The following is a 278,642-nucleotide window of genomic DNA, read 5'->3' on the forward strand; positions in this document are numbered from 1 at the left end:
CTTCTCAAGAATAGCAACAAAAACCAGGAGAGGACAAAATGACCCTGAAACAGCCTTAAAATACCACTGACACCAAGGCAGTGTTTGTCAGCCGCGAGGTGGAGTGTGCCCTTTGCTCTGCCGGATACCAGTCGCACCCGGCTCACTGCTCTTTTCCGAAGGAGATACTGGCACCTACTGGAAGTCCAGTTTATATCCAGGCTGAAGGCGACTGGAAGCCAGGCGAGTATCCTTGTGTACAAGAAACGAGATTTTGAGGAGGGATGCACTGTCTTGCTGACTGCACAGCAGAGCTGCAGGGGAAGCCCTGGGAAGTGACCTCTGGGTGTCCCTCCAGCAAGCGCTGGCTCCTGCCCAGAACGAAACTTGCATCAAGTCTTCCCTCTGAAAGATTCAAACTGTGCTTGAAGGGGCTTTTGGGCAGGAAAAGGTCCTGGCATAATCTCAGAGTGTAAAAAAAGTTCTGTCTAAACAAATGTAACCGGCAATCCTCCTCTGCAGCACAGCTGCCAAGTATTTAAAACATCAGGATGTTATCCTGCCTTAATTTACAGGATCTGAGTTGGAGAGCAGGAATTGAAATACAGCTCCCGCAGTAACAAAAGCCAAAAGAGCAGCTTCAAAGAGCTTATCAACTTGTGCATCTCAAATCATCCCACCGCTTTTCAACAAGGTGAATTAGCAAATAACTCACTCAAATTAACACTTATTAACATACAAAGGAAAGTTACTGCAGCAAGATGCTGCACAGAAGAAAAAACCGTCTTCAGAAGTGGGTTTGCCCTCATTTGGGATTGCACAAACTAGCCACCCCTCAGCGGAAACCAGGCAGGATACAGGTCTGCAGGATCTGGAGGAGCCATCCAGCTCTGGCCCCTTGGCAGTGAGGTGGTGTCCCTGCCTGCCCACAGGTAATGCTTTTTTGCAGTGTCTCTAAATAAAGGCACATCCTGTTATTGTGAGGAACAAGCAGCAGTCTTACATTTAACTAAACATCACCTCTGCCAGACCAGATCTGTTGCTAGACTTCTGCACCCTGCCAGGAAGAGCAGCATGGCCTTGGGCTGAACATGTGGAGACCCTGGACTGGCAATACTCCTCCTGAAGTGAGGGTTATGCTGCTGACTTCCAGCACAACACTCGCTGATGTCTTCATTTTGGAGCACAGGTATGAAACAGTTATTGTAGGAATTTTTGTGTCCTAGAGTGGGCATCTTACAGCCATATGTTCTCTGGCTGTATCCTTCTGTTGCCATGATACAGACACCCAAGGTGTCCTTGAAGTGCTCAGTTTCCCAGCAGAACAGTAACATGCTCACAGCAACATAATATTTTTATTATTACAAAAGATTTCTTCAGCAAACTGCTGTCTGACATCTCTATGTATTAAACATGGAAACAGCAAACATCCATCCAACATTATAGGTTATTTAGGGTCTCAGCTGGTGATTTGGGTAAGTACAGCTATTTTCTTTCTCCCCATTCATTCACTTTGACTATTTTTCCTGGATGCGACAGCTCCCAGCCTTGCTGCTCACTGAGCAGCTCCTCCAAGAAGAGCTGACCATTGCATTACCCATACAGGGCACTCCCATGTTTAGTTCCACATGCTCCTCACACATCAAGTTTTGCTACCTGACTTTGAACAGTCTCATGAGAGAAGAGTTTAAGAGCGCACACTCGCCATACAGTCATATTAAATGCTTTGTGTTAGCAAAATAAACATCTGTTCCTCCCCTGTTGTTGATTGAGGCCAGAGGAGATGCTCACACTCATGCAGTCACCAAGGTCCCCCCCCAAAAACCCCACCCAAGTCTAAACAGACCTGCTGTGCTTCTTCAGTGATGATTCTTGGGCATTAGATGCACTTGTGCTGGAAACAATAACATAATGCAGCATGTTGTTGTCAAAGCGAGTCTATACGTTGGATTTGGGGGCAGAATTGAGGGGGATTTCTCTGAGTTCTATCCTCATGCAGAGGTACTCCCCGATGGCAGCCATCAGTGCAGTGCACACAATGTGCACCAGCCACCACGTCAGGGTGGAGGGAAAGTGCGAATTATAAATCCAGCAGCCCAGAAGGTGGAAGAAGTGAACTGTGACTGTGAAATCCAGGCACTGCTTTCCTCGGCGGATGAAGTACAGCAAGCCCAAAGCACTGCAAAATAAACATGGAGGTTAATAAAACTGTGCCATACCTCTGGATGAGGGGATATAGCAACAGGTATCAGCAGTTATCAGTGCAGGTTATTTAGTTGGTTTGAAGCTTCTTAAATATTTTAAGGATAGGTTGCTCCTGACCTTTTTCCAGGCTGCTGCAGCAAGACTTACGTGCTTACAGCTTTGTAATTACATGATGGAAGGGAAATGAGCTTTTAATGTAGAGAGTGAGGCAGGAATTTTTAAATCCAGAATCTCTGCCCACTGGCAGGGGAAAAATACATTCTTGTTTATAGAGAAGTATTTGCTGACATCCATTAATTCTAACTTCCAGTAAAATCTCTCACAGAAGCAAGTCTTATTCCCAGCAGTGAAGTGTAATAACTTATTCAGGATCCCAAAAGTCAGGAGTCAGTAGGTCCTAACTGCCCCCAAGAGACGCGCTCAGTCAGGCACACGGCTTTCAGGAGATGCTAAATTCTCTTAAAGTTTAATGTTAAGAAAGAACAAGACACAGGAGCTCCAGCTAGTTGCTGACTTACCAGGTGAGCGCATTGAGGATGAAAGCCATCATGGAGAGCCTCCCCGGCGGGGTTGAGAATCCTAAAATCTACATGGGACTATTAGTAGGAAACCACTGCACAAATCGCAGCCCACAACAAGTAATCTCCTCCCGCGGCCCCACCGCACCGGCATGGCCCTGCGCTGATTGCGATCTATGAGAGGAGCCCGAGCAGTTACATCGGTCTTTCCAAGAGCTCTGCCTGGGGGTGCCTACAGAAAAGGGACAGGTCTGTCTCTGTACTGAGGGGCACCATCTACGCAAGAGTGTGGAGGGGGGCTTGCATCTCCATACTGGGATCACCCATACGGGGGATGCTGGCTTTATACTGGGGCTACCCGTATACACCGGGGGTGTCTGTCTACTGCGGGTACCACTACACAGGAAGGTGCTGGCTTTACAGCGGGGGAACCCCTGCTCACCGGCAGGGCCCTGCCTCCATCCTGGGGGCCCGTACACATGCAGCGGGTCTGTCCCTATGGGGGGGCTGTCCCTAACACCGGGGAACACCTCCCGGCCCCCCCAGCGGGGAGCCCCCGAGCCAGGCCCCCTCCCCGCGCCCTCACCTCGTCGCTGAAGACTTGGTGCAGGGAGGGCCCGGTGCTGCCCAGGGTGCCGAGGAGGGCGAGCCAGAGCCCGAGCGAGCTGTAGTACCCCGCCTGCAGCAGCACCATCTGCGCCACGATCAGCGCCGGGTCCCACACGTAGCTGCGGAACTGCGCCGCCATCGCCCGCCCGCCCCGGCGCGCCCGGAAGTGGCGGCCACCCTCGCGCGGCAGCGCCCCCTAGCGCAGTGGAGGGCCTCTTCGGCTGCTGACCCCCTATCCCCGGCCCTGACCCCGACCCCAGGCCGAGCGCGGCGGGCCGCGGGCCGGTTCTGCGGCGGGGCCGGGAGGGCACCGAGCCGGGGTGCCGCTGCTCCCGCCCTGGCTGCACGGCAGGTAAGAGCCGGGGCGCCGAGCCCGCTGGTTAACGCGGCCCGGAGGAGCCCGGCAGGCCTCGCCGCAGCGCCTCGGCCTTGGGCGGCGGCGCAGGGCACAGCACGGCTTTGGCTCGTTACGGAGGCGCTTGTCAGCGGCGGGCTCTGCTGCGGCAGGCTCCGGGCTTTGCCCATCTCCTCACAGCGCAGACACGGGTTTGTTTCAGCGGGCCCTGGGCTGCGGCAGTAGCAGCGCGAACAGCAGGTCAGGGAAGGGGTTCTCCCCCTCTGCAGTGCTGATCCAGCTCTGGGGCAACAGCACACGTGGAGCCGTTGGAGCGAGGCCAGAGGAGGCCATGGAGCTGCTGCGAGGGCTGGAGCAGCTCTGCTCTGGAGCCAGGCTGAGAGAGCTGGGCTGGGGCAGCCTGGAGAAGAGAAGGCTCCTGAAGGGGAGACCTTAGAGCAGCCTTCCAGTGCCTAAAGGGGCTGCAGGAAACCTGGAGAGGGGCTTTGGACAAGGGCCTGTAGGGACAGGCCAAGGGGAATGGCTTGAACCTGCCCGAGGGGAGACTGAGATGAGCTCTTAGGCAGGAGCTCTTCCCTGTGAGGGTGCTGAGGCGCTGGCACAGGGTGCCCAGAAAAGCTGTGGCTGCCCCATCCCTGGCAGTGCTCAAGGCCAGGTTGGACACAGGGGCTTGGAGCAACCTGCTCAGTGGAAGGGGTCCCTGCCCGTGGCAGGGGGTTGGAGCTGGATGAGCCTTAAGGTCCCTTCCAGCCCAAACCAGTCTGTGACTATGATGATTCTGTTATTCACTAATTTGTCTGAGCAGCCCTTGCTAGAAAGACATTGAACATACAAGCAATGATTGTCCTGGGATATTTTGCTTTCCTCTTCAGGCCAATTCCCATAGGTGCCGAAACTGTTGGTAGTTGCTGCTGAGATGTACTTGTTTTAACTTTAGGCTGTAGGACACCGAGATGGTATTACAAGTTCTGGTACACACTGGTGGCATCTTTCTGTTATTCTGCTGGTCATGGGTAGGGCCTGGCTTCTTTTGGGAAGTTTTTTCTGGTATGTGATGGTTTCTTCTTTTTATGCCTCATGAAATGGGCAAGTGCCAGAGTCCCTCCTGCCCTGCTCTTCTGCTCTGTGATCTGCTCTTGGCTGCTGGAGTTTGTTCTAGTGGCTTCAGTGAGCTGTCCTGCTCGCTTGACTTCTGATGTGAGAACTGTGGCTACCTGAATGCTAAAATCCCCAAGGCTTCATGGGACAACGGAGCTGGGAAAAGGAGAGGCAGCATCCCTGAGCTGCTATGATGGCTGTGGGAATTGCCACAGAGCTCTTGTCACCTGGAAAAGAGAGGAGGAGGGCAAAAGGGCAACCCAGCTTTTATAGGAGGTTGTAGACTCACATCACTTGTGGGTGTGCAATACTTCTAGCTATGGGAACTCAGATTATGATCTCTGACATTCATGACGTTTTTCCATGTTCCCGTATGGGAAGTTCCCTGTGCCACTCTGCTACGTGTTTTTCCTTCCTCGTTCTGTGGATGTCACGTGCCAAGGCAGGTTTGACACATTTTCCTCTCTGTTTCCAGACCTGCTTCTCCTAGAAAGAATTGTGCAAGTTAGAGGCTGCGTGCGATGGATGTGGGGCACTGCTGCTGAGTTCTTACTTGGCCCTTCAGAGAATTTGTCTTTGCAGAAGCTTTCAGCCTTAGTCAGCGCAGAGCTGAACACTGGAAAATCCCAGCCCTGTGAGGGCTGTCTGCTGCCAGCGCATTGCTGAGCATGAACTGTGAGACTCAGCACTTCCCCTGTTAATTCTTGGTAGAAGTTGGTGTCTTTTCTTGAAATGTGCTGTGCTTGCCTCTCCAAGATGTGCAAGCCACAACTAAGAAAGTATTTTTCACTCCGTGTTTCCTTTTCAAGCTTTATAGAACTGACTTCCCTTTGCCACCAAAAAACGTTGGTTATTGAGGCACAGATACTAAAACTCTCAAGCTGGTGGGAGGCAGGGGCTGTTGCTTTAATTGCTGGTTGTCTTTCCAAAGTCATCAGCAACGATATTTCTGATTTATCCAATAGTCCCTGGGGTCACAGGATAGGAGCTGGTGTTCTGGGAGGCGCTCACTCGAATTCCTTCCAACTTCGAGACTCCTCCCTGCTTGCTTGCTGCCAATTGAGGGCAGCTCCGCTCCGCCTGTGAGTGCAGGCTCCCTCCCGCAGTGTGCCAGGATGGACACAGTGAAGCGCTGTGACATAAAGACGTTTGTGCTGCGACTCAGCTGCAGCCCGGTTCCTGAGTTCATTTCCTGGCTGACTTCATGAGGGCATGTGGCATGGATTCGTCTGTCGCTCCTCTCCAGGCTGATCCCACTGAGGGGATCATGTCTTTCTCCTGGAAGAGAGGGTGTTCTCCTCACAGGGATCCTCTCCCCACAGCCCTGCTCTATGGGAGGAGTTTGAAGTGGACCTGGAAAGCAAACGTTGGGGAAATAGCAGCAGTTTCAATTTTACTTCTCTTCCTCTTTAGATCAAATGGAAGTGGGAGATGGCTGTGAAGGAAAGACGTGTTGAAGGGGAAAAGGATGTCGAAACACAGAGATCAATCATTCTGCTGACCTGGTTTCTGGTTAGAATGTCCCTTTTTAGCTAGTTGACTGTTGTGTGAGTGACATCTGTGTGTCGTGAGGAGCAGCAGGTGGAAGGAGAAGTGGCATTATGCCCAGGGCATAGCAGATCCCTGGGAATGTACCCAGGTCACATGCAACTACTGTGGTCACTTCTTTATAAGGAGTGTGGAAAAATAATGCCCTATTTAGCCAGGGATTCTTTCCATAAGAAATAGCTGTACAGGATGGTATTGTTTTTCCTCCTCGGGAAGGAGAAAAACAGGAAGCTGTTTATGTAGGTGATCCATAGTTTACCAGCTGGTGTCCAAAGGGCAGTGCTGCCTGAACTGACCTATCCTGGGGTTCATTTCCCTTTTGCCAGACAGGTAGGATTTGTGCTAAGGGACAGTAAGCCTAGATGATCGTATAGACCATCCAACCCTAGCCATTCTATGATTCTATGATTTTCAGAATAACTTGGCCTTAAGTAGCTCAAAATGTGAGCTCAGAGTTTTCAGCCGCTCCGCTTCTCCACCCGTGCAGTGTGCAGGTGTGTTTTCCCAAAGAGCTCAGTGTACTGAATGGAGTTAAGATGTATTAAAACTCTACTTAAGGTTTCTTTGTGCTTGAGAATCTTGCTCTAAGCTCATTTTTGCCTGTAGGATCTGTGCTGAGCTTGGCTGAAGAATCTCCTTCTGTGGCTTGGTGCAGTAGCATTTATGATTTAGAATTGTCTAAAGAGCTCTACATGTGGCCCTCTCAAGACATTTCTTGGTGTGTCATATAAAAATGTGATTCTCCTCACCCTCCCAATGCGTTGTATTTGGACTCCATTCTACTTCCAGCATGTTTGGGTCATGCATTGGGAACTGGCAGGTCCTTATTTTTATTTTCAATGCAACAATTGAGTAACTGTTGAATGCTGGGTTGGGAACAATGGTAGCCGGGCTGTGTTAGATCTCTGCCAACTGTAATTTTTAAATGGAGAAAGGAACTGACACACCTTGAATGTGAGAATTCATCACCCAGAACAAGCCTGTGGCTTTACATGTGCTTTATTGTAATTCTGCTTCTCTCACTTGAAGTGAGGTTACAGGAAAACCCATTCCACTTGTGCACTTTTTCTCTCTGGGCCTATCTGTCCTGTTGCTCTCAGTGTGTGACATGCACCCATGATTCGAGAGAGACGAGAATGTCAGCATTTTGAGAGGGGACATTTGAAGGGCAAAATGCAGCAAAATGAGGCTATTTTTCATTATGTGTTTACAGAGCCATATTATGACTTTTGTGGCTGCATTTCCTTTCATCTGAATTCTTCCAAGATACAGTGGCAGAAAGCTTGTGTGTGTGTTTGTCTGTGTGTGTGTGTCTGTGTGTGAGGGAGGTGGATCTAATCAATGCACTTTAAAAATGTCTTTGGTAAAGTCACGTAAATTTGTTCACAAAGTTGGAAAGTACCTGAGGGTTGAGTTTAACTTTTTGTTTCCAGAAGCCCAAGGTTTCCATCCATTTGCTTGAAGGACTGTGTGTGCAGTGTGACTTTGGTAGACAATCTGCATGTCCCTGGGCCAGGTAGGCAGACTGGCTCCTCTCTGTTCTACCAAAGCAGAAGGTCCCTTGATGAGAAAATGCTGTTCTGTGCCATGCAGGGGGACTTCTTGGTGCATGTCAGGAGGTGAGACAACCAGGAGGAGCACAGTGTAATGTGCTTGTTTGGAGATGAAGTGAAGAAGCAAGTTAGCAATGTTTGTAGCTGCAATAGAGAGACGGTTTTTGAAGCATCTTTGTGGTGGTTGCTTTACCTGGAAGGAGGTGTTGGGGGTCATGGCCACATGCACACAAATACTGGTGCCATTTAGGGGCTCAGGGAGGAGTAGAGTGATTCTGGCCACCTTGTGCTGCTGTCTCTCATCTGGCAGATGGTGCCATGGTATGGACCAGTCTTTACACATTCAACACAGCCTCTCCATCACTCTTGTTCCTCTCCATCTTCTGCTGCCCATCTCTGCTGGCTCTCCAGAGCTGGAGACTCACGGGGCTCAGCTTTCTGGCTGCACCAGGAGTGATTTGCATCAGTTCCTCTAATGAAGTGAGGGTCATGCGGAAGGTTGTAGCAGCACAGATCCCTCCCTTGTGTCTTTGGTGGCCCTGGACGCTGAGGTGAACCAGAGGGTTAGTGGTACATCACTGTCCTTAGCATAGAGGGTCATGTGCTAGAGGAGGCTCCACCACAGCCTCGTGCAGGCTGGTCCCTAGCCTCACCTGGATGCATGCTGTTTGCAGACCTTATTTTAAAGCTCTGAGCAGCTCTCCTTGTCACTTTGTATTATGCCAACCAGCTCCACACTCAGCTCAGAGATTCTCCTGCTCATGTGTGCAGGCATGGTCCTAACAAACATCAAGGAGACCTCTTGACTGCAGCTCACACCCTAGTACCTCTTCATTCCCAAAGGAACAGGCAGTTGGGAAGGCTGCTTCACCTTGGGGATCTTTTTGGATTGATTGAGGGCTGGCATGCTAAGGTGGAGCAAGGGGAGGGCTGGAAGTTTTCTTGGGAGAGCTTTGTAGTGCTGGGGCAGAGTTTGCATCCATCCCTACCTGGCAACTGGGATCAACGCTCACTCCCTTTGCAGCCTGTATATTGCTTCCCTGTTAAGGAAGTATTCCCTGCAGACAAGAGCCCAAGTGCAAACTGATGTGACTGCAGCATGAATGAGAGGGCCTGACACAGTGAGTACCAGTGAGGTAGCTGGGGTGTTCCTCTGGTTGTGAAGGGGCTGCAGTGGATGTTTCAAGCAAATTCCAATGGTCAGGAAAAATTATTAATGAGAGAAGAAAACTAAAACAGTTGCACTGTGGGGATGGGTTTTTCCCTCTTTGTCTCTGTGGGGTTTTTGTGCTTGCTACTTTCAGAGAAAACAGAGTGGTTTCATTTTCCGCGTCTGGCAAGACCCGAGTGATGTAACACCCCTGACAACCAGTGGTGACACCACAGCCCAAGTGGTTCTTGGTTTGGTGTGAATGTGAGACTATCACTTACAGAGTGCTGTGAAAGTAGATGCTGTGTGCCAGCATCTTCCCCCCATTGCTTTCCATTTCCCCCTCACTTTCTCTCTCTCCCCCCTTTTTCTTTCCTCTCCCTCCTCCCTCTTTTTCACCCCTTCCCTTTCATAGTCACGGAATGGTTTGGGTTGGAAGGACCTTGAAAGGGACCCCTTCCACTGGAGCAGCTTGCTCCAAGCCCCTGCATCCAGCCTGGCCTTGAGCACTGCCAGGGATGGGGCAGCCACAGCTTCTCACCCTGTGCCAGCGCCTCAGCACGCTCCCAGGGAAAAGCTTCTTCCTAATGTCTGGCCTAAATCTCCCCTCTGTCAGTTCAAAGCCATTCCCCCTTGGCCTGTCCCCTCCATGGCCTTATGAAAAGTCCCTGTCCCACTCTTTCCCTCCCTTCCGCCCCGTCTTTCCCCCCCTCCCCGTTCCCCCCAGCAGGGGCGGTCTCCACGCCCGCTCGCAGGGCCGGCCCGCAGCGCGCTGGGCAGCAGAACGGGGCCGGGCCGGGGCGGGGGCCGCGGGCATTCCCGGCGGGGCGGGGCGGGGCGGGCGCTCCGCCCAGCGGGGCTGCGCCATCCCTATAAGTGCGGCGGCGGCGGCGGGGGGCGGCCAGAGCCCGTGCTGCCCGCGGCCGAGCTGCTGCGTTCGTGCTGCTCCTGGCCCGGCCCCGCCATGCCGCTGCCCCGCGCCTCGCCGCTGCTCCGCGCTCTGCTGCTCGGCCTCCTCCTGCGCGCCGCTGCCGCCGAGTCGGTGAGTGCCGCCGGGACGGGGAGGGGAGAGGAGAGGGTCGGGTCTGCCCTGCCTGCGCGCCCCGGCAGGGGTGGGCGCTCCGCGGCGTGGCTCGGCCGGGGGTCCCGCTCGGCAGCAACGCCGCTGCCCGCCCGGGAGCTGCCCCCGTGCGTTCGCCCTTCTCCGGGGCAGGGCGGCAGTTCCCATTCCTTGCTCCGGTTCCCTGCCTCCTTCCTGGCTCGCACGCTGCTTCCTTCCTTTGGTGCCGAAGCAGCGGTGTCCCGGGCAAAGCCCTGGCTCTATCTCCCTCTCCTGTCCCTTCTGTCCCCTATGTGCTTATGAGCCTCGTCCTGTCCTTCTGCAGTGAGGGCTGGCGAGTAAGAGCAGTACAGGGTACAAGGGTATGTGATAGGAATGAACCACTCTCCATTACAGCTTTGATCTCCAACCGCTGGTCAGGGACTTAAGTCCCTTAATCCCTCTTTATTGTGAATGTGCGATGGGTTAGATAAGTGCAGTGCCTTACAGTGCTTGGGCAGGCTTTCCAGCCTTACCTGAGTTCGGCTCTGCCAGTTCCTGGTGTTTTTCTGTCTGTGTTAAGCCTTCCTTGCTTCCATATGAGAATGAAAAATGATGCATTACAATGGAGGGTTTAAGAGTCTCTTAAATATATAACGAGCTGAAAGAGTTTGGATGCCTCAAGTGGCAGACACGTGGGCTCTTTGGGTAAAGTGGAGATTTTGGGGTTCTGCCTTCCGTGCTGTTTTTTTGGGTCCGTGTGTCCATCTTCTTGGTAGTGCAAACAGGGCAGATTCCCCTACTAAAAGAGGAAAGAGCTGCTGAGATTAAGGTAACTGCAGGAAATCGGGAGTTCTCCAAACTAGATTTAATCATCCCCATTGCTCTGTTCTGGACTGAATAGGACAGATAAGGTTCAGCTGCTTGACTGCCCTCTAAGAGGGTTGTGGGGCTGGTTGTGGAATGGGAAACTCCCACAGAGAGCATCTGTAGTAATTGTCAGCTACTCTCTGTGATGACCAGCCAGCCCAAATCCACTTTAATCTGGTGTCTTTATCCCTGCTCTTAAGCATGTGAATCCCTCGCTTGAGAACTGGCCCAAACTAGTAGGGCAAACCTTTGGGGCAGACAGCATCTGGAAGTTGCATTGACCATGTTTGGTATGAAATGCAACTTGGTCTCCCTGGGGAACTGAGTGGTCTGCAAGCATCGGGTTTCTGCAAAGACAACAACTTTTGCACAGATGTATTCTGTAAACCCTTATATAGAGCTTGGACGAGTGTTTGCATCTTTTAAGCTACCTAAGGTGGAGTGTGTGCTTGAGAAGTAACACTGGTCCCCTATAAAGCCTTATCCAAACAAATGATTTGGGTTGCGGCAGCTGGGGAGGAGGTGAGGATGACACACTGTTTGGGAGAGTTCTGCTGGTGCTCCTCCCATATTAAGTTCTTTATTTAATAGCCCTGCCAAAACATGCAGGACTGCACAGCATGTAGCTCTGGTGTTTCTGTGGGGCAGGGTGCAGACAGGTAGCTGTTCTTAACAAGACCAGGATTGTGTTTCTTGTGCTTATGCAAGAGCCTGGCTTTCGCGAGGGATTTGGTGCTCAACTATTCCCCTAAGCCTGTACAAACAGAAATGCTTTGGCTCCTTTCCCCTCGCACAGCTTTCCGTGTCCATGGGATTTCTCTGCGTGAAGCAATCCTGGATGTGTAAGAGGGTGGGGAATAGCACTGAAGTGCCGGGGTGACGTGGGTGCTCGGGCTGTGGGTGGGTTGTGTCACAACAGCTCTGTGTGAGAACATGTCTTGTACTGCGGGGCAGGGGGAGGAACTGAAGCCTGATGTCTCCCGCTGGTCCCCAGCCCTCTCCGACTGGGTGCTTTAGAAAGCACAGGCTGTGTGGGCAAGGTGCTCCCCTGTGCTTGCACTGTGTGAGGATGGGGGTCCTGCAGAAGATACCTTAGGGGCCTGTAGCTGGAGGTGGGGAGAAAGCTGCCAGTGCAGCCAAGGAAGGGATCAGCAGAGCTGCTGGAGGACTCGGGGTCCTTGCTGGGGCAGAGTGGTTGAGCTTCCCTGTGCTTTTAGCATCAAGAAGTGCCCTGGAAGCACAGAAGGGAAGCAAGGGATATTCCCCCCTGACAGAGGAGCCTGCCTGCTGCTGTGGGCTGGGGCTGCTTCTGCCTCTAAGCTGCAAGAAGGCTGAGAGCCCTGAGCGGTGCAGTGCTCACAGGCTGCAACCTTGTTGTAGCTGTCCTACTTTTCTGCCTTGAAGTATGCAGGAGAAGTCTCTGTGCAGCACCACATTGTGTGTGTGTGTCCCCATAGACAGCACAAATCCAACCCAGGAGCTGTTGGCAGAGGATTGCTCAGGGAGAGGGGGGAGGCTTCATTCTGTTTGTGGGCTCTGTTTGCTGGTTTAAAGCAATCATGCTTGGAGGCTGCCTGATTGGCAAAGCTGGTGTCTTGTTGATGATAGCTGTGTTTGGAAAGTAGTGCAGCATTATTAATGTTAAAACCGGTTTGGCTTGTCCTGCTGCCATTGATCCCTGAGGCCTGTTCTTTCTGCTCTTTGCCCAGTTTCTCATCTGTCCCTCCCAATCAAATCAAGACATTGCTCTGTGCACGTTTTACTTTATTTTACTTTCTAACTTGGCAAACTCACAAGGCAGCTGAACATTTAGAGCAAACCCTTGCTTTGTTCAGCCTCCTTAAAACACAGAGCGGCAAAATTACAGTGTCTTAACGTGATGTCCCTTAGTCATGAATGGAAGGATTCCATGACTTCTGGTAGCCAAACCTAGAGCAGTTTGGCTGGATGAAATGCCTGTAATGTGTAGAAAGAAAAAGTCTCTCTCAACAAGAAGTGTACACCACCTGGGGTGGAAGTTCAGGGGTGCAGTGAACAAGTGCACAGCTCTTGGGGTGGGAGTTTGGGGGCACATGGTCTCGTCTCATCCACGGGAGCCATCACCCCTGCGGCACAGGCAGGGAGGCTGTGCTGCTGCCCAGTCCTCATTCCAAAGTGCCTGCCAGCTCCTAGGCTGGAGAGCATTTGTCTTGTGGCTCAGTTTTCCAAGCAGCTTGTGCAAGAAGCCCATCAGGGTTGCACTGGTACTTTTTGGGCTCCGGATAGCAGAGGCTCATTCACTCTAGGAAGTTCAGGCTGTTAGCCAAAGAGATTGCTCCTTTTCCTGCCCCTCCTGTTGTTGTCTCCAAGGCCTTGGCACTCCGTGGTCCTGCAGAGTCCTGTATCCAGTCCAACAACAGTGAAAATATTTTTTTCCGGTGCGTTTTCCCCTCCCCTCTCCCCTCCAAGCCTCTGTTAATGGCTTTACTATTGCGTGTAGCTGTCTGAACATTTGAGGTGGAGAGGCCATTTGCTGCTCCCAAATGCCTGGAGTTTAATGTGACCTTGTGGTTTTCCTGTGATCGCTTACTGCCTTCTCGATAAAATCCTGCCCCACTTCACCACAAGCTGCTACCTTGGCTTTCAGCGTGATGGAGAGGAGGGACCCTGGCTGCTCTGCATGCAGGTTTCAGCACAAATCCTGCAGCTACTTTTTGTTTTCCTCTGACTCCTGGTGCTGGTAAATGCTCCACTGAAAGTGTGCTGTCTGCTTGAATCCACTTGCCTGTAAGTTAACGCCGAGTTGCTGCGTTTTATGTGTTGCGAAGTTATTCAAGTGGATGGATTGATGAATTGATGGATTGTCTTTAAAACCATCTTTTTTTCGATTCAGTGATAATAACTAGCAATAAGGCAAGTGTGATAACTGTGGTTCTGTGGTCTGCAATATAAATGAATCATAAGGGTACTTGATTGAGTTATCATGGCAAGCTGATCCTGCAGAGCCCCCCAGCTATCACTTTGGCTAGGCAAGCCAGAGTGTCTCTCCTTCAAAGCACTTCCTTGCTCTTGAGTTAACATTTACCCTCTTTAGCCTGCTCTTGGATGCTTGCAGCTGCATTCTCCCACTCCTCTCCATACAGCTTGTTCCTTTATGCCCTGTAACAACAGCAGGGTTGTGCTGCTTTTGCACCCTTAAACTAGCAGCTAATGCAATTGAAACACTACAAACACAAACCCCGTGCATGCCTGACCTCGGGGCTAGTGTTGCAGAGCATGTGTGGCTGTTTGTTTGAGCCTCGGTGGAATGCAAATGCTTTAGATTAAGGATTCAAATGGTCTGCACTAGAATAAGACTCTTGTGATGAGACCGGGCTTGGTGGCTCTTGAATAGACAGAGCAGCCTGGTTGAAGAGTTTTGCTTGTAATAAGCTGCTCGGAGGGGCTGTAAAAGGTAACACATTAGTGAGTTGTTACTGCTGCGCCTCTAGATTGGCTCAGGCTTCTAGTTTGGTGTTTTGCTTTGTTTTTAAGTGTGTGGTTGTCCAGTAACGCTGCCGCCTCTGCCCAGCTCTGCTGCATCGCCCTCGGCTTTGACTCGCAGTGGTCATGCTCTGAGTCAGGGTTTCTGGCACTTGCCTGGCCCCACAGCTCTGGAGACTCTGCTGTCACCTCTGAGTAACGGCCCTGGCCCCTTACCCAATGCAGTGACTCAGGCTTCCGAGGAGCTGCAGCACAGAGGTGGATCTTTTCTCATGGCAGAGAGACTGTGCTCCCTTGGCACCGAGTGCCTTCACTGCTGCCTCTCTAATCTGCCTGGGGTTGTGCTTATGGTGGGTAAAAAAGCCATAGGGCTCTGCCATGTAAGTACTGCCAGTAGCTGAGTCGGTGTTGGCAAAGGCAGATCAGAAAATGGCCATGTCTTGAGCAGTCACCAGCTTGCTCTGGCAGTTCTGTAGCTGCTGTGTTTTCAGGCGGTTCGAAATGAGACCTGCACGGGGGAGAGAGGGAAGCAGCAGTATTATCTGAAATGACTGAAAGCCTTCAAGTTGAAGGAGGGGAAAGTCTCAGAAGAGGGGGTTAAATACTTAATCCTGAATCCGGAGAAAATGTCAGCGTAGGAGGGGAAAGCACACAAGATGTAGCTGTGTCCCTCTCCATTTCTGAGGGCTGGCTGACTTCAAAAATACACTGCTTGTAAAAGTCTTATTTGTGCTGGAAATACACACTCTTGACAATTTTATCCTTAAATCCTTAGAGGCTGAGACTGTGCCTGTAAAATGCCAAAGGGCTGTTGTTAGACAAATTGTTGGGATAACTTGAAAATCAAAGCAGTTAATTAAAATCTCAGAGAGACACTCCTTGGGGCAGGAAGGAGACTGGGAGACCCATAGCACAGTTATCCAAGCAGCTGGTGTCATGTCAAGCGAAAACAAGGCTGCCTCTTGCTTAAACAAACTGTGTTCTGTCAGGGAAAGCAGAGTCTGCCATGGGAAGGATTTCTTTCTTCTGATGTTGCTCTGTCTCAGTTGCTGAAGGGGAAAAGGTGTCTCCACCACAATTCAACTAAACCCGTGCTGCTGTCTGCTCTAAAACTTGGATACAAAGTGATGTGGCTTTGCCCCGTTTACCTTGCTGTGAGGCTCACTCTGCCTCCTGCCCTTCAGCTGCCGTTACAGTCAAACTACAGCAATAAAAAGAAGTGTTGACGTGCATTAATGACTCTGGAAGTGCCGTGGACTTACAATGGAATCAGCCTGCATGGCACAGTAGTTACAAATCTCTGTGGGTTAGGGGGGACATGGCTGGATGGAGGGTACCTGGTGTGATGGGGTGCCCCTGTGCTGGCCTGGAGGGGAGTGGGACCCATAGGTGGAGGGGCAGATCCTGGCCAGTGTGGTGCTGTGAGGGTGGCAGAAGCTGCTTTTGTGGGCTATTGGCCCCCTTTAAAAGCAGAGAAACTGCTTCTCTGCCCCAAATGGAAATGAAGTCTTTAGTGATGTCAGGAGCTGTTGCTTGGAAGACTCTGTTCCCCAGTGAGATAAATATTTATTGCAAATCCACAGTGTGCAGTGGGAGCAGACTCTGGAGCCAGGATCTTTCAGGAGACTGTTTATGTGCGGGCTGTTCTTGGCGCTAATTCCAAATTTCCCGAGGCTGAGTATGAGGAGCTGGTCCTGCACGTTGGTTACTAAACAACTTGCTAGGCCAGCCCAGCGCAGGCTTCGCAGAGCCAAGGAAGGAGTGACCAAAACAATAGCTGGGGGTCCCTCTGCTCCTGGTTGTGACACTGGGCGCAGAGATGTGGTCACAGAGGGCTGGAAAACTGCTGGCAGCTGCTCACCCTCTGCTCGGATTGGGAAGGAAGCCTGGCTGGGAGTCCAGAGCTATCCCAGAGAAGAAAAAGCTCTGGGGACTGACAGGTTTCCTAAAGTACAGCTGCATTATCCCCAACAGCACAAACTGTGTCTGCTGCTTTCTGGGCCCAAGCCAAGGCAACTTCTGCGCAAGTTGAGAATGTCTCTGTTCAAAACAAACCAGCACAACCCATGCACTGAGAGCCCAGGCTCTGCTGCTGCAGCTAACTAGGAAAATCCCTGCTGTTGAGATGTTTGAATAAATGCTCACACGGGTATAGCCCGATAGCAGAGTGGTTCAGCTCCACTGTCTCAAGTGCTTTCATGCTGATAACTTCCTCTGCTACAACTTTCTGCTGGCAGCTTTGCCAACAGAGCAAAACTAAACAGCGTAACTCTGCTGGCAGAGCTCAACCGCCTGGGCTGAGCTTAAATCTTTGGGCTACTATTTCTGATTAGATTAAAATGGATTGTGGGAGGGGAAGCATTTATATGGAGCAGCTTTGGGAATCTTGACTGAACAAACAAGCTGAGATTAGCGGCATCGAGAGCCAGCTGGGAAAGGCACCCTTTGAAGTTGGGTGTCTGCCTGGCTGAATTTTGCTAACATTCTGGCACGAGGGAGCATAAGGATCCCGAAAATGCACATCACGTGCTTCTTGCCAAGTGGAAATTCTGCTTGGGTATGTGCACAGGGAAGTATTGGGATATAGCTGTATTCCAGGAAAGGGCAGCAAGGGCAAGCCTCTCTCCAGCATGAGGGGGAAATATGATATTATGAAATACCCCAAGCCTGAGGTATCAGCATGAGAAACCACCCTTCATGGAAAAGCTGCTTTGCTGGGGCCTTTGTATCCTTTTTTCCTTCCATGGACAAGGATGCAGTGGGGCTTCCTGGTATAGAGTATGGCAACTCAGTGAGTCATGAGCTGGAAAGACTGAATTCCTTCTTTAACCTTGAATAGGTTCCTCCAGCTTCTGAACTGAGCCTGGGCAGTGAAGTATATGAAATACCTATGATCAGGTTTGTAAATACCATAAAAAACCTGTAATCTCTTCATGAAGTAGGTGTGTGTCACTGCCCGTGACCAGGAGAACATTTCAGGGCACAAAATGTCTCTGCCACAGTTATTTTCCTTCCAAGTCACATGAGAGCTCCTGCTCTCCTCTCCTGCAGTTTCCCTTTGAGCCTTATCTTTATTTGCTTCAGGGTAAGTGATTGACAAACAGCCATCTGCAATTGCCTGCTGAGCTTTATCCCCTCTAGCTGGAGGGCGGAAGCCATGATCCCCTTCTCTGGCTCTGTAGGTCTCTGGGCACTGGGTATTGAGTGTTTAGAGCAGCTATTTTGCCACCTTTGCAGTGAACAGATCCCAGCATGTGCCTGTCTGGCAAAGAACTCAATCTTTATGGCTTTGCTCTTGGCTGATAATCAGGCAAGAGTAGTTAAACAAGAATTCGTTCCTTTGTAATCTCTGTGGCCTCCTCCTGCTTGCTTCTATGGCATGGTCTGAAAGGCACACACACATGTATGGTTTGGTCTGAAGACAGCAGTTTGTGTGTAAGCAAAATGTCAGTTAAAAGGTAACAGAAGTTTGCCTTCGTAAGTGCAGAGCCCAGGACAATCCATCCCTGCTGCAGGGGAGGCACTGGGAGAGCAGGTCCTCTCCGGAGCCTGGGATTATGGTGTGATTGTCACAGGGATTATGGCTCCACTGCTGCATGGAGAGCTGCTTGTGGTGACAGAGTTTAAGGAATCACCTGGGCAGTGGGGGCAAGTGGGGGAATGACCCACGCTGAGGCTGTGTTAGTGCTGGGTGCGTGTTCCTGTGCACAGGAGCTGCCGGGAGGGAGCACACAGGATGGTGATGTGGCTGCAGGGTGATGGATACCTGGTTGAGACAGGGACTGGGGATGCTGCTCGGAAGTCAGCTTGAGCTAGGGGCACTTCTAGCAGCTGAACAATTCATCAGCCTGCACATTGCTCTCGCCTATTAAGAAAGGCCCTGTTCTTTGCCTGTGTTACTGAACACAATTAAAAGACATATTTTTTCCTCTCTTTGGTAAGAGGCACAAAGAGATAGCATGCAGCAACTGTTTTGGGGTACTGGTGATGCAGTGCTATCCCCTCCTGTCAGCCATGATCTGCTTGCAGGCTGGTCTGTACTTCTGTCCCTGATGTCCCACTTAGTCCTCTGAGGTGTTATGGATTTACCTTCATGGCTCACTGTGATGGGAGTGCACTTGACTGTTGGAGAGGAGATGAGCAGGGCTGGCTTTGTCCAAAGCTGCTGCGCCTGTGGTCCTGCTCTAGGACTGCTTGAAAAGTGCTGAGCAAAGGCACAGTAGTATTTAACCATGTCTGGAAGCCTCGGGGTGAGCCTGTCATGCAACTAAATACAAACATATGCCTGGATGGGACCTGTTTAACTTCTGTCCCTTGGCACAGTGTGGGCTGTGTGTGCTGCAAGTTATGTGGGACAGACTGACCAGGAATGAGAGGGAAAAATGGGACCCTCTGAGCATGGCCACCAGGACTTGGGACAAGGTGTATGATTAATATGTTTATTCTTTAACTGCAGGTGCTGTGCTGAAGGAGTTAGGTGCAACCTAGATTGCAATAGTCATACTGTGCTGAAGGAGTTAGGTGCAACCTAGATTGCAATAGTCATATTTACTTTTGCCTTGAGAGCAAAGCATCTTTGGCATTATTATTGTATTATTATTATTATTATTATTATTTCCCTATACCAAACTGGAGCATGGAGGGAGGGAATAAAGAGTGTTTTGGGGGGAAAATGCAGACCCTTCCCTTACTAGGCTGGCAGGAGCTGCCGGTGCTGGAAGCTCATGTCACTTCTAATAACTTTTAATGCTTACCAAGGTCTGAAGGGGGCCTACAAGGATGCTGGAGAGGGACTTTTCATCAGGGACAGTAGTGATAGGACAAAGGGCAATGGCTTCAAGCTTAAATAAGGGAAGTTCAGGATAGATATAAGGAAGAAGCTCTTTACTGCGAGGGTGGTGAGGTGCTGGCACAGGGTCCCCAAAGAAGTGGTAAATGCTCCATCCCTGGTGGTGTTCAAGGCCGGGTTGGACAGGGCCTTGGGTGGCAGGGTTTAGTGGGAGGTGTCCCTGCCCATGGCACGTGGTTGGAACTGGATGATCTTAAGGTCTTTCCAACCCAAACCATTCTATGATTCTAGGAGGGGTCAGAGCTGTCTGCCTTTACCTCATTGCACACCACCTCCCTCCTTTGGAAGTCAGCTCTGTTTGACTGGTTTGCACTCATCTGTGCTGGCTTGTTTCCAGCACTGTGTTCCTATTCTGCTTCCTTGCTTTTGGGAAGTGCTTCAAGGGGTTGAGCTCACTCCCAGCTTCCTGGTTTGTCTGCTCCTGCAAGAGCTGGGTGGAAGTGAACCGTATGGAAATCCCCTCTCTTGGATGTGGTGGTTTACACAGTTTCACATCCTCGCACTGGAAAGGTCCCATTGGATTCGGTGCTCTTTGGTTCATGACGCAGAGCGGCATGAGGGCCAGGGTTGTGGCTTTGTGAGAATGAGCCCTTAATAACCAGGCTGGTCCATGTGGGCAGCTGCCCTTGTCGTACAGGAGCCCTCTCTTAAAGTTGTAGATGTGCATTGTGGTGGTGTGAGGTGACCTCTGTCTGTGACAGCAGAGGTCTGGGAGCGATATTTGGTGTAATACTGCTCACTGGGGTGATCTGTGCCACTGTTCCCTACGACACAGCACCTGAGAAAAGCCCCAGGAGCAGCCTAGATTTACATGTTCCTGCAGGCTACAAAGAGTTAACAGATCTGTGCCTCTGCCCCCTCTTCTGCCACCTCCCAGGCTGGTCCACCTCCATGTGCTTTTGTCTAGGAAAGATTGACTTTCACCTTGCTCCTGTTTACTCCAGGACTTGTGTACACAGTGCTGGCGAGGGAGACAGATGCAGGAGCAAGCGCTGGGGCTCTGAAGTTTATAACACTGAAGTTATAAACTTAATAAAGATCTCCTTGCCCTCTGGATGCCCGAGCCTCTGTGGGTCTGACTTCCTTTGCAGTGTGCTGCCTGTGACCCTTCAGAGAAGCTTTGATTGAACCCTGGTGTGTTTGATCAGAGGCAAGGGCCAGCTGTAAAAGCCAGTTCCCTGTCTGGAAGACTTTGTCCCAGAGCATCATTTGGGTTGTTTTGAAAGGGTTTGCAAGGGCTGTGGTGAGGACATGTGGGCCGGGGCAGGCGAGCTGCCCGGGTTTGGCGTTTCCCAGAACTAGCCAGCGGCTGGGGAAATGCACACATTGAACGGAAACTTTGCTTTGCTGCCTCCATAAAAGCTTGTGCTTGCTTTGAGAAGAGGCTGTTGCTATTGCTGGGGCTGTAAGTGGAGACCCCAGGAGCACCAAATGGGGTGGGCTATGGATGGAGCGCAGCAGGGCCTGGCGTGCCAGGGGTGCAGTTCCTGTGCCTGAGCTGAGCAAACAGTGTATGGCCTCATCCAGCGGTGCAGCCTTGTCCAGGCTCAAATATGAGACCTCTGTGTCCAGCTTTTCCAGGAATGGCACTCATGGTTCATGTGCCTGACCTGCTGGTTGGCTGTCAGGGAAAAAACGTATTCATTTTGCCACTGGCAGGCAGAAAAGCTGCTGCGCCCCAGCATGTTGGTTAATCTCCCGTTGGTGCGTACTGGGGATAAAGCTGCTTAACATGAGGGGGATAAAATCCTGGATCTAGACTCCTGCAGGGAAGTTTGGTTTTGTACAGACCCCTCCTGGATGGGAGCATATTGATCACAGGGCTTGACTTCTGCTGCCAGGGTGAGGTGGAGCCGTGCAGTGCCCAGTCCGGCTCTCCCAGCAAGTCCCTGGCCCATCTCCAGCGCTGGGATGACAGGAGGTGGGAAGCAGACTTGGAGCAGCCGGTGCCCTTCTCCAGCTGGCAGTTACAAGAGGTGTTAAGCTGAGTGTGGCCAGAGATGACTTGGCAGGGGCTGACTGTCATCCTGCGGCAGTCTCCGGGCTTTTTCCTCTTGGCTGCTGCCTGCCAGCCGGGAGGAAGCACAGGCACCTTCTGTGGTGCTGCTTCACCTCATAGCAAGGCTGTAGGGAGGACTGAACCCTCTTGGACAGGGCTGCACTTTTAAAGCCATACGTGGGGAGCACTTCATGTGGCACTCAGGAAGCCCGGAAGCCCTTGTGAAAGTGCCTGTGTGCCCTCTTGCAGGTGTGTATGCAAGGAATGTGCCTGCCCCAGACCTGCCCTGTGAGCACAGTGCTCCACTATTAACTCTTCCCAGGCTCCCCACGCCCCAGGTCCAGTGGGAGCCTTCTCCCTAGGAAAGCATGTCCTGAAACCTGGAGGTGCCCAGCAGCCCTCTAACTTCCCTGGCAGAGGCTCGCTGCCCACAGGAAAAGTTGCCTGTATGGTTTGAGAAGCTCTTACGGCTTCCAGGAACTTCCTTGTCCTTGCACAAGAGGATGATGAAGAGTGAGCTCAGTGAACGCTCCCTTATAATCTTATTTACGCTTGTGAGTCAGTCATTTCCTTGTCATGTCCTCTGGCTTGTAAACACTGTCTCCCCTTATTTTAATAGGGTTTTCTGATAGCCAAACCCGGTGTGTTCTGCAGCATACACTAATCCCCATGGCTGGCTGCCACCTCTCTGCTCATGGCTGGCCTGAGCTGATAAGGCAGCAGCTCTCCAGCCACACCGTGGCTTAGACCTGGCTTTTCTTGAGCTGCCCTTGCTCGGGCACTGGCTGGTGACTCATAATGAAGCACAGCATGAGCTGGCACAAGGGTACAGCTCAGCACAGTGCTCTTCCCAACATGGATCTGCCCAGGCACAGGTCTTGCAGCAAATGTGCTCTCCAGCCCTGGTACCCTAAAAGGGAATTGGGCTCTTCCTGCCCTTTGATGGAATGGCCAGCAGCTATCCTGGGAATAGCTACTAGATGCTGGCAGTAATTTTCATTGCAGGTCTGGTTTTGGCTGGGTTTCACATATCTTGAAATGAATTTGCCTTAGAGCGAGTGATCCGTAACATTAGGAATGCCCGGTTCCAAGCTGGGAGGGGATGTATTCCCAGCTGGCCTTCCTTCCCCAGCTCCCTTCCCACCACCCAGTATCAGGCAGGGGTCTGGGATGAGAGGTGGCCTCAGCACTTCATGCCCTCTAGCTGTTCATTCAGTTCTCCAGCAGAGTTGCTGGGGAAACCAAAGGTGCCTCAATAAGCTGATGAGAAGCACATCTAGTAGCCACTGCTCCTTATGCAAAATGAGAAACATCTTGTGCTGACCACAAGGCTTTCTTTGTGGCAAAACCAGTGAGCTTCTGGGCAGGGAGGTCAGGGCTGGGCCTGTGGGCAGAGGAAGCTGACACATGGCTTGTGCCTGATTGTTGGCCTTTGCTTGGGGGATCAATAGCAGATGCAATTCATCACTCAGTGTCACTGCCGGGCTGTGGGACGGGCCACCCCAGCCAGGAGGGAAGGAAGGCAGATCCCAGCCACTCTGGGGCCCGCTGCTGCTTTACTGGGGCTTGGCTGGTGCCACCTACCCCTAACTGTCCCCATGAGTCTCTGATCTTCACCCCGTGAGGCTCATAGTAAGCCTCTTCATTAAGAAGAGCCATTGGATGTGCAGGACTGTGGAGTAAAGGGATGCTTTAACAATGCTCTCCTGGGAAGACAATCCCTCTGAAGGACTCCTTCATCTTTCTGTGGGAACAGCATGAAAAAATACAGGCAATTTAGCCTGTAGCTATGGGACCCATCCCACCAGTTGTGCTTTTTGCCCTAGGGGAACGGGTCAAGTCCCCCAGGATGGAGATGACTTCATGCCTGTGGAAGCATCTGGAGCTACTGGAATCTGTGGGCTGGTGTTGAGCAACGAGATCCCATTCATACCTGTGGTACCCTCACTGGGGCTGGCCCTGGGGCAGTGGCGTGAGGGGAAATAGCATAAGCTTGGTGAGGGCTTGTGGCTCCTTGAAGGTCCAAGTGCAGATGGGTTCTGGTGTGCAAATTGCTGTTGTGGCCAAACAGCTGATCTCTGGGAGGCTCTCCTGCTAATGTGCGGTCATCTGCCCATAGGATCATGGACTTCATTTTACAGACTTGTTTGTTTACGTGTGTTTTAAGAGGTGAGGCAGAGGAAGCTCTTCCTTCAGGCAAGTCATTATTGATAGCAAGTGCTCTTGAACCATCGCACTATATTGCACTGCAATTCAGCTGAACTGACAGACCAGTTTTTAACCCTTGGGTGATAAAGTAGGTTTGTTATCAACACAAGGAGCAAGGAACTGCTCTGGTGTGAGGCTTCAATCCTATACAAAAACCTGACCTGTAGGTGCCATGCTTTTTATCTGGGAATAGCAAGTCCTTCCAAATCCCCCTTTATCGCAGACTGAAGGTATTCCTTTTCCAAATGCTTTCGCGACAAACTCCTGACTAAGATCCTGCTGTGTTATTTTTGCCCTCTGACCCTGTAGGAAATTCCCCTCCCCTGCTGGCTCTCATTTCTGAGAAATTCTAGGGGAATTCAGCTATTTTCAGGCTGATGCAGATAATGCTTTTGGTGGGGAGGCAGTTCAGCATTTAGTGTTCTGATGGAAGTGATGTGCTTAGCACATGCTCTGGAACTCCTGGCCTTTTGTGAAATGCTTCAGAGGAGTTGTCTGGTAGTTAATACGTCTCCGCCCTCATTTACAGGTGAGAGAAACAGAGACCATAGATGCCCGATGGCTTGAGTACCCTGCCTCCGGAGACTTGCCAGATGATGAAGACATTGGTGAATTCAGGCCTCACTTAACTTCTGATGAGTTAGATATAGATGAGACATCTGGGTCTGGAGGTAAGTGGAGTGGGAGAATGGGTCCTCCCTCAGTTGATGCTGTGAAATTTCTTCCAGGACCAGCCCATGAGTGATGTGCTAAAGGCACAGCCAGAGCTCCAGAGGGAAGGGCAGTGTCAGGTGGGGATGAGAACACCCTGTGAATTGTAGTCACTCACAGATGAGAACGGTGAAAGTGGTGTACCATAATGTTGAATCACGTGGGGAGAACAGATGGAGTCCAGCCAAGCTTGTCTTAGTGCAAGTGAAAAGGCAGCGCATGAGCTAGATTTCTTTCCTGTCAAAACCCAAAGAACTTCTGAGAAACTTAAAAAATCTATTGTTGAGGCAGTGCTAAAAGACTTAAAGTTAGTACCCTGGCTGAGGCCAAACAAGGTGAAGGACTAACTGTTGTTCAAGTGAACTCTCTGTGACATGCAAAGCTCCCTGCCCAAACCAGTTTCTATAGCTCCATGTCCCCTTTATGTGAACATTTGTTCTCTAAAAGGGAAAGAACAAGTGCTGAAATCGGTGTCTGACATGTTCAGGCAGATCTGGTAACTCAAGGGCTGGCAAACTCTCCTTTAGGGGTGGGTGGTGAGAGCATTGTCCTCCATTAGCATCAGCTTAGCAAGCTATAACAGACTTGCTTAGCAGGGCAGCTCCTGATAATCTGCAGGGGGGCCAGTGTGTCCAGCTGAAGACCCCTCCCATGTGAGAGGTGTTGGTTTTAAGATTGCATCTCCTGGTTTTAAGATTACATTTCATGGTCTTGTGCAATCAAAGCAATTAAATGGCGAAAGTACTAGTAGATAAGAGTGAATTACAGTCCAAGTTCTGTCTGCAGTTGCTGGTATTGCAGAAGTGTCTGAATTCTGGAGAAATGGCATGTCATGAGAGGAAAATTTCATGTCCTTTTTACTTCCTTTGTCTTTTGTTCCCCTTTGCAGACTACTTGGACTCTGAAGATGCTATATATCTGACCACCATGGATGCTCCTGTGGTAGGTATTGCCTCTGCGTGTTTTAAGCAGTGTGGGGCTACCCTTGTCTGTCCATGAAGCTTCTGTGGAATACCCTTTCCCCTGCAGGACATGGCATCAAGATGACTCCACCTGCTTGAGCAGGAACAGTGTTCTCGTAATGCACTAAGCAAACTTTCTTCTCCCTGCACACCCTCCCACTTTGAGTTGCAGGCAGGCTGGGTGCTGCTTACTGATGGGTGTGGTTTGTCTATATTCTGTAGATATCTGACAACTATATCCCTGGAGATACTGAGGGGAAGATAGAAGGGAAGGGGAAAAACACAATGGTGGACAATGAAATCATTCCAGGCAAAGCTGGACCTGTTGAAGAGAGCCTGCCCAACAAGATCTCTGCAGCAAGTACAGCCAACAGCAGCATCTTCGAAAGAACAGAAGTCCTTACAGGTAATATTCCACCTTGTCCCTGATAAATCATTAATACTGTAAATCATCATGGCTGCCTGGGGAGCAGCTCCCTGCTGATGAGGGGAGTGAGATGTGTTACCTTTGTGACTACCTGTGGCAGGGTCTCTTCTGCCTTCTAGTCCTTGAAAAGAAAAGCCTATTGCTTGCCTTGCTGGGGTAAACAGCTTGGTTTTTTGCTGCCAGGTGACTGTTAAGCCAACAGTGCCACAGAAGAATGTGGCAGCTGCTCTGCATCGAGGCACTATCCCAACAAGAGGTATATCTAGCCATAAGTCAATTACATCATTTTGTATCAAATGCAGGCGTTTTCCTTTTACCTCTGCCCAAGTCCTGCCTGTTCTGATAATTGCCAGGAACCAAACAACTTCTCTAAGGGATTTAAACACCTAGTCAGCTGTTAAAAATCTGAAGTATTTCTGTCTAGAGCAAAGCCAAATGACTGGCTTCCCCTCAGCATGTGGGACAGATCTGTCTGAAGGCACACTTCATCAAGCACTTGGCCTGGTGGTCTGAGTACAAACCTTGGCACATCTTGCCAGTCTGCAGCCATCCTCCCAGTCAGGAGTGCCTGGAAGAGTGGATTGCAAAGCCACCTAACGAAGGTGGTTTGTGCAATGAGTAGGTGCCACAGCAAAGGATAAACTTTACTGAGTTCTTGTGGCCACCCTTGGTGTGAGAAGAGAGATAATCTTGTTAGGTTTTTTGAGGGTTTGTGGTTCCTAGTTGTTGGGGTGGGTGTGGGTTTTTTTGGAGGGAGGTGGTGGTAGTAGTGCTGTTAAATGCAGAGTCCCCAGAGTGTGCTCACACTGGTAGTGCTCACAATCAGAGCTGTACCATTCTCCTGGTGTTGAGGCTGTTTGTGGGTTGTGGTGGGTGTTTTTGTTTTGCCTCTACACATGGAGATGTCTTTTTGTCAAAACCTCTTTCTTGCACTGAACAGGAAGATCAACACAAACTGGTTAATGTGGAACATGATTATTCTGTGGTTAGATTGAGCGCAGTTTCTGGCCTCTGCCAATAACATGTCCTGTTGCAGAAAATGCCAGCACATGTGGTGACAGGCACATGGACATGCAGGCTCTGGAGGCAGTTCTGGGGACTGGTTCTCCTGAAGCAGACTTTGAGGTGTAGCTGATGGTTTATAGTTGTGCAAGACTTATTCCATGCTCTGTTTTCCTCCCCAGCACTCATTGCAGGAGGGGCAGTGGGCCTTCTGTTTGCTGTCTTCCTGATCCTCGTCTTAGTCTATCGCATGAAGAAAAAGGATGAAGGCAGTTATGACCTTGGGAAGAAACCCATCTACAAGAAAGCCCCAACAAATGAGTTCTATGCTTAAAGCTCAGCAGCACCTTGTACCCATCAAGGGACAAACAGACTGTATGGAAACACTGTGCCCTCAGATGAGATGGGCTGAACAAATGCTCTTTTCTGGATTGAATTTCAAAGTGACTTTGAGAAAAAACAAACTTTCTACGTGACCCTTCCCATCCCACTCAGCTACAAGGGCCCAATGAAATACAAAGAGTCTGAAAAAAAAATTAACCTCAGTGTATTTTTTCTTGTTTCTAAAGCTAGTGTAAAAAGAATCAAGATGCCAAATTTTCTGCTTGGTTTCATAGAGGGTATATAAACACAAAGCAGACTGTATGGAAGCAAACACCATGTGTTTGCACCCAGTGTGCTGAGCTCAGATTGGCTGCTTCTGTAGAAGATGGCTCTTTTTATAAACCTTGCTAATAGATGTCTTGCAGCAGGCTGGTGATGTGAAGCATTTTTGTGGAGAACTATTTATGAATCTCTTACACTACAGATAATGTTGCCTTATCAGGGGAGTAAAAGGCCCATAGGGGCTTAATCCCTGAATGCCATAAAGGGCCTATGGGAATGTCTTCCCTAGGAGACTTCTGTCTCTTCCTGTCAGCCCCAGGCAAGGGTCATTAGTCCATGAAATCAGGACAGCCGGCTTTGTTTGGCTATGGGGACACCCTTTCCTTGCCTTCAGTCTCTTACCTTTTTTTTTTTTGTAAGGATTGCTTGTAGGAGGCTTTTTTTGTTTGTTTTTGTTTGGGTTTTTTTTAATAAGATTTTAAGAAAATAGCCTAATTTTTATATAAAGTTTGTAGAAATAGTTTTGAAATAATAATAATAAAAAAATCTACTTTTTTAATTTCCTCAGATTTATTTTTTCATTCCCTTTGTGTTTCCTTTGGCTGGGCATTTCTCTGGAGTTGTTGTTTTATATGATTCATATTCTCAACTGAAGCAGAGCTAGCTACAGTGTGTTACAGGTTTCTTCTAGTTCTATAGCAGCTACTGTTGAGGGTAAAGATATTTATGGCTTTCCCATAACTTTTTTAGGAATTGATTTTTTTTTTTAATAGAATTATTTATAGTTTCTGAAATGGCTGCTCTCGGTTGGTAACTTTTATCCTTTTTATGTAAAACACTAATATAATGAGTCTCTGTGAAAACTATTTAAGCTTTATTCTGTGAATTTTAATTATAAACGCAAAGCAATACCTTCTAGGATTAATTTGTATGCAAAATTGGATTCATAATATGATTGAAGTAGGGGAAAAGACGAGAGTATTTCTAGCCTGTAATATATTATAATCAGTCCTATAGAGCTATATATTATATATTTTACTGAGGAATAATGCAGTTAAGAGTGAAAAGGCTGGAGTTGGTTCTTCAGCAGCCTTACTGTATGCAAGAGGCTTGGTCTCCTTTGTGCTGCTCTTTGTCCAGTGTCTTGTCTGGTGCTTGGGACGCAGCTGGGAGCAGCCGGAGCCCTGGGGCTCTGTCTTGTGTCCCTGGACTGTGCCTGGAAGAAGGTGGTTGGAGATGTGCCAGGTTTGGTCCTCTTTGGAGCAGAGATCCCCACCTGGGGTTACTCTTTGGAAGCTCACAGTATGGTGGAAGTAACTTTGTTTTGGGGGCTGGCTGCACTGCGGAGTCCCTGTGGTGCTGTGCTGAGTACCTGCCTCTTGCAGGGGGCTGGCTTTGGTAGCTGGAAGTCTGTCTCAGCTGAGAGCATTGAGCTTTCATAGAGGGCTAGCTCTGAACCTCCCATGGTTGGTCTTTCTTAATATATCATGTACATAGCTCCTACCTCTACTGGGAGTTAGACTGATTGCCCCAGCACTCTGAAAGCGAAGGGTAATGTGTGTGTCCAATGCCTTTGTTTCAAGAAGGTGTTACAGAACTTTGCAAGTCGTTTCCTCCTGCAGCTCTCTGAATCTGGTGTGGCTCAGGAGAAGACCAGAGTGTGGGCCCCCAAACCGAGCATTAGGCAGCACAAAACCAGATTGGTTGGGAAGGCTGTTCGGCAATCTCATCGACTCCTGAAGCCTCCCCACTGAGGGTTTGTTGTAGGCTTTAGGCCAAATTCACAGAGGCAATAGAACAAAAGGTCAGCTTCAGCTGGTGGCAGCTGCTTCCCAGAGCTGGGCAGGCCAAGTGGGAATGCAGGGGGAGCCCTGTATTGAGACACAGTGTGAAAGGACCTTTCCCAAGGGTTGACTGGCTCACTTGGTCCCAGTGCAAGCGTGTTCAGGGAATCTGCAGGCTCTGGGAGGCTGTAAAAGCTGCGCAGAGGTCACTGGACTGGGAAGGAGAAGGGAGGACTTCACTGCCCATGGACAGTGGTACCAGGAAGGCAGGAGCAGCGTCTGCTTCTCGGGGTGTTTGGATTCTCTTGTGTAATTGCTCTTGGGGGTTTTTCCACTGTTACTGATTTATTTTATTTTCTCAAATAAACTGTTACTTTCTAAACCTGGCTTTTTGGACCATTTTTGATCAGAAATAGCTTTTTGGGAGCTGGAGAAACAGCTTATGTTTGTGTAACTTGGTTTCCCAAGGGGGAGAGGCTGGGATGTGGCTTGGTGGTGGCCTGAAGCTCAAAGGGGCTTTGTCTGTAGCTCATGAGCTGCCTTCGGTATTTGACCCCCAAGTGACTGCTGGAGGACCAGTGTCACCGGGTTGCTGGAGCTGCTGAAGCTCCTCCAGGTGAGTAGAGGCAGCATGGCACAAGGAGGTGGCATCCCTCTCTCTGGGATCACTCTTGCAGTGGGAAGGGACAGGGGGAACTAGGGACAGGCTTGTATATGTCCCCCAGTGACAGCAGCATCTGCCTGCACCCTCATATACAAGAGCAATGTGTGCAGGTTCTTGATCCACCAAGTTTCAAGCCAACCCTCTTTCAGTGATGTGGACCTTCAAGTGGCCAGTGGAGTTGTTTCAGCTTCCCTGAAATCAGCTGTTGCAGGAACAAGTCCACAGGTGCCTTCTTCAGGGTATTCTGGACTAAAGCAGCTCTTAAGCAAGATCTTTCTTGAGGAAGCTGCTTTTCCAAGCCCTCTACTCTGAAGCTTGGTGCTCTCAAGGGACAGGACACGTGTCCCTGGGCATGTGGCAGTGGCTGGGCTGTGCTCGCTGGGAAAAACACCAAGTCTCCTGCGAAGTGCTGCATTTAACTGGATTATCGTCCTCGAGAAAACTAATGCCCTTCTCCCGGGTGGGAACTCCCACTCCGGGCGGTTGGGATTAGCGGGGATGGGGGAAACAAATTGGGCCTCGCACTTGGGCTCCTTCAGACGAGAGGGAATAGCGAACACTTGCGGATCTGCTGCTAGCACTGGGTGATGCAAGGCCCTGTGCTCCCGGGACTGACCTTTGCTCCGTGGGTGCTGCTGTTTGTCAGTAAACCGGTGACGTTCACTCACGGCCTTCGTGGTCTCGTGTGGCTCTGACAGGTTCCTGGACGCGCTGCTTGGGCCAACCCGTGTTTGTCTTTTATTTCCTTTCAATATGTTTTATTTTCTCTCCTGGGCTGCAGGAATCCCGTGATCTTCCCAAAACCGCCCTCGGCGTAAAAGCGCCTCGCTTGTTTCCAAAGCAATGTGGACGGGTACGGCAGATCCCTGCAGCGGCAACCTTGGCTGCCTGCCTGTCCTCGTGGAGCCGCGGCTCCTGGGATGGGTTGGTCCCCTCCATCTGCCTTTCTGCCCGCCCCGGCCAGCCCGCCTGTGCCTGGGGCTCGCTCAGCACCACGGCCTTGTGAATTCCTGCTCTTTGGGAGTGAGGGAGCTTGGTGTCCCCCCGGCGCTGCTCTGAGTAGGAAACCAAAGCCCCGAGGACCCGCAGTGCTCCGCTCGGGACGCGCCGTTCGCTCCCGCTCGCCTGGAGTCTGCTGCCATCTCCCGGCGAACCCTGCCCGGTACGGGGCGGTTCCTGCTTTATTTTCCTCCTTTTCCCCCTCCTTTATTTCTCTCCTTTGATTTTCCCCTCCTTTTTTCCCACTTTCCTCCGTTCCATCCCTCCCCTTCCCCCCGTTTTCTTTTTTTCTCTTATTTCCTTTTTCGTTTTCCATTTCCTTTTTCGTTTCTCTCTCTTTCCCATCCTTTCTCCCCTGTTTTTTCCCCCTTTATTTTCCTCCACCCCCTTTTTCTTTTCCAGTTCATTACAAGACCCTCAGTGCAGCCGAAGGCCCTGAGCTCTTGGCAGGACTGGAGAGGAGGGACTGGAACAGCTTCACACTTGGAGGTGCCACCAGCTCCTGAGCCCTCAGATGGAAGCGAGCACTTTCCACAGCGCTCCCCAGCCCAGGTCCGTGCTCCTTACAGGGAGCGACAGCATTGCCGAGGCATCGGCTCTGTCACTGTCACAGCCATTGAAGCCGAAGCAAAGCTGCCCATAAAGGGGTGTCCTGGGCTCTGAAAGGCACCTGGGACCCACAGGGAAACCATTTCCCTGTGAAAGGCGTTGAAAAAGGCTTTGCTGTGGGGAGGAGCCGAGTGCTGGACATGGCGTGGGTCTGGGGAAAAGAAGACCCCCAGGGTGACCGTGTGGAGGTGGTCAGGCTGAGCAAAGGCTGGCGAGGCGCTGGACTGGCTTTCCCTATGGGAGCAACGTGTTCCAGGAGCTCGGGGCTGGCCCCCACCTCACCCCTCACTGTCAAATCCACTTTGTTCCGCGCCTGGGAATCACCCCATGCTGTGCGCTGTGCTGCAGAGCCCCTCAGCTCACCAGCACCCCCGTCCTGCCCCAGAGCCATGGGGATGAGCCCTTCCCCTCTCCCGCCGGGCTGCAGGGACAAGGACTCCCTGCTTGTCCCGGCCCGGGGTCAGGGACCTGCCGTGAGCTGCTGCGTTCGCAGCTGCGTGTCCCCAGAGCCACGGGCAAGCCCGGACCTGCCAGGGCTGTGCCCAGCATCGCGGAGGGTGTGGTGGAGCCGGCCCGGCTCCCAGCGGCACCCCAGCCTCGGGCGGCGGTGGCTCTGTGGAGCCCCGGCTGCTGCGGACCTGCGGGGCAGGGATGCTGGCTGGGCTCAGCCTCCCTGCTGCGGCATTCCCGCGGGAGGAAGCTGCCTGGGACCGGCCTGGGAGTGCGTCTCCACTCAGCTGCAGGGATGGGATGCTCGCCTCACGGTGGGGGCCTCTCATCCCAGGTGCTGGCGTATGTGGCCAAGACCGGCAAATGCGCAGGACACTGAGCATCAGCCGTGCTCCTTCTCCCAGACCGTGCCTGTGCAGGATCAGGCCACTAAGGTGAGGGCTGTGCTCATTGGAGGTTTGTTTTGCAAGTCCGTGCTTGGCAAAGGTGATCCAAAATCCTGTTCCTTCCTGCTGAGCCCTTCCTGGTGCTACCAGAAGGATGATGGCCAGGGCCACTTCATGGATGTCTCTGCTTCAGGGAGAAGCACAGTCTGAAAGCAGAACCAAGAGCCTGGGGCTGCCTAACTCTGAAGGTGATCTGCTGGGACCAGCACAAGGGGCAGGCTGGCTATCCCGAGCTGCTGTCCTGGTGAACCACCACTGACCAGTTCATTGTTGCAAACCAGTTTGCTGCAGCTATAAGCCTGTTGCTGCTCTGCCTCCATGGGGCAGGAACATTTCTGCATAGGGCAGGGCAAGGACTTGGGATATGACCCCAGATCTCTGTGGGGTTTGACATGGGCAGGGAAGGACATGAGTGTGGATGTCCCCTGCTGAACTCGTGCAAGGCCCTGGGGTGCTGGGGGTGCTCCCAGCGCTTAACAGCATCGGCTCACCCATGGGCACTGCCCTTACTGCTGCAGCATCGCTCTGCCAGCCCTGGGCAGGGGGGGGCTTGGGGCGTTTTGCCCAGTATTGATGTGATGAGAGGAAAAGACGCGGTTTTCACCCAGGGGCTGGTTATTTCAGGGAAGGGGGGGTGGTGCAGGAGGTGTGGGCTGCCTGCTCCAGGCATGCGGGAGGGAACAATGGGGCCACTGTGTGGCCGGACGCCCCGGCCCCTGTCAGAAAGGTCCAGCGAGGGGTTTTCAGCACGTTTCTATTCCCCCGCTCGGGTATAATTACACGGGGGAACAAAGAGCCCTTCAAACCTGCCCGGGGGGGCGGCGTGCGCGCACACGTGTCGGCTCTTGGCGGGGTGCGAGGGGTCGGTGACCACGTGCAGCCACAAAGGCAGCCCTGTGGGGCTGGTGGCACTGGGCAGGGGCATGGGGACAAACCCAGGGTGTCACAGAGAGGGTGGGGGACTCCTCTCCCGGAGCCATGCTCCTGGTTGTGCTCCCCAGGGCAGAAAGCAAAGAGCAAACCTCGCCCTGGCTCCCGGCACTGATCCTGCCCTTGTTGTTAATTTAACCATGTGCTGGAGCAGGTTTCATAAAGTGCCTTTTCTTCTGCTCCTGTGGTGCCCCATCCGGTGCATGCGGGGCTCTGTGAGCTCCAGTGCTGGGTGCTGGTTTGGGGCTCGGCTGCTCCCTTCGCTCCCATTCAGGCAGGCAGCTCCTGGCAGCCCCTTGGTGCAGGGTGGGATGGACAGCCCCCCACAAGCAGTGAGCTGGGGGTTTTGCATCAGCCCTATGTGGGTCTGGCAGGCGGAGACCGCGCTGAGCACCCCTGTGCAGAGTGCATGTGCACTAAAGCCCCACCTCTGCTGGTGGGCAGAGCAGCATCCCCAGTCCCCCGGTCTCAAGGGCTGGTGATGCAGGCATTTATAACGAGCAGTGGGGGCCGTGGGCCCTCTGGACCACCCGGAGGCTCTGCCTGGGGGACAGCAGGGACCTGGCAGCACTGCCACTGCCTGACCACGCTCGTGTTGGGGAGGGGATGAAGCTGCTGCGCAGGGATGTGCCAGGGATCTGCCCTGGGCTGCCCTTGCCAAGGCAAACTCCTCTCTGGCACAGGCCAGCCCCGATCCTTACACCCCAAAGCCAAAAACCAGCCCACCCTCGGCGTGGGGCAGATGATGTTCCCTGGGGATGGCCGGAGGTGCCCCGATGATCCCCAGCACCCGGCGCAGCGCCGGGGCAGGCCGCGGCAGCGTGGGGCAGGCGGTGTGATGAGCGGGGTGGTGCTCAGCAGGCAGGCTGCTGGAGCCGGGCTCACTAGATGGCAGCAGCTCTTCTTCCAAAGGGTCGGAAGGTTCCGCACAGCCCCGGCAGAAAGGGAGGCACCCCAGGAGCAGCCCTCGTGTTCCTCTGGGGCTTTGTTTTATGGAAGGAAAGCCAGGATCTTAGTTTCTTCTTGATGCTTTTGTAGGGACGCTCACCTCGGGAGCTGAAATAGCTCCTTGTGGTGGAGCTCTGGGCACCCTGGCCTGGCGGGAGCAGAGGGTCTCCATTGCCTTCAAGCTTTGCCATCGCCTGCAGATGCTCGTGCGATGCCACACAGCGTAAGTTATCCTGAGCATCCCTAAAGCACTTGATACCTTTCCTAAACCCCCACCTCTTGGAGTGATGTGAAGGGTTTTTTTTGGGGGGTGGTTCATTTTATCCCCATGTTTCTGGCTGCACCGGGGCTGGGGGGAAGCTCCATGTACAATTCAGGAGCACAGCAAAGAGGTGCCAGATGGGCTCTGTGGGACAGCCCAGCTCACTGGAGCCAGCAGGATGGTCCAAGTGTGCACCCCTGACATGGGCTGAGCTATTGTAGGAGGCTGCAGGCAGGCGCTGCCGACTCCTGGGCAGGAACACACAATTGGATGGCTGGTGCCTGGGCGAGACGCTGGTGTTAATCAGTGATCATGCAAATAAACAGCTCCGCTGTGACCCTCGGCACGTGTTCCCCATGGAAGTGCCTCCTCCAGGAGGTGCAAAGCTCCTTGGTTCCAGTTGCAGGACCTGCTGTGAAAAGCAGATTGAACGCAGCCCACGGCCAGCCGGGGGAAGGCAGGAGCCTCCCGAGCCCCCCAGCCCGCCCGCCACCACCTCTCTCTTTCCCCCATGTGGCTTGAATTACTGTGGCTGTTTGCTTAATCCATCAGGCTTCAAGAAAGAGCCGCTCGGTGCTTTTTTGGCCATTCCAGCAAAGCGCTGTGCCGTAAACATAACAAGGCAGGCTTGTTGCAAGCCCTTGAAGTCAACAAGCAGTGCTCCTCCTGCCCTCTGGGACCAAGCTGCTGCTAAATATAGCCAGGGGTGCTTTCCATTCATAAAATGTGAATTATGCTCCAGCTTCCAAGGAAAGGGAGCGGGTCGAGGAGTCCCTGGGTTCCAGACACTCCTGTTTGGGATGCAGGCAGAAAGAAGCTGGAAGTATTTGGCACCATCTTTTCACAGCCCTCCAGTTCTTCCCCAGGGAGATGGAGGAGAAAATGCTTTTGCGGGAGATATGAGGGATTGATTCAGGTTGATTGCAGGGTTTCTTGCATCTCACCCTCAGTTACATTATGGCCAGGGTGGATTTGCTTGGGAGATGAGGGCAGGGGATGGTAGGCATGGGCTGATGGGGTGGCCCAAGCAGCTGCCGCACAGGAACAGGAGCAGTAAGGCCTCATACCACTGCTGCCAGCACCTGAGTGCACTGGGACTTGCCTCCTGCTCAAGACACTTGCTCCCCTTTGAGCACCCTTCACGTTGCTCCCCTTCCTCTGTCCTCCAGCCTTTTCCTTCACCAGCCTTTGGCTGTTGCCATGTGCTGTAATATTCGCCCTGAGTCGCTCCTCAGCAGCTGCAGCTCCAGATGCGCACAGATGTGTCTGCCAAGAGCCTTTCACCTTCTGTGAGATTCCTGTTTTGCAGAAGAAGGAAACCCATCTCCTGGTGGAGATTAGGGAGGTGCTGCCCGCTGGGAAACCCTGGGTTAGGACACTGGAGACCCATGGCAGCCAGGGCCATGCATGAGCTGCAGATGGAGACACCGGGCACCCCTGTGCATCTCCATGCTGGACGGTGCGAGGCCACTGGTCCCCTGCAGCCCTGAATTCAACATCTGGAGCCATGGCTGTCAGTCTGTGCAGCGCCAGCACCCAAAGCACGCAGGCAAGCCAGGCAATGAGGCAGGGATGCCCATGTGTGGGTCCGGGGGCACTGCGCTTCCCCTGCTCCCGGCTGCTGAGTTCAGTGTGGGTTAAAAACCTCTGTGGGTTTGGCAATTGGGTTGCTTCAAAACGCAGCTCAGGGCTGCCAAACCAGCAGGTTTCCAGGTACACCACGGGCCTTTTGATGCCTCGGAGAACTAAAGCCTAAATAAAACTTTAAGACCCACTCTGTGTAATGCTCGGGTCTGGCTTCAAGAAACCTGGCTTCTTTTTATGGCATCTTCAGATCAGCAGTTTCCTGCTGGTGCCAGCACTGCAGTTTCTGTGTGTGAATAAGTGTGTAAAACAACAGAGCTCAGCAGAGCCACAGCAGCAGGAAGGGGCTGGGTTTCACACTGAAGGGCTTTTTCTCTCTCTCCTTTTTTCCCTTTTCCTTTTGAAGTAACCCCATTTGGGCCTCCAATAAAAACCCAAAACATCTGTTGCTGGGTATTTGGCTGCTGGAAATCAGCTCCCCAATACTGAAAAGCACAGAAGCAATGCAGCGATTCCTGGTATAGGTCAGTAAGACATAAGGTCGCATTCACGCGTCATCCCTCTCCATCCTGGTCTTTGAATATATGGACTGAGGACATCAAGGGAGCTGTGATGCTGCATGCCAGCACAGGAGGTACATCATGAAGGTTAGTAAAGAGGCAATTGAATCTGTAAAGAGTCCTTCAAGCCTGATTTATTGATGCTGTCATGCAAGATCTCTGCAGGGTGAGATGCTACCATGAAGAAGAAACAAGTCAACAAATCACAGGAACATGGTGGGTGTTTGATGCATGGGGAGGACCCTTTGGTGGGGCCACCCCGAGCCCTGGATGGAGAACCCCAGCATGGCTCAAGCCTGCTTCCCCTTCCCAGGCCAAGCGTCTGCCTGCCCAGCTTGCTTAGCTCTGCATGAAGAGGTGGAAGTTGGTCCTGGTGAACTCCTGATGGATGCTGTCAAGTAATCTGTCTGAGTCCTGCGGGACGTCTGAGAGGACCTGCTGCCCTGGGATGAAGCTCTGCTCTGGGGTGTAGGTGAAGGTGAAGGAGCTGGAGTAGATGAGGCCATCGTCCCTGATCAGCAGGAGTGGGACCGTGATGGGGTATCGCAGCCACCTCCAGTCACTGCCGAAGGCAGAGACATCAGGGACAACACACATGAGGGACTTGGGGCTCCTGGGACAGTGCAGGAGAGGAAAATGTGTGTTAAATAAGGAGAGTCCCCCGCAGGAGCGGCTGGCAGTGAGTGTCCGCAAGTCTCCTCCAGCCTGAGCTCATTGTGAAGCCTCCAGCTCATTTCCCCTTTCCTCCCTACTGTTTTGTGCTGCTCTGCCAAGGTCACTTGGTCACTTGCAGCCCCCTGAGGTCGCTGTCATCCCCCCATCACTATCCTGACTGCAGCCAGGGCAGAGAGCAGGCACCAGCCAGACTCATCCCTGCCTCTCCTTGCAATTCCCGTGCTTGGTCTCGCAGAACAAGCAGTGCAAGTGCCCTTGTCCCCAAGGTCAGCAGCCAGGTCCCTCCCAGAGCTGCCAGCACAGCCCAAACCCGGCTGCCAGTCCCTGCCCTGCTCCCCGGCCGTGTTACCTGTACATCGTCTCTGCTTCTACATCTCCAAACCAGACCTTGAGGTGTGCGTGGAAATACTCCCCCTGCACCTCCAGCATGGCCACGTCCCCGCCACCCGTGAGCTGTGACGGGCAGAGTGCACAGCAGTGTGTTACATGGTGGAATGATCCAGACTGCTTCTCCCACAGGATGCTCTGCCTGCGCATCCCATCCCTGCTGCGCATCATGTCCCCACTGCAGCAGTCCCACAGCATCCCAAAACTGGGAGATGTCAACTGCAAGGGTTTAGGAAGCAGGTGATGGAGAGGTGGGGTGACCTGTGGCTGGTGCTGTGCCTACCTGCAGGGCAGTGATGAGCGGCACAGGGCTGACGGGCTCACGGATGCAGGCCAGGCTCTCACTGAACGTGTACTCCACTGTCTCGGTGCCGATGATGGTCCAGCAGGAGCCATCATTCAGCAGCTCCCGGTTGGCTTCCTTTGGGCAGGGAGATGCCTGTGGAGAGTTCACAGCACCACACTGCAGTGGGGACCGGGGCTGGGGTTCTGCCTCTGGTGTCTCAGTTCCAGCAATCGACTGCTTCCCTCACTAGGAAATGGGGATCATGATGCCTTTGCAAAGACCTTGGTGACAATGTCCCGCTGAAGCAGGCAACCCAGAGGCAAATGGCTCTGGTCAGCGATTCCAACCTTAATTTGGATGCAAACCCCCTTTGCTGGAAGACCCCTCCTGGTGACATGTTCCCCAGCCAGCAGCAGCACAGAGGAGCTTGGAGAGAGGACAGGGAACACTGCAGGGGTCCTCATCCCCTCCTCACGCCGCTGTACCTGGAACTGGATCACTTTCTCTGTGGAGAGACACAGGTACATGCGGTCGCTGCCCTGGAACTGGAAGGCGCATTTGTGGAGCTGGGAGATGGGCTCGTCCACGTCCAGCATGGCATACTGCTTCATCACCTTCCGGATGATCTGTGGGCAGCAGCAGCATCCCTGGGATGGTACCCGATGCTCAGAGCAGCCAGGTCCTTGTACCTGACACCCGCAGGGGTGGAGGCTTACCAGGGGTGGCAGGGTGATGCCAGTGGCAGTGCAGACCAGCTGGACCACGGAGCCGTAGCGGATGTACCCTTCCCGCAGGGGGAACTCGCTCCGGGTGCAGTGCTCATTGGCTGTGGGGAAGAAGAGAGGCAGTCACTGCCCTGTACAGGGGAGCAGGTTAACCTGGGCTGCCTTGCTGTGTGCTATGCTGGTGCTTTCTTACTGCTTTCTCCCCTCTGCAGGTGCTCACTGCTTGGAGAGGCCGCTGCTCTCTGGGACCTCAGCACAGAAGAGTGCAACTGGGATGTGGTACCTCACAGGGACATCACTGGAGGCAGGGATGCTGCTGGGCCCTGGCCTCTTCCAGCCAAGTTACTTGCTTGGATTGATGAACTTCCAGACCAACACAGCTCATGCTGACCCTGTCACAGCCCATGTGCCCTCAGGGCATGATGCCTACGCTCAAAGCCAGTGGGAAACAGCTACCAGCTCCAGAGACCCATCAGGAACGTTGGGCAGAGGTGAGACCTGAGCCAGGTTCCCACATCCCTAGGTTAATTCCCACCCCTTTTGCTCCCAGGAACTGACTTTGCAGCATGGAAGAGCCAGGGTGCGAGTGAGGCAGCCCTGGGCATTGCTGGTGTCAGCAGCCCCATGAGGCTCCTTACCCAGGTGGAGGGTGAAGGCTGCCCACTGCCTGGCACTGGCGATGAAGGCTCCCCCCTCGACAGAGAGGTAGCGGGTGCTGACGGTCTGGGAGCGCAGGCGGTTGAAGAGGGAGACTTTGGAGCCTGGGGAAATGCAGACTGCGGGGAGAGGTGGCTGGGTTAGTGGTTGCCAGGTCTGTGCTTCAGCTATGGGGAGGACAAGCCCTCGTTACTGGTGCCCCCAGCCTGGCCGGAGCCAGCATCCTCCCCAGCTGCCCTTCTCTGTATGTGAGTGCCAGCCCTGCTGGCTTTTCAAAGGTGTGGGGAGCATGCTGGCACCAGTGCATTCGTTACACATGGTGGTGGGTGAACTGTTTGGAAAGGAGACATCAATATCCCAGATACATCCTCTTTTGGGGGTTTCCATGGGCTTTGGATTCAACCTGGACCACTCCAGAGCCAGGCTGTGAGCGCTTGGACTGCATCCCACCCTGCGCTCACACCTTCCTCCCTGCAGAGCCAGCCCCATACGCACGGTCTGTGTTCTTCAGCGACTGCTTCTTCTGTGAGGGCTTGGAGATGACCTTGATCAGTTTGCTGTGGAAGGTGCCAATCTCCTGCCCGTTGCTGAAGAAGAGCTTCAGGACCAGGCGGAAATGCTTGCGCTTGTCCGCATCCGAGATGTAAAGCGCCTTCGCACAGCCAAATCCCTGCCAAGGGCAGACAGGGGCTGCTGGCAGCTCCAGCCCAGCCCTGCCAGCCTTCCTCACCCTCCTCACCACCCCGCAAGGGCATAATAGTGCCCTTTCAAAGAGCCCTGGGTTCATTTAAAGGGGGAAACGATCGGAGATGTTATTACAGGTGGAATGAAGAGCTGCGGATCGGCAGAGGCTTTATTTACACTGGGGGCAGAGAATTCCTCATGGAAATGAATGTTCACGTGTGATTTATCCCACATAACATGAGAAATAACCCTGGGTTTATGGTTTCCCCCCCTGTCCTGGCTGATACACTGTGCTTTAGCAGCAATGCAAGCACTGCAGACAAAGGCTCTTTTTGTAAGGTTTCTGGCCCGACTCAGACCCCGCGCTCTTCAGGGACCCCAGATAATGCTTTTCCTTCTATTTTTTACTCTATCAAAAGATGCCAGAGCTCTGCTGAAGCTCTTGAACTTTGGGATCTGTCAGTGGGGGGTGGGTTTCTGGCTGTTTATCTGCAAATGAAACCCTGGGTTTCCATTTTGTGATAAGCATCAGTGCTGCTCACTGGGAGAAAGTCCCAGTGCTGAGGGAGCTGTGCAACCTCTGGCAGCTCGCCTGCCACAGGGCTGTCGACCTGCAAAGATGGAGCTCAGAGACCGGGCTCTTTGAAGGTGTGGGAGCCTGCCCGGCTGCTTGGGTTGCTGCATGCAACAGGGTGGCAGAGCAGGAGCTGGGAGTGATGGCTAGGAAGGAAGGACTGCGACATCCCAAGGAAGGGGACAATGTGACATCCCAGGGTGTGGGATGATGCTGGGGACAGCCCAGCCCCTGCATGAGCGGTGTCCCTACAGCCCCAGGGAGCAGAGGGTCTTACCTTTGCATCCGGCTGCTCCTCAAAGCTGAGCTTCTGTGTCTCCATCAGGCTGCTGCCCATGCTGTCCAGCCCCATGTACCCGCACACCCGAAAGCCTGCATCTCCTGGGTCCCTGGCTGGAAGAGATTGGGAGAAACACTCCCCAGAACCTGCATAGGCATGGGCTTGCTTCCTCCTGGTGTGGTGGGTGGCCCAGGTCCAGGGTCCAATCTTCACCAGGTCTGGACCACAGAGGGCTCAGCCTTGAGGGAGGAGAGGTCCAGGGCTGCTGCCCAGTGCTTACCTTTCATCTGCTCCTGCTTTAACTTCCATCCTGGCCCGCTCAGGTAAACACAAGGTGGGGGGCAGAAAAACCTGCGGAGACAAGAGGGCATTTTCTTACCCAGAAAAGCTCCTTGGGGTCAGTGGGATGGCTGCGAGAGCGGAGACCAGCATCAGGAACAGGCCTGTGCCCTGGGAGGTATGCGATGCTACAGCAAAGGGCTGGGGTGGGGGGAACCGGGCTCTGCTGCAGCAGTTGTCTCAGCCCCTCTGCCCTGCACTGGCTGCAGGCCATGGGACAGCCCCCACGGGGGAGGACAGGGTACCCTGGCCCCCCATGCCCTGAGCCAAGAAAGGATCAGGCCCCCTGCCTCTGCCAGGAGGGAGTTTTGGCCAGTTGGGAACAGAGTTTGCATTCACAGCTAGATTCAGAGCCCAACGCAAATAAATCTATAGCTAGCGTTTTGGAAACCTATTTTCCTGTGTTTTATTTGGGTTTCCACTGTCTTTACACTTGTGTGAATGGTGCAAATTCATCTCCTGTTGACACTGGGTAAAGCACTAGCACAGAAAACACCAGGGCAGGGGGTTGGTTGAATGTTGCAGAGCCCTAAAGTCCTGGGTATGGGTTTATTTAAATAAGTCACCCACAGCATGGGCCCCTGATTCACACCATGAAGGAAAACAGCACCAGTACCATTAAACTTTACGCTGGCAGCTCTGTGCTGGTTTCCTCTCCTTCTCTAGACCTGGCGTTGATTTTCATGCTCATCCCTTGCTCTCCAGGAGCAGGAGAAAGAGGCTGTCCCAGAGGAGAAGCAACACAGGGGCTTCCCTCCCGGCTGGAAGACCCAGTCCTGAACTAAAACATTTACCTATGGATCATCAGGGCACTGGAAGGGGTGAACACTTTGTAGGCACAGCCAGCTCAGCCTAGAGCTGTCTCCTGGGGCCTGGGTGGGTTATACCTTAGCGGTAGAGCTTGGTGCCTCAGAACTGCTTCACACTCAGTAATGACGGGGGTTTATTTATATCCCAAGGATTAATGGAGAATTAATTATATTGCAGTGCCACAGTCTGACGTCACTGCCCAGGAGCAGAGATTTGGGAGATCCAAGCCAGAACCTCAAGGTGTTTTTGCAGCGTGGGCAGGATTTACAAAAATAGCAGCTTTTTGGAGGCCGTGGGCATTGATGGGAACGCCCCAGTCCCTGCTGTGGCCCTCTGGATTTTAAGGCAAGTTTTCCAGAGCACTTAAAACATGAACCTTCCCTCCCCTTCATCTTCGTAATTGCATTCTTGATGGGTAAGACTCAAATCGTATCTTCCCTTCTTTTACTTCAGATTTCTGATCTCCGGTGCTTCATGAGAGGAACCTGACTGCAAGGAAGGTCTCACCAGCATGGATGCAGTTGGGGATTAAAATCCTTCTTGTGTCGTTCAGTAAGACTGAATAATGGGTTTGAATGCAAAGAGGTTGTGAGTGGATGGGGAGGGGATGTGTCAAATCATTTGCTTAGATCAGAGGAATCTGGCTAGGTTGACATTGAGCTGTAGGCAGCTGGTTTGGAAGTGGCTATAGGAGAAGCTGGAATAATGTCCCACCTTTTCTCATTGCCGTATGACTTCTGTGCGACTTTGGCATGCAGTATCAGCACTGTCTGGTCCGCTGGCAGCTGCAGGTACCTCCGCACGCCATCTCGAAGCAGGTTGGTTTGGTAGGGGTTGGATCTACGAGACAGTGGTACCCCAGCACTGTAACACCGGAACGGGGCTCCTCGCCTTGCCCTACCAGCCCTGTGCTTGGAGCTCCCTCTATGTACAGCCAGAAGGTGGAAAAGTTTTCTCATTGGAAAACACTGGAGCTCAGCTGCTCTAAGACCAGGACTGGCATTGAAAAATAACAAGTTTGGATAACTGAATAACTGCTTGTCCTTAAACCATAACACTTCTCCATCAGTTTTCCATCCAACATGCTATGTTAATAGCACACGAACACGCACTTCCAAGGCTTCCAGTCCCTCACAGTGGTGGCAGTGCTCAAGTCGATCATTAATTTGGTTTTCCACCTGATGTGCTTGTTGCTGTGTGGCTTTTTGGTGAGTTGGGCAATGCCGCTGCTGAGCCGTGAGTGCAGCTGGGGAGCTGTCAGGCAAGGAGGAGCTGCTTGTTGGCTTCAGCAAGGGCTGCTGGGTGAAAATAGCTGCGTTTTTCTCCAAGGCTGACAAAGTAGGTGGTTTTGCTGATTGTTTCCGCTCTATTAACTAGAAGGAGTTCCCATGCACCAGGTATTTAACTCTGTTAACTTAGTAGGTTGGGCGTTAACTGGCTAGAGAGTGGTGAGGTTGGTCGAAGCCCATGGGTCCCACTGCTCTGCCACGTGGGACATGTCTGCAAGAACTGGGGCGTAAGAAGGGAGGGATCATGAGCCCCTCAACCCCTTGAGTACCTTTGGTTGGGTAACAGGAAACCAGAAGCAAAGGAAGAAGTGCTGCAAGCCCCTCCTTCGCACATCTACCAGTGTTCGGGATGTGGTAGCTGGGCACACTCAAGAAAGCGGACCCAGTGGGGCTGGTTTTGAAAAGGTCTGGACTTAAGCCCGAGTTCACCTCTCTCGTGCGCTGAGCTCCCTTGACTTGCTGCAAAGGGGTGTCTGTGCCTGCTGGTATTTGGACAACAGATCTGTGTTTCTCTGTGTGCAGCACTGGAGAATCGCTCAGAGGAGAAGTGGTGAGTGATGGGGGGCATCAGCCATGGCCAGCCCAGGGATAATCTTGCAAGAGGTACGCAATGGAGCATCCCCATTAAAACCAGTCTCTCTTCCTCTTAAATGGACTAGAAATGGCAAACAATTGAGGGCTTAAACAATCAGATGTGTGAAGAGAGACAGATCTGGTCCTGCCAGGCACCCAAGGCAAGGTGGTGGTGAGACCCTGTTGGGCCCAGAGGCCAGAGCAAGCTCCCAGGGAGAGAAGCAGCAGCAGTCACTGCAAAAAGCCTTTGAGAAGAGTTCACCTGCCAACTCTGCTCTTCCCAGTGCAACACGTGCATTTTATAAAGGCTGTGCCCTGGGCAGCTCCTAGGACCCGTGTTACAATTCATGCTAAACATACATCACTTCCAGCTTTCCCACGTTGCGGATGGAGCTGATGCTCTCCTCTTTGTAAGTGGGAGACAAACACATCTCACGTACAAGCAAATATTTACCCAGTGTCTCCTCTGGGTAGTCCCGCTGGGACCTGGCACTTTGCACTTCACAGATTTTCCCATCACTGCTGGGTTCAGTTATTAGATGGGTGATATAATTTCCTGCCCTCCTTGTTCTCAATTCTTTACCCCAGACGTGTTAGCTGGATCACCAGCACGCATAAATCAATGGAGCTCTGCCAAAATCAGATTTACAGCTGGTGCCAGTGTCACCCACAGCATTAGCTGCTGCTCTGTGTCTGGGAAATGAATGTTTTATGGCCATGGCAAGCCTGTTCCTGACTGCAGAGCATGTGCTGCAGCCGAGCTCCTCTTGGAGCCCAGTGCTATGGCTCTGAGCTCAGCCACAGCTCACCCCAGTCGGCACTCATGGCAAGGCAGAAGGAGCAACTTTTCCAGATAGGCACTCAGAGCACCCCTAACAGATCTCACAAAGACCTTCAGATTGCTTTTACCCGCTCCCATCAGAGGATAGATCTGTTCCCTCCACTCCTCCATCACGGGGCTGGGACACTCCTGCTCTGGCATGCTGAAGCTGAACTTTACCAACGCTATCCCACCAGTGCTCACTTCAGGGTGGGTTACTCAGTCTTGCTGAAAAGCTTCACTCCCACTTTTCTGCTTACTGAAGGGTTTATACCTTTGCACAGCCAAGGAATCCCATCAGAAAGTTATTTGATCTTCTTCCATAATGGCCATCTGCAGCTGTCTCACTCATCGTTGCCAAGCAATGATGTGATTTCAGCTTTGATCAGCCTTTGCTGCTTTCTCCTTCATCTGAAAGCACCATTTGGGAGTCTCTCTGCAAAAGTACTCACTTTTTTTTTAATGTAACTACTGATTATGATCAGGATAAATGTGGAAGTGGATCGAGGAACAGGCTGTCCGTTGGCCAGACACTGCATATTCTTTTACATCAGTGCAACACAGTGAAAAATGGGTACTAAACCTTGCTGGCTGTGTTCAATCGCATTTTGCCCTCAGTTTGTCAGGGTCAACGGGCACAGAGCAGGGGAAAACCAGGCTGGGTGTGGGGATTTTTTCCTGGTGAGACTCACCATTACTTAGTGCAAAATGAGGAGCAGCACTTCGGGCCCTTGCTCATGTTTCAGTTGTGGGGACAGGCCCCACCCCTGTCAGTGTCCGCCACCATCATCCATCCGTGTGGCTTGGGGTCTGCCTGGAAAGCTCCAATCCCTGCGGAGCTGCTGGGAGCTCCTAGCTACCCATCAGCAGAGTAAGGAACAGCCCGGCACCAAGGCCAGGCAGAGGCAGGGAGTGTTCAGGAGCAAACTGCCAAAACCTGTGGATTAAGACGTGTGCTGACAGCATGGCCAGCAGCAAAGCCTGCTCCGCAGAGCCTCCCGCGGCACTGGCTCGGGGCAGGGCCAGGCTTGTGCAGCTATCACTGCTCCTTGCATCCGCACGTAATACCAGAGGCACGTGGGTTTCTGCCCAGAGCTTATTGAAGAGCCTTCTGGAATAATTATCCACATGCTATTTACTGCTCAAAGTGGGAACGTGCATGCCAAAGGCAGGTAAACAGATCATAGTTCTTCAGGCTGGGTGCCTAGCTGGAGAAATGACTACCTAGGAACTTGGTTTTCTTTTCTTTGCCTGTTCTCTGCAGCCATTGCCTCCCAAATCTGGGGGCTAAACCGTTTCAGTGACGCACTTCTGAACAGTACTCGCCATTCTGCCCATAGAGGTGACCACCCAGCATCCATCATCTGGTTTAAATTTACTTTCAGAGAGAGTCAAAGGGCTATTGCTAAAGTAGCTCAATATACCCACTTGGCTCCTTCTGGCACCTCCAGCCTCCTCAGAGTTACAGGGAATTATTCACTCCTTCCTTAATATAATTTATTATATTAAATTATTAAAATGCTTTGATTGTAGTGCAGTGTTAGTTCAGTGTCATGTTAGCAGCACTGCATGGGCTGGGCTCCTTGAGCTCATTCTAAAAGCCTCCTTTTCAGAGCCCAAGGTCTCAGCTGGGACTCGGTTGCTCTTGTACACAGTTAGGCATTATGTGGAAACAGGGGGGAGCAAAGGGGGAACCACCACTTTTCTCCTACACTGAGTTTTTAAGTCTTTCCCCCGCCCTGCTCAGCCTGGCATCACTCACCACCACTTTTCCCTTGCTTTAGGTCAGGATGATGTCTCAGGAGAGGGCGTGAGCGCACTTTGAGGTGCATCTCTGCGGCAGCTCTGTCCTGGTGTTGCAGATGGGAGAGACCCCAGGGCACCCATGGGTCTTTGCTAGCCCCAGGCTGGGAAGTCCTACAACATCCTCTGTGTGCACCCTTGGGCAACCACGGGAGCAGAAAAACACTTCATGGGCACCAGGAGAAGCAAACCACCCTCTACTGCTCACAAGCGTTCACCAGCTCAGCCTGCAGATGACGGCATCCGATTGTTTCAGTCCCCTGGGAGTGAAAGTACCAGCTCAGGAGATCAGACTACAGTCCCGACAGGTATTGTTTAGAAACTGGGTCTTCACATCAGCTCCTTATACAAGAACTTTGACTCATGGTAACAGTGTCCTCAGGCACAGTGAACACTGAATTCAAGTGCAGAGACTGATTTGCTGCTTGTCCCTCACAAAGGAGCTGCCATTGGCCTTCCTCAGGACACAGCTGCCTGCTGCTTGCTGGGTGCCTACTGCTTGCTGGGTGCCTGCTGCCACCGAGGGCAACTGTTCTTTCCTCAGCTTGGGGAAACCAAACATCCTAATAAAAAAATATCCATTTTAGAGGTCTAGGTTATATTTTGTACAGAGCAGGGGAGAAAGTGCCTGCAGTGCTCTTGGGTACAGAGTCAATGCAATGTTTATGCAAAAGGAAAAGCCATTAGAAATCACAGTAATGAGAAGCCTGCAGTTTCTGGCTTCCCTCATTTTTCAATACCTCCTTTAATCCAGACCAACTCAACCCACAAGCCCTTGTATATGCACGGGTATTTATAAATCCTGTATTTCCCTCACTGCACACACAAGTGAAATTCAGCCTTTTCTGGGCTTGGGGGATTTGTCGACCACACCAACAGCAAACACCAGCTGAGACCAGGAAGCACAAAATCCCTGCGGTGCTGAGCTCTGCAGGGGACAGGGGGCCAGCTGGGGTGGTCACCCTGGGCATGTTCCCACTGCCCTGCTCCTGTCCCAGCACCAAACACCCAATTTGGATAGCACAGTATTGCCTCATCTGCTAGAAAACACTGATAATTGTGGGTTCAGATTTTCTTTCTCTCTTCCTCATGTAGCCATTGGTGTTAGTGCAAAGACAAAGGGAAAACTCAGTCGTGTAAAGCACAAAAGGTGGTTCCTACCACTACTAGACTGATCCAAGTGCTGAGATGTGCAGGGCTGGGAAGGTCTATTCCTGGCTGTCTAAGAAGTTTCTGCTGCTGATCTCCATCACTACAGAGCCCTTTATTACAGAGCCCATCACTTGACCTGCTTGCTGGAATCTCAACACGAAGCTCTACAGCTCTGCGAGCTCTGGTTCAAACCCCACATCCCCACACTGCAGCCACTACCTGCAGAGGCTCCTAAAATCCCAGGGCATGGGAGGTCAAATGGATATTAAGCTTGGACTCTCGTTTTCGCAGGAGCTGGTAAGTTTGTGAGACTCCTGGGTGCATTCCCACAGCAGGGGAAGAGGAAAGAAAAAAAAAAAGGAAAAAGAAAATAAAGAAAACCGAGAATAAAGAAAAAATAAAGGAAAATAAAGGAAAGAAAAAAGAAAAAAATGAAAATAAAGGAAACAAAAAACCATTAAGGGGGAAGAAAAAAGAAAATAAACCAAAAAAAAAAAAAAAAGGAAAAATAAAAAGAAAAAGTAGAAAATGAAGGAGGAGGGGGAAGAAAAGATAAAGGCAGTAACCGGGGCTCTCGCTGGCCGCTAAGCTCCCCCGTACGGGCTGGCATTAACCCGTCCGTGCTCAGCTCCGCGCCGATCCTGCCGCGCAGCTCCGCCGGTCTCCGCTTCCACCTGCGCGCAGCTCCGCTCGCCCACGGGACCCCCCCCCCGCCGGGGCAGGCGGCTGAACAGACACCGACCCCCCCCCAGCGCAGCCCCGGGACCCGCCCCGCCGCCCCCCCCCGCTCCCCCCGCCCCGTTAAATGCCGCGCGGGGCCCCGCCGCCTCCCACCGCTGCTGCTGCCGCCGCGCCCCGCACCGCGCAGCTCCGCGCCCCGCACCGCGCCCGCCGTACCTGACCCAGCAGCGCGGCGGGGAGCGGCTCCGCGGCCGGCACGGGTGAGTGAGGGGCTCCGCGGGTGCCGCCGGCCCTGCGGGGAGGGAAGGAGAGGGCAGCAGGAGGAGGAGGGTGAGGGTGGCCCCGTCTCGGTGCGCAGCGCCGAGCACGGCAGCGGGGGTTGGTCCCTCTGCGGGGACTTGTCCGTGGAGCGGGGCTGGTGGTCCTGGGCGTGAAGAGCAGCGAGCAAAGCTGAGGTGGGGGGGAAAGCAGAGCCTTTGAAACAGGCTTTTGCCCCGAAACTGGGGCTGGAGCCCCCCGAGCTCCTGTCGGTGTGGCCCTGTGCCCCTGAGCCCCAAGTGAGCATCTCGGTGGGCAGCGGGAGATCCTGGTACCCGGCTCTGATCATACCCCTCTCTGATCATATCCTGCTCTGAGCCGGGGGCCGGTGCAGAGGATGTAAACTTCTCCACTGTCTTTCTGCTCTGCTCACCTTTTGCCTAGCTGTTGGGCAGGTTTCTGCTTATACAACTGAGGATCTCTTTTAGCAGAGAATAATGTCTGGTACACCTGGGCAAGGCGAACTGAGCCATAGGAGATGAGATCCTGCAGGAAGATAAGCTTGAAAGAGCGCCCTCAGTTTGCTATGCGCTGTTTCTGCACGACTGGAAAATTGGGGCTGTGCATACTCATAAATATGTTTGCACAAGCAATCACCCACCTTTGCCTTGTAATTCCAACCATCTCCCAGGGAAAAATTAGCTTTGGGCACTTTTGTTCCAAGCAATTACATGGGAAAACTTGTTTGGAAAATCAGATTATTCTGCACTCATCGTATTTGTGCTCGCACGCAGCCGTCCGAGATAAGTGGAGCTGAGCAGATACATGATGAGGTCCCTGTGGGACCCTCTGTAGCATCTCTTGAGAGTAAAGATTTGATAGTAAATTGCTCCAAGCACAGGAGCAATTAATCAGAGGCAGTGAGCGTGCAGGCCCTCAGTAACAAGTAGAAACTGCTTTTCACAAGCAGATTCTTGTGATCTCTGCAAGGATTCATTAGATCGGCATTTGATATCGGCAAAAAGTGTGTGCGGGGGGGAAATCTGCTCTCAGATCTCAGCCCTGATATTTGCCACCAGGGTATGGATAAATTGGGCCTCATCTGAAATACAGATTCCCATCCGGAAAGCATGTGAGAGTTCTTGGTGTTTGTAGTAAACCAACACTTTCCATTGGAGCAGGCAGGGAATTGCTGCATCCCACTGGGAAAAAAGCTGTTGTTGATTTTTTGGGGGAAGTCGTAATTTCATTATTTCTTGAAGAATTAAAGAAATTCCACTTGATTGGTACAAGCTGGGCCCGGGAGCTACCCTTGCTGGCCACAGTAGTAAACAGAAGACGTAGCCAGCAAGGCAGCCCGCTGTAGGCGCTCTGCGGTCACAGAGGATGTTTGTGCTCCCATTGCTCATAACATAGCATTTCCCTTGAGGTTGGCATTAGGGGTTAAAGGTTTTCAAGAGAAGCCTTTGTTTAAACATCTTTAAAGTTTCCAATAGGGGCCCCTTTGTTCGCTGTGGAGCCCTGTGCCTGCCGTGCTCATAAAATGCCATTTACAAATGCTCCATGAATAGCGCTGAAACACGGAGGGGGAAGTAAGTAGTGTTAGAAGTAGTGTTTGTATCTACACGCACACGGGAACTGCAGACGCGCTGTGAGTGAAGAAACGAGACCTAGAAAAAACACAGGGGAGAAGAACCCCCAAAAGATGGAGCGGTGCTTATAAAGAAACTCGTAAAGCCCAGCTACTGCCCCAGATCAGTCCGTCCCTCCTGTGCCAGATGTCCCATGCGTCTCCTCCAGCCATGCCAGGAGCCTGAGCGGCTCCTGCCACTTCTCATTACCTCTTGGTAACCGTGTTTGCTCCACTTTTGGGCCAAACAGAAGCAAATTGATCACTTGGGCTCCACTGGGAGGGATCTCACACAGCTGCCATAAGGACTCCATTGAGCAGCCTGCTGCAGAGACCTGGACTTTTGCTGTTACCTCCTGCAGACTAGCAGGGGTCACCCCTCAGTAGATACCTGCAGCACGCATCTACATTTAGGTATCGAATAACCTTTTTAGCATTTAGGAGCCTTTAGTTCCCTTTCCTGTCCTGGCTAAATATAAAGGGTTTAAAACCAGCCCTGCTAAAGCAGGGGAGGGTGTTGGCACATGCTCAGGAAACTCCAGAGGCTGATGCACAGCTATGGCAGTGTTTCCATGTGGGATGCCCCCAGGCTGCAGTGCTTGATCCCGTGTCTGGAAGCTTTTCTGGTTCTCAGACAGCTTGTCCTTCCTGGTGTTTGTTACTGGAGGCTGGATCCATCTTCCCTAGGAACTTTCTGCCTGCATCTTTGTCTGCAAACATCTGATCTCTTACCTTGCAAGCCCTTAGTTGCACACATTAATCTATTGCTAACCTGGTCCCTCTGATGCCTATCAAGGAAATATATCAGGATCAGCTGTGGCCTCTTGCAGAGAGGTGTCAGTAACTCAGTTCCTCTCCAGACTTCAGCCTTCCTGTGTCTGGGCTGTGTCATGCTGCTTCACTGGTTGATTGCCAGTATACAAGTTCAGGAGCCTTTGAGCTGTAGTCTGCGGACCCGTAGGAGTCCATGGTCTATAGCAGGAATCGGTAGGAGTATATCTGTTAACAGCAGAGGTCCTCAGCCATGGGCACAAATGCTGCTTTAAGGCCCCTTGGAGGTCTTGCAGGAGGGTTCCGTGCAGTGTCTGAGCATGCTGACAAGGCCAGGCTGACACACAGATGCCAAGGCACAAAGCTCCCCAAGGCACCAGCCCTTCAGCATGGGTGGAAGTGAGACCGCAGCCCATTGCGATGCTGGTGGAAGTTCTGTGGTGCATCGCCCATGGGGTGACAGCATTCCAGCCCTGTGACAGCGGTTCTCTGGCTGTCCCACTGTCAGAGGGATGTGGCAGCAGTGAAGTGGGAGCAGTTTCCCATGCTGCTTCTGTGGTTCTTCCTGTGACAAGTATCTAGCCAAAGAATTCAACCAGCTTGCTTTTCTGTCTTGAGGAGGGCAGAAAAGTCTCTGCGTGCTTTTCTGCAGCCACCAGATGCTTCTCACTTTCTGCTATTTCAGTTGAACACATAGCAGGATGGGTAGGATAAAAGGGAGAGGCACAAGAATATTCTCCTGGCGTGTTTTCTTATGCCAACACATTGAGTCACGTCTCCAGAGTGAGAAATATGATATAAAGATTTAGAGAAGGAGGTCAGGCAATGAATCTATGGTTGTGAGGCTGAAATAGCAGGCTTTCTGTGGTTGTCTGTGCCATGTAAGCTTACCGGAGGTCAGCTGGGGATATTGGTCCCAGTGGATTTGGGAACTGGACATCCTGCTGGTAAGTATCAATCTTACTGCTTAGGGGTACCAGCTTTGCTGCATCAGGAGCTCAGCTGACAAACTGCACCAGCCCAGGAGCTGCTCTGGGCTGTTTCTCTTTCCTTTGTGGTTGAATATGCATATTTCTAGGGGGAAAAAAAAAGCTCTCTAACACCTTCCTCCCAGAACAAGAACTCGGGCAATGGAATGCTGCCTCAGCTGTTGGATGGCCCGGACCTCATTCCCTCCAAAGTTTGAAGTCTCTTGGCCCTGTTCAGCTGTCCTCCAGGGGCCTGTTTGCAGAAAAACATTTGCTTATTGAAGCGAGTCAGTAAAGGTGGGTCTTTGCCCTGCTGACCACTCTTCATCAACATCTCAGTATCCAATATCCCTCCAGTTTTGCTTAAGATACCAGTTAGGAGCAGGGTGAGTTTGCGCACCATGCAGCTCAGGACATGTGCAGCCAAAGGTCTGCAGAAGGACAGAGAGGAATAGGGAAATGCCAGCGGCAGTTCTGAAACAGAAGGCATCTCTTGACATGAGTTGAACAAGGGGAGCTGGCTGACTATACACGTGCTTCAAAAGGCCACGTTTAATTTGCAAATGAATACGACATTTATTCCTGCCAGCTGTGGCCACAGCAGCCCAGGTACAGTGTGTTTCAGTGCAGAGGGTGGCTGGGCAAGAGGCTTTCTTCCTAGCTGAGATGCAGAGCATTGAGGGATCTTTTAGAGACAGATTGATGGCAGAGAAAGACCTCATGTGCTGTTGTGGACAATACCTAGAGCTCTGTCTATTGGCACACCCAGCATTTCTTTCCCAAGGGGGCTTCAGATGTCATCTCATAGTATAAGCCACTCAGAACGTGTATGATGTTAGGTCCATGAGCTGTGAGACGAAGATGTCTCTTAGCCTGCAAATAGACCTGGACAAGAAACCTGTCTTCCTCCTGCCCTCCCTGTGACCATGCTAAGCCTAGTGAGTGCAGGAGTGGGGCCCATAAAACAGGGAATTGGCTTTTGGAGTGGGGGCAAAGAGAGAGAAAGAGTAGTCCTTCTGCATCCAGCAAGGTCTTCTTGTTACAGCCGATTCACTCCTGTTGGGTTTGGAGCCACGATGAGCTGTTTGAGAAATACAACCTTGGTTTTCAAACAACGTGTACTTCCAGGTGGCACTTGGCCCGGCAAAGCTGCCGTAGCGTTGTAACCAGAGAGTACTGCAATGTCCTGGAAAGAGTCTGCTCTTGTTCTCCCACACGTGTGTCTGGGGAGAACCAAGGACACATCAGTCCTTAAAATGGGGGAGAAAAACCTTTTGGGCTGGAAATCCAGGCCATTTCCCTGGTTTTGGAGTGCTTGTGCTCCCTGCCTCTTCCTTGCTCTGAAAACTGCGCTGCTGTCATTGCTCTCATGGGATTTGCAGCTCGTCACCCAGCTGCTGTGGAGGATGAGCACTGAGATGGTGGAGCTGTGATGGAGTGCAAGGTCAACGCTGCCTGTAAAATGGCACTGAATACATGTCATGGGCAGCAGAGGCACCGCTGAGAGCCATAAACCTGCAGGCAGGGAGCACCTTGAGATTGTGGATAGTGCTGAAGGAAACCAACCTCTGGGTAACCCTCCAGGAGAGGGTGGATCCAGCTCTGGGGCTGTCGCAGGCCTCATTCATTCGCACAGCTTGAGGGTCATGCAAATATATGGGCAATGTGCCAGCAGCCCATAGGGGTTTCCACAGCAAAATCAGCTATCAGGAGATGCCTCCAGGTTGATGTAAGCTGTTTGCATCTCTCCAAGTAGCTCTGGTTGCTTCGTGTTTCTGTCTTTCTCCCTTGGTTCTCCATGCACTTTTGGGGCAGCTTCTCTCGGGCATGGATTTGAACGGTGATTTGTCCTGCTGGGGACATTAAAACTCATCTCCCTATTCTCCAGCCTGAGGCCAGCTCTTGCTATCTTTCTGCTGTTGTCCTGGCAGGACTCTGGTGTTCTAAACGCAAGAAATGTGTCCAGGCTTCTGGGCCAATTTGTGGCTTTTCTTTGACACTTTTATCAGATAACACTGATGTGCGAGTTGAATTATGCCCTGCCAAAAATGTCTGGTTGGGTCTGCACATAGAAAAGCCCTGCAAAGCAAAACAGGGTATGTGGAGAGGAAAGTGAGGTGAGTGCGCCTGAGGAACATCACGTCTAGGGCTGCTCTGCCATCAGCCAGGGTTTTGAGCACAGGAATATGTGTTATTAGCTGGTAGCAGTGGTGGCCTCAGTGCCATGCACCCCTGCCATGCATGCCCAGGCTCGCTGTGCATGCCTCCTCCCATGCACAGGCATGCTGCATGGACAGCCCTCCGGCTTTGGCGTGTTGGGTAACAGTGTGCTTGGTCGGAGGCTCCTGACTGTTCCCCACTCCTTGCAATGCATGGTGATCCCTTGTCCTGCTTCTCACAGGGTCTGGAGCCAGGACAGAGCTGCTGCTGCTGCTCCCACAATGTGCCACAGGTCTGCCAGGCTCAGGCAGGACCTGTGGCTGGAGTTGTGTGGGTTTTGCCCTAAACAGAAGTCACAGCTAAAGGCTGATGTGCCCAGATATATGAAATCTTGTACCTGTGACCGGGCTCATGACTCCATAGCCGTGGCCCACAACCTGCTTTACTCCTAATGACACTATGGCTGGGGCTTTTCCTGGGCTGTGAATGCACTGCAACCTCCTGAGCCTTTCACTCCTTCTTTCCTCGTCTGCTTCATCCCCTCTACAGTTCAATCTATAAAACTCCCACCCCTGTAACCCTGTAAGGAGGGTAGGGCGATGCTCCCTGCCCTGCCCTGTCCTTTGGGCTTGCCCAAGGGAGGATGCACCCAGTCCAACCTGCGTGGATGAACCAGAAGGGGAATATTGGGAGCGTTTCTGTTAACCTGTAGCCAGGAGGGAGCTGCCAAGGAGGCCACGCTGAAACCCGAAGCGAAGCGGCTGTTTTTCCCGAGACTCAGCATTTGGCAGGGAGAGCAGACGGACAAGTGGCGGAGCCGGGAGGGATGCAAGCACCCTGGGGGCGGCAGTGCTGGTGGAGGTGCCCTGGGAAGGGTCCTGGGGAGGGCATTGCTGGCTTACCTGTTTGCATCTGGGGATTCGTCTCCATGTCCTCCTTACTCGAGATCAGGAGGAGAGCCAAGAGCAGGCTGGGGTCATTGCTGACCCTTCGTGTGGCTCTTCCCTCAGTCACCCTCTTTGGAGCATGAGCTGAGCATCTCCTTCAGCAGGGACAAGCAATGGCTGGTTTTCCCTTTGCGTTGCTCAGAAAGGTCAGGAGATGATCCAAGTGTCCCTCTCAGCTTGGGTTCGGCTGAGCCAGCCCTGTGGGGCAGCGCTCACCCCGCCTGGACCTTTTCTCCTTTATAGCTCAGTGTTATCTCAAGGTCTCTGGTGCTGCAGCCTGTGCTGTGTTTGCCTTGCTTGCAGCACCTGCCCGCCAGCCGGTCGCTTCCCACCCATCTCCCTCCCACTCCTGCGTGGTAGCAGGAGGTTCAGGGGGAAGTGTGGGAGCCCTCGGGGTGGGGGAGCCGCTCCATAGGGATGCAAGTGCAGGGGGAGTGAGGACAGTGGGTAGCAGGGACAATGTCTGGTGCAGAATGGTGGGAGAGATGCTTGGGGACATCTGTCCCATTGCTTTTGCTTCCCCATCCCCACCAGCTTTGCTGCTGGGGCAGGGCTGGGCGTTACATTCAACTGGGGACCAGGGTGCTGTTCCAGCCTAAGTCCCTGCTGCCGGGACTGGTGCTGAATGCATGGCTGAGCTGCCCTGCCCTGTCCTGGCAGCATCAGCCCCTCCAGCCGTGAGGAGTGCCAAGACTTCATCCAAAGCTGAGATGCTGTTAAAAATAGATCAGTCTTGAACTGGTTTTCTCCTTGGTTTCTGGCCCAAAACCTCATTCCTGTCTCTGGCTGGCTTTGAAGCTATCTGGATGCTACAAGATGCAGGCTCAATACCAGCCTGCCACTTCAGGGAGGCTTGGAGAACAGAGTGCTGTAGAAGCATTACAGGTGGCATAGCTTTCCCCAGCATATTTAGTGGTTAGGGAGTGCTTTCTGCCCCCCAAAAATTGCTAGGAAAAGAATCTGCTAAATAGGGAAACAAAGCTGGGATAGGAGGGGCTGTTTGCTCCTCTGCTTGCACATGGTGCTCTTGTGAGGGTGCACAGACACCCAGGCACTCCTGCCCACAAAGCCCTGTGGCTTCCTAGAAAATGCCTGTTGGGCTGCAGCCTCCCCTCATCTCCAGAACCCAGAGTGATCCCACCGGAGTGATCCTACCGGAGTGATCTCACTGGTCTCTCCATTGATAGTCCTGCAGGAGCCACCACGTCCCGAGCTGGGTGCTCACACTCCCTGGGAAGAGGCTGAGTCTCTCCCTTTGAGGCTTCTGGATCCCACTTCCCTCCTGTAGCCCTTTTCTGTCCTTCTGATTCCTCAGTGTCATTTTTCAGGTGTGAACGCTGAGTCTGGAGACAATTTTAAGATGCAGCTGTGAAACCTATTATCAATGTCCCTGCTATCAAATGCATGAGGTTCAGGGCTGCACGTAGCCAGTGAGCAATTAAATGGCAACCCTGGTGATGAATTACAACTGGGACCTCCTGGGGCTGAGTAAACACAGCTGATAACTACCGATAAAATGAATTTCCGTGTGCTTTTTGTTTTCTAAAAGCACCCTCCTAGTACCTGTGCCCAGGCATGGTGCTGCTGTATCCCAGGGGAAGCTGCATTACCTGTGGCATTTCCACCCCCAGCTCCTTGGGTTTCCAACCAGGGCTGGATAAAAGTGATAAAAATAAACCAAATAAATCCATGTCCCTGCAGGAGCTGGGCAAGGGCAGGGAAAGGCACCGCAGAGGTGGGCAGGGAGGGAGACAAGTGACAAACTGAGGTTTTGGGTAGCTGATTTAAACATCTTTTCCTTCAACTATCCCACCTCAAACACTGTTGGGGTGCAGAGCATCCCTCAGAAAAGCCAGCAGGGTGCGGAGAGCCGCAAAATATTGGTGAAAGTGGTGGGGTCCCCTGAGGTGATGTGAAGGAGAGCAGCGATGCTTTACCCAGCACCCTGCCTGGGGGGAATGGGTGGAAGCCCATCTGCACAGGCACTGTTTCACCCTGTGCCTGCGGAGGCTTCTGCTCTCCAGAGGTAGTTTGGAAAAGGCAGAGAATAGATTTATGGAGCTGCTTGGAAAAACGATCCTTGCCAGTGGCTGAGCCGCTGCTGAGCAGGTTTTGTCTGTGCTGGTGTTTCCTCTGGTGGCTTCTCTTCCTGTGCAAAGGGAGCTTCGGGAGGTGCTCTGCATCCCCGGGTGCAGCTTTCCCACTCTCCGGCTGGCTGCGGAGAGCAGCCGCTCCGCCAGTGCAAAGTATTTGGCTGAACATCCCATCCGCCTGGTTTGCGAGTGAAAATAAGGCTTGGCCAGCTCCACCCAGAGCAGAAAATCAGACCCTTTGGCAGATTGTCACTGCTGTAATGAAATCTGGCTGTGCTGAGGCTGCCAGTCCGTAAATGGGAAAAGTCCCACGTGGGTCCAGAGACGTTTGGGGATGGATCTGTCAAAACTGCTGTTGCAGAGGGGTTTTGGCACTGCCTGGGACACCCACCGCAGGTGAATGTCACCCTGTGGCTTGGCCCACCCTCAGCACTCTTTGCACATTGTCTTCTCCCCGCAGTGAGTCCCCGCAGCGTGTGGTCTCACAGAGCCGTGATGAAGCTTCTGCCCATCGTCCCGCTCCTCCTGCTTCTCCTGACGATGCTGGAAGCCAGACCAAAACCCACAGGTGAGCTCTGGCTGGTGGGGAGTGCCTGGAGGAGAGAGAAGCACAGTGAAGCCCTTGCTGCTTGAGGTGGGGGGACTGGATGCCTCTTCTTTGGAGGCATCCCCGGCAGGATGGAGGATCCGTGGGACCCAAAATTCCCAGCGCTGTCCAGGGGAGCAAGAGCTTGAGCCTGGCCCCAGCACCAGACCCAGTCAATTCCAGTCAATTCCGGTTTAGAAACAGTGAAGGCACCAAATGGAGAAAGGAGCGGCTATGTCTTGGAGACCTTCGGAGCAGTTGAGATGACAGCCTGGGTCTGGGCAGCATCCCAAGGGGACTCAAAGTGTTTGCTTACCATTAGGGCCAAATTCTCCCAGGTTTGGGTATGCACAAGCCAAGCAAAATATGTTCATTGGCATTGCACTTGCTAAATACTCTCCAAGTTTGCACTGGAAGTAGCACCCGTGTGTCCAAGAGAGGCTCTTTGGCTTGATCCCTGCCATGTGCATGCCCTTAGCTGTGCTTCTCACTGTCTCTTTTTCTGCCATTAAAAAATGAAAGACAAATCACCAAAACAAGCCCTGGTTTTAGGCAAAAACCGGCAAAATGCAGTAAAACCCAGGGACAGATGGAGCTGTGGGGAGGAACAGAATTGCCCAAAGCAGTGTGTTCCCGCTTGCCACTTGAGCAAGTAGGAGCCCATGTGGTGCAGAGGTCTGGGGCAGGGACTGCAGCTTGCAGGGAACAGCACAAGGCACTGGTCTGGTTTCCAGTTTAATGCTCTGATTTGCTGCAGAGATAAAGATGCTGCTGCCTAAACCTGTGCTTATTCCTTGCCAGGGTAGATGCTGACAGAGAGGTGTTTCTGCAGCTTCTGGGGCTGCTGGCTGTGGAAATGCAGGGAGCAGGAGCTGCGTCTGGCTAAAGGGGTGGTACTGGGGAGGAGGGGATGCTGCCATTTCCCCACAGCCAGGGCCTATCTATCTTCCTGCCTGTCATCCCTGCTTCCGCTCTGCCAGCACCCTCCATGAGGTTATTTGGCAGTAGGGGTTGCACAGATCTGCCCTCTCCACCTTCCACTGAGCACCCCTCAAGCCACCCCACAGGGGTGTCTCTGCTGCCAGCCCTGCTCTCCACAGGCAGCTGTGAGGCTGAAATGTCTCTTTTCCCCCTTCCAGCCCTGAAGTGCAGGACAGGTCCGCTGGACATCGTGTTTGTGATCGACAGCTCCCGCAGCGTGCGCCCCTTCGAGTTCGAGACCATGCGGCGGTTCATGATGGACATCATCAGCAGCCTGGACGTGGGCCCCAACGCCACACGCGTGGGGGTGATCCAGTACTCCAGCCAGGTGCAGAACATCTTCTCCCTCAAGACCTTCTTCACGCGGGCGGACATGGAGAAGGCCATCAACAGCATCGTCCCGCTGGCCCAGGGCACCATGACGGGGCTGGCCATCCAGTACGCCATGAACGTGGCCTTCACCACGCAGGAGGGCGCGCGCCCTCTGCACAAGAAGATCCCCCGCATCGCCATCATCGTGACGGATGGGCGGCCCCAGGACCGTGTCACCGAGGTGGCCACCCAGGCCCGGAACGCTGGCATTGAGATCTACGCCGTGGGCATCCAGCGGGCAGACATGAACTCGCTGCGCGCCATGGCCTCGCCGCCGCTGGAGGAGCACGTCTTCCTGGTGGAGTCCTTCGAGCTCATCCAGCAGTTCGGGAAGCAGTTCCAGGACAAGCTCTGCGGTGGGTGAGAGCCGTGGCTGCAGGGGTGGGCGAGGATGGTGCTGGTGCCTGCTCCTCACCTGGGCTAGAAGGTGACCTTCAGAGGGGTGTTTGGGGTGGCTGCCCTTGCTGGGAGCAGTATGGACAGGGAAGCATGGTGCCAGGACAGCAAAGGATACCAAAGCAAGGTGGCTGTTCCTCTTGCTCACCTTTCCTGGGGTGACATAAAGAAAGCTTTGAAAGCATTCAAGTGATTTTCTTCACCCATGCGTGGTAGCTCTGCCCCAAGCTAGGCAGTGATGGGAATACTAAAGAGCAGGAAATGTGGAGCTGGTTTCCTTGGGTATGAAGGGGATGGCTGACACATCCCAGAGCCTATGTACATTTTGACGTGGCCCTAACAGGGTCTCCTACACAGACACATGCACGGCATCTGCTGCATGCACATCGGTGTTTAATAAACCAGGAGGCTGATTCTCACCATGGCTGTGCTGATGCTGGTCAGGAGCTTGCAGGGTGGGACCTGTCTGTCTCCTGCCATGCTGGGGTCAGAGCCCTGTCACTGCAGCAAGCCAGCAAGACCTTGCTCATGTGCTTCAGCATCTGCTGAAGGGCAGAAGGCAACTGCCAGCCTTTTCCAGGCAGTGTTTTCTAGCAAGGAGCATGTGCAGGGCTGTGTTAGTGCTGTGGTGAGCCCTTGTGCACTGGAGCAGAGGGCCCAGGGCTCACCAGCTACTGCCTTCCTGGCTGCATGGACACACAGACCTGGCTCCTTCAGTATGTTCCAGCTGAGCTCAAGCTTTTGCTTACTCAGCTCAAGCTGTCATCAGTGTCAACTAATACTGAGCATTGATTTAGCACTCAGGTAGATAAAAAAGCCAAGGTGGTTCTGAAACCTGCCGCGCACAGTGTCCGTGTCTGTGCACTGGAAATCAGTGGGTGAATACTGGGGCTGGGAGGACTGGGGTTGTGTGGGTCATCCCAATGGATTCGGCTGCAGGGACAGGGCACATGGCAGAGCTGGGGTCCCCGTGAATCAGGCTGCTCTGATGCCTGCTCTGTCTTGCAGGGGTGGACATGTGCATGGGACAGGAGCATGGCTGCCAGCACAGCTGCATCAGCACCCCTGGCTCCTTCTACTGTGAATGCAACCCAGGCTACAGGCTCAACGTGGACGGAAAGACCTGTTCCTGTAAAAACCCTTCTTTTGTCCTAACTCTCGTAGAGGGCTTGTAGTTACAGATCTCATGGAGGGAAGCTGAAATGCAGCGCAAGACCCAGGGAGGGCAGCAGCAGCCTGGGTGCTCTGTTCACAGAGCCTGCTGCCTCCTGGGTGTGTAATGACCGTGGACACTCAGTATTGCTAAATCCTGGTCACCTCTCTGGGGTGGCCACTTGGGGCTCATGTGGGCACAGCCTGAGGGGGCTCTGGGCAGGGGGTACCGGAGGATGCACATCGCAGCCACCAGAGTGCACAGTGGTTTAGCCCTGCATGGCGAAGGCAAAGCTGTATTAGCTGGTCTGGTCATCACCCTGGCACTTTGCCTTCTTGTCTCATGGTGCTGGGAGCTGCTGTGAAGCCCTGGAGCTGGCCCTGCTCAGCTGCCCCAGGGAGGCTGGGGCAGGAGGGTGACGGTGTCCTGCTCCTTGCAGTCATCGATGCGTGTGCAGACGGGAGACACGGCTGTCAACACCAGTGCGTCAGCGTTCGTGGGTCGTACACGTGCCACTGCCGTGCAGGTTACTACCTCCACCAGAACAAGAAGAGCTGCACCAGTACGTGGCCACCCCCCTTCCCGTCCCTTCTTCATTTGCTTCTTGCTCTCCCTCTCCTTCTCTTGTCTTTCCCTTTCTGCCCACCCCTCTCCTTCTCTCACCAGTGATCGATTACTGCAGCTTCGGAAACCACAGCTGCCAGCACGAGTGTGTGAGCATCCCCAACGGGCACTACTGCCGCTGCCGCAGCGGGTTCACGCTGCAGCCCGACAGCAGGTCCTGCAGAGGTACGTCCCGGTGGGGCACAGCCTGCGGTGTATGGCAGATACCCTTATGTCCTGCCCAGTCCCTAGGGAAAGGGCTGTTCCTGGACCTGAATGGGGATAACCCTGTGCCCTTGGCTTGTCTTCCAGCCACTGACCTCTGCAATGGGGTGGATCATGGCTGCGAGTTCAAGTGTGTGAGCATGGAGGGCTCCTACCGCTGCGTGTGCCCTGAGGGCCAGCAGCTCCAGGCCGATGGCAAGGCGTGCAGCAGTGAGTACTGGGATGAGGCTCTTGGGATCCTCCTCATATGGGCTCTGTGCTCCTGGAGAGGGCTTACCTGAAACTGAGCTGGGGGTCTAAGCGGGAGTTTGAGCTGGGTTGGAAGAGGATGGAGAGCTGGCTGGGCTTGGGGAGCGCCCTGCCTGCTGCAGGGATGGATACGGGCTTGTGTCCTCAGAGACATGGCCCAGAAGATGCCAAAGGAGCTTTGAGGAAAAGAGGGACCTAGGAAAGACTTTTAGGGGATGCTGGGGTGGCAGTGGAGGTTTTGGGGCTGAGACCCCGGGTATGCTTTGCCCTGATTCCCAGCCTCATGTTGGCTGCAGTCCCGGGGGGTCCACACAGTGTCCTGAAGCCCAGTCCTAGCTCTGGGCACCTTCACTCTGATGATGCCCATGGCCAGGCTCGTCCCTGCTCACCTTAACCCTGTGCCCCCAGAGTGCGGGACTGGACATGTCGACCTGGTGATGGTGATTGATGGTTCCAAGAGTGTCCGGCCCCAGAACTTTGAGCTGGTGAAGCAGTTTGTGAACCGCATTGTGGACCTGCTGGAGGTGTCCCCGCACGGCACGCGCGTGGGGCTGGTGCAGTACTCCAGCCGCGTCCGCACCGAGTTCCCCCTCAACAAGTACCACAGCGCGGACGAGATCAAGAAGGCGGTGATGGAGGTGGAGTACATGGAGAAAGGCACCATGACGGGCCTTGCCCTCAAGCACATGGTGGAGCACAGCTTCTCCGAGCTGGAAGGTGCCAGGCCTCTCTCCCACAACGTCCCCAGAATTGGGCTCGTCTTCACAGATGGGCGCTCCCAGGATGACATCTCCGAATGGGCCAGGAGAGCAAAGGAGTCAGGTACGAGGTGCTGGAGAACCCCAAACTGCAGTGCTTCGAGCGCCGCAGCGTGGTTCCTCAGGGAGCTGGGCTCTGGGGGAGGCTGCAGCATCCAGCCTTGGGGTGCTACATCACCCAGGCCTGCGGGGGCAGAAGTGCCTCTGCCATGGTTCAGGCTGCTCTGATCAGCATCCTTTACACAGCAGCCTGCACCACAGCGGTGCTGCCATTTCCTGCCTAAATTCCTGATGCGTATTTGAGAAGCCCAGTGTAAATCCTGCATCCTTGGCTTTGCTCCCTTTGGGCTGCTGGATGTGGGGTGGCCAGCGCAGTGCTCAGGATCTGTCCTTGCCATGCAGGGATCGTTATGTTTGCTGTGGGTGTTGGTAAGGCTGTGGAAGAGGAGCTGAGAGCAATCGCCTCCGAGCCCGTGGAGCAACACTTCTCCTACTCCGCAGACTTCACCACCATGACCCACCTCGTGGAGAACTTCAAGCTCAACATCTGCCCAGGTGGGTGCCCGCGGGGGCACAGCTCCAAGTCGGGGGAGCCCTCCTCTCCCCACAGAGCCAGTGGGGTGCTTTCTGTGTCTGTCACCCTGCATCGTGCACCCCAGGACGGGGCTGGGGTGAGCCCAGGCTGCGCCATGCTCTCGCGGTGATGCCTGGCAGTGAGCTTCCTGGGCTGGCAGGGGTGCAGTCTGGCAAAAAGGAGTGAGGCTGGGAAAAGGGGGAAATGGGCTCAGGTCCTGCCCTAGTGAGTGGCTGTAGGAACAAGGGACTGGAGCTGTGCGGGAGCAGGGGAGAGCTGGGCACCATGAGGCTGCGGCTCTGACTGCACCCAAACCCTTGTGGTCACAGAGGAAGGCAAAGGGGAGACCGAGATCCGCAGCCCGTGCGAGTGCGAAGCGCTGGTGCAGTTCCAGACGAACACCGTGGCCATCCTGCAGAGCCTGACCGAGAAAAATATCCTTTGGAATGATGCCTGGGCTTGCCGGGGCGCAGGGCAGCCCAGGGACAGACCGCACATGGGGCGGGATGGATAAATGGGAACGGGGAAAGTCTTAGGGTCCCTCAAGGGGACTGTTTCCTGCTCACACTGTTTCCTTAGCATGTTCACTTGCTCAGATGACAGCCAGACTTGAAGACTTGGAAAAGCAGATTGCCAAGAAGAAGTGATCCTTACAGAGGGCTGCAGCGCTCGTACGGGGCACGGGGATGTACAGTAGCTGCGTGGCATTGTTATTGCTAGGTTATTGTAAAGCATCAGTGTTTGTTCTTGTACCACAAAACCCCTGGGGGGGATGTGGAGAGTATTTAAAAACCCCAAAATCCTAAGAAAAAAACCAAACCAAAAAAAGAACTTGAGCGAGAGCCCCTGCAGTGAAGCCAAGGGGTTCAGCCACAGTCAGTGCCTCAGTCCTCCGAGCTGGTAGCTCTGGGATGAGGTGGGGTGACTGCGTGGGCAGGCTGGCCTTTGAACGAGGGTTTAGATTGGACATGAGGAACAATTTCTTCACTGGAGGGTGCTCAGGCGTTGGAACAGGCTGCCCAGGGCAGGGCTGGAGTCACCGTCCCTGGAAGTGTTCACACACCGTGTAGATGAGGCCCCCAGTGCCATGGGTGGCCTTGGCAGTGCAGGGGTGATGGTTGGACCTGATGATCTTAAAGGTCTTTTCCAGCCCAGCTGATTCCATGATTCTGCGTTGCCACCCGGCCTTTTCCCAGAGCGACGGGCATGAACCAGCCCCTGCACAGCCCTCAGCACCCAGCAAGCAGCTTTGCGAGGAGAAAACCCCTCCAGTGATGGTACCCTGGGAGCCGCCAAGTGTTGGGGCCAGGATAGCTGCAGGCAGTGCACAGAGATGGATGCAGCCCGAGCAGCTCCCATGTGGCACCCGGGTGTGCACCCATGGGGAAGCAGGCAGCAGGAATCAAGCAGATCCCCTCGTCCCTGTTTCGGCAGAATTGTCTGGGAATTGGTCGTTATCTTGTTTGGTTTTTTTAGTCACATAGCAAAATGGTAATAATTCTTTCCATAACTATCCATGTGTGTGTATATATATTTCATTCTGAGAGCGGGGTAGTGCTGATCTTAAACACTTCTTTTATATAAAGAAATTTCTATCCTGACAATAAACACCCTCGAGATTTGTATGACCTGTTCCTCTCCTTTCGGCTGGGCTGCAGGGCCACAGAGGCATCTCTGCATCAGCAGAAATGATGCAGAGGGTTTCAAGGAGCTGGTACATGGCTGGTTATCTTTTGTGTGCTTGAGACTGGGATTTGGAGCTGAGGAGCAGGAAGATGAAGGCAGGGCCTGGGTTGGGCTGTGGAGCTTGCTGGGACTGCTCTGGGGAAGGGAGCTGGGAAGAGCTCAGGTGCTTGTTCTGCGAGGTGAAGAGCAGCTTTTCCCATATGCAATTGAAAGCAGTGGTTCCCCAGGTCAGCATGGGATTTGATGGCTTGTGAGGAGGGCTCTTGTCCTACCTGGGATGGACTGGGGCATTTGTAGCCTTATTGTGTCTGTTTACTGGGCTGGCAAATGAAGCAGTGCTGATTAGAAGCCCCATAGCCCTCCTGTCGGCCCATATCACACCCATCAGCCCCACATCCCATCATGCACCCCATAACCCCCCCATCCCTCTCACCCTGCAACCCAGCAGACAAGGCGGGGGGGGGGGGGGGCAGGTTGAGAAAGTGCTGGTGGTCACAAGCCACATCCAAGCCAAATCCTATTGCTACAGAGTGCAGGGACCAACCTGCAGGGATCCCAGATCTGCAGTCCCAAATCTGGGACTTCCCTGGTGTAAGCAGCTCCCTAAAATATACAGTAACTGCAGGGGAAAAGAAGCAATTAGCTGAACTTGGGGCTTAATAGCAGGCTTGATTAAAGCAGATAATGGCACTCCCTAAGGGCATGAGTAAGCCTCAGCTGGCCCGGTGTGATTCTGGCAAATACTAGGGGAAGTTGTAGACAAAGTGGTGCTGGGCTGGCAGCGGGATGGAGAGGCTGGATGAGGGCTGGCAGCTCGGACGGGAAATGTGGGAGGGGAGAAGGAGCAGCAGAAGCCAGGCGTCCGCCGAGGTGGGATCGCGGTTGGGAGCAGAGCCTCATGAATGGCTTTTCACTAGATGGCACCAAACACCAGCGTTAATGAGGGTCCACTGAGCTGGGGGCACCCCCTTCTACCGGGCACCCTGAGGTGATGGACGTGGCCTGGGGGCAAGTGGAGCGTCCTCAGCCATGAGCTGGGGATGAATGGATGGATGGACAGACAGACGGATCTCAGTGTTAGGCTGAGCACATTCCATCACCTGGCAGGGGGCAAGGGCTGCTTTAAGGGGAACAAGCTGCTCCTCATGGGCTTTGTGCACCCTGCTAAGGCTGGGGCTTGGTCATGGCCAAGCCCTGAGCTGGGTGACCCTGAGCTGGGTGGCTGCTGGTCCCTCCGTACCATCCCATGGAAACAGGGACTGAAGAGCCCTGGCCGGGCTGGGAGCATCAGCCAGCAGCACCCCTGGCACTGCACAGCTCAGGCCTTGCTGCCTCAGGAGAAGGCTCTGGAAGTGCTTTCCATGGAGGAGATGAGCAGTGTGGGATGGGGACAGCTCTGGAAGACCTTGGGGCAACAGGTTCTGCACATGTGGCAGAGTATAACACATGGACTGCAGGTGGTCCTGCGCACAGAAATGCCATGGTCTGGCTTATTCTGTGGGAGTCTGCAACAGAAGCATGGCTCCAGCTTTCCACTCTTATGAACTCCCTATGAATAAAGCACTACCAACAGTCCTTCAGCCAGATCCCAGCAACCAGCTGCATGCCAGAGAATTGCTTAAAAATCATCCAATGCTTATATTTCTCATTAAAAGTGCTAAATGGTTGGTGCTCAGCTCAAACTCTATTTGGGTTGGCTAAATACACCCCTCAGTTATTTATTAAATGATTTCACAAAGAGCTAAATACAGCCACAAGGTCATTAGGGAAAATGGACAATAATTAACAGAGGTCCAGCAAATTAAGGCGGGATGCTCACAATGCCCTGGATGCAGAGCAGGGCTCCAGGGCAATGGCTCAGGGGCTACATGGAGCAGAGGCTTTCACTGCTCCTTGCCCTGCTCGGTTGCAAAATCAGGGGCTACTCCAGCCTGCCCTTTGCAGAAGCACTGGGGGGGATTTGGCTGCAGGGTGCCTTTCCCTCCCAGGACACTTCCTGTGCCTTTTCCAGCACAGCTCCGGTTCCTGCTAGCCTCAGAAATCCCAAGCAAAGGTTCCAGGAACTTGTTATTACACAAGGCAAGGGGGGGGCATTGGCCCATTGGGGGGAAATGGAGTAACTTCCCATTGCCCAAGAGCACCTAAAGAAAACAGCTTTGCCTGGAGGGGAGGTACAATCTCCTTGGGAGAGAGGAACAGATGGAGGCCTGAAGGCTGGTGGGATCTTTGCTGTCTGAGCAAGGACTATAGCCCCTAATCTCTACAGGCAGCTAGAGCTGGGCACAGTTCTGCCGCCCTTGTGCTGCACGGGGATTCTTGGCTGATGACAGGGCTGTATGGAGCAAATTATCCCACCCTGGTGAGGCCAACCACTTCCTTTCATCACTAACCTGCTTCCTACATGGCAGCAGCCAACCAGGAGAGGTTATGAGGTTCAGGTGACCCCCACAGAGCTTGAGAAAGACTCACTCTTGGCTAAGCCAAAGCTGCTTTCCCCACAATGACTCTCACCACCATTAGGGCTGGAACCAGGAGTGACTGGGGCAGGTTTCCTCCATAAAAACCTCAAAGGATCATCCCTGGGAAGGCACAGACAGCCCCATGCTGATCTGGATCATGCTGTAAGGTTTGATTTACAGGTCCACATGGAAGCAAGGTACAGAGAGAAACCCGTATGAAGGGCCTATGGGAAGGAACACAGCACGGTCACCACAATGGTTTCTCCTGGAGAAGCATTCCTGCCCAGGAGAAAGCAGCCCCACTGCCTCCAGCCTGCTTGGGAGACAACGCCCTGGACAATCCCTCCTTGGCTTGTCCCTCAACCCCAGGTGTAGCTGCAGGGCACGGTTGTGCAATGCAATAACTGCTTTTTGAGCAACTGGACAACCCCAAGTGTATCTTGTGCAAAAGGTCTCCGGAAAACACCATGCAACAGCAGAGGAAAAAGGTACAAACATCAGCACATGCCCAGCCCCATTCCCTGCCCCACATCCTCCCCAGGGCTTTAAATGCCCACATCCCCCAGCTCTCCACACTTACACCTCCCAGGGACACAGCAGCATGAAGTCGGTGGCTGCTCTTCTCCTGGTAGGGATGCTCATCCTCTGGACGGAGCTGCCGGCAGGTAGGAGATGTCCTGGATAAGGCACAGAGAGGAGATGCACAGGAGTGGGGGAGAGCTGTGTTAGCAGGGGTCCTGTGGGATGGGAGAGGAGCTGGGGGGCATCTTCCTGAGGCAGCCTGTGGCCAACACCTCCCTCCTCTTGCAGGCAGCGCCTGGTCCTGCCCGCCCGTCCGCTACCGCTGCCTGATGCAAAACCCACCCAACCAGTGCCTCACCAACCGGCAGTGCCCGGCGTACAAGAAGTGCTGCCCATCCTTCTGCGGCAGGAAATGCCTCTCGCGCCCATCGTACCCCCCTTTGATCTCCGGTAGGGCCTCAGGATACCCCTCTTGCACCCATCTCCCCAGGGAGCAGAGCGGGGATACAGTGATGGTGGCTCTGGGCATGGAGCCGTGTCCAGCTGCCAGAGCCCTCCACTGCCAGTGGGGGGGTGATTGATGGCCAGACTCTTGGGCTGGGGTTACTCTGAGCACCAGACCCAGCTTATTCTTTCCTTTCTCTTTCCCCAGTGTAAGCTCCTGCTCCCAGGACAGACCAAGGTGCCTTCTCAGCGTGCCAGTGCCACATCTGGCAGCAGCTAGCTGCACATACCTCTGCTAAGGCTTGTCCTGCCCAATGCTGCCTAATGGAAGGATGGGAACAGCCACCAGCCATGCTCAGAGACCACCTCAGCTCCAGGACCACCGCTGACAGTGCTGCAGTGCTACCACTTCCCTACTGCTGCTTGAACAAATAAAAGAGCTTGTCCAAGGGATGCTTGTGATGGGCGACTCCTTTCCCAACCTCCTCCTGCCTCTGTCTGGGCCCATTCTCCCACTGCTGCTTTCACCCTGGAATTTCTGCCTAGGGAAGAGGATGAAAACAGTTCAGCTGCACACCTAGAGTGTGGTGAGGGGCTGGTTTGAGGCGGGAGAAATCCATCCAGAGGCATACAAATCCCAGGAGGAGAGGGCAATGGGAAGGGGCTGGTGCAAAATATGATGGGACACTTTAGAGGATGCTCCTGGCAGGGTGGGGGCTCTGGAGAGCAGCGTGACCCCCCCCAGCCACTCCCCAAGCTGGACAGGGCTGACTGCCTGGCTGGGGGGATGCAGACCCCTGCAAGCACTTGGGGCACATCTGGAGGGCAGAGGAGAGGGGTTACATAGACACAAACCCGAGCTGGTGCTTGGCCCCTCACTGAACCCGAGCTGGTGGTGAAAACTCAGCTGAAAATTGCCTGTGGAAGCCTCCAGGCGGGGCACAAACCCACAGCTCTAAAGGGGTTCTTGTCAGTTTCGTACAGCTGAGCATCGGGGCCAGAAAGACCAGGAAATGGCAGGAAATATCATCAGGAGAGAGTGTGTGCAGCCCGAGGGACCTGCCCAGTGCAAGAGCAGAGCCAGGCATTGCCACATGTGCTGCAGGGGCAGAGCATCCCCCAGCCTCTGCTGTTGCCCAAACAGCCCCTCCCCAGCCCCATGGCTCACACATCCCATCATCATATTCTCAGCAAGCAGACCCAGCACAGACTGAGAGGGGAGCCTGGTTATTGCATACAATAAAGAGAACAGGGAGGAAGATGAGCAAATCCTGGGCAACAGGGGGAAAGGAGCATTTGGGTGGTAGCAGGGAGCAGGCACTTTGCCCCCATCTCCTTCAAGTCCTAGGCAGACCTCATAAGCTGCCCACCTCCCATCCCTTGCTGCTGCAAGGGCTGAGCTAATGATCCCCACTGCCAGGCATGAACAAGGCATCTGGAGAGCAGCACAAACTGGCCAGATATTAAAACCACCCACAAATACAGCAGGATAAAGCCTCTGGCTGTGGGATCAACATCTCATATGGCCCAAAGCAGAGACTGGATGCTTCCTGGCCAAGGCCGGGAGGAGCATCTGACAGAGCAAGTCCTTCCATAGGGATCACCATGGAGAGACTGGAGGGAGGCAGAGACTCAGAAATTATTCAGTGACTGAGAAAGAGGAAGTCCTCTTATGGTGAAAGGCCACTTCTCTGCTTAGCAGCCAAGGGAGGGAAAGGATAACTGAGCACCAGGAGAAGCTGGAAACACCAGGTGATCCAACAGGACAAGGGCTGGAGCTCAACAGCCACATGCCATGTAAAATCAGACCTTGCTTTTGATCAGTGCTGTGTCCTACCAGGGCAAAACTCCAACACCCTTATACCAACCCATCCCTGTGAGCAGGGAGCCCTGTGGCCACAAAAGCCATGGGGTGATGGGGCAGAGCCCCAGCACTCCCCAAACCATCCCCTACCTAGGCAGCCCAGAGAAGCCTCATTACACCTCCTGCCAGTCATTAGTCACAGACCACAACCCTCCCTCCTCCATCAGGACCAGCTATTATCAGCTATTAAGCAGGCATTTCCATACAGCTGCCTAATTTGATAATGCTGCAATTATCTTGGTTTGTTAACAAGATTAAATTGCTAATTGGTTTGATTAAGCACAGAGCTGCAGGCATGGGGTATCTCGCAGCTGGTTAGTGCTTATGGTCACACACAGCTGGATGGTGGAGCAGCTCCTCCACCGAGACAAGAGCAAGGCAGCAGCACAGGAGGGCTTCATCCTCCCCAGAACTGCTGCCTGGGGTCTCCACATCTCTATGTGATGACCTGGAAAGTTCTCTCTTCCTGCCCTGTGACAGAGCCAGCTTTGCCCATGTCACTGCTGTCGCCCAGCTGCTGGCCCAGGCAGGCAGGAGATGGCTTTGGGGCCAGAGGATGCTATGGGGGCATCTGGTCTGCTTCAGTCCTGCGGTGCTCCTGAACAGAAAGCAGCAAGTTAGAAATCCCTGAGGCAATGAACCAACCGTGAACATCCACCTGCATCAAGAAATCCTCTCCCCAGGCGCAGACCCCTACCTGTGTGCACAGTGCTTCCAGCGGCACCCAACTCACCACCACAGCCGCACTGGGGAGCTCCCATCACAAACACACACCTCCCTGTGCAGGCAGCACCCAGCTGGGCGGAGCTGGGCAATGCACCACGACGTGTATGGTCACTGGATGCAGTAAGCTCCTGGCAGCATGCTTTGACTGAAAATCCTTTGGATCCAGGTCTCTGGGGAGGAAGGGAATTCCCCTCTGCATCCTAGGTATGTGCCAGAAACACAGCAGGGAAAGCAGCAAGCCCTGTGCCAGAGAGGAAGAGTTTCCATGTGGGTTCTTCCTGTGTCATCAGCTTCCCCAGGGCTAGAGCAGCCTGGAGATGGAGGGGTTCATTGCCTCTGCCTGGGGGCTTCGGGATTGCTGCTGTGGGACCTTCTCCTGGGAAGAGCCACCCACATCCAGTGCTGGGGGAAAAAAGACACAGGCAAAGGCTGCACTCAAGGGCCCAGCTTTGGGTTACAAACATCCATCGTAGCATGTCACAGCACCACGGAAGGGCAGGGAACCCTGCAGCTCCTTTGGCAGGTGGCAGGTCTGGCTTACTCCACCTTCTCTCAACGCTGGGGTTTTGGGGACTGTTGGACCAAAGGAAACATTCAGTACTCCCTGACATCCCAGGGGATGGGATCCAGAGTGACTCCCCAGGGAGCCGTCAGCATCAGAGGCAGCCTTGCTCCCCATAGAAATGCACTTTGGTCCACTCTGAGGTGGAGACAGGGCAGAGGATGGAGAAGCAAGGTCTCACCCACAGCACACCCAAGCATCTTCACAATACTTTCCTGGAGCCTTTCCCCTGCATATTTTATGGCTCAGGAGACCGCATGATCAGGGTCTGAATACAGAGCAGTTTGGTGCTCAGGAGCGATGCAAGACCTTTCCAAGAGATGATTCAAACTAGTCTAGTAAGAACTACTACAGCTTTGAAAATCCTTTGCAAAGGGAGGGTTATTCAGCTTGCCTGGCCCAGGAGCAGGAAGCTGCAGTCCCAGCAGGATGTAGCAATCGCATCGAAATCCAGAGGAGAAGATACCCCAGGAGGAGCAGGTTCACTCGGCAGCAGTTCTGCCTGTACTCAGGTGCTACGTGCAGCCCTCATTGCCCCTGCAGAGCGATGCAGAGCTGCAGGATTTCCAGTGGGTAAAGCAGCCAATACCATACCGGTCCCCACCATAAAAGAAATACACATGAGCAGTCCTCGCACTGCTGAAGGTCAAGAGATGTATAAATTCACCCTGTGCCGCCTTCTGTGGGGTGATTTATAGAAAACTCAGCTCCTCACCTGGAACAAGTCCCTCTCCAGCAGCAGGGAGGGGTGGTCAGAGCCAGAGCTGCCTCACACCAGCTGATGCCCTCCAGCTATTTCTTTCTGAAGACACAGGGATGCTCTTTCTGTGGTCAGGGGCTTTGCCCTAAACATGCCTTAGCTTGCCTGGCCAGGATGCGCCAATAACCCTTTTAGGTGCCTTCCCCAAATACAGCGAGAACACACAGCACTAGACCCACAGTGCTGGGAGGGCAGAGCTTCAGCCTTGGATTGTATAGCGGAAGGAGGCTGCATTTGCACCTGGGAAGCTTTGAGACAGCCGGGATGGGAGCAGTCTCTTCTGCCTGGCTCAAGCACATCAGCCCAGCTGTGCACTGCAGCCAGCCTCTGCCTGGTGGGGAGCCCGAGAGCAGCAGGGTCTGGCAGGGGATGGTGCCGTGGTGCGAGGATGCCAGAGCAGCCCACTGCAATGTCTCTCCTGCCTGAAGTGCTGCCAAGCCTCACAAGCTGCTTGTGATGAAGCCCTTCGATCTGACGCAGAAGCAGCTCTGGGTGCCCCATGACAGCCAAGAGCCAGCAGAGCTGTGCCGAGTCGCTTGGCTCCATCCCTATTCATCCCCGCAGGAATCCTCACCAGGCTGCTCTCCCCTGCAGCCACACAAGGCTGCCTACCTAGGAAGCCTGTCGGATACTGGCAGGAGTTTCCTGAGCCAGGGACCCAAAAGGAAAGGAAGGCAGAAAAATGAGGCCTGGCAGCACACTGGAGCTGGAGGAGATCCCTGCATGCCAGCAGTCATTTGTCCCCATACAGAAAGAGAGCAGAGAAGACAGAAGTATCTCCCCTCTGCAGTAAGGCACTCTGTATGAAGGCATATGTGAGAGCTCAGCAGGAGGCTGGGCAGCAGCACAGGCAGGTGCCCTCTCTGCAGTTCCAGCTCTGAGCTCCAGGGCCAGACCCACAGCCTCTCTTCAGGCTGATACCTTCATTCAGACAAGCAGCTGGGGTGTTAAGCAAATAACAGCTCTAGCAAAGGCTGACAAAGCACTTGAAGACTCACACAGAGTAGATTACAGTGAGGAAAGAACCAGAAGCAGCCAAAGCATCTTCTGTAAGCACTCGCCTTGCAATAGCCCCTGCTCACACACCAAACTAATGCACAGTTCCCAACTCATGGCCCACATACATGCTCTGGGCAAGATCAGGGTCATAAACTCACTATCACCCCCAAATCCACCAGCACAGACATCAGGGTACCCACACATCCCCTTCCAAATGGGGCCACTTACCTGCAGAGAGACCCTCCCCACTGAAACTACTGCCTCCCCATAGCAAGGTGTTGTGGAAGAAGAGGGTGGGCTGTTCATGTTATAGGGCAGCCCAGATGAGCTCCTGCCACTCCCCATCTCCAGCTGAGGAGGGGAAGCCATTTCCCAGCTCCTTTGGGCCCCACATCGGTTCCTCGTTAGCGCCAACAGCATCACACAGGGAAATTCCTGTCTCTTCAGCCCTGCCTGTGCCAAGGCGCACACAGATGCTCCTTTCCCCAACAACTATGTAGGTTAATAACATGCAATGTGATTGCAAGACACAGGGAACCGCAAAGCTATGTCAATATTTAGCTTTTACACGTTTGGCTAATTAGAGAGCAACCTGTGATTCCCTCGGAAGGAGGCATGGCTGCTTCGCCCCTCTCCCTCCCCTTCTGTATGTTCCCAGTTCAGATGGGATAAACGTCAGCTCATTCGCCGGTCGCAAGCGGTCTGTCCCAAAATGCTATTCCCAGGCACTGGATGTCAGAAATCATTATACTAAATAAAGCTTCATGAATGATTCATGGCGCTGGGTTTCACATTAATCAGGGGGAGACGGGCAAAAGCAGCACAGCCGCACAGACCGCCCTGTCGTGTTCTTGCACAGGCAGGCAAAAGGAGAGGTTTGGACCTTCAAGGCACAAATTAGAGCTATGGTACTAATCAGAGAAACACCCGGGTCCCAACACGACTGGAGCCTGACCGAGCAGAGACCAAAAGCAGGCAGCGGGCCACTGCCCAAATACCTTTCTGCTCCAGGAGCTCCTGTGACTCGATCACATTAATGAGCCCAGGGCAGCCTGCTGCTGCTCCAAGCACCCTCAGAGATGCACGACTGCTTTTCACATTAATCCTGGTCTCCAGCACGGGGCTGGGCCAGCTCTCGGGTCTCACGTACTGAATCCCTGGCTCCGTGCGCTACGGCCACTCAAAATAGAATGTTGGTCTGAACTGTCACCAGGAGGCTTCTTCCACGCTGCAGGAAGACGGGGTGTCTGCCTGGATGCCATGCTGCACTCCAGCACAGGCTGGCCACCAGTGGGCATTTCTTTGGGACACAAATGCTTCTTCCACTGCTCCAAGACTTTGGAGCAGAAGGTAGATGTATCCTCTCTTGGTACCTGAATCTACCAAAAAACACAAACCCAGAACTCTGTAAATCAATGGGAGAGTGATGTGTGCCCTCAACACGGCAATGTTGGTGGAAGGAGGTGATGAAGAGTGGGATCCCATGTGCATTTTGCAGGAATGAGGGCCCATGCCTCTCCCAACCAGCTAGCGAGCTCCCATCCTTAGGTTTCTTTCTGCATCCCTGGCTGCTCCTCTGCTGCTTGCTCAAATAATCCTGGTTAAAAACCCTCAAAACTACAGTGACAAGCAGCCAGGCCAGCTGTACGGCAGGGAGAAATCTATAGCTGGCATTCCCAAATCTGCGCTCTGACATGAAGACAGCAGGGATTCTCTGTGCAGCAGTGGAGGAATATCTAACAGGAGGCTGAGGAGCCATCAGACATCCCTGCTACCTGCCACAGCTCCATAGCCTTCCTTGGGTCATGCAATAATGGAGTCAGGACAAAGATGCTGTTTCCCTGAGACAGTGGATCCTGCAGATACTTTCATCCCATAGCAAGCACAGAGGAGGGGGTGGCATTGGTGGGAGCATCAAACCTGCCCTGGGGCTCTGCTCTCCACCACAGCTGGGAACAAACAGTGTCCACTGGGTTTGGGTGCCTTCGGTCCCTGCCCAGCTGTGGGAATGTCAAGCCAAACCTATAAATTGCTGATGAATTGTCACTATTGGTGTTTTGCAGGTGCAAGTGCCCCAGTGGCGTTAGGTTCTTTGGGAGCACCGGGCTCCTGTTGCAGCTCTGCCTCCAGCTCCATCTGTGCTGGCAGGAGTGTGGGTATAGACAGAATTACACTCACATGAGCGGAAGATGCTCACCCGTTTCTGCAAGGATGCTGTATTTCGGGCCTCTACAGGAGGCTAGAGCAGTGCGCGAGGCTGTGAGAGGGGCTCCGATGTCAGAGGGTCTTCAGGTCTTGAGGCTCTGAAGGATGCCCAGGGGACTTTCTGGCTTCCTCTGTCCTCCTCTGCCTCTCCCTCCTGCAGACACCACCCCTGCATGGGCAGGACACTTCAGGAGTTGGTGGTGAAGGAGCTGCAACATCAGCAGTATGCCCCATGGAATGATGGAGTGTGGAAGATGGAGGATGAAGATGGGGAGGAAGATGGAGGATGAAGATGGGGAGGAAGATGGTGATCGTAGGGATGGCACCCCCAGAGCTGATGGTCCTCACTCCCCTCCTGCTCAGAGGATGCTGCCATCACGGCTCAGCTTTCCCTCTTCACCACCCTGTGGGCTGGCTCTGGGAAGAGGCAAGGCTGCACAGGGACAGCTGACAGCATGGGAAGGAGAAGCCCAAACCCATCCAGCCAGAGCAACCCCCTCCCAGAGCTCATGGGAGGCCTGGGGGGCACAAACACATCAACGAGCACAGAAACCACCAGGGAAAAAAATTGTATAAAGGAAAACCCATGTATTAAGTCTTTGCCAGTGTGAATCTCAAGAGCAGGCTTTTGCATCTGCCCTAATTTAGCTCTTTCCCTCTGGAAAGGACTATTTGTGAAATGCTTTGTGTCCTTGTCCCTGGCATTAAACAGCCCTCGTCGGTATCCAGCTCCACAGATCCCCCTGCTCTCGCAGGTGTGCCAGCGCTCATCCCTCTCCATCCCATCTCCTACGTGGCACATACCCAGCAGCTCTGGCCTTTCACAATGGATGTCCAAGGGGCTGAAAAGTGCTTGAAGATTTTTCTTTCAATTAAAGGAGCTTGCAGACGTGCTATATTCATACGTACATTCCCCTATTTATTTAATTTATTGCTACATCACCTATTAAATAAAGTAAGGCAGAAAGAAGAAAGGAAGGGAGCTGCCACAAGCTGAGCGCCTTTCGGGATGACTCACTGCAGCACTGAAATGGCTGCTGGCTTCAGACTCACCCTGCCTCTGCGATTTGCTTCCAGACTGCGGAAGAGACCATGGTGAGCGGTTTCTCCCCCCATCCACGCGTTGAGGATTTGCTGTGTGGTTATGGACAAAATCCCCGCCAGGCTTCGGCAGCAGGAGACCTGCCTTCCCCAGGAGAGCAAGATGGGGGCAGACATGAAAGGAAGAGATGGCGAAGCGTTTCCAGCTGACCTGATTTTCTGCCTGTTCCTGTCTTCACATCACTGCCAGTTGAGCAGTGGTGGTGGAGGCGCAGGGCTGGCCCATGCCATGGGGAGCTGCACCCTGCCAGCGCGGCTGCAAACCCAGGGCCCTTGCACCTCAATTTGCTGGGAAGGAGCCTTAAAATGGGAGCCTCTTCTTCCTGCCACAGTTTGCCAGCGTCAGGCCAACAAGCTCTGGTTGGCTGATGGGAGAGCCAGGACTTTCGCTTCTGAGTTTGAGCAGCAAGGGGAAAATTCACCCCAGGTGCCACTGATGCTGCAGCCAAGTCCCCCCCTGAAGGATGCTGCGATGCCAGCACAAGCCTATGCGGGGCCTCAGTAGCCTGGAAGGTGAATTTAGCTCTCCTGCAGGCAAGGCTTTGAGCTGCAGCAGGGGACATGGAGGTGTCTTCCCTCCTGGGGTGGCCCCTCCATCGTGGGGGCATTACAGCCAGAGCCCTGCCTCACTTCCTGCTCACGCTTCAGCTCCTTCTCACAGCCTAGGGCACACTCAGCAAGCCTCCCAGTGCCGGGAGAGCTGGTTTTGGGGGGGACAAGGGCTCAGGTCTGCCCTGTGGCTGTGCAGAAAGGAGGTCCTGGTGCAGAGACAAAGTGTTGGACAGAGTGGGGGCCCTTGCAGTGCGAGGCACTGCTCCTTCTCTGAAAAACGGATGGGTGAGAAATGTTTTCAGAAAGGAAAAGGAAATTCACCCTGATCCCCTCATGTCAGTGACAGGCAGAGAAAACCCCATGTGGGAGCCAGTCCTCCTCGCTCCCCACGGGCTGCACCCCGCTGGGCCTCAGCACCCGCTGAGAGCTGGGCTGGCAAGTGCCCGGAGCAGACAAAGCCAAGCATGTTTATCTTGCAGCTTCCAGGGATGCTCAGCCATCCCTAATTGCCATAAAAATAAATGCGTTTTGCTTCATATCACAGAACAGAGGAATTTCCCCCAGGGTTGTTTTATTTTTCCTCCTCAGTTTGGTTTTTTTCTCTCTTTTCTGAGGGCTCCCTCGAAGTCATCCCTTCCCCCTCCCTCCGCTGCCTCCTTCCCATGTAAACAAGCACACGGCGCACACAGTCTGACACATCACACACATGGAAACACGCTGATGGCCCCGCAGCGGAGAGAGCTGCCTGGCACAGGGACGGGGCTGGCAGCACACACGGCACAGGGAGGCGGGTGTGCGGGCAGGGGAAAGATGCTGGCCACTAAAAAGAGCTCCCAGCCGGCCTCGGGCAAGCCTGGAGAACGGTGAGAGCCCACAGGCTCCATCCAGCCCCTCGGGCTGGAATCAGCAAGCCGATGGATCCAATGAGGAGAGTGGCGTGAAGTCTCACCCCCTGTGAGCTGCCTGCCTGACACGGTTGCGATGAGCCATCGCTGCAAGGACATGCAGCCCCAGCCGTCACCTCGGGAAGGTCTCACATCCTCTCTTCCACGTCCTTCTGCTCCAGCAGCTGACTTCTGGGGGAGCTGGTGTGCTTGCACCGGTCGTCAGGCTGTGTGGGGATGGCTCCAGGTGGTGACAGCAGCTCCGTGACCTGAAACCCAGCGTGTGCCATGCCCAGGACTTGCTGCCTTCACTCACCTCCTGAAGAGCCTTTTAAGAGCCAACGGCGAGCTCAACAAGTCAGGCGGGCTCTTCCCCGAGTGGCTGCCCCCGGTGCTCTAAGTACCCCCCATCCCAAGGAGAAAGATGGAGCTGAATCGCATGGAGGGTGACTGCAAGGGCAGAGGTGCATTGTCCACATGCGAGGTGCCACCACTACTGGGGCCCTGCTCAGCCTGAGAGCCAGGTCAGGTTCTGCTCGCTGCTCACCACACTGCTCAGCCTCCCGGGGCCCCAGTTGCCCCTTGAGCAGCTTTGCAAGGTGCTGGTGAGTCCTGTAGCCCGCTGCGGCTCTCATCCGCCGTCCCACAGGCTGCGGAGGGCACTTCCAGCAGGTAAGGCCATCGATCGTAGCGGCTGCACCCACTCCCGGACCCGGTTTCCCCCCGGGGCATCCCTGCACAGAGCTCGGGGGCTACCCCGGGGGGACCGCGGGGCTCCGGCCCCACCTTGCTGCTGAGGGACAGGGAATGGGACCAGCTTCGCCTCCCCGCAGCTCCGGGCGGGCGGGCCGGAGGGTGGCACCCCCGGGAGGGGCGGCGGGGCGGGCGGGAGCAGGGGGACCCCCCCTTCGGCCCCGAGGAGCTTCAGCAGCCGCCGCCGGCCCCGCAGGGCTCCGCGGCTCCGCGCCGGGCGCGCACGCTGCGGCGGGAGCGGCGCCGAGGCAGGTGAGGGGCGGCGCGGGGCCGGGCTCCGGTACCGCGGGGACCCGGGCACAGGCACCAGGGAGGGTGGGACGGGGGAAGCGGCACCCCGGGGTGCTGCAGCCGCCGGCATCGCGGGGGCCCGGCTATCGGCATCCCGGGGCGCGGCAGGGACCGTGAGAGCCGCATCCCAGGGACCAGCGCGGAGCGAGGCACCGGCATCCCGCTAACGCGGGGTACCCGCATCCCCGGGCGCCGCAGGGATCAGCACCCTGGGGCGCGGGAGGCACCCGGTGCACCGGCATCCCGGGGTGAGAGGGCAGAGATCAGCGGCATGCCGGAGCGAGCAGGGATGGGGGAAGCGACACACAGGGGTGAGCGGGGAAGCGGGGCACCGATAGCCCGGAATGAGCAGGGAGCCGCCGTGCTGCACCCACATGCCGGGGTGCTGCTGGGGCGCGGGGCATAGGGATACTCCCCTGTGCAGGTACACTCCTCTTGCAGGAGGGGTAAGAGAGTCCTTCTCCCTGAAGCCTCCTCAGCACAGGGGTCACCCCTCGTCTTCTCTGCGGAACAGGGCTGGGTGCGGGGGTCCCCCCGGGGAGCTGTGCACCCACTAAGAGAGACCTGGGAGCAGAGGCTGGCTCAGGACAAGGCATCATCCCCAGCAGGTCCTGGGCTTTCCGCTCGCAGGAGAAAGCCGAGCTATTGTTAATGACCCCCTTCCTGCACCCTGAAGCGAGTAGGGAGTCCCCCTGCCAGCTGCATCGCCAGCCCTCAGTGTACAGCCCTCAGTGGTAGCTTCTCAGTGTACAGCAGCAGCTTATGCACTGTTGCAGGGAGCAGCCAGCAATAGGAATTCCCCTTCCATGCTCCTTCCTGCCCGCTTGGAGAGCTGCTCGCCTCCAAAACAAGGGCTTGGTCCTGAGCATCTTCAGGCCGATTGGTACAGGGCTGCTCAGTGATGGAGACGGGGCTCTGCAGGGGCATTTCTGGATAAGCAGAAAGCAGGCATCTCTCCAGCCCTGACCCAGCACACAGCTGCTGGGGACACCATCCTGCAGGAGCTGGGAGGTCAGCCAGCCCACTCGCCCCATCAGGTACCCAGGAGGGGACCCCCAAACCTATCCTAGCCCCATGGGCATCCCATGCAGGACTTCTGCAGTGGTTTGCAGCCACAACACCTGCACACCCAGAACATGCAGGTGTCGCCCGGGGAGACAGAGCATTTAGGATGGGACTACAGACAAAGGATAAGGGTTTCCTCCTCCTCTAGGCATTTCTAATGGCTCCTTTGAGACAAACTACACGAATGCCTGCTGGGAAGCCTTGCTGAGCTGTAAGTACAGGGTTTCTTATTTGGACCATTAATCTAAATCCATTGTACCTGGTGGGAAAAGGCCCAGTGTGCAATACTCCCTGCACTTGCTGCATCCTCACTTGAATGTCTATTAGCATCTTCCTTCCCACTGCCTTGGTTCCCCTCTGCCAGTTAGAATAAATACTCCCAACTTCCACTTGAAAGCCTTTAAGAAAATTTATGTTGTCAAGGGAAACTCTTCTCACATTTCTTACAGAAATGCTTGATCTGTTGTTATATTTTCACTGTCATAAATGCATACATCAGAGATTTCTTCCTCCAGGAGGTACAGATCCATTTGAACACCCAACACCCAGCTCACAATGGGCTTGTGTAGTTCTGATGGTTGTCTCTTTAAAACAGCTGACAATGTATTTCAAAATTGATCAGAAAGAGACTGGGTTTCTTCTGTTCTCTTTTCCAATCATTCATGGAAATTTGGGGTTGACTAAAGGGAAATTTTACCAATCCCCATCACTGCAGACAGGCACATTTGTATTCTCTGTCCATTGCGCTTTAAAGTAAAACAACCACCCAGCCTTCCCAAAGTAAGCTTCTGTTTCCCAGCAGATACCGCTGCAAATGCAAGGTGGGTGCGTGCAGTGATGATCCATAGGGGAGACGTTGCCAGGTCTTAGTTCAAGCCCCAGTTTTGTTCTAAAGTTGAGCTTAGCTGGTCATGAAACAAGTAGACAAAAGAGTTATAAAACTATTAATTGCTGCTTTAGATTCCTACCTGAAAGCTCTATGTGGGCAGAAATTTGCTCTATTCAGAAGCGAACATCAGAAAGGAGCATCTCAGTTCGTGACCCTTCTCCTCGAGCTGCTTCCTGCGTGGGATGCAGCGGGGGATGGAGGGATTTCCCTGGTGTACAAAGGCTCACAGAGGCCTGATACCTGCTGGTTTTCTTTTGAGCTGTGAGGCACCTCCCTCCTGGCTCTTGGGGTTTGGCACATCTCACCCAGAGCCACCGTGGCACAGCACAGCCATGAGCTGCGGATGGTTCTGCATCCCTTCGGGCTTATCCTGCCATCCCAGCGCAGCCCCTGGTAGACACTTGGGCTCCTCCATGCCTCAGCCCTGCCCCAAGACCACCTTGTCTTTGATTACAGTGGCATTTGGCCTGGTTTCCCAGAGCGGCTGCTCTGCAGGGAGGGTGCAAGAGAGGCTGGGGATGGGTGTGGGATGAGCAGCATCCCACAGACCCACCCGCAACGGCCCCTGTGTGTGTGTTTGTAGCCCAAATGCATGAGCATCCTTCTGGAAGGAACCTGGATTCTGGATTAGTCATCCCCACCCCACAGATGGGCTGTGTGATGTCTTCCCTGGAAAAGCTTATGTCACAGAAATTCCAACTTGTCCCTGAAAAGGAGTGTTTACGCTTCTTTTTCTCCCTTGCTTTTGTCTTAACCCTTAAAAAAGTTGATCCTTATTTTTCCCCTCTCCTTTGAAAGGCAAGACAATGAGTCCATTAAGCTCTGAGGCTTACCACAACCCAGTTGCCTCCTTCAGACATGGTGTAGTGGGAAGCACTGGCTTTGTGGTGCAAAGCCTGTATCTTTAAGGAGCCCTGGCTGGGAGATGCAGCGGAGTTAGCAGATGCCTTTGCCAGGCTATTTCACACAAATCTGGCATTTGCTGCACCCACAGCCCTGCTCAGCTTAAAAATGTGCTTCTCGGGTTTATTTCTAACCATTACTCCATTACCTGCCCCTCTCAGGCTCTGCTGTGACCTCCAGATTTAGATGTGGAAGGGTATCCCAGGTCCCTCCCAGTCTGACAACCTTGTATGCTGTGTCTCTCAGACACTGGAAAACATGCAGAGCCCTTTTCCTGCCCCCCAAACCCCATGGGATGTCCAGTGAGCAATGCCAGGCTGGGGTGCAATGGGGTCTGCAGGGGAACCAGGATGGGGGGGATCCACCTCATACCACTTACGTGGCATTCAACCCTGGTGTCTGCTGTCTGAGCAGCCTGTCCCATGCAGGGTCTGGTGGCACCTCAGCATCACCATAGGGACTGCTGCAGCCCTCCTCTCGGCTACTGCTGCCTCCATCCCTGCAGCACCTAAAAGTTTGAAGACTTTGGTGGGTGACACAAGACAGAGAAGGTGAGGGATTTTCCTAATAAGATGCTGGCTGATTAAAACCAGGGAGGGAAGCCTTTGAGACAGGAGACAGGCCAGTCTGGAGGTCACAAATGCCTCAGTGACCGCTGCAGCATAGAACATCATCGGCTACAAAAGTCCTGTTGGTACCAGCAGTGACCCTGAAGTGCAGAGCTCAGGAGCAAGTCATGCTGATAGCGGGGCTCTTCCCAATTAATCGATGTGTGGGTAAAAAGTGTAATTCCTCAACCAAGAGAGCCAATGCAGTGTCCTTCCAGAGGACACTCAGTACACCGGTGCCAGGAGCAGGGGGACCGTGTGGGTACGGGGCTGCTCTGTGTTTCCCCAGGCATTTTGACAAATAAGGTAGGTGGAGAAGTCGGATTTCAAATGGATGAAAAACCTTTTTATTTGCCTTTTTATTCTAAGCTTCTGGTTGAGAGGTGTAAATGCATATGAAGGTGTGGGAACGCTTCTCTTTGTTAGATGCTTCAACTGCTTCTCATTAAAAAAGGGAATTTCTGCTGCAGGGAAAAGCCTGGCCCCCCGAAACTTCGAAAATCCTGAAACACAACAGAAAGCAAAACTCGGGTGTTTATTCCCCTCCCAATGTACCCATTTTTTAATTCAGTCATCAATGATTCTGAGCCATGTTTTTGTTACGTTTCAACGGTATTAAAACAATCTTAATATTTTACATGACAGAACGCACAAGAGGAAACAAAGCCGGCAGATGAATTGTTTTGACACTTCTTTCACTGAAATTCCCTCTAAAAGTGACACCTTCACTGAAAACACTTTGATTCCAGCAAAACTGCCTTTGCTGCTGGCAAGATTGCACCACCTAAGAATTTTCTGACCAGGTCTAATTAGCAATGTAGGAGTCGGGGTACAAAGCTCTTTGACAGAATCACTGCGGTTGGGATTTGATGATGATGATATTTTTCCATGGGGGAGGTTCTCTGGGGGATAAATCCTCTCCTCAGTGACTAATTACCTGTTTGATCAAGGAAAGCCCCATGACGAGGTGCTGGGGGTGCAGTAAGCTGCTTTCATTAGCAACCTGTGAAGGGAGAAACTTTCAGAGGTAAAAATCAAGGAAAAGTTTCACCTGGAAAAATCATTGTTTTTTTCCCCTTTTGCCTTCCATGCACATCAAAGATCAACTGCCCAAAGCTGTTCCTCATCCCTCCCCTCTCCTTGGTCCCCACCTTTGAACATTCAAACACCCCTCCTCACTCCCCAGGGTGCTTCTGCCCTCCACCCTGTAGTACCAGGGTCGTGGGGAGCCCTGCGTCCCCTCCAGCCCCACTGTGTCTCACCCGCAGGTGGAACCAGCTCCTGCTCTGCTGATCATGGTCAACAAGACCTTAACTTACTGGGGTCCCAGTTTTGAGGAGGACGTTATCAACATCAACGTGGGGGGCCTGAGAAGGCGGCTCAGCTCCAGCGCCCTCTCCAAGTTCCCCAACACCCGCCTGGGCCGGCTGCTGTCCTGCGACTCGGAGGAGTCCATCCTGCAGCTCTGCGATGACTACGACGTGAGCGCCAGGGAGTTCTACTTTGATCGAAACCCTGGCTTCTTCCTCTACGTGCTCCACTTCTACCAGACGGGGAAGCTGCACGTCATGGAGGAGCTGTGCGTCTTCTCCTTCTGCCAGGAGATCGAGTACTGGGGCATCAATGAGTTCTTCCTGGACTCTTGCTGCAGCTATCGCTACCATGAGCGCAAGCTGGAGAGCCGGCACCACAACTGGGATGAGGAGAGCGAGGTCAGCAGCGTGGACACGTCCCCCGATGAGATCTCTGACATCAACCACGACCTGCTGCGCTACCGCACGCTGCGCTGCGGCAACGTGCGCAAACGCCTCTGGCTCACCATGGAGAACCCCGGCTACTCCATCCCCAGCAAACTCTTCAGCTTCGTGTCCATCAGCGTGGTGCTGGTCTCCATCGCCACCATGTGCATTCACAGCATGCCTGAGTACCAGGAGGTGGATGAGAACGGCAATGTGCTCGATGAACCCATCCTGCACAAGCTGGAGTATTTCTGCATCTCCTGGTTCACCTTCGAAGTGTCTTCCCGCCTCCTGCTCTCCCCCAGCCCCAGGAAGTTCTTCAAGCACCCGCTGAACCTGATTGACATTGTCTCCGTGTTGCCCTTCTACTTCACCCTCTTGGTGGACTTGACCGTGGGCAGTGACTCAGAGCTGGGCAACCTGGGCAAGGTCGTGCAGGTCTTTCGGCTCATGAGGATATTCCGGGTGCTGAAGCTGGCTCGGCATTCCACGGGGCTGAGGTCGCTGGGGGCCACCTTGAAGGTAAACTGGCTTTTTATCTCCTTATCTACTCCTTTAGTCTCTGGGAAAGGAGGAGACTTCTGGTATGGCCTGGGGGTGTGGACAGACCCATTCCCAGTAAGCTGCCAGCTCTGGGGGTGTCTTGGGGAGGCAGGCTGGGCTGTTAGTGTGCTTGCTAAAGCAACCAAGTGTGAGGAGCACTGCATGAGTCCTCTTTGTACATACTCTCAGTGCAAAAAGGAGCTCACCCCATTGTTTTCAGACATTGCAGAACTGGTGCTTCCAGGGCTCAACTATCCTGTTGCCACCATGGCATGCGAGCCCCGTTGCATGGTATTGGAATGGACTCAGGCATGCACGGGTGAATGGCGATGCCCCACCAGAAGTGGCTTGGTGCCTTGCTGGGCTGTGACTGAGCAGCTGGGTAATGCCAGCACCAGTGTGTGGCTCAGAGCTGCTCCTGTCCCCGGGCTGAGAAAAGGGGGAACCTCTAAGGGCATGCTGCTTGGTGTCTGCCCATCTCGGAGACAGAGATCCTGGTCCAGCTGAGCTGGCGCGTGGATGCTCTAGGATATGATGAGGTTGGGACCGACAAATGGTTAAACCGCGGGTGGCACAAAGCAACAAGAGAACAAAGGTTTGGTTGCAGGGCCTGGGATGACTGGACCCCCTCCGAGCACCCCCAGCCTCCCTGGGCAGACCAAGAGCAGCTGACGAGAGTCAGAGCATGAAGCTGGCAGGAATTCCTCACCAGCCTGGTGCTGCAGCCCAGCTGTGCAGCATGGACCAGCCATGGTGCCCTGTGTTGCACTCTGCTCCCCTCCAGCCCCTCGTGCTGAGGACCATGTGTTCAGATATGGGGAAGGTGAAACTTTCCCCCCACCTCCTCTGCTTACACAGAAAATCCAGCCTGATGCAGAGGCCAATTAAACTGAACCTTTGTCTCCAACTCCTGGTGACCACATCAAGAGAAATCCAAAAGCTCATTCTTGAGCCTGCCAAGATCATAGAATCATAGAATCGTAGAATAGTTAGGGTTGGAAAGGACCTCAAGATCATCCAGTTCCAACCCCCTGCCATGGACAGGGACACCTCCCACTAAACCATCCCACACAAGGCTTCATCCAACCTGGCCTTGAAAGATGCAGGGTAACACACGCTCCCGATGCCCCAGAACATGCGGGGCTCCTGCTGGGTACAGGGGGTTGGTCACCAGGGCAAACATCTCCTTGTGGGACTGCCTCTGGCCCCCACATTCAAACCACAATTCTTGTTTTTTCAAGCACTGCTCATGCAAATATCCCTGTGTCTGTCCTCCCCTCCCCCCTTCAAACAGTGTGCCAAAAAAATGGGCAAGTAAAGCAATCTTTGTAACAGAGCTTGAAATGCAACCAAAGGGACCCTCTCCTCCCACTTAGTGTCTGGCAGCTCCAGGTGTTGCTGCTTCTGAAGGGCAGGAATGAAGGGGGACACCCTATTTCTTGCTGCTGCACCAACAACAGGGCCAGCACAGGATGTCCTGGTATGGGCAGGACTTGTCTGCCAGGGTTGGACCCATTCCCATGTGTAAGCCATGCAGAAAAGCAGCCCTGGAGTGTGGCTGGGGATGGGCAGCAAGCAGGATGGGTCTTCTGCCAACTTCTGCTGTAAAGCAGGACCAGCCCAGCCCAGCCCAAACCCTGCAAAGCAAACAGGGCATCCTCAAAGCCTGCTGAAAACAGCATCCAGGGAGGATGGTTCAAAATGAAGATGCCTGAAGTCCTACCTGCATCACGCTTCTGAACACTCACCTCACCTCGAAAGAGCGATCAGTGACAGGCTCGTGTAACACTGCTTGCAAACTTCAAACCAAATTGTACACTTGGGAAGGGCTCCCTGAACCCTTTCTGTGCTCCACTTGAGCGTGAACAACACATTGCAGCAGAGCAGGACTGATGGGCTCATCTGCATGATATTAAGCAGCAGACGAGATCCAGGGAGCCAGCAGCATCCCGGCTCCGACCTCTGCCCAGCCGCTGATTCACCGAGTGACGTGCTCCAAAGTGCAGCTTCCCGGGGACTCCGGAGCCGGCTGTAAGCGAGGATGAGCGAAGACACAAATCTGACGCAGCAGCTTTGGCGTTGTGATTTAGTGGGCACATAAATTACAACATCTTGTTAATCATAATTTACTTCCTCTTGCCAGCGCATAAAGCAGCAGCAGAGGAGTAAAGGCTGTTAACAGCCAGGAAGTGGGAGCGATGGCTCTAGCAAGCTGAGTAATTGTTCCCCTACCACGAAAGCCTAGCAGAGGGATTTCTGCCATTTGTGCATCATAAACCCTGAACTGTCTTCAGATTGCCTGGGGCCTGATCCAGGGTCTATTTAGTTTGAGAAGAGGCTTCCCCCTCTCCTTCCCCCCTGCCATGCACGACATCCATTACCATTATTGCAGCTTCCCTGGTGTGGGCTTGGTGCCCGTCTCCCACTGGCAGTCAATAGGTGTTAGGCCCTGAGTAATTTAGGCATCTGCAGGGATCCTACAGGAGTTGTTCTCTGTCCCCTCAGGGGCCTGGACACACAAATAGATTGGAAGATCCAAAGCTGCACATCCCCAGATGGCAGATGCACCGTCCTGCTACCATGGGCCATCTCTGTGCTTGGTGCCCACACTGGTGTCTCCAGCCAGGCTCAGACTGTGCTCTTTCATCTCATTTGTCTTCTGCTGTACTGGAGAAAAGATGTTCGTTCAGCAGAGGAAGGAGCCCATGCACAGCCCTCGACTGTCCCAGGGCAAGCAAACCTCAGGCTGAGTCAGGAACCCAAAGAAACTGCTGCCAGGGTGCTGTTTTGCTGCAGCCTTTTATTGCCCAGAATGGCATCTCCCAAGGCATCCCACCCAAACCATGGCTAAAAGTGCATTCCCACCCGAACCCCAGCTGCCTTCCCCTGGGTCAATGGGCAAATCACACATTTCAAGGATAACTGGCTGCAAATAGGTGCCTGAGGATCAGCTGGGGGAATCCTGGTGCCACCCCCATGCTTGTAAATTAAAGCAGTAGGATCTACTGGGGTGCCTGACTTCCCCTTTGCCTTCACCCTCCAGCACACCCCAGGGCCATAACTGATACCCTTTGAAAAGGCATCAGGTTATTTGTCTCTGCTGCTCCCCTGCTGGGATGTATAGATGTGTGTTAAGCTCTAGCCAGGAGCAAGGCTTTCATGGCCAAGTGGTACCAACTTGGTGGCTCTGAGCTGTTTGTCCTTCACAAGGAGCTCCCTCGGAGCTGCTATAGTGCATATGCAGCCACAGGCGATGGCGGAGGAGGAGATTATTTCCCCTCGGTATAGCTGGCAATAGCTGAGCATCTTTTGCCAGCAGTCAAAGTGAAGTCTTCTCGCTCCCTACTGAGAATCCACCTCTTTTATGTCTCGTCTTGACCGTGGAAGCTCTTTTCCCACGTCTTCTGCTGTTTGCTTTGCTCAAATGTTGTTTCATTTAGTCATCCTGTGGTCTCCAATAAAGCATTCCCTGCCTCTTAGGAGGCTGGGAGAAAATAAACCCTATCAGAGCTCTGCTTTCCTTTCCCCAAAAGATGAAAATGAAGCTGGCAGGTTGTCAGGCAGAAACGTTCAGGAAATGTGCTTGTGACCATCGAAAAGCGAGTGGACCAGGCGTGCTGTGAGGCTGATGGTGGCTTTGGCACTGGTGTGTGGTTGGCCAGGGCTTGCTTCACCTAGAGGCTAAGAGGTAGTTTCTGGGGACCCACCAAGATACCAGGACAATGTGTTTAAACATCGCTAGCTGAGATCAGGCTGCAGTGAGTGCTGGGACAGGGGAGTAGCCTCTGCCTGGGGGCCCTGGCTGGGAGGCACAAGGTCGCCTTTCCCTCCCAGCACTGCTGTGGAGGGCAGAAGGGTGGCTGTGGGTGCCGGGGATGATTTCCCCACTGCCCCACTCATGTGGGTCACCCACAAGTCCCCCGACCCCTCTTAGCCCAGCCCCAGGGGACATCCCATGGCAGAGGTGACAGGGACACTGGGGGTGTGCAGGGCTGTATTTGCGCTGCAGCATCCCAGGGTCCTGGCTGGTACAGGGGTGGTGGCCCCCCCCGACCATCGCTGACCACTGCTCTGCTTTGCCTTCCAGCACAGCTACCGGGAGGTGGGCATCCTGCTGCTCTACCTGGCCGTGGGGGTCTCTGTCTTCTCTGGTGTGGCCTATACTGCTGAGAAGGAGGAAGACGTCGGCTTTGACACCATCCCAGCATGCTGGTGGTGGGGCACGGTCAGCATGACCACCGTGGGCTATGGCGATGTGGTGCCCGTCACCGTGGCAGGCAAGCTGGCCGCCTCGGGCTGCATCCTTGGGGGCATCCTGGTGGTGGCACTGCCCATCACCATCATCTTCAACAAGTTTTCCCACTTCTACCGCAAGCAGAAGGCGCTGGAGGCGGCCGTGAGGAACAGCGGGAAGAAGGAGCCCGAGGATGCGGAAAGCATTTCCAGCCACGACCGAGACTCGGAGGCTCTGAGCGAGAGCTCCATGGGCAGAGGCAGCCCCGACCGCCGCGGTCTGACCCCCGGCTCCCACCACACACCCTGACCCCACCGCGCCGCCGCACCGGGGACCTGCTTGCTCACGGTGAGCACAATACAGCTGTTGCACCAGGACGTGGCGCCTGGCATTGCCCCTGCCCTGCAGAGGACCAAGGAGGGCTTGGAGGAGATGCCCGTCTGCTTCCAGCCCCCGGGATGCAGTGGCTGGGTCCTCCTGGATGTGTCTCAGCCTTCACCCAGCGATGGCTGCAGACAGAGGCTGCAGCACCGGACAGACCCCTGCCAGAAAGGGAGTGGGAAACAGAGAAATAAAGGTGACCCTGATCAGGCTCTGCCCTGGCTGCGTGAAGGGGGAATCTCCCTCTGCCCCGAGGTTTTGTGTTTTCCAGGATGAGGTTTAGGAGCTTGAGAGTGAGGCAGCCCCTGCCCAGGCTGGCTGCCCTTGCAGGTCCTGTACAAGTTTGGCATCAGCTCAGCCCCAGTCCTACCCCAGCTGGAAACAGCCCTGAAAAGCTCAGCTGCCCCAGCAACCATGGGGAAGAGGCCTGGAAATGGGTCTGTATGGGAGGAGAGGTGGTGCCCAGCTCAGGGTGAGCACCACTGTCCCCAGCCCCTGCAGTGGGACCGACTGGACCTCACCTTCCTTCCACGGCAGTTGGAGTTTAACCGGCCTCCTGAGCTGCCACCGCCGGGACCCGCAGGGATGTGGGGCTGAGGCTGCACCAGGAGCACTGTCCAGGAAGGGGGGGCACCAGCCAGGGATGACTGACAAAAGGGACACTGCCCTCCAAGGCAGGAGCAGCCAGAGGAGGTGAAGCTGTGGGAATCGAGGGGCTACCCCCAGGAGGGCTCAGCCCCCCCCAGCCCTTTGCTCCGTGGGGCTCCCAAGCCACAGGGCTGCTCTGTGTGGCTGCTGGCACCAGCTCCTGGGGCAGGGAGGAGGCAGAGTCCCTGCAGAGGGCTGTCAGGGAGTAGACACGAGGGGATGCTCCTGGGCATGGAGAAGCTGTCTGTGCCATTGCCATATGCTGATGATTTCCACTGCGGGAAGAGCTGCCAGGGAGCCCAGGGGCTGCGGCAGCTCATGATGGGGTGGACAAGGTGACCAACGCCAGCCGGGTTCAGCACATGCCCTGGTCCCCCTCGCCACAACCTCCAGCCTGGCTTTATTCTGCTGCCTCGTCCTTCCCTGCCTTGGGGCCAGGCAGGGGCAGGAGTGCCTAAGCAGGGGGTCACACTGCCCCAGGTATCACCTCCCCCTGGGTGCTGATGCTCTCACCTTCCCTCTGCAGGGAGGGAGCACTCCAGTGTCTGTGAGAGGCCAGGGCAGAGGGAACCTTGCTCTGCTCCCCCTCACTGCAGCCTCTGGACACCCCACAGCCAGCAGGGAGATCCACCCAGAGCACCAAGCCCCTTCCTGCCTGGATCCCCAGCCTGGCTGAGCACACTGGGGGCTGCTCCCAGCACAGCATTAATTCCCCATGGAGTTTTCCCTTCACCCCCCAGATCTCTGTTTGGAAACGTGTGGCTGCTTTGTGCACAGAGTACACCCTGTATTGCAGTGCCAGTCCTGAGCAGGAGAAATGTGCACCCTGCAGTCACCCCATCAGCCCAAACATAGGTGGATGGCTGCAGGGTGGCCCCAGGTTCCTGGATCCTGGTGTTTGCCATGGGTTGTCCTGGCTGGCTTTCGGCACAGCCACAGCTGTGGTGCTGGCTCTGCCTGTAGGCATCTGCTCATCATAGGGAAGAAAAGACAAACCAGTGCCAGCATGAACCCCAGTGGGATGCGGGGAGGGGTCTCCAAGGAGCAGTGGTGTGGGATGGGGGGTGCTCACCTTCCTGGCATCATCAAGTCTTCCAGTAGTGACAGTCTGTGGTCAGCTCTGCGCTCGTTCTTACTGCAAGCTGGGACTGGTGAGCAGCATCATCCTCTCCAACCAGCTCCCACTGCACTGTTACTTGAATAAAGGAAGGAGTTTCCCCTTCTCTCCATAAGTAATCCAGTAGCAAACTGTATTAAAAGGTGAAGACTGAATTACATGTATTAATTAAAAAGCATTATGCAAAGATTCTATGATTCTATTTCAAATAATAAAGAGCATGTAAATTAATTTTCTATCTATGCATGGGATGCATACTGTATATTTTATTAAAGACCTAAGTGACCCTCTTTGCATGCTGGTTTTGTTTCGTGGTGGTGTGGGGCTGGGGGCATGGTTGGTGCAAGCAGCCCTGAGAAACAGATGGGATGATCCATCCCTGTGAGCCATCTCCAGCACCCTCTTGGTGCACAGTAGAGCTCCCACTCATACAGCCCCTGCCGCGTCCCTACCCCAGTGGTGGGTGATAGTCTTTGTGCCCGGACCACTGGTGCCACCCCTGATGGAGAACTCTGGGTAACCCATCTCCTCGGAGGCCCAGTGAATGGGACACCCCTGGAATGCGAGGGAATTGGTTGGAGGCGGCAGGACCTGGGAAGAGCAAGAATCTTCAGAAACACACACACTGTGATCAGCAACACCCAGGGCACGAGGGCTGAGCTGCCGGTGAGAGCTAAAGCAGTGCTGGGAGCCGAGGGGCAGCAGTTGCTATTCCCCCTAATAGCCACTCTTGTATAAGGAAACTCATTTTATGCCCAGGCTCATGGGTTATGTTTTGGGCTAAAAGGAGAAAAGGCTCTGTTGTCAAAGGAAATACAGCTTACAGCTCAAGTAGCAAGAGTCCTTTGCTTACCTTGGTTAAACACCGGTTCAGGCACCCGTTTGTCAGCAGAAGGCTGGAGAATGTGTGTGTGTTCCCAATGGCTCTCAGCTGCAAAGGCAAAGCTCAGCCCGGTTTCCGGTGTCCAGCCAGCAAACTGCCCACGGCAGGGACTGCGGTCACCAGCAGATGAGGGCTCTCACTGATTAAGCTACAGCACCACAGGCTGCCTCTGCCCAGCGCCGCTTGTAGCTCTCAGAAGTTCCTTAGCCCCTTGGAAGGTTTAGAAGAGCCCTAAGGAGAGCACTGCGCAGCACCAGGCTGCCTAAGGAAGAAAGGCCTTGGCACCTGCAGGGGGTTTTAAGCCCTTGGAGCAGAGGCTGAGCATCTCTCATAGGATGAGCAAGCCCAGCACCAGTTCTCTGCAGAGAGCAGATATCCCACAGGCATGTCCAGCGTCTGCAAGGGGGTGGCTGCTCTGTGGGAGCTGGTTCTCCACTGTTTCAGGGGGTGTAGTTTGTGACCTTTTGGCTTTATCCTCCTTCATCCTGAAGGCAGCAGAGATGCTCCTGATGCAGCCTCTCGGATGCTCTGAAATGGGAGGGTGTTTCTGGGCTGTGTGTCTGCAGGGGGTGGCTGGGCAGGGGGAGACTCACTGCTGCTCTTCCTGTGTCAAGCACATTCCTCTGCTAGACGTGACAGGAGGGGAAGGCTGAAAGCAGAGTTTAATCTTTATTCCTTTCGAGGGGTTTTCCATTAAAACACCCCAAACCCCCACCTGCTGCTAATCTTTCCAAGGCAAAAGCTCCCCTGACTTGGGGGTTCAAAGCAAGGCATTGAAGGACATCCCGACCCCTGGGCTGCCCTTGGACGGGACTGGTGTGTGAGAGCTCCAAGCTCGGGTTTGGGAAAGCCACGGAAGATGTTTTCTTTTTTTAGGCTCCTGCTCTCGGTGAAGACATCAGGATTTGAACGGCTCTGAGTAACCGCACCGGGAAAATCCTCCCACCGCTCTGCAGGCAGATCTAGCAGAGCTCGAGCTCTGCAGAGCAGGGAAGAACTGGGTGCAGGAAGGTGCCCAGCAGCAGAGGAGTGGGTGATCACAGCCCACGTTCGCGTTAGCAAGGCACTTCTGCGCAGCGATGGCTTGCCAGGACTGGTCTGCCTTGCTATTTCTAAGGCAAGTAGGAAATTCATGTTCTTTTGCTAATTCCTAATCAGTTTTCCCGAGAGCGGCTGCGTTTTCATTTGGTACAGTGGGTAAATCAATGACCTGCTTTCATCAGGTTATTTCTACAGAAGCTGCTCTCCACAATCACAAAGCAATTGATGAAAGAGGGAATTTTGCCTCCAGGGAATGGTCAATAAGGAGTGACCTTATTAAGCTCTTTCATGCAGCTGAGAATTAGACACCTCTGCTCAAAGAGACAAAGTAAACTCCATTACTTTGGTTTAAGACTTCTTTTCCTTTGCCAGCTTTCTAATCTGTGGCTACCCTGAGCATAGGCTGTGCATTCAGCCGGGTAAGGGAAAACTGGGAGATTTGAAAGGGATGGTTCTGTAGGGAGGGAAGGCTCCTCAATGGCGGCATTTCTGGGATGTCTCCTGCTCACAGGATCTTGATCTCAGCAGAGTTCAGGGGGTCAAAACCCAGTGCTCGAGTAGGTCTGCGCTGAGCCAGCACTACTTGTAATTCTGTATCGTCTCTGAAATTTAAAAGGCAATTAAGTCACTTCCAGCGTGGAAGAGCCGATGGGTGTTCCCTGGCTTGATTCTTCAGAGCTTTGCCAGGGTGATAAATGCTATGAAAAATCGTCCGCTCCCAAGTCAGGGCTGTCAGCCAGCACTCAGAGCATTTATCTAAAGCACGTGCTCAGACTCTTTTGGCCTGTGGACAGCAGGAAACGGGACAAAAGGAGGGTGTAGGAAAGAGTAGCCAGGCATAAAGGGACACTGGTACAGCAATACCTGGACCTTGGTACTGATGATTATTGTGTGAGGGGGAGAAGCACTGGTGCTACAGGCTCCGTAGAAAGTTGACTTTTCCCCCCTTGGGGATGAAAAAGCTGGCTAACCGTCATCCCCAGCTCACGGCTGCCTGTCAGTGTTGGGTTTGTTACTTGTATGGGACTAATGTGCAAGAAGGTGCCCTACTCCAGCATGAAGGGAGTGCAGGGGAACGCTCCCCTGGTACGGCTGCAGTGCTGGCAAAGCAGCCCTTCCTTCATGCTGGGGCTCCACAGCAGCCTGTGATGTTGCTGAGAAACGCAGTCTCCGCAGGCTTTCCCGGTTACTAGAAGTGCCCGCAGCCTCCCTCCCTTTGATTTCCATGCTCCTTCCTCTAACATTTAAAAGCTCACATCTATTTTGTTTCTTCCGGGATTGCTAAACCAAGGCTGACTCCTGAATGAATTCTGGATCTCGGCTTCGGTTAGTCATCCCTCCAGGACAGATTTAGTAACCGCTCAGGGAAACCACGTAGAACCCAGCAGTTCTCCATGGAAGGCAGCTCCCACTCACTGTCAGCTTCATCTTTGTCTGAGCTGGAAAGCTGAAAGTGCAGCCAGTCAGCGAGGGTACGGCCTGTGAGCCTCCAGCCTCACCTGGTGTGAAGGGAGGCTGACAAACTCACACGTACCTAGTCCCAAACCTGACTGCAGGCACGGCAAAGTTGCTGCAGTGCGAAGTAACAGAGCAGAGATAGCAAATAGCCACAGGAGAGCTCATTGTGCCCATCTGCTGAGCACTCCCTGGGGCAAATGAACCTCCTGTGTCTGCAGCTCCAGGAAGGGCTGACGATGCTTCCGGCTGTGGGGAAACTGCCCAAACTGTCCACATGGAGCTGGCAGCACACTGGCCTGCCCCTGAACTGAAGCAAAGCTCTCACATTGAAGGGCTGGAGCAGCTCTGCTCTGGAGCCAGGCTGAGAGAGCTGGGCTGGTCCAGCCTGGAGAAGGCTCAGGGAAGACCTCAAAGCAGCTCCAGTGCCTAAAGGGGCTGCAGGAAACCTGCAGAGGGGCTTTAGACACGGGCCTGTAGGGACAGGACGAGGGGAATGGCTTTAACCTGGCAGAGGGGAGACTGAGCTGAGCTCTTAGGCAGAAGCTCTTCCCTGTGAGGGTGCTGAGGCACTGGCACAGGGTGCCCAGAGGAGCTGTGGCTGCCCCATCCCTGGCAGTGCTCAAGGCCAGGTTGGACACAGGGGCTTGGAGCAAGCTGCTCCAGTGGAAGTGGTCCCTGCCCGTGGCAGGGCTTGGAACTGGGTGAGCTTTAAGGTCCCTTCCAACACGAACCAGTCTGGGACTCCTCCTGAGGTGCAGAATCAGCAACGTTCTAAGGCCAAAGAGCTGCCTGCATGGAAGCGTGCATCTGATGTGTTTACCGCTTGTGTGCTCCTACAGAACTCTGTATACCATAGGCTGACCAGAGGCATGTCATGCTGAAACTTGTCCTTGTAAGCAATAATACACCAGAGTGTTTTAATGCATAAATATGAGTCACCACACTGATGCTTTCAGGTAAGGACATTTTATTTGCACCTTAGAACAAATAAGGCAAGGTATTTGAGAAAGATCAAACAAAATCTCCTGTATCAAACTCAGAGGAATGCAATAAAAGTTACTGTTTCATACATATACAAACTAATGACCCAACGCTATTATATACAAACAGCCAGATCTTACAAAATAGCATTTCAAGTCAGCACTTTATGCCAGTGTTGCTAATTTCTTTGTTACAAAAAAAGTTAAAGCTACAAACTTCACATTTTTAAGTCTCACATGACTGACATCATCAGGATCTCTGGGTTTTAGAAGCAAAGACAATGGTTTGTCCAGAACACTTTCAGCAATGCAGATGGGCCCAAGGAGCACACAAACAGAGCTTCACAATTCAGCAGGCTTTCTGCTTAAGAACCTTGTCGGAACAGCTTTCTCTTTTGGAACAAGCCTTGATCTTAGCCTGGAGGGCTCTGAGAAATGAGCAGGTATTTATGCTCCCAGCCACCCTACGAAGGGACCAAAAAGGGAATTATTTTCTCTAGCAGACTGAAAATCAATGAAGGAGAAAATAATTCCTCTTCATTAGAGCTCCAAGCGCAAGAAACGTCATCAAGTCTCAGCCACTGCAAGCATTTAAGAAAGGTTCACAGACAGTTAAGCCATTGGACCAGTTTCACTTATTTTGGTTCATTCGCTGTATTTTAAGACAATCACATCAGCAGAGTATTTCCAGAGTGCTTACATTCAGTTACAGCAGTCTCAGCTTGCATATTCTGTAAATAGACACCACCCTGTGGTGTTTCACCTAAAACTTGGGTTTTTCTAATGCCCTCCGATCACTAGAAAGTTACCTACACAGTGCAGAGGTAAAACTACTGCCAGAAGAATCTGCTTGATCCACATGCAAGCAGTGCACCATTTACCATGTCACATATCCACATGTCTCTCACAGCAGAGATGTTGGGCCAGGTCCATCCAAGTGACTAATGCAAGATCCAACACTTGGTCAGGGAACTTCCTCCTCAGATGCAGGAGTTTCTTTGATGACACTCATAATGAACACATGCCCAGGGCAAAACATACCGCACAGGTCCCAGACGAGCACTGTGTGAGCCCCGATGTTCACACAGCACTTCACCAGACCTCTTTGGAAAGTCCAGGATTAGTCTGTGAGGAGTTTTATTGTCTGTGTAACAGCAATGCAATTCAAAACTTGCCATAGGTTTGATAACCTTGGGCTAAAATTTGCCAGGATGGTCTCTTCCTTCAGCACCCAAGATACACTGCTTACTGCCTCCTCTTGCCCTTAGGGACAACTGGTTTGCTGGTCTCCAGAACAGCTCTGTTCACACTGTGGATCAGCTGAGACAAACGGATGCAATCAGATCTGCAGAGGGGGTAAAAATGGCTTGGGTCCTTTCACAGCAATGGAGAATACCTGTTAACAGTAGCCAAGAGTCTGCTCCAAGGGGCACAAAGAGCCTACGGAGGCATGAAATGAACATTTCACCTCTCTAGCAGCATTTGATTCAGGAGACACTGCTATTTAGTTTTAGTATCTAGGTAACGTATCAAGGCCTACTGCAGAAGAGTGACACGGAAACTGTTCCATCAGAGTGAAAATACAAATAAATCAGTAGAAATACTTGCTCTGTCCAAATATTTCATCATACGCTAAATACAGCTAAACCTACACACCTCTGCTGTTACAGCCCATGGGGCAGAGGCACCACTTGGTCTCTGCCCTGCAACAAGGTTCTTTGCTTCTTCTATTTTACTCTCCACTCTTCTGGTGTGAGTTAATTGCACCACCTTCACAGCGATTGTACACGCTGGGGCATGTTCATTGATTGAGCTATACCAGGCAGGAACATCAGGGAAGTTTAAAGAAAGAACACAAGATCGTCCAGAGGAACTGGAAGATAAGAGATACAATCTCTCCCAGTAGGGCATCAGTAATTGTCTTCTCATCCAGATCAACTCCGCCTTCCCTCCACCACCATAAATGCACATCTTTGTTAATTCAACAAAGTCTTCACTTCCAGTTCAACTTTTCTGATGTGCTAAACCCTGCAGAAATGTGAAGGATTGTGAAATTAAGTTTCTATTCAAGCACCTAAAGATGTAAATCCGAAATGAAGCCTACAAAACGTTTCACAAACTGTGGAGATTAAGTCCTCCCAGACACAGCAGAAGTACCTAATACCTGAGAGAGGTTCACACAACTTCCACCCATTCCAATACTGCTTCCTTTCCCAACACTCCAACGTCGGCAGGGTCTCCCTGAAGGACATTTCCAAACAGACAGATGAGGGGGAATGAGATCACCGACTGGCTTTTGGTTTTAAGTCAGTGTGGATTTTAAATTGCAGAATGAGATTTCTGATGGAGGCACAACATGCTTTATCTACTCGCATCAATTCATAATGTACACAAAAAGAGGACAAAACTGAGGTCTTGAAGAAACCACACTTGCTTAAAGCACACAGTGTAAGGCATGGGGCTTATTACAGGCTTTTAAAATGAGATTTCAGTTTCTTTCAAAAGGCTGGAACAGTTTGAAAGTGTTCTCACCCGCTCTCTTCAGTGAGCTAAAACTCATCAGTACCTTAACAGTAGAAAGATACAGCTAAGAGCTTGAAATTGAGTCTGTGCATTCACAAAGAAAAACAACCAAACAAAACCCCCACAAAAGATGCAGCCGTTAAATACCACAATCCATATTAACTTAAAATCAGAATGGACTCCTGAAAGTTCAGTTGAAAAGAGAGTGAGGCAACTTCCATTAGCCTATTTCTATTTGTTCCTCCCATTTAAAAACAACCCCCCTAAAAACAGTAACAAAACTCCTTCGGAATAATGTTTTAAATACATGTCTAACATTAAAACATACCATCAGGATTTTCCACTTAATGGCATTCCTGAGTTCATAAAAGGTGCTATGGAAAAATAAATGAGCAGAAGTATTGCCCTCTATTTTTTGCTAGCGTATTTCAATAGAAATCAATGTGTTTAGTAGTCATGAAAGCAAGAGGCTGATTGTTTGAGGATGGAAGAATATTCTACTGGTGGCTCAGAAGTTCTGCTGCCGCCGCTTCTTGGCTTCAATGGCATCAAGGATTGGCTGCCGCTTCGACTGGTACTTCTGGCGAATCTCTTCAATCTCCTGCTCCATCATGGGGTCCAGGGCTGAGAGCCTCCTCTGAAGTTCATCAACACTCCAAGTCTTCAGCTAGCAGGGAGACAAAAGAACAGACATCAGCATCAGTGCAGCCACCGTCCACACATCTACAGAGATTCTGCTGCCCAGCTGATGGTCGCAACACATCTTCCAGCAGAAGAAGGGGGAACAGTTCTGCTCCAGACTGCTGCTCTCAATGAGACTGGCATGAACCTCAGGATTCTGGGCTGCCCTTGCTCATTTTACAGACACATTACATGCTCTGTTTAGTGACAGTGAGAGTGTATAAACCCAGTGAAATGTGTCCCACATCAGCTGTTTTTCTAACACTTCATTTTGCAGGCTTAGAACAGAAATGCTCCTTGAGGTGGAACAGAAGCAAAGTTCTCTCCCCCTCCCCTTTCTACTAAACTTCCTTCTGACAAGTTACAAAAGGATAACATAGAATCACAGAATGGCTTGGGTCAAAGAGACCTTATGATCACCCAGTTCCAAACCCCTGCCACGGGCAGGGACACCTTCCACTAGAGCAGGGTGCTCCAAGCCCCTGTGTCCAACCTGGTCTTGAGCACTGCCAGGGATGGGGCAGCCACAGCTTCTCTGGGCACCCTGTGCCAGCGCCTCAGCACCCTCACAGGGAAAAAATTCTTCTGATGTCTAATCTAAACCTCCTCTCTGTCAGTTTAAAGCCGTTTCCCCTTGTCCTGTCACTACCTGCCCTTGTCAAAAGTCCCTCCAGCATCCTTGTAGGTGAACAGGAATAAAAAAAAAAAATCATTCACTTAAGTAGCATTTGGAAAAAGAAGAAGGCATTTCGGTACAATCTGGCTGAACCTCAACCATGGTGAGGAACCCCAGAACACACACAACAGGTCAGTCTGGGCCAGCCTCATGCTGATACAATATGCAAGTACAATTTGTATTTCACGGTACATGTGAAGATGTCAGGCTCGCGTGGACAAGCTTCCCTTCACTGAATTCCCTATCTGCCTGCCCTTTGTTTAAGTGGCTCTCTTGTGCGTGTCGGTTTGGTGAGAACTGGCACAAGAAAGTTTTATTCTGTGATTAGAGATGCCAAGCATGACTGGAGCCAGTCTAGGATCTCCACAGCTACACCCTTTACATAACAGTATAACCTGTGGAACAGACAAGATTTCAGGATAACGTTAGGAAGTACAGACACTGGAAGTGCTTCAGATGTTCACCGAAGCAGCAGTCCTTTTCCCATCCGAGGCCACGTGATTCCCAGAAACACAGGAGGGTTTTTTGGGAACAAAGAAGTGTCAATTTTTAGACTTTCAACAAATGATGTAATTGAGCGACTTATCTTTACTTCAGCTAAATGCAAGTGATGCTGCTGTCCCGGTTTAGCTCTTAAATTAGTCAGCTACTGCAGTTATTCTTCAAGCTATTTCTGAATCAAAAAACACAACGAAATGCTCGATGCCTGTTCTAAGGCAATAACTGAATTACTGGCTATTTAATGGCAGTTTACATCAGTCCTTAAAATGCATAGAGACACTAAAGTATGGAAATCCTGATCCTCCTTCCTTTTAGTGGAAGAGACACCAGCCCCCAAACCACAAAGTCATCTGCTAGCACATTTCTCACAAGGTCACTTGAAAATTTTCAGCCTATTCCGCTAAATGAGGTATTTCCTGGTTGCAGTTACAGGATCACAAATCCACATTAATAACCCAGGCACACACAAACCGAGACCCTTCCTGCAAGCGTACACAGGCTTTGGGTCTCTCCAATCAGGCAACTGTTCATTAGAAAGACAAAGCACTTCCTCCACAAAGCTATACATTATTTAAACACATTAATGCAACTTTACTAGACAGCAGTTTAAGTTGATGCATGGCACCAGTTGCCTTTTCACACTAATTTATTACGGAGCAGGTAATTATTCAACATTTCCCTTCCTCACAGTCCAGGGAATTGAACAGTCAAATAAAAATGCAGAATAGAAAGCATTAATTCAAGTACTGAACACGTACACTAAGCAGCTATAGCGTAAAAAAATGTCTGCCAGGTCTTCCACAGTACCCAGTGCTAGGCTACTAAGAGTTTGGGAATAGATCAAATAGACCTTGCTCATGGCTTAAACCAACTATTAGATGTCAGAAATTGTCCTAGGGCTGCAACCTTCCATGGATGCCCTCTGAGCTTTCCCCAACACCCTCCTAAAGTGCTGGGTGCTGCCTACAGGCAGAAAAAAATTGCCAGAGTTGGCAGAGCAGAGGGCAGAGCAGATTTGCAGTGACGGTCTTTCCCTATTAATGTACTGGAACATGTTTAGCATCACAGGGCATCCTTCATCAATAATGACACACAAAGTCTTTCTGCTAACTGTAAGCAACTACCTGCCAAGGGATGCAATGGTTTTGACAATTCCTGGGACTATGTTTGTCAGGACAGATGGCAAACAGTATGGAAGATGCCTGGAGTGCAGCTAAGTCTGGAGTGGGCAAAAGCCTACAGATATATATCAATATGAACACATCAAGACGTGGGTTACCTGCACAGTGAGTGATGCAGAACAAAGTACTGCATCTTAAGGAGATGATGTACTCCTTACAGCTACTTAAGGAGACTGATGACAGGTTAAACAGAATGGGGATAATGGGAGAAGGAAGTGAGGAGAGTCAATGCAATGAAAAATCTAAGAGCACAGAAAACCATCATGCAATGCTGTGTGCTTACGAGGATGAATTAATTACAGAGTTTTCATCGGGAATAATGTCAGTGTGGCCGTGAATGCCATGCTACTCCTGAGAGAGGAAGAAAAGCCAAAGGGCAAACTAGTAAAGGTCTAGAACGTGACTGTTCATCAGAGATGAGCTGATGAGAGACTGACAAGCGTCCAATGACTAATGAGAGCCAGAGCCCACACAGTTGCAGAGGATGCTCAGCCCTCTGCTCTCAAAGCGCAACAACACGAGCCCTGGGACCCGGCTGGGCTGGTGCTCAGCTTGTCCTTCCACCTGCACATGCAGCTTTAAAAGCACCAAAAAAATAAAAGAGAACTGCTTATATCCGATGGCCTCCGCTTCACTTCACTGCATGACATTTCACTGTAAACCCATGCCACAGACAGACTCACTCCCAGCAATGAAGTTTTTAAACTCCAGCACATCTCTCTCTGCAGTGGCAGACTCCTGGGATACTGACATTATTCTCTTAGAGAAATGCCAGAAGCAAAATAAGAAGGACAAGGACAGAGCATCTCCTGACAGACGGTTACTCAGGGTAAAGTCTCAGTGCTGAACAGCTGCAATTAGAGCTGGTTTTAGCCACAGGCTCAGTCCTATTCCTCTGCTCGCTTCTCCTCAGCAGTTCTTCTGTGTAAAAAGTCTAAATGTCTTTGTAAAAGCTATCTGTTTTCATCCACAGCGATCAAATAGCTAAGACAAACTTTTAAAGCAAGCAATCTCATTTCAAATGTAAAGACTGATATCAAATACTTGTTCTAAGGTTGATCAAACACGTTATCAACAGGGAGAGGAGGCAGAGATGCGAAACTGTTCAAGCAATGTCGTATGTGCAGAAAGCTGTTTTTTAACCATTTCATGAACAGTGTATTTTTTCCTCAAGGTTTTGAGAACAATCCTAACTCAGTAAAAATGCCCAACTGAAGACAAACACCAGAGGTGCAGCGTTCACCTGAAAACCTCACCGCCACGAGCTATTTGCTGTTCGTCAGGCTGCAAACACCACTGACAGCAACATCATGTCTTAATATGCTGATGATTTCTACTATGTCATTCAGATGGACGTATATAATTACATCTATCAGAAAGACATAACTTACAGCCTTTCCATGCATATGCAGTAATGATGGGCAAATCAGGAACAGATCATTTGATCTACAATTTCTCCCTAAAGGAGCAGATCTGTAAGCTATTCATGACATCCCTTTGCCAGCATTTCAGACTTGCAGATAACGACTCCACTGAACAACGTTCACCTCAGCAACTTCTGAGTTGCCATCGTTTCTAATCAGTGCTTTAAAAATAGGGAGAAAGCATTTGTTATAGTCAGGTAAAATGTCACTGCAACATGATATTCTACTGAATGCAAAAATCGAAGCAGCAAAAGGAGAATAAATAAAGGCTCTCTGCAGACACGTTAGAGAGAGCCACAGGTTCGATACTCAAGGGCATCATGGTCTGAAATTTAAACCTATGCACTTCTGTCCTGAGCAAGAGGCAGCCTAAAAACCTGCCACCGTATTATTAAACAGACCATGCCAGATTTATGTTTCACACAAGATCTACTGCAAAACACAAAGCCTAAAGAATGAGCTCAGCCCTTCCCTGTCCCCAAGAAAAGCAAACAAAAAAAAAAAGTGAAAAAATTGTGAATTAAAAGGTAACGTAAATGGATTTAGTTCTCTTGTACCCATAGCCCATGCACTGAAGAGCACCCATGCCTGGTTTTCCTACGGTAGGGTCTATAGATTGACCAGTTTGGAACCTACCATAGTCCTCCAACCCCTCAATGGCCCTTCAGCAGTACAAGGTCATCACTGCCCCAGACCAATCTGAACTACTGACATTAATACAATGTCCAGTAAACCCCAAGCCACTTCAGCTATCATTCTTATTTGCTTCTCTACCAAAAAACACTGCCAGCAAAATCCTCTTGCTGCATGAATTATGAGCATCAAATAGAAACGGAGCTGTTTCCCAGCAGCTTTCACACATTTCTCGCCCAACAAAGAGTTTCAGCAGAGCACTAACTTACCAGCTGCACAGGAATCAAAAATATTATCTTGGGGCAAGCAAAAAACATGTTCCTCCTGCAACTTTCCTCTTACTTGCTGACACTGAATCTGACCCCTAGATTTAGCATAAAGCCTTTTTTCTTCACACCTTTGCAATGTTTCATGCTATCTGGGCTTTGATTTTAAATACTATCTTGAAGTCCTGAAGCTTGTGGCAAACGTGAACCCTCCATTTCCAGGGAGGGGATGCAGTTGCTCTGCAGTCATCTTTCAAATGTGCAGATGGATCCCGGCTTCTGGAACAAAACTGGAATATATATGACATGGGTGAGATGAGGTTATTTTCCTCGCAGTGGAAGGATTTGAACAGTTTTGCAGGAGGAGGATATTTTCAAGTCTTCATGTACTGCAGATCCTGCAAATAAAATTAGGAAGTTGTTCTCTCCTTCCTCAGCCCTCCAGTCATACCCCTTTACCATAATATCTGAGTTCAAACACTTGTCTTCCACATACTCACAGAGAGTGTTCTCTGAATATCCTCCCACCTTTACCACCAGTAGCCTGTGGCTTTTTAGAAGGGGAACACCCAGCTGCAGCAGTCTGTCTGCCTTTCACTCAAATATTCCAGGTGGCACTTACTGCGTAACATAACTTGATGTCAAACTTTCAGGTTTTAAATAGCCTTTGGAAAAACTGGCTTTAACAATTATCACTTCATAAGGGGCAGTGGGAGTTTGAAGACTAAAATACAGAAGTAATAAAATTGCAGCTTCCCACGCTACACTGGGAAACAAATTTTTAGTAGAAAAGACATGAGTTAGATGAGAACTAAGACAAAACAAATTCATTGTCTATTCAGCATAGCTTTTGTTGTTGTATCTTCCTTTTCTGCCTAGTTTTATGCTGCAATCTGTCAGTTCTTGACTGCATGCCCGGTGATCAAAGCGCCCCAAAGAAACCGAAGGCATCTTGAGTCGTATTAGTACACATTTCATCTAGTTGTGTGTATTTAGACAAGCAAAATCTAAACATGACTTGAGAAGGGTTTTTATCCAAACCAAGTTACCTAAGCTACGCTAAACATTAAGTGCCAAATAGGAATTTGCTGTTAGAGATAATGAAAAATGTTACCCCTGTAATAAAGTAGCAAGAAGCAACTTTGGAAAAACAAAACCAAATCAAACCAAGCAAACCGGGGCTACAACTGTATGGAAACACATCTGAGCCCCTCACAGAAGGCAACTGATCACATTTGACACCAGAAGTGGCTACATACCAGAGATAAGTACAGCAGAATTCCTACAGGTAGTCTATTAAGTGTTCAGATGTCCTTTGGGATGGGAGGCTCTTGACAGAAGAGACTGATTAAACTCTCACTTCACTTGACCTTGGCTATCAGCAATGCTATCAAGATGCTTCCCTTCCGATAAAACCAAGGGCACACTTGTAGCTCCTCGCCACAATCCTGCAGATCAGCTTGATGCGCATCCACCCCAACTTCTGAACTTTTCTTCTATCACCTCCTCAAGCAGAGTTTTATTTTTGGGAGGCAGTCACCCATTGGATGCCACTTGCTGCAACTATTTGTAGCAACCACCTCGGAGCATAATTCAGCCTGCAGCATGCGGGAGTGCATGGGTGCTATAGAAGACCATAAGCTAAGGAGAGGTGTCAAATCTCAAGGATTCATGAATGTGAGCTCTGACAAGTGTAAGAACTGAGATTATTCTGGAATTAGCCTTCTGTAACTTGAAAGACTGGTTAAACACAGTAACAATTAAATGCTCGTAACAAATATACTCTGAGGGAACAGATTACTGAATAGTACTATGCACTTTTTTTAAACCAGCAAAAAAAGCATTCAATTCCTCTGGCCAAAATTAAATGTAGAGGGTGATTTCTCATGCTAAGTAGTGCACCAGACTTTAGGTCTTGAAAATGCTGATATATTGATGTTGGAATAGCAAGCCATCTTTTTCCTTAGCATTTAGCATTTTCTTGGCATTTCCTTAGCATTAGCAGCCTTCCAACATCTGAAGGAGGCCTACAAGGATGATGGAGAAGGGACTCTTCATCAGGAACTGTAGTGATAGGACAAGATATGATAGGTTCAAACTTGAAACAGGGGAAGTTCAGGTTAGACACAAAAGGAAGAAGCTCTTTACTGTGAGGGTGGTGACACCCTGGAACAGGTTGCTCAAAGAAGTGGTAAATGCCCTATGCCTGGCAGTGTTCAAGGCCAGGTTGGACAGAGCCTTGGGCAACATGGTCTAGGGTGAGGCGTGCCTGCCCACAGCAGAGGGGTTGGAACCGGATAACCTTAAGGTCCTTTCCAACCCAACCCATTTTATGATTCTGGGATTCTATTTTTTCCTGAAATGCTGGCTCAATACCATTTGGCAGACTTTCAATCACTGATCTAAAAATTAAGTGCCTTGTTCTCTTTAATGTTTCTAGCATAAGGAGGCCTTGATGTAATGCATGAGCAGGCATTAACTATTTATTCACTATAAGATGTGAAATGCAAGGGACGCCAGAATCTAAGAACGTAGAGGCACTTACCACCCACTTTTTCATCATGATTGTCAAGTCCCTACAATTCTACCAATCTGTTATGCAGCCATGCTACAGAGGGGCTACAGTAAATCAGAACAAACCCCAGTGCCGACACAAACTCTAATTCCCCTTTTAGCATTTCAGCATGTCTGAAGTTCCTCACTGTTATGAAAGCAGTGGATGAAATGCGCTCACTATGGTATTTCATGCAAGATTAAATATACAGATATTAATCTTTCAAAGGACTTGAAAAATAAGTCTCGGCAGCACAAGCTTCTGCTTTTAATGCATCTTAATTATTTAGGGAATGTGCTAGCAAAACACATCATGGTCTGCAGCACCCAGCCCAAGTCAAAACAGCAATGTGGCTAGAACTTCCCAGAGAAAGCCAACAGGAGCTGTGGTCAGTGTACATCTGGAGACAGTTGTTTCAGGCCACCTCAACTTGACAGCAGGTGACTTCCCACAAAGAACACTCAACTTTCAACTAGATCATCACATGCTCTAGAGCTGACTCTTAAATCAGCTTAAGTCAGTGCAAGTCAAGCAGCTGAAATAGATAAAGGACTACAAACACAACATCACTTTTTGTGGAGGACAGATGGACACTAACATACATTCAGTGTTTGATTCCTAGCTGTACTGGAAAGAAGTATCTTAATAGAGAGTTATATCAGAGGAGACCCAGGCCTTCTCAGATGATGTTTTTGGGTTAGCTCTGCCTTACTTTCAGAAATGCAGAGTTTTATAGCTATGGAAACATCTTACTTCTACAATACTAGTAAAGATCCTAGATATTTTCTATTTAGCTCTGCTTATTTGATTAAAATAAAGCTGTATAATACCAGACCACTGTATCTGTACTATTCTTGCAGAATTACTGGAAGGCAACGTGTGCCATTTTCCTTCATGCCAGACACACCATGGAGATCACATCTATACTGGAAACTTCCCTCTGTCCTGCCTCTGCAGGAAGATCTGCTGCCAAGACCTCTCTTTTCAGCTTAGCATCTTGCTAGCTTGGGAAGGCTTCTCTCAAGCTGCCACACAGTCACAGCCTGATGGGCTGTGTGGGAAGCTGCCCCTGCATTTGGGACACTGCTGCTCACAGCACCAGTACCACTGATGGAGTCTCACTCACCAGTGGCTGTTGAGGTCACTGGTCTTTAGCCAGATCAGCCATAGTTTTATGACTCAACTATCTCTTGTTTCAGGCTATGTTTGCACCCATCATATTTGATCCTGCTGGTTCAGCAAGAACTCAAGTGTACTTTCAGTAGCTAATTCCTATGACCACTATGGAAGAGACACACAACTGCTCCTTCACCAGCTAAGAGATGGTGTAGCTTTGCTTTCTCACCTTCCCCACAGTCTGGAGGTTTCCCCCCATTTCTTGACAGCAGGTCAAGGGGAAAGCTTTGCTGCTGGCAAGATATCAGAAAATTCCCCAATACCGGAACCAGTTTCAGAGGATTACAGCAACCATCCAGATCTGCCTGGCTACTCTGGCTACCCAGACAGAACTACGCAGTGATTATCCAGAGTGGTTACCCACAGAGCAGAAGAGGCTGCACAACTGCAGGAAGACCACAGCCTCCACCAATAACGCTGGAATCCCTGTGCTGCTCTTAGCCAAGAATTGCACTTTAGTAATCCTTACCGTAATCCTTGAAAGGCTCAAGAAAGTTTTGATGTTATGGCCAGCACAGCCATATCACCCCTGCATACTGTTATTACTCTCAGCATTGTACAGAGGTTATATTAAGGAAGAAAACCCATCCGAAGCTCTACTCATTGATGTAAGTGGTCATTTAAAAAAAGCAGTAATTGAAAGAGCAGTGCATTTTAATCTTCCAAGCTCCAAGATTAGATTTCCTTTTTTAGCCTTAGTATCAATTATGAGTATGAATAACATTATTCACTCACAGAATCATCCTAAGTACACACTTAATCTAAACAAAGGAAATGACAAGTTGTGTCAGTTTTATTCTGCAGCATTGAACTTCAAGGAGCCCAAATCTTAAAAATCCTTCGGGGATTTAGAAAGTGGCTGACTAATCGTGGAACCACAATGACAGGTTATCTCACTGGGGCTTTTTTCAGCAACTGAATTAGAAACCAAACTAAAAGGTCAGCCTGTCTGGACAAGAAAAGTAAAATAAAGCAAAAAAGGAGCATCACTTGCTTATAAAAAACACTTGCTTGCCAGAGATTCGATTAAGGAAAAACACAGTAACGGTTTTTTGCCCTTCTTTAAGTGATTATGCTTTTAATTTTGTTAAGTAAGAGTACCAAAATACCCCTGGACATGCTAAAATAAATCACGGCATTGGGCTTTGAAGATCTGGCAGCTGCACGATTCAACCGTAAAGTACACAGCTGACCAGTGTGGGGTTTTAATCTTTCTTTAAGAAAAGCAATCTGTCAGAAAATGCTGATTCCTTTAAATCAAATAAAACCCTCTATAAATCTGAGAGGTTTAACTGAGTTCTGCTAGGAGGGGTACATGGGTCTGTAATGGAGCTTCCTTCCAATCCGGTATACCCCGTCTTCCTCTCTCCCTTGCTCCTAAGGGCTTTATTCACTTAAGGATTAACAAATTTATTTATTCAGGATTACTTATCCTGAAAAAAACACTACTTTTTTTACTGAAAAAGTAGAACTTTGCTCCTCCACAGTACCTTATTTCAAGCATTTGTCCAGATAAGACCCTGCCCATTGGACAGTATTCATAGAGGCTCCATGGAGACTTTATCCCCAGGCTTTTCCCTTATGGTCTAAAGACTCCATCCTCCAAGAAGCAAGGCAGAGCAGCCCCATCAGGCTCCTGATGCAAAGGGTCCCCAAAAGCAGCACTTTCTGCTACAGATGAGAAAAACCTGGACAAGACTGTCATTTTAAGATACATTACCCTTTACAAACATTTGTGCTGACAGATGAGTTGCAAGAAGATCTTAGAAGCATTTCAAACAGATCTTGTCTGAGCAGCAGTGTTCTTCCTTTAAGGAAGATGTTGTGCCAAGAACACACCCAGCCTTAAAAACAGATCTCAAGGCATAACAAGGCTCAAACAGGGTTTCTAAAGAATTCAGTACGCTCAGAGATTTTTCCAATGTCTCACCTTCAATTATTAATTCCTCTTCCCTTTCTTCCAAACCAGAAACACACGTTGCAGCCTGACCTTAAACATACAGTGGTGGTGGAACAAATCCCGCAATCAAAGACCCTGGGTGAAGTTCTTTTAGTTAGTTCATCCACAAAACTTTCAGTCAATGTCTCAGCTGATTAAATGCAACAGTAGGAAAGAGGCCTCAAAGATACTCCAGCATGTGGAATTCACAAGTCCGAGCACTCTCATTATGAAGCTGATTCCAGATTACATTATTTCAGTCTCCATTAAGGGTTACGATCTACGCAATTCAACACAACAGCAACTCATTTTACTTCCCACTCACTGAAAGTTTCCTTTAAAAGCCTTATGTCACAGAAGGCCTGCTATATACAAAAATATAGCAAAAAATGAAAATCTGACAGCAGGTTGTGGCAGTAAGTGCTTTGCAATCAATGTCAGTATGTGCCAAAGTGAAAGCAGGTGGTGAGCAATGACCCTGTTACCAAACCGAAGAGAGCAGAAATCTATTCTTTTCCACAGCAGATATAAGAGTGAAGCCACTGAACTCCCTTTTTGAATTTCAACTATTGCTAACGATTTTAAAAACCAAAGGTGGTATCTTCAAGGGCGGTTTTATTGTTGTTATAAAGGGAATTCAGAAACATTTGTAAAACCTACATACTCGGAGCTTGCTGCAAATCACATCAGTGGTTTGAAGCAGCTACGAATTTGATGAGGTTTGCTGTAAGGTTCAGAGTGTCTTCATCATGCAAATGTTATAAAAGATTCAAGGCCATTTAACAAACAATAAGAGAGATAAGCAAGCTGTTCCTGGGCTTGTTTTTAAAACGACTGCATGTTTGATTACAAAGTGACAAAATGAACCATTTTCTTTCATAAAGATGTCACAAATTAAAAGTATTTGCTGGGAAGAACATACTAAATACGCTGAAAAGGTAATGCTTAGAAGAAACACAAACAATTAGCAGGGCTTTAAAAATTCTGGGCAGATGGCTGAAGGAAAAAAAATAGGAAATCCATTTAGGGGACATGAATGTTATGAATCAAGGCAGGTGACATTTAAAACCAATGTATAAAACATCACAAAACCTGTCTCTCTTTATAAATCATACTTCACAGTGGAACTTACGTCTAGGTACCACACAGTACTTCAAGATCTTTCTCAATTAGCAGGAGATACCATGGGGGTACAGTTTCAGGTTTGAAAAGGGTCTATTCTGGACTGCCTTCTGTTGTCAGAAAAAATAGTCTTTTTATTTGAATATTTGACATTCCCCCCCCACCCCAGCCTTAATGCTCTCCCATTGAAAGCAAGCTTTATTTTAGATTCAGCACAGCACAAAAAAGTATCTCCTTGCATTTACTTGCTTTCCAACTAAGAATCTGCCCTAGTTGCATAGGACCCAGACAGGGCCATCTATCAGCCATCCCACATCTGGCTTTATCTCTCAAACTGATGAATGCCCTGGCAAATAAGCCGTCTTTATGATCAAAGTAAAACTACTGGAAGAAATCAGTGCCTGACAAGTAATTTTTAGTCCATCCACTGCTGGGAAAAAGGAGAGTTCATGACAGATGAAGGGAAGAAACTTTTGGCCAGAGAAATCCCTGAAGATTCACTCCAAGTGTTTGGCTTAGTCTCATAAAAAACATTATTGAGAAAAGCTCTACTTTCACTGAACATTTTTGTTTCCTTCTATGCAAAACTATGCACATTGAAATGAAGTTCTGGAACAATCATTCTTCTTTCATCACACAAGGGTCAGAGCAAATTGCTCTCTTAGAACATAAAGAATGTATTCCCAGTTTCATAAATTCAACAGAAGTCTCAAGAATATTTGATCTTCAAATAATCCCATTTAAATGACTGGCAAATGCACACACTCTAATAAAGCTTTTTTTGCTCCTGTCCACGCAGAGAGACTTTCTGGAGTCTTAAGTAACCAGCTCAGATTATTCACTTGTGTAATTTGGACGGGAGAAAGGAGGAACAGAAAGCTTAGTGTAGAGGCCTGCATCTGACACCTTTACTAAGCTGCTTAAAAGGCAGAAGTAAAAAGAAGATAAAGCTCTGAGGATCACAGTAGAATTGGGAAACACTATAAAATGATGAACTATAAAAAGTCACACAACAGCAGCTTACTCATGTAATGCAAGTACTTTTCTTCCAGCATCTGCCTTATCCATGTATCCTCAGCATGCCTTCCTCCTACTGCTAAAAAAGACCCAAAGACCAGTTCCAGCAGAATGAGAGCCAATTATTTAGTCTGCCATCATTTCCAAAGACTGCAACTATACAGAAAATATTCCCAAGTTTCTAATCGATTGGAGTATTACAAGGACAAAAGCTAGTAAAGCTATAAAGCATCAATATTAGATTGCTAGTAAATGCTATCCAAATGAATGTTCAGAGAAACCAAAGACATTGAATGTTCCAGGTACTGGAGACAGCAAGCTGTTCACAAGACAAACGACACTTTCACAGACAGAATACAATAAATTAGACACCCTGGTCATTGTAAAGCAGAATGTGTTTACTGTTATTGATTAGCAATAAATCACCTGCCCTCTAACAGTTCATCCCCATAAATCATTTCCAATGAAGGAAACGGATGGTTCCAGTACACAGCCATTCTTCACCACAGTCTTGAGCTGAGAGAAGAAATACGCTGTGACACCTGTATTGAACTGTAGTTGTTCTATAGTAGCGTAGGGGAAGCAGCAGTGTGATGGAAGAGACTTAATGCTGTGCACCATGATACCAGCCACAACTTCTGCAGACTCGTGGCAGGGCTGAGCAGTGTATGAAGCATCAATCACCGCATCGAGTCCCTGCGCTGCGCTGGCTGGGACTCCAGCCTGCAGGGATCCGTTGGGGCTGGCATTCTAACTGCCTGGACCACACCTGATCTGCAGAAGCAGACTCTGATCTGCAGGCACTGTCAGGGTGGTGTCTGCCACCAGACTCACAAATACAGTATGATCCTAATGCAATTTGACTTGCTTTGAAAGAATTAAGCTTTCTATAATCTCTTCAGTAAGAACTTCAGTCCCTTGCTATCACACCAACACCCAATTTGTCTAACTATAAGAAGGATTCACATTCAGGATTTCACTGCAAACCAGCAGCCATTTGCTCAACTGAACAAGCCGAAGACACCATTAGGCTAACACACTTTACTTCTCTGGAGGATGGTAAAGATACCAGAAATGGTTTTACTTATTTACCTATTTTAAAATCTTTGTTTCCAACGTAATATTTCAAACTGCTAAGTAAAAGCATGGAAGTAATGTTAATAAAACCCAGTATGTCCCAGATGAGAGCAGGATAGCGAAACATTGACTCAGTAAACAGAAAATTCCATTTCCCTTTACTACTTCAAAGAAAAGAATTATACCTCCGCTCAGGTTAGAGGAAAGCTTGCTTTCATTTCCATTATACTTGTAAAAAAGCAGTAGCTGTTAAAAGCTCTGCCTACAAGCTGCTTACAGACACACAAAAAAGATCACAATTTTCCTATCAAGTAAGTATAAATGGACATAGAGCTATTCAAAGTTACTTAGAAGAGGCTGCAGTTGCAATACCAGCTCTTGCAGTACGTACAATTCAGTAACTCTAAAAGATGTGAATATATTTCAGGAAGCTGAACTTTATTAAGATTTACGTGTTTTCTAGATGTTTTGCTTCAACAGCTTGTCAGACTATTGCTTTTGTCTCTTATTTGAACTAACTGCAATTGCAATTGTGAAATATGTTTCTATCGCTCCCTTTGTCCCCCTGGTTGGTGAACCATCCAACTCCTACAGCATCCTGTTCCAAGGAGCCCCTGGCAGGGCTCTGTGTAAAGAAGAATTCTGTCTGGAGCAAGAGCTCCTAAACAAACCCAAAGACCACAATAAGGAGTCTACAGACACTTTGGAAACAAAAATGCCTTATTTCAAACCCAATCAATTTTAAGGAATACAATCTGCAGGGAGGTCAGCAAGCTGGGGCCCACACACTTTGGAAGCAAGAGGCTAGAAACCTGGTTATTGGAAGGAGATCTGTGGCTGTGGGATCAAACCCAGCCCTCCCTCCTGCTCCTGGAACTCAGCAAAGTCCTTCCTCTGCCCATCTCTGGCAGACGGTGAGGTGGAGATAAAAACTGTTGCTTGTACAAGAGGGCTCTAACTGTGCAGCCTTGGTGAAAGTGGCAGCACCTTCATTCTTCCTCCCAATTAGAGACAATTAACACCTCCTGCTCATCTTCCTTCTTTTGCTCTCTAAAAACCTGAGAGGCAACAGTTCTACTGCCTGCAGGATGCTCTTCCCCAGCAGTAGAGAAACAGATGACACTGTGCACTGAAAAGTGTTAAAGTCTGTTTTGGAACTGCGGGAAATCGCACCAATCTTTCCTGTCCAAAGAAATTCCCATCAGCAGCCAACAAGACACTTCTCAAAGGGAGCTAAAAAGATGAGCTAGTGCAGAGAATAGTTTGGAGCATGGGAACACAAGAGCTGAAACACAGGCTCACTTGCAGCACACTGAACTGTGAACAAAGGCCGTGACAACTGCCATCTCCCACAGTCCTTCCACAGAAAGCTGAGGAATTTGCCCTGTCTACTCCCTTCTGCAAACCTTGACACTCTCAAGAATATATGCTGTAAGGAAAAAAGTCCTGCTCCAAAGTTCTGCTCCACCTGTGAATGCAGACCCTCTTCACTGAGCCAAGGAGGGAGAAGGAAAGAACGAAACTACTGGCTGTTGGTAACTGTAGGAAAAAGGAAAGGTCTCATTTACCAAGACTTAGCAGATGCAAGCAAATCAAGGTCTTTCCAAAGGAACCAGGGCACTTCTTAGGAAAGAGACATGAACCTTGTTTCTGAGTGTCAGGTTCCTCCCCAGAGCTGCAGCAGGAGGATGGAGATTGCTAGGGCAGAAAACGACTGCTGATGGTTGCAGTTCTCCGCTGAGGTCCTGCAGGTGAGTGGCAATTCCTCCCTTCAAAAGCTCAGCTGTCACCTGGTGTTCTTCCAGTGAAGCACAGATAGCAAGAGCAGCTGAAGACAATGCAGAAGTGCCTGTACCAATTAAGCTCTCGACAGGCTGTGTTGCACAGGCCAGGAAGGGCTGACACATACACAGGTACTGGAGTCAAAAAAGCCTTGGAGCAAACAGCTTCAACTCCTTGTGTAAAGCCTGCAGAAAGACTTGACGTCCTGCAGTACTCTTGTTCTAGTGTCTGTTACAAGTTAGGTCCTATTTGACTCCACATCCAAAACAAGCCCCTAGGATAGTTAATTTGCAAAGATTCACTGATACATGAGAAATCATGAATTAGTTACAGCAAAACCTAAGCTCAACACTACAGATATTAAAACCCCAGCAGCTGCATCATGATAGCAAAACTCAAGCTTGACAGGGGCTCCTGTCACTCATTTTTGCCACAGGCAATACCACATGCATGAAATAACACCAAAAAGGTTTCAGTATTGTCATAGCTACCATAAGCCATGAATGGCTGGAACCTGCTAATTTGCTAACAAAATAGTCTTTCAGTGAAATGATTAGTGATATAATACCCAACATTCTGGATGACCCACAAATACATGCTACAATAGGTTTGGCAAGACTGAAGGCCTTTCAAGCACAGCCAGAAGAAAAGAAGTGATCCCACTTTAGCCACAAGTGGTATTAGAACCCACTCAAAGCATTTAAAAGGCTTTTAAAATACGAATAAGCAAAGGGTTTGTTGTGTCTAAGGGCAGGAAACGCTGCACAATTAATTTTGCTGTATATTACAGTACTACTGAAAGATTAAAGTGAAAAAATGCAGGACATTGTCTAAGCAAATCTTCTGGCATTATTAATTTAAGTCTGTGCAGCAGTATGTGACTAACGCTCACTGGCAAAATGAAATTCAGCTACAAAAATCCTGAGATCTGATTATGGCAATTAGGAATTACACATACACTGCAGCCTGCCCATTAACAGTCTACCCCTGCAGCATTTTCATATTAGAGTTTGTTATACTCTTCTTAAATGCAAGAATTTTTGACAATAATGAGTATTTTTTCCCCCATATTCAATAAATCTTAATGTTCCTGAAAACATTTCTTGTAATCAAGTGGGGCTTAAATCATTAGAGATCCCTGTTCATACATGAGTGGGGATAAACATTAACACCATCAGGCATTGACTAATCAGTTAATAATAATTTCTACTTCAGAAATCCAAGGCTGGAAATACACTGGTGGAAATACAGTGGGTTTATGCCACCTCTGACCACAGCCAGGACAGCCAGAGCATCATGTCTGTAGTAACGGAGTTCATCACCTTTCAGAACAGATCTCTGGGGCTTTCAGCTCCGCAGCGGATGGGGCTGACTCCATCTAACCCCCATCTAACGTGACATTGCCACTGTGATATAAAGAGTGTCTTATTTGCCTGCTTCAGAGAAACAATGTTAGTTAAGAAAAGGTCAAATGGTTTTCCCACAGGGGAAGAGGGCAAAAATCTTTGGTAATTTAGTATTGTCCTTTTTTTTTTTTTCGGAAGACAGGAGACTCCAGGTGCAAGTCACATCGGAGGGAGGGGAATACAGAAGAGAATACAGAATACAGAAAGCATATTTGTCGAGTCTGCAATAGAACAAAGCAATAATATTTCAATAATTTCTTATGGCCCAGGAGGAACTTGTATTCACCCAGCATCTCACTGATCTCATCACCACTTGGAACCCTGCAGATTCTACCAAGTCTGCTCAAACCTGCCCACTCTGACAATGCAGAAGTAAGTTATAGCTGCAGGCGTATCTAGGACAGATGGACTTGATGCACCTAATGAATGTTTGTTTTTTTTTCTCATTCCACAATGCTTATTTCATTGAGGCTTTCAATTAATACAGCATTAAAAAACATGACTTTTACCCAGAACTAGCCATCAAATTGATACATTTCTAGCCAAAGGGGAAAAATACCCAGTTTTAATTCTGAATACACAATGTGAAGTTACTGCTAACCCTCAGATAAGAGCTAAACAAATACCCACATGTATTTATAAAGGTTGCTTTCATACATTTTTCTTGTCCTACAGAAAAGAGAGTAGCTCTGTTACTAAATCTGCATGCCTGGGATATTCATACACAGTTGAACTGGAGGAATAAATACAGCTGGGAAGTGAAATTTCTACACATTACTAAATGAAGGTGACCCAAAGCCTGAGTTATTGCTAGCTTTTATTGCTTGCTTTTATTGCTTCCAGTGCACTGGTAATCTATGCACAGGGCAATACTTCAGTACTAATGGAAATCAGGAAACAAGGCCACATGCATGTTAAACAGTTGCTTCACACATTCTAAAAATACATGTAAGTCCCATTTGCTAGAATGGCACCGACCTTTCCTGTGTCATCCCCGCTGCTTGTGCTGCTTGCTGAGTGCAGCCTGGACCTACAGCTCATGGTATGGAGGGTGGAACACATCGTACTCAGTGGAAATAAGGGTAATTGGTAAACTTGTTATCAACCAAATTAGAAAGTAAAATAATTACAGCAAATTTTCCCTTGGGCCATCTTCTGCAGACTACAAAGGACTTCTAAGATAGTCCAAACCCAGGACGTTTCCTGGGAAACATCACACATTGAAAAGATAATTGTTTATCATTAAATTAAGTTACAGCATGTAAGGTGAATGAGATAAATGAAGCATCTGACTTGACTGGAATTGTGTTTGGCCCAGGGCCTGTGATACACAGGCAGCTTGCAGGTTACGTATACAAAACATGTTTACGCAGAGACTTTCAGCCTTTAGGCTAAAGATACATGGAGCAAAGGGCTATGTCCTGGTTTCAGCTGGGACAGAGTTAATTTCCTTCCTAGTAGCTGATGCAGTGCTGTGTTTTGGATTAGCTTTAGAATAATGTTGGTAACACAGTGTTTTAATTGTTGCTAAGTAGCACTTACTCTAAAACCAAGGACTTTTCAGTCTCATGCTCTGCCACTGAGGAGGGGCACAAGAAGCTGGGGGGAAGCACAGCCAGGACAGCTGACCGAAACTAGCCAAAGGGATATTCTATACCAAGCATGTCATGGTTAGCATAGAAACTGGGAGGATGTTTCCAGGAGCCACTGATCGCTTCTCAGGGGCATCGGTCAGCAGGTAGTCAACAACTGTGTTGTACATCACTTGTGTTTCCTGAATTCTATTCCTCCTTCTCTCTTTTTCCTATGATTGTTGTTATTATTATTTCTATTATTATTTTACTTCATTTCCATTATTAAACTGTTCTTATCTCAACACTGGGGTTTTACCTTCTTCTAATTCTCCTCCCCACTCCACATAGGACAGGGAGGAAGGAGTGAGTGAGCGGCTGCGTGGCACTAAGTTGCTGGCTGGGGTTAAACCACAACAGGCTACAAGAGAGAGAATGCAGCAGGTCCTTCAGCCACCCCTCCTTTTCAGTCTAAATAAGAAAATTTGAGAGGCAGCAGCACAGACAACAAAACGTATGTAACAGCAGTAGTCTATACAACCTGCACAAAGAGAATGAAAGGCTTCAGCTATTATCCCAGCCTCAAAATAAAGCATCTCCTGGAGTCGTGACTAGCAGCGGGATTTTGCTTTCCAAACTGCTATGTAAAGGTGGAGTGAATCTCGCCAGCTCTGAATGCAGCGTGACAACCTGAACCACGGGCAACACCAACAGACATCGTAAAGGTGCACAATACACTTAGAGTACAAAGTGCTTGCAGTGAAGTGTTACTGAAAGAAAACACAGCGGAGGGAGCAGTGTTCAGCAGAGCACGAATCTTCTGGCATTCTGAACCCCAAACGGAAATTTTCCATCCTTACAAAAAAGAATGATATCAAATTTATGAAGAATAAAACCTTCTCTGGACTTCTAAAAAGTTCCTGAAAATTCTGACCACGTGAATCTTAGTTAGAAAGACTGAAACTGAAGATCTGCAAGAATGAAGGCAAGTTTGATGTTTACATAACAGAACAAAGCCCAGTGCCAAAGCTGGAGAAAAACATGGAAATTCAATGGTTCTAACACTGTTCTTTGTCAAACACTACACATTCTGGATTTGCATTTTCCAACTGCCATCTGGAATTCTATTTTTTTGTTTTAAATGCATAACTGGGAAGTAAAGGAAGATGGCTTGTACCCTCCTTTTTTGTTCCTTTGTTTGCTTTTAAACAAGGCAAGTATACTGATAATGACTGGTTCCTATTAACAAGAAATACCTAAGGAAAATGAGTGTTTCTAAATGCCACATCCAAAAGCATTAGCAATTAGAATCTCCTCAAGTTTCCATTAGTCTGTCAAAATAAGAAATAATCTTAGAGCAGCTCCGACTAAAACTCTTAAAGATTGTCACACTGATTGAATTTCGAAGTATAGACTTACAAATTCGTAGTCTCCATCCTGTGGTACTTTCCAATCAGATGAATTCTTTGTCTGGCCAGACACATTCTTCCCAAAGTTATTGATTTGATTCTCCTTCTCCTTCTGCTCAAAATATTCCAGGAATGAGGGTCTGGCTGGCTGCATCGTTTCATCTCTCCCTAGAAATAGTAAAAACATAATCAAACAACTGTTTCAAAAAAATATATTTTCAGTTATATATCATATCCAAAAGTGATTTTATTTTTTTTAGCACACACTAAATCACGTAGTACTGATAAAGTACTGGCTAAAGTACTATTTTTTCAATCATAAAACTGGCTGTGCACTAAAGAAAATTGGAAAAAGGAAGCTTAAAGCCCACCACACAAGTGATTACAATGCTGGAGGCCTTGGCCTCTGCAATCCATCCATCAAATCACGCTACCAGGTGACCAAGCTTCATGCACCGAATGCTAGAATTAAAGTGCTACCAACTAGAGAGGCTGGGTTTTTTCATCCCAGCCTGGTTGCATACACTGCAAAATATGCAAAGATCCAAAACTAACAAAGCGTTATTTTACAAGCAGAAACTCATCTTTATATTTATGAATAGAACAGTACACAAGCGAGGCTTTCAAAAGCATTTCTACCATACAAACACCACATAACTCCCCTTGGGTAGAAGCAGTTCTGCATTTCTGGGTAGAAAGGCTTAATTAGTTTGCAAAGCTTCTTGTTTTCTTTATATAAGCAGTCAGTCAGGACTCCGAACACGCTTTCTTAGAGGATTACTCTAATAATAAGCCAGATACATAGATTAACCATTCAATTCTAGACTGCATTTAAGGAACTTGTGGTAATAAGAAATGGGTAATGGTACAAAGAGAGACAGAGAAGTCAAAATAACGTTGGAGAGCAGCTTCCAGTGCCTAAAAGGGCCAACAAGAAATCTGGAGAGGGACGCTTGACATGGGCCTATAGGGACAGAACAAGGGGGAATGGCTTTAACCTGCCAGAGGGGAGATTGTGATTAGGTACTTGGAAAACATTCTTCCCTGTGAGGATGCTGTGGCACTGGCACAGGGTGCCCAGAGAAGCTGTGGCTGCCCCATCCCTGGCAGTGTTCAAGGCCAGGTTGGACACAGGGGCTTGGAGCAAGCTGCTCTAGAGGAAGGTGTCCCTGCCCATGGCAGGGGCTGGAGCTGAATGAGGTTAAGGTCCCTTCCAACCCAAACCTCTCTGTGATCCCTAAATGTGATTTCTTTACTAATACAACTGGTTCATCAGATGCTGCCCAGACTACTCACACTTAAACCTGGCCTGTGTGCTCGAGTGCAGCTTATATCTTGTAAAGAGTCTCTATCTAAATGAAGAGGCAGTCTTGCACAGCAAACATGCTTGAACAGGCTGCACCACAACACCATGGCAGCTGCAAATGCAGCTAAAATCTACTCAGAGCTTAATGCCACTGTGCTGCTCGTTATGATAAAATGCTTCACAAAAGCTGTAAGCATAATGGAAGTAAGCACTGTGACAGTACCTAGTAAAATGTTGTTCTGATAAAACACGCTTCTCTAGACACTGAAGGAGGTTACTCGTACTTGAAATGGATGTCCTAGGCGATACAGAATCCATCATTTTCAGAAAGCAGGAGTAGGACTAGAGTTAACAGAAAATGGCATCAGAACAGCCTAATTGTGGAGTGTGGAAATCAGTTCACTGTGAATGCCACACATCTGAAATAAATACAGTCTATCAGGCAGGCAATCAACCAAAAGTTTAGAGCTTCAGAGAAGCACACAGGGGATGGAGCTGCCCTTTGATGGGCTTGTGGAGTCTGCATAATGCAGACTCTCCTGCAAGAGTTTGTAGAGAAGGCAAGCTATCATAAGACTGCTTGCTAAGGACATTCAGCACTGCTTTCCTCTTGAAAAAATATTAGCTGCTCTGAAAATCCATTAAAATTTAATCACCGAGTATTACTCTTGCACATAAAATTGCCATTGAGTGATCCAGAGCTTCCCTGACAGACTCTGTCTGATCCTCAAACAAGTGTATGAATTCTTTGGTCAGCTACGAGATACTTTAGGAGGTTATTTGTCTATAGACACATTACAGAACAAATTTCCATGAAGTATAAGAAACCTTGGCAGGGTATTTGGGTTGTGATACTGAGAGAAGCGTGGCTCTACACAGCACGAAATGTCATGATGCATTTTGAAACAGCACTGCATCGTGCTGCCTCTCCAGGGTCAGCTAAAAGCGGAAGCATGAACTGAAGTGCTTACACTTCTGCACCATAACAACTGGAACAAAGACAAATTATTCTACCCCTGACAGCAGCTCCCCTTCTTTTAAAAAACAAAACAAACCCCCTCATCATCCAGAATTAGATCAAGAAAGACACCTTCAAAACAAGCTTCATGAAGGTCACTCAGGGAACACGTCTACGAAACAGAGAACAGATTTGCTGTTGGGAATAATTACTGAAACACAATAGCAATCCAATTACTGCTAAGTGATAAAACATTTATTTAGAACAAAGTAAATGCACCCCTTGGACTGTGCTGCAGTCCAGCCTGCTGGAAGCAGGAGGCGAGCTGCTATGGCCAATCACGGCAATGTTTAACACCAGCAAGTTTTGTAGCAATAGAGGAATTCATGACTACGGATGCTAAACTATACACAGCCAGCCCAGGTCTCAGTAATTGAGGCTTCCTAGGAAAACAGAAAGAAAATCTCTACCAAGTTTGTACTCTATGTTTTGAAAACAAATGTTTGCAGCAAGGAGACTCTGAAAGCAAGCATTTTGAATCATAGAATAGTTAGGGTTGGAAAGGACCTTACCATCATCCAGTTCCAACCCCCCTGCCATAGGCAGGGACACATCACACTAAACGATCACACCCAAGGCTTCATCCAACTTGGCCTTGAACACTGCCAGGGATGGAGCACTCACAACCTCCCTGGGCAACCCATTCCAGTGCCTCACCACCCTCACAGGAAAGAATTTCCTCCTTATATCCAATCTAAACTTCCCCTGTTTAAGTTTGAACCCGTTACCCCTTGTCCTATCACTACAGTCCCTGATGAAGAGTCCCTCCCCAGCATCCCTATAGGCCTCCTTCAGGTACTGGAAGGCTGCTCTGAGGTCTCCACGCAGCCTTCTCTTCTCCAGGCTCAACAGCCCCAACTTCCTCAGCCTGTCTTCATACGGGAGGTGCTCCAGTCCCCTGATCATCCTTGTGGCCTCCTCTGGACTTGTTCCAACAGTTCCATGTCCTTTTTATGTTGAGGACACCAGAACTGCACAGGATGCTCCAGGTGAGGTCTCACAAGAGCAGAGCAGAGAGGCAGGATCACCTCCTTGGACCTGCTGCTCACACTCCTTTTGATGCAGCCCAGGATACGGTTGGCTTTCTGGGCTGCGAGCGCACACTGCAGCCGGCTCATGTTCATTTTCTCATCGACCAGTTTTGCTCCAGTTCTTTTTCTTAAAGACTGCTTGCTCATGCCAGAGCTTAATTCAGTGCCACTGAAACAACCATGCTCATTTCCCCCAACCTGTATTTTACCAACTGCAGGATTTGTAAACAACTGGTTACATCTACTGAACAACAACCTATTGTAGTATCATGGAATTATCCTAGAACCATGGAATGGTTTGGGTTGTATTCCTCCCAGGCTACCTGCCCTTGCTTCCACCCTCTGTAGGCTTTGTTTTTGTGCTTGAGTTTGTCCAGGAGCTCCTTATTCATGCAGGCATTTTTGCCTGACTTCCTCTCTGTTGGAATTCACCACTCCTCAGCTTGGAGGAGGTACTCCTTGAATATTAACCAGCTTTCTTGGGCCCCTCTTCCCCCCAGGGCTTTGTCCCATGGTACTCTACCAAGCACATTCCTGAAGAGGCCAAAGTCTGCTCTCCTGAAGTCCGGGGTTACTGCGCACCCTCCATGCTGCCCTAAGGATCTTGAACTCCAGTTGTTTATGCCCCATGATATATGCATTTGCATACAGGTCTTTAAGTTGGATCCTGCATGAAGCTGACTTGCTGCTGGAGTGGCTGGAATGCCTCTGTGCTGCTCTTCAGGGGATCTGCAATCCCTTTCCATGCTCTGGGCAGCTCTTGCTGGCACTGGCATCAAACTGCTAACAGTGAGATGGATTGAGGTTCCCCTCCCCTGGCAACTTGAATTATTGAAAAGCATAGCCAAACCCAAGCTTTACTTAATAAAATGTCTGTTTTCATGCAGAAATGAAACAAATGAAGGAAGCACAGGAAGCAATGGTGGTGAGTTCATAACCTTGAAGAGTACAACTGGATTTTCACCCCCACCAGTGACCAAAAAAGCTGATGGAGGGCTGCAGCAGAAGGCTGTTACGACACCAAAGGGGTCTCTGCCATGGTGAGAGGGTGGAAGGGAAGGGGGTTTTTGTTTGGCATATGGAGGGCAGGAGAGGCTCCACTGTGGTCTCTCACCCCAACAGACCACCACAGCCCTACTCTCGCCAAGCAAAGGATGAGAGGAAGGATTTGAAAAGTAGCAAGGGCAACTCAGCTGAAGAAAGTTTTCACAACAGGAATGGTTGTGCAACACAGCAAGGATGGAATGACTACGCAAGGCTGTGAGCAACCACTGCACTTGGTCCCAGCCATGGCACAGGGAAGCAGACTGACGCCCTTCAGAGGTCCCTGCCAAGCTGTGATTAACATCCCTCACACCCCCTGTCAGGCACCTCTAACTCTGCACTCGCTTCAGGCGCTTGAAACCTTTAGTCACCAATTTCAGTACATTTAGTCACCAATTTTAGTACATTTCTACACATCAACATGCAACACTGCATCTTCAGCGTTGGTTTGGTTTTTGTTTGAACTGATTAAAATAGAGATTGCTAACTGAAAAAAAATAGGGGGGAAAAAAGAGATAAAATTAAAAATAGCCAGAATACAGATTCAAGATGCCTGAAGCTGTAGGTGCTGCTATGATCTCAGTAGGGGTGCATATGCAGCAAGACCAACAGAAACACTTCTGGAGACAGAAAGACATTATAGCAAATCAATTATCAGCTCAGCACGACTTGATTTCGTTAATGTTGGTGCTTAACATCAGTGTCATCTTTTCAAAGATGATCTGCTATTAATTCAACACAAGAATCACACTGCTATATCTTTAAGACTTGGATAACAGGCAGCCGAAGACAAAAATCGATCACTGCTATTTGCAGAAGCAGATGCTGCTGAAAGATGACAGAGCACTAAACGTGTCCGTGCCAAAAAGCATTTAACTTCCTGGTTTTATAGGGTTAGACTAAAATATGAAGGTTTGACAAAAAGTGAGATCACAGCTGTGGCAGAGAAGAGCCTTTTATGAGAAGGTCACCCTGCAGTCACAAGAAAGGCTTCATCATGCATTTATTTTGGAACTTAAAGAGTTGCTTATAAGGATGAGCCACGAGAAGTCCCTGGAGCCATTAACGGTCTACCATTTAGATATGCAGTCATCATTTAGGAGCTGTATTAATTACACAAATGGAACACCACAGCTCTGCTGGAGCTGGTCCAGCTGACTGCAGAACTGCAGGTTTGGGCTGGCTGTAGGGAGCCACAGGCATTGGCAGGAGCCCTCCATGGAAAGCTCACAAGTGCTGCCTGGTAGAAAGTCATGTCTAGGAAAGTCTAAGAACACCAGTATTGTGCGTGAGAACAGAAGAAGAGGTGAAATTGGCTGGTCCAAAGGTAGAGGATGCTGTAAATTGTTAACAAATACCCCTTAGATTTTGACTTTTAAGGGAGCACCATGCTAAGCTTACCACTGATTTAAGTGTACCCTTTCAGCAGTGGAAAGCAAAGTCTAACTGCATGTGGTACCACGAAAGATGGGACAGACCTTACCCAAAGCACAAACAGTCCAGATGAGACAAAAGGAGACTGACAAATACAGGGCACTGCAAGAAGCCAGCAAGGCAACATCAGCAACAGCCAGTGGCCTCAGCACACTAGAGCTTCTCCTCTGCCAGGCTACAGCAAGGGCAAGTTTTAATGAAAAACTTAGAACAGCAATGTGCTCCCTTCCCAAAAATGTCACCAGCCTCAATACTGGAAGGAATAGAAGAGGTCAGGGGCAGTGGCTGACTGCAACATACTGCCTTACATCAAGCAAAAGATGACAAAGAGGGTGTGGAGAGCCTTCAGGCCATTTGTATTTCCATACGATGCTGCAGAGAAAGTAGAATGACAGAGAAGGAACAACACAGTCAATTAAACCAACAGGAGATTTACCTTTTTCTTTTCTCCCAGCAGTAAAGAGCATTCATGAAACCAGATCATTCAGTAACATCTAATCCCAGAAATCAAAGCACTCATTTTGTTGATTTTGTCAAATTAGCTCTCACAATCGACAGTTTTCAGAAGCTCTTGAGTTTCAAAGGATGCCTTCAAAGGGAAAGTGGGATTTACAAAGTCCTTCTGTCAAGCTTGCTGAGTAATGAAACCAGAATTTCTGCTTTTCTCTAGAATTATTATTCTCTACTGTCGTGGTTTAAACCCAACCACAAACCTCGTCCACTCACTCCCCCCACTTCTTGCCCTCCCCCTGCTCCTGGAGGGACGGAGAGGAGAATCGAAAGGAATGCAACTCCCACGGGTTGAGATAAGAACAGTTTAGTAACTAAGGTATAACATAGATCACTACTGCTACCACCAATAATAATAATGATAAAGGAAATAACAAGAGGAAAGAATACAACACCTCAACACCAGCCAACTGATAACTCGCCCCACTCCCCCCAGCCGAGCACCAACCGATACCTCGTCCAACCCTGCCGACCCAACCCTTCCGGGTCACTCCCCGTTACATCCTGGGCATGACGTGCTGTGGTATGGAATACCTCTTTGGTCAGTTTGGGTCAGGTGTCCTGTCTCTGCTTCCTCCCGGCCTCCCCTCCTCCCTGGCAGAGCATAAGGCTCAGAAAGTCCTTGGCCAGACCAAACATTCGAGCAGCAACTGAAAACATCGGCGTTATCACCACTGTTCCAAGGCCAAAAGATCAAAACACAGCACTGTACTAGCTCCTAAGAAGGAGAGAAATGACTGCTGCTGCTCAACCCAGGACATCTACTCAAACTTGACAGCAGAAGAATCCTTGACTTATTATTCTTTTCTCTTGAAAGAGATTGCTTTTGTCTACATAGGGTGAATATTCTAGAGCTGCAATGCTTGTCATGAGAGAAAGTAACATAACATCAGGAACACTTTTTTGTGTGCTCTCTACTCAAGACAGTTGATACAGTTAATACTTATAATACTTATCCTGGAAACCATGGTGAGAAATTTTCTCCCTTCACAAAATTAAAGCTAAAGTTATGGATGGGAAATGTCATGAGAACATGCTACAAATTCATCTACAAAGACGGTAATGTAAATCAACAATGAAGTGATCAATTACTACATTAGCAACATCAAACTAAAACCTGATACTGGGACCATGTATTTGTCAAGATTTCAGAAGGCTTCAACCCTTAGAAGGACAATTGCCCTCAGCAATAGATAATACTTGGGTTTATGACAATGAGGTGTCAGGAGCAATACAAGTTTAAGTTGACTTGTGCTCAAGACTGAGCACAAAGCTCAGAAGTTGCACCCCTGCAAGCAGGAGCTCAAAAGAGATCGCAGACATGCAGTGGAGAGCACTCATGTTAACTTTGAAGAAGCAGAGCTATTACCTGCCTTTATTCAGCTGTAATACAGGAAAGGATCCGCTGGGACAAGCAGCACAGCCTTCTGCTACTATATACAAGACTATATAGTCCCTCTCACAGAGGGATCAAGGTCTACTGTAAAACAATTGGTGCCTTGTCCTTGCTGTTGACAGGCCTGCTGTTCCTCTGGAGCCATAAACCCTCGCATTTCCAGGCTGCAGTTTATGGGTAGCCAGCGTATACACACTTGCTTTTGCGCAAGCCTCAGCTTTTTGGCATTCAAACCATCATCCTCTACAGCATTCACCTTCCCTCCTTGCCCTTTTCTAGTATTTTTATTTTAAGGAGTTCTCATATCCAATGTCATCTTTCATTTTAGAGGTCTAAATAAGCATAGATCTTTCACTGACTCCTCACAGGCTCAGTCCCCAGCACTCTCAGTGAGCTGCTGTCTGCTTTAGATTGAATTTAAGACCGAAAATGCACCTGTATTTAGGATGCACAAAACACTGCCTGATGATTACATGCAAGCAATGCTTCATTAATATTAAATTTTAAATGGAACTGCAGTTTTACTTGCCTCAGGCTATTTCTTAAGAGATCACAGATTCACTTTGGGAGCTGAACAGTGTAATTTGTACGGTATGATCAGGACTGGGTGATTCTATGCAGTGGAGCAGAGAGATGCCAATTTATTCAACCAGAGCAAAAAGCGCTCCATCATTAATGAATTCACCCACTGGTGATACAAGCTGAGATTTCCTCATATGAAAAGCAGACCACATAAGCTTCAATAGATAGGAAGTGTTATGGGGACAAGTCTTCCCATAATTATAGCCTATCTCAAACTAAATCAAAATAGAATATACCTGACAGGTGTTGCTATCAAGAGCGAGCTCCTAAATTACCATAAAAATCAATGCTTGGTATCCCGACTATTCTCTTTTAATGAATATAAGACATGAAATGATTCTATGTTTCTATGAAAAGCATCTAAGGAGAAGAGGCCCAACACTCATTTGAAGCTGTAGTGCACACAATTGAGGAATCATTCTGAAAGAGGAGGAAATCCTCACAGTAATGAGAGCTGCTAAAGACCAGGTTACCTCCTTTTGAATCTTTTTTTACATAAAATCTCAGCAAAGAAAGCCGTTATGTATTTCTAATGGAGGAAGAAACCTGCATTCACAAATTTTCAGTGGACACCTTACATCTTTCACCTCATTAGCTTGAATTGTTACTTTAGTCCAGCAGCCACAGAACCTGTCACAGACAGCGAGATGTGAAGGTGCATCAAGAAAGAAATGAACATTTCATACCCTGCATCATCTGGCTCAGGTTCTAATGAATCTTAATAAGGAAACAACCTCATTGACAGGTATGCAGTTGTCAGGTCTAGCATGCTGTGGGTAACGGCTCAGGCTCCCCAAAGGGCATATAACCAAGTAAGCATTTGCTAACACCCTTTCTATTCATAACCCAGAAACTCATTTGCTTATCTAGAGAGAACAGAAAACAACATGGCAGGGAACATCTTTTTCCTGAAGCTTGAAAAGTTGGCTGGTAAAAATTAATTTGGTTTTAAACTTACACAGTTAAGGAATTTATAATGTGATTTTCTCATTCCTGCTCAGGAGGAAAGCTTTCTCCAGGATTTATTTTGATCCAGTAGAAAGTAAGCTTATTCTTAGAAGAGACAGGGAGATTACAGTTTGCCTGTACATGCAAATATATGCATAGGTATGGGTCATGGATATACCTACTAAGTGATTTACTCTGTCTCTTGCTTGAGTCTCCTGAAGCATACTGCCCCTATACATTATTCAGGACTCTGTTAGTCCTATTTCCCATCTTCAAGACAATGCCTCTTCTCAGAGAACAAAAGAAATAACTCCTCTACTTTTTATCCCCCCTATCACAAATGCAGGAGTTTTTAAAAGTGTTAGGACCAGCAAAAATAGCTGTGTTAAACACACACATCTCTTCAATTTCCATGTCTCAGCAAAAATATTAACAGATTATTAACTCTGTCTTAGTGTTAACGCTTTGTCAAATATTCATGACAACCAAAGGTGGACAAGCATCCAACTCAGATCCCGGCTATCACTTCATGCTTCAGTCTGCACAGAAGCACTATTTCAATCGCTAACACCCTGCATTGAGCTCCTATCCCTATTCAAACAGAAAAAACAAACCCCACAACAAAGTGACAGCATATACAACTCCCCCCATCGCTCAGAACTGCAGCCTGCAGTCCACACAACTTGATATCCTAAAACTGTGCTAGCCCCTATGTATGCCAAGTTTGCCAGCAAGGACACTATTAAGATAGAAGTCAGAAAGTAGCACAGCTGGAAGAGTTACCTGTGAAGATTTGTATTCCCCGCACCTAGAGAGTAGCAGTACAATGCTTATTACAGTCAAGAAGAATTTAATCAGTGTAGGAGTTTCTATAAACAGTGTATTATTTAAATGCGTAATGCTAAGAGTGTTCAATGGCCCAACGATGCCTAAATGGTCCAATTTACTTTAAACACAGAACTGTACCAGTGGACATTAATAACACTAAGTAGTGGGAAGCTGCTACAAAGAGCTACTGTCTATAGAGGAAACCAGAGGTAAAACACAGCCAACATCTTTTGATATCCACGTGATGTAAATCCTGACAAGATGCAGAGCTATTCTCTACAGTACCCACATCAGATTATTTGGGTAACATTAATCTGCACTTTTTTGGACAAATACTGACATTACACCACCAACAGCTACCTCAGCTACACACCAGTAATATTTCGTTCAATTAAAATACTAACACAATCACATAAAGCTTCCATATTCCTATCGCTGTTCATGTTACAGCTTTTATAGTCATTGCTTTACTTGAAAAGTCACAGGTTAATTACTGAGGGGAAAGAAGCTCCCTAAGTCTTGGCAGTAACACTTCTCAGGTTCAGGTTTAAGTGTCGCCCACTGGATGTCTCATAAAGCCACCAAGACTAACAAGCTTTACTCCAAGTCATTTTTCTAATGGGAAATTGTGAAGTTTGCATCTTCGCTCATTTAATCTGCTAATGAAATCCAATCTCCCCCAGAAGGGGAAATATCTTTTTGAAAGGACACAACCATACCTAGCAGTGTCAGCATGCTAAAAGCGTAACAAAACCCAAACCACCCAGAACTGTATTATGAGAACAAAGCCTAGAATTCTTTATTTTAAACATTCACAAACTATGAAGAACTTTTACCTGCACATTATATCACCAAGACAGAGGCAACAGCGTTATTAGAGCTTCTGGTCTGCCTCTGCAGCAGACACTACTGAATACGTGCTGCACTAATAAAACCCCACACCCACAATTCTTCCGCCATCTCCAGATCCCTCATTCATTTCAATCGCAAAACCAGACAGCCCAACTCACACCACTGCTGGCAGTTCTCTGTTCTCCAGTGTCATTTTATTTGGTGCTTAAACAAGCAAGAGGCCCTTTAAAGTAGAAAAGGGGACAGATTATAGTAGTAGACAAACTAGATCCTATTTCACTTGGCTCTGATTGTATTGCAGTGTCCAAGGAAGGCAGTATGTTTATCTGCTATATTATAAAATTATGTTCCACTCTCTAAATTGAAGAGAAAAACTCATGCCAAGTTTCCACTATCTAAAGACCTATAGCAAATAAAGCAGAAAAAGCAAAAAGAGTAAAAAATGCTGCACTGTTTACTAGCACTATGTATACTCTCATAGAAAAATGGGGAAAAGATTCTTTCAGACATATAAACAGTTCAAAAGTTATTCCAGCTTTCAACCACAATGGAAATGTCTTATTACAAATCATTGTTCATCTACAGATCTTCAGCTACTTCCAAAGTTTCCTTGGAATAGTTTTAACTGCAATCCAGAAGTAATCTGTTAGCAATCGATTTATAAGTAAAATGCATCACAGCACAATTTAGTATCTGCGGTTTCAGGCAATCACTTTACTGCTTTCAAAACACATAACAGAATGTCACAGTGACATTTTTAATGCTGACAGAGTATTTATATTGAGTGCCCAGAAAAAAGCCATGCAAATGAAAGAATTTAAGCAAACAGAATTACAGCTCAATTGACCACAAAACAAAACTTCCCCTGCAATGCAATATACTGGGATTTATGAATGCTTTTCCTCTGAGCCTGAAGTGTCATTAATTGATTTATGAAAAGAATCACTTTCAAGGCTATTGAAAGCTATTCGCTAAACATTTCTAAGACAATCCTATTGAAAGCATTGTATTTAAGTACCCTATAAACACTTTTAACATAAAGAATAAATGAAACCAAACCAAAAACTGGTCAAGACAGAGGTTTATTTTTTGGAAGTAGGAAGAAGCGCTAAGAACAAGCTCAGAAGCCTGCAGTTAAAAAACCCAAGACATGTAAGGAAGCTAAATTCTTCTGCTAATGTGATACAAGAAAAATCAGAACTTTTTTATTGACCTAAACCAGATTTTATTGTGAGTCATAACACAAGCTGCCAAATGAAATAGAGATGTCTTTAAAAATACAAATCAATGAAGCTTCTTCAACCTCAAACAGCATTATTACGTTTATATTTAAGATCACAAAAAGAACTTGCTCCAGAGAATTCTGCAGCAGGCTGATGAGCTTCACCATTAAATCAATTTAACAGAATGGTATGAGAACACGAATATCGAAATGGCAAGCTGAAAAATGGAGCTACAGGCAATTCATGTGAAGGGCAAGCTGCTCAAAGACACTGCCTTGCAGTGCGGCTGAGAAACACATACAGAACAGCTCTGTGCAGCAGCCGGAATTCCAGAATTACAGTACTGGCAATAGGAGGAAAATAAGGTGTTAAAAATGAAGTTTTAGTCTGGTACAGTAATTGTCATTAACATCACAGTTCTTGGAATGCAGGTACCTGCTATGAAAACACAGCACAGCCTGCAGCAGAGAGCACTAAGCACAGCTGGATTTCACCGGATACCACTGTGTGACACCCATCGACAGGAATGTGGTACAGTGTCAACCATCACCTGCACCTAGGCTCTCAGAACACTTCCTTCAGCAGGCAGAGCTGCTCAGGTGCTTCTGCTGCATACTCAGCTTTGAATACCATGATGCAGCAGCAGCTGAAGAACTGAGTCCTTTAGAGTCTGAAGTCTAAGGAAGCTTTAAAGTAATAACTTGACTTTCAAGTCATAGAGATGTAGAGCTTGTTCTGGAGCTCCCTCTTGAGGTTAGATACTATAATATGTTGAAGACACTGCTATACTCGTAACTGATTCTACTCAAAATGAGACTATGCCCTTGCAAAAGACATTATCAAAGGCATCTCTTCAAAGATGAGACCTCACTTGGAGCATTGTGTGCAGTTCTGGTGTCCTCAACATAAAAAGGACATGGAACTGTTGGAACAAGTCCAGAGGAGGGCCACGAGGATGAATGGTCAGGGGACTGGAGCACCTCCCGTATGAAGATAGGCTGAGAAAGTTGCAGTTGTTCAGCCTGGAGAAGAGAAGGCTGCATGGAGACCTCATAGCAGCCTTCCAGTATCTGAAGGGGGCCTGTAAGGATGCTGCGGAGAGACTGTAGTGATAGGACAAGGGGTAACGGGTTGAAACTTAAACAGGGGAAGTTTAGATTGGATATAAGGAAGAAGTTCTTTACTGTAAGAGTGGTGAGACACTGGAATGGGTTGCCCAGGGAAGCTGTGAATGCTCCCTCCCTGGCGGTGTTCAAGGCCAGGCTGGACAGAGCCTTGGGTGACATGGTTCAGTGGGACGTGCCCCTGCCCATGGCAGGAGGGTTGGAACTTGATGATCCTAATGTCTTTTCCAACCCTAACTATTCTATGATTCTAAATCTCTGCCCACTAGTTTGTAGTCAGCATTAGATGCTTTTGAGTTACAAGCGCTGCAATCTTAAAATCCAGGAAGATCAACTGAAGAGGCACTTTACTTACACACCTTTGGTAGCCAGGGCAGGAGCACCACAAACAGTAAAACCCCTGTTATCATGAATCATGAAATGGAACAATACACACTGGTGATGAAAAACTAACAGTGTTGTCTATTTGTAAAGAAACTGCAATTGCACTAGGTTTAAGGCTGTTAACATGTCCCATTCTTCAGGTGACATTTTAGCTACTCTAAGCATCCCTTTGTCTCCTTGCCAAAGCTACCTTGTTCCACAAAGCCCAACAGCATTACTCCATTGTCTTTGCTGCCACAACCTACTACATGGGCTGACACATCTGGATTTTCATGTGCTGAATCAGTGGCTGCCGAAATTTGAAAACTTTTTAAGCAGATTCTGCTGAAATTTCACCCTCAAACCCAACATCTTTCCACAAGCTCTAGAAGGCCCCCACATGGAAAAAGCTTTGAACAGAGAAATTCCTAAGAAAACTCATGTTGAGAATTTTTCTCTTCTCTCACAATAGCTGAAGGGTCAAAACCAGACAGCCAAGGAAGTCTTTGGAAGGAGTGCAAGAGAACAAGCCTTGCCCATGATAGTCATATTTAACCACTGCTGAGCCTCCACTCAGCACTCTCCTCAGTCCTTGAGCAAACATCCATGAGTTACATCATTTAAAAACCTTCCATCCTGTGACAAGGCTTGTAGTTTTTTTTAAGTTTTTCTATTTTAGGGTAGAACAGATTTCAACTTGAATGCCTCAGAACAGCAACACAGAGTTTATTCAGTTGTCCTTAGTGATTAAGGTAACGCTAAAGAAACGCACCAGTCTGGAGACGTGCTGTCTCCTCCCACTGAATGCCTTGCTGTGCTTGAAACCTGCGAGGTATTTGTCACTTTATAAACATAGCCCTTAATTTGAGGCATCAGCTCAGACACATACTGTTTTCAGATGCCAGATCACCTTCTAAAGCAACACAATTTATTCTATTAACCCTATGCTAGTCTCACTCCTCAACATTCTGTGAAAAAGACAAAGAACCAACAAACCCCCCCACATTAGCTAGAATCAGATGGGTTTTGATCACCACAGAAGCTGGTGGAAATTGTGCACAATTCATCAGCTATACCAAGAGCAAGACTAAAAAGAATGGCTTGAAACTTGGACCTAGAAGGGGTCTCTTCTCCTCTGCCAGAAGGCATTCACCTAAGAGTTCTAGCTCCCTGCAACTAAAAGCAACCACAAAGAAATCAAAGCAGGCTGGAAATACACATCATAGCCTGCATTACGTCTTAAGTAATATTCTAGAAGTTAAAGATGTTTTCTTACTTTTCATGGTGCCCTCCTCTTCTTCCTCTTCAGTGTTTATGACCATTGTGCCCAGCTGGGATTCCAAGGTGCCATCATGCTCTATCATTGTGTTGGCTCCATCAGTCATGGTGTTGACAGCTCTTATGGTACCAGTTTCATCTCCACTTGCCCTCACCATGGTACCTGAATCAGTTTCATCTTCTTCCTGTATAAGGATGTCAAATACATTTTTACTGATGATGGTGAAGGCCTGTGAAGAATGTGTCCTTAAATACAGACAAGTCTTACTAATCCAGAGATATTTACAAATACACATAGAAGCAACATTTTGGTTTACGCACTTAATTCTCTCCCCGTCATCTCCAAACAGGTAATGGGAAGTCTTTGCACTTTTCTGCCAGTGTAATAAGTAAGAGAACAGATAAATGATCAGCAGAAGTTTCTCAATGTAAGTTGTATCTCATTTCTGACCTGGTGACCTATCTGTAAGAGTAGATTACTACACTCCTTCAGTCATTAGTGTTCCTAGTCATGTTACCAGTTTTAACAGTTGATCTAAAACCCCTGTCTCAAGTGGTACAGTTCACTGAGGAGTCACTAGTTATTAGCAATAGCTCTAAGTCTAGAGTGCATGTGGCACACTGAAGAAAAATTATTAGGAGCCTGTCTAACATTTAAGTAATTTTACCTGCTATCGACTTCAGAAGCACTGAATAAAAATGAAGAGAATTTGAAATTATTTTAAAAGGAATGAAAGAAATTATTAAAGTGAGTAATGTTTTTGCATGAAAACTAGTTCTTATCTTTTCACTTGCTAACAGGTACTAATGCTGTACAAGTTTGAGTTATTGCTGTCAAGGCTCAAGAGACTGACTCTGTAGGAAAACACAAGCTCCTAAACAAACTCTGGTGGGACAACTTCCTAGCCCAGGAAGTCAGCCAGAGGTGGCAGTTTCATTAGGTGGTGTGTGCTTCACTAAGTTTAGATTGTGACTAGGATTTCACAAATAAGGTCAATATTTCCACAACCTATTTAGTATCTTGGAAATGTGGATCAGCTATTCAACTAAAAGAGCGAAAGTTGCTTCCTAGGTTTACAGCAGGGTTTCTAGGCATCTCACCTTAGATGAGATACTCAACTTTAGTTGTGAGGATAAAGTTCGCAGTTCTTTATGTGCGACCATGGCCTTACTGATCTGTACTAGTGTCAGAGGAAAAACATGGGTCTTGCACATCAAGCTGTAATACTTAATCTCAATGTCACTGAAAGGAAGTACACCTCTCCATGTTCTGGTGTTCCATGCATTTTATCTGTTCTGTCAAAGGTGTCTACATAATTTACTTCTCAGCCTCAAAACCAATAGCAAAAGGAGGAGAAAACTACATGAAATGTTAATGGAGGAAAAGTAATTTTATGTGGAGATGAGTGGGTGAGAGGAAGTAACAGATTTGCTAGCTACACATCATTTAACAAAGGACTAAAGCAGGAGTTTCCATAGCACTTGGGAAGTGCTTAGGAACACTTTTCTGCTATCAGACACGAAGTAGAGAAGCTTCAGGAGAACACACACACTGACAGAGACCATTCAACTCCACTACATACACATTATCTCTCAGCAATGTGACTCCAGATCAGTCAGAAATGAAGAAATACAGAGTAGGGACAATACTCTTAGAGCCAACATCATGGCAACATGACCAGTGAAGTTACTTCCACACTGAATAAATAGGCAGTCCTAAACTGGAGAACTAGATGAACAATGCCTTCAGCATCCAGACTGTGGGCCATGCTGTTGAGGCCTAACCTCTGAAAAGGTCTGGCATATAATGCCTTTTGTAGCACATTTCATTTATTCAGGTTGAAGCAGGCAGAGGCTCAAAAAACAGCTTTCAACATGCTTTCCATATTCACATGCTGTAACCACTGAAACAAGGAGCCCAAATTTCAATTCACAGCAATCCCCTGGACACTCGTCATGCCCTCACCTCCGGTTTCTGTCGGTTGCTCTTGTGTAGTAGAAAGTTTCTATAAGGGAGGTTCTAAAGCACAACAATAGTAAAACAACACAACATACTTATATCATAGTGCATCACAGATGATATTATTACTTTATACCAGGAGACCAGTCTAAGACCTAAATCTACAATGAACAATTCTCATTACTGAATAAATAAAATTGGGAAAATACATCAAGTCTTCTGCATACACTCCTTTGTAGACCTATTCAATCACAGGTCTGGAGGTACACTACAAGCTAAACAGCAAGCCATGCATGCTTGCTATCCCACTCTATAAAGACTGAGAAGGAACCAAGCACTGGGTTAAGTATAAACCTCAATAACTACATAAAATCCAAGGGCAAGTGGATAAAATATTGCCAAAACAAAAAACAAAGCAGCTAAGCCTCATGAAAGGAGCAAGAGTTTGGACTTTGTACACAGCTGCTGTTAAATACTCACTGAATTTTCTTCATCATCTTGATCCAGTTCACGCTGTTGTGCCTCTTGACGTTTCAGCTTGATATCCATTGCTTCATTTATCAAGTCTCGCAGAATTGACACTCCTTTGGCACTTTTAACAAAAGGATGCTGAAAAGGATTTTGAAAACAAATAAGCACTGCACCCAAGCCAAGATCTAACAATAAAACATTGTTACTATAGTCTAGTTCCAATCAAAATTAAGGGTTAATACATGATTAAAATAAAAATCTAATACTTCTGTTTGGCAGAGGAGGGAGACCTCCAAACAAGACCATGCCCCAAAGGCACTACTACTGCTGTGAGACCTTTGGCTCATTCCCTTCCACAACTCCACTTACTTTCCTGAGCAGCTTAGCTGTCAAGAACCAGTTACACAGATCATCACCATTGAGACCATTCAGAGTAATCACTTTCATTTAGCCTCCCCTTTTTTAAGAGGCAGTTTCTTGGCTGTGCTGGTGAGAACTTGAAAGTGAAAAAACACCAAAACTAAACAACAACGACAACCCCTCCAAAGCCAAACAAACATAAACCCAACCCAGAGGAGACACAGATGGGAAGCTGAAGTCAGACTGGTCCTTAGAGAAGAGCTGAAAAGTTGAAGTTGAGTGTAAGATTTTCAAAATGACATATTAAAAAGTAAAGTCTGTAGTGAGCAGGAGTAGCAAGAAATGAAACCAAGAGCTCAACAGCCATGGGGCACTACCTGCTCTAGAAAGCCTTCTCTAGAGCTTATGGACTGGTAAGAAAAGGCACACCTGCAGAAGCTGGGTTGCAGTGGCACGCTGCTCTGGGCTCTTGACAAGACACTGCTTTACAAAGTCTGTAAAATTGTCTGACCAGAGCTCTGGTTTCCGGAATGTTGGAGGCGGATTGGTGGGAATCATGAAAATTGCCTAAAACCAGAAGAACAGTCCAGATTTGCAAACAAAGTTTAATGCTTTCCAACAATACAACATGAACACACACAGACACTGGTACTAAAGAATGACAGACATTGAGTTTGCTGCTTCTGAAGAGTTTGTGCCAATATTATACATAAATTTGCTCAGAGGGAACAAGTAACAAGAAACCAGACTTTTCTCACTAGGTGCTTACACTTCTGTCTGAGCCATTTTGTGCCCCAAGCAATGCGAATCTGCTTTTTTTGTCTTAAAATACTTGTGTTCGCATTAAAAGAAAAAAAAAAATCACTTTGGATAATACAGCTGAAAATATATTTCTTCACACTTAACACAGGGAGCTTCAGCTATGCCTTAATGGAAGAGGATTGTGATTTTTTTTCCCATGCAGATTCTCTTTCTCAAAGACCTGCTTTTCATTTCATCAACAGTGCAAATAACTGTCAGAAAACAAATTAAAAGCAAGGTGGCACATTGAGATGTTATTCAGCCAGCTACAACAGTAAGATGTCCTTTCCATACCTTTTAAAAGGTCACAGTCCTTACCCTCATAGGATGAATATCTGCATACGGTGGCTTGCCTTCAGCCATTTCTATTGCAGTGATTCCCAGAGACCAGATATCTGCAACGCAATTATACCCTATTTCTTGAATCACTTCTGGAGCCATCCAAAATGGGGTGCCTATAACTGTGTTCCGCTTTGCCATGGTGTCCTGAGAAGAAGAGAATGATAAAGATCCGGGCAAAGGCAACTGTATTAGCCATAAATGTTCATTAATGAATTATCACCCTAACTATCTTGCATGCACACTATTAGGCTCAGCAAGACTGGGATACAGACAGCTGCAAAGAGGAATTGAAATATGCTTACAGAAATTACAGATATCCTGAAGAAATCAGCAAATGCTACAGCAGGCCATTACTTGGGTATAAAGGTTTCCACAGAGGAAGCTCTGCTCTAATCTGTTGCTGGTTTAGCATCTTATTATGTTGATGTAAAGTGCTAAAAACCAGTTCAGAACAATTCCTCAAAGTCTCCACAAGCACATCACACTCACATGCATGTTAAGAAGATAAACTGAAGTGTACACAAGCATCTTGGTTTTACTTACTGTAAGTTGTCCTGCCACGCCAAAGTCTGCAAGTTTAGCATGTCCCTCTGTATTTAGCAATATATTTCCAGCTTTGATGTCCCTGTGTATTTTCCTCATAAAATGCAGGTACTCTAGTCCTTTCAGTGTTGATTGCACTATTGTAGCAATTTCCTCCTCTGTGAGCTAAAGAAAATAAAAGTTACTGCCAAGCCATCAGTTCCTGCGATGTAGCACTATTGTGTTTCAGTCTATGCTTCCTGAGATTCACTAATTGCCATTTAATTGCCTTCACTAAAGGTTGCTATACTAATGGGAAATTAGTCAGTGACTTACAGTATTATGTAGAACTAGATGCCAGTCAGCATACACATGTACCATTTCACATACCATAACCTTTCTCAACCAATAATTCTTACCCTGCCATAGCCAAAATAAGGCCAAGTCAAGTCAAACAGACTACAGATTCTACTTTGGAATTGGTCTGGGTTTTCAGGAAAGCAAACAAACCAAAATCTGCTCCACTGATTATATTATCCAGATAACCAAAACTCGATCAATGTCATCAACTTTCTTACTTTCAGAGAAACAAAGGACCTCAAGTTCTGGTCAATGGTTGTCTCAGGCACTGAATACCATGAGAATTATGTCCAAACTACTCAGCTCCCTTGAACTGCTGGACACCCCTATTTCCCATTTACACATTCAAAGAAGAAAGGACGTACAGTTTTGTTTCGTAATCGAATAATATCAGACACAGATCCAGCGCCGCAGTATTCCATGACTATCCACAGGTCTGTGTTCTTAAAATAGCTGCCGTAATATTTCACCACATGAGGACTAAGAAACGCAAAAAAAGAAGAAGAAAACAAAGGATCAGACATCAGTAACCAGCATAACTGAATAAGCACAATACACTGCAGAGTCCCTAAGTATGCTTTAGAAATTCAGAGCTGAAGTGCCACTGAAACCCTGATCAAAAGTATTCCAAACCAGTCTGAACTTGCACAGGGCTGCTGCAGCCCTGCCAAGCCTCTTCCCCAGAGTGGTGCTCATCTGACCCGCCAGTAAGGCAGTTCAGGGAGCTAAACATCTGAAAATAAATCCTGTAGAAATAAGAAGTGATTAGCTTCAATCTGGTTTAGCTCCCCGAATTGGATTACAACAAGGTCAGTTCTGTGGCAAGCAAGAAGGCAGGACATGGGAATGAGAAACAGACCACAGCAGTCACCAATAAGGCTGCTGCAGAGCATTTGCAACCAAGTGGAAACATTAAATAAGGTCCAAAGTTCACTGGAAAATAGCTATCATGTTAATTAATATGAATGTTTCCCCACTACCACATGCGCCTACTTGTTTTCACAACTTAGTCCAGGATGTATTTTAGGAATTCAGTGCAACCTAGGACTGCCTCTCACGGTCAGATCTCTGGCTGCCTAAAAGCCAAAATCCTAGTAAAGTACGCTGGTCAGAATAACTATCTGTCCTCTGGAAAGGTACAGCAGAACGCTAACAGAAAGACTGCTCCTGATTTTATGGGAACAGAGCTAAGAAACAAAAGTGCACTTAATCTATGCTCTGCTGAATTTTTTCTAAAGAAAAACTGTGAAAGTGGCAAGTCAGTCACAGTGCACAATGTCCCTTAATCTTGTCCCTACTTAATCGAGGCTCCAGTGACTCGCTCCCTCTGCTCTTCTTAACTGTAAGGTCTCATCTCGGGCCTTGCAATGTTAATATTTAATTTCTTTCAAGAAAGAGACTCCTAGTAATGATTTCCAAGTTACACAGTAAGATTTTTCACACAGAAATTGTTTTCAAGTTACATTTTTTGTCTGCCACCGGTCACCTTCATTTAAAGATAGTGAGAGTGAAGCACAGTTAAGACTGAGTGACTGGGCTCATAGTTTTATAGTGCTAATGCAACTTATTTTAAATGTCTTGCCGTGCCTGATGTCCAAAGGCAGTGTTTCTTAAAGCCAGATTCACAATACCAGAAGAAAATAGTGTATTTAAACTAAGCCTTAGACACACTTTGAGAGGAGGTCTTCCACACCCTTGAGCTCTTCATTAAGTTATTACAACATCTTTTGCCATAAGAAACATGCAAAGACAACCCAAAGAGCCAACCATCAGCCCACAGAGCTGCCAGCAAGTTATTCTGGGGATGCTCACATCAGCAGACAGCTTGTACTGTGCTAGAACCTGCACAGGCAGAAAACGGCCATGAAGGACACTTCTGCCACCCAGGCAGGTGACAGCACATTGATTATGCACATGCAAGAGCAGTCATGCGTTAGTGGCTCTCGTCCACGTGCCCCTTAAATAAGCCAACTAAAAACACCTCTTCTAACAGTTTTCTATGTCCGCACTGAAGCATTTTTAGAAGTCATTACCCCCCTGGACACGGGAACTGCTGCTCTAGCACACCATCAAGTTACCAATGCTCAACAAGTGATAGCACATGGGGAGAACTGCAGTAACCGCTCACATGCTCAGCTCTCTGCTGGCAGCAAGTGCAAGGTTATTCAACTCAGCTTAATGCTCTTTTAGTGCAAGCTATATTTTTGTTGTCTTACCTGTGCTGGGATTAACACTACCCAAATGGTCAGTTAACATGACTCAGTTGATACGAGGTAACTCGATCGTAAAAGTCCAGCCTTTTAAAAAACATTTAAGGCAACATCATGGCTTTTATTTGATTAAATGCCATTTTCTTTGCATACGATAATGGGTTTTGCAGTACACATTTACCTGTCACATTGCTGCATTATGGATATTTCCTTTATGATCTCTTGCAGGTCAGATTCCACAGGAACTTGTTTAATTGCAACGATTTGACCCGTTTCTTTATGAATAGCTTTGAACACGCTGCCATAGGAACTATGAAACAAAATATTAAACAAACACTGAATACATTAGCATTTTAAAAATGCAAATGCTTTTTGCAAATGCAGCCATCAGGTGAAAAATTAACTGTCCTTCTGCTGAGAGTATGTTGAGCTTTTAATGTACATAATCAGTCCACTAGCTTCTAAACCTAATAGAAGCAAATCGCAGCACATTGAGATGGTCAGAAAAGAGCCAACCACCATCACATTGCCTGTAGCTTTGGAAAATTTAGAAATCTACACAAATCCAACCAACCAGACTCTCTCTTTTTCCAGCATACAGTACCAGCTGGGCATCAGTAACAACTACAGCTTTGGTCACAGAGGTTTGCTTGTTCTTGTCAGATATTATCTGTCTTATTTCCAGCTTCTTCCAGCATCCGGGCAGATTTACAACTCAGGTTTTGTTCAACTGAATTGCTTAAGGCAGCAAACATGTCACTCGCTGAGTGTTCCCACGCTGCTCTGCCTTACCAAGCAACAGAAGTTAATTTCCACTTTGTGCGGCTTCCACAGGAGGTACCAGGGATGAACTACAAAACCTCCTGAGCTCCCACAGAGTCCTATCAACTCCAAATTAGCATCTTTCAACAGTGCTTTAACTCCCTACCGCTGAGCTGTAAGCCACTGTTTGGATTAAGATATCGTATTTTGGGGAAACAAATTCTTTATTTTGTTACTAACCAAGCACTGTTGCTATGTTAGTCCATACCTTTGCACTAACAGCATCATGACAAAAGTGAAAAATCAGAGACCACTGAACACATACCCACTACACTAATCTGTTCTTAGAGAAACATACACTGCGCACACGGAATAGAGCACGTACCCTTCTCCAAGCTTCTCTAATACATCAAATACTTCTTCAGGTTGTTTGGTTAAACTGTCTTCATCCAACTTCTTCAGCTGCCTGCATATGAAAGAATAAGGAAATTACTACATTTAACTGTACAGCAGTTTGGGCTTTGTTGAAACAGAAGAATAAACAGCACCACTTAAACATATGTAAGGCTTAGCAAGAAGTAAATAGATTATGAAGTTAAGTTTATTTCACCCGACCAGGAGACTGAATGTTATTAGCATCAAATAGCAAAAGAGGACTGGGAATTACAGAGAACAGGATTCGATCTGGCACACAAATCACAGTCCTTGGTGGAAACACCTCTCAGGATCTATATGCCGGTGGTCAAATCCCAGCACAGCACTGCAGAGTCTTGCAGCTATTGGACACACCTGCTGAAGTTCAAAGTCTTGAACAGAAGGATACGTACTAAGGGCCACGCAAAAGGCAACATCATCTTCCCTAATGCATTTGGAGTATGTGTGAGATACATTTCTTAGAAGGAAGGATGCAATACTCATCTCGCCTGTACATTTTTAATACCAGAAGTTCAGATCTTAAATTTGTGAGCCTGGACATATACTAGGAAAGTTGTAACAGGAACAAGAAGAAAAGGAAACTGATCTTTCAGGATCTTTATGCTGCTTGGTCCATCCCTCTTAAATGTATTAATAACAAGAGTCAGCTGAAATACTTCCTAGAGAAGGGATGCTATGTGATCCTTCACTCAGCCCCACTGGTCTCCAGTACAACTTTCAGAGAGATTCCATCCACAAAGCAACAAGAATCAACCACATTTGTTTCACACTACCCCTACCACACCAAGAGCTGTTCATCAAGACACCTCCTGAAACAGCTAAGGACTACATAGGAAAAAAAATAAGCTGAAAACAAAGTATTTTACTGTCAAACAAGAGCCCACAAATGGGGCTCTTGTTGGTTTTCACACAACTAAAAGTCTGAAACAACAACAAAACAACACAAAAAACACCTAAAAAAACCCCTCCGAATAGCCCAAACCAAGTTTTACAAGTTTCTGAAACACAAACTCATTATTCTCACAGTTTTCAGAACTTACTGGTCTCACAGCAAGCAGCACTTGAAACATGCATGGTCGCCTGCAACTGCAAATAACTACTGAAAGCTCTTACTGCTTTAAAGATCACAACTCCACCACAGGACATGCGAATTTTCAAACTAAATATATTTTCTCCCCAGTTTCTTAAACAGAATGAGAAACCACTCACTGACCCCTGGCTATTATGTTTACATACAAAAGCCATACAGGAGGTGCAGCTCACGCATGGAGTATATACAATGGCTTCCTGAAGCAAAGGAAACATAAAGAAGCAGACTCAGGAAGTGGTGAAATACTGAAGCAGTCACTAGCTTCCCTGCAAAGATAAGCATTAACCAACAGAGCGTTACTTGTCCTTGTGAGAACGTGGAAGGAGAAAGGGCAGGGAAGAGGAAGAAAGGGAAAAAACCTGCACGCATCAGTGACCACACAAGCCACCACTTCCAAGGAGCCCAAAAAGCAGTGATGCAAGGGACAAATCCTCTTTAATGACACGAAGATGAGGTCCACATCCGATTAAACCGAACAAGAAAAGGCTTTTCACAAGCCAAACACAACAACCGGACAACTTTTGCTTGCATCAGACTGCATCACTTCTGCTGTAGTGCAGGAGCACATTGACTCTGCACTGCCAGGTCGTGTCGCGCACCCGCTGCTGTCAAAGCCACGCTCTGCCTCTCCACGGCGTGTTTATACAACACGGATAGAACAGCAACACAACCCCCATCTCGCCTAAGCCGTTATCCAGATCTAACCCGAATCACCTTCCAGTTAAACACCGGCCTAAGCAATTAGAGACTAAACCCACGTTATTCTTTAATAGAAGACACGCTGCTGGCTTGTTTAACAAAAGAAGACTGTCACAGCTGGCAGGAGCCAGCAGCTTCCTTTGTTCGCTACCCAAAGCGCTCCCCGGGACCCAGCTGCAAGCCACCGATAGCATTCTGACAGACCGACGCTCATCCACACTGCCGCTGACTCCAGATTTCCCCTGCAGCCCTGCTCCGCTGCAGCCCGGCCTCCCGAGATACGGGGCTCACGGCTTCATACAGAGATCGCCCCAAAACCCCTCAGTGAGCCGGGTCCGCTCCTTGCTGGCGAGACTGGGCTCAGCACGGGCACCGGCACGGTGACAAACCCGAGCTAAGCTCGCCCAAAGAGCAGGAAAAGTAAGCAACCGCGGGCTCAGCCGCTGCAGCAGCGCGCCCTCGGCACAACCACGTTAACCGGCGGGAGCTTCCGCAGCCGCCGGGCGCAGCGTCCTCCCCGCTGCCTCCCTTTAAGCCATTTCCCCAGCACCTGGGCTCAGCGCTGTCCCAGCACGGACCGACCGGCGCTGCCCCGGGGCGAAGCGACCGACGCCGACAGCCCCGGCGCTGCCCCGGCCGCCTCCCGCCAGCTCGGGGCCGGTGCGGCAGGAGCCCAGCCCGGCCGCCCCGCTCCCGCTGGCGTCAGGCCCCGCACCAACACCGCTCCGGCCCGGGGCCGACGGCAGCGCGGCACCCCCGGCCCCCGCGGGGGTAACCCCGCCGCTCACCGGCGCGGGTTCCGCAGCTGCACCGCCTCCATGGCGCTGCGGGCGGCGGTCGCTCCTCCGGCCGGTCCCCGCCTCACCCCTCCATGGTACCGCCGCTTCCGCCCGCCGCCGGAAGCCAGCGGGGAGCGCCCGGCCCGCCCTGGCAGAGAGGGGCGGTCCCGGCCCGGCGCGGGCAGCAGCGCGATGGCGGCATCGCCCAGCGACCTGCGCCGGGCCGGCAATGAGGAGTTCCGGCGCGGGCAGTACGGGCCGGCCGCAGAGCTTTACACCCGTGCGCTGGAGCTGCTGGAGGCCGCAGGTACGGCACGGGCCGGGCGGGGGCGGGCAGCGGGCGGACCTCGGCTCAACAGCTCTCTTGCTTGTGCCCCGGCGCAGGGGAGGCCGCCGCCGAGGAGCGGAGCGTGCTGCTCGCCAACCGCGCCGCCTGCCACCTCAAGGACGGCGCCTGCAGCCTCTGCGTCGCCGACTGCGATAGGTGAGCGCCGGTGGGGCCCGCAGCGGGGCCGGGGCTCGTTCGCTTGCTTCCCCACCGATGGGGAGGGCGGCGGGGAGCGCCGCCGGCCTGGGCGGGCGCATCGTGCCGGGGCTCCCGCACCGCCCGGGCTGACGCCGTCCCGGCCGCTCTCTCCCCTGTGCCGCAGAGCTCTCGACCTGGTTCCCTTCGGGATCAAGCCCCTCCTCAGGCGGGCAGCGGCGTACGAGGCTCTGGAGAGGTACCCGCAGGCCTACGTAGACTACAAGACGGTGCTGCAGGTGGACTGCTCCGTGCAGGCAGCGCACGATGGTGTCAACAGGTAAGGCTCTCTGCAGGCAGCACCGAAAGGCTTGGGAACGCGGCAGCTCGGTGAGCCATGCCCTGCTTCTGCCACTGCGTCAGGAGCAAGGTGGGTCCCAAGCACACGGATGAAGCAATGAAGGCTTCTGATGCTTCATGCAGGGCCTGGCTGTGCTCCATTTGTCTGGTAGTGCCCTAAGCTCCTTTCAAGACTCTGGTGGAGGGCTGGGAATTAATTCCATGGGGTTGTTTCTGCTTTGCTCAGTGCCTGGTTTAATCATCTGCATGTTCCAGCTCCCTGTCCTTTAAGCCTCCCTGTGCTGACGGGGGTTACAGGCTGTTGTTATCCTTTTCTCTGCCTGGACCTGTCTGCTTTACTTCATCACTTGCCAGACTGAGGAGTGACACACACATCTCTCGCCTGCCTGAGCACTAACAGTCTTGCCCTATGATATTTTTAGCCCTGATGGTACAAAGGTCCTTTCATTAACATCCTGGCTGTAGAAGGAACTTAGTTTAGATGCACGTGTAAAGGGATTACTGGAGAGATGCTGTTCTTGATACATGAGCCAGGTTAAAAAGGGACTGGCTACTGCATGACCTACCCTGCCAGCAGATGGGTGACTGCCAGCTCTCACTTGCAGGATGACTAAAGCCCTCCTGGAGAAGGATGGTGTGAACTGGCGCCAGAAGCTCCCACCAATCCCCACAGTCCCCATTTCTGCCCAGACGAGGTGGAGCGCTCCTTCTGCCGGAGCCCCTGGGGCAAACACTCCTCCTGCAACTGCACCACAAAGAGAACCAGGTGAGAGTGTGCCCTTGGGCAGGGCAGACAGCCCTGCGGTTCAGGAGGGTGATGAACAAGAGTGCTGCCACACCGGCTTGGTGTGCCTGCAGCTGGGGTTGAGGCCTGGAGAAATCGGCCTGGTTCTGCCACAGACTTTTCTGTTGATACTGAATTCTTTGATGTTTCTGTGTCTCGCTGGTATGGGGATATTTGCTTTTTAGGAGGCTGCGCTGCTCTTGCCCATTTTACGGCATTCTGTGTTCTTTCATGCTGTTTCCAGACAAGGCTGCTGCTAACACAGAGAGAGCTCGAACTCTGAAGGAAGAAGGAAATGAACTTGTAAAGAAAGGAAACCATAAGAAAGCAGTTGAGAAGTACAGTGAGAGTTTAAAGCTCAACCAGGAATGTGCAACTTACACCAACAGGTACTACCCAGCTCATTGCCCAAGAGCTCATTGCTCTTGGCCCTTATAAAAGCCATCATGGTACTTGCAACAGAGCTGGCTTGCTCCCAGACAAATGAATAAAACAAAAGCACTATGCATGTTCACCCCAAGTGCAGTCTTCCCTGTAGTTTCTGTAATGTTCTATGATCAGGTACTACAAAAACCCTTGGAGATGCTTAGGGATTTCTCCCTTTAATGCTAGTCTGCCAGGACGGCGGTATTTTGAGTAGTGTCTGCTGCCCCATGAGCCACAAATTGCAGACTGCTGTACTTAAAGTACTTCTAAGGCAATTGCTGCAAGCAGAGCACATCTGGCTAGTGTAGACAGGAACCTGCATACTGAAATACAGGTTCTTAGTTTTAGAGCGGGTTGCTCTGAAAATCCTCTTTATTTTCCAGACTGAAAAACTCCTTTTTTTTTTTTTCCTGCATTTAACTGAAACTTGAGCTCAAGGAATAAGATGACATAACAGTTTTGGAGTCCAGCTTTGTGCTGCAGTGGGGTAGGCTGACATCTGCTATGTGTTGCAGCAGCAGATGCTGCTTCTAGCCAGAGGTCTCTAACCAGATATGTGTATTGCAGAGCACTCTGTTACCTGACTCTGAAGCAATACAAGGAGGCAGTAGAGGACTGCACAGAAGCTTTGAGATTAGATCCTAAAAATGTTAAGGCGCTCTACAGACGTGCTCAGGCACTGAAAGAACTGGAGGTAAGTCAGGAGGTTTTGAACACTTCTAGGCTAGGATTAAAAGCCTCTTCATGCATGATCAGAACCAGAGATGCCCTTTAGAACTTGTTTCTGTGCTAGACACTGTCTGCTATCAGATAGCTGAGACCTGTACTGGCTGAGGGGGGATTTTCTTTCATATCACTGTTTGCTATTTGTCTCTCGTGAGTTTCTCAGCATCAGGTCCTGCTTCTAGAGATGCTGAAAGCAGCTACATGTTCTGTAGAGTTTTATCTCTTCATGTCTGCTGAGAGATTCTATAGGCAGTACTGGATGACATATTGTATTCATGTTGGACTTAGAATCCACTTGAGTGACAAAATTGTCTTCTCAGCCCTAGTTTGAACATGTTTTAGAACAGCTACACCGATGCCAGTGCTTAAGCAATTACAGAGAGAGAGTCACAGGCTTAGTTGTGTTGCGTTTGCCTCTGTTGCGGGGTAGTAATTCCTTGGACTGAATTTTTAATACATTAACACTTCAAAAATATTCTCCTTCTAGGATTACAAATCAAGTATTGCAGATATCAAGAGCTTGTTGAAAACTGAACCAAAGAACACAGCTGCACTGAGATTACTGCAGGAACTGAACAGAGCCTAGGGTAACCAAGCAACGAGGAAAGCTTTGTTTTCCACCACAGAAGAAAGCTTTTTCCCTTCTGGTGTTGTTACAGGGACCAGTCTTAATCAGGATCAGTACTGAAATCCATCATCCACTGCTGCTGAGATGTAACGAGTTCTGTGCCAGCACAATGAATGTTAAGACACACAATCTCTATCAAACTCTTTATTATCTGGTTCTAAGATCATTCAGTTTTAATGCCCCTCCCTCAGAGGCATATAGGTTAACTTCCCTGTAACCATCAGCCTCAGGGTCTCTTTTCCATGTTAGCTAAGATGCATGTGAAGTGGCTGTTCTCTTTCTGAAGAGCTGCAGAGATTTTATTTGTCCTTATTCAGGTAACAGTTTTGCTGCATTTGTGCTGCTACTACTTAAATGAGGTTGCTGCAGGAACTGCTGCAGTCGCCCTAGCACCAAGCACCATTCTTGTAACAGGCACAGTTACTTGCATAGGGCCAAGCTTGTTCTCTGTCCCAGTTGATGCCTGCTGGCCCTCAGCTGAGTTTCTGCTGCTTAGTGTGGCGGGGCAGTGTTTACAGTAGCAACTTTCTTTTAATTATTGTGCACATTTAAGGAGATAGCAGCAAGTGAAGCCTGCCTTGTTACACTGTGCACTACTTCTTAAGATTATGGGTGCTTGGGAATTTTACAGTTGTTATTTTGGGTTGGTTTCTTGTGTTTTGGGTTGGTTTTTTTAAACCACTCTAGCTCCTCTGTGCCTTTTGGAGCAGTTGCTACATGGTGTTACAGGGAGGGGGATATGCAGTAACAGCCCAGTGAGGCCTGGCTTATTACTTCAATGCATGTTTATACTTTTTGTGCTCTTCTGCTTCTCTGGTATTGATGGCACTGACTTGAAATGGTAGGTGAAGAGATAGTTGGAGCTATCCTGTAAACCATTAAAACTGTTTCTCATTAAAGCCATGTTTATTTTCACTTTAGAGCTGTGTTTGTTATGTGACTGATGGTATAGGGGAACTGGAACATTTTAACCACTTCATACTGTCCCCCCAACTTTTGTCAGAGGGCTTCAGTCACTGCTGTGTAGTGCCTTGGCTATGTCAGTGACAGTCCATGAAGGCTTCTAACAATTGCTCAGCCTTATACACTGTGCATGGATAGAGGGCTTTAAATACCAAGTCAAGATGCTGGACAACACTAGAGCTGAGCCAACTTACAGTACAGACCAGGAGCCAGAAGCTAGCTCTTAAATCACGGTTCAGATACCTTTGTTTCCCACCTTGCTTCTCCCAGGAGCCAATGTTTCAGGCAGGTACCCCACTGAAGTGAATTTAGGAAGCAGGCAATCCCTCTAATGCCATTAAAGACAAAAACTTCTTACCTTAGCCTGATGTTAAGTAGCTTTTTGTAGGTCCCAGGGCTGTACTCCATCAGCTGGAACAGGCTAGGGCTTAAAACAACTCACTGAGGGGCACAGACCTGCCATTTCCCCCATTCCCACTTGTAAGCACTGCAGCTCCCATGCAACCAGTGCTTGCCTGAGCTCGTAGCAAGTAAGTGTGATTGACTGGTTGATTTCAGGGTGGGGAAGCAGAGGACAGAGGTACACAGATAAGCAGAGGAAGGTCACAGAACACAGCAGGAAGATTGGCTTAATTTAGCAAACCACCATCATTTTAACAGCCCTGCAGTTATCTGGAGTGGCAGATACCTGCACTGTTTAGCCGTTTGTGACAACACCTCTAAGCAACAGCACTGCTTTTTTGTACCTTATCTCTAAGACTTTCCCCCCAAATGCCCTCAAGTAGACAAACATGAAGCAGTGAGTCTTGCTCTCAAAGTTCAGAGTCAGTTCTGCTGCTATCTCCCCTTCTGTTCCAGCAACAGTGCTGCTGTCCATGCAGGACACTTCTCAGGCACACAACAGTAGCGCTGTCCACATGGGCAGCCAGTGAGTGTTTATCACAGAGGCAAGCCTTCATCCACCCCTTGCAAAAGCCACAGCAGCTGTTCCAGACTGGAACCTCCAGATTCACATTTGCATTGCTGCTCCTGCCTCAGCTTCTAAAGCCTCAGGCTTCCCTGAGGAGTTCAGGTAGGAAACCACTCTGCAAACCAGTTGTCCAGTACACATGGGGACCCAAGCTACAGCTGCACCTTTTCTGAGAAACCTTTTAAAGCCCCTGGTCCTTGTTCACATCTTTTCTTAAGCTAGTCTGATGTCCCCATGTTCCTTAGTCCCATCCTCTACATTCCCTCTGGATTCACAGCAGTCTTCTCCAGCCAAGCCATCTAGCAGTGATGGCTGTGTCCCCAGTACATCTGAACTTCCCTATTACACTTGAACAAAGGTTGCAGACAAGCTAGTCAATAGTAGACTGTACCTGTACAGTTCCCCTCCAGCTCCTTATGTGCTTTACACCCATGAAAATATTTATTTTCCTTTAGGGATAAAGCATGAAAGCTTCCAGCCAGTTACACTTTGGGACAAATAACCAACGAAGGTCTTGTAGATTAAGTGGATTCAAGTCCTTTATAAGCATCTCACTGAGAAGGAGATATCTAAATAATGCACAGTTAAGGCTGAGGTGTCCACTATGTGGAAAATAAATATGGAGGTCAGAAGAAGAACTGACAAAATAAAGGCAAGAAAAGGGACGATGAAAAGCTGCAGGGCAGAGCCCCAGCCGAGCAGACGCTGTGCAGGAAGAAATGTGTAAGCGACTCTATTAAAACGCTGGAAGGAAAACAAGAGGTAGGAGGGATGACTCAGCAGCGGGTTGAGCTGAGAGTATGATACAGCACAGAAGGAAGATTGAGACGGCAACACCAGCACACAAGGTGGGTGGTGCTGATGGATGTGCGCTTCTGTCAGCTCAAGGAAGCAGTCAAATAAGGACAATGCATCGCCAGTCTCAAGCACCACAAAGCATCTAGGGACTGAAATTCCTTTCTTAAATAGGAGGAGCAGAACATAAAGGCCAGGGTGATGACAGCAACATGCTCTGGGAGAGGCCCAGGGAGCAGAACACAGTAATAATGGGTCCCAGCTGCAAGCAGGGAGCATCCCAATGGGATGATGCAGGTTTGAAGGTTTTCAGTCCCATCAGTAACTCCTTGAAACCACTGGTCAGGAACACACAGAGGAGAAGCAGCTTTTGATTTACAGCTACTCCACAGTACCTCAGAAGCTGGGTCCCATGTACCAGACACACACATGGTGTGGTGACCAGCAGAAGATGCTTGGTGCTAGTACTCCTGCAGGCATACAGGGTCCATTACAAAAGGAAAACCACAGGAAGATGATGCCTTTTAAAGGAAGTTAAAACCAGCTATTTAGAAAGGATAAAACCCATGTAGGTTTTATGAAATTTGCTTAAGGCCATGCTCCTAGAGTCACAAAGGACAAGGAGACCCTGTTGGTTGGATATTCATTCACTTAATCCTATACATGCCCTCTGATCAGCTCTCAGGACTGCTGCCCCACCAGCATCACAAGCTTCAAACACTAATGACAGCAGCCTGACTCCAGTCCTTCCCTCCACCTGCATGAAACAGAGAAAAAGTACTTACTGTCTTTCTGCAAAGGAAACTAACCCATGTGTTGAGGGGTGAAAGCATCAATTCTTTATTAGTGCCAGCTACAAGAACAAATAAAACTACTGAACCCAATAAATTCACTAAAATGATGATTCACCATCACTTGTCATTTCCTGGGCAACTGAACCAGGCTGGGTTCCACACTACAGTTTGCTATGTGCTTTCAGGGGAAACAAGAGAATTAACAGGGGTAATTTCTTTATAGGTGCAGGAGGAAGCAATTGGCAAGGTTTACAACACACACAGGAAACAGGATGGGGCATTGAAGACAAGCCAGAGTCACTGTACAGGCACGATTCCAAAGGCACGGTGGGGTTGCTGCTGCTGTTCTTCAAAGGCAACGTTCTCAGGGCTCTGTTGAAGTCTAGAAGAAACAGAGGAACCCACACATGCAATTTTCAACTGCTGGGAAGCTTTCATTCAGACAAGATGAAACTCAGCTGCACTTGGGTTAACACAGGGTTTCCTTGAGATCACAAGGCAAGAAATATTCTATTCAAAGGAGTGCATGAGTCTGAATTGCTTGTTGATGTGTCTGTCCCAGCCTCAACAGCAGGGGCAGCTCTCCTGATGAAGCCCACACAGCACCACTAATACGTGTAGGGTATCGACTGATAAGGGTCTGCAAAAAATAAAACACTGGGAAGTCCCAGGAAAGATTGCGCTGGTCCCCACTAGAGCTACAGATAGGTCTTTTCCTATCTTCCCTTCCTGGTTGCACAGACATTGCTCTCATCAATATAGAAAACAACCCCCCACAGAACCATGCCTCTGCAGTATGATTAAGTCTGGAAAATGAAGGCTGCAACTGAAGAAATGGGGTATTACAAAGATACTCAAGATGCTCATCAAGCCTTACCTGGTTTGGACAAGAAACCCAATGCCCAGTTCCAGAGGCAGAAACCAGAGCCCCTGCGCACACCAGTGGCAGGTCCCGCACCTACCTGGGTTACTGCAGGTACAACCCAGCGCTGCCCTTGTGCGAGCTCTCTGTGGCCTGGTGTGCCTGGAGAACAGCGACCGCCTCCTCAATCTTACAACAGAGAGCACAAGAGGGGAGGGAGTTGAGTTGCTCCAGTGTAGGAGTGGCGCTTCCCAGGAAATTCCAGGTCCTCATAAAGGACTTCAATAAGAACGATAAAATCCAAGCCTGCTACTTCGGCAGGAGACTGATCAGCCCAAAGACCTCTTCTGTGTCTTCCCTAGGGCAATGCTGGGGCATCTCACCTTTTCTATAGGAGTCAGAATTTGGCCAGAGAGAAATCTGAGTTCTCCATAGGCAAAACTGAAGGAGCCCAGGCTCCTTTAAAAATCATCAATGGAAGGATGAAAGCGAGCCCTGCATCCCGGGAGCAAAGTGGAGACGCAGCCAATTCATTGCAACAGTTTTGATGGGAACCAAAGAGGAATGTTCACCAGGATTAAGGAGGAAGCTGAAGACGCTGCAGGCAGGCAGCGCTTGTCTGGGTTCTATTCTCAGGAAAGAGCACATCCCCATCTCCTTCAAGGGAGCACCTGCCCTGCTTTTCCCCCCTCTCTCACTTCCCAGCACTTCCCTCTGCTGCTTTTAAGGAGCTGCTCTGAGCTTCTCCTCTTTCTGAAGGGGGGCAGAGGTTCAGGCACTGGGTGCAGAACGATCAACCCAGAGCCCTTCCTGCTCATTTTTCACTTGACCCCCCCAAACCAGCAGCTACTTCTCTTCCCACTCTTCCTGTGGGCCACGATCACCTTTCCTTGCCGCAGCAGGGAGTTAGCCCTTTGGGAGGTGATGTGTTTGATGCCTCCTTACCTTGGAGTGCAGGGAGTCGGGTGATTCCAGGAGCAGCAGCAGCTCAGAATTGTCTATCTCCAGCAGCATCCCAGTGATCTTGCCAGCCAGCGTGGGATGCATGGCATGGATCAGAGGGTAGAGGCGCTCCCCTGCTCCAAACAGCAGGGAGGACATCAGTGCTGTTCTAGAACTCCAGCATTTCCAAACCCAGCGCAAGCCCTCCTGCCCTCCCACTTCTGTCCCTTTAACTGAAAAGGGATACAAGGATGGCGATGGAAAAATCACTGCTCACAAGCAAATTTCAGCATCTCACAGCCACAGTGTTTGCAGGCAGGGAAGCAGCTGGATGAAGCCAGGCAGCAGCAGGCACTGCCATAGGAGCAGGGCAGTGGAATGGTGAACGCTGCCCGTGCTGCCCACCAGCGTGCATGCGAAGGGACCTGCCTCTGCAGGAGCAGTTTCTTCCCAGGCCGAGCAGGGCAAGCACAAGCTGCGAGACCCCTCCAACATCATAGCCCAGTCTGTTCCACCACTGGGATGCCAGACAGCTCCCAGAGCCCACCAGCCGTATAGCGGAGCTGACCCCTAACCCCTACAGCCACCGAGCTGTTCCTGTTCATCAGTGTCCTGCAGCAGTGATGCAGGATGGCTCGGGGCTCAAATCACCAATGCCCTGGCAGCTCGGAGCCCTGCTTCTCCTGCAGAGCTTCAGGCACTGACTGCCAGGCAGCTAATACAGACAAGGACTGAGTTTGCTGCTTCCACACCCTTTAACAGAGCCTGAACTCATTAATGTTTAGTTTATGTTTTTCTTTAAGCAGCATCTCAGAGCAATCCCACACAGTTCCACAGCTTCTCCTAGCAGCTACGCTTTCCCTGGTGCATCCAAGTCCACATGCCCTCACATGCACCCACAGCCTCACAGCTGAGCCTACTCCAGCACAGCAACCGTGACACCCACCTATCATTTGCTTCTGCTCCTGAGGAGGGGCTGCTGCAAGCATGGATGCTGTCAGGGGCTCCTGGCCCTGGATGTGCACAGCAGGTTCTCCCACCTGGAGAAGACACAGAACAGCAGCAATCAAAGGCTGGAAGGGATGCGTGAGCTACCTCGCTTGCAGGAAGGGTATTTCACCCTTCCGAGATGCTGATGCAGACTCTGGCATTGCCTGTTTGCATCCAAACACCAGCTTCCAGGCAAGCTGAAGCCAGGCATCACAGCAGTGTGGCTACTGCATCCACAGCCCCAGTTACCCCAGCAGCTCCCTGGGAAGGATCCCTCCCACAGGCATAGACAGGGCCATGGGGCTGCCTGGGGTCAGCAGGAGCAGGACCAGGGCTGATGCACGTTGTGGTTACCTGCGGGGCCACCACAGGCGACATGTGCCCCATGGGCTGGATGTTCCTGACGGCTGAGGAGTACTTGTACTGCGGGGTGCCCCGCGGCAGGGTGGGCGACAAGGGCACCCGAGTGCTGACCGTCTGCGTCCCGATGTTGGCTGCAATAGAACATTAGTGAGGAGGAGCCTGTTAAACACACGCCTGTGCCCGAGGAGGCTGAAGCCACCAGGGCAGCGCACTCAGGCAGAGGGCTCGAAAAACCCCCCTCCTGGGCTCCAAGCAGCCTCCAGATGAAAGGCAGGTTCTCCAGGACAGGCAGGGCACGGCCACCCAGCCCAGGCTGCTCTGATCGCACAGAGGGCAGAGGACTGGCAAAGGCACCCACACCTCGTTGCCTCGGCTCCAGAAACACCCCTCTGCATCAGCAGCCAGAGGACAGGGACAGCACGAGGCGGGTTGGCAGCAAGAGCGCCTGTCCCTGCCCCTGGGTCACCCCCTTGCAGAGAAGGGAGGGCAGAGAAAGGAGGGACAAGGACAAAGGGAGGGGGCAAGCCAAGGACAGTCCTCAGCCACCCACTCCGTTCATCTGTAAGACACCCAATGCCAGAGATGACTTGGGCTAAACCACACAAAGCTGGGGCTGCAGGAGATGCTGCCCCACCAGGCAGTTCTATGTTTTGGGGGACATCAGACCTTCACCCACCCATCAGGCAAGCAGCTTCCACTCCGCACTACTCAAACCTCCCCTCAAAGCCTGTCCACAGAGGAGCCCCAAAGGGGGCTAACACTGCAAGCCCTGGCGAGCATCCTCCTCTTCCTCACTCACACAAAGGCGGACACAGGGTTGCAGCACTCTTGGGGCGAGGAGTGCTCTGGGTCACATCCCCAGCCCTGCAGGAGCACAGCCGTGCGATGCTGGCGCAGTGGAGGGGACGCCGGGACAGCACAACCAAGCACTGGGCATACCAGCAGGGCCTGGTTCTCAGGCCACAGCTCCAAACAGCTCTAAGGTGAATGTGTTTTACTGGAGGCTTGGCCTTGGCAGCAGCCTGCAAGAACCTCTGCTTCTGCCCTAGAGGTCCCAACCTCCACCTCAGTCTGAGCACCCAGCCTAGGGTGCCTTGTCTGCATCACCATCATCTTCACTGAACGTACTCGGTGAGCAGCAGCCAACAACACCAATGTACATATTGGAGACCCATCCCATTACCTGAAAGACCACAGCCTTCCCCAGAGTTACACACTTATTCACTACAGGCGCTGCTCCAGTCCCACCACATCCACAGGCACCATCCAGGCTCCTCCACGAGCACTCCCACAAACCAATCCATGCCGGGAGGCAGACCCAAGCTCACAACAAGCTCCCTTGCCAAGGAGGATGTCCAAGCTGGGTCCTTCCCTCACTTACCCACTCTCTGCACCTGGGGGGGCACACGGGGCACTTGGGTGGACGCCTGTCTCACGGTGCTGATGTTGGAGAGCAGGCGCCGGGGCTGCACGGCAGCCCTCAGGATGGGAGTAGCTGCAGGATACGTGGCTGTAGAGATGGAGCGTGATTAACAAAGGCAGCATAAGGCATGGATGGATGTGTGACTGCAGCGGGGGAGAAGCTCAGGAGCACCTCACCTCTGGGGTCAGCCTAGTGTCTTCTCCCTTAGTGCCCATCACCGTGACCCCTGCACCAAACCCTTGTGTACTTCTCCAGGCAGCAGCCCCCCGTGGATACACACTTTGTGCTGCATTTAGAGACCCCCGGTGCCCATCCCAAGAGCCTGACTCACGGGGAGGCCGGGAGGGCTGCGCACTCCAGCGAGTGCCAGGACGGACCGGGACAACTGGGCTGGAGCCGTAGAAAGTAGCTCTGGGTTGTGGCTGGGAAAGAACACATTATCCAAGGTGACTTGGGAGCCGAGCTGAGCCACGTCTAACCCAGAGCATCCCAGCTGCGGCCGCATGGCCCGCAAGCCAAACCCAGGCTCTGCAGTGCACCAGGGCACTTAAAAGACCAGCCTCCAGCCCTGCTGCCTTGTGTCCTCCAGCAGCTCCACTTGTCTCCTCCTCACAAGCTCTGGCACCTCTGGAACCCTTCTGCCTCCCCTCATTTCACCAGCAGCCCTGTTCTCCATGCTCACACCCTCCCACCAAACTCCTCCCTGGTTCCCTCCTCTGAGGAGCAGTCAGTAGCTATTAAACCTGCACTCCATTGCCTGGGGCACCTGCATCCCAACAGCATTTTGGCAAGCCCCACTGCTTACGGAGAACCCTGCTGCTGACCCCACCAACCCCATACGCCAGTCTGCACAACCCAGGAGATGCTCCTCAGCCCGACTGCCACCTCCCTCCTCCAGCCCAGGGCAAATCCTGGTCCCTGTGTGATGCTGCCATCCAGGATAAGGGACTCACCGGAGGAATAGGGGGCAAGAAGTACCCTGGCGGGGGGTGGAAGGAGCCCAGGAGAGGGCCAGGCAGGGCCCTCATGGTGGCTAATCTCTGCATGTACTGGTTGGTGAGGATCGCTTTCCGCTCCTCTTTCCTTTGAGCGAGTGCAACGTAGAGAGGCTTAGTGCTGACAATCCGCCCGTTCATTTCTGTCACGGCCTTGGTAGCCTCTTCTGGGGAGGAAAAACATACAAAGCCAAACCCTTTGCTGTGGCCACCCTCTGTCATCACCTAAAATCAGATTAGAACAAGACAGCTAAGTGCACACATCGCTGCAGCATCCGCGAAGCACAGCACACTCAGGGGGGGACATGGGACCTGCCAGCTACAGGCACCCGATTGCAGCCCCCGAGTGCAGGGTGGGATGGTTGGGGCTGCACAGAGAGGATTCTCTGGGGAATGGGGGAGATTTTCTTGGGAAAAGCATCAGGTCTGGGAAGTGAAGGCGGCAGAGTCCGGGCCAGCCAGAGACCTGCAGCTTCTGATCTTCCAGAGCGTCTGTGCTCCAGCCCCACAGGACCCATGGGTCAGCAATGCTCCAGTGCTTAATGCTGCAGGAGCCAGCACGGTTTGGGTTCAGTGGGACACTGTTCCTGGCAGCCGGCAGGCTGCAGGTAGCTGACCTTAAAGCCAAAGCATCCCTCTGCACCCATGGGCACAGCCTTCAGGAGAAGGCAGACCCCAGTCTTGGTGGCAAGACTGCCACTTTTATGGCTCTCCAGTAGACGAGCCACCAGCCTGTCACCCTGCTCTCCTCAGAGAGAGGTGGCTTGTGGGTCATTCCCTTTTGCAGCAGTGTCACATCGGTCCCAAACCCCAGAGCAGCTGTGCAGCATCCAGAATGATGTGGCTTTAAGGTCCCACACCCTGAACCTCACCAGGGCTGGGGAAACTCAGCAAAGCTACAGAACGTTTGCTGCATCAACAAGCTCGCGGGACAGCGTGGGGCACAAGGGGCACGGCTTCACACTTGGCTCGGGACACAAGCCATCAGCAGGGATCCGTAACTCAACAGGATAACAATCCCAATCCATTCCCAAGGGCTGAGAGCACCCCATGAGCCCCAGCAGCTGCCCCAGTCCCACACCTTGGCACTGGTGATGGTGCCATATGGAGAGAACTCCTTCCTCAGCCTCTCGTCATCTATCCCATCATCCAGGTTCTTCACATACAGGTTGACCCCCTGCAAACAGGCAAGAAAGCACCTTAGGCTCACGATGTTTATGGCAGCTTTTCAAGCTGGAAGCTTGTTTCACCAGCAGCTCAGCCAGAGGATGGGACTAACAGGAGGAGTCAGAACCACACATGTGCTCCATTCATAGGTGAGATACCCCGAGTAAAGAGGCACCCAGACCATGGCTATGCAGCTGCCCCAAGACCTCAGGAAGCTGCCTTGTTTCCAGACTAATATTTTAGTCCCTGGAAAAGAGCAGACCCATTTGCTCGCTGCCAGCATCACCTGGGGTTTAGATCTCTCCCCTCTTTCCCAGTACTACTTCCAATACTACATTACGAGGCAGTGACTGGACCCCTGCACAGGTCGTTAACTGCAGAAAGGACCCAGCACGCTGGTCTGCCCTGGAGAGCCCTGTGCTGTGCCCAAGCCAAGGATGCTTCTGGATGCCCAGCGCCTGTTGCTGGTGCAGGCCCGCAGGACGGAGCATCCCGCTCTCCCCTTACCTGGTACCTGCTCACTCGCTCCTGCTTGATCTGCTCGAATTTCCTCTTCAGCTCGCTCTGCCGCTCCAGCCGCTTCTGCGCTCGGCCCACGTACACCATGCGCCCGTTGATCTCCTTCCCGTTCATGTCAGCCACCGCCTGCCAGCGGAGGGAAGGGCTCTGAGCACAGTGCGAGGCCAACAGCCACGGCTCTACCCTTCACCCAGCGCCCCAGGCCAGCCCCACCGGGAGCAGAGCCCTCCCTGGGCCAGGGCAGCAGCTCTGCTCCCCTCCACCCACCCTGCCCATCCAGCCAGCCCTGGCTGTGCAGCACCCAGGCAAGCGTGAAGCCAGTGAGGGCCCTTTCCCTGGGGAGAGACATTGGCAGGCAACAAGCTCATGTCTAAGGCAGGCAGTGAGGAGCCTCTTGCCTTCTGGGCTTCTTCATGCTTCTCGAAGTTGACAAATCCAAAGCCCTTTGAGCGGCCGGTGCTGTCCATCATGACTTTGACACTTAGCGTCTTTCCTGCAATAGGGAAGGAAAGCGCCCGTCTGAAGGGTGCCCACCAAAGGGGTGCAGCACCAAGAGATGCCAGTGCAGTGAGGAGACTGGACAGTCAAGGTAGCACGGAGGAGCCAAGTGGGAGGAGATACAGCGGGATCCATGGGTTGGCACAGCACTAAGCGCTGTCACAAGAGGCATTCTCCAGTAATGGACTAAACTGAAAAGCTTTTTTTGCCTTAAATCCAGACCCAGCATCTCTCATTCCCAGGGCTCCCATAGCCAGACAGCACAGCGGCTTCAGGACAATTTAAAAACCTAATAAACAAGCAAACTCACTTTTGTTACCCAAGAAAGTAAAAAAAAAACTTGTATTTTTTTTTTTCCAGGAGAGAACCCAATACAAGTTTTCCTCCATCACAGCAGGAAAACCCATGTAATGTCCCAGTGATTTAAGCCACTGTGTCCTTCAGTGAGGTGGTGTTTAGGCAAGTCAGATGCTGAGAGAAGGGGCTCGGTCTTTCAAGCACTGCCCCCCACTCTCTTTGCAATTGCCACAACTCCATCAGCTGTGAGGATGCTTTCTTCAAGAGCCCTGCTCACCGAACTTGGAGAATATTTCCCGCAGCCTGTTATCATCCATGTCATCCCCAAAGTTTTTGATGTAGACGTTGGTGAACTCCATCGCTTTAGCCCCAAACTCCGCCTCGCGCTCTTTGCGGGATTTGAAATTGCCAACAAACCTAAAGGAAGCAAGGAAAGGAGCCTGAAGCCCTCCCCGTTCCCTGTGGAGGGAAGATGGATGCAGGCACTTCTATCTTGGGACAGGCCAAGAGAGACCCCATCACCTCAGGCCGTGCTTTGCTCACCCCTAAACCCACCATGTGTTGCACATCCAGCAACTTCAGCACAACCCACTCCAGTGCTTCCCTGTCTAAACCCCACTTGGCACTACTGAAACCGGGAGAGCAGTAACACAGGGCACAGCCCCGCGCTGGGGATGTCACCCCAAAACTCCCACAAAGGATGCCACCAAGTGCCAACTCTCCTACTCCCAAGTATCCCCAAGCCCTTTGGGAAGCTGCTGGTCTCTGCAAAAACAGGGATGTAGAGAACAAGGTAATGCAACATTAATAGAGAGCTGATGAACAACAAAACCTCTTCCTGCCCAGATTATCTGATGGTGGCAGTCAACAACTGAGGACCAGCCCTGCTTTGTGGGCGCTCTGCACTGCTCAGCGATAAAACACAGCCCAGGGCTGGAGTCCTTCCCCAGCAGCAGGAAAGGCTCCAAACCACTGTCGCACTTCCACCGGCACTGACCACAAGTGACTCACTGCCCTGGAGCTGCTGTGCCCAGCGGGGACAGGACAGGAAAGCAGAGAGCAGCAGGAGCAGGCAGCTCCTGAGCATGCACCAAGGCAAGCGAGAAGCAGAGCCGAGGGGACACCCTCCTCTCCAGCACTTACACCTTCCGGTCATTGAGCAACATCCCATTCATGGTCTCAATGGCCCGAGTTGCTGCCTCGTGAGTCTCGAAGTGAACAAAGCCATAGCCACGGGATCCGTTTTCGTCACAAACCACCTACAGACACCGGGCGAGGTGGAGGCAAGAGACAGACACTGGTTTTCTGCATGTCTGCACAAGTAAGACACAGCAAAACCCACCCTCGTCTCCCAGGGGCATTTGCCCTCCCCGACAGCCCATTCCTTGCGGCTCACCAAGACCCCAGCGCCATCGAGGCACACGGTTCAGATAGAACACAAAGGTATCTGTGCAGGGACTGGGAAGAAGAAGGGACAGAAGGAAAAGCTCCTGTTTCCAGAGGAAACACAGCAGTGCCTTTTGGCTTCAAAGCAGGTGGGAATTCAGAGGAGACTTTGTGGGAAGCAAGACAAGAAAGTGACTTTAGCTGGCTCGAGCACACTGCTGAGACCTCGGGGCAGCTCTGCAGCAAGCCCTTCCTGCAGCGCCCATGGGTGCGCGTACCTTGCATGACAGGATGTTTCCGAAGGCAGAGAACGTGTCGTACAGGGCTTTGTTATCAATGGAGTCGTCCAGGTTCTTGATGAAGATGTTTCCAACCCCTGACTTCCTGAGCCTGGGGTCCCGCTGGGACCACATGATGCGGATGGGACGGCCTTTGATCACGTCGAAGTTCATGGTGTCCAGGGCCCGCTCAGCTGGCAAATACAGGAGGGAGAAGAGGGTAATAGAGACAGATCCCCTTCACATCCCACAGCAGCCGACATGGGCATAGGAAGCAGGGATAATACTGTTGGAGAAGGGCCCATTAACCTGAATGGGCCAGGCTCTGCCTCCCAGGGCAGCAGGGCCAGGCAGGGGCTGTTCTCCTCCCCTCCAGCCACATCACTCCTTCCTTTTTAACTGTTATTTTAATCTCCAAAGCATGTCCGGTCCCATGGGATCACCCATGGCATTGCTCGCTACAGTCTGGCAGATGTCATTTTCCCAGTACAGATTTTGGTCCCCAGGACAACTAACCCACCACCTGCCCATCCCCTGCATGAAACACCTTTTGGTTACAGCTCTGTATCACTGTGATGCCTGCCAGGAGAGGAGCCTTGGTTCACACCAAGAACCAGCTCACGGAGGGAGGCAGCTCCTGCAAGTCACCCTCATCAACCCACAAGCCCAAAGCCTGGTTGCTGCATCCTCTCCCAGTCCCTAAGCAGAGATGGGAGTGGGATGGCTCACCAGCTGAGGGCAGACTGGGATTAGTTACAACCAAAACTGAACCATCAGCAGATGCATCAGTGCAAGCCCCAACAGCTGATGGGTACAGCCATTCAGACAGCTGCTCCTCCCTTTCCCACTGCCATCTCTTGCACACCCCAAACCCCTGCTGCTGGGCAGCTCCTTGGGGCTGCCTTACTGGGATCGTGACTGTGTTATTGGGATCGTACCATCCACAGGCTGATGGAAGTTGATGTAGGCATAGCCCAGCGATCGGCGCGTGGCGACGTCCCGGCAGACTCGGATGGACATGATGGGCCCAGCAGGTGAGAACTTCTCATAGAGCATGGCTTCGGTCACATCCGGGTGCAGGTCTCCCACATAGAGAGAGGCTAAGGGGTAGCCAGGGCCGCTGGCGTTCATGGTGAACCACAAAGCTCCGCTGTGGAGGAACACAGACCCGAGGCTGCAGGGCGCACACTGCACGCAGCAGCCACAGACCCACACCAGGGCTGGCCCCACCACAGCAATGCAGTCCATGCCCTTCCCATCAGTAGGGCCAGGAACGTCTCAAGGATGCTGCAGTTCCCCAGTTTTTAAGGGACACTTTGCTGTTGGGGTAAAAGCTGAGCTGTGCTGATGCGTACATCACAGCCCTCACACACCTGGCTTGGGGGGACACCACACACCACAGCCCCCCATTTGCTCCTTTCCCCACTCAAACCCCAAGAGAAATAAATCGCAGTTTAACTCCTCGGAAGGGAAAGAGCCCTTCTCCACCAGAGAATTCCGCTTTAACTCCTCCCGCAGGAGGAGAGGGAGGGAGCACCGGTTCGCTCTGCTGCAGGGCTGCCCAGGAGCAGCCCACCCTGCTGCCACCAATGCTCCCAGCACCTCCAGCAAGGCAAACACGGGTTTTTAGCCAGCCCTTCCCGATTTCTCAGCTTGATGATGAGGTCCCCAAAGCAGGAAAATCGACGCTCAGTCTCTCGCTGGTTTTGGTTGGGTACAAGGCTGTGCGTGAAGATGACAGTCGCTGCTTGAGCCCCCCAAGGTGCTGCCTCGGGGAACAGAAACGCAGCTTCTGCCCTAAAAGCTTCAAGCCCACTTTTGGGGCTCTTACCTTTAAGCTCAAAAGGCCCAAGACACCAATCAAGGTACCCTACGGATGCCCCAAACCAACGCACACCCGTAACAGAGCTGCGTTAAGCAGTTCCCCAGTCCACACCGGTGACCACCGCGGGCAGGACACCGAGAGCCGCGCCCCAGCTCCGGGAGCTGACCCAGCCCCTCGGGAGCCGCGACGGGACCCCCGAGGCTCCCCCAGCCCGCAGAGCCGAGCACAGAGGAAAGGGAAGGGGAGCAGAGGGGCAGAGCGCCGAGGGCAGGCGGGGCCGCCCAGCAGCGGTGCGGGACCCGCGGCTGCCGAGCCCCTGCAGGGAAAGGGCTGAGCACGAACAGCCCGCGGCGGGCAGAGCCGCAGCGGAGCGAGGAGCGAGCAGCCTGCCCTGCCCGGCCCGGCCCTGCCCTGCCCTGCCCGGCCCTGCCCTGCCCCTCTCCACCGGAGACCCGGCCCCGGCAGGCACCGCCCGAGCCGGGAGCCCCGCACTCACGCCGAGCGCTCCGCAGACTGGGCTCAGCCCGGCTCGCAGCTCAGCACCGCCCCGGCTGTGCCTGCCCCCACCGCCCGCCTCTTCCAGCCGCGGCCCCGGGGGCGGGCCGGACCCCCCGCCCATCCCCGCCCCGTCCCGCCCCGCCCCGAGCTGCGCGGGCAGCGCCCCGGGGGCCGGGCCGGGTCGGGTCGGGTCGGGTCGGGTCGGGCCGGGTGGTTTCGGGCAGCCGGGTGTCCGCGGAGCCAGCGGCGGTGTCTGCCCCGGTCTGCAAATGGCCGCCGGGGCCGCCTGCGCTGCTCGTGTCGTTTGGGATAAACGGGAGGGTGCCGGTGCCGTGGTTTGCCCCTGAACGCTGACAGCGAGTGCGGGTGCGTGTCCCACCCGCCCGCTCTGGGGAAACCGCCCGCAGGCTCCGGTGGGTGATGCCCTGATGTTAAGAAAGCCACGCAGGAGCCGGGAGGATGCCAGCAGCTCGGTACCAACCCATCACCGCTGGGCTTTATGCACTGCCAAAGCCCGCAGGTCCTGGCAGCCCTGGGCAGTGGTTGGACTTGGTGACCTTAAAGGTCTTTCCCAACCTGGCTGATTCTGTGACTCTGTGGAGGCTCCCTCGACATCCAGCGGGGGCCCACGGGATCTGTAACCCACCCTCTGCCACCACTTCGGGTCTGGGCGACTGAGCGCTGCATGGTTGCCTTCATGCACCGAGATCGCACCGCAGCTGTGCTGCACGTGTAGGGGAGGTGATGATTTGCCATTAAACAGCTTGCTGAGGGGACAAGGCCCAGGGCAGGCAGGGCAGTGTCACCAGCAGCTCCCCCAGTGTTTGCAGGGCTGTGCTGGGTCCCTGTCACCAGCACCTCCATGTTTCAGCTGGACTTGTTCCTCAGACACCCTCTGCTTCTGCACTTTGAGGGGAGGCAGCGATTGCAGCAGGATGAGTGCCTTGTGCTGACTTCAGCTGAAAGGGGGCTGCTGGACACCATGAAAAAAGGCACTTCCCCTGCCACCACTGAATGTGAATGCTGCTCAGGAGACACCAGCCTGCTCCGGGCAGCATACACCTCATGTCCAAACCCATCCGATCCCAGCGTGGTCACTCAGCTCCACTCCACGCTCTGGGAAGGGTCAGTGGCAGCACCAGCAGGAGCAGTTTCCCTTTGGAAAAGCCTTCTGGTGGTTTCCCACACTGAGCCGCCTCACCCGGAGGTCAGGCGAGCACCAGTGCCAGGAATGAGAAGCTGCAGCAGCACCGATGACATCAGTTGCACGCGGAGCACACGCAGGCTCCCAGCGGAGCTGGAGTGCCCTTTCCCAACAAAGGTAGGATTACTTCAAAAATGTAAATATTTCCTCAGCTTTATGGGGCTCAGCAAAGGTTCCCAACTGCCGATCAGTCTCCTTCACTGATTATCCCCCCCCAAAGAGACATAAAGATGGGAGATGTTAACTGGAGGCCCCATGAACAGGAGCAGCTTAGCAGGACCTGGGATTTTTCTTCTCAGAGCTCACAACGTCACCAGCACAAGTCAGACTGGGAGTTAGTGAACACTGTAGAATGATTTAAGAGCAGGTAAGTCCATAAAGCATGAATGACAAAGTAGCAGTGATTTCAGATGTAATGAGGGACGACCATGTAAAGCCATGGCACGGGGCAGATCAGTACTCAGTCAGCAGCCAGTTAGATTCAGGCCTAACACTGTGTGTGGGGAAGTCTCTCTGCAACGGACTAAGTAATGAAGCCTTTGGAAACCCCAAATCGACTCACACAATCCAAGAACTGCGCATTTAGTATAAGTAAGTGGTGCTTTTCCAACCACAGGGGTTTTGGCCCCAGTAGAGCAAAGAAAAGAGACACAAACAACTGATAAAATTTTTTATTATTCACTTTTGAACTCTTTTACACTTTTCCTGATTATTTCGTGTAAGGTGAAACTAGAACTGTTTAAAAGACATACACAAATCTAGTACATCAATAACCAGGTATTTCTTTTTGCTATACTATTCTCACAACCACGTGTGTGCTAGGCAATATAACCGTCACAGAAGCAAACTTTAGGCAGAATACTGGTCAGTAAAAACAAAGCGAAAAGAGCTACCAGATATACAGACAGGCTCGGTTCCACATTCACTACTGCATTTATCAAGCGCCAAGTATTAACTGCACAATTTGTTCAGCTAGTAGAGGGGAGTTTAAAATCAGTGCATGAAATTCTCTTCAGCAGACGGATGGATAGACAAACAGATGGAGCCTATAGCTAAGTGGAATGTGAAGGGAGGGGGATGATACCGCGAGACTGATGGGTGACTATCCCATATCTTTTCCACTGCATTATTCACGCAACTCTCATTAGGTTTTCTTTATGGGACATGTTTGAAACATAACTAGGTGAGGTGTGGAGCTCAAATATTACAAGCGTCACAGATGTGTAGGTCTGCATTCCAGTATGATAAATGGGAGATCCTGAACGTTTGAGCCAGATCCTGGTACTACCGAAAAATAGCAGACAAGAGCTGAAGACTGCAACAGCCCTGGCAGCTCTCAAACATCCAAGAAAGAAACCCGTCCTTGAGCAGGTCTCACCCACCATCCTGACATCACCCATGATCAAAGAAAGGATGACGCATATGTGGGAGTCCAAAACTGCTTTAATGGAGTTTTAACACGTGAGAGGGTTGAGGATGAACAGAGTCCAGTGGGAGAAAAACTGCTATAAAGGGAACTAAAAGGTGGCTCAGTGGATTACTTTAGAAGTTCTCGGGATAAATTCAAAATGGGAATACCATGGAGATTTCGATTCACCTAAGAGTAAAGTAATGCAAAAGTGGCAGATCACTTCATGGTATCATCCAAACTAATAAGGCCATTCAAAAAATTGAATCTTCTCCTATTGCAAGTCCATGGTAGTGAACCAAGAATCCTCACTACTGAAGGCTACCTAAGGTGTAATTACGTTATGTTATTGCTATGGGAAGGGGCTGAGTCATGCATGTTGTATGAGCATGAAAGCACTTTTAGAAGTCAAATCCCAGTTATCTGCCAGTGTAAAGAGTTCGGAAATCAAGCTGCTAACTCCCCCATTACCCTCCTCCCCAAAACAAACCCCATCCCCAGAAAGACAGGATGGAAAAAGTGAGCTTTTGACTGGAAGCGGTGCCTCAGACTCGGTTACAAATGTCTACAGAGTGTGCCTGTTAAACTAACCCATAGCAGTGTCGCTAACTGGAATGCCATATACTGGATTGTTTTCTTTCCATGCCCCAGTGTCACAATAGAATCTCTATAACTTTCTGTACAACTTTACAACAGAATTGTACTTCGACTATTTTGGTGCCAAATTGAAGCTCGCCGGAGTTTCCATAATTGATGTCTACTTTTCTACCAATAGGAGTTTTGTAAAGTCAATTGCAATCACAAAACCCATAATCACAGTGTTCAGTTAAAAATATAAACACGGTAATCATAACTGGAAATGTTCCTAATAGGAAAGTTCGGAATGCCATTGTAATAACCGACCTCCGCTTGAAGTACACAAAACACCAACCAACCGGTTTTACCCCACAGACAGTTTTTGCTACGTTGAGGTTGTGAAAGTCGATGTACTATTCTTTTTGCTTGTCGCACAAAGGGATATATGTGTAGGATACAGGGTGACATTGAACATATAGTGAAGCGTGACAGCCATTAGTTCTCTCCCTCCCCAGCATCCCCTTCATCTCCCTGGTTTTCCGATGTCCATAGCTGTAAGAAAATACAAACACATGTTCATACTCAAAACATGCAGTTAATTACAACTGTCAGGAAAGGGAAGACAGTACAATGAGCCTGCAATTTTTTTCAGCTAAGAGCAACACAGAACTCGACAGTTAAAGCTACAGAACAATGAACTGGAAAATGAATTGAGGATAACAAACAAAAAGGCAGCAGAAGTTTGCAAGCTCAACATAAAGCTGGCTATCGTAAACAGTCAAACTCCACTTTGTGCTACCAAGAAGGTTCTGAGTTTGTTACAATGGTTAACAAGTGATTTGTGGTTTAAACAAGCACGTTAACTGGTCTTGTTACAAAAGGCAGTGCAGTTAACACATGCAGTTAATGCCTCAGAAAAGGCTTTCAATGGCACAAAACTACGCAAGTTGTCTGATGTCAAGTCACACTTAGAGTCCAGCAGCCTACGTAAGTAACAGTGCACAATGGAGTGGTTTGCCCCAAGATACTTACAGTGAGGTTGTCCCTAAGCAGCTGCATAATCAGCGTGCTGTCTTTGTACGACTCTTCATTCAGCGTGTCCAGCTCTGCTATCGCTTCATCAAACGCCTACAAATATGCAAGACAGCTCTTTCACACTCTGCTCTGGGATTTACTTCTGCTTACACACAGATTACACATTTGCCTCATCACTGTTCAACTACTCAAATTCTGTGACAAAACCTCCCAGTATATTTCTTTTCCACCAACAGAAAAGAAACGTAAACCAAAGTGAGCACCAGATCATTAGACAACCAGTCGGAAAACAGAAGTCTTCAGGGTCCAGGCTAAAGCCCAGAACAACTTCACTACCATGCCAACACCAAGTACTGAAAAGGCAAGGGCACTCTCTGCCACACTGAAGAATGATTCATGCAGCTTGAAGTCAGCTTTAAGAACAACACTTCAAAGCAATACTTCCATTAAAAATGAAGGTCTTGCTGGTGTAAATTTGCAGTAAAAGACAAAGATACCATTAGGTTGATATATATTGTACATGAGTAAGTAGGCAAGAAAAGGGAAGACAAGGGGTTTTTGATGGTGGGGTGGAAGGTTTTGGACTTCTCTTCAAAACCACATAGGAATTCAGGTATGTTCCAAAACTTAAGAGATTAATAAAGCCATTCCTCCCATTGATCTGCTACACATGAAAGCCCACGCTGCAAGCCAGAGAGCCAAGAGCCACATGAATAAGTGCTATTTCTTCATTCAGGTTTCAAACCCAATGTAAGCACATTAACTAAAAAAGCAGGAACAGCAGCAGCGTTTTGCACAGCAAAACATCACTCCTTGTTACAAGGTATTATCCAAGTGCATTTTAAGAACACAAAGATTCACCTAATGGTGTATTATTCAGGTTACTACCAGACAATTTTCACAGATGTAAAACGCTCCATTTAGAAGGCTCTAATCCTATTTTAGGGAGAAGGCCAAGAAAAAGAATGACTAGCTATTTATTTGGCACAACCCATCACACAGTCTTTTTGGTCTCTGGAGAGAGAGGCACACATGAACGCAGATACACAAGGACATTCAGGGCTACAACTGTAGCCACAAAGATGACTCCAGGTATTTGCTAAGTGTTCAAATTGAAATGTTTCACTTTAGAAGTGCTAAATGAATCCAAGTGTGTTCAAATGTGACACAAGCGCATTCTAAGAGAATTACAGACTTAAGAAAAGGCACTTTGTCTTCCCTTTCACTGGATCAGTTGTGCTAGCAAATCGGCTGTACTTGAAGCTTAGCTAGTATAGCTAACTTACCTGAAAACATACTAGGATAACAATAAAGACGCCAGCATTTTTAAGGAATTTGTAATGAAAAAGCATAGTAACCTATAAAAGGGCTACTGTAACCATGTAATTATCTCCTTAGGCTTCAAAAAAATGGGTATTATGAAGAGTCTGCTTACCGTCTTTGCCAGATTACAGGCCTTTTCAGGAGAATTTAGGATCTCATAGTAGAAGACAGAGAAATTTAGAGCCAAACCAAGTCGGATGGGGTGTGTTGGCTGCATCTCTTTCTTGCTAATTTCAAATGCCTCCTGGTAAGCTTGCTGCGAGTTTGCTACCGTTGCTGCAAGAAGTAATTACAATCATATTAATGCACAATACATCATGGAATTCATGATGGAAGTATTAGTCTTAATCTAAACTACTACGCCACCAAAAATTCATACAATTTCATACACACAGATGTTTCTTTCAGTGGTTTTAGATGTAGAAGCCTACCACTGGCCGAACTATTCAGGCAGAAACAGTTCAGTATTTTTACAGAGACTTAAAATGGAATTTATTCAAAATAAATTCCAACCAATCTGAATGCATGGAAGCTCTACCTAAGTCAAAGTACACTGATTAAACACTTGCTTTCAGCCTAGCTGAGGAAGTAGTAGTTCTGCATAATAAATCCAGACAAAATCACACAGGGAAGAGGTATCTAAACTACCTATTTAAACTGGAGGAAACATCTAACACCTGGGTTATGAACTTTGTATTTCAGTTTCACATTTCAGAGGAAAGAAAACGGTTCCTTCCTGGCTAATGGGTAACAATAAGCTCTAGAAGGGCATTTCAAACTGAGTTTGCAAGACAGACCACAATGAGACACCAGGAATCCAGGAACAGTTCAGTATTGCTGTACCACTTCAGGATTAATTGGCTTTGGACTCATCAACCCAGTATCCTGTATCTGCATTCATAAAGCTCGCAAGCAGTGAGAAGCTGAGAGCTAAATTCATAGTTTAAACAAGATATGATAGGAAAGCGTTTTCCATGAGAAAAAAACCCACATTCTCCAGGAATAGGATTTTACACTGACAAATGTGCTTGAAAATCAGTCACTGAGGTTAAGGGCTGCGAACAGGATTTGACAGGTTTGACAAATGTCTATTAATTGCAATGATGTCTTTCTCTAAAAGTGACTCGCACTGCACGTCTTCAGTACTAGAGAGCAGCAGCAAAAAAATAAATACTTCATGTTAGGGGGAAAAGAACACAAATATTTTTTATACTTTATTCTGCACGGCCCCCAGCAGAATGAGAGATTTCAGCTCTACTTACTTTGCTTATTGTCCCCAGATGCCACTTCTGAGAGGTATCTGTAGTAGTCACCTTTCATTTTCAAATAGAAGACCTTGCTTTCTGGCTGTGTGGCATTGACAATAAGGTACTTATCCAGGAGTTCCTGAGAAAGGAAACATCTTTGTTTTTTTCTTTCCCAAGTCATAATGTCTGAAACAGCCTTCATTACAATGGTAAGCACAAACTGTTATGTTTTAACAATGACTGATATACACTCACACGCTAATCGCTTTGCCTACTGTTGTCTAAACTCAGAACAAAAGAAGAATTACTGGTAACCTAATCCCTGGAAAGCAGAAAACTCGCTCTGTTGAGGCTAACCACAATTTACTCCTGCAGAATCTTGTGGCTTAAGACTGCAAGGATCTTCCTCGAAGCATACTGATGCAAACCTGTGTCCACAACCAAGCTAATGAAAAGCAGCAGCTTGACATTACCATGGGTCAGGTCACTTTTGCTGCCACAAACCTGAATTCTATACAGAGCAATGAAATTACCCACAAAAAAATTGATTTACTTGCAACTCCAGCTGAAAAGCTGGACAGTGGATGGTCAGCACATGTGCATCCAGAGTTGTAAGACTGACAGTACCGACAGCAACTGCTTCTGACTGATCTTTAGCAAACCGAACAGCAGTGAAAAGAATCCCTCTTGTCGAAGTGAGAAAAACAGCAAAACCAGTTTGGGGAAGAAATACACACCTTCACCATCCTAAAAAGTACTGAACATGCCTCAGAATGGCAGCATTTAAGAATTTAAATGGTAGGCAGGACTCATGCCAGTGCCCCAGATCTCAAATTTTCTTTTCATGGTGATCCCTAGCCAGCATCCGGGGGCCTTCAACACTGCCTTGCTTGCTTTTTTCTACTGAAAAAATACAAATGCTCTAACAAATTCCCTAGGAAACAAACGAGATGACCTAGGAGCTAGAATTGTACCCAAGCTTGAGGCTATGCAAAATTATTCCCTTGCTAAGGTGCTGCAGTATCTACAGCACAAGATTCCTTAAGCCTCTCTGAAGAATGCTGCAGTACCAACTACTGTTATTTTTGCTGTTGGATTATTACCAGAACATCATTGCAGATATCCTGCAATTCAGCCTCAATTTTCTCACGATATTCTCTTCCCATCTGCTGTTTCTTCTCGTTCCTCTCTGTTTTCTGTTCAATGCTGGAAATGACACGCCAGGACGAGCGACGGGCACCAACCACGTTCTTGTAGGCAACTGAGAGTAGATTCCTTTCTTCATTGGACAGTTCATGTCCTTGCTCAGTGACAGCCTTCATAGCAGCAGCCATGTCATCATAACGCTCAGCCTGTTCAGCCAGTTTGGCTTTCTGTACCAACTCACTTTTATCCATGGCTCTCCTGTAATCAGCGGGGAATACAAATAAGAGAAAAAGTCTCTTTGATTGTCTGCACTGTGGAAGTTCATGCTGAAGCATGAAGCAGAACTCACAGTCACCAGTAAGTGGAAATTATCAAACCTAGAAAAGTAATACATAGGGTTTCTTTTTAAGAATTTACCTGACCTTTTGCCAAATATGCATAATTTCTATGAGTGCAAATGACTAATCACAATCCTGAAGATATGTGAGCATTATTCTTCAAAATGTAACAAAATTCATATTGGCATTAAGCACATCAATATGTTCCTTATGTAAATGTCTCCCCTTTCCTATACTGGCCCCACTCAGCTTGGGAGATGTTGCATACTCTAACCCAGAAACCACCAGGTACAACTGTGGTTTGATTTGTTTGGTTGGTTTTCCCTCCACTATTATACAGCAGCAACTCCTCCGGAGCACTGAAGCCCTGGACAGCTCCTCCTCACACTGAAGATTCCTGCACACTACAAGAGATGTTTCTGTGGGTTTAAAACAAATCATACCCAGGAAAGCTGTAGTTGTTGGCAACTATGGAAAGTACATTTATATTGTTCTGCCAGAAAACTGGGTTTTAATACATGCATCAACGTACATACCATAGATTATTCTACACGACAAGGGTGGCTGCAGCCTCATGTTTTCAAAACCTTTTAAATAACATTGACATTCCCAAAAAAGCAAACGGGACGTGGCTCACATGATGGTCACTACTGCAAAAGTAATTGCTTACGTGGAATCAACTTGTTTATCATTTCTGATAAGGCAGTTTAGCAACTGAAGCCAAGAAAAACGCATCACGTGACTACAGAGCCCCGGAGAGCTTAAGCAATGAAAAATGAAGTTAGTACGGAACACGGCAGTGAGGCAGCCTCAGTGTTGTTTATTTCTGCAAGACGATGCTAACACATGGTTAACTCAGCCATTGAGCTTCCAACCTTATACTCAACCACCTAGGGCCAGGTTCACAGAACTTAAACAAGTTTCTTTGCCTTTATCAAAGTAAGTGGACCTCAATACTTCACGAAGTCCCAGACACCACAAATTCATCTGTAGAGTTTCTTCAGGCGTGTAGGTTCACTCTGGGACAGACCCAGAAGTGTTATTCTTGTCAGTACTGAGTAACAATGTTCCTCTCCTACTCCCTAAATCCCAACCAGGACACTCAATGTCCAAGCTAAGAAGTTTGCAGGCTGAGACCTAATACCCTAAAAACAACTTCTAAAGGAACAGTAAAAAGCAAACAAGAACAGTAAGCTCACAATTGCTGTTCATAGACTTCTGTTCATTAGACAAACACCTACAGCCCTATTATAATGAACCAACAGGCTGAAAGTGATTGCTGTAGCCTTTTTCCTGGCTCTCTCCTTTGCAGATCCCAGTCTGACAAGTTCCTGATGGAGAATGTCTCGCACATGCTGCTCAGCTTATATTTTAATCCAAGTATCACCTACCACACTATCACACAAAGAAACCAGTTCCCTATCCTAAATCCTGAACCAGGACAATGAGCTGCAGCCCCAAATTCCCACCGTGCGCATGAGCAGTTTCAGAGTACCCTACTGCCAAGGCTGGCATCCTCACTACACAATTATATTAAGATAAGCATATTCAATCCCTTCAGATGGAGATACTCCACTTTAGCAAAAATAATCACCCAAGATAAAAAGTCAATGTTATTTTACATGAAAGCTCAAGTAAACTCAGCAATCAAATGTCCTACCTGCTGTACGTCTGCAAGTCACACTCACTCCTGCTTGCATCTGATCCTCTGTAGATCTGGCCTAATGCATCCATCCATGTAAGGCCCTCAAGTAAGGATATGCAATACTAAAACCAGCCTCCTAGAAAGAGACCTCTTGTAGACTCTTAAATAAAACTGGGCTGTAGTTTAGTTCTATTTAAAATACTACATTTAAACTAGCGGGTTCTGGCACCTACTTAAAGGTGACACACAGACTTCATATCAAAACCCGTGACAAGACAGACTGACTATAGGTAGCAGTGTGACAAGGTCTTGTAAGGCATGATTAATTTGGCTCTTTCTTCCCCAGGAGGCTTTTACCATGGGGCGTGTTGTATTATCAGTATTTTCTGCAGAGCTATCAAAAGAATAGCTCCTGAGGACATGAAGGGGTAAGTGGAACATGTGATGTGCATCTTTTCCCCTGCTCTGAAGGATCTCATAGTACCAACATATAACAAGCCTCAGGATATCATCAGACCATCTACCATTGAGAGAACCATCCCACTTTTCACTGTGGAGTCTGCTGAACCTCATAAACATTCCCTTATCTCAGCACTAAGCTGAGACTATGCGCTTAATGCAGGCAGCAATTTGTGAGTGGCATTTCTTTACCCTCTCACTAAAATCTGAGCATTAACAAAGTACACCTGGAGAATGCTTTTTACATTACAAGGGCCAACTTTAAATAACAGGACATTTAAACCTGTTTCAGAGCAGTGCTAGCTTCCTCACGGTCTGCACAGCTTCTAGAAGCATTTCTATTGCGGCTGTCTTATCTTCTCTTCTTCTTATGGAATGTGATTATTATGTAGGAAAAGCCTGCTTGTGGATGTCCAGAGGCAAGTAACTCCAAAGAAGTTTACATTTTGCCATTGAAAGGTCAGTTTTATCTTTGATCTGCACTTTGCCAATAGCGGTCTGATTCCCAGACAAGTCATCCATGCAGAATTCAGTTTACAAACATTATAGTTTAGTTTAGAAATGGTGCAGTTTGTTTTATCAAGCTCATTGACATATTTATCTTTAGATGCAAGTCAGTTCAGGACAGTCAATGGGTTCATATAAGGACACATGAAGGAAATCACAAAGGGAACTGCAAGGGCATAAAGACCTAGTGGATAAAGAGATCCAGAAACCAGTTCAACATATCAATTATACAGGCAAAATACCAGCACAAAGCATTAGAAAGTTGTTTCTCATCAAACAACTTTCTTCAGTAATCTAATTTATGCACATCTTAGATGTAACTCAAGCCACTTACTGAAGATGGAGGTCCTCAGAACTTCACTGGCTTCATTTGCCCATAAAAATTCAATATGCAGGGGCTTGAGCTGTTTAGTTAATACCTGCACTACTAGGAGGTTTGCTATGAAACACAAAGCATTATTCAACAATATGGATTTAACAGAAGTTACATGCAGTAAGAAAATAATGGTCCACACCAAAATACCTGCAGTTGACAGTAAGCCTGCCATGATTTCTTTCACAGGGTGCTGCATAAAGGAACACTTTAAATCCTAGTTTGATTCTCCATTGCTTACCTTGTTAGAAGCTTGGAGAGAGCTTTGCAGAGCTATGCTGGCTTGAGCTCCAAAAGAGGTAAGTGTTTGCCAGAAGGAAAAAAGATATAAGGAAAGGAGTGATGTTTGAAAAGGCAAAGCAACTATCAGTTATAACTGGTCCCTCCCACAGAGGAGATGAAAGCCACACTAACAATGGATCAGTGTGCCACAGTCTGAAACAAGCAAAGCCTAGAGCTAAAAATACTCCTAGGCCACAAACAGAAGCCATCTAACAAAGGTTACCTGCAGCTAGGAGCAATACACACAGAGGTGACGAACAGAAGGCCGACAGGAATGATCTATTCTAGCACTGAGGAAGCCATGCCGTGTTGGCAAGGGGAAAAGAGGGAAGATGGAAAAAGGAGCAGACATGTGCAGATCACAGCCACGGAGGAGTCCTGGAAGTTGCCCATTCTAAGCAGAAGATTCTCATATTAGATGCATTAATACATATCAAATTCTTAAGACACTGTCTTCTTAAGAATCTGTCAAACCACAACTGAGTAGCCCTCCAAAAGGAAGCGGCTGGACCCTAGTTACAATAAGGAGCACCAACCACCAGCAGTCACTGCTGATAGTAGCAGCTGCCAGAAATTTGTATCACCCTAAATCCCACATTCAAAATGTGATTTATTACTTTTTTTTTTACCTCTACCACCCATACAGCCTAGAGTTCTTTCAATCTCTCTTACAAATGCTGAAGAGCATGTATGCAGTTACTAAACATTACAAGCGCTTACTTCCCACCCCCAGAAAAGCTTTATGCCTCTGTAGACAAAAGGCTGAAATGTATTAGGAACCTGTAAAACACATTAGTTTGTAACTGCCTTGTTACTTGCAGTGGAAGACACAGTATGAAGGGGATGGTGTGACCATCCTGGGAACAGCACCTAAATTCAGAACACAGATCTTTCAGGAGCGGATGGACACGCAGAACTGGAGGTTTATGTATCAGTAACAGCTGAGGAGTAAGACATACAGATACTGTTCTTCAGAAGACTGCAGGAGCTCAAGAAGTACATCTTAATACTCAGCAGTTACCCCATCTGCTTCATATTGTTTCCAATCTCGATGAGCTGTTTAGGACAAATCCAGAACAGACCAGAAGCAACTGTGTTTAAAGTCTGCAGAAATCAAATGAAAACTGAGACTGAAAAAAAAAAATCTGCCTTATGTAACATATTGAACCGACAAGACAACACCAATAAGCCTACACTGGCCTGAAGTCTGCTGCGCCTGATGACCTGTTCTTCTGATAATTAAGTCATTGATTTTGTGTACTGGTTTTCTCTTTATAGCAAGCATGAGAATCTATCAGGCAAACATTTTCACTCTGTAAATAAACACTGGTGAGAACGCAGTGTGGTTACTGGTTTGACATGTTGGCCCCTAACGAATCAAGCAGAGATGTGGGTTAACAGACCTGCAAATCACGCTGTGCAAAATGAACATAAAACCCCATTTGGTGAGATAGGATGCGACCACACTTCTCAGTCATCAACTCGGCAAGTCCATTCAAATTGTAACAGGAAAAGCAGCAGACTGGTCCAGAGTTTGTCGTTCAATCTTCCAACAGTATATGAACATACCTTATTTGATTCCTGGATGGGCAATTCACTCCAAAATTAAACATTCACATAAGGTAAGTGGTATTTTGAATTAAAGTTCTAGAATTACAGAGAGGAAGAGCTTTGGAGTTACTGTTTCTAAACCAAATGGGAAATCCTTCTCCATCATTCAGGTACACACATGCTGACCCAAGGATGTGGATGACGTTGATTGCATTCACTGTCAGGTAGACGTTGTTCCCAGGAGATATTCTTTATAGGAAAGGAATCAACTCTTTAAATGGAGCGCAAGAAACATCCCTTGCTTGACTGCACTATCAAGCATTTGATTTTATTAGTTGTGTTTTTTCTATTCTGGTTCCCTCAAAGCCTATTGCTAAATAACTGATAACAAAATTAATGTGCCTGGTAAGAACTGAACAGTGAAATCTTCCTGACAAGAGCTTAAACAAGTTCAGTGAAATATACTGCAAACATAGCGAGGGAAAAAGGAAAATGACTTCATAGTTGTGATATTCTTGCTGACCTTGTACAACACATAACTTCAGCCTCCTCTGCATCTCCTGACTAATCGTCTGCCCTGGCCTTCAGTGCAAACCTTTCTGCACATGTTCAGATAAAATGAACACTCTCTAAAGCCATGCCTAAACCTGCTCTGGCTATCCCCTGCATTGCTACTTGTTGCTTCCTAAAGGCCAATATAATTTTTGAATAAAGTGACCTTTGACCATTTCCAAGCTCCATAGAGAATTAAGAAATTTCAATGACAAGTACCAACAGCATGTAAGATATTGTACAGACAAATGTAGAGACAGTAGCCTTGTTCTTCTTCATGTCATTTAAACGAGGGACCAGGCTGCTCATACCCATGGCACTTCACACCAGACAGCTGCAGGTGGAGACAAGCACGTGGTTCCAAAGTACAACATACTTACATGGTAATACCTTTTTGTTCCAACTAGCAGAACTGGTTTTGGCTAGAGTCCAGGTGGAAATAGTGAGTTATCCCCAAAAATCTTCCCCCAGGCATAAAGTTCATGCCAAACTAATGTATTCATATGACAGGTAAATCACATTTGTTAATACTAAACTGAGAACATTTCTACTACAGGGTGGGGCAAGAAGCATAGCCATAGAAGAGACATGCTATGATAACGCCTGGTCTTATATCTGATCCTAGAGTTATCAGAATACCAGACCGATTAGAGTACTAGCTTTTTACCTCATTATTCAAATCATTATTTACTCAACTCCTCCTCATCAGAGTTTATTCAGATGCAGTGCAAAAAGCTGCAGACTGGCAAAGGCCTTGCTTAGAGGGAAAAAAAGAGACAACATCAAAATAGCAGAGATCAGAACATGCGGTACTGACATAATGAGGTGGAGAAAACTGCACCAGGCCCATCTGTGCAACGAGTCTATCACTTTATTGGCACCAATTTAATAAACAAAATATTATACACAGTATATTTCTGAAGTCCTTTAATATAGAGTGAAAAAGGCACTGCATTCTTATTTTCTTTTCTAAACCAGTTGATATTATTACTATAAAATAAGGGCTTTTCTTTCTGTAAAATATTAAACATCTCTGACTGAGGTGTCCTGCAGCAGTGAATGGCTGAAGACAACTACTCCCACAGCAGGTGAACTTACAAAACCTTCCACACATTCTCAAAGTCTCTGCTATTTTTACCTAGGAATTCACTTTTGCCAGTGCTGCATGATGTGCTTTTCGCTTTCCTACCACTACAAAAGGTATTTTAACTATTAATAACGAATTTGGCTGAAAGCAACAAATCAATATTGTGATCTCTGCATCAGACGCATTTTTGCTCCTGCAGGCTAACACAGTGAGTGCACACCACCGATATCTGATCATCCCAATTAATACCTGGTTGTACATACCTCAAATAAAACCTACAGTTATTAGTTCTGAGTTACGGCCCAGCCCTTCCGTAGGCTGGGACTGGCTTGAAGCAACCTTCTTTCCCTCTGGCACCCTCCCTAAGCACATCTCTATTCGCAAACAGACACAAACGACCCGAAACCGAAAATAATAATAAAATCATTTCGCTTCCTTCTAAAGCGTTCAGGACATTTCCGTGGCCGCCTTGAGTCTTACGTGAGCAGGCTCACAGCAACCGGCACAGAAATGGCACCTCCCCGGGCCCTGCATTCCGGCAGGGCCAGAGCTCCCGGTCTGGGGACCCCGCGAGGGCGCCCCAACCCCTTCTGCCGGGCTTGGGGCGGTGAAGGCGGGAGCCTTCGGCAAGGGCAGGGCTGCGAGCGGCACTGCCCCGGCCGCTCGGTACAGGTGCGCGCGGCCGGCCGCGCCCTCGGGGAGCGAGTGACTCACCCGGGGCGGGGCGGGGCACGGCCCGGAGCTGGGCTGGGGGGGAGGCGGCGGCGGCCCCGCCCGCCCGGGCCCCGCAGCGGCAGCCGCGGGAGGGTCACTGCGTTGCTCGGAGGGGGAGGCAGGGCCCGCCACCGCCCCCACAGCCCTCCCGCGGGGGCCCTCCCGCAGCGCGCCGGAGGCAGACCCCGCCGCGGCCTTGGAGCCCCGCTCCGGGCAGGCCAGCGGGGAGAAACGGGTCCTGCCTGCGGGGAGGCGGCGGGGGGGGGGCAGGCCGCGGAGGCCTCCCCCGCACGCTCCCGCGGAGCCGCAGCGGCGCTGCCCGACCCCGGCGGCGGCGGGGGGCGAAGGGAACGGAGCCCAGGCGGCGGCGGGCCCGGGACCCTCACCTGGCGGGGGGGCGGCGGCACCGCGGCCTGGATCCCGGCGGGCGAAGCGACTGGAGCGCGGCGGCCGCTCGGCGCACGCACGCACACACACCCTGCGGCGAGCGGGCCCGCTTCCGGCGCCGCCGACACGCCCCTTCCGGCGCCAGGGGCGCCGCCGCCCCTGCCGCCTCCCCATTGGGCCGGCGGGTGGCGGGCGCCAGCCGGTGCTCGGTTGCCGTGGCGACAGGAGGGGCTCAGCCCCCGGCGGCCCCGCCGCCGCCCGCCGGGGGAGGCCTGCTCGTGCTGTCACACCTCGGCGCCCCGCCGCTGCGAGCGCTGCGGCTGCTCCAGCTCGGCTCGCACGCGTGGGGCCATCCCTGGTGCGCCCCGGGGCCAGGCCGGCTCAGGCCGGGGCAGAGACGAGCTGCCCCGGCTGGGAAGCGCAGCGGCCTCCCGAGCCGCAAGGAGGCAGAGGGTTTGGTTTTATTGCCCTTTCTCAGCACTGTTCTCTGCCTGGACCTTGCGGTAAGGGACATCTCCACAGAGCACAGGCAGTGGGTGGCGTGGTCACGTAAGTTCATGAATACTTTGAATTGCAAGGTCACCTTTAAGCACTTCTGGTAGCGTGTCCTCCCCACGATTCATGTGGCATGTTTTCACTGTAAAAAACCCAAGATCCTCATCAGCTAGATAAGTTTTATGCATCTGTAATAAAATGAGAGAGAGTTAACCAGAGAAATGGCGACAGTGAGCATTTTTTGGGGATGAGGGAAAGTCTAGTTTGGTCTCCGAGAAGGAATCCAAGGAAAAGGGTTCACATTTATAATGCATGTAATCCTTTTGGATAAGAAGGGACTGAACGCACAACCTTCCCCGCTCCCAAGGCTCAAGTATATAGCAGCACCACTTGTCCAAGCATTATTCGTGGGGCTGAGTGGCACTCTGATCAGTTGCAGTATCCTGGAGCCCAGTTTTCTCTTACACTTTCAGATACAATCATGGTCCCGTCAGAGTTGCTGTCAGATTCCTTTTCGGTGATGGAAGGACTTCATTTGTTTCCTGCTTTGTCTCGGTTCAAAGGTTAATTACTTTGGAAAGTCAGGAAGAAAATGACTTGGCACTTGTGAGTTGTCTTAAGCTGCAGACACTGATTCAAGGAGATCAGGTATTGTCATCTCTCTCTTGTTTTCTTGTCTCTTCTCCATAGCCCTCATTTTCCTGGTTTCTGTCTGGGCCGTTCCCACTGTTCTCACTGGGGCATTGGAAGTGCTGGTTTGTGGCAGAATTACTTGCATTCAACACCCCTTTCGTGTATATCCGCATACAACGCGTGGTTTATATAAGTGTACTGTCAATACCCGTTCGGTCAGTCTCTTGCTGTACCTCCCTCAACCTTCTCACATTGCTGCCTACTCCAGCTCGTCCCTGCCCTGCCTGTGCTGTCACAGCTCACTCCTCTTGCTTCTAGCAAGGTGCACCCAGCTCCCTTCATACTGCTCCTCCAATCTGTCCAGATCAGATTCTAATCATCACCTCTGAAGTGCTTGCAGTCCTTCTTAGCTGGTAGTTTTGGACTGTGTATCCTCCATCTCAATATTCAGGTAGAGCAATTCAGCACTGTGTAGTGACAGAGGTGAAAATACCACCCTCTCCTTTCACAGAGCGTGCTGCCACTCAGCAGTTCTTTCCTCCATGAGCTCTTCTTAACCTGGGGTCCTCCTAGCCCTGTGTGCCAGGTCTGGGGGAAGCGGTAAGCAATGGACCTGCAGTTTCTCCAGGCACAGAAGGGTGAAGGCTGGAACTGACACCAAACTAAGCTCTGAAACACATTGCAACAGCAAGTCTTTCACAGTGTCACCTTTCAGAGGAGGAAGTGCAGCTCAAAGGATCTGAGACAGGAGATCCAAAACTTAGTGAAAGCACCACCTTTATTTCAGGAACAGGCCCAATCCATGAATAAACAAGTCCAACACAGTTTCTCCAGTAGAAATCATGCTCTGTGTATTCCCAGAGGCACATTTCAGGTGAAGAAGGGTGAAGAAGTACAAATGGTATTTGTACTAGTCAGTGTTAACCCTGTCGTTGCTCTATAGAGGGCAGAGCAGCTGTGCTTGCAGCATGCTTGCTGGTGTGCTCATGGTGAGCTGCAGGCACCTGAGGCATAAAACCACAAGGAAGGAAATCACAGGATTCGGCTCTGATAAAGGAAGTGGCCCATGGCTGAGATGGAGACCCCTTGTTAGAGGAGCAGTTCATTGCCAAAACTGTGAGAACTGTGTCTTCCCTGGCTATATAATAGACTTCACCTTTAAAAGAAGCCTCTTAGCCTGCAGCCCAGGCATGCAGGGACAGTTTGTTACTGTCTTTTGCAACTGTTTTCACTCCAGAGAGAGAATTTCAATCTTCAGAAATGCTTCTCTAGCATTAAATTTACTTAGCATCGAAAATAGTTAAAAGAAGTGGAACAACCTCATTGTCAAAGGTGGCCTGTGGCAAGCAAAGAGGGCTGCTGGCTCTGCGCTCCATGTGCAAGCAGCTAAAATACGTTGTTTCCAGCAGATGGCACAAGTGGTTGAGCAGCTTAAACTGCTGTTTTCAGCAGCAAGGTAGCAGCCCTCAGGTGTCAGCCTTCTTGTGCAAGAGAAGTGATCATGAGATTTGTAGCAAAATATTGTATTTAAATGGGTAAAATTTGTTTCAGAAATAAAATCTTGATGAGTTGCTCAATTCTGGTATTTTTTTCGGTCATTTTTGTTGAAATTAGTAGGTCTCAGAGGAGGTGCATACCAGAAGCAAACAGTTGATGGCACTGCACGATTGCTGTCCCTGCAACTGATGTCTTCCTGGATTTCCAGCAGTCTTCCTCTGAATGACAAGGGAAGGGTGTTACACTTTCATGATGTAGGAAAAACACTCAAAAAGTGTAATCATTACTGATTAAGTATATTTCATTTCTTGACCCCTCTGTTACTCATTTTCTCTGTCTTCTGCTGTATGTATGAGAGTAAGTTCTTGTAGAGCTGGATCTCACAGGTCACTAAGTAACAATATCACAGAGAGGTGGGGTTCTTCAGCCTGGAGAAGGCTCTAGGGAGACCTTAAAGCAGCTAAAGAGGCTGACAAGAAAGCTGGAGAGGGGCTTTTGACAAGGGCATGTAATGACAGGACAATGGGGAATGGCTTTAACCTGACAGGGTAGATTGGTGCTGAGGCGCTGGCACAGGGTGCCCAGAGAAGCTGTGGCTGCCCCATCCCTGGCAGTGCTCAAGGCCAGGTTGGACACAGGGGCTTGGAGCAACCTGCTCCAGTGGAAGGGGTCCCTGCCCATGGCAGGGGTTGGAGCTGGATGAGCATTAAGGTCCCTTCCAAACCAAACCATTCTGTGATTCTATGATAACACATTAAGTGATGGATACTAAATGGAATTAGCATAGTGGTTTACAACAGCTCATGGTTTCTTGAATATTTCTTCAATAGGAAATAAAAAAAAAAATCCCCAAGGGAAAAATTTCTACATTTCATGTCTGTGTTTTCTCTATACATAATGTGCTTGTGACAGCTGTAATGAAATTAAAACCAGAATTGCATTAGTTAGAATTAAATTTGCAACCAAACTGGGATCAGGGCTAAACATCTTGCACAGGATGGAATTAATATTAGCATTATTATTAGCTTTAATTAAAGCAATATTTAAAGCAAAGAGCAGCAGGTTTTCCTCATGGGCCCGGGCAGTTAAATGCTAGACTAAATAAGACTTTGTTTGGGCATCTTTCAGTTCTTCCTTCTGTCCAAGGAATGCAAGTGGTTTAGTACAGCTTTCCTATTAAATGCAATTTGGACTGAAGTCAAATGGCTATTTTAATTTGAAGGTATTTAAAGGTCTGAAGGTGACTTTAGAGAACACAATTAAGAGCATAATTGCAAAGAAACATATATATAAGAAGTAAATGTGGGAGCATGAAATTCTAAATGACCTAAATAGTATAAAATAGTATGATGGGAAATATGGGTAGAACGAATGTCTTGGATGGGATAGGAATTCAGCTCCAGGAATGCAATTTTGGCAGTAGTGTTCCAAACAGATGCTATTTCTGGTGAAATGCTCTGAACTCTGGGTCATGAATTAAACTCAGGTAATTTATGTTTGGCTCATAAACAGTGGCAGTACAAAATCCAAGCAGAAATGGAACAGAATATATTGCTGTAAATTCTGTAGCCATTCAGACTTGTCGAGTCGTTGTGTGCATCTGACGCCAGGTAATGCCTAAAACAAATTCAAGCCAAGGAACACATAGCAAGCCCTTCAAAGCTGCCAGCTCAAAGACCTTAAGGAAATCCAGTTTCAAACAGCATGTTAAGAGAGGTTTGACAAGGTAACTTCTCAAACTCTGATCTTTATTTATTATCTGTTTCTTACAAGCCTGAAAGAAAGGCAAACGTCTTGATATTTTGAAATTGCATGGCAAGCGTTCATTTTATAGGAGCCTCTGATCTTTAGGAAATACCAATACTGTTCCATTTCCTGATTTCTCATTCTTTTTCTCTCTTGGTATTTAATACCAGTCTGCTGCAAAGCTCTTCCAAGGCAGTGTCAGTTCCAAGGCTTGGCTGCCTGGGGCTCACAGAGCTCCAGCTTTCTCACTACCAGCTATCTTCTAGGTGCCTTTAAGCATGATTTCTGCTAAAAAAACTAGCTACAGAAGAAATATACCTCCATGTTCTAATCCGAGTTAGGTCCGGTAATGTTTCGATATCGTTTCACTCCTCAGCAGTGGCAGGTCAGTTGGGCTTCTTCATGGGGAGATGCAGCTAAAGAGAAACCTCCATTAGGCAGGAGGATGGATCCCTTTGGGGTTTGGTGAGATCAACTCAGACAAGTCTAGGCCCATTATGGCAAATGTGGGAGAAACCTCTCTTCTAAATACCCAGAGTGGTGAAGCTCTTTCTTTGGTATAAAGCATAGGGGAGCCTGGCAGGATGTTTTCTCTGATGTCTCTGGGGAAAGGCAGCTTCTCTCACAGCAATATGTATCAGTTTCAGGCCATACTTCAAAGTCCAGCCTGGGTTTTTGGTGTTTGCTTTGTTCCTTTTAAATAGGAACTATCTGAAGGCCTAAAAATCTGAAGCTTAAAGAACTGTGCAAGCTGCCTAGAGCTCTGAAGAGTTTCTTTATAGTTCCAGTGTGTGATGAATCAATGTAGAAGAGATGACCATTCCTCTGCCTCCACATGCAAACGACTCTCAAAACCCTTATTTTTCTCCAAGAAGTCATGGTGAGAACTCTTAAGTGGGTATCTCTGGATATCTACTGGATATCACTGGATATCTCTTCTTTATTCCTGTTTGTGGCTCAAGGTGTCTTTTTCATAATAAGCACCTACCACTAACCCATTAATGGTTTAACAATCCACAGCTTCCAAGGAAATGCTTACCAGCATTCAGAGCTGGAGAAGAATTCAGAGGATGGCACATGCTTGATGAAAGGGTTAATAAATCACCACACTGAGAGCTGGGAATTCAGCCTGACACTGTCACTAAGGGTTGTTTTGTATATTTAGTGCTCTTAATTGCTTTTTCTCCCCCTTGTGCAGCTCTGGGATAGGCACAAACTGAACTAGATTTCTTCTTGATTTACATTTCAATGCAGGTCTTTACAGCAGGCTCTTGTAGACTGAGTCAACCAGATTACCTGGTTGAACTGATACACACAGGGGGTATGGGGTGACACCTGCTCTCACTTCTATCATGGCAAAAGTGGAATATTTTTGCAGAATAGAGCTGTGAACAATTCCAGCCTAGCCCTGCTATTCCACTTTTCTTGGAGTCCTTCCGTCTGTTTCCCTGAAAATGAAAGTCTGTTTTTACTCCTGCCACCTGCTATTTCCATATGAAAGAGCTGTTTTGTTACAATGAAAGTACCGTTTCTCCCAAGGGCAAACTAAGGACATTTCATCTCACTGATCTTCCTGAAACCCCAGTAACCAAATTCAATATGTTACTAGATATGATCTACTTTTCCACAAAGCTGTAAAGCCTGTCAGGAAAATCTCAAGTTCTGTCTGTGGGTATTTACCAAACAAAATGCCATCTTCCTGCTGAACTGTAAGGGAGTCTGATCTGGCAAAACAAAAAGAGAATCCAAAACCAAGATTCACTTTAGCTTTGATGCTTATTTAGTGACCAGGAGTTGGAAGCCAGGCTATGATTTCCAGGCACAGACCATGTTTTTACCCCAGGCACAAGTGAAGAACACTGTGACCAAGAAGTTTCTTCATGATGGTCTGAGGTTTGTCCTCTGTGCAAGCCGGCTTTTTGCAGATTCACTTGTGCTTTTTAGAGGAATAATTTAAACTGCCCTTTAACTCCAGGCAAAACTCCCCAGATCAGCCATCTTTGACACCCACCTTTTATCACTTCTCCTGGCAGCCCGGCATTCCCCTCACCTGAGATATACTCTTCCCTCTGCCCAGGGTTAATAGGTGTCATCAGGATGAGAAGGAACAGGCTGCACTGAAGGCTGAAGAGACGATATAGCTGGATTTTTGCTCAAATTCCCAGGAAGTCACTAATTGTCACCAGCTCTCTGGCCAGGATGCTACAGGTCATCTGAGACTATCCCCGTTCAGAATATACCAGGAGAGTTGCTTCTTTTTTGACTCCTTCAGGTTCTTGTCTAAGGCGAATCCTACAGAGATAAGGATTGGGGTCCATAACAGCCTGAGGCTTTCTTGAAAATCCCAACTGATGCTTCCCTATTCTTATTAAAGATCTGGCTGCTTCTGCAAAACATCTTTATTTCAGGCCTGATTCATTTACCAAATATCCAGAGCTCAGCCAAAGGCCAGGACATGGGAACGTGTTAATGCGTTTACCCTCAGATTGCCAAAACATCATCTAATTATCCATCTTAATGCCAGCTGCTTTGGAGCACAAAAATCGCTTAATAAAGTGTGGTAAAGAAATGATGAATTGAAACCAGCAGAAGATGGCTCCCCAAGCTGGGGGATTCTGAGCTGCAAAGGGATAACAAATGCATCATAAATTCATACCTAAATATTTTGCAAACATGAATGTATCAGGGAATGAAGTCATCTGCAGTTGTGGTCCCGGGAGCTGAGGCAGAGTGTGTCTCTCTGTTTCAAACCCATTCTCTGCCAGATTTCTTGTAGGAAGCTTTGCAAAACTGCATGAGCCCTGGAACTACGAGTGCTACCAGCCACTAGATGTCCCAGAGCTGCACTCAAACCTGCAACCCACCAGCTGCAGAGAGACGAAAGGCAGAGCACCGGTGGTGCAGAAGACTGAGTATCTGTTATCAAACTAACTGATTTAGCTGGAAAACAGAGAGGAGCTTCTCTAGGCCTTGTAGCTGTGATGATGCAAGGAAATAAGGAATCTGGACAGATGGTTCTGAAGAACTTCTACATCCCAAAGTTGGTCTTGCTTTATTCTTAAACCAGGGTACAGCAACACTGCTACCCCAACAGGAAAGCAAAGTGAGATGGGTAAGCCAACATTTTAGCATTAAAAAGCTCCTCAGAATAACAGTATGGAAGAGCAGAATAAAGACAAGTATTTCTGCACTTGTCAAGCTGGTGTAGCCATGTGATCTGCGTGTGGTGTGGCATAGAAAGGTGCAATGTCACATTGCTTTTCTTTTCCTGTTCCTCATTTGTGGTTTAGTGGCTTTGCTCAGCAAGCTGCAGTGATGCAAATTTCCATACACACACAGTGTTTCTCCTGTCATTTAATTGCTTTGCCATAATATTCAGCAGGTTTTGTGATTCTGCATGCAACCCAGGAGAAGGATGTGAACAGCTCACTAAGAGGAAAGAAACAGGAAATGGCTCAAGTGCAGTTTGTGATCCTTCCACCCAGAAGTGTTTTAGAAACAAACACCTTTCTAACATTCTGATACTCACAGGGCCTCCCTCAGCCCATGTCTAACCTCCTTGCATCTCCCATTCTTGGCTAGCTCTTCTCTGAACAACCTTTATGATGATCAACAATATCTCGGCTTATACGAAGCCTTCTGCTATGCTGGACTGTTGTGTTAGGGCTCCTATAATTTCTTTTCTCTGTTTTTTCCTGCACATGGGCTGTGCTCTTCCATGATACATCTGATACAACCCAAGCAAAACAGCTTTGCTGGACACACAGCGTGAGTCAGTACTGAGTGGGCACAGCAGGTCCTTCCATTCTGGGGTCTGCTGGACCCAAGGACTGCTCTGGATGTACCCCTAACACATGGTTGGGATTTTGGGAGGCTCAGAGAAAAGCCTCAAGAGCCCCCTGCTCCCCTTCCTGGTCTAAGTGCACTCCTACACATAGATTATTAGGGAAACCAGGAGATCTGTGGTCCTGTGACGTACCCAAATCTGCCTCTTCCCTGGATCTTCCAGGCTCGCTTGCCATTCAGTTGCTATTTCTTTGTCAGAGCAGTAATTCAATAACGCGTACCAGGAACCAGCCAGCATGTCCAATAAGGGAACAGAAGCACTTTAATGTCATTCATGATCAGTCACAACTAAGCAACAGAGCTAATTTTTTGGCATCCATTCCTCGAGTAAGGACTCAAGGAAAAAAACCAACATATTCTTGATTAGATTTGAAGGAAGTAGAGGAGTCTGCAACCTACTCACAGACAGAAAGGAAGGCAAATTAATCCAGGACATCATCTGTGTATGTAACCCACTGCACTGATGGATGGAGAGGGAGAAAGGATCATGTCCTGCAAACTGGTGCTGCCACTTGCCTCCTCCAAACCATTCCTGCTGGAAGATGTTAAAAATTTCAGGAGACAAGGCTGGATGTGAGAGTATAAGGTTCTTGAAGTACTTTGATCTCTTGTTTCCTTCCCCTTGAATACATCCGCTACTAAAGAGTGACATAGAAATGCGTATCTAGAGGGAGTTTAGAGGCAGAAAGGTTGTATGGGGGCATTTGCTCTCCATTCTGGTGCAGATTGGGTGGTGTCATTTGTGCTCAGCAGGTCCTGAGGATGAATGAGAGAGGACTAATGAGAATGTCAAGAAAAAACCATCTATTAATGCTCTTGCCTTGGTAGAAAAATCCATCGTGTCCTTCTCCTGTTCCTTCTACTTTACTTGCAACTCAGCTACATTTTTAGCTTCGTCATTTCATCAAGCCTGTGAGGTAAATCACTGCCCAGTGAGGGAAAGGAGTTCAGCAACATTTATAACAGTGTGGGGTCTCATGAAATCTTAATTTAATGGCTACCATTCCCATGACCATCATTAGCTGTCATATCTACCTTCAGTTATGGCCTGCTTGCTCTGGGTTTTACCGCAAAACATGGAAATAAGATACTCTTCACCAGAGGGAACACACGGTGCTGCAGCAGTCCCCCAGACTGGTAGGGACCCATCGCTCTCTGTTCGGTTGCGTGGTGGCAGGCTCCTCTGGTCCTGGGCAGAAACCCCATCGACCAACGAGCCTCTTGCCTGCAAGGAAGCAAAGATAAAGCGTTTGATGCCGGCTCTGTGCGGTGACGGGGAGCAGAGCGCTCGGAAGGGGAGAGCTGGCTTTGCCAGAAAGCTGAGCTCCTGCGTGGTGGGACGCGGCTGTCAGGAAGCCTGGCCAAATGTCTCAGCGAGCTGGTGACGTGGCACTGCCTCGCCACCATCTGCCGCCAGCCGTCCGCAAGCACAGCCTGAGCACAGAGCTGCTCTGCAAAGCAAGGCTGCAAATTAGCTCGATGAGAAGGAGGCCGGTAACAAATCTCACCCCACGCAGGGGGAGCGAGTGTGCTCCGGGAGATGTGGCAGGTGAACTGCACAGCATCCTGTGAGCACCGGGCCACGAGTGGCTCCCACAGTCGAAGCCAAGGGCTGCTGAACACCCAGCACTCACGCACCACCATCTCCCTGGGGCAAAACGGTTCCATCTTCTGTGGCTCTCACTGCCAGCAAGGGGTCTATCAAACTGCTGATTTCTCTGCGGGCCTTGCTCATCTTCTGCAGCCCAGACACCCTTGGCTGCCACATAAGATGCCGCAGGTCTGAGTCTGCCTTCCAGTCACAACACTGGTCCCTCCCACGGGCACACAAGAAAACTTGGAATTGGTGTTTTGTTTTCGACAGGGCCAGGCTCACACATATGTTCTATTGCCTTCTTTACTGCCCAGAACAACTCCCCTGGAGCTAGGAGCTAGAGGAACTTGCTGTTTTAAGAAGAAACAATTACTGATGAGCACTAAGGGTGTCACAGATTTTACTCTCCCCCACCCTCTCCCTTTCCTCTCCCAGTTTTCTTGCTGTTGGAGACAGCCATCTGCTCTGCCTGCCCCAGGGCTCAGCCCTTGCAATAATAGTATCTCCAAGCAGTCCCAAGCACAGGGAAGCTGTGAGCCAGCAGAGTCTGCAAGCACCAGGATGAGGAAGCCTCATGGGAACTGAGTGAGAAAATAGCAGGCCCAGCCTAATCATCCTCTCGGAGTGTTCCCATCACTTGGGAAGCCGAGACCGGTGGCAGAAAGAGGCTGCTCTGGGTTATCACTGTTGCACATGGAGCAAACCTGCACCAGGCAGCTTGCTTGATTCCCAGGCTGCTTGGCACCTCTTGACCACCCAGCTCAAATCCAGAGACTTTGCAAGAGAAGGATGCCAATCTTTTGGAATACTTACAGGAAGGAAAACGTGGCTTTATAATTCAGTTCTTCCTCTCTAGTGTTTCACACTAATCAGCTGCAGCCCAGCAGCACGATGCCAACTTCAGCAAAGCCCGGAGCCATGCTGCAGCCAGCAGGAGCTGGGCAGAAGGAGCTGTCAGTGTAGTATTGCCCTTTGCCTGACCCTCTGTAAACTGCGACTCGCATGCAGCTGCATGAGGCTGATAACATTGCATTGCGTTGTGTGCACACCACAAAGCAGAAGGCATCGAGCTCCAAAATCATTCCTGTGTCAAGTCCAGTCCGGCCTTCCTGCCAGAGAGGAGAGTGAGCTTTACAGTCAGGTAGCACAGGCAAAGGTGGCTTCTTGCAGCATAGCGTAGAGTTCCACCATCCAGGGCATTCCTCCTCCACCCTCAGGAAACAGGACCATGCTCCACTTTTCTCTAAGAACTACATCTTTCTCCCTGCAGTGCTGTGAGCCTTCAGCTAATGAGACAGCTCCGCTCTAGAAACTTGGAGGCAAAAAGCAAACTGTTGCCAATTTTCTGCAAGGTTCCTTTCCAGGGAGTCCAATAAAGCACAAGAATAGAGCTGATTTGCTAGAAAGTAGGACTTCTCCATCCCTAGAGCTTGTTCTCATTGCCATAGAGCAAGCTGCAGCATGGTGATCCACCCGCGCCCAGGAGCGTGGTGGAAACAAGCCCAGAGGCAAGTGAGAGACCCTCAGCTCTCGCTCAGTGGTGACAGAGTTCCTGGAGTGCAGGCAAAGGACTTGATGGCTGCTCTGTTCATGATCTCCTGGGGAATTTTAAAGCAGGGCAGGCATCTTAACTCCATTTCTCTTACTCTCCTACCAGGTGTGTGCTGTTAAGTGCTGGAGATTGATCCTGGAAACAGAAAGGAAAGAAGAGATGACATGGTGTGAGCCACACTTTTAAAGAGGGACATGGGAGCTTTCTCAGCTAATAATCCCGGCTCAGTGGGGTCCTGCTGGGGATGGAGGTAGCACTGCAGCCCCACACTGGCACAGGACACTGTGTCCAGTCTTACAGCCCATTGTGCTCCCTGAGGAAGGCAGCTCCATAATCCCATGTTTACAAAATGTCCACTTAGTGCTGGAGCAGGACACGCTGGGATGACTGCCTTTGCCAGGGAAATACACTCACGCGGGGTGGCAGGCTGCCTGTAGCACTGCACAGGCATGTAGGACAGGAAATCAAGGGGAACAAATATCCTGTTCAAATACCAGAGGACAGTGTGTAATTACCTGAGCTGGGAGCCAGCCACGACTCCAGGAGTAACACTACTGCAAGAGCACAAGAGCTGAAAAGCGGGAGGGAAGAAAGGAGGGAGAGGCATGGAGGAGGTTGGTACCAAAGAACCAGAGGCGGAATTTGAGTCTCTTTAGGAAGGCAATAGCACGACATCTCTGCACTGTGCCCCTCACTGTTTTGATCCAGCATGGATGGAGAGTGAGATGTGGTCCCCAGAATGCCTTCCACGTACTGTCTTCCCCAGCCACTCCACTGCCCTGTGGAGCTGGGATCTGTGCAGGGATGCTATGGCCCAGGTACTCCTTGTACCATCCCTCACCAGTGTGACCCAGCCATAGCCCCTCACACTGGAGTCCACAGGAGCTCTGCTGGCCTCTTTGCACTGCGTCGTTCTATACCTATTCTGGTCCTAAGGTAAGTTTTTGCAGCCACACCTGAACGCTGCTGGAATGGCACATAAGGACTTGAGCCCAAACCAGCCCCAGAACCTGGTGAGGAAGATGTAGCTGGATTGCATCAATGCACTACAAAATACTTCTAGGACAGAGTAGGGAGCTGTAGCCTTCAGCTGGTGACAAGAACCTGCTGTCACAGGAGCAGCATTGGGAAAACAGTGGCAGGGGCTGTGCTTGCAGAGATGGACCCAAAGTGGTTTCAGCCTTACACCTGTGACCTTCCTCAGAGCTGGATGAAACCTGCTGAATTCAGACTTCTCCAGATACTTCAGAGCTGCCAAGCAGCAGGTCAGCTGTGCTCTTTAACAGTGCTCATCAGGAAAGTGGCCCTGCAGGTCTCTAAACCAGGATGAAAACCTTCATGTTTTCTAAGGGAGGCAGCGCTGGAGTCTCTGCTGAGGAGCTTTCTCAAATTGGGCCAAACCATCCTGGCTCAGTTTTGTGCCTGTATTGAAGGAATCTGGATGAACACAGGATTATGACGTGCCATCTTCTCAGGACTTTGCTGTGTTCCCTCAGCTGGCTCATGCCAGGCTTCAGTGCCCCAGATCTCTACTGAGAGCAGCCTTGCAGACCAGGCCTCTTCATGGAGGAGACCTTCACCCTGGTCCCACCACCCATAGATGGTTTTCCAAAGAGCTCGTTCTGCTTGGTGCTGCCAGACCTATTTACAATTCCTTTGGTCTAGTGGAGCTGCTGGCTTTGGCTGAGACATGGGACCAGAGCCATGGCTGGCAGTGCCCAGGGCAGGCGGGCAGCTGGCTGACTTTAGGGGATGTGTGTTAGGATCCAGGACTTAGGAACCCTGAACTTCTGTGTCTCCCACGGGATTTTACAGCTGGTGTTGAATTGATTCAAAGCCCTCTCAAGTCTCTGGAGCTATGTTTCGGCATCCTCTGGAGCGCTGGGCTATGCAGTTCCCATTGCGGAGAAGTGAGCAGCCGCCACCATCTCCTCCTTCCATCCATATCACTGCATTTCCCATCACACTTTTCAAGAACAATTTTTCTCCTTAACCACAAGTCCCAAGTTTCAAAGTTAATTGGGGCTGGTGAGGTATAAATAGACGCTGGACCAGATGGAAACTCTGTCGTGATTTATAGCTAGCTGAGCCATCACATGTTCCACTTGTACTCTGAGCAAGGGCACTATTAATTATGGCACTGCCCAGGCAGATCGCATGGGAGGTTACAGTGATATTCAGGCTGAAAACTTAAATATAACCAGGCTGTGACGTTTTGCTGAGTGAGCAAGATGCACAAAGGACCTGCCTATTGCAGCAGCACAGTTTGCAGGGAGTTTCTCCATCAAGCTCCAGGGAAACAGGGGATTTGGAGGGCTTTGCATAGACAAAACCAACACAGTGGGTCCTTCGCAGTGACTGTTCCTTTGTGGGATCCTGCTTTTGACCAGGCAAAGTGCAGTAAAGCCGAGGGACATTTTCCCTGTGCTGAAGCTGTGTTTTCCACTGTTCCCCAGCAGCTGCTCTGAGAAGAGCCCACATCACAGGGACCTTCTTGCTGATGTAGACAAGACCTCCTGCTCCAAACAGGGAATCAGGATTGAGCTTCATGCACAAATCTTCTCCTCCAGTAATCTCCCCTCCCTGTGCCTCTGCCTGCGGCCTCAGCAATGGGCTTCTAGATCCTGAAACATTCCTCGGAGGAAGAAAAAGGCTCCTGTATGAGACCCTGGGAGGGGGAGGTCTGAGATAAAGTAGCAGGAGATGAGGGAGGCTGAGCCCTGACTGCAGCTGGCCTCTCCTGCCAGCTGCCCTCACTGCACAAGGCAATCCAAATACTGGGAAGGGAGCACTGCACATTCCTGGCCTGAGGAAGGCTGTTAAAAACAAGAGTGTGAGCATCCCTACCCCCCCACCAGCAAGCCCTGTCTCCTTCACGCCACAGCTCCAGGTGGATGTGCACCATTGTCCTGCCAGCCCGGAGCTGCATTACCCTGCAGGGCTGCAGTCCAAGCTGATGAGAGAAGGGGAGAGGGAAGGCTCCTTATTGGTGTTTCCAGGGGGATATAAGGATCAAAGGACTTGCCCGAGGTCATCTGGAAGAGTCTGGTGCTACACCAGGTCTCCTGAGTTTCAGACCTCTTTTCATCACTGCCTGTTTCTCCTCATAGCCCACACTTCAAACATCTATTCAGTTATCCATTGTGAATTGGGATTTTGCTTATTACTGGAAGAAAATGAGGGCCAGGGCAAGGCGGGTGACTATTCCCACCTTTCCCCAAGCCCCTTCTGCCTGAGGAACAGATTCCCCATCACTTAGGAAGCAGCCAGTTCAAGAACAGTTTGCAGATGTCCTGATTTTTCTGGGACCTGCTGCTCAGTGGTGAAAGACCACACGAGCCGCAGCCTCCTCTTGCTTTTAGAAGGCACTGGCCCCTTGCATTCCCCACACAGTGTGGCCTCCAGAATACATACATGTGTCACACTACTGTCAAATATGGAGTAGTCTTTATAGAAGCTTCCCTGGGAGCTCTTTGCATCACAGACTAAATAAGACGTGCAATTACAGAGCCATGATTTAAGAACTTAAAACCCAGCTGAGCTTGATAGAAGGTATCAGACTTACAAACAATACGTAGGGAGAATTTAATCTTGCAGAGACTGCAGTTATTTGAGGGGAGAGATTGTGTTTGGGATTAAGAGCCAAATTACTGCCAAGTTTTTATTAAATCTTTATATTTTCAGCCAAACCTTATTATGTCTGTTTTGGGACAGGAGCTCGGGTTTATGATGGGCATAAATCCCCCCAAATAGTTTGGATTCTTTGAAGTAGGCAAACACGAATAAAGTGCATTTGGACATTATCTAGGCTACTGACTGCTTAGAGTTCACACACAAACATTTCATTACTGCATGTGATTTTCCAGAAAGCACCAAAAGGAGGCAAAAAATACTTAATTTCCCTGGTATTCCTAAAACCCCAAAGAAGCCCTGAGCACGTACACACAGCCCTCCCTTCCTGCCTGCACTCACACTGGGAAGCGCGTGTCTGAGCATCCCTATTTTGAACAGATCTCAGTATTAACACACTGCAGGGGCACAACCTCCTTTTTACGTTAGAGCTCAAAGGACTGAAGGCCAGCTCCTCCTGTGAGATGCTGGGTGGGTGTCAATGGGCTTTGCTGGGCTCCACAGCCCCGGCTGGATACATGCAGTGGCTTTACAGCAGCCAGGGGAGGTGGGGAGCAGGGACTGGGGGCTGCCAGGGGCTCACACCCAGGGCTGGGTCCGCAGGTGAATATCTTCCATCTGCTAAATTAATCCAGACACACCAACAGCATATCTTGGTGTGCAAGGACATAGCTGTTGAAGGCAAACGTCTGACTTAAAGTTAGCATCATTGCCATAGGGGAGTGAGCAGGAGATTGGACAAATACTTTTCCCCCTTGATGTCTCAGATTTAGGTGACTTTATGCAGCTGATTCCATAACTGACTCCAGGACTGGGAGCTAAGCTTGGAGCTGAATGGAGATGGTTGTCCCCAGCAACAGTTCAGCATCCCTCTCTGGCTGTGTGATGGATATTGTCATGTTATTAGAACAACACTGCCTGCAAAAATACTTGGGGAAGTAAAACTGAGTGTCTGTGGCTTGATGCAGGCAGTGCTGGCTCCTGTGTCCCCATGTAGCAGCTCCCTGCAGCTCATCCCTAGTGCCAGTCACCTGGGAACAAGTGCTCATCTTGCTAGATAATGTCTAACAAACCTGTCCGTGTCCTTGCACCTCTGCAAGTGGGCTGACAAATGCAAAATGCTTTGAGATCCTCTGTAGGAAATAACTCACTCCTGTTGCCAGACCTGAGTATTGACCATCATTTTATCTGGCAGGAATGCAGGTCTGTGCCAGATGAACAAGGATATAATCACAAGTGATTAAACGAACCACAGAGGCCAGGAGCTGGGAGCACTAAAGGAGCAGTCTGGGACAGGGAGCAAAATACTATGTATACACTGGATGTTTGTGGGTCAGATCCATGGCACCAGGATCACTTCAGCCTCAGCTGTGAAGAAATGCATTTGCTGTTTACCTGCTGCATCAGTAGCTGGCTGAGGATCAAAGCTGCTCCAGAGCTCTGGTGGCGTCTGGTGCTTGGTGTGGCAGCAGAAGGAGGCTGTGTCTCTCTGCCAAGCCATGACATGTCCCTGTGGGCACAGCTTCCTTCAGGCTGCAGAGACCCCACTGGGGAGCTGTCATGGCTGACACAGCAGCAGGAGAAATGGTCTGTTCCCTGTCACCTCTCACTTTTGCTGCTGGCTCACCAGCTGCTCTACATTGGGTCACTTCCCTCGGCTCCGTTTACTGCTTTGCCCTTTCCGTCCCAGTGCAATTGCTTTATTCCTGCTGAGACTCACATTGTTTCCCAGATTGGGCCAGTCTGGGCAATACCAGCTTGTGCCATGTCCCAAAGACCTTTTCCCCTTTGCATTTTCCATTGGGAGAGGACAAGGGAAAGCTGGAGCAGCACCCGTGGTGTGGGTACCTGATGCTGCAGCCATTGAGAGCATCACAGGCACCAGGATGTATTAAACATTCAAGGAGCAGAGTGGTAACCTACTGCTATGAAAATGCTCTCCTTGTCACTGTGGCTGTGGTCACCTGCCACTACAGGCTCACCCAGGCCAAGTCCCCTTCCTGTCACACAGCTTCACAAAACTTCTAGGTCCAGCACCATCCTTCCTGCCCACTGCCCACTGCTCCAGGCAGCAGGAAGGCAACGAGGGAAATACTCACCTAGCTCAAGACTGGCTTCTTATTAGAGAGCAGCCTGATTCTCTTGTCAGGACAAACACTTCTGATTTATGGTGACAGAGGGAAGGAATTTGATGTTTCCTGGCAGCCACAATTTTCTATCAGTCTTCTATAACAGTCCCCGTTGTGCAGAGCGCTGGCTCTGCACAGAGGGAGCTATGGGAGGTGGCACCCTGCTGGGAAATGGCCACGCCGGGGCCATCAGGACACAGACTTGGTGCTCTCTCCCATGTCCTCAGATGCTGTTTCCCTGGCACTGCAATACAACCTCTGCAGGGATGCAGCACTGGACCACCTCATACACCTCGCTGACACCCCCTGCTCCCATGTCCTCCTGGGAGGATAAAAGGGTTCTACACTGCACTGTGCCCTCTGGGCTTTGCACACAAGTCCTGCTACATGCCTTGCACACCAGTCCTGCTACATGCCTTGCACAAGCCCTGGGTCAGCAGCAGACAGGGAAAAGCAAAGGCCTCTGCCTCCAGCACCTTTGCCCAGGACACACCATCCCTGCACGGGGCTGCTTCCCATCCCCGAGGCACCAGCGCCTTCCCCAGTGACCCTGGCTCACTCCCACTGCAGTTGCTGCCGTTCTGGGTGATTAATTCAGTGTGAGTAATTTTGGAGCAGATGATCTCATTCACGTGGTTCCTGCTATTTCTCTGGCAGAGCAGAGGGAAGGGGGAAAAGAGAGGAGTGGACAGGAACATGATGTCCATGACAGCCATCCCCTCCATGAATGCTCAGAAAGCCTGGCACCAGCTGCAGACCACTTATTGCTACAGGCAGACCAGAAGGAAACTTGCCGGCAAATTGGTTTCTCTCAATAGAGGGAAATTTGATCATTTAGGCTGATAAGGGCTCAATTATGGCTTTGTAATAAGGCCAGTGTTTGGGACAGCAAGCAGCAGTCTTGCCCGCTGGGCTCCCAGGAGGGTGGGGAAGGTCCCTGATGTGGAACATGGCACTGGATGGCTGGGCCACTGGGGACTGCCAAGCTCTGCCTCTGCCAGGGGTCAGGGAGGCTTTGTGAGGGACTCTAGGGACCCACTAGGGTCTGGGCTGATGGACAGATGTCAGTCAGGAGAGTGAAGGCAGCAGCGCTGCCCTGTCCCGGGCTGCACTGGGAGGAAACTGGAGTGAACTCTATGAAATGGGATGAGATTAACCAAGCAGCTGAATTATTTTAAGCTAATAAAGTACCTGGTCCAGATGGCTCCTACTATGAATACTATTAAAGAGAAAAACTCAGGGTAAATTAGGAGATTTGAGGCTGACGCTTTCAATTCCTGAGCAGAAGATGCTCTGCGGGGTGGGGAGCAGTCTCCTGCTCTCTGGCTGCCTCCAGGGGCAGATTTAGGGCTTCCCTGCAGCCCTGGAGAGAGGAGTATGTGCTCCTTCTCATTCAATTTCTGCCGTTTTTCCCTCAGAAACCCATGCTGCTGCTCTTGTTGCCTCCTGGCAGCGCCAGTTTTGGAGCCATAGAGGTGCTTTGCTGCCGCACACGTGCCCAGGCAAACCCCAGATGCTTGGGATGCATTTGTGGCATTATTTTCCATCTCTGAAAGTGGTCTGAGCCCTCAGATAACTCCAACCTGGCCCCGCCCCTGCTGTCTGATGGGTGCCCACACTAAGACTTTACTAAGGGAGCAGGCAACGTGAATTTACTCCTAACTTCTGGTGTCTGAAATAAGCCACAAGCAGCAATAAGGCTTGCACTGTGTTTGCCTTGAAAGGGGCTGATCTGCAGCCCCAGATGCAGAGGGGCTTTGCAGGAGTCTGCATTTAAAGGGCAAGCTGCAAACCGCAGCATGCCAGGTACTAATTATCCCTCCAGCGCCCTGGGCAATGGGTGCAAGAGGCAGTAAGTGAGATCTTGCTGTAGAGCTGGGGTAGATGCAGCCTTGAGCTGTGCTGAAGGGAGTGGGGCAGAGCGAACCAGGCTTCAAAGCGTTTGGGACATCCGTGCCATGCAGAGGAGAGTGACAGCTCATAACGTGCTTGACACCAGCCAGAGCAGCTCAGGACAGGGAAGCAGAGCAGGCCGGACTCCTTAGAAGCACAGCATTTCCTACCCACCGTGGAGATGGCTGAGGGTGGATATTTAAAGCACATCCCTATTCTAACAGGGAAAGGGAGAAACTATGGCAGGGAGAAAAGAGCTGTTTTTACTCTGCTCCATCTGCAGTGACTGGGGCAATAGATGGCTGGTGTGTTCAGGTTAATTCCCCTGATGAGATGTATAAGCTTGTTATTTGTTTTAATTAATGTGAAAGAAGTCAGAGTGCCAGAAAGTGGTGAGAGAGGCGGAACAGGGAGGGGAGATGGGGACATTTGGAATTGAAGCATCCTATTAATATCCCTGCTGTTGTATGAAAGGTCATTAATGAACCAAAGAAAAATGAGCAGGGAGGGAAACAAGAGAATCGAATCACTTTCTGCTTCCCATCACTTGCACTGCCACCAGGACACCTTCCAAGCCCTGCTGCAGTCCTGCTGCCCTGAGTCTTGTCCCTTTCCCTGCTGTCTTTAGTCTACTGGGGGAGCCATGCTCCTGCTGGCAGTGGATGGGGTGGGAGAGTTTCAGAGAGCTGGTGCCACATGACACTGACACCCATCTGACATCCAGAGCAACATCTCCTGCCTTGGCCCCAGGACCTTGCCTTGCAAATCTTCTGCTGCAGGGACTGAAATCCCAGGCCTGGTGTGATGTTTGACAAGGAGAGGTGCTGTAACAGGCAGTAAAACCTCACTTGGTTTATTTATCTTATATTTTCTGCTCTTTTGGAGGTTGACGTGACCAGTGTGTGTTCCCAGCCCTGCACTGAAGCTCTGCTTGCCCAGGAATTGATTTGCCACGCTTGAGATGGAAGCAAACAAAGATTAAATTTAAGCTATTTGTTCAGTATCTCAGTTACGTAATTGGACATCGTAGATTAGGGAAGGTGACCTCCTGTAGTGCAGGGGGGATTTACTGACATGTTCAAGCAAATATTACACTTCCTGGGATCCAATACAGCTCAGGATGGAGGAGAAAAGGGAACCAGCCTGGCTGCCTTGCGCATCTGCGCTGCCTCACTGTGTCATCTCTGCCTTTCCCCAGAGCCTCAGACCGCAGGACCAAGGATCTCCAAAGAAGGGCCAGCATTGCTTCCTCCAGCAAGGAGGAAAAGGAGAAAAAGAAAAATGAATGGGAGGGGAAGGTGGAATGAGCCTTTGCAGGATCTCGGCCACCTGCTAAGCATGGTCAGCCCCTGGAGATGAGGCGTTTGTTCTGATCACCATTTCCCATACTCCTGGTTCCTGAGAGACATGGTTTTGGTGGAGCCAAGGCTTTGGGCTCTTGGTTTGCTGCAGGGAGGCTCCCTAGGGCCAGGGCTAGTTTGAGGGCTGTGGCAATAGGCAGGAGCCAGGCAGAGGAGAGGACACAACACTAGAGACCATGGGAAGGTTCATTTGCTCAGGAGGCCATTAATGGACCAGAGATTTAAAATTTAAATCTGTGTGCTTAAAAACAGCAAAGAAGGGAAAGAAGCTGGGTGAGGACTGGTGTTTGCATTGCAAACTGCCACTGCCTCTGTTTGTGAAAAGGCTTTTGACTGACAGCAAAGTTTGTCAGAGGCATCTGACGTCAGAGCTCTGAGCAGCGAGGTGTCAGAGTGACAGCTTGCCAACAGCAACAGCAGCATCAGCTGCCTCTGGGTAGCTCCGAGCTCTTCTCCTCCTCCTCCTCCTCACCAGGTTTCAGAGCAGATGAGTGGCTGCCCCAGCACTGACCTGCCCTCTGCCTGGGTCACTCCTGGGTGGAGGAGGAAAGGAAAGATGCATTCATGCCACATGGCTACGGAGTTGCTGTACCCCAGTAACGGAGCCACAGCCCCTTCTCTGCCTTCAGTAAATTCATGAATGTGTAAGTGCCAGACTGCAGCACTAACCACCCTCCTCCTGGGCCTCCCCACTTTTCTTGCTGGCTTCTGTGCCACCTCTGACATGACCTGGATGAACTACGGGCTCTGCCAGAAGCAAACCAGGCAAATCAGCAGGAGACTAAACCAGTTATTGCATGCTTTGACACTGAAACAATATCATACCTCTGGCAGTGGCAAGGCCAGGGCAGAGCTGAGGACAGAGGAGGAGGCTGGGGTGAAGGCAGAGCAAATGGCTCATGTTTGCTCTCTTTATGTGAAGTCTTGCAAATGGAAATGATTTGTCAGAAGAGCATCTGTTCCTCAGGCATGGGCTGTACCACTGCAGGCATCCTCCAGAGACATCACTGGCCCTTCCTTGCAAATAAATAAATCAATAAAAGCAATGGCTACAGTGAGGGATTTAGCCATCCAGGCTTGGAAATACCTGAGTCTTGGGATAACTGGCCTGTGGCTGTGGCTGGATGGGTTTTCTGAGCCCCAATACACCTGCTTGCTGCCAAAGTGGTTTAGTCCATCTGTTTAATGCTGTGCTAGCTGGGAAATTGTTTCTCTGCTTTGGCTTTAAATGATGAATTATTGCCTGAAAGATTATCTTTTGTTTATCTCTCTTTGTTCCAGTGACCCCCTTGGCTGCCCTTCTTCACACCTCTGCTCAGGCGCTGCAGCAGCAAGGGCACAGGGAGCACGAGGCATGAGCATCCCAGCCCTTAACATCAGACTGTTGATCTTTCCTCCAAGACACTTGTCCTCAGTTGAAATCCTGCCCCTGTCCAGCTCATGGCTTCTCCAAAACGCAGAGCAGGGTCTGGCTCTCCTGAGACGAGAAAAGAGCATAAGAAATATGGAATAGCTGTAATAAAAGAGGTGGGGAGGAGAAGGACCAACCTCCACATCTCAACCCCTCCTTGCCATCACCTCCTGCCTCTAACTTCCTCCACTTCCATGGAGAGCATTTGGGGCTGCTCTCTGTGCTTGAATAGGAAGTTCTGTGTGTGCTCATCCCTCTCTTCTATGGCCCTTCTATGATGTCCTCTGTTTTCCCTGTGTCCAGTGGTGTCTAGAGGAGGAATTCACCAGCTTGATTTGTGGTTTAGATAATCTACCTCAGGAAAATCCTTGGGTTGTAACTCTCTTAAGAGGGCCAAATACTTTCCCTCTGAAATTTGGTGTTGGTTGCTGCTCTGCCGATGCAAGTGTGAAAGTGTTAAGCCTCCTAAGCCAGCTGGGTCTCCAACCCTAAACCACTAGAAACAGCAACCCCGATTCCAAAACCACCGAGAAGCTCCCATTTCATCTGGGTGTTTCTGAGAATAGGAGCCCAAATTCCACTCTATTCCCTGACAACATGGACCAGCCACTTGGGAACCAGGTTTTCATGCAAATGAAACGGAGCTGTTGAATCTCACTGAGATTCATGAGCCCAGCTCAGCGCAACAGCCAGAATAAAGCAATGAAGTGACAGGATGAATTCAGCTGTAATTTAGTTAGAGCTGGGGTGGGAAATCTGCAGAAGGTCACAGTGACACTAAAGAAGTGTCTTGTATTAAACTCAGCTCAGGTTTTCATGTCTTGGTAAAAGAGCTGGAGCATCTATAACTAGTAGCAGGTTATTTTTGGCATCCCAACCTATTTTGTAGTTCCCAGGAGGGCAAAACTGCTTCTCTTTGACTTTGCAAAGCCTGGATTTCTTTTTGTGTCTGCAGGATGCATTTAAATTCTTCTGCCACAGCCTGTCTTAACAAAAACTCACAGGTCCAGGCAATTAATCTAGCTTGCTTTGCACAAAGCAAAGGGCCAAAAACCTAGACAAGGGCTGTGTTGTTCAAGCTGCTGTTCGAAATGACAATGCAAATGGGTATCACAACCCTAAAAAGCCTAAATTCTCAGCAGATGCAGTGGTCTGAGGGGTCACTCTATTATTTCCTTCTTACAGGTCACTTTGCTTGAGGTCACTTGGAAAGTCAGCAACAGAGGCTGGTCCCAGAACAAGGCCACCAGTGGTTCCATGGACGCATCATCAGACGGGTTTCCATGCCTCTCTCTTCCTTTAGCATGTCCTTTCCCGAGCCCCACATGCACCCACACCATGTTCCCTCACTTCCTCAGGCTGTTTGTGAGATTGATGCCAGTTTTGCAACACACTGTGTGACATCTGGTCTGCCTTCCTTCCCACTTCTCCTAAGTGGAGATAGCCAGGAAAATATTTAAGCCATCATACACAAGCCCATCAAAATCAAAGTCCTTCACAAAATTGACTGCATTTCACTGGAATGTTGTTTTGAAATGAAACAAACAAACAAAAAGATCTGGCAGCATCAAAACATCTTGTTTCAGCGTTTTCAGGAGAAAGAAAACCTCCTGTTTTACTCTGAAAAGGCTTTTCACTGCTGAGATTGTTTCAGAAAATAGCTAAATCAAACGGAAAGAAAACTAAATATCAGTCTTTTGGAGATGGATGCAGTTTCCATATTTTTCTCTGATGGGCAGCTAAGCAGGGACAGTGCCATGCCAGGCATCCCACCCAGTACAGTGCTGGTACAGCACTGCTTGCCTCTGGCTCCCTGTGCATGCATGGGGGGCCACAGAAGAGCAGGAAGGTGGTGCGGATCTAGCTAAAAGCTGGGAAAATCAAGCAGTATCAGAGAAACTCTGCTATCCATAAGGAGATGCTCTTCCTTTCATCAAGGACTAACCTCCACAATAAAGCTGTGCACTGAAGAGGGACAAAGGGGACTCATGATAAGAGCAGATGTCTTAAGAGGTGTTCCCTGCCTCTGTCTCCTGCATGAGGAAGAAGCAGGTGGGCTTTTCCATTGCATCAGTGCATGTAACACCCATAGCATGTACCTGGGACAGGACTGCTCCTGCACTGCCTGTGCCAAGGCCCCATCCCAGCAAGGTGGGGACCACAGAGCTGAGTGCTGCAGCTGAGCATCCTGCAGCTCCCCCAGCAGCCAGGCAGTGGGAGCAAACCCCATGGGACTGGGCTACACCTCACAGGGTGCAGAGGTTTCTGCTGCAAAGTTCATTATAGGAGAGTTTTCAGGGAATTCAGGGCTCTGAGCTTAAGCTGGGCCTTCAGCTGCCCAGACATCTAATCTATTCATATCTTAGTATTTCACATTTCCTTCAAATACTTGGATGTGTAAGGGCACTGTAACTCTTGGCCGTGATAGGGAGTAGAGCTCCTGGCACAGGAAAGCTGGGCAGATGCCTGCAGAGCAATCAACTAGGGACTGAGGGAAGTGTGTATAGGGGCAGCATCTCCTTCAGTGTCCATCCAGGGCTCCAGCATTGACTGTATTTTGTCCTCAAGAGCAAAACCAAGAAAAAACTGAAAATGGACTCGAGCCAGTGTATCCCCGCAGTGAACTGGCACCGATGCTGAGGAGTCTACTAGGACCTTGGGCAGACACTGCTGGAGAAACAAAATTCCTGCCTCCTTTATTGATGTCAATTTATACAGGCAGGAGGGAGAAAAGCAAACACAGTGTTTACAAAACTAAAAAACCCCTAAACCTCAGCCTCCAGGATGGGGATTATCCTGTCCACCCAGCCCACAAGGGATCCAGAGAAGAGCTGGTACAATATGTGCTGGTGCGTAGTCAGTGGTGAACACCTCCTTCCCGTATTTCTACATCCTTCACAATTGTATTGAAATAAACTAAAAGCAAGCCTTGGACCTTGTAAGACAAGGTAGTTATCTCCATAGCCAGCCAGCAACAGATTTACTGACCTCTAAGACACATTCAAACCATATTTTCTTTCATATGACAAGTGTCCTATTTTATTAAAGCAGTTTTTCAGCAGTCCTGAATCACTGCTGCAACTCCATTTTGTCAAAAGCCAACTGAAGATGGTTTGTTTTCTACTAGAGTCAAGGAAACGGAACACTGAACCTTTGTGAAACAGGGAACACCAAGCCTTTAATGGTAAAAACTGAAGTACAGAAAGGGCACGTTTTCAGGCAATGAATGATAATAAACACTTTAATAGTTGAACTTGAAAGTGAGGGAGTCTTTTTGGCAGCAAGAAAAAATATCGTAAACTGTTTTTACAGTACTTTCACTGAGTATTTGAATGAGTGGGACTAAATTTTGAAGATTGGAAGCAATCTGAAGAGTTCTCTGTGGCAAAAAGTGTGGAACCCAGCCTGAATTGCATTGGGAATGTTGACAACGATGCCCTCAAAAAGACTGACAAAGATGAAGGATTTGATGAGTTTGCAAATGTAAAAAAAAAAGTTGAAATTAAATGTGAAGAGGAGAATAAAAATAAGACTGCTGAAATAAGAAATGCAGTGATATATCCAAGCATTTAGTGTTAAATATAGTGTCTGTAAAAACATGAAAACATTATCTGTGTTTTTACTGGTAGTACCAGAGCCAATCTATCTTTATAGACAGATGATAAGAAATATAATGGCTCTGAAACTACTAAAGCAATCCATGTAAAAATATATTTCCAAGATATGCTTGTAGTGAATTTTATCATGTTCTTCTTTAATTTAAACTTTCAGAAGATATATATTCTTCCCAGTACAAAATCCCTTACATTTCCTCCTAGAGTTTTCTATATTTAGAGAATTAAGAGAGGAGTTACAACACTTGAAAGGGCAGTCCGTCGATGGCATATATAGATAAGGCATTTTGAAAGGTAATGCACATTATTTTTGGCTTTAAGATGGGTTACGTCAGCAGACAGATGAGAGTTGGGAAGCTAAATGTGAGCTTGCTGTGAAGAACACAGCAGGTTACTGAGATCTCTGTTTATTTTCAAGTTGATGCAGTGTTTTAGGGTATTATGGTAAAACTTGTGCTATCACTTGGTTGATCATAACTGGTCTTGCCTTCAGTTTGTAGTTACACAGTTTGAGTCACAGCTTCAAATTATTTGTCTTGTATAGTCTTCTATAAACAATCTGTTGGGGCTCCTTATGTAACATTATTCCTCTCAAGTTCAGCAAAAAATGCTGCATCGTGAAAAATATGCATAATGTATAACAAATTTAGCCCCCCTGGTAACTGCAGACAAGCGAATCTTCCTTTCATTTTGGAACATGGTTATCACAGCCTGGAGGAAAGACGGAGAGAAAAGTCAGAGCAAAAAAAACAAGGAAAAGGGTAAATGCAGCCTTTGGGGCAGAACTATAAAAATACAAATGTGTTTTACCAAACTGTTGCTGGCTTTTGAGATGAAGAAAAAGCGTTTTTCCTTTTCTCCACTGGTTTCTAGGGTCTTGCCCCACACTGTAGGGCACAAAAGCTCTTTTGGCTGAGACCAGCCTCAGTGCAGGTGCAAGATGGCAACATATCTGGAGTATCCTCAAGTGCTTGCAGTGACTTCTCCCTCCAAGAAGCAATTTTGCTGCAGCCACCATGTTGCATCTCATTCTATAAATCTGTCAATGTCTATCCAAGCCCAGAGCAAATCCATTTGCTACAACTTTTACAAGTACTAAAGCCCATCTGCAGGAAGCCGCGCACAGGATTATTTCTGTCCTGTTCTTATTACAGACTCATCAGACTCATTTAAAAAAGATATTTCACAAACCAGTTGCCTTCCAGGCTGAGAGCATGTGTGCAAAGGGGACGGAAGTCCCAAAAACCACGGACTTCAGCAGCATGGATGATCCCAATGTGCCACTCCTGTGGAGGGAGCAGAAATGTCGAGATGAGGCATGCTACCATGAGGAACATTTCATCCACATGAGTGTTTATTCTGGCAACTAAAAGACCTAAATCCTAACTTAAAATCTAAATTAAATTACCATTCACTGAGATGCTGAGAGTATCTGCTCTAAGGGAGAGTTTATGCCACAGACTGCAGGAAAACCTGAACGAAATCAGCTCACAGTTAGCTCCAGCACCAGCAGCATGCTAGCTGCTGCAGCCTGGAGTTTACATACCCTTGTTCTACCTGGAGAAGAGAAGGTTCTGGGAAACTGTAGAGCAGCTCCCAGTGCCTAAAGGGGCTAGGAGAAAGCTGGAGAGGAGCTTTGGACAAGGGCCTGTAGGGACAGGACAAGGGGGAATGGCTTTAACCTGACCAGCAGGTTGAAGGAGGTGATCCTGCCCCTCTACTCTGCTCTTGTGAGACCTCACCTGGAGCATTGTGTACAGTTCTGGTGTCCTCAACATAAAAAGGACATGGAACTGCTGGAACAAGTCCAGAGGAGGGCCACGAGGATGATCAGGGGACTGGAGCGCCTCCCGTATGAAGACAGGCTGAGGAAGTTGGGGCTTTTCAGCCTGGAGAAGAGAAGCCTGCGTGGAGACCTAATAGCAGCCTTCCAGTACCTGAAGGGGGCCTATAGGGATGCTGGGGAGGGTCTCTTTGTCAGGGACTGTAGTGACAGAACAAGGGGTAATAGATTAAAACAGGGGAAGTTTAAATTGGATATAAGGAGGAAATTCTTTCCTGTTAGGGTGGTGAGACACTGGAATGGGTTGCCCAGGGAGGCTGTGAGTGCTCCCTCCCTGGCGGTGTTCAAGGCCAGGTTGGATGAAGCCTTGTGCGGGATGGTTTAGTGAGAGGTGTCCCTGCCCATGGCAGGGGGTTGGAACTGGATGATCTTGAGGTCCTTTCCAACCCTAACTATTCTATGATTCTATGATTCTAAGAAATTCTTTATTGTGACGGTGCTGAGGTGCTGGCACAGGGTGCCCAGAGAAGCTGTGGCTGCCCCATCCCTGGCAGTGTTCAAGACCAGGTTGGACACAGGGGCTTGGAGCAACCAGGTCTACCTGGTCTAGTGGAAGGTGTCCTTGCCAATGGCAGGGGGCTGGAGCTGGATGAGCTTTAAGGTATCTTCAACCCAAACCAGTCTGGGATTCTATGATTTTCTGGGTTTCTTGACCTCCTGACAAGGGGCTGAGCTACTCAAGCCCTGCAAAGCTGGCCTGGGGCATTGGGGCTGCACAGGGCATGGGGTGATCCCTGCTATGGGATGCTTCCCAGGTATGGCTGGAGGTGTTCTGCACTGAGGGCTGCTGAACTACAGCATCTTGAGGAAGCTCACAAACACATCCTTACTTAAAAAGCTAGATTTGTATTTTCAAACTCGGAAGCTAATATCAGAAAGATGAGATGTCTATTTTCTGTATTCCTTCCAGGAAACGATCTGGTCACACAGGTAAGCAGAATTTGCCAGTCCTGGCACTGAATGTTAACATTATAACAGTATTTAAACATTTACTCTCCTTTCACACACACTGTGTGTATGCAGGGGGAATCAGGTGGACACATAGTCCCTTTAATGTCAGTGAGAGAAGTAAGCCTGAATCTTTCTAAGTATGGCTTGGGACAGGTGCCATACTATCGCTATGTAATTTGGCTGGATAGTTCTAAGACATCTTAATTCTCCAGCCATCATTACTTTGCTTGGTTATCATTCATACATTTCTATACGCTAGTTTGCTTGGAGGAAAGAGGCTGGAAATTTACAGCTAGAGTGGATGTGTCTATAGTTTTGGAATTGGAGTTAAATTACCCACTAGTTGAAGCATTCTTGTGTTTTACAATAATTGCTGATTAAAATTCAAATGCACTAAATTCCACCTGTCATTCCCAGCATCGCCTCCACTTGTGACAATGCCAACACCATAAGCGGGTATGAATGAAAGGACTGAAGGAAGTGGGTTGTCTGCACAATTCCATGCTTTCATTCTGCCACAATCTGCTAATGCTTTTCTCTCAAACCTTCAGGATATTTTCCACAAAATCTCCACTCCACAGAATGCTGTGTAGAATGAAGACACTGTGGTCCAGCTTTTCAAAAGCAGCCTCTTTGTTTTCACACCGATACAGGACAGACATCCACCTGAGCTGCAGCACTGTACCACTTGTGGCCCATCAACCTGCTGCTTTAATATCCAGATACTTATAACTATTGATTGAGTTTCCAGGTGGCTTTTTCTCTCATTAAGCTTTATAGAGGAGCTAGATGAGCTCCTACTTAGTGTCTCATTTTTGTTCCTGCCCTAAGTCCACTTCTCTGGCTGTCTTGAACTTGCCTGTGGCCGCAAAACTTCTTTGAACTGGTTAAAGTCTCCAGTCCTTTACTTTTCTTCTTGTGCCTCCCAAAGTTCAGCGGTTTTGGCTTCTTTCTTGCTGTTGCTCTTCTATCCTCTTTTTCCCAGGTCTTTCAAACTCTTCCTCAGTGTGCCTAACATTTAAAAGTCTGGAGAGCTGGAGAATAGCATGGCTCCTAGGGAGGTGATGTGTTTATGATAAATCAGGGAAGTGGATAAGCAAGAACCTGCTCTTAACAGCATTTTCTACATGCAGGTGTCTCCTCTTCCTTCTTGCTTGTGGCTGAATACTGGGACAACATGTGTCTGCAAATTACCACTACCCTACACTTCATCAGTCTGGGTCCACATTTTAGTCACCGGAAAAGAATCAGCCTGATTTAACATCCATTTACCATCTTGTCTGACCAAACTGGAAAAATAACCACCATCAAGCAACACAAAGCCGCAACATTTGGGAAGGCACAGTGAAGCAGATGATAGTCTGCTGAGTTATACTCCATGGCAGTGCCCAACCCACTCCCACACTCCTGTTCCCAGGGGTTGGAAGCCACTGAATGGGCTGAACCTGTCCAGATTTAGTAGGTACCAGCAGTAAAAACAGAGTACAGCATGTACTGCGTAGCCTCAAGTTTTCTTAACCCTTGGGAAAAGGCAGGCTAGACAGATATGAGAAGCATGACTAGCAAGGGACCTAACAATGACGGCATCACATTACTCACCCTCTTGGCTCTGTCTCACTAGTGGTTTAGCACCTTTGTGGGCTTGGTTTTGATAGCAAGAGAGATGTGACTTTAAGTCAAAAGGATATTAGGAGAAAAGGGTGGAAGAACTGCAAGACTGAACACAAATCTGCTTCTAGATGGGACCTGGGTTTAAATAAGTGCAGCATATTTTGAATGCCACCATGTATGTACACAACGTAGTGTTCTGGCTCTTTAGGGCAGCACTAGCTACGCCACAGCAGGACATGTATGTGGTTGGGCTATCAACAAACCAGAGCACTCCTGGCTTGCCTGGATCCCAGCCAGCAAAGAATGCTATAAAAGCCTGTCTGGCTTACAATGCAATTTTGCTAAGGTTAGAACATTGCTTGCATTAGTGAAAAGCAGACAGTAGTCTTGAGATTAAGGCAGGAAATCCGCATTCAATTCTTAGCTCCAACAAAGACTTTCCTTATGTGGTCTTGGGCAAGCCAAGTAAAACTCCCACGCTTTGTAGCCCGAACTTGTATGAGAAGAATTCAATTGCTTTCTGCTCTTTGTCTTGACTACTTAGTGAGCACTTGGGGAAGGGAGAGGCTTTCACTCTGTGCTTAGCATCAGTCTGCAATATTCCCTCAACATAAATAACAAGAAATAATAAATTAAAATACATATTCTTAAACAGGTTATACAACCAAGCCCAGTGAAACTGGTACTTGGTGTAGTTGGGCACATTAGGTCATTACCTCTCAGCACCATCTTATATTGCTGTAATGCTGCAAGACTGAAGGTGGCAATGCCAGGCCATTCTGTGGTGTTTATTCAGTGGTTATCTGTATTCATGCTCAGCACATCTCACCTCCTGCCCTCCAGTATGCCCAGAAAGACCAAGAGGAACTTGAGTCAGGCAAGGGAATCAATTACAGCCCTGGAGAGCAGGAATGATCAGGTTTGCATTTGCTTTCATGAGCTGGAGAACATCATGTACTACCGGCTGTGAACTGCCTGGCTCCAGCATCAGCTTTGCCCTGGGGAAGGAGAGGTGGTGTGAGACAGGAGGAGCTCAACTCTCCTTACCCTTAGGGATGCTGTATTTACTCTGAGTAGATGTATGCACGAGATGTGTTTTCACTTGCAGGGTTTCTTTCTCTGCTGCATTTTTGCTGCTAGCACGTGGACTCTTTTCTGAGCAAGCAGTAGGCAGACGGGGCTGAGAGAGCAACACACGCAAACCAGGGAGTTTGGGTTTATTTCCAAACAGGCACACACAGAACTGTAGGGGAGTACAAGAGGGAGAGGGCAGTATATCCTCTCATTCCACTCTATAAAACCTAACTTCCTAGGCTGACCCAGACACCTAAGACTGAAGGCAAAAATATAAGCTACATGACTAGTGGGAAGAGAAAGAGCCAGCAGGAAAAATCTATCAGAGCTTTCCATGGTTCAATCAGAGTCTGCTTCACTGGGGAAACAATCAATTAACCACTTCCACTAGAGCAGCCACAAACGTGCTATTCTGGAGGCAGTAAATCTTTAAGTTTATTTGTTCTCAGTTGCACTCTCAGCTTATTTACACCATCACAGGAATCTTCCGCCTTGTTTATCCTCACTTCTCTAGGTCTCTCCCAAGGATCTTTCTGTCCATGATGATCAGTGAAGAGGAACACTTATGGACTAACAGTTTCCAGCTTCACTGCAAATCCTTATTTCCCTTAAACAGGCAGCCAAAGCAAACTGTTTCCTCCAGGCATCTGGAGGGCATTACGCCTTTAACTGTCCATCTGATTTCCAGCTGTCAATGCATTTTGTCTCACTTCAAGGCAGATGGTTTTGGTTTAGGATGTTTTGGCCCAACCAGTAATCAAAGAGCCCTGCAGTACATGAGTTAGGCAGGTCCCTGTCCTGGGGAACAAAATGTAGCAGGTAAATGAGAGGCAGATGACACCAAAGCTAAGGGATGAGGCTGAGAACACTCAGCCCAAGACCCCCTGAAACAGAAGGGTGCAGGAAAGGACCTGAGCATGGGCAGTCCCACAGGTATGGTAAAGAGGGAGGTGTGAGACAGCTTGGATAAAAATGCACAACAGAAGGATTGAGAAGATGTGACCAAGTGGTGCTGAGAGGGAGAGGGTGCCTGCAGAGGGAGAGGAAGCTGGCAGATAAAGGTGCGCAGTGGGTCATGCTGATGATCCCCCTTCAGCACCTCATAGGCAGATCCCGAAGCACTCAGAGCAGAAGGGTCCCAGCACACTAGCGAAGAAAGTGAAGTACAGAAAAGATGGTAGAGATCAGATAGCCAAACCACAGGCCTGTGCTGTCCATTTGGCACTGGTACCTCTGCCATCACTATGCTTTCAAGATGTAGTGAAACAAGAGATGTCTGCAATTCTATGTTTAGATGACCACAGCATAAAATTTCTATTCCCCATTTAAATTTTTCCTTGCATGTTTTAAATGAATGGAAAGCAGTTCCCAGCGCTTCTAGGTACCTCCTGTGCCTAGGAACCTGGAAGCAGATTTTGACTCACAGATGCCTCTTGCTCCTTGCTTCAAATGTGCTGCCAGGACTGCTAGACAGGAGCTGTTTTAACAGCTTTAGTGCACTTAGATTTGTCCCTATTGCTGCTAATGCCTTGATTGGTGCTATTGAAATCTCTTTTTAAACATATGGTAATACATTCCTCACTGATATCCTTGCCTTTCAAAACTCAGACCTGGAGTCATCATTGTCTGTAATAAGTTCATTCTGTTCCTTCTGCTTTACTGCCTCCCCAGTCTGGCTCTGATGAGGAATTCATGTAACTCACTAACTCCAGAGCAAATTTTGATTAGTTTTTGAATTAAAAAATGTATTTTCTATTAGGAAGCTCTGCAAGCTCAGCCCAGCATCTGATATTCAAATGACCTCTGGATGCATCACCAATAATGAAGACTCTAGATGTCAGGGCTGGGAGTGCACTAATCAGCTTTAATTGCCCTGACAAGCCTCATCTGGGACTCATATTCACTCCCTCTGCCAGGAGCTCTATTTAACCTCCAACCCCAAGGGCCTTCAGTTCTTGCCCGGGTCATGTTGTAAGTGAGCCTGTCTCAGACCTGCTCCTGAACTGGCATTGGGCTTTTCCTGGTGGACCTTGGAGCTGGTGTGTTGATAGGACCTGTTGCCACCACCACTCTGATCATGTCCTGTGGCGTAGGGCTGCTCCTGGCTCCCCTTCTGTGGGAGCAGCACTGTTCTCACTGCTTCCTCACACTGGCGGCCACAAACACACTACAGCACTGGTAAGGATTTTCAGTAGACAGAAAACTCTTACTGGATTGTCTCATTAAGTGTTTGAGAGAAGAGTACGGGTAGTCTTATGGGCTCTAACTCTTATGCTGCTTGCTGTGAAATAAACCCAAAAGCAGTATTTGTAAGTATGAGGTCTCTAGCTTCACCAGAACTCTAGTGGAGATGAGCTGAGTGCTGGGATTGACTGACTCTGGGATGCGCAATCCAGTCATCTTCCAGTTGTCTGCAGCTGGGCTCCAGTGCTGCAGGAGGAAAGCACTTTTTCACTTCAGGCTGTTGCACTGCAGCACTCAGTATATAGCAGTTTTAGCCACAATTCTCCTTAAAGAGATGCTGGGCTCTAATCTGCATTCTTGGAGTAGCACAAACAGACCTGTCACTTCATGCGTTCAATGGGATGGCATTTGGGAATTGTGATGGGTCGACAGACCAAATGCATGACATGTGTTCCTTTGTGCTCTGAGAGGAGAGCAGCCATGCTGGGGAGATCAAGTTGCTGTCAGAAAACATGCTCTGTCTGATCCCATCCCAGGCTTTCTTGCACTGAATAAATGAGGATGTGCTGGTTTCCTTTCCCAAAGTGGAAACGGGTGATACTGTGATGTCTGTACTCAGACAGCACCTGCGGACAGCTGGTACTTTTGAGCCAGTAGTTCTCCATAAGGCTTGTCAGAAAAGACATACATGGAGCTGGCTTTTGGGAAGGATCTAAAATTCACTCTCTTCCTTCACAGAACAACTTCCCACCAGCACCTATCTAACGGTGTGCCACAGAACTGCCAAGCCGGCAGCAGCCTTCCTTCATATCTATCACTAAGGAAGACCACTTGGTTTACGTGCTTCTGCCCGGGAGGCTGTATGCTTCCAGGGTCTTTCTTTTTTCTGAGGGGTTGGTTGGTTTTGGAGGGTTTTTTGGTGCCTGAAGGGGGGTACTGGGGGAAGAAGACTCCTCTGCTGGTGGGCAGTGAGGACAACAACCCCTCGGGGTGGATGGAGGAAAGGGGAAAAAGTTCGATGCACAGAATTACATGCTATTGTGGCCTGGTTGGGAACAGCCTCTTCTGGGGACACAGAGAGCCTTTGGATACAGGCAATGACTGAAACATCCCTTCAGAGGTGAGAGGGAAGGATCTCACTGTGAGGGTGCTGAGGCGCTGGCACAGGGTGCCCAGAGAAGCTGTGGCTGCCCCATCCCTGGCAGTGCTCAAGGCCAGGTTGGACACAGGGGCTTGGAGCAACCTGCTCTAGTGGAAGGGGTCCCTGTCTGTGGGACTGGACGATTTTAAGGTCCTTTCCGACCCAAACCGTTCTATGCTCTCCCCATCCGTGCCAGCCTGAACGTGCCTAAGAACCCATTACCCTGCACCCACCTCAGGGGAGCAGCTGTCCCTCGGGCAGCTGTCTGCGGGCTGGGGTGCTCCTGGAATGCATCGTTTATCTCCCCTCTCTTGGGAGAAACCTCCTGAGAGTCTCAAGAGTATTCCTGGGGGACACACAGGACCAAGGGGGTGTGTGTGAGGCGCCGCCGGGCCCGCACAGCCCGGTGCACAGCTCGCACCGCTCCCTTCACCCGCCAGGAAGATGGCCGCGGGGCTGAGGAGCCCCTGCCCGTCCCTCCCTTGCGGGCGGTGATTGGCGGCGGCGCTGGCGGGCGCGGCGCGGGGCGGGGCGGTGCGCAGAGCGCCGGGCGGCAGCAGGTGGCTCCGGTGCGCTCCGCGCCGCTCCGCGCTCCCGCCTCGCCTCGCTCCGCCGCCTCACCGCGGCCACCGCCGCAGCCAAGACGCCGCGGGCCGTGCTCCGAGTGAAGAATGGGGCGGCGAAGCTGGCCAAGCCGCCGCCGCCGGCGGGCGAGACCCCCGGCGGCGCCCCCGGACCCGGGCTCTTCATGGAGCGGTCGCAGAGCCGCCTCAGCCTGTCCGCCTCCTTCGAGGCCCTGGCCATCTACTTCCCCTGCATGAACAGCTTCGACGAGGAGGACGCGGGTACGGCGGCTGGAGTGGGGCTGGGGGGCGAGTGGCGGTGGGAGGCGTGTGTGGGGCGGGGAGGGCGCCCATGGCAGCTGTGGGATAGGGGTGCCGGTGGGGCCGGGGGCAGGGCGCGGGGCCGGTCTCCAGCACACGCGTGTCCAGCCCTCGGGCGCTGTGGAAGCGGTGGGGCCGTGGGGCCGGGCAGGAGCGGGGGGTTGTGCAGTGTGTCAGTACTGCCCCGACCCTTCCGAAGGGCTGCGGTGCGACTGGTACCAGGTTTCCAGTCCATGGGAAGCGTGAACCTGTGGAGATGAGAAGGGGGAATTTATTCATGGTGATGAAATGTCCTCCCTCTTCTCATCAATAGCAATACCGGGGCGTTTGCAGTGGAGTGGCTTACGCTCCTGGTGTGCCTCTTGTGTCAAGCTGTGTAAAGCGGTGAAGGGCAACGCTTGGGGGAAGGCATCCCTTCTGCTGGGCAGTATGTCCAGTCTGTGCTGATTTATACACAGTGAGCTAATTGTTTTGAGGGGTCCTTGGCACCATGTGTCATGCTGTAAACGGAATTCTCTTTAAATGAGGGTGAAGTAGCTCACGAAACACATACAGAAGCCTGTCAGAATGGATGCAGCAATTTCTGCCCTCTTCACAAAGATGTTTCCGGGCTCAGTGTTGGCAGTGGTCATAAAATTAGACTAAGCTTTAAAAAGAGGGACATTGGTGAGGAAAAGTAGGTAAGAAAGAGGGTTGAACAGGAAAGGAAGGGCACTAGTGCTGGAGGAGGTGCTGGGAGCGGAGGGCAGCGCAGCAGCTTGTGAGGGTAGGGAGGACATCCGAGAGAGTGGATGGAGAGTGGCAGAGAAACACTGTCCGTTCTGTCTCACTTATAAACGAGGGATGTTTTTCACAGTACCAGAGACTGAACCTGTAAGTGAATCCTCTGAGCAGCATATAATGAAAGTTGGTAACTAAGGTGTATTTTAACACTGACTGTCATGGTTGCATCCCTCAAAATGCCGGCATGCTTCTTTGTCTAAGGGACTCATCCCAAGATGTGCAGATGCCAGCAGGAATAGATGGGCAAATCAGCCCGCTAGCTGCTACACCTGTAACGTTGTTGTTTCTAGAGGAATTGACGTAAGAATAAATTCATCATCTGTGTGATTAACCCAGGATTGTCATCAGCATCATGCAGCGGTGTCAAGCAGAAAATTGTCTCCTCCAACAGATGTATTTATTTAAATCTTGTTCTTGAAATTTTGCTGATGATTTATTTGCTTCATCTTTGGTTCCATTGCTGGGGAGCGATAAGACAATAATGGGAGCTTTGGGAAGTCTTGGCGCTGTTGCTTCAGCAATGATTGATAGTGAGACATGCTGGAGTACGAGGACCCTGCACAACAGCGTTTCATTCCCTGGTGTCCGGCCCCTCTTGTTCTGAGCAGGATGATGGTTTAAGTCAATGCTTCTGCTTCAGCCCTTACAGTGCAAATTCATTTTTCTATTTATTCATGCTTATTGAATGCTCACACATGAATGTTAATAGGCTGCTCTTAATACAATACGAGTACTTGTCTCTGAATTAAGTAAATCTACAATTAAGACCTCATTCTCCAGCAGCTTACTAATGGATTTTGCCTGCTTGAGTTAGTCTCATTAGTAAAGCTGCTTGGGGTAATGTTCAGTGCAGTGGGGACATTGCAGCACTGCTCCTGCATTCTGTGCCTGTGAGTGTGTATTCAGACACGTATGAGCAATCAGCAAGAAAGAATGTGTGCTGCTTTGAATGTTTGTGCATTAAAACTACAACTGTATAATTTTCTCAAGCAAATAAATGCCATGAAAGAGAAATGGTAGAAGAAATGCTGAAATTGTGCCAGACAAGATTCTGTATTATTCATTCCCATGCATGCTCCTGAAATTGAGAGATTCTGACCAGTTTGGGTTGCAGTGTGATTTCTGTCAAAAAATAGATTTTGATAGCTCATTCAGGGAGATGAATACTGCACTTGGCAAGATGTTCTCTATAGGAGATGGCAAGAAAAAAGAAAAAAATTGATCCCATGAGCACTGGCAAAGTAAACAATCCTATTTCCAACAGACACATCATCCATTTTGTCTGAAGCTGAGAACCACATCTTTAAGAGGATAGTCATCCTACGGAAAAGGAGAGTAGTTGATAAATGGCCAATCTTAAAAGAAACTTGACATTTTCCTTTGAAAAGGGAAATGAGTCTAATGAGAGCTCAAATCTACAAACAGAAGAAATTCTTGAGGTGTACATTTAAGTTACTACGTTAGGGTCATATTAAAGGAGCATAAAAGGAATTTTGAAGGAGTGCTTATGCTGAAAGCCACGGTGATGTGGAAACAGCTAGCCACATCTGGCCAATGGGTTCCAACATTTCCTGTGTTTGGTCTTGGAAAATAGCTCTGCTTTTGAGAAAAATGCTTTTACTTACAGAATATTTCCTTTTCTGCTATGTTCCTTTTGTTCTTCTTTGCTGTCTGCCTTCTGGACATTAGGTGAGAAGACTCTTCTCATCTTCCACAGCTCTTCTGCCTGCTGCCCCACCAGTGTGTCTGGACTGAGGTCTAAATAATGAAGTGGATGCAGATGATATCCTGGTTGTATTTTGGTGTGCAGAGCAGGCAGCCAGCATAGGCAGGAGAGCAATAGAACCTGGAGCAAGAAGTTGGATTGCTTCTGAATGCTTCCAGAGCATGAGGTTGATTGAGTTTCAGATGTGTCCCGTGGCAAATAAGGCCACGTGCCTGTCCCTCCAAAGAGGTGGATGTGGACTCCTACATTGTAATACCCTTTTCATTCCTCTGCCGCGTGTACAGAGAGGGTATTCTGAGCAAACACTGAGCTCTGTTCACCAGTAAGGTGCAGTGGGGCTTTAAAATAACAGAAATTACTGTCTGCAGCCAATAGTGTAAGGACTCTGGGTTAATAACTCTTTTGATCTCTGTGTGGTAATGTTGCTCTCCTTCCTGCTGGCTGAGTGCCACTATCTTTGCTCCATTGAGGTCCCCAGGAATGTCAGTGAAGTTAAGGAGTTTTAAACTGGCTATCATCATCATAATTGTTGGTTTAACTTATGCAAATTATCTGTCCTGAGCTCTGATAATTTTTCAGTTATGGAGTAGTAGACTGCAAAGAGGTAAAAGTCCATCAGGCATTCTTTGTGGACATGTAGAAATGTGAGCCTTAAATCAGTGCCCATTTCTAACAGTGTGAACATGAATCTTAGCTGTCCTGAGGATCTGCCATACACTTGGTCTTGGCTGGAGTCAGCTGTTCAGTACACTGGTATTCATCTGGCAACCCTGCAAAGGACCAAACTGCCAAGGACGGAGTTGCAAAGTGGCAGATTTGTATGGGTTAATAATAGGGTGTTGAGGATCCGTGATGGCTGTGGGGGCCAGCCTTGTCGGTGGCTCTGGAGTCCTGGGTGCAGTTTGCAGCTGTGGGGTTGTGGAATAGGGTGTATCAAATCCGCCTTGACAGCAGCCATAGCGCAGACCTGCCCACTCCAGGATGAGGGGCATCCATAAGTTTAAATGGTGATGTGTTTGCTGTCATGGAGGAAAACCAGCTTGTTCAGTGGGAAGAGTATGAGGTTTGGAAAGCTGGCTAAAGCAGGACAGAAAGTGAGGTTTTGGTAGAGAGCAACAGCAACTGACTTGGAGCTGCACATGCGAAACCCAGCAAGCTTTGGGCAGGAGAGAGAATGTGGTTTTAGTCATAAGGACAGTGTAATGGTGGTGGACCTGCTGGGAGTCAGGAAGCCAGAAGCTCAGAAGAGCTCAGAACTTCCAGATGAGGACCCTGTGTACTTCAGAGCACAGGGACTGTACCTAAAGAAACACAGGTAGGGAAATGTGAAAAATTGCTGAGAGGATGGGGTTTCCTTAAGCTCCTGTGTCTAAGCTGCAGGATCCAGGGGTACTTCTCAGGCCTGAGTGTGTGCTCCAGCTGTACTTTGGCTTAAGTGGGTGAGATGCAGTAAGACACCAGCTCCTTTCTGTTTCACCCTCACCCTGGTTTTCTAGGTAAGGACACCCACTTGCAATGGCAGAAGGCCCCTGAGGTATGCCCAGACAGGGGTACAGATTTGGGTGTTTGGGAGACTATAGCCATTGGTCATATTGCAAAAGCAGATACAGTCCAAATACAACTTGAGCATCTGCACAAGAGGAAACACATGTTTCTTACAGGGATCTTATACCCATAGAAGTGGGTATAGCAGGGATGCTTTGATCAGGAAGCAGGAGAAGGTACAGAATAGCTGTGAGGTATGTGTATGGGTCCTGTGGGTCAGGACCCCAGCACAGGGACCATCCAGCTTGGCACACCTCTGTCCTGGCTGCAAGACAGTAGAATCAAATTGTGTCTCAGCCAGCTGGAACCAAGTGTCTGGCAGAGAGAAAATGGTTTCCAAAGTCAAAATGTCTCCTAGATACTGACGGTAAGCCTTCCTCGTGTCAGCTGCTCCTTCAGAAGAGAGTTGAGTTTGAGATGAAATTCAGCCTAAGCTGCTGCTTTCACACACTATCAAGTACTGGCAGATGCACTATGCTCCAGGCAGTTGCTTTGAAGAGAAGCTATGTGAAATACTAATTTAATGGATTGAAAAAAACGTGTATAACATAGGGGTGGAAGAACGTGCTGTGGACATGTTGTTTAGTTTAGAATACTCTTTTGTCTAGATTTTATCTATTGAATTTATCTATAATTGTAAGTATTGAACTTTTCTATAATTTTAAGCATTAGAGCATCACAAAGTTGTTAAATAGAGAGAGCCCCTGTGTGTGTTTCATGTTGCCAGGGATGTTTTTTAATTGCAACACTGTACTGGATTGGGGTACATATGATTTTTAAAGAAAATCATGATTCAAGTGTTTTAACTAGTCAATTTGTATATTTTTTTTAACGTACACTTAACAAACATGTTAAGTCCTTTGGTGTCTAGTCTGGTTTTGTTTCATCCGAAGTTACCTTAAGTTTTGTCAGCCTCTAACCAGTTTTGTTAGTTTTTTGTTAGGTTGGTAACCATATTCACATGACAGACATACAGGGACAAGCGAAAGTATTTGCACATCTGGAATGTTGACTTCTTTTCATTAATCTTTTACGCATTAAATGATAGTTCATCCCTGAAGCCCTGCAAAGACATGGACTCTGAGGCTTATCTGGCAAGGTGTTACCCCAGGAATGCAGCAGGACAAATCTGAATCGGTTTTGGGATAAACAAGTACATCGAGAGTTTTTCTGTGGCCTGATCCCTGCTGTATACCTCGCCAGCTCTCTTGGCCGTGCAGGAGGCAGCAGAAGCCATGGCTTTTCCCTCTTCTTCCACAGTTAGCAGTGTATCTTTGTCTGTAGGTTATCCTAGTGATTGCAGGCAATGCATCTCTCCCTGCTAGGCATCTTCTAGGTCTAGGTGAGCAGATGTTTGTTTCATAAATGGATTAAAATGAAATAAAAAATGAGAACAGTTTTAGAAGGGCTGCTGTCAAATCAGTCACTCATCAGAAGGAAGTGTATGAAATGGATCAGCACCCTAGAAAAAGATGCTACAGATACCTGCAGAGGTTGGTGATCTCACACCTGCTCATGAGTTAATCCAGATCATAAATGCAACAACTGACTTTTACACAGCAGATGTACGTAGTTGGGTGAGAGCTGAACAAGCTGTGCTGCTCCTTGCATCCCCTGTGCACCAAAGGCAGCTTTCTGCTTTCTGGATCTGTTGCCCGCATACGTGATTAGTAGATGCAATTACGGAGGACGGGTTTTGTCTTCTGTGGCTGTGTGAGACTGGAGCAGAGCAGGAGCCCTGTGAATGAGTCAGCACTAGGAATGAGTGATTTGAAGCCTCATCCTCATTTGTGTTGCTCTTGGTGTTGTGGCCGCACGTGAGAGCTGTAGTCCTCGGCCAAGATCATGCTGTGCCTGTGAAATGCAAAGCAAAATGTCAGTCTCTGTCCCAGAGAGCTTCCAGTCTGTGGCACAACCCAGCAGATGGGTACAGTGAGACAGATGGGAGAGCACAGGCGAGGGTGACGTGGTAGCGGTCAGTGCACAGCGTGGCAGGCAGCCGTCCTGGGGCACAAGCTGCTCTTCGCTTCTGTCTCCCATGGGGCACCCTGGCAGACTCATCCAGCGCATTCCAACCTGGAGCATCCACCTGTGCCTTGCGCTGGTGCTGGATGAGATTTAGGAATTGTTCTAAATGATGATGTGGGAGAAGAGAGGTAGCAGCTCTTCCTGGGATCTCAAGCATTGTAGGCATTTCCTTGGTGGTCATCTGGGTGTGGATTGGCAGAGGAGAGGGAACATTGAGGAGGTCATGGGCTTCACTGCACTGTCCCCTTAGCACTGCTTATTGCAGCACACAAGTGCAGTCATTGGAAAGCTCAGTGCTGTCTCCTTCCCTTGAAGGTGGCTGTGCCTGGCCTGAGGTGCGTTATAGATGCTTGGAGGAAGATGTTATATTTGAACTATGTGTGCAGGGGTTGTAAAGGGCTGGTCGTATGTGACCCCTGCCAGCCACAGGGGAAGGATATCTCTTTTCTCTTATGTTGCTGTCAATTGACTTCCAAATAGAAAAGTCTGTCCCTGGAAAGCTTTCTGTCTAGGAGAAGCTGTTTCCTTACTGCTTCTATTTCATGTGCATTTAATTCTAATGCAACATTTATTAATTCAAAAGCACTCTGTTCTCCAGGCTAAAAAAAGATTATCTTTACTCTGTCAGATTCCTACATCAGGGCAAGTTGTGAAATGCTGTAACTACTTTGCTTCCAACGTTTCTGTTTGACAGAATGTATGTATCTGCTTTATGTAGGAAAGAATTAAGTTTGATTGGAGTAGTTGTTTTGAGGAATAATTTATCTGTGCAATTATTTTCTGAAGCACTATCTGCTCACATTTGAGTGCCTTTGGTTAGATTAGAAATGTGAACATTTTAAGTTAGGAAGGGGCCTGCAAGTTGCTGATGTGCTTTAGTGGGGCAGTGGGACCTGGCTCACACAGGCCCCTCAGCCCTCCCATCTTTTCCCCACAGACATCTGGTGTGCAGCACTGTTAGCATATTTGAATAAGGATTTCTGGTCTCCTGCAGAGCTGCTCAATGCAGTTTGAATATTTGTCTATCCAAATGATGTTCCTTTGAGGTTTGGTTTTATTTTTGGGAAAGGGTGTGAAAACCATGCCATGCTGAATGGGAACATGTGTCACGATAGGGATCCTACAGCACAAATGATGCCTCAGTAGATGCCATTGCTTAAATCATTTGCTGATGACATACACAGATTAGGCATGCTCTGCTTTTGCTGTCAAACTGTGCTTGCCTTGGGATCTGCATTTAACTTATATTTTTGGCATTGCTTTTGCAAACAGCACACATGTACAGGCTGGGAAGCCCTGGTACAGCCAAGCTTCATGTGGGAATACAGCAAAGCTCAGCAGCCCTATCTTTTAACCAAATCCAGCCACAGTTAAATCACTGTGGCAGATAATGTTTCAGCTTTGTGCCATTAGAGTGTTATATCACCTTTGTCCAATACACAAAGAACTTGTACAGCCTTGCAGGAGCCAGTTTAAGTGTCTGAGTGCTTGATTTGCAGAGTACAGAGTATACAGAGGTAAATGTCACATTCTTCTCAAAACTGTTTTATGATTAAGAGGAACTCGTGCTAATAATTGTATGTTGTTATTCTTACAAATGTAGAGGCAGAAGGGGTCCTGAGGAGTCATGTGTGGCTGCTCCTCAAATAACAACCTATTCCTAATGAGAAGGACATTTTACCCTAAAATATAGCTTAAATCTCAATGGAACTTAAGCTGCTTTCTGTTGTCTTGCTCCCAGCCACATGGGAAGCAATTGATCGCTGCTGTCTTCTGAGCAACTCCTCACATCACAAAACTGTTCTTCCCTGTGCTGATAATCCCAAGCCAGGAAATTACCATAATCACAACCATTGCTGCCTGGCATCCCTCTTCCTCCTCTTGCTTTTTGGACCAAAGAAGCCTGATTGAATTTTGTAGGTCAGTTTTCAAGCATCATATTGGCCTTGTTGCTGCACTCAGGATCTTGCAGGAGGAGCAGTGGCTGCTGTCTGGCTCCTAGCAGGGAGAAGTAACTTCTCTCCCACACTTTGTGTGTAATATTCCTATAAATACACACAGTGCTTTGCAAGAGTGTCCCCACTCCTGACTCGTATTCAGGTATAATCCAGATCATTCCCTGCGGGACTGCTGCCTGGCTACTCATTCTCTTTCTGGAATTTTTGCATTACTTTTTTTCAGCATTATGAAGTTACTGCTGTTTCAGGGAATCATAGAATGGTTTGGGTTGGAAGGCACTATAAAGATCATCTAGTTCCAATGCTTGCACTTAGCCCCATCTACCTTGGTCTTGAACACTTCTAGGGATGGGGCAGCCACAGCTTCTCTGGGCAGTCTGTGCCGGGGCCTCACCACCCTTGCAGGGAAGAACTTCTCCCTCGTATCTAATCTAAATCTCCTCTCTGGCAGGTTAAAGCCATTCCCCCTTGTCCTGTCCCTACAGGCCCTTGTGCAAAACCCCTCTCCAGGTTTCTTGTAGCCCCCTTCGGCACTGAGAGCTGCTCTAAGTTCTCCCCTTAAGGAGCCTTTTCTTCTCCAGGCTGACCCAGCCCAGCACTCTCAGCCTGGCTCCAGAGCAGAGCTGCTCCAGCCCTCGCAGCATCTCCGTGGCCTCCTCTGGACTTGCTCCAATGGCTCCATGTTCCTCTTGTGCTGTTGCCCCAGAGGCAGATGCAGAACTGCAGGGAGGGGTCTCCCAAGAGTGCAGTAGAAGGTGACAATCCTCTCCTTCAACCTGCTGCTTCCATTCCTTTTGATGCAGCCCAGGACATGGTTGGCTGCAAGCGCACTTGGCCAGTTCATGGGGAGCTTCTCATCAAGCAACAGACCCAAGTTTTTCTCCTCATGGCTGCTCTCAACTCAGTCTGTGCTCAGCCTGTATTTATGCTTGGGATTGCCCCCACCCAGGTGCAGGATCTTGCACTTGGCCTTGTGGATCTTCATGAGGATCACCCAGGCCCACCGTTTTATCCCATCCAGATCAGTCTGAATTCTGTATTGTTGATTAGCAAGACCCATGCTGCTGGGATGTTTCTGGGATTGGGAGATGGGGTGAATGTCTGTAATAAGGTCCTTTGTCTTCCAGGCTCCAGGAATACTGCACCATTTTGTGGGTGATTTTGGCAGCTGGAGATCTTTTGTAACTGAGGATCCCTGGGTGAAGTGCAGCAACCTTAAAAACCTTTGCTTTCAGTGCAGCTGGAGTGGCCTGTTTTTTTCAAGCACCTTCTCATTGCTTCATTTTGCAGTGCTCAGCTCAATGGACTGTTGAGGTATCATTCACAGTTAGTACCTAGAATAAAGGTAATTGTGGTTAATGGTACTTCATGCTGGTGGCAGATCTGGTTTAAGAGGTTATATTCTCCCTCCACAAGGGATGTGTGATTGTGTCCTGGAGCTGACCATCCTCTAATGTGAGACAACTCTGCTGTTGGTGGAGTTGGATTTGCAGAATGACCCACCTTGGCAGGGAAACACTGACGATGTGTGAGCCCAACATACCCCTCACTCGGCTCCATGGGCACTTTAGCACTTCTCAGCATCCTGGAAGGATTGGGTGGGTGGTTTTCTTTTTCTTCTATTTTTACTATTCACCTTTTTCCCTTCTTGTACTTGATTCATGACATCCCAGCACTAGTGAAAAGTTAGTAAAATCTGTTTAAAGATTTTAAGGCTGCTGCTTTATATATCCATATTTGGGTTTTAATGAGATTATCAGGAGAATAAACGAGAGCTTTTCCTCTCTCTAGTGCCTATTAGACTTCCAGCTGTTGTAGTGGATTCAGTTCAGAATGGCAGTGGCATAAATCAGCCCCAGTTCCCCCAAAACCAGAAGGAATTCCAGGAATTGCTGTCACAACCCAGTGTTGTGATTTGATATGTTTCAATTGTGATTTTGGTTCATTTGGCACAGACCTGCACATTTTTGTGCTGGTTGATTCCTCTGCATCTGCTCTTGTGACTTGCATAGTCCACAGTTGCATTCCCTCTAGATTTGGGATTTTTGTTCAGGAAAGGTTTAGCTAGTATTACCTGATATGCCTTGAGATAAAAACAAGCTTTCTGCAATGAGCAGCGTAGTTTTGTCAAGAGTCTGTGCATGTTTTAAATATTAAATAGTGAAGTTGAGCATTTTCAAAAACATCTGAGGTTTGGTCTCTAGTAGGACAAGGGAGAATGGTTTTAAGCTGAGAAAAGGTAAATTTAGATTAGATCTAAGGCAGAAGCTCTTCCCTGTGAGGGTGCTGAGGTGCTGGCACAGGGTGCCCAGAGGAGCTGCGGCTGCCCCATCCCTGGCAGTGCTCAAGGCCAGGTTGGACACAGGGGCTTGGAGCAACCTGCTCAGTGGAAGGGGTCCCTGCCCGTGGAAGGCATTGGGACTGGATGAGATTTAAGGTCCCTTCTACCCCAAACAATCCTTTGATTCTATAGTATTTGTTTAAAGTGAATGGGATTTAGGGTTATACCTGACTTCAGCTGTTCAGAAAATCACCCCACAGCCCTGCAGGCCTAGGGCTGAGACTTTGCTGCTCTGGTCACGCAAAGCAGCTTGAGCAGAGGAGCAGACTCTCCCCTGAATTCTGCAATTCAAGTAAGTTGATGAGGAACACTGAAAAAGCTGGTCTAGAAAGCGGGGCAGGCAGTGCTGAAAGCAGGCATGTGGGCCAGTGCTCAGCCTGGCAGACAGTGCCCATTAAACCCGGGTGATTTATGGCACTGTTTCTGTTAAAAGCTTCCTCATGCACTTTAGAAAGAGGAGCTGCCAGATTGGTCAAGATCCAATACCCAGGCAGTTGGAATTGACTTCTGGCTGCAGTAATAACCATGGTGAAACTCTTAACAGGCTTTGCAGGCTGCCACATCATTGCTGATTCTCAGAAAACAGACAGTGTCAAAATGTTACGTGGTATAAGGACATTTCCATGGTAACGTTACCGTCCCATGGCACTCGTTCTTGCACTGTGGTGTCAGTGCATTCTGTCAACGTTGTACTTTCTTCCTCCATCTGGGGCCTTTAGGAATGCTGTGGTACTGATCATATGGGTTTCTTGAGTGACTGCTCTTATATATGGGGCTGAGGGTAGAAGAGATGCTCTCTCTGGGCTTTCATGTGTCTGTTAAAAAAGGCAAGTATTCCTTCTTGTAGATAGCAACTCTCACATAATTCAGCTTAAAAGCACCTGGTTTTGCTTTCTGCTGCACTAAGCAGCAGCTTTCCCTCTGTAATCACACAGCTCACTGCAATAGCTGCTCTGTATCTGGCATCGAGTCGTGTACTGCTATCACACAGGTCTTTGTCAGAGTGCTCTGAGATCACTCAGTTCATGAAGATGCTTCAGTCTTTTCGGGTCTGCTCCTTTCAGCCTGGAGAGAGCTCATTGCTAATGTCTGTCTGCAGTCTGATAGTTGTCTGCTCCCTCCTCCCCTTCCTTTACAGGAGGTGACTGCTGCTCCAGGCACTGCCGCCCATGGGGCTGGTTTTGGACCGCAGCCTGAGGTCTTTGGGTAGAGTTTCATCTCTGTGGCTGCCTCCTGATTTTATCATGTCTCGATCAATTGTTTTGGCCTGCCTATAAATATTTCAGTTCCTGCAGCAACCTCTGCAGTAACAATGTCCCACTAGGATTTTCAGTATTCCCCCTATGTTTTTCTTCTCTTTTATTCCTGTATGTCTGTATTTCCAGCAGGTCATGTATTCCAAAATTAGCATCATGGTGTTTTTTTTCACTGTGCAGGCAGCACATGTTTATTGGATCTTTTCCTTTGTCATAGAGAAAGCTGTTCTCAATATTTAATCGATAAGCTGAAGCTTTGGCAAGCAATAATAAAGATAAAGCTGTTTTCTCTATGGCAGCCCAAGGACCTTCCACCTTTTCCACCTGGTGCTTTGTAAGAACAGTTGAGAGATCTTGGTTTAGTTATTATGCATGTGTAGGTTCTGAAAATTGCATGGGTAAGGAGACAGTCATTTAATGATTTGCCTCCCAATATGCATAAGCTCTGGTTGTGCAGTCTAAATCTATGGGTGCACAGCAAGTCTCTTTCTCACACAACAGTGCTGCAGTGTAAGGGGATCACTTATGATAAAACAAAGGGCTTGTGATTTTAACGTCTGGTCTAAAGTATTTCACTTAAAGGGACTGAAAAGATAAATGTGTGGCTTGAGAAAGTGCAGGTTGAGGCTTGACAGGCTGACTGACAAATATATCTGTTCCTCAGGACCCACTTCTGGACTGTTTCACAACAGTAATTCTCAGCTCTCTCATTTGAGTCATGCCACAGTCCCAAGTTATCTTTCTATAAACTTGTTTTTCATCTCTTTCCACTGAACTCCCAGCTTCTGCCTAGTAACAGGAGTAGGTCTGTTCTGTGACCTGCCTCCTCTTGTCTCTGCAGAAACACTCTTACTGCTCCTGGACAGGAGGTGGCTGCGATGGCCCAAACTCAGTTTTTCCCAAGACCCAACCCAAGCCAAGTGTCTCTAAACCTGGCATCGTGTTGGCCCTATTTCAATATTTTTCTATTTCTGTCTCAGTGCTGCCTGGCTTACCTACTAGAGAGCTCTATGAAATATTGCTTGGTTGGTTGAGGCAAAGTGAGCTGCTGCTCTAGGAATAATACCAGGCAAATTAGCCCCAGTCCATTTTAGTTGGTGAATTTGACACTGTTTTCACAGGCTGTTCACTGCAGCCATCTGCTGCAGAGAGACAGCAAGTTTGCAGGACACATTGACTGTGAAAATCAGGAAGTCTTGTTTCAGACCGTAATTTTGTTTAATTTCCTGAAATACGGAAAACTGGTTTATTTCCTCAGACACCTTTTACCTAAAGTCCTAAGACTGGGTTTCCAAAGATCACCTGTACAGGGTGCATGAAAGTGTTTGGAGGGGGGGGTGAATCTGAAGTGGTGACAACATGATGACCTGAAAATGTTTCACTGATCAAAATGTTCATTAATAATTTCCCAGCTTCTGTCAGTTTTGGTAAGAATGCGCTTTTATGTACGAGTTGACCAGTACAAAAGTGTTTTGCAAGTGTCAGGAATGCAGAGTAAAGCAGGATTTGGCGTCTGATACTCAGTAAATGGTTCAGAAACTGGATTTTGCCTTTAATGCCAAACTACTATGTCGGGAAAGAGTCTCAGCCTTTTATTTCAATACTGGGGGGGGGGACACGAGGAGAGAAGCTTAACATCTTGATATGGATACATCTTACATGGTTTAGACATTGTAAAAGACTGAGCGACCTGCTCTGTTAAGCTTTTAGAGGCATCAGACTTGAGAGGAAATTGCAGTCAAAAGTGAATACTTTAAATCTTGCTGGTCTAAATGGTCTTAATAGTTGATCTGTTTTTCCCTTGATAGCCCTGTGCTTATCTCTTCAGACTTGCAGGTGTTCAGTCCACTAAGGCTGCAGTGCAGAAAGGGGAAAAGAGCTGCAAAACTAGGACAGACTTGGATTATATTTAACAATGTTCTATTTCGACATGACAACCAGCTATCGAACACCTACAAGTTTGCAACTGTGATTCACTCGGAAGCTGACATAACTGATGTCACGGTGTATTAATAGCTACGGAATTGTAACTGCTTTTAGCAATGAGGTTCATTAACAGCCTCTACAAACACACTGACAATCAGTTGAAAACCTGAAAATATTAGGTGTATATAAAAATGGATTATGCCATAAAGGAACCTCCCTGTGCTGCCAAATGTGTTTACAGCAAGCTGTTGCGGGTGTTAGGCATAATGATTCCTCTCCATCACTTTCAGTAGGTCTTGCTTATAGCAAAAGGTGTTTGAGGACTGGTCCACACTCTAAATTAATTAGGAGCTGTTGATCTAATGGTGTTACGTGACGTGAGTGTATTTAGGAGTTGCTGTGACCACAGCGTTGTTCTTGGCAAGTGGAAACTGCCCAACCAGTTCTTGCATAGTGCCAAGGTTGTTTTGGGAGGTACTTGGTCCTTCACTTGTTTTAGTTGAACATTTTGGCTTTGACAGGAAGTGTTTTTGTGACAAACCATCCCTAGGCATTCTCCAAGATGTACTAAGTGCACTGAGTTCAGCTCCCCTTTGGGCTTTGTGTGCTTTCCTTGGTGTGGGCTACTGGCCACCCCCAAGGAGACTGGCACGGAGGAGATAGAAGTGATCACTGCTTCCTGCTATCTTCTTTGAAAATACTGAATTAGTAGCTAATGATGGTGGCATGTAAGTGGTCCTCACCAGCCGCTGCTAACTGTCCTCTTTGGTGAATGAATCAGTTACTTTTCAGGCTCTTAGTAAAATCATCTCTACATTACATATGTCCAGTTTTAAGGTTTGCATTGCTGGTACGATAGATCAAGCTGTTGTACAAGTGAACTGAAAACTGAGATTCAGGAGGGGAAGTGTTTGGCATGGGATTCAAGAGGAAGTGTTTGGGATAGCATTGGCTCTATGTAGAGTTGTGTAGTCAGACTTGTCACTGGGAGTAAGTCTGTGTGTATGTTCAGCTGAGATTTCTAATGCTCTAGGTACCTCTAAGGAGCTAGTTGTCCTGGGTTTACCAGTAGCTGTTTTGCTCCTTCTTAGTAACTGGTGCAAGCTCTGGGTTTTGACTTCCAGCCTGGGAAGAGAGCTGATAACACCGATTGTTTTTAATTGTTGCTAAGTAATGTTTATTCTGGCCAAGGACTTTGTGAGTCTCATGCTCTGCTCGGGACGAGGGGAGGCCGGGAGGAAGCAAAGACAGGACACCTGACCCAAGCTAGCCAAAGAAGTATTCCATACCACAGCACGTCATGCCCAGGGAGGGAACTGGGAGCTACCTGGAAGGGCTGGGAGGACTGCAGAGTTGAATGAGGGATCGGTCGGTGCTCGGCTGGGGGGAGTGGGGCGGGTTATTGGTCGGCTGGTGTTGAGGTGTTGTATTCTTTCCTCTTGTTATTTCCTTTAGCATTATTACTATTGGTGGCAGCAGCAGTGATTTGTGTTATACCTTAGTTACTAAACTGTTCTTATCTCAGCCCGTGAGAATTGCATTCTTTTCGATTCTCCTCTCCGTCCCTCTGGGAGTAGAGGGAGGGAAAGAAATTGGGGGGGGGGGGGATGAGTAGACGAGCTGTGTGGATCGGTTTAAACCACAATACTAGTCCATTGCTCCTTACTGCAGTCCTATCCTCTTGGTTCCTTCTTTCCCTTCTTTCTCTTGTGTACATCACAGTGCCTCTTCAGTTACTTTTGCCATGAGTAATTCAGTTGTGCTTAAGTTTTCAGGTGATGTCTGCTGTTTCATTCATGTGTCACCCGTTTCTGGTGCCTGTCATTTGGATGTGTCTGCTTTTGCTGGCCTCGTATGCTCACTTCTGGAGACGGAAGGTCTCCAGAGACTGCCAGGAACGGTTGGTTGGCTCAGGATGCAGCAAAATTGTAAATAACAGTCATTTGGAAATGGTACTGTCTGGCAAGGGAGCAGAATTCCTTATTTTGAGAAGGTGGAAATCTGAGGCATTATCCTTTCTCATTGTTCTTTTTTACAAGGTTAGAAGCCTTGTTTTCAAGTACACCACCAAATGGTCATTCACCCTTCCTCCCCTAGCATTATCAGCAGCTGTCCAGATAATGAAGTGCACTTTAGCATCTTCCACTAACACTGTTTATCTCTTAAATGTCACAATAGCAAATGATTCATTGGGCATATAACAGCAAGTGAACAAACCACCTCTGGCTCAGCATGTCTGTGTTGAAATCGCCTATGACAGTGAAGGAGTGTAATTAGCAAGACACATAGAATGGGATAGAAAAAAGATGTGAAAATAAGCAGAAGGATTTGAAAAGGATTAGGAGACTAAATGACAAACCAGTGGTTAAATGGTGCATGATTAATGACTGTACAAGTAAAAGGTTGACTAAATATTGTGACTCTGTAATGACTGCCCCAAAGTAATAGAAAATAGTTTGTTCAGAAGATTCTAGAGGTGGGTTTATATCAACACATACGCTGACTCTGGGCTTAGACCTGTTTGTTAGACTTGGCTTAGGTCAAGGTGGGCATCCTGAGTGAGGTTGAAGATGAACCTGTGGTTCATCTTCAGTCTTTAATATTAACAATCAGCATGAAAATATCAGGTACCCCAGTGAAATGCTGTGAGAGAGTTTATTCCTCTTCTGAACCTTGGTACAGGTGGGAGTGTCAAAACTGTTGAGTCACACAGGCGATTGGTGGCTTTTTGTTATTAAAGGACGTTATTAATGTACTGGAGCTGTTTTTCTTAGTGCTACAAAACTGGTTTATGTATGCAAAAAGAATCTGAAGAAGGTGCAACTTCCACAGTGCTTGGAGAAGTAAACAGGAGTTGCTCTCAGTCACATGGAATTGCTGGGTGCCATTCTTTTTCTTAATACTGACTTTATTGTGCCTTTCATATAATGCCTGGTATGGGGCTGGATTTCACCTCTGGTTTCTTGCACTGCATCTTAAATTCTAAGTTTCAAGGAGATACTGAACTCTTCCACACGTGTAGTAAATACACCGTTGAGGATTTTGAGCACTCTTGAGTTTTCTCTTTCCTGTAGTATCTGTGTCTGCTGTTTTAGGATCGGTATTTGCATTGTTCCTACCATTCTTTGCTTTCAGTTTAGACCTCCAGCCATTCTTAGGTGTGCTCTCTTGTGTCTTAGAGGAAACAAAGTTGTATATTAATGTGTTTTATAGCTCAAGATTCACCTCATACCAATAAAAGCCAACAGAAATTAAGTGCATTCTAATGTTGAGATGTTTTGACCAAAGATTTGTGGTTGACATAATTTTTCCATTTGGAGCATTGAAGCAGAGCTGCAGGGTAGGGAAATTTTGAATGCAGCTCAGTGCATGATTTTGACTACTGGGAAGAACATTTGCCCTTACTACTGCACTATGGACCCCAGTGAAGTTATTCTGTAACATTTGTTTTGTTGTGTGTGTGCTTCCCAGAGGACTGGGAGCTACTTCATTGAGAAGATTGCTGCCATTGCTTGCCATGTTTTAATGAAGATAAAAGATGGTGTCTCCTCTTTTGAGGTTTCCACTGGACTGGCACTCTACAGCATGTTAGTAAGACTGTTCTGAGGGAAATCAAGCTCTGTGTTCAGTAGCTTCCAGCTTACAGAGTTTAGTCTCTGAGCATTATTGTGAGTTCAGTAATTCATCTCCCTCCAACTGGTTTATTGTCATTTGATGTATTAATAAGTTGGCTTGGATTGCTCACCTAATGCTTTAGCAGAGCAAAGTGAAACCAAGGCTTGCACTAAGCACAGATTGCACATGTGTGAGCAATACACCATTTCCCAGCAGCTGGCCCCAGAGGGACAGTGCAGTAGCAGGTAAAGTGTGTGAGAACTGGACCTCCTAAACTCTAACCTTGTTTTGTCCGTCGGTATCCTTTCCCAACACTCATTTTCTGTCTCTCTTTTGCCATAGAACGACTTCAGTTCATGCTTTCTTTTTTCAGAAGTAGATTGTGATGTTTAATGAGATGCTTGTAGAGTAGTGTACAAAACCTGCCAGGGGTTACTGTGCTCACTGGTGGTATTAAAGCTGGAGGAAAACTGCCAGAAGGTATTGATCACTTGGTAAAAACAAACCCTTCAGACTTCTTTGGTCTTTATTCATGACTGGTTTTCATCTCTGCACCCTGCACGGGTTTCAGAGGTTGGGTTTGTTTGCTGAAAGAGCAAAACAAAATGTTGACAACTCCTGGTACCAATCTGTAGCCTCCTGTGTGGGCAACCTCAGAGGAGTTTGTGCAGTGCAGCCTTTCCAGGCTTTAAATCCACCTGGATTCTGGAACCAGAGCATCCAAGTAGCCACGTAGGGATAGCACACCAAGTATCAAAACTCATAGAATGGTTTGGGTTGGAAGGGACCTTAAAGCTCATCCAGCTCCAACCCCCTCCCACGGGCAGGGACACCTTCCACTCGAGCAGGTTGCTCCAAGCCCCTGTGTCCAACCTTGCCTTGTGCACTGCCAGGGATGGAGCAGCCACATCTTCTCTGGACATATGAAAGAATCAATCTGGGGGGCTTGTGAAACTGTATCATGTACAGAAGCTTGTATATACTTCCTGAAGTTGACCTTTTTAATTCTTTTTTTGTGAAGTTTGTTGTTTAGCTGTGTACAAGCTGAGTCTTGCAGGGTAGAGTGGATGCTGTTGAGAGAATTGTGGCCGACTGGTGAGAAGGGCTTGCTGCCTCTGTTTTCTAGTTTACCTCACAGTGATGGTTTATAGCTTCTCTTATACCTCACTGTGGAAGACAAAATGTCACACTTTGAATTCATTAAGCAGCTCTGCAAAGGAGGGGAACTATTGAAAGGGAAAGCTGTTTTACACAACAGTAAAATACAGGGGTAAAAGTCACTTGTCTGTAGCAGAAAATACATGAAAAAGGCAAATATTGTGTAACATTCAGAAAGGCTAAATCATGCCTGTTTATAAAGACAAGCCAGGCATACGGCTTATAGGACACTGGAAGGATGTACAAGTCATTCATGGATGCAGAGGACTAAAATTTAGCAGTGACTTCAAGATCAGGTGTGGCCTTAAGGTTTCTCGGAGTGAAAAGTGCACTAGGAGCAGAAGTGAAACATCTTTCACCAAATGAGGCCAAGGACAAATCACAGACCTCCAAACATCTGCACATCGTGACCTAGAAACTGCTTCAGCTGGGAGACTAAAGCCTTTGGTGGAGACTGTAAAGTGCTTTCTGTGCAAGTGTCAGATTCGCAAATGGATTTGCTCTGGTTATCCTTTCATGTTTGTTTCCAACCGTTAAGCTTCTTCAAATGAATATCTAGGTAAATGGGCAGCTTTGAAGCAAACACTGATAACTGCACTTCGCTGAAGTCATTCAGCAACCTAAGAACTGACCTGTCATGGGTCAGAGCCACCCATTAGTGCTTGAAGGTCCTGTGCTGGCCTGGCCTGCCAACCTGTTTGCTCCAGAACAGAGCACCTTCTGGCTGCACTGACTAATGTTAACTTTTGGTAATCTTGAACAAGTACCAGCTACTTTTAAAACTCAGGACAATTCTTGAGCAAAGAAAGGGCAAGAGCCGTAAGCAGATACTATAAGATCACTCTCCCAGTGCTAGTTGCTCAGATTTCTACTAGACATAACTAAGATATGAGCAAGTCTTCTTGTTGCTTGCTACATAAATTGTGAAACAGGTAAAAAAGAAAGGCAGATGGCAGAATTAATGTGTAGCTGTGTGGGTGTGTTACTGGTGAAAGGGAGGACTGGTTCCAGGGGCTGAGAAGTGACGAAGAGGTTTCTATTACTGAAATGTGTCATAACCCATCAGTAACTCAGAGACAGAGGAAGAGCTTTGGGACATGGGTCAGTAAACACCTGACAGTTCAGTTTTAATGTTTTTTCAAAGGAGTTGTTTCTATGTAGTTGCCCATTCAAGGAGACCACAGAGTACAGGTTTCAATGCTGGTGCAGCTATAGGCGGGTTCTCATGAGCATTGCAGCATGTGGTCCAGGCATGTGTGGAATTACACATGAGCATGCTGAGGGAGAGGGGAGCAACACATGCTCTACGGAGGGGCAGGGTCTGCCCTGGTTGTCTGGACACGTGGGGAGACCAGGTAGGACATCCAGTAAACCTCTTGCACAAGCTTTAGAGGAGGGAAACTTGGAAGCAGTTTAGGAATGAAATAGGAAACTACCGCAGTCTGAAGATTATGATCTCACTTCTCTGCTGTGGCAAAGCAGAAGGAGTAAGAGGGTTTTGTGTCTTCAAAGGTGCCTGGAGAAAGTCAGGGAGATGGCAAGAGAGTCTGACATGATGGAGGAAACCTGTGAGGGAGATGAATGCTGGACATCAGCCTTCAGTGTCTCAGGGGCTTCTTCTGCTCCTGACTTCTTTTACTTACTAATTTTGTTCAGTTGCTTTTTGAACCTTGTTAATGTCCAGCAGCACCACAAAGTCCTGCAGCAAGGAGATACCCACTCATTGGCAAGGACCAGTGTCTGCTGCCCCTCTTACATCACTAAAAGTCTTCTAAGTTGTTGGCATGATGAATTCTTGGCTGTGGGTCACCACAGAGCTGTGGTGCGGCAGACTCATTTTAGCACACTATGCTGGCTTAATGACAGTAATAGAAAGTCAATTTATAGGCAAGAGCAAATTGCCTTTTTATATGGGGAGGAGGATAATTCCTCCCATGTGTTACATTATTAAATTTGTAATCTTCATTTCTAATGCTTTTCAAAAGTGAACATTAACAGAATCTAAAATACAGATCTTAAATTTATGAGCTGCATTTTTTTCACCAAACTCCTCAAGTTCTGTAATTTGTCTTTAAAGGTGAACTTCAGCAAAGGTGGATTTTTCTTTTTGTTTAACTTAATAAATTGAAATCCCTTACTCGTTCCTTATCTCTGGACAAGCTTAAAGGCTCCAAAGATACTTAAATGTAAGTAGCAATAGTGGATATCTATTTCTGTCTTTGCTGAGTGGTGTGTTCTGAGTTCAGGCTTATTCCCTAGTGATAAAAGACACTGGAGAGAAAAAAAAATGACACATTTTCCTATGCCATTTGCTAGCGAGGAGGCTGTGGTGATGCTCTCTGTTGCCAAGGAAACAGAGCCTTGAACTCCTGGCTCCACAGGAAGGAGGAGGAGGAAGAGGAGGAAAGGACTTTGCTGTTTCCCTCCCGAGCTTGCTGTGAATTTTGGACTCATTATCAGGACTGTGAACGTGTCAGGACCGAGGGTCTCTCTCTGAAGTTCCCTTTCAGAATTGCGTGTCCTGCCTCCTTATGTTTGTCTCTATTTTGAAGTAAATCTGAAGGCTGGAGCCCGATGGCACAGCTCCATTCTCACACTGATAACATGGGGTAGGTGGCTACACGCACATTGGGCATCAGCACAGTTATTGCACGGAGCAGGGTGAAATGGAGCTGGTGGTGTGCAGGCGGTGGTAGAATGGGATTGTCCTTCTTTGACCTTGCCAGCACCATCCTCAGAAATCCCAGGGCCTCCTTATGTCAGCCCGGTCTCTGAGATCAGCAATGTAAAAGTTAACTGCAGGTGTGAGAAGAAAGCAAGTTATGCAGACGCAGGTTCTTCATATCAAGGTTAATGCACAGTGTCCTCTCCTGACCTTGTTTCATTACTATTGCTCTGTCATCTTATAAAAGAGGTTCCCATCAAACATTTCTTTTTTTGTTACTTATGTTAAAACTATTTTTTCACTCCTAAATAAAGATACATACTGCTCTGTGGTGCATGTTTGATCTTCCTGAACTGGCATTGTCTGGTGCTGGCTGTATCAGAAGCCCGTACTTCGCTTTTATTCCTCTTCATCTGTTCTCTTTTCTGTTCTCACAGTGGAGAGAGAGAAATCAGCAAGGTGCTCTGGTGCGTTTTGTTCGTCCTTGCTCCTTCTACAAAATGTATTTAGAAATACTTGGCAGAAATGATGGGATTTTGGTAAACTTGCTGCCATGTAATTGCCATGGGGTAGCCTTGCACCAAATAGCCGTCCACTCCTCCTGAGGCTGTGCTGGTCCATGGCTGTTTTACACTGTAAGTGATTAATACAAACTCCATTCAATACAATATTGAACACCACAGTGGATCTGTTTGTGACAAAGGACTCATTCTTTCTGCATCTAATGGTTGGTAATTGAGAAAAGTAGATCTTTGTACTGTTCCTCAAATGTATTAATCTGCTGCATTGATGGCTTTTTCCTCTAATCCTCAGTAATCTTCAGATAGGCATGATATTTTGGTTGGTTTCCCATGTTCTCCAGTATCTTTCAACAGAGGCGAAGACAATTATGTCTATTCTGCAGCTCTGGCCAAAAGGCTTTTTTTTTTCCTTCTATTGGAAGCTCAATATTCTCCTTAGACAGTGAACTGAATTGCCTGAATGGACTTCACATAATTTGAGGTGTTTTTATAGCTGAGCGCTGCTTTTGTGCATGCATAAAACAGATGTAGGAGGCAGTTATGTGTCTGCCATGTTTGTCTGTGGGAGAGTTTATCACTCATACGAGAGTCTGCATGCATCTCTAGGGTTGGGCTGTGAAAATTCACTTGGTTTTTTTTTCCTTAGGAGGCTGCTACTTAAATCTCAGTGCCTCTTTTTTTGGTATTGGATGGTGTTTTCCATGTCCTAACAGTTCCGCTTGTCACCAGTTGAAGATATTTATGATGTATGATTGGCAGGGTTGTCTGCTATAAGATGAAACCCAAAGTTTTGACCACTTTGGTTTCTTAGTCACTGTGAATCTCTTTACATCGTAAGGTCAGTCCTGTCATGCTCTTGGGCACCAAAGCCTGACCACTCTCGATCCACCTGTCCAGAGATGCCTGCAGCATCTCTGCATTGTGACTGTGACAGGCAGGGTGCTCTCTTTTCACTGCACCCAAGCAGAACCAGGCGCTCGGGCTGTATTAAGATGATCTTGATCATTTGTATTAGGTTAGGGAAAGAAATTGTTCTGTTTAGTGTACCTGTGGTGGGATGCAGCAACTGCCCGGTACAACAGGCACTGCACAGCCTTGGACCTGTCAAAGGATGTGTCCACATGAGCCAAATGCATAGAATTAAAGGGGGAAAATGTGCTGGTTTGCTTGCTTCCTTTAGCATTTGCTGCAGCTTTACATGAAAGTACCTTTGGTGAAGCCTGACACAGATATCATCTGGTGAAGTTGCCTGGAATTAGAAGCTGAATGCCTGAAATTGTTTGTCTTCTCTGGAAAGCAGACCATCCTCTCCCCCTCTCTGCTTCCACAGTGGATCAAATAATTGCTTCCAAATGGACGCAAGTTATTAAGCAGTGTGTATAATTAAAGTCAACTCCTTGTGAATTCAATCATTCATTTCCTTAAGGAAAATATGATGAAGTAATTACAACCCAAGCTAAACACAAATCAAACGCTATTCTAAGTGCGATTCTGCACCGTGATTCTAGTTTATGAATGACTCCAGGGTTCTGTGGGCTTTATGCCTGTTACAGAAATGTGGTTGTGTTTTTAATTGTGTTTATAACAAATGAACAAAAGGTTCCATGACTCACTCGCTGTGCCAAGGCTGCTGCTCACTCTTTGTGCTCACACACACGTGGTCTTGACGGAGGCACTCACTCCTAAAAGAGTGTCACTGGAAGAGAAGAAAAGGAGAAAAATCTTGTTAATAAATCTGGCCTTGTCACTTCTTACCCCCTGAATTTTGTCTGTACCAAAACTAAACTTTACCTGCCTTAGCTGTGAATATGAGGGAGGCAATTGTTCAGAATTTAAGCCAGAAACCCATCGTTACTCCTCTCTCCATCATTCCTGTGGTGGGAATGTCATAGCACATACCTTCCCAGTTTCAATCAAATTTGGTAGAGAAGTGAAAGGTGAGGAGACTCTACAAATGCTGTTAAAAGATGGCTCTGAGTAGAAAGACTCAGAGTAGTGCCCCAGAAGGTCTGCTGTATAATCTCAGCTTAAAAGAAATGTTGTGAGTGAAAGCAAAGCACTGGAGCCAAGTGGTGTAAATCCCCTTGATGGAAAGGTATGTCACTCCTCTGAGAAGTTTTTGTGGCTTCTGGAGGCTCAGGACCTGAGTTCTTTTCTGCAGTGGGAAAATACAGCTTGCGAACAGGCTGCTAAAGTGATTTTGTCCACTGCTCTCTTCCCGAGAGCTACTGAGTGAAGAGCAGGATGCTAGGCCAGGCAGGTTCAGTGGGCTCAGGAAGGGCAGAACAGCCTCTGGCAAAGCTTTCTGGCTTAGTGAAGCGTAGGCAGGGTAGGTCTTTCATCTCATGCCAACCTTCTCTTACAATGACATTTTCTGGCTGCTTTATTTTTGGGAAGTCACCTCATTTTTGTGATCTTCTAAGCTGAGAGGTGTTCTGCAGCTCAAACTCATTCATATTTCAGATCCTGGACTTAAGCAGCATCCTCAGGGTTATTAACAGTGTGAGATGGACGACAGAATTAGGACAAAGTGCTCTGGTTCAATGCACTTGTAATTAAGTAGAGATCCTCACCTGGCCTTCATAACTTAGGTTGGTCAGCTGGAGGATTTCTAGCCACTGGGACACAAGTCTGGTCCTCCTTTTGTGGAAGAGCAAGAAGGAAGCCCTGGGATGGCCTTGGCAGCCAAACCAGCCACCCATCTTTTGGCTTTTCATGTTTTCCTGATGCCCATATCATCATTGTTTTGAGAGTTCTGAACTAAGAACACTTAAAACGCTGCTTCTCATTGGTACTAGGTCTGACATTTCCCCCAGCTTTTTAGGAATAAATATTACAATAGTAGTTTAAAACCTGTTATTTATTGATATCAATTGCCTGTGGCTGTGCCAAATTATCCGTTTGCTGAGCCCATAAGCTAACCTTCCTTTACTTGGCATATACTCAGATATAAGACTCCCAGGGTCTCCTGGGGGAGCAGATGTCAGAGGGGGAGTCAAACTCCTAGTGGGGTTTAAACCACAAAGTCCAATAAATGGGAAGGCTGGGTCCCCTTCTTACTGTGCAGTTAGAATATATGTGTGTGTATGTATGTGGATATGAAGAAGATGTTCTTTACTGTTAGGGTGGTGAGGCATCAAAACAGGTTGCCCAAAGAACTGGTGAATGTTCCATCCCTGACAGTGTTCAAGGCCAGGTTGGACAGGGCTTGGGCACAACCTGGTCTAGTGTGAGGCATCCCTGCCTGTGGCAGAGGGGTTGGAACTGGGTGATCTTAAGGTCCTTTCCAACCCAAACCGTTCTTTGATGCTATGATTCTATGGGGTTTTTAAGCCTTCACTCCTTGCCTCAGCACAAAGAATGAGAGGATGGAGAAAGGCCTTAGATGTGCCTGTCCCAGACGTGCACAGCTCCTGGGACAACTGGTGCAGCATCAGCAGTCCCATGCCTGCCCATTCCTGCGGACCTGGGCCTGCAGAGAGGCAATGCTGGGATTTCATTGCCAGGCTGCTGGAGGAAGAGTGCAGCAGTGAATTTCTGTATGCATATGGACATTTCATTTAATGAGGCTCTCCTGCACAGCACAGCAGACTGGGGAAGAGGGCAGCGTGTTCCATTTTCTTATAAAAAAGAAAAATGCAGAAGCAGCCATCAGATGAAGCTGTTTGGATCCTGCTGCTGCAAACAAAACAGAGACATGGAAAGAATTCTGAAGAGCTGGATCTAGCTGCTAAGTAGTTCCCATGAAATGCTCTGAAAGAAACAGATATTTTTATTAGTTTTATGGCACTGTAACTTTTTTTATGGATGAAAGCTAAACAATTTTTTATGGTAGTCAAAAAATCTGTTTAAAAATCACTGTCAGTGGAATATGTATGTTTACCATTTGGTTTGCTCACTTTCTCTCTTGTGTCTGTGAAGGAAGAAATCTCAAAGTAATTTTCCTGGCTACATGTTAGGTGCAGAACCTTTTCTTTAGACATTTTAAAATGAAAATATTGGCTGGTTTTTAATACAGATAAATTATCCAAAAGGTCAAAATTAAAAATAGTCTCACGGGAACTATTTAACCTCAAATGGCACAGAAATAATATTTCACACTTTCTGAGTTTAAAATATGAAGATGGAGCTCATGAAGATAGGAAGCAAAATCAGTGCTTTACCAGCATGCCACCCAACCTACAAGAGGTGGTAACATCTTACTGGGGGTGGAGACCTACTTAAATACAAACATAGCTGGGTTTCAGACGAGCCTGGAGGAGAAAACACTTACTGCTTTAAGGGAGTTGAGGAGTTTGGAATCTGGGCTGGGTTGTGTGGTGTAGGAACTACAGGCAAGCCTAAAAACCGAAGTGTGGGGTTTGGTGCTTCCCCTGTCCACACTGATGGGGTGGGAGAGAAATAGAGGGTTGTCTCCTTGGGGTGGTGGGAGGCAAGGACAGGCTTTGCAGGGGAGTGTCAGATCTGTGTTCTGGTTTTGACATGTGTAAGGATGGAAAAGGAAGAAGGTTAGCTTTGTAGTGCCTAAATTAAGCTGCAGTTAGGCTTGAAATAGGGCTGTTGCTTCATGGAGGCTCACAGAGCTCCTGTGCCAGGCACAGGGGCATATCATGAGCTGCCCTTCTGTGCAGGCCAGAGGAAGTTTTCTGCTGTGCATCTTGAGCTCAGTGGGTAAAGAAGGGAGGCAGCCTCTGAGACTGCTGCCAGGTGCCTGTTTAGTAAAAATAACCTTGGGAATGATTTTTGGTCCTCTTCGAATGGTGGTGAGGAAGAAGAAAAAATGATGGGTTCAGGGGGGAGTTGGTTTGACGGTCATACATCTGGGCATGGGTGCAACCCCTGCCTTTTGGTGTGAATGAGGAAGGACAAGGATGAACATCAGAATGAGAGAAAGCATTTTAGTGCTAAAACACCATAGTGGCCCAGAGGAGTGGGATGTGTTGGTGACTGTGGTGGGAGTTTGGAGGTGTTTCACTGACATCTGCATGGCTGCCTGCACAGGTAGCATGTCATGGCCCCGCTCTGCAATCAGTGGGGCTCTCTAGCTCTCCCAACAATACAAATAGTTGCTAATTTTACTATTCTCTGGCTCTCCCAAGACGAGTTGTCTGACCTTTCCCAACCCTGTGGATGTACTTAGTCTGTACACGTAAGAATTAACACATTGAAATATTTTCTTCTTCCATCCCATGGAAGACTTTCTGCTTAATTTGGAAAGAAAGGGTGTGATTTTATTAGTGTCTAAAAGTAGGACAAGGGGAATGAAGCAAACAGCCTGATTAGTGTCCCTGCTTATCCCCAGCCATTTTCTGTCATTTCTGGTGTATTATTCAGGCTGTGATGATAGCCTGGCATGTTCTGGAGCACACAGTACAAACTGCCTCTCTTTAGGTGCTCATAATTCACACTCCATTAGGATGCTGATGTAGGGAATACTTGGCAGGATGTCAGAGCTTGCGGGGCATGAGGAGATTGAGTTCATCTCATTAAACTGCATTCTGAAGTGACAATCCAGTATTTATATGGGCTTTTTTCCCTCAGCAGTAGCATCCCCTCAGGAGAGCAGCATGGCTTGTTCCGAACAGAGAAACTGATGTAAAAGGGTTGTGGTGCCCACCCCAACAGCCGTTCTGCTCAGCATGTGCCAGGCTGCTGCGGGTGTTGGATGTTCATGCAAGGCTGTGGGAAGACTTTTCCCCCTTTCTGGAGCTGAACAATAGAATTCTTTTATTCATCTTGGAATTGATTCATGGCACACACATCTTAGCACACGTCTGTAGGGATTCAGCATCTGACTAAACAGAAATAAATCTTCTGTTTTAAAGCCCATTAGGAACACCAATGCAATGGCAGAGCTTGAAGCGGAGAAGTTAATGTGTTGGCTCTTTGCTCAGAGTATTTAAGTAGTAGGTAAAATGGTCAGCGCTTCAACAGTCTCACAGGGTGCTGAGCTGGGGCTCCCACTGCTGCTTTTTGCTCACAGATGTGCCAAAGACCAACAGTTGGACTTGGGGGCCACCTTCAGAATCTCAACAGGTGATAATATGTGCAATTAGGAATAATAATATGTATGGTTTTGGTGTTTTCCCTTCTTCATTTTCAGCCCCAAACTGACATGCGTCATCTTTTCTCTGGGGCAGATCTTCATGGAGAAGAAAGCAAGAATCATCTCTGGTTTTGATCTAAAGAGTGAAGTTAGTGGCTGTGGAAAATGAAAGGGCTTGTGAGTCCATGTTTGAGGGAAGGATATAGCAGACAGATCCAGTGTAAATCACTGCATAGCTCAGGGTATATCTCCTTTGCAGCCAGGCAGGTCCTATCCTGCCCAACCAGATACCCCTGGTACCCCTGGATGCTGTATGCGGATGCACTCAGGATTGCAGGTATCCATCCCCCTCATCTCTATATGAGCTACAACTTGCTCTGAAAGGTACATTGACAATGTCACGTGGGTTTCTCTCTGTTTCCTTTCTGGTACTGTTAATTTTCTGTGCTTCCTAAGTGCTGGTTTCTACCTCAGTTTGGAGCAAAGCCAATAATTCACATGCTGAGGACCCCAGGTGTGAAGCCAAAGAGCAGAGCCTGCCCAGGTCGATACCCTGCAGCATGTATGGATGCAAGTCGATGCGCGCTGCTTGGTTTGGGTAAGAAAAGCAATAGATACACAGCCTCTTCGTTCAAGCTTGGACTGGTCTCTTCTGGAAAACACAAAATGTTCCCTTTTCTAGATCTTTGCAACAGGAACAAATGAAAGTTAGCATCCAACTGATATTCCCCTTGCACCCCAACGTAAAGTTTAGGAAGGAAATAAGCTAACCAGGCTGCTTTGCCAACCCCTTGGTGTGTATGGGGCAGCCTGCGTCAGTGCTGTGTGGCCATGTGCTTTGGGTACAGTGTTCTATGCTTGGAAGCAGTTGGTTAATTTAAGAGCAAAGCTGATTGAGTTGAAATTCAGTCAATTCCTAATCTCAGGGTTAAATCAATATCAATTAATTTTAAAGTATGGGAGGGTCTATAGCATATGCATCATGTTGGTTTCTTTTTGTGTTGGTAGTATCCAGCAAACTGAGCAAACACGGAGGAGAAAATTGAGAAATTGAAAACAAAAAGGAACAGAGAAGGAAAGTACAAATACCTTGGTGGCGGAAAAGGAAGCGTGAAGAGAGGAGGTAGTGTAAGGACACCAGTGAAAGATGCACGCTGTCCCTCAGAAACATCAGCTCAATAAGCATCTATCTTAGAGTAATTCTGTATAAGAGTAATAATTATATAATGATGACTTTGTGATGAGCTATTGCAGAACTCACATGGATTTTTCAAGACTTGATGGCCTCTGAGCACAGAAAAGCCTGTCAGCAGCTGAAAGGGCTTTGAAGAGTTGTGCGTTAGGCTGATACAGAAGAGGATGTGAGAAATGGTGACTCTTTCCTTGGGGCAGAGAAGGGGATGCTGCCACTCTTATTTACTTCATACCTGTGAGATTAAGGCAAATACAATTCTTGGTGGGAGTCTATTCTGCCATAGGAGTGACATCATCCTTGAGAAGAGCTGCCTTGGCAGCTGAAAACATATTTAAGGAAGGGAACTCTCCAGAGGATGCCCTGTTCTGTGTAGGGCACTGACACGGTCACCTTACTTCTCTTTGTCCATTACTGGGTTGTCTGGAGGGAACTTTTTGTCAGTTGGTCTCAGACAGAATTAGGGGAAACATAATGAGATCCAATTAATAAAGAACAAAATAATGGGATATAATTAATATCAGTCAGGAAGGACTTAAGGAAAATGGGTCTTGTCAGACATTTTTTTTCATTGAGTTTTAGTAGAAGCAGGTATCTGGGTAAATGTGGTAAGTATTGTCAGGGTTTTGTCCTAGAACAACATGACCCTAAAAAATACGATAGTGACAAACAGATTAAAAACTTAACATTTCATAGAGCAGTTGTTAAGGAAAAGCCTCAAAGGGAGGAGGATCTTTTGAAGGCCTGGTGCTATTCAGCATTTTCATTTGACTTGGAACAAGTATGAGTTTAAGCCTCACTAAGTTCACAGGTAATAGGCACGTTAGAAAGGCAGTAAATAGTATTGAGAGTGCAAAAGTTGTATATAACTGTTGGGACTTTTTTCTCTCTCTCCAAGTATAATGTGTTTTCTTGCATATTTCTCAATATAATCTTCTACAAGGTTGTACCAGCAGGACAGACAGGGACTGCACAGTGACCTGGTAAGGTGCAGTGCTGAACTAAGAGCTTACTGCGGTCTTGGGAGATGCAACCAAAAGCTGTGAAGATGAGAGTACAAGCTGATTTTTACCTCTGCATGTGTAGAGGTAAAACGCAGTCTCCAGTTCTCCCATGTGCATTCTCAAAAGTGCATTTAAAACCTGTGAAGGTCATTAAAAAGATTCAAGGGCAGGATTAAAAAATGCCAGAGCATGAGGAACATAAAGAGCTCAGTCTGTTTAACTTGTCAGAAAAGATTGAGAGGTGACTCGATTCTACACTGCAGAAGAGTTTTTATAGCGAGAACACAAAGCAGCCCTCACACTAGAGAAGGACATTAAAAACCTGATGGGTGAAAGCTGAAACCAGGCAAAGTTAAGTCACATCTCTAAATGTCAGGTAGTAAAATAAACTGCATGGGCAAATGGCAGATACTTCATCTCTTGGTATCTTCAAATCCACAGTAGATGGCTTTTAGAAGATATTCTTAGGCCAAATGTAAATTGTTTGGCTGAACAGAGCAAAATCTAAGCGCCTGTCAGCAGAGAACTTGGCAAAGTGTCTGCTGGTTCCTTCTGGTTCTTGGCGTCTGTGAGGTGATGTGTATCTTCATCCTGGATATTTGAGCAAAAAATGTCATCTTCCCAAGGTCATCCTGAAGCAGAACCACTCTTCAGCTGCATGCTGCACTGCAGGCCTGACCTGCTGCTTAACCTTTGCCATTTACTGCTTAACTGGAAAAGGTGCAGGGAATAAATCTGGAGACATGCAGAAAACGTCAATCAACTCTTACTTATTCCAGGTACTGCTAGAATTAAGGCAAATTTTTTTACCACAACACCCACATAGGTGCGTATCATTTACCTTCTTAATATGCAAAGGTGTTGAAACACAATATTTCAGGTAAGGGAGAAGGTACAACCCTTATGCCATGCTCAACACTGACCGGAAAAGGTTGCTAGTGGGTAACTGTGAAGTGTTTTCACTCTGCAGATGAGCAGTGCAGCTTTGTCCACATTTAGTTCCTTTGTGTACTGATCCTTTCCAGGTGTACTGCTACTGATCTGTCCTTCCCACTGAAAGGGTGAAAACACTGTGTTTTTATTGCATGCTGATTACAGGTAAAATTTAACCAAAGGGTTTATATGAATAGTTTAGGAACCTGTGTTGCATTTCTGATGGCGTCAGTGGTGCTTGTGCTGATCTCTTACCCTCTTTTAGTCTCCAATCTGGCCGCAGTGGTTGGGAGCTTGTCTTTTTGGCAAAACATGCCACTCCCCTCCTGTTCAAGGGAAACTTCTGGCAAAAAGAGACTGGAGGGGAAAAAGGCTGGTGAAACCTTTCTCCAGAATAATGGGAGATGGTTTCTGAGATGCAAGAATTGCTGTGCATCTCTGTCTGGAAGGCGAGGGAGGAACAAAGGATTCCTGTCATCTCTTCCTGTCGTCATCTTTTTCAGAGTTTCTCCATTATTTTTTAATGAGAATATCCATGTCATAGCTGTAAAAGCAATGAGAAATACTAGAAAAGCACCCACTCATAGAAACCCAGCAGTGCAAAGCTGTGCATGGGGTGTTACAGCTGATAGTGCCCTGTGCCAGCTGAATCATCTCCAGTGCAGGACTCTGACGCTGCCCATTGTCTGTGGTGCTGCCTTTCCTTGTCTTTGGGGCCTCCTGCTTTATGTCCTTACCTTTGTCTCAGGAGATGGCCAGTAGAAGGCATCAAGTACCTTGGATTGCTCTTAAGCCTTGCTCTGCCCCAGTTCTCTCATTTGTTGCCAGATGTGGATGCAGAGTCTTTTAAGTGTGACTGTCTCATTAGATTGGGGAAATAAGAGATTTTTCTAAACAGATATTGCGTAGTTGGGCAACTGGGCGTTTTTGTTTCCTACATTTATGTCATGTGCTGCTTTGACTCTGTGTGCATACCAAGGCTCTTTTAAGGACTGACCTAAAAGACGTGGAAGGATGAGTATTCTAAGAGTGCAGGCATGAAGGAGGGATAGACATTGATGGATGTAGGTGACGAAAAGATTGTTTGTGGAGCCAAATGTGAGGCAAATTAAATGGACCATAAAAGCTTCCCACAAGTCTGTGGGATGCTCTTTGAAGGGAACCTACAAACCCCTTACAGCAATGAGGCATGTAAACGGTGCGTTCAAGGCAACTGTTTTGCAGTGACTGGGGAAATTGGTAAGGCCATTTCATGAGCTTTGCTTTTGTTGATGCCTGTATTGTTACTCTTGCCTGAAGGTTTGGATTTTGGAAGCACATTAAAAATATGTTTTATGTTTGTGTGACTTCCTGATTTGTACAATGTGCTTCATACATTGCTCTAGGCACACAAACAATACAAACTGTAGTTAATGTTAACCCAGAACATGCATATTCTATCCTTTCAGCCCATGGGAACGTGCGTACACATGCTGCGCCATATGTGGGGACAGCAGCTGGTACAGAGCCCTGGGGCCAACACTTTTACCCAGTTGGAAACCTCATAATACCGAAGGAAAAGGGACTTTATAGCTGTATTTATAACAGAATTTTTGTCTTGCATTTCAGAGTAGGTATAATTTGAGAAATAGAATAGAATAGAAAACATTTCTGATATCTTATTTGTTCACATCAAGATCGAAAGCGAAATGCTCTGGGAGCAATTGTTGGCTGCCTTTTCTTCCCTTTTGTTCCTAGATGGGGATGGTCGAACATCTAAAGAAAAGTATTTTAAGTCAAGCAGCTTGCTACACAAATAAGAACATTCTGTGTGGATTAGACAAGCTCTTACAGATATCCTCATACTTCCAAAGCTGTTGGGAAAGAATTGTTTCTTTAACATTTGGGGATTCCAAGTTCTCTAGATTCTGTAGCTGGATCATTTCTTCTCCAGGGGTGGTAGTCAAAAAGCTGGTGGGTTTCTGAGAGCACTGTGGGTCAGAGGTTTTGTTGCCTGAATCCAAGTTAATGGGGAGACATCTTTAAAGGATGTAGATAATTCTTCTTCGTTCAGAAAACTTGTAGCAGATGTGTTTCAGGATGAATGCTGTATGTGGGATGGAATCTGGAGCTTCCGAACACCAGCTAAAGCAATTAATAGTGATGGTATTCATTACATATTCATTACATAACATGGTTTGTTCTGAGAAACAGACTGCTTGAGGTGGAGGATGAAAATAGCAGCTGTTAATTTCAGAGGGCTGAGCCTCTGAAGACTGTACCCAGGAGGAACCAGAACCTCCTGAATTCCCTGTGCGCTGTGGCTGAGGGCAAGTACGGAGGGGAATAGTCCTCTCCAGGGTTTTCCACTGCTGGTGCCTTTCCAGGTGCCATCAGGGAACATTTTGACCATGCTCAACCATTCCCCTATAGCCCATCTTGGAGGGCTCCTGCCTTCCCACTACCTCTGGTGCTGCCTCGCCTTATTCTTTCCTCTGCTCTCTTGATGCTCACGAGAACTTGCCGCTCTTTACTGCTCTGCACAGTCTGAGCAGCAACATGGGATGTAGAAAATGTTTTGAGGTATGGTCAGGCTGTATGCCTTGGCTATGCCCATGGTTACTGCTATTCCCAGGCTGGGTAGCTCCATGTACAGCCTTTGTGCCTTCATGCACCAGCACTCAGTGCATAATTCATTGGTACAAATGGTTTGAGTAGGTAGGGCACTGTGTAAGTTTTGAGTATCTGCTTGCCACTGCAAAAGGCTCTGGGAGCAATAGCTAACTGCCTTTTCTCCCCTTTTGTTCCTAGATGGGGATGGTCGAAGACTCAAAGGAGCCATCCAGAGGAGCACAGAAACTGGGCTGGCTGTTGAAATGCCCAGCCGGACCGTCCGTCAAGCCAGCCATGAGTCCATTGAGGACAGCATGAATAGCTATGGATCGGAGGGAAAGTAAGTCATGGAAAGGGAGCTGAGTAATCACTTGTGGGATGCACTGTTCCTGTTATACCTATTAATTTTCCTCCAGCATGATAGATGATGTGTTTTTCTGACTTGCCTATGCTGCAGGTGTACTGCCCATTCAATTAGAGCAGGTCTTTCTGCTTGCGTAGCTGGCATATGCTTTAGCTGTTTATATACTTTTTTTTAGTGTCCTCATTATTCTGAGCTGAAGCAGATACCCATTACTTTTAACTGCTTTGCCTTTAGAAGAATAACTCAGGATGAATAGCTGAGACTCATTACTGGTAATAAGTTATAAACCAATAGTTTTTAATATCTCACAGTAATTGTCCATCTACCCTGTGTCAACATAGCCTTTTGGTTTGGGGGGGAATGGGTGCCAAGGTGATGAGAAGGATGCAAGTAGGAAAATTACCATTTTGATATCAAAATATATATATAGAAGCCTATGTATACTTTTGGTAATAAACCTTTTGTTTCATCTCAGTGTTGTAAAATAATGTATTTGGAAAAGGCTTTTGATCCTGTGAAAAGTTCTAATTCACTTTGTTGCATTGAGGTTTTATGCAAAGGAGGGGATCCTTAGGCCAGAACTTTGGGGTCTGACTTGTCACCAATTCTGGTTTTTATATTTCCATTACTTGCAACCATTTCTGGAGATTATAATAATTTTATTAAGATGACCATTCATGGGACTCTTTGGAGGCAAAACCCCTTCAGTATTTAAAAAAGGAGATAATATATCCTACCAGATTCTGTGCTTCTAGGTATAAGGCCAGAATGTTTGTACTTAAAATGTGCTCTGTTTAAGCCAAATACCACACTTGGCATTGTTCTGTACACTCTCTCTAGTCTTTTGTGATATTCCAAGTACACTGTACTGCTAAAATGCTGAGATAGTCCAAAGATGCTCTCAATTAATGTGATTCTGGTGTTAAATAAGTAACAGGCTGTAAATTAAGAGAGACTTTCTTTAGCTTTGGAAGTAGGCTAATCCTGAAAAGGCATCATAGATCTGTGCTGAAGGTTGGAAATAGTAATGAGGCACAGGCGGCGATAGCAGTCTTGTCACTCCAAAGCTGTGATGTACCTTATCTTTTCCATGAGCTGCTGTCTCCAGGGAAATATTCCTGCTACACCAGCACAGTCCTGTGGCTTGGAGTTCTGCCTCTGCTACGAGATGGAGAGGATTAGCGATTAAGTTCAGTCCCTCGGCAATACAGGGCAAGAATCTGCTTTCATGCAGAGTAGAATTCCTTCCTTTTTGTATTTACATAGCTTACCCTCTTGGGAAGGGATATAATTCTCTGAAAGGTCTGTCATTGTCTTATCATTGCATACAGTGGCTGCTTTCATTGGGCTTTCCTAGAAAGAGAGTATTTCTGCCAACAAAATACTGCACCTTTACAAGTGCTGTTTTACCCTGAGGGCAGGCGGCGTGTAGCTATCAGCTCAACTAAGAAAGGAAAATCCTGTCTTGCAATCCAAATGTCTGTATTAGAACAAGTCTAACGTTTGGTATTCCAACCTCGAATGCTGCTGGAACATCTTTGCCAGCCCCTCTGCCAGGGATGGGATGGTTTCTGCTCTTACTTCTCTGAAAAGTGTGATTAAGTGGTTCCTGGACACTTTATTCCTAGGTGGCAGAATTGATCTCTTCTGGAAAACCGATGGGAATCGCAGTTATCAGTCTTGAGCCATAAGTGATAAGCAAAAAGGGCTGAGAGTACAAAGAGCTGAGAAGGCTCTTTTCTCTTGAAACGTGGTGGGAGGGGAGTTTCTTTGCTTTCTTTTTCTGCAGCAAAGAAAGGAATTGTTTGGGGAATAGCTTTGAGGGATAGAGGATAGAAATGTATTCTTCTAAATCAGATTCCTCTTGACCTCTCTCATTTATTGTAGCTCTGTTCCTAGGGAGGCAAAATGAAGATTCATACGACTGTTAGCTGTGGCAAGTTTATTTTCTTTCTAATGCTGGGTTTCTGACTGCTGCAGATACCCCTTAGGTCAGAGACAGTTTTCACCAGTGACTGTCAGAAACCCAGTTTTCAGCAAGACAAAAGCCCTAGTTCTTCCTGCCCGTGCATTTCTTCAGTGTACTCACACAGGGAAGAAAATGTATTCGAAGCCTCATCTTCCAAGAGGGCTTGTTTCTCAATGTCTCAATGTTCGTATGTTTTCATAATCCTTTTCAATTTAAGGACTAAAAGGACAACTTCCAAAGGTGGCACACTGACACGATCAAAGATTTGGTGAAACTTTGTTGCAGAATGCCTGAGTACCTGCTCTCAGTAATACAAACATGCTTTTAAAAAGTGATGCTTTCATGTTTGTTGCTACAGCTGCTCTGTGCCGGTGCAAAGTACCGCACTCAGAGAATGTTTTGTAGTGTGTGATTTTGAGGAATGCTGCTTTTCATGTGAATACCACCAGAGTGCATGAAATCCAGGTGTTTTTTTCTTCTTTTTATGGGGAAGCTTATTATATAGGGATATACTTCTCAGATATGCTAGGCCCTCCTTCAACAAAATGCAGCCTTTAGGTTTTCACCTGAAGATGAAGTGCCCTGGAGATTAGCTGGTCTAAAAGGTGTGTCTCCCAGAATGAATACAATAAAACTCAATGTGAGAATTTATAGAAGGGAAAGGCTGTATTTATGCTAAACACAACTGTTCCCAGTCATTCACGCTTCTAGGTGTCACTCGCTTGTTCTCTTGCTGCCCCATGTAGTGCTGTGGCCAGGCTTGGTTGTGTGCTGCAGGGAGGACCAGAGGCCCCATCTGTCAAGCCCTACTATGTCTTCTGAGTTGTTCTTTGCAGCAGACAGGCTCTTCAACTGGTTGTTGGTTGGTTGTTTTGGGCTGTTTTTACATTTTCTAGGACTGCCTGTTATTGTGAAGTGATCTTTCGCCTTGGGGTCTTGCTCTTTTTGATCTCCATAGATCTTGAGCAGTACCATTATCTTTTTGTTTCCTTGTTTGGGGGATCTTTATGGCTACAGCCTGCCTTCAGATAGGCTATGGAAGTGATATGCTCTCTGACCTTGTTCTCCCCCTGTTGTTGGAGGACAAGTCTGCTGCTGCTAGGTTGGTTGTTCCACACACATGGATGTTTCCATTCATAATCCACCCAGATCAATCTTAGCACCGGTTACAGATCTCTACAGCAGTGAGGGTTTTCTTTTATGTATGTACTTAAAAAATCTGCATGGGAGGACAGTTACCCAAGTGCCTACCAGTCTCAGGACAGCAAAAATACTGCAAGGATAAAATTCTGAATATAGGCATAACTTGCCAACAAACCCCTGAGACTCAGCAGAGATCTCCAGCTCCATCCTGGCTATTGCATGACCTGTGTCTTGTTTTGGCTGGGTTTCGCTGCAGCTGCACGAGGCTGTAGCACATTCAGAAAGCAATAGATTCTGGACTTGTGTATAACTTACTCTTGCCAACCTCTTTTCTTTGTGAAAATGGAGCAGAAGACAAAAATGGACTTTGAACAAAAGACTGCTAGCTGCCATAGGGCTTAGTAAGTGGTACTCCTCGGCTTCTTTGTTCTCCCTGGCTACTGCAGAGATAATTAAGTTACAGAGAGCTAAGGTGATTTTTGCCTTAGAAAAGCACAGCAGGTGATGACTAGCAAAGATTTAAGGGATTGTTCTTATATTATCTGAGTCTGCCTATCCACCAAGAAGCATCTTCTTGTTAGCCATATCATTTCTGCCATCGTGAGGGCAGCATCAGCCTGAACCCACCACTGCGAGGAGGGCAGGAGCAGAACTCAGCTTGGCACGTGTACTGCTGGCACGAGCACCTCGCGCCTCTTGGCTTTGTTCTGCCTTGTGCTGTTCCTGCAGGCTACAGCGTGTACCAGTTCTCCCATCTGTGCACACAGGGCTGATGTGAACCAGTGCTGGGACTTGGGCAGGTAGCTCTCCCAGCCTTTCTCTGCTTCACTATGGAGCAATAACTGAAAGAAAGCTGGAGAAAATATTGGCTTAGCTTGTGACCATGTGGCCATGTGAAAATTCACTTTCCTTCGCCAAAAATTATCCATCAACAATTGAGAATTACCAAAAGAACTGATTCTTAAACACACCATTCAAAAGATCTGTGTTGTAGCTACTCACTGAACGCCTCTTTTTTGGTATCCAAAGCCAAAGGACTTCTAGACTCTTTCATAGCAAATTGTCTTTAGGGCTCTCCTTTTAGAATCATAGTCCTTTTAAAAAATGTAATGAAATGTGTTATTAGTACAGTTCAGGCCATAAGGAGCCTTTTGAGATGGAAGCTGGAAAGGACGTAGGGATTGCTTCTGTAATACACCAAGAAATTAGTCAACCTGTTCAGCAACAGCACATCCTCTTGTGCTTTTAGGCTTGACCAGCACCGCTCGGAAAGGATGCGACCTTGAGAGCTGTAGTTACAGCAGTAAATAGAGTGAATCCCACCTTCAGCAGCCTCTTGGGAAGAGGCAGAATAGCTCCCTGAAGGCAGATAGCTGTTTTTTATTCAGTATGTCTGAGATGAGTAGTGATTGCTAAATATGGAGCCAGCCTGATAAGGTGGGGAAGGGAGTGGGGGAGGTCTTTGTACATAATTGACTGCATAGTTTTTATAGCACTGTTTAGGTGGCAGAATTCATACAGCAGAAGGAATGGGATACAGCAGTGGAGTACAATGTGTTACAGCACATAAGACAGCACATCACAGTGCTAAAAATGTTGTGGAAAGTGGAGTGGTCAGGAGAGAAGCAGCTGGTTGAGCAGCAGAGGTGAGGTATTGCCTGTTTGTGCGGGGGGTGGGGGAAGAAGGGAGGTTAGGCTGGGTTTGGGTCCTGCAGGGATAGATGCTCATAGAAAACCTTCCCAGCCAAAACGAAGGCTCATGCAGCATTCACATCATCTTTGACAGGGTGAGGGGCTGTGTGTGCCTGACAGTGCAGGTAGATGTGTGCTGCATTAATAATACCTCATGTGCGCCATAAATATTTTAGATAAGAGCAGTAGACATTAAATTAACCAGTTCTGCCTTCCTCCTTAGCTAATAGATACCTACTTGGTTTCTGCCTGTAAGATGCGATTTAAAAGACCTTAACATGCAATATGGATGAGTGTGATTGTTACACAGTACATTACTGCTTCCTGAAATTGGAGTTCTGATGGGATTTTTTTATCCTCAGATAAAAAAATCTGTCAAATATGTTATCAGTCTCAGAGGAGATTTTCTCCCTCCCCTTTTCTTCTGGATGAAGGAACTTTGTGTTGCTGCCCCTGGTTTTTAAAGACAGAGCTGGAGATCTTAGCTATGCATTAGATGTAGGTATATAGCAAATTTGTTAGTTGAGCTGTGCAGGTCAGTGAGGTTCAGTTGCATGGCTGTGTTTAGGCAACTTGCTTATTAATTGAGACATTTTGCCCTAAGATAACAGAAAAAAAAAAAGTCTTTTAGGAAATATTTATGACAACAGAACAATAATTTCTGATCGCTGGGCTCAGACACATCCCATGTACATACTAGACACGGTGGAACACTTCTTTGAGGGTGTGTGTCACTTCTAAGGACTTTCGAGTTGATGGTGAATGGGTGGCTGTGTGGATAGTGTGAATAAATCCATGAAAAGCACAAGGCAAAATGTTACCTTCTGAAAATAGCTGTTCTCTGGGGGTGCCAGGGGGTGGCTGTGTTGAAGCTGTCTGGCTTCACCACTATCCCGCCTGGCTGAACCCACTGCAGCAGAGCAGTGCTGTTCTGCAGAGGTCAGGGTGTGCAAGTGTAGTAGAGGCAGTGATGGGGGTTTGGTCCAAGGGGAGGACACAAAGGCTTCTCATAATAACCCTCCTCTGGACTGAGCTTCTCGACAAAAAGTTGTTAAACCCAGCCTGTGAATGGAGCAGATTAATACCTCACTCTGCATTTCTTCTCCACAGACCTAGCAGCCAGTGTGTGGCCGCTACAAGTTGGTACAGTCGAGACCAGTCCCAAAGTCTTGTAAGACAGAAGTAAAAAGCACTGTATCAAGGGCAAAAGAAAGGAAATAGGCTGCTCTGTGCTTCGAACTGGTAACTCACAGTGGTGTTGAGGACTGATGTGCAAAGTGGAGGGACTATAAGATTTGGAAGGAAAGAGTAAAGCAAAGCAGAGGAATAAATTCTCCAGGGAAGGATTATAAGAACAGGTTAGACAAGCAGCTGTCACAAATGATGTAAATAAGGCTGCTCTGGCCTTGGGACCGGGGTGTGGACTGGGTGACCTGTGGAGATGTTGCCTTACCATATTTCCTGTGAGTTTTGCAAGGTTTTGACAAGCCGACACTTGCAGAAGCATAGTGGTATATACCTGACATACAGATCCCAGAAGTAATTTAAAAATAGATTTAGAAAAGAGGTCAGACAAACTCTGCATGGACAGAAAAAGAAATTAATGATACATTTTCCCTAAATGTGTCTGTGCTCTTACATGCTCTGCATGCTAATGTGCAGTGAATGGCGGGTAAGCTGAGCCACGTATGCGGTATGAGAGGGATCAGCATAGGAGCTCTGACTGTTCTTTATACCATTTTGCATTGAAATCAGCATTGTCCATTTAGGCATTCAAATCCTCATCGATTTACAGGCAAACTTTGAAAAGCTAGTTCTCCATCTGAATATATATGAAAAGCAGCAGCAATCGTGCTGTGAGAAGGAAGCAACTGCATGATGCTTTGTATGTGAAGAGGGAGGGCACAGATCTTTGCGACGGGTACATCAGAAAATGCTGCTACCTGGAAAGAGCAGAGAAGCAATCAGCTGGCAAAGAGCCTTTAAGTCACTCTTAAATTACACTACAGAGGACAGATTTCATCTGCCCTGACCTACAGCGTGCAAAGCAGGAGCAGTCTTCAGAGACTGCTGCACCGATTTCCGAAGTAATCAGGATTATGAATGTTGTGTTTAAAAGAAGAACATCTAGGCAATCTCAGCCCGTTTGAGCACACAGTTCCTGAGATTGATTGAAACACAGATTTTATTCTGCGTATAAACGTGCCGCAAAAGAAGTAGATTGTTTATGCAGCCACCTTTTCCGTAAAGCCGGGAATGGTGACTGGGAACACGTTCTGCAGGCGGATTGCTCCGGGGCATCGCCTGCAGGGCCCGGGGCTGGGCTCAGCCTCCGGCCGATGTCTGCAGGGCCTTGTCTCCCTCTCGCGGGTGTCCACACGACTTGCAGCAGGAGCTGTCCCCAGCGCCCCGCGGTGTGTCCAGTCGGCGATGCTTCGCCATGGCCTGGAGGTGTCTGTGCTGCTGGGCCGGGGACAGCTTGGGCTTAGAAATGACAGCTTTATCCATGTGTGCCAAATGGGGTTTGCAGCCTTGGAGTGGAGCTGGTACCTGTGCAGACAAAATTGATGTTCCTGTGGATTTCTGCTGATGCTGCACCGCACTGTTGAGGTCTCAGAGACCCCTGGATCAGTTGTATCCAGAGTGTTGTCCTGCTGCTATCCCTGCTCTGCCTCCTTATGCACAGCCTAGGGCTGGTGTTTGCAGGTCCTCCAGCAAAATGTCCTTCATTTGTCCTTGACACCTGGAGCCATCATCAGCCTCCTTGTGCTTTCAGGTCAATAACAGACTAATATTTGACTTGCAAACACTTTCACAGCAAAACCTGTAATCTTTAACTTCGTTAAAATTGTTCTCATTTTGCCATCGCAAAGCAGAGCCAGTGAATCATGATTAGTGAAAGCATAAGGCCAGGCAAGAGATAATTAATTTCTCTTTCCTATTCAGAAGGCTGCACTGCTCTCACTCAGTGGAGGATTTGTGCCCTTTAGACAAAAGGCTGACAAGTGTCACTTCTTAATCTTCTCTGTGTGCGGCTGTTTGTCAGGACGAGATGGTCTTGCTGCATCCCTGGTCCCCAGAGCACTGCTGGTTATGACAGTTGCTATTTGCAAGTCAGCTGCAAAATGCTCCCTCTTTATTCCTCCAGCTATTTTTAGCACTGCTTTTTGGATTGCAGTAAAACAAAAGACATCTCATATTGGTGATAACCAGGTTGTAGTGATTTCTGCCCTTAAGGGAGAAGCATATTTGGTGATGGGAGGAGAAGGGCTTTCCAGTGCATGTGAAACCCATCTGCTGGCTGTCACCCATAGCAGAGCCACCTCTGTCACCTGCAGCAGATCATTTTGGGAGCACGTCTCCCTGCCAGCACATCCAGCATGTGGTGGTTCAGCAGGATAGCTGGAAGCAGGTGAGAAGCAGCTTGGTTTCTTCAGAGGTTAGGCAGGAAAAGTGCTGAGCGTGCAGCAGAGTGGCAGGGGAGGGAGCACCAGGGCTGTGCTTAAAGAGCTGAAAAGAATACACAGTGGTCCTTGGAGCTCTCTTCCTCCCTGTTTCAGCTGCAAGAGAAGCAAGTGAGTGAATGGGAAGGTCTATCCCACCGATCTCATAATCGCACCCAAAGCAGCCCCCTCACCGCAGCATCCCAGCTTCTCGCTGAGCATTTGACAGACAGAGCTTGCTGAGCTGGATATGAGCATCCTAAATTTACTTGATGCAGCTAAATGGTGCCTGCTGGTTTTAATTTACATTCATGCTAAATTTCTGCAGTTTTATTTTCCCCTCCCTTCTCCTCTCAAGGGAGAAGCAATGGCTTTCTTGGAGGTAGCTTATGATTTTTCCAGACAGAAATTGTTTCCATTCCAGGGTTATTGGCAATACCCAAGCATATATCCAGGAATTGGTCAAAGCCAAGGAGCCTGATTTAGAGCTGCTGCTTCTAATGTCTAATAAAGAAGTACTGCAAAAGGTCAGCAACGTTGCAGCCAGTCCCACCAACTAATGGCATAATCTGTTGAAAAATTAATTCCCTTTCCAGTCAAATATAACAACAGCAGGAAACACTGTCTAACCTGTGTCTCATATAGTGCCAGTAAACCTGTTAACTGAGGCTGCTACCCAAACTGCTGGAGTCCTGACCTTGGCCTGTGTTTCTAAGTGGGATTTTGCCATTCCTCTGAAGATCAGCCTCAGTGCTATAAGGCAGCAGCAGCAGCTCAACTGCTGTCCTTGTGAGGGTCCATGCTCATGGCACAGCTTGGTGCCCTTGCATTAGTGTCCTGCCCTCTCATTGCAGTTTGCACTGAGGAGCATTCATCATTTCAAGGTCATCTCAAGCCCTCTGACTTCTGAATCTTGCGTGGAAATAACAGCAGCATTTGCTTTGCTGTAAACACTTCCAGTTGCTGTTGGTTTACCTTTGGCCGAACAGCTCTTGTTCTTGTGCTTTTCAAATGCTGTTTTTCCTGCTATTTTGTTCTGCTTGATATCATTGATGTAGCCTGCACCATGGGCTGCTCCATTAGCAGCCAATTTTCTCCTGAGCTGTCCCAGCTGTTGCAGAGCCTTTGCTAATGGTGTTCCCAAAGGAGGGGTGAGCTGGTGTGTGGAAGCTGGGTGGTTTCTCTCCGTGCACATATCAAGCCCAGACAAACAGTTGGCATCAGCCTTGACAGGATTCTCTCCCCAGCAGGTTTGGGAAATGAATTCCTGTTGCAGGTTTCATTAATTATTGTGTGTATTCAGGGGCCAGAAGGGTGTCTCTCTGCTGTTGTACAGCAAATGGAGTTTCTGTGGGTGATTTTCTCACAGCTTTGTGTCCCACTGCAGTAACATGGATGGACTTCACCCTGGGAGGGGGATTGCTCTGAGACCTGGGTCTATGCTGTGGGCTCCCACAGCACTCATCTTCTCTCAGTCCTGGGCCTCTCCTCCACTGTCCTGGTCCTCAGCATCTTGTTAATGAGGCGAAGCATCTGTTTTGAGCACAGCAGTGAACATTCCCTGAACAGTTGTGAGTTGTCTTACCAGCCTGTTATTTACGTGCTCCTTCAGGTCACATACTCCCCAGGGTAGGAGTGAGACCTGAGCTCAGCCCATTTATCTTCCATGAGTTGAGGAGAGTAAGGAAAACATTTACCTTCTGGCTGATGGTCCATTCATCTCCTGCTGAACCTTCTGTCTTTCCCTGTCAGGTCTCCTTTTTTCTTGAACTATTTTGGGTTCCCTGAGCATGAGTTTTCATCCTTTTTTGACTCTCTTTGGGCAGGTCAATGCGCTGAGCCAGCAGGCTCAAGGAATCTTGCTGGTCCTTGTGTGCACCGGGACACACTTCTTCCTTCCTTGTATGGGCAAATCATGAGCTTGATAAAGGCCGTCTGGCTCTGGGCTCCCTCTTCCCTGCTTTCCCCATCACATGTCCCTGTCCCTACAGATTTATGAGCCCTGGGGACGTCTCTTCCTGTGCACAGTCTGTCCTTGGGAGTCTGACTACAAATTCAGCATCTCTGCCCTGGTCCTGTGCTCAGGATGCTGCTTCCTGGCAAGGGCTATCCATTGGGCTGACAGGAGCAGGGAGCAGAGCATGGCCCTACACTGTCTCTGCCCCCAGGATGGACAGTGGCACTGGGGATGTGCCTTGTGCCTCTGAGGAGTTGGTGGCACTGAAAACTGAGAACAATCTTAATCCTTTTGCATAATTAATGCCAATTGTAACTCCTGCTGTTTCTGTTGTAGCTCAGAATATCCCCTGGAGTGTTTGTGCAAACACTGGATGCAGGGTGAAAAAACACTAAACTGGGAAAAATCCACCCAGTGCAGAGCCTGGCTTCCAGGATGCCAAGACACCCTCCTCCCTTTATCACAAAGGTGACATTTATTAAGAGCTCAAGGGCAGGTTTTTCCATGCTGATGGCTCAGCAGCTCTCTGTGTAGCAGCGATAACCAGGTTTCTCAAAGCGCCAGGTCAGCACAGAGGGGAAGTGCAGTGCTCCATGGAAAACACTGGCCCTTTTATTCAGTGCCCCTGTCACAGTGAGCTGAACCTGTCACTAGGACATGTGTCCTCTTCAGTCCCATAGGTGCTGAGGTATGTGCTGGCTTCCTAATTCCTCCTCTGAATAAATATTGCCATGGGGCTGAGACCAGGTTTGCAAATAACTAATGAAGGCTGAAATCCCGGCCTGAAATTAACACTCTTCAGGCTGAAGAGGCTTTAAAAGTGTGTCTTTTTTTTTAATGTCTTTTAAATGTAATTGGCTTGGCGGGGGGGGAGGCTGGGTGGCCCGGCGGGAATCAATGAATCGTTGTGGCTGACTCAGGCTGTGTAAGAGCCCACCCCACAGGCAGGGTTCCTCTGGCTTCACTTGTATTAAACACACAACCTCCTCATAGCATCCTTTCTAAGAAACGAGTCTGGGGGAGCAGGGAGGTGTATGATGGAGTAATTGTCTCCCTCCAAGGACATTTGGAGAAGTGCAGGAGGTTTGTAATTGTGTTTGACTTCAGTGTGCAGCTTCCCACGGCCAGAGTGAACCCCGATGTAGTAGCATGGATACCCCAGCACGAAGCTCCTGACGCATGTTTCAGCAGCAGTGTTGTGGTTTCGTAAATGCCTGCAGGACAAATATTGGTGTCAAATGGTGATCTCAAACCTCTTCCTTACTATTCACAGCAAGTTTCCCCACAACCTCTGAAACAGCTGCATAAATTAGGGCACAGTGGATAAATCTTGGTTTGTGTCAGTGTGGCACAGGGTTTGACCCTTTTGTGTTGCTTCACTCATGTCCAAGTGCAGTGATCAGCATCTGTAGCTATGCCGTAGACCAGCCTCAAGTGCCTGGTGACTAGATTTGGAGGCTCTGTCTCCCCAGCAGCTTTTGCTTTGCTGCAATGAGTGCAGCAGAGGCATTGCTGGTGTCTGAGGGTGTTGTCCCTTTAGCCTTGCACCAGCATGCAATCCTCATCATGATTGCTTCAGGCCCGGTCATGGAAGCAGGTATGAAAACCATGTAGTGGATGTGATAAATGCTTCTGGTGTTGAGCAGCAGGAAATAGGGTCCTCTGGTCAAGAAGATGCATTGTTCTTTGTGTTTTGTTAAATAGGGAATTGAGTCCCAGGAGCATGGATGCTAGTACCCCTCATCTCGCTTCTAGCTACTGTTCTAGGTGCATTATTTCCTCCCCAGAAATGAGGACTGGGGAGGGACAGCTGCCAAGAGAGATCCAGTAAGCTACGCTAGGAAGCTGCTTGGATTATAGTGCTACCTAGTAGAGGTTTCATGCTTCATATGAGTTTGACTTGGGAGAGATTTTCCTTATAGACAATTGGTTAAACAAGTATTAACTGGCTGGTGACTGCAACCATTACTGGATTGGCTTTTTTTTGTACAAGGAAAGGGATTTTAAATGCATTCCATGAAGCTGAACTGTCTGGAAATCAGTGAATTTTGCAAGGGAGAAAGGCTTCTATAGGTGTAACTCATTTCAAAGATACATTAAATCTCGTTCTTTAGTTACTGGGTTGCTTAAAAATGCAAATTAACCACTTGCCAAAATCAATTTCTTTTGCAGCTTGAATTTCAGTGGAGTCCATCTGGCATCTGCTGGGCAGTTTAGTGACTTCCTGGGCAGCATGGGCCCCGCACAGTTTGTTGGGCGTCAGACCTTGGCCACCACCTCGATGGGTAAGGAACAAAAAGTTATAGGTGGCTTTAATGTAATCTTGAACAGACTGCTCCTACGAGCCACCTAATAACACATCCAGCATCTGCTGATCTGCCACTCTCCCTCTCTGTTTCTCTGTTAAATCAAATAAGCTTGGCTGAAAGGTTTTGCTGATTGCTGCAAATGCAGTGTTAGTAGGAGAGCACCAGCTTTGTGCTTTCTTCCATCAGATCTGAAAGGCATAGACTAGGTAAAACCAGTTACAATCCTAAAAGCGCATCCTGTGCATCTTCATGGGGTTTTTTGCTCTCTAGGGCCCACCAGGCTCTGTAAAGATTTTGTTACAGTCCACCACAATTGCGTCTACCAAAGCAGCCTACAGTTTTAGGTGCTTCCCTATGGGAGAGATGAGAGGCTAGCAGCCACTGAAGGGTGTGAGACTGAGTCACCAAAGCCATGTAGAGGGCTGGCAGTAGAGATTGCTTTTGAAAATGTGGGCTTGAATCACTGTAGAGCTGCTTGAGTGCAATGCAGGAGGAGATCAGGCATTCAGGGCCTGCAGTTTGTTACAGCTCATAGCAGGCATGACATGAAAATTGCTTTTTATAACATTTTAATAACCCACAGATGTATTGTTTTGAAAGTCTTCTGTCTGTTTTGACGTTTTGGTTTAGGGGATGTGGAAATTGGCTTGCAAGAGCGAAACGGGCAGCTAGAAGTGGATATCATTCAGGCTCGAGGACTGACACCAAAACCCGGCTCCAAAACTCTGCCAGGTAGTATGCTTTGACCTCCTCAAGTGATTTGCTGAGCTCCAGCCTCCTGCAATGCTTGTGAATAGGCAGAAGTGTAATTCGGCTTGGCTTCTGCAGGAATAAGCAGTCTGTATGCAGTACTGAAAATAAGGCTGGTTGAGCAGATCTTTTCACTGCTGTAAATGCCTTCTTTAGAAATACCTGAGACATGGCACTGTCTTTTCTAAAGTGAGCATGAAGGTATTTTCCATATTTGACCATCTTTATTTTTTCCAGCTGCTTACATCAAAGCTTACCTGCTAGAGAATGGCGTGTGCATTGCGAAAAAGAAGACAAAAGTGGCTCGCAAATCATTAGACCCTTTGTACAATCAGGTGTTACTGTTTGCTGAGAGCCCCCAGGGCAAAGTATTACAGGTAAGATGAGCAAGTCTCAGGTCTGCCCATCTTTCTCTTCCACCTCTGTTGGAAGATACTAAGTCTGGCAAGGGATCTGGATAATTAATATAGATGAGAAAAAGCCAATGTTTTCATTGAACCAGATGCACTCGATCTGAACAAAACAAATGGAAAGGAAGACCTTTTCTTCATGTTCAAACTGATTGTTGTTTGACACCCTGGCAGTTAACATGAGAACCTGCCAGGAAAAGATTGTTTTTTATTTTCTTAATTCTTTTTTTCCCACCCAGTTAAGAGCTAGGTAGTACCCACCAGGTGCTAAACAGTCTTGCAGGATAGGTTGTCTTCTGTGTTTATACATATTCAGAGCACTCTGCTTTGTCCATCACCCCATCACATACCCTATTTTTTTCTACTTCTGTTTGTTTACTACCATACATACTCTCCCCTACTCAGATTTTCAGTTCTGCACCTGGAGCAAAGAGTGATTTATGTTGTTAATTCATACCTAAATCATTTCCACCCAATAAAGCCTGGCTAAAATCCATGGCTCATACTGATGTAATTAATCCATGAGTTTCTGTTGCTTACCTTCACTGGCATGTAAATTGCCAGCTACCCTGCTGGGTCCTTCTCTTAGTGAACTCTTCCTCAGTTTTGGTGGTTAGAAGCATTATCCTCTGCATTTTGGCTGGAATGAGGTAGGACCTGGCTTGGTCTGCTCTTGCCTTGCATGGGTTTCCTTACCCATTGCCTTATTGCCAGGAAAGACACTTACTCCAAGAGAATAAAATGAGGAGCTTGGCTCTCTGCCAGTGGCCATGCCACCAAACCAGCTTTCTGCAGTGGCTTGCTCCATCTCATGCTGCCCTAGAGTGTTAATTTTCGTCTTTTAATTGACGTTGGTTGTCTCTCCTACCTCATTTTACAGAAAACTGTAATTTTGTGGTTATTTGGAGCCTAGGGAAAGAAGCTGTCAGGATTAGCCAGAAATCACTAGTCACTGTCATAACCCATCGTACTCATCCTCTCCTCTCCAGAACAGGGACTCACTCTGGAGTCAGTCGTCACCTTTGTCTTGAGCCACATAGGGCCACTTGGCCACGTGCAGGCCTCCAGCATGCCTAAGCCCATGACCCTCACTACATCTGTTGTTCCACTCGCTGGTCTCCATCGTGTCGTAAGTGTGATTCAGCTTTCCCTGCTGGTCTGCCAGCTCTTTCATTAGACCTTTCGCTGTGTGTGCAAGCCTGTCTCAGCAGTGTGCTCTGCCCCCCTGCATGCCACCCCATGTGTGCCCCTTGCGTCACTGCTCCTGCTTGCCAGCACTCAGCTCCTGCCCTTTCTCCAGGTGAGTTGCCGGCCTCATCTCCATCTGCCCTGTTTCACGAGCTCCGAGCGCAGAAGCTAAGACGAGCTGTTTTCCTCAAGCTCTTGGCTACTCAAGCTACTGCCCACCTTTTTTTGTTGGATAATTTTCCCAGATCAGGAGCTCTTCCTGCCCTTTTCTCCTGGGCCACCTTTTGTTGTGTCAAAGGCCCATTACTTTGCCAGGGCCACGTTTTACTTGCAAGTGTTGGAGCTGCAGCTCTGGGGATGCTTGGTGCATGGGTTGCCCAGGGAGGTTGTGAGTGCTCCATCCCTGGCAGTGTTCAAGGCCAGGTTGGATGAAGCCTTGGGTGGGATGTTTTAGTGTGAGGTGTCCCTGTCCATGGCAGGGGGGTTGGAACTAGATGATCTTAAGGTCCTTTCCAACCCTAACTATGCTATGATTCTATGTGCTGTCCCTGTCCAGCAGGTAAAACAGCAGAACGGTGTCTCATCCACAAGCACAGTCACCTCTTTTCTGTGGGAGTGGGGGGAGAAGTCTGCTAACATTAGGGTTTGTAAAACCATGCTTAAAAAGATAAGATCATCAGCCAGAGCCTCACATCATCTGTTGGTAGCTTAAACCTTTCTGCTCAGACCTGTAGTAAAACCCTGGGAGGCTGGGTGAGTAGAAGGAAGGATTGATCAGACTTGTGCTTCCCAAGCAAGTATGCAAGTTGGAGGACTAACCGTGTTCCCTCCTCTTGTTCCTAAGGTGATAGTCTGGGGAAACTATGGAAGGATGGAGCGCAAGCACTTCATGGGAGTCGCCAGGGTCCTCCTGGAAGAACTGGATTTGTCAACTTTAGCAATTGGCTGGTACAAGCTTTTCCCAACCTCCTCGATGGTAGATCCCACTACAGGCCCGCTTCTGCGTCAGTCCTCACAGCTTTCTCTGGAGAGCACAGTGGGACCCTGCTGTGACAGGTCTTAGTGAGTAAGGAAGGGGGAACTGCTTTTGTTTTTTAAACATGCTGTCAAGGTTTTGTTTGCTGGAACTCTGACCTCAAGCGCAATGCATGTTCAATCAGTTCTTGTGGAGCTGGAAGAGGAGGATAAACCAGTGACCTTAGACAGAAGACGAGGGGGAGGGCGCTGTGCCCTCTCCATCCGAGGAGGAGGTGCCGTGGGGCATGAGTCCTAGTTGTCAATTAGACATACACCTCTTGTTTCACTTCTCTCGCTGTCATTCTTGGACCCTTGTTTCAGATCAGTATTAACCCTGGAAAGTTGCAGTATTTGGAAGAATTTGGGGGAGTAAGGAAGGAATTTTTCTTAACTGTGCATCTTAGACATTTCTAATATAGATTGTTTCATGAGAAGGTACCTGAAAAATTCAGAGGCCAGTATCTGACCAGAAAGAGCAGGAGCAGAAAGTTTAAGAGGAAGCATTAGGGTTTTTATAAGGTCTTTCTTCTTGAAAGGAAGAAAAGAAAGAAACCTGCAACTCTTTCTTTAGAATCAGTTCCCTATCACTGAGTCATGTTAACTGTAACACTGTCATTGCTGTGTTTCCAAACTGTGCCAAATTACCAGCAAGTGTCTTTACTGCATTACTTGTCTAACACTGCTGATGAAGCATACTTGGTGGGAGAATAAGTAGCGCCTACTTAGACCAGACAGTCTGAACAGAGTTTGAGTTGAGCAGGCTAATTAACTGCAATTTTGCTCAGAAAAAAAGCCCCTAGAAGTGGGAGCTGAACATCAGACTTGCAGCTTGAGATACGTTTTGTATTGTCACATACAATGTTCTGCAATTTACTGACTCCCTTGCTTGTTGCTGTGCATCCTTCAGTCACGATGTCTTCTATCTCCTGCTTTTCTTCCATCTCCTTTGTGCTGGTACATATCTGCTGGAGATGCTACCCTTCCTGTTGTGCTGTGGACTGACCTGAAACAGGACTGTTTTATTATGCCATGGGAGAGGAGATTGAGGTTTCTGTGGGTGCAGAAGAAAGAAACCTCAGTTTGTCATCTGACAAAAAGGTGCTGGAGAGCACATAACCTTCCTTGAGGAGAGAGGTGCTTTAGGCAGTCTTGGTAGTACACAATCATTGTCAAGTGTTCTGCAAGAGGAGATGCAATCCCCAACGTATGGAGAAGTGGTAGCTGAGGAATCTGAAGATGCAGTGGTCACAGCATGTGTATTTTGTTCACTGAAGTGCAACACTAGCTGTAAACAAGTCTTGTAGGTTAAGCCAGCAACACACGTTCTCTGAGCTGCTGAGTTGTGGTCAGCAATCATGTGCTGGAGTAAGCACACTGGATCCTTCAGACAATTAAAATCATCCACAAACCACAGAGAATCTCCAGAGATTTTCTGTTGAATGACCTGTTTTAGCTAGGTTTTGTCTTAGTTCCTAACGAGGATTTGAGGACTGCTGTCTCAGAATCAGCTTTTGGAGGTGTTTTACTTTGTGATTTGAAAGTGAAGGTCCCATGTCATGTCTAGGGATGAGCAGATTCTCGACCTGTTGTAGGGGCACACTGAACATTTATTTCTGCATGTGGACCTCAGCTTCGTTAGAATAAAAGCATGAGTGTTGAGTGGATGGTAAAAGCAGTTGCTTTTGGTCCTAGCTTGTCTATGGCATTTTAAATTATTTTGAGATAAATTACAGGATAGATGCAAAAATAATAGGCCTTACAGTAATCTCTGTAAAAAAACTACATAATATAAAGGAGAGGGAAGGAGAATGAGGGGCATAGAATGAATAGTTTTTTTAGTCTTCAGTGGTAAAAGCCTCAACATTTCAGATAAATCTCTTAATTTCCTTGATCAAATATGTCTCTGGCCTCTCACTAATTATTTTTTCTAATTGTATTAGACAATTTCTATATATTAGCTGAAGAAAGTTTGTTGCATGCTGGTCAAACTATGTTGTGGCTCTCTCTTTAGTTTGTTTTTTGAGAAAAAAGCACATTTACTGTAATTCAAGTCAGCATCTTTTCCTCTTGGTATGTAGTGAGTACTAGGCAATATTGTACAATATGTGTATGAACTAGAATAGATTAGGTAGATTTAGTGGTTTGTAGCACTGGATCTTTTAATAACTATGTCTTTAAAAGGACTTTGGGGAGCTCCAGGTACATGCCAGACCTGGCAGCTGAGTAACAGGGCTTTTGTCTTAAGTTATGCTGAAAACTTTATATTGGTACTTAGTTTGGACATTATCTACCAATAATAGCTAGTTAATCATGGTTTTCCTGTGTCCAGTAAGATGAATGCAATGTTTTTGCAGTCTTTAATACGGAGTAGGAGACTATATATGCCAAAAACATTCCCCCAGAAAACTTTGTTTGGTGACTGTCTGTTGAAAAGCTCAGTTGCTGTATGCCTGGCAAATGTGACGTGTCTCTGTATCCTACCCCTCCAAAAGCTCTGCAAGCTCAGTGATGATCAGTTTAGTTACAATAGGACTACTTAACTCTGAGGACTATCTTCCGAATGGTTTTAATCATGCTAAAATGTCACTGTCAGGGTAGGAAAAAAACAAAACCAAGTTACAGTTCTACTTGTGTTATTTTTGTCAGCGTCTCAGATTCTGACATTTGGAGGCAGTTTTAAGAGTCTGCTCCGTCCTGTTTTCTTCTGCATTTTTTACATGGTTGATTGTAGTCCAGTGGTTCTCGCTTTTGTTTCTACTCACTTCCAAGTCCTGTTTCTCCCCAGTAAGAGAATGTTGCAACCCCTGGCTGCCACACACAACACAGTCACATGAACTGGCAAGTGCAGTTGATCTTCCTCCGTGCAGCAGACTTATAGGAGCCCTTCTGAGAGCACCCACAGGGCGCAGAGTGAGGCCAGGAGGGTTGCATGGTACCCTGCAGCCTAGATCCTTGCTTCACTCGCACCCGTGATTCCTTCATTGATCATGGTGTATTACAGTTAAAACAAAAGTCTGGTTATCCATCAGTTTAAGACACTCAGTATCACATCCAAGGCAAGTCTTAGGCTTGGAATAGCTGATTTTTATGAAGCCTAACCTTTTTTTTTTCCCAAAAAATTTGACTTGCCAGTTTATCTAAGGTGGTGTGTTATGACAGTTGGGATTGCCAGTATGGTCATGTAAAAAGTAGCAGTTTGCTAGAATGATGAGCAGCTGAAAACTGAGTTTTGGTCCCCTTTGCAAATCCTGAAGGAGTTTTTTCCTGTATCTAAGGGAAGCTGTTATAGTCAAGGAGGGGGAGAGAGAAAAACAGACTTTAAAAAGGAAAAAGAGGTATCATAGTACTTCTGTGAGTGATGATGAGGGGTGAGATTGAGGAGGGATAGATAATAAACACCTGCCCAGCTCAGGGTTGATTCCCCGTTCCTTGTGCATGGAATACTGCGTTCTAATAGTAATGGGAGAATTGCTTGTCAAAAGAGAAAGTGGAGAACCGGTTCCTGAATGTTACCTGCATTACTATTACCATGAAAAACAAGGGAATGCTGGTGCTGGGAGCAGAATGATCTCTCCGCAGCAGGAATCCCCTGCACACAGGGAGCGCAGCCTCGCACGTGGCTTTGTTCTCTTTGTGGTCTGAGCAAAACGCAACCATGACCGTGGATATAGACCTGGATTGTCCAGGAGAAAGGTGTGGTACTTTCCCAGTCTCCTGGTGTTGCTTTCTCCCTTTGCCCCAGCACAGCTGGGATGTCACACTCAGTGATTCAATCCGTGGGTCCTCATCCCACAGTCGAAGCTGCGTGGGCAGGCTGGAGCATCCCTTTGGCACTGTCCATGGGTGTTTGTGTCCATGGGCAGGGTAAGGGCCAGGTGACTTTATTGTTTAGCCAAGTACATCCCCACTTCTTGGCCATGGATTGTTCCAAAGGATATTGCAGAATTATTTGCTTTGAATGAAAATCTCTATTTATTGTTTCTAGCTACCAGATCCGTTATCAATGTACTGTTCTAAATTTGCAGGTCTTCTGGAGTATGAATATCACAAGTTCCTGTAAAGGAGCTGTTTTTAAGATGTTGAGGCAGTTAACAAGATCTCAACCTAAGCATGTTTAGTAATGTTTAGACAGCAAGACAACTTTTTTATGAGACTCATTTTAAGTTAGTTTATTACATGATGGTTTAAAACAGGGAAAATATTTTTCTTTAAAGACAAAATGATGTATGTTTTTTAACAGATAATTTAGTGTTTTCAAAACTGTTTAATGTTCTGGGTATGATGTTTACTCCTTATTTTGATTTCTATGTTCCTTGTTCTATTTTATCAACTTTTTTCCACAAGAAAAGAGGCATATGTAAATAAACACCAGAAAAGAGTCCTATAGGAAATTCTGTTCAAACTGGCCATAGAATTATTAGTAAAGATTTGTTATTGTTCATTAACTCTCAGCTACTATTCAAGCCTTTGTTGAAAGAATCGATGTTGTATTTTCAAGATGAGAACTACTTAGCTAGTTTTGTCATAATCCTGTACTCTGTATAAAAATCTTTTTATAAAGAAAGTCTAATAGGCTAACAAGCAATAATATATTCCATTTGGTGTGCACAGATTGTGACTTGCAGGCTGTAGTACATATTGTTGATACAGTTTATAATTGTCTTCAATCTCAGTGACATCACTTTTGAAAAAGATCCATATTAACTTCGATTGTAAAAAAACAACCCAACAAAGACTGGGCTGATGCCTTGTGAGATATATTCATCCTATAGACTTCTTTGTGAGTATATGTGCCCATCGACATGAAATCTCTCTTAGGTGAAGAATGAAACAGCTGTAGGTGACTCCATACTACAGAGCTAAGATATAGTTTCAATATAAACTTCATGACTGTTTTGATCTCCCTGTTTTTCTTAGGCTATGTAGTATTTGTAACAAAATGAGAATGGTTCCCACTGCCACTGTAGCCCTGATAAAGCAAAAAAGCCTCTGGGGCCATGTGATTTCTGCCTGACAGCTGCCTATTTTCCTCTAGGTACCAGGGGCAAGCTAAAGGGAGGGTTTTTTCTCAAAGCAGCAGATTGAGCTGCTCTTCTTTAAAGGCTTTGTGGGTTATTTCGTCCATTTCATAGGTGGTATTTGTCCATTTTGTTAGGAAATTCCACCCAAGGCAGAGGGATCGCACGTTCGCAGAGCATCGTGGGGCCCAACACGTAGAACAGGAACAGGCTGGTCTGTGCCATTCTTCAGGAGTCAGCTAATGGTGGGCTCATCTAAAGATTTTTCCAAAGTGGCAGGATCAGGATATTGGATTTTAAGTCAGCTCTGTTGTTGATGTGGTGCAGAAAATAAACCAGCTTCAGAGCAGCATCCCAGTTCATTGCCTGTGGATTTCTTGCAGCATTTTCTGTAGGAAGAGTCTTCATGTTATCATGGAATGGTTTGAGTTGGAAAGAACCTTAAGATCATCCAGTTCCAACCCCCTGCCATGGGCAGGGACACCTTACACTAGACCATGTTGCCCAAGGCTCTGTCCAGCCTGGCCTTGAACACTGCCAGGGGTGGAGCATTTACCACTTCTTTGGGCAACCTGTGCCAGCACCTCACCACCCTCACAGTAAAGAACTTCTTCCTTAAATCTAACTTGAACTTCTCTTGTTTAGTTTTAAGCCATCACCCCTTGTCCTGTCGCTGCGGTCCCTGATGAAGAGTCCCTCTCTGGCATCCTTTGTAGGCCTCTTCAGATACTGGAAGGCTGCTCTGAGGCCTCCTTGCAGCTTCTCTTCTCCAGGCTGAACAGCCCCAACTCTCTCAGCCCGTCCTCATACAGGAGGTGCTCCAGCCCCGATTATCCTCATGGCCTCCTCTGGACTTGATCCAACAGCTCCATTTTCATCCGTGTTGTTCTCAAGGTGGGCCGTGCAGGCAGCAAGTCACTGGCCTAGTGATGCTGAGAGCCACTATGTATAGTGAAATCATTCATGTTTTTGTTGTGAAATGCTTTGAGAAGTAAGAGACGTGTAAATGCAAAGTGCTGTCAGCAGAGAAGTCCAGGGCATATTGAGACCTGGGGCGAGCATGTAAAGTGACGCTGCAGCTATCAAATTTGAGCCTTAGGGAGGTGAAACCCCTCAGAAGGGGCTGTCAGGTTGTGCAGTCAGTATCTCATTTCTCTGTTTGAGCCCTTCGCCTATGCAGGACCCAGCAGCCAAGTCTGGGGACACTGGTAAAACCTCTCTGTGTATCTGATGGTCTTGCCTGGCTTTCCAGTGTGCCTCTGCGAATGGGGAATTCCCCAGGGGGTTTGCAGGTGATCAGGTGTTCTCAAAACATGGCTAAAGAGGCTTAAACCCACACTGCCAGACTCCTTCTCTCTGCTCAGTGTCCAGCCCCAGCCTCACCCATCACAGCAGCATCGGACTTATTCCTGGGGAACCTCAACCTCTCTTCATAGTGTAGGCACCCTTCTGCCGGCCCTTCCCTGCGGGAGCTGCTCTCATCCTCGTGGAGGAGAAGAACTGGGGAGAGTTTCTTGTAGTATTTGTTTCCTTGCTCTTTAGCGGCTGAAACTGAGAAGGAGCCAACACCAGCCCTTTACAGAGCACCAGTGAACAGAGGCTGCGACCTAGTGATTTTCTCTTGGTGACTCTCCAGTCGCTAAAAGGGCAGCAGCCAAAGCTGTATTGTTAAACCCCTCTGCCAGGTCAGTAGACAGCTTTTGCCTTTACACTGCACATTGGTCACCTTGTGTGGGCTTGAGCCCCTGTGCATAGGGAGGATGGGCTCTGGCTTGCAGCAAGGCCACATCCAGCTCTGCTCACCGGGCTGTGATGGAGCAGAAGCAACCCAAGGGAAGAATGGAGGCACATCTTCTGCCAAAGCCATGCCCACAACCTTTCCAGGAGCTAGATTTTGTAGCTGTCTTGGTGCCACAGATCTGCATAGCTGCCTGCCATGGGATCCAGATCCCACTGAACACCAGCCTGGAACTTTAAATCCTGCAGCAGCTTTTTTCTTTGGGGCTGTTGTTCCTTACCCAGTGCTGCTCACTGGTGTCTGCTCTGGTGATTCCATCTCTTCAGCCTGGAGCTGGTTTTGGCTTTGTTTGGAGTGAGGAAGAGTGAGGGTTGGAGAGTGAATCCAGGGCACATTCCCCCAGCCTCACTGTGCTGGGGCTGCAGTGCCTCCCCAAGCCCCCCTCCTGCAGCACTGCCATGGCCTGACACCCTCCTGGGGTGCCAATGTGCTGCCCACATTTTGTGGCAGTTCTCAGCTCAAACCATGAGGGAACCTTCCTTCCTTGCCCTTGGGAGGAGCTGGGAGTCTTCTGCAGCCCACACCAGAAGGCAGGGATGGGGATGGAGCTGCCTCTGCACTGGCCAGGGAGAAGGGGAGCTCCCAGCAAGCTTTCCTCCAGGTTCCCTTTGCTTTCCTCCTTTGCTTTCCTCCTTTGCTTCTCTCTACATGGGTTCTCCCTTCCCTCTCAGTACGAGGCCTTATTCCAACCCAAGGGGACTGAGGCTGCTGCAGCATCTCTGCAATGATGCATCCATCACACACTGCCCGGGTGGTGCTGCAGAGCTGGCCTCTGCTTGGACATGGAGCCACCACCCCAGCACATCCCCACTGTCACCTCCCCAGCTCTCTGCCTTGTCCCCCTGCTGCCCAAGGGCCTGGCCATTGGGGGGAAAGCTGCTTTTGTGGGGTTAAACCTTTTTACTTCATTAACTGCTCCACAAAACCCTCATAGCTTGGCAGGGGCACTGCAGCGCTGCTGCTGCTCCTCCTTTCCATAGCAGTGGGGGCAGCTGATCTATTTTTGGCCTCTGTAACCCTCTCCAAAACCTTTTGGAGGTTTTTAACATCACCTGGTGAGATGTAATCTCTGTGGGGCCAGAGGGAACACAGGCAGCAGGGCCAGGCAGCTTTCCTGCCACTGTGGCTTGTGAGGTGCATGGGCTGCCTTGGGTGGAAGGTGGGACACGGTCCCGGCAGCGCCGGTGGGATGCTGGCACTCATCTGTAGTCAGGAGAGGATTCTGATAGACTTTTTTCCTGTCTGTAGGTTTTATTCAGACACTATGTAATGATTGATTAACAATTCAGTGTTAAGCTAATGAAAACGTTGATAATGGTGGTAATAAAACCTTTTTTTTCCTACGGTGTGTTGGAGGGGTTTTGTGTTTTTCTCTGTTGACACCAACCGTTATCTTCAACCTAAGAGTTCAGCTGGCCCATCCCTTCTCCTTGTGCCTATAGGGAATGAGAGCAGCTCAGCCTGGTGTGCCCAGCGCTGTCCTGGCTCCTTCCAAGTGCTCTCCATGGAAGGGCCCGCTCTGAATCAGCCCCAACTTCAAACTTGCATTTCTCTGGGCCATTTCCAGATGTAATTAGGCTGTGAGCATCTCCAGGCATGGAGCTCAGCTTCCTCCCAGCTTGTACTCTGCTCATTACCCCTACCAGGAGCCTTCTGCTTCTCCTGTTATCTTCCCAAGACCCTTCATGGTCAATGCTGAATCAAGGTTGATTTTGAAGCCCTGGAGGTGAAGACACTGCTGGCAGAAAACGCTGTTGCTGGCCCAGCCTGTTAGAATACCCTTGGTCAGTGTGGGTGCAGGGAAAGCCTGGGGACCCTTGGGGAAGGACACCCAGAGGTGCTATTGGTCCTGGATGGCTTCTGGCTGCAAGCTCTTGGGTGGGGAGCATGTGGGGGCTCTGATGTGACTCCTGCTGTGGGGGTGTGTGGGAGGCAGCGTTCCCTTGGTAGCCAACATAAGCCCAGTGTGGTACCCGGGGATGATGAACATCTCCCACCCTCACACCATCACCAGCTTCCAAAAGCAGGATGGGGCTCAGGCAGTCACTAAGCAACAGCTCAGGCTGCTCAGCACAATAAACCCACGTGGGTTCCCTGCTTCCTGCACCATCAGCTCATTATCAGCTCTACCCTCCACCCAAAATGAGCTCCACGGTGTGGATGACCCTTTGCAATGTGTCCCAGGTTCAACATTTGGAGATCTCCATCCGCTGCACAGCTCTGATGGCAAGAGCACCACAGCATCCCACCCAAGCCTTGGTGAGGGTGGGGGGACATGGGATACAGCAGCAAAAGGGATCAGCATGAAATTTCACCACTGAGGAGCTGAGAAGCCAATGGAAGCCCCGTTTTTAAGCCTGTTTTACCTGCTCACAGCTTATTTTCTCCCCCTATCCTCTTCCTTTCTGTTTAAACCAAGGTTTAGCTGGTCCAGCTTTGGGGCCACTGATGCAAAGCAATGCAGCTGCTGAGCACTGGGGGGAGACTGCAGCTGGGGCATCACCCATCTCAAAGCCCAAATCCTGCCACTTGAGAGACTGGAACAAGCTATTCGCAGTTATCACAAGCCTGTACAGTTTTGGGGTGATATCAAAGCCCACAGCTGCCTCCAGGGAAGCTCAAGCACCAGGAAAGGTTGGAAACGTGGTCACTGGTCAGGGTGGGTGGAGAAGCCGAGAGCATCCCTGCGCAGGGGGCAGACACCATCCCATGATGGGTGAGACCCAACTGCTTCCCAGTTCCAGGACAACCACTCCACCTCCCTCTGATGCGCAGACATCCCGGCAAACATCCACAGGGATAACATCCCTGGATATAGACACTGCCCGCATCCCTTGTGGCAGGGGAGCCAGCCCTGACGGACCCCTGCAGCCAGGCAGGGCTGGGGTTTGGGGCTCAGACACATCCCTCTGCTTCCCCTTGTGACAAATAACCAACCACTACCAGCTGGATTCACCTTTTATTAAACTGCCCAGAACAAAAGGAGAGAGCAAAGCCTACCCTGAGGCCTTCCCAACACTGGCACTTTGCGTGCTTTCCCTACCAGGAAAATGGGATTTTCCTCTGGGAAAACCTCCTCAGAGGGTATTTGAAATAGAACTAAGAGTGAAAATGTGCCTTTTTCGGGGAAAGAAAAGTGAAATGAGGCTCCTACCTCTGCTGCTCCTTGCAGACAAGGTGGGATGGACATAGGCCACATTGGGGGTACCAGCTGGAAACAAGCTCCCAGGTGGGGCTGGGCAGGTACCACATCCTGCCTGGGGATGGACGCACACTAGGATGGGATCCCCACAACTCTGACAGCCCCAGAGCAGCGAGCACAAACCCATGGGCTGATGGGGACTGGAGGAGGTGAGGAGCAGTGTGCTGACTGGGCTGGCAGCTGGAGGAGAGGAGGTGGAGGAAAGGGTGATCTTAGCTAATGACCCCATCAGCAGCAGAACCTTTGCACGTGGCTCTGGTTCAGGGAGGCTCTCCCTGGGGCTGTGCCCTTTGCACAGTCTGGGCTCATCCCAGAGGAGGACTGTGAGTTCAGCTTCCCCATGAATGGGACATGGCATCCCACCAGCCAGCTCGGCCCGCAGGACCTCCCTGTAGCGAGGCAAGGTGAGCTGGTGGGTATGTGGGTGAGTGGATGGAGCTCCAGCTTCCAGCAGCACTGAGCCAGGCACACGCCTGAGCTTAGACTGGAGGGTTGGTTGTGGGAGATGCCATGAAGCTGTCCCCGTGTGCTGAGCAGCAGGGCTGCATCCTGCTCCCTGCCTGCCTCTCCCTGCAAACCTGCTGCGTGGCACCTACTTACCTACTCCTGGTGTCAGCGGATGGCTTAAAGATCACCAGTGCTGCAGGGCTCTGCTTTTGATACACTCGTCAAGTGCAATCCAACTCATGCAGCAAGAGGCAAGTGCTGGCAGCAGCCACAGCCGAGGTTAGGCAGGGTGGGAGGGCAGCAACACCTCTGTTTGGGGAGCAGGGAGGTGGGAAAGCAAACCTACAGCCTGCTGGACCTCACACTGGGGGGGCCTCTTAGACCCAAACGCTTGAACCTACTTTGGAGGAAAAAGCAAAGACAAACAATGCCACTCAGTGCCTGCAAAAAGGAATGGTTATTTCTTAACAGGGTTTAAAAGCTCCTGCTGGACCCTGCGTGGGGCCGGCTGCCAACTGAAAGGGGAAAGGAACAGAAGAAATGAGCGCAGTAAGAAGAACCTGACATCTCTGTTCTTAATTTATCATCATAGTAAGACTGGAGCCCTGAGTGCGGCTCGGCACATGCTCCTAGATGGATTTCCTCCGCAGCCGGGGGTGCTGCCGGCAGCGAGGGCTGTTGGATGACAAAGTGCTCCCTGGGGAGGAGCCGGTCTGCCCCCGCGTGCTCAGGGACACCTCGTCGATCTTGTAGGAGATGGAGTTGTAGTACACGGGGTTGGTGTGGCAGCTCAGCGTCTCGGGGTGCGAGGGCGCCGGGCTGCCGCACAGCTGAGGTCTGTAGCACAGGCACGTGCAGAAGGAGGGGACCGCGGCCGCCGAGTTGGCAGATTGGCACCGCTGCCTCTCCGCATCCTCCTGGATCAGCGGGATGAGGTTCATCTGGCTCGTCCTGTCCTCCACGGGCAGAAATATGGCGTTGCTGCTCCGGCTGTCCTCTTTGGGCTTGAGGTGGATGTTGTTCCGGGCTCTCCTCAGCGATGCTCGCTCCTCGGCATCGCGCCGCTCGTCCTCAGAGTTCATTGTCAGGAACCGCAACACCACCAGGTTGAGGAAGGCGCCGATGACGGTCAGGCCCACCAGGATGTACATGAAGCTGAAAGCCACGTACGGGGGCTTCTTTTGCAAAGCCTCGTTCTTCTGCAGAGCCACAAAGTCTCCAAAGCCAATAGTGGTCAAGGTTATGAAGCAGTAGTAATAGGCATGAAAGAAAGTCCAGCCCTCGAAATAAGAGAAGGCTGCTGCACCGATGCACAGGGTGCCCATGCAGGACAGGAAGCCGACGAGGACCATGTTCTCCATGGAGACATTGGTTGTCCTCATGCCCAGACACTTCTTGATCTTCTTGAGCAGTAGCCGCACAACGGTGTTCATGCGCTCCCCCAGGCTCTGGAACATGACCAGTGTCAGGGGGATGCCCAGGATGGCATAGAACATGCAGAACACTTTGCCAGCGTCCGTGCCCGGGGCAGCGTGCCCATAGCCTGCGGAGGAAACGGGAGAGGCAGGCGTCAAGCCCTCACTGGGGTTTCCAGTGAGGCTGCCCTGGGACCAAGAGGAGAAGCAGGATAATGGGGGAAATGGAAAATGAACCAGTAACAGATCTGCAGGCAATGCTAACAGCGCCATGGGATGCCACAGCCTTTGAGATGATGGCACATTACAGCATCTTGTGGGCAGAACCTTATTTTGCCTCTAAAGAGAGAAGGTGTAGGAACTATAGGGCACCTGTGCTGTGGGGTCCATCCCCACAAGAGCAGCTAAGTCTAGGAGGACTTCTGCAGAGCAACTTGGGATTTACTCCAGTGCCATTAAGATTCAGACCTAAAGCACTGCCTAAAAGCAGGGGTTGTGGCTGTTTTAGATGCAGGGAAGTATTTGTGTCACCACAGCCCTGTCAGCCCTTGTCCCGGGGACAAGGAGCCCGAGGAGGACAAGGTTGTCCTTGAACACCTTCTGAGATTTAATTTCCCCACCTTGCTCCAAGTTTCCGAGCTGTGACGCAAGGACACACACAATTATCCTGGGAGTCGTAATGAGGCATTCACCGCAAGCTTCCGGACTCAGGGATGCTGCACCGCCTCACTCAATTATAGAAGCCGTGCAGGAATCGCTGGCCTCTGACCTCGGCGGATGAGTAACGAACTCAGTGCAAGGGAGTCACGCAGCGTGGGGAGGCACCCAAAGGCATCCAAGCCTCTCTTTTGGGTTTCTGAGAAACTACCAGGGCTGGAAACTTCCTTTCTGAAGGCGCCTGCAGAACCGCGCCGGCTCCTTCCCGTGCTGCTGCGTGGCCTTTTGCAAACACCCATTTCTGTTTTCACTTGTTCTGCAGGTATTCATGTGATTTTTGTGAGGAGCACTGGGGGGGGGGGGGGACCATCCTCACTTCTCAGCCTTGCTCAAAGCTGTGACTTGGCTTCACCTCTGTCTCTGCTCCCAGTGCATTTCCAGGACTCTTAGGGAAGCTGGTAGCAGTGATGGGAAGACCAGAGGATGAGAACCATGTTGTCCCAGGCTCCTGAGCACACCCCAGGAAACTCCTGCGACGGGGCTGGGAGCTGAGGACAGTGTTATCCTCAAGCACGCAGTGCTCCAAACTACAAGCTGGCAGGAAGGGACTGGTTTCTGATGTCTGTTCATACACCCATGCAATGAAAACTGATAAACTTGATGCCTGCCTGCCACATTTCACAGAATACAGAGCACACATGAGACTGCAGGGGCAAAAAAAAACCCCACTCAGATCCAGGCTTAATAACTGAGTGCAATTATCAGGTCCTAGGCTACAAGATAATATGGGGGCAACAATGAGGAGGTAAATATAATGATCCAGAAGAGCAGAGAAACAGTTGTAGTCAAAAGAGCATTTGACTGATGCTTTGGAAATTACAAAGAGAATTAGAAAGAGTAAACAGAGCCACATTAACATTAAATCTGAGCTTTGGAGCACAGCCCAACACCAGATCTGCCATGCCAGCGTTTCAGAGATATGGCACCTGGGATGATTTACCACATGGGGGGTGTGATAAGCGCAGCAATTGTTTGTCAGAGTCAACAGAGAAACAACGTAAATGGAGCTATAACCTGTCCCGTGGTGATGGAGATGTTCGATGGAGCCATTCATCCCACCCCAGGACCTGGGGCCTGACTCCAACCATGTCCTGAGCTCATCGCCGTTTGCTGGCCACGTGCATGGCTGCTGCACAAGCCCCACAGCACATCTTGGGGGGCACACAGAGCCCCCCAGGGCAGGGCCTGCAGGTCACCTGCCCCTCAGCACCTCTTGTCCCCGGTGACACGGTGCAGTTGATCCCATCAGCCCTTGTCCTGAGGGATGGCACTTTCAGCTACCAAACGTGTTACCCGTCCTGAGCCCCGTCCTACAGCTGGGGAGGTGGAAGGGCAGGGTCTGGCCTCGGGGTCCTGCCTCCAAAGCACATCTGCTCACTGAAATCCCAGCACGAGCCTGACACAAGCCCAGGATCCCATGACTCTACATCCACGGGCTGCTTGCGGTGTGTGGGTTAATGAAGGTGGATTAATTAAGCTATGCTCAACTCCCATGTGGTCACCTCACCTAGAACTGAGGCAGCTTTATTCAATGTAGTTTCATTCTCTTGCAAACCAAGGCACTGGGCTCTGCTGTGGGTAAGTGCCTGCGGGGGGGGGGTCATAAGATTCATTGCTCCCCTCCAAGCCGACACAGATCTCCTGCAGGCTTGCACAGGCAGAGCACACTCGGTGCCTGCTGGCTGTCCTGGCAACCTGAACCGGGTCTCACACAGCCAAACACCCAGAGCTTTGAGCTGGCAAAGAAGCCAAGAGTTCTCGGCCAGCTCTTCAGCCTGGCTTGCTGGCCACAACTGCCTGGCTCCTACCTCTGCCCCCCTGCCAGCTTCCTCAGCTGCCTGCCATGGAGGTGCTGCAGGAGCTCCATGTGCTGCTGCCTCCCTGGGACATCGTGCATGTCCCGTCGTGTAGCCCCAGCCATAGTGGCACCCCTGGTGTTCCCCAGGACGGGGGGGCCTCCAGCCTACCCGTGGATTACCTCTCCCAACACTGGGCATGGGGGGGTCCCCCAGAGGTGTCCCAGCCCTGCAAGGGTGAGACCAGCTTCTCCTGGGCAGGCAACCCCGCAGAGACCATGGAGGTGTGGGAGGCTGTGGAGGTGCAGGGGTGGAGGGATGGAGTGGTGCTGGTATAAGGGGATGTGGAGATGATTGGGTGCTGGGATAGCAAGAAATGGGGGTGCAGGGATGTGGGGATGAAGAGGTGCCGGGACAGGAGGATAGAGGAGTGCAGGGATGTGTAGGTGATGGGGTGCCAGCATAGCGTGATGGAGAGATGCTGGAATAGGGGGTGCTGGGATGTGGGGAGGATGGGGTGTAGGGAAGTGGGGATGGAAAGGTGGCGGGACAGGCAGATAGGTGGGTGTGGGGATGTGGGAATGCCGGGGTGCCAGGATAGCAGGGTGGAGAGATGCTGGGATGAGGGGGTGTGGGATGTGGGGACGATGGGGTGCCGGGACAGCGGTGTGGAGGGGCGCAGGACACAAGCCGGGTGCCAGCGCTCACCTATGGTGGTGATGACCGTGATGGCGAAGTAGAAGGAGCCGGCGAACTTCCACTGCCGCCCGGCGCGGTGCGGCTCGGCCTGCAGCACCAGCCGCTCCAGCTCCCGGTAGTCATCGGCGGAGAAGCGGTACTTCCTCCGCAGCTCCCCGCGCTTCTGCTCCAGCAGCCGCTTGCGGCCGCTCTCCGCTTCCGACTCCAGCGCATCGAAGACGGCGGCGCCCACCAGCAGGTAGGAGAAGATGCAGAGGATGAGCGCGGCCGTGCGCAGGTTCTGCCGCTTCATGGCGAGGGGCGGCCGCGGAGCCTCAGCCCGGGCTCCGCATGGCC

At 48.8% G+C, this 278,642-nt stretch overlaps 13 protein-coding genes and 3 long non-coding RNA genes across 32 annotated transcripts; 9 read left to right on the forward strand and 7 right to left on the reverse strand.

Annotated features, from left to right (window-relative positions):
• Positions 1–1,315: 1,315 nt before the first annotated feature.
• Positions 1,316–3,496, reverse strand: SYS1 (SYS1 golgi trafficking protein). The gene is made up of 3 exons (XM_065691965.1): positions 3,289–3,496; positions 2,703–2,770; positions 1,316–2,158 (listed from the first exon to the last, which is right to left on the reverse strand). Exons 1-3 carry the CDS (start codon positions 3,448–3,450, stop codon positions 1,918–1,920), a joined length of 471 nt encoding a protein of 156 aa, XP_065548037.1. The 5' UTR covers positions 3,451–3,496; the 3' UTR covers positions 1,316–1,917.
• Positions 3,497–3,576: 80 nt separating this feature from the next.
• LOC136020671 (uncharacterized) lies at positions 3,577–7,891 on the forward strand. The gene is made up of 3 exons (XR_010615447.1): positions 3,577–3,663; positions 6,178–6,276; positions 7,746–7,891. It is a non-coding gene; the product is annotated as an uncharacterized LOC136020671 (long non-coding RNA).
• A 2,020-nt stretch (positions 7,892–9,911) lies between these two features.
• On the forward strand, positions 9,912–29,316 carry SDC4 (syndecan 4). Its single transcript, XM_065691964.1, has 5 exons — positions 9,912–10,057; positions 23,972–24,113; positions 25,043–25,095; positions 25,338–25,521; positions 26,727–29,316. The coding sequence occupies exons 1-5, from the start codon at positions 9,980–9,982 to the stop codon at positions 26,876–26,878; spliced, it is 609 nt and encodes a 202-aa protein (XP_065548036.1). The 5' UTR covers positions 9,912–9,979; the 3' UTR covers positions 26,879–29,316.
• A 144-nt stretch (positions 29,317–29,460) lies between these two features.
• On the forward strand, positions 29,461–36,121 carry LOC136020353 (uncharacterized). 6 transcript variants are annotated; one of them, XR_010615297.1, is made up of 4 exons: positions 29,461–29,550; positions 30,380–32,090; positions 34,071–34,203; positions 35,412–36,121. XR_010615297.1 is itself a non-coding variant. In XM_065691377.1 (3 exons), the coding sequence occupies exon 3, from the start codon at positions 31,347–31,349 to the stop codon at positions 32,250–32,252; it is 906 nt and encodes a 301-aa protein (XP_065547449.1). In that variant the 5' UTR covers positions 29,461–29,550; positions 30,380–30,760; positions 31,000–31,346; the 3' UTR covers positions 32,253–32,705. The 6 variants fall into 6 exon arrangements, 3 of the variants coding, with proteins under 3 accessions (XP_065547449.1, XP_065547450.1, XP_065547448.1); XR_010615299.1 differs by lacking the exons at positions 34,071–34,203; positions 35,412–36,121 and adding an exon at positions 32,236–32,705; XR_010615298.1 differs by lacking the exons at positions 34,071–34,203; positions 35,412–36,121 and having other exon boundaries at positions 30,380–31,149; positions 31,991–32,705.
• A 389-nt stretch (positions 36,122–36,510) lies between these two features.
• RBPJL (recombination signal binding protein for immunoglobulin kappa J region like) lies at positions 36,511–55,181 on the reverse strand. 5 transcript variants are annotated; one of them, XM_065691374.1, is made up of 12 exons: positions 54,811–55,181; positions 48,338–48,413; positions 42,518–42,643; positions 40,935–41,005; positions 40,652–40,767; positions 39,612–39,786; positions 39,098–39,235; positions 38,451–38,560; positions 38,220–38,360; positions 37,732–37,887; positions 37,411–37,514; positions 36,511–36,999 (listed from the first exon to the last, which is right to left on the reverse strand). In XM_065691374.1, the coding sequence occupies exons 1-12, from the start codon at positions 54,836–54,838 to the stop codon at positions 36,726–36,728; spliced, it is 1,515 nt and encodes a 504-aa protein (XP_065547446.1). In that variant the 5' UTR covers positions 54,839–55,181; the 3' UTR covers positions 36,511–36,725. The 5 variants fall into 5 exon arrangements, with proteins under 5 accessions (XP_065547446.1, XP_065547445.1, XP_065547444.1 ...); XM_065691373.1 differs by having other exon boundaries at positions 37,732–37,911; XM_065691372.1 differs by having other exon boundaries at positions 39,098–39,283.
• On the forward strand, positions 48,288–64,462 carry MATN4 (matrilin 4). The gene is made up of 11 exons (XM_065691370.1): positions 48,288–48,381; positions 57,409–57,516; positions 58,674–59,243; positions 60,292–60,414; positions 60,876–60,998; positions 61,103–61,225; positions 61,352–61,474; positions 61,922–62,335; positions 62,674–62,826; positions 63,175–63,279; positions 63,434–64,462. The coding sequence occupies exons 2-11, from the start codon at positions 57,444–57,446 to the stop codon at positions 63,490–63,492; spliced, it is 1,866 nt and encodes a 621-aa protein (XP_065547442.1). The 5' UTR covers positions 48,288–48,381; positions 57,409–57,443; the 3' UTR covers positions 63,493–64,462.
• A 3,085-nt stretch (positions 64,463–67,547) lies between these two features.
• On the forward strand, positions 67,548–68,407 carry LOC136020520 (elafin-like). Its single transcript, XM_065691668.1, has 3 exons — positions 67,548–67,655; positions 67,801–67,962; positions 68,165–68,407. The coding sequence occupies exons 1-3, from the start codon at positions 67,592–67,594 to the stop codon at positions 68,167–68,169; spliced, it is 231 nt and encodes a 76-aa protein (XP_065547740.1). The 5' UTR covers positions 67,548–67,591; the 3' UTR covers positions 68,170–68,407.
• A 9,031-nt stretch (positions 68,408–77,438) lies between these two features.
• On the forward strand, positions 77,439–90,961 carry KCNS1 (potassium voltage-gated channel modifier subfamily S member 1). Of its 4 annotated transcripts, none has more exons than XM_065691561.1 (4): positions 77,439–78,281; positions 79,867–79,929; positions 83,387–84,379; positions 88,488–90,961. In XM_065691561.1, the coding sequence occupies exons 3-4, from the start codon at positions 83,414–83,416 to the stop codon at positions 88,941–88,943; spliced, it is 1,422 nt and encodes a 473-aa protein (XP_065547633.1). In that variant the 5' UTR covers positions 77,439–78,281; positions 79,867–79,929; positions 83,387–83,413; the 3' UTR covers positions 88,944–90,961. The 4 variants fall into 4 exon arrangements, with proteins under 4 accessions (XP_065547633.1, XP_065547634.1, XP_065547632.1 ...); XM_065691560.1 differs by lacking the exon at positions 77,439–78,281 and adding an exon at positions 78,531–78,614; XM_065691562.1 differs by lacking the exon at positions 79,867–79,929.
• Positions 82,479–86,327, reverse strand: LOC136020453 (uncharacterized). Its single transcript, XR_010615335.1, has 3 exons — positions 86,149–86,327; positions 83,056–83,121; positions 82,479–82,621 (listed from the first exon to the last, which is right to left on the reverse strand). It is a non-coding gene; the product is annotated as an uncharacterized LOC136020453 (long non-coding RNA).
• A 6,475-nt stretch (positions 90,962–97,436) lies between the features above and the next one.
• On the reverse strand, positions 97,437–143,940 carry STK4 (serine/threonine kinase 4). Its single transcript, XM_065691400.1, has 11 exons — positions 143,818–143,940; positions 141,191–141,271; positions 140,225–140,353; positions 138,199–138,313; positions 137,495–137,659; positions 136,928–137,095; positions 136,238–136,375; positions 135,458–135,586; positions 133,016–133,202; positions 118,091–118,248; positions 97,437–98,332 (listed from the first exon to the last, which is right to left on the reverse strand). Exons 1-11 carry the CDS (start codon positions 143,847–143,849, stop codon positions 98,174–98,176), a joined length of 1,461 nt encoding a protein of 486 aa, XP_065547472.1. The 5' UTR covers positions 143,850–143,940; the 3' UTR covers positions 97,437–98,173.
• Positions 143,833–148,115, forward strand: TOMM34 (translocase of outer mitochondrial membrane 34). Its single transcript, XM_065691401.1, has 7 exons — positions 143,833–144,115; positions 144,193–144,292; positions 144,459–144,611; positions 145,237–145,397; positions 145,660–145,804; positions 146,409–146,535; positions 147,055–148,115. Exons 1-7 carry the CDS (start codon positions 143,848–143,850, stop codon positions 147,151–147,153), a joined length of 1,053 nt encoding a protein of 350 aa, XP_065547473.1. The 5' UTR covers positions 143,833–143,847; the 3' UTR covers positions 147,154–148,115.
• A 2,624-nt stretch (positions 148,116–150,739) lies between these two features.
• PABPC1L (poly(A) binding protein cytoplasmic 1 like) lies at positions 150,740–162,827 on the reverse strand. Of its 3 annotated transcripts, none has more exons than XM_065691650.1 (16): positions 162,759–162,827; positions 161,376–161,587; positions 160,438–160,631; positions 159,917–160,032; positions 159,051–159,190; positions 158,377–158,471; positions 157,967–158,104; positions 157,374–157,469; positions 156,251–156,517; positions 155,629–155,719; positions 155,256–155,384; positions 153,866–154,005; positions 153,468–153,561; positions 152,525–152,655; positions 151,680–151,768; positions 150,740–151,099 (listed from the first exon to the last, which is right to left on the reverse strand). In XM_065691650.1, exons 2-15 carry the CDS (start codon positions 161,566–161,568, stop codon positions 151,685–151,687), a joined length of 1,908 nt encoding a protein of 635 aa, XP_065547722.1. In that variant the 5' UTR covers positions 161,569–161,587; positions 162,759–162,827; the 3' UTR covers positions 150,740–151,099; positions 151,680–151,684. The 3 variants fall into 3 exon arrangements, with proteins under 3 accessions (XP_065547722.1, XP_065547723.1, XP_065547724.1); XM_065691651.1 differs by lacking the exon at positions 162,759–162,827 and adding an exon at positions 162,269–162,674; XM_065691652.1 differs by lacking the exons at positions 150,740–151,099; positions 151,680–151,768; positions 152,525–152,655; ... (2 more) ...; positions 155,256–155,384; positions 155,629–155,719 and having other exon boundaries at positions 156,350–156,459.
• Positions 162,828–164,620: 1,793 nt separating this feature from the next.
• On the reverse strand, positions 164,621–178,723 carry YWHAB (tyrosine 3-monooxygenase/tryptophan 5-monooxygenase activation protein beta). Its single transcript, XM_065691260.1, has 6 exons — positions 178,594–178,723; positions 170,657–170,957; positions 169,569–169,692; positions 168,419–168,582; positions 166,981–167,076; positions 164,621–166,500 (listed from the first exon to the last, which is right to left on the reverse strand). The coding sequence occupies exons 2-6, from the start codon at positions 170,948–170,950 to the stop codon at positions 166,444–166,446; spliced, it is 735 nt and encodes a 244-aa protein (XP_065547332.1). The 5' UTR covers positions 170,951–170,957; positions 178,594–178,723; the 3' UTR covers positions 164,621–166,443.
• Positions 178,724–178,777: 54 nt separating this feature from the next.
• On the forward strand, positions 178,778–181,299 carry LOC136020290 (uncharacterized). Of its 2 annotated transcripts, XR_010615266.1 has the most exons (3): positions 178,778–179,143; positions 179,563–179,737; positions 180,234–181,299. It is a non-coding gene; the product is annotated as an uncharacterized LOC136020290 (long non-coding RNA). The 2 variants fall into 2 exon arrangements; XR_010615265.1 differs by having other exon boundaries at positions 179,563–181,299.
• A 32,101-nt stretch (positions 181,300–213,400) lies between these two features.
• RIMS4 (regulating synaptic membrane exocytosis 4) lies at positions 213,401–271,373 on the forward strand. 2 transcript variants are annotated; one of them, XM_065691626.1, is made up of 6 exons: positions 213,401–213,644; positions 247,171–247,312; positions 259,713–259,825; positions 260,480–260,581; positions 260,837–260,976; positions 268,370–271,373. In XM_065691626.1, the coding sequence occupies exons 1-6, from the start codon at positions 213,548–213,550 to the stop codon at positions 268,547–268,549; spliced, it is 774 nt and encodes a 257-aa protein (XP_065547698.1). In that variant the 5' UTR covers positions 213,401–213,547; the 3' UTR covers positions 268,550–271,373. The 2 variants fall into 2 exon arrangements, with proteins under 2 accessions (XP_065547698.1, XP_065547697.1); XM_065691625.1 differs by having other exon boundaries at positions 263,042–268,442.
• Positions 271,374–272,976: 1,603 nt separating this feature from the next.
• KCNK15 (potassium two pore domain channel subfamily K member 15) lies at positions 272,977–278,640 on the reverse strand. The gene is made up of 2 exons (XM_065691407.1): positions 278,316–278,640; positions 272,977–275,222 (listed from the first exon to the last, which is right to left on the reverse strand). Exons 1-2 carry the CDS (start codon positions 278,596–278,598, stop codon positions 274,309–274,311), a joined length of 1,197 nt encoding a protein of 398 aa, XP_065547479.1. The 5' UTR covers positions 278,599–278,640; the 3' UTR covers positions 272,977–274,308.
• Positions 278,641–278,642: the final 2 nt, after the last annotated feature.

Source organism: Lathamus discolor, chromosome 11, assembly GCF_037157495.1.
Source record: "Lathamus discolor isolate bLatDis1 chromosome 11, bLatDis1.hap1, whole genome shotgun sequence".
In the NCBI taxonomy this organism is placed as follows: Eukaryota; Metazoa; Chordata; class Aves; order Psittaciformes; family Psittacidae; genus Lathamus; species Lathamus discolor.

What these genes read in the sequence shown, in the direction of transcription:
- SYS1 (XM_065691965.1), bottom strand. Translation starts at nt 3,450, where the DNA reads ATGGCGGCGCAGTTCCGCAGCTACGTGTGGGACCCGGCGCTGATCGTG. An exon ending in ACCAAGTCTTCAGCGACGAG is followed by an intron (nt 2,771 to 3,288) that starts GTGAGGGCGCGG and finishes AGTCCCATGTAG; the next exon opens with ATTTTAGGATTCTCAACCCC. An exon ending in ATCCTCAATGCGCTCACCTG is followed by an intron (nt 2,159 to 2,702) that starts GTAAGTCAGCAA and finishes TTTATTTTGCAG; the next exon opens with TGCTTTGGGCTTGCTGTACT.
- SDC4 (XM_065691964.1), top strand. Translation starts at nt 9,980, where the DNA reads ATGCCGCTGCCCCGCGCCTCGCCGCTGCTCCGCGCTCTGCTGCTCGGC. An exon ending in CCACCATGGATGCTCCTGTG is followed by an intron (nt 25,096 to 25,337) that starts GTAGGTATTGCC and finishes TATATTCTGTAG; the next exon opens with ATATCTGACAACTATATCCC. An exon ending in AAGAACAGAAGTCCTTACAG is followed by an intron (nt 25,522 to 26,726) that starts GTAATATTCCAC and finishes TTTCCTCCCCAG; the next exon opens with CACTCATTGCAGGAGGGGCA.
- LOC136020353 (XM_065691377.1), top strand. Translation starts at nt 31,347, where the DNA reads ATGGCGTGGGTCTGGGGAAAAGAAGACCCCCAGGGTGACCGTGTGGAG.
- RBPJL (XM_065691371.1), bottom strand. Translation starts at nt 54,838, where the DNA reads ATGGAGACGAATCCCCAGATGCAAACAG. An exon ending in AAAGCAGGAGCAGATGAAAG is followed by an intron (nt 40,768 to 40,934) that starts GTAAGCACTGGG and finishes AATCTCTTCCAG; the next exon opens with CCAGGGACCCAGGAGATGCA. An exon ending in AGGAGCAGCCGGATGCAAAG is followed by an intron (nt 39,787 to 40,651) that starts GTAAGACCCTCT and finishes TGCCCTTGGCAG; the next exon opens with GGATTTGGCTGTGCGAAGGC.
- MATN4 (XM_065691370.1), top strand. Translation starts at nt 57,444, where the DNA reads ATGAAGCTTCTGCCCATCGTCCCGCTCCTCCTGCTTCTCCTGACGATG. An exon ending in CGACAGCAGGTCCTGCAGAG is followed by an intron (nt 61,226 to 61,351) that starts GTACGTCCCGGT and finishes CTTGTCTTCCAG; the next exon opens with CCACTGACCTCTGCAATGGG. An exon ending in CAGGAGAGCAAAGGAGTCAG is followed by an intron (nt 62,336 to 62,673) that starts GTACGAGGTGCT and finishes CTTGCCATGCAG; the next exon opens with GGATCGTTATGTTTGCTGTG.
- LOC136020520 (XM_065691668.1), top strand. Translation starts at nt 67,592, where the DNA reads ATGAAGTCGGTGGCTGCTCTTCTCCTGGTAGGGATGCTCATCCTCTGG. An exon ending in CTGGACGGAGCTGCCGGCAG is followed by an intron (nt 67,656 to 67,800) that starts GTAGGAGATGTC and finishes CTCCTCTTGCAG; the next exon opens with GCAGCGCCTGGTCCTGCCCG.
- KCNS1 (XM_065691561.1), top strand. Translation starts at nt 83,414, where the DNA reads ATGGTCAACAAGACCTTAACTTACTGGGGTCCCAGTTTTGAGGAGGAC. An exon ending in CGCTGGGGGCCACCTTGAAG is followed by an intron (nt 84,380 to 88,487) that starts GTAAACTGGCTT and finishes TTTGCCTTCCAG; the next exon opens with CACAGCTACCGGGAGGTGGG.
- TOMM34 (XM_065691401.1), top strand. Translation starts at nt 143,848, where the DNA reads ATGGCGCTGCGGGCGGCGGTCGCTCCTCCGGCCGGTCCCCGCCTCACC. An exon ending in GGAGCTGCTGGAGGCCGCAG is followed by an intron (nt 144,116 to 144,192) that starts GTACGGCACGGG and finishes GCCCCGGCGCAG; the next exon opens with GGGAGGCCGCCGCCGAGGAG. An exon ending in TGTGCAACTTACACCAACAG is followed by an intron (nt 145,805 to 146,408) that starts GTACTACCCAGC and finishes TGTGTATTGCAG; the next exon opens with AGCACTCTGTTACCTGACTC.
- STK4 (XM_065691400.1), bottom strand. Translation starts at nt 143,849, where the DNA reads ATGGAGGCGGTGCAGCTGCGGAACCCGCGCCG. An exon ending in ATAATGCAGCAATGTGACAG is followed by an intron (nt 138,314 to 140,224) that starts GTAAATGTGTAC and finishes TGCGTTTCTTAG; the next exon opens with TCCTCATGTGGTGAAATATT. An exon ending in AGGATGGAGACTACGAATTT is followed by an intron (nt 98,333 to 118,090) that starts GTAAGTCTATAC and finishes TCTCCCTGCTAG; the next exon opens with CTGAAGACTTGGAGTGTTGA.
- PABPC1L (XM_065691650.1), bottom strand. Translation starts at nt 161,568, where the DNA reads ATGAACGCCAGCGGCCCTGGCTACCCCTTAGCCTCTCTCTATGTGGGA. An exon ending in AGCATGAAGAAGCCCAGAAG is followed by an intron (nt 158,105 to 158,376) that starts GCAAGAGGCTCC and finishes CTCCGCTGGCAG; the next exon opens with GCGGTGGCTGACATGAACGG. An exon ending in GCACCATCACCAGTGCCAAG is followed by an intron (nt 156,518 to 157,373) that starts GTGTGGGACTGG and finishes ATCTGATTTTAG; the next exon opens with GTGATGACAGAGGGTGGCCA.
- YWHAB (XM_065691260.1), bottom strand. Translation starts at nt 170,950, where the DNA reads ATGGATAAAAGTGAGTTGGTACAGAAAGCCAAACTGGCTGAACAGGCT. An exon ending in CCTGTAATCTGGCAAAGACG is followed by an intron (nt 167,077 to 168,418) that starts GTAAGCAGACTC and finishes GCATATTTGTAG; the next exon opens with GCGTTTGATGAAGCGATAGC. An exon ending in TGCTTAGGGACAACCTCACT is followed by an intron (nt 166,501 to 166,980) that starts GTAAGTATCTTG and finishes ATTTTCTTACAG; the next exon opens with CTATGGACATCGGAAAACCA.
- RIMS4 (XM_065691625.1), top strand. Translation starts at nt 213,548, where the DNA reads ATGGAGCGGTCGCAGAGCCGCCTCAGCCTGTCCGCCTCCTTCGAGGCC. An exon ending in AGCTATGGATCGGAGGGAAA is followed by an intron (nt 247,313 to 259,712) that starts GTAAGTCATGGA and finishes TTTCTTTTGCAG; the next exon opens with CTTGAATTTCAGTGGAGTCC. An exon ending in CCCAGGGCAAAGTATTACAG is followed by an intron (nt 260,977 to 263,041) that starts GTAAGATGAGCA and finishes CTTGTTCCTAAG; the next exon opens with GTGATAGTCTGGGGAAACTA.
- KCNK15 (XM_065691407.1), bottom strand. Translation starts at nt 278,598, where the DNA reads ATGAAGCGGCAGAACCTGCGCACGGCCGCGCTCATCCTCTGCATCTTC. An exon ending in CACGGTCATCACCACCATAG is followed by an intron (nt 275,223 to 278,315) that starts GTGAGCGCTGGC and finishes TTTCCTCCGCAG; the next exon opens with GCTATGGGCACGCTGCCCCG.